This window comes from Plecotus auritus (genome assembly GCF_963455305.1).
Source record: "Plecotus auritus genome assembly, chromosome: 5".
NCBI lineage: Eukaryota > Metazoa > Chordata > Mammalia > Chiroptera > Vespertilionidae > Plecotus > Plecotus auritus.
In genome coordinates this window covers 90,230,198-90,514,048 of record NC_137776.1, presented here as the reverse complement: position 1 = coordinate 90,514,048, position 283,851 = coordinate 90,230,198, and the positions used below count along the sequence as shown (strand labels likewise).

Sequence of the window (283,851 nt, the reverse complement as noted above, 5' to 3'; positions counted from 1 at the left end):
CTCTTTTCCTCTCTTTCTGTAAACTCAATAAAATATTTAAAATGAGGTAATTAGAACAGATGATTCCTGAGATCTCTTTCTGATCTTAATTATAAATGTATTTTTGTTTTTATTCTTTTATTAGTGGCCTGGTGCACAAAATTTGTGCACATTAAAAGGGAATTAATTAGAGGAAATATTTTAATATTGCTATTTGCCCTTTCTCTATAATAAAAGTGTCAGAGATAAAGAAAATTAGTAAAATGTATATGAAAATCTCCCTCCTGTCAGAGTCTGGGATGTGCCGCGGGACCTAGAGTCAAGACCCCACCCACCACCCACATGTGCTTCGAAAATGCAGGAGACCCAGACCCGGCTGGCCCTACCCGCATTGAGTGAGACCAACACCCGGCCGGGCCCACCGCCATCAAACCCCTCCCGGGGGGTGCAGCCTTAGGTCCTCCAGCCCAGCGCCAGGGCAGGGGACACAGTCTCAGGTCCCCCATCAAGCCTGGCCGGGGCAGGGGGTGTGGCCTGAGGTCTCCTGGCCTGGCACCGGGGCGGGGGGGGGGGGGTGCAGCCTGAGGTCCCCCGTCAAACCCCACCAGGTGAGGGGCGCAGTCTGAGATCCCCTGTCAAGTCCCGTGGGGTGGGGGTGTGGCCTGAGGTCCCCCATCAAGCCCCGCTGGGCAGGGGGTGCAGCCTGAGGTCTCCCGGCCCAGCACTGGGGCGGGGGGCATGGCCTGAGGCCCCCATCAAGCCCCACCAGGTGAGGGGCACAGCCTGAGGTCCCTGTCAAGCCCCACAGGGCAAGGGGCATGGCCTGAGGTCCCCTGTCAAGCCCCGAGGGGCAGGGGGTGTGGCCTGAGGTCCCCTGCCCTGGACAGGCGCCATGCAGCCTCAGGTCCCTGCTGTTTGGTCATGATGTTACAGCGTCCTGGCTAATTCACATATTCCTCTGTTATAAAGATAGACTAGAGGCCCGATGCACGAAGATTCATGCAAGAATGAGCCTTCCTTCCCCTGGCTGCCGGCATCGCCTTCGCTCCGGCTGGAGCTGTCTTTCTGCCTTTGCTCCAGCCCAGAGCTGCCTTTCTGCCTTCCCAGCTGCCCAGAGGCCCTGAGCGGCTAGGGTGGTGTGGAATGCCTACGTCGTCGCCATGGCGATGATGCAAGCGTCCTGCCCCCAGCTGCTCGGTTCCTGCGTATGCAAATTAATCCACCATCTTTGTTGGGTTAATTTGCATAATTGCTCCTGATTGGCTGGTGGGTGTCACGAAGGTATGGTCAATTTGCATCTTTCTCTTTTATTAGTGTAGATAATAGCTTCCACCACTAAACTCCCCAAGGACAAAGATCTCCCTCTGGTTCATCCAACATTTAGCAAGTTCCCTGGCACCTGGTTCAAACGTTCAAGAAACATTTGTTAAGTGACTAAGTAAATGAACAGCAAATATGTATCAAACCAAACCTACCTAAACTACCTGGTAACATTTAACAAACAGTGAATATTCTATTGTGCTAAGGATTGGAGATGCTAATTTGCCCTGACTTTTAGAACCTTATATTCTATTAAAGAGATATTTTTAATAATATTGATAGCTAACATTTTAGTCAGTGTTACAAGCATATTACACTGTTAACTAACTTATTGATTCCAACTACACAAGGAAGTAGATACTATGATTATCTCCATTCTGAAGATGTGGAAATTGAGGCTCAGAGAGGTTAATTTGCCCAAGGTCACACATCTAGTACAGGTTGCACTTGTATGTGAACACAGGTAGTCTTTCTCCAGAAATTGTATAATTTTTTGTTTTTATTATTTTTATTTTATTTTTAAATATATATATTTTATTGATTTTTACAGAGATGAAGGGAGAAGGATAGAGAGTTAGAAACACTGATGAGAGAGAAACATTGATCAGCTGCCTCCTGCACACCTCCCACTGGGGATGTGCCCGCAACCAAGGTACATGCCCTTGACCAGAATTGAACCTGGGACCTTTCAGTCTTCAGACTGACACTCTATCCACTGAGCCAAACAGGTCAGGGCTATTTTATTTTACTAATATATATTTTTATTGATTTTAGAGAGAGAGGAAGGGAGAGGGAGAGAGAGAAAAATCAATGTGAGAAATATCAATTAGTTGCCTCCTGCATACCCCCTACTAGGGATCAAGCCTGCAACCAGGGCATGTGCCCTGATCAGGAATCAAACCAACTGGCAACTTTTTTGTGCATGGGATGATGCTCACCCCATGGATCCAACAGGTGAGGGCATGTATTCTTTAAAAATTTTATTTTCAATTACAGTTTACATTTGATATTATTTGTATTAGTTTTAGGTGTACCGCTTAGTGGTTAGACAATCATGTATTTTACATAGTCTTCCCCCCGTTATTTCCCATACCCAACTGAAACTATACATAGTTATTACAATACTAGAGGCCCAGTGCACAAAATTCGTGCATGGGGGGGGGTGTCCCTCAGCCCAGCCTGCACCCTCTCCAATCTGGGACCCCTCGAGGGATGTCCGACTGCCCGCTTAAGCCCGATCCTGTAGGATCGGGCCTAAATGGGCAGTCGGACATCCCTCTCACAATCCAGGACTGCTGGCTCCCAACTGCTCGCCTTCCTGATTGCCCCTAACCGCTTCTGCCTGCCAGCCTGATAACCCCCTAACCACTCCCCTGCCAGCCTGATTGATGCCTAACTGCTCCCCTGCCAGCCTGTTTGCCCCTAACTGCCCTCCCTTGCAGGCCTGGTCACCCCTAACTGCCCTCCCCTGCAAGCCTGGTCACCCCTAACTGCTCTCCCCTGCAGGCCTGGTCACCCCTAACTGCCCTACCCTACAGGCCTGGTCCCCCCCAACAGCTCTCCCCTGCAGGCCTGGGTCCCCCCCAACTGCCCTCCCCTGCAGGCCTGGTCACCCCTAACTGCCCTCCCCTGCAGGCCTGGTCACCCCCCAACTGCTCTCCCCTGCAGGCCTGGGTCCCTCCCAACTGCTTTTCCCTGCAGGTCTGGTCCATCCCAACTGCCTTTCCCTGCAGGCCTGGTCGCCCCCAACTTCCCTCCTCTGCCAGCTTGGTCACCCCTAACTGCCCTCCCCTGCAGGCTTGATTGCCCCCAACTGCCCTCCCTTGCAGGCCTGGTCCCTCCCAACTGCCCTCCCTTGCTGGCCATCTTGTGGTGGCCATCTTCTGTCCACATGGGGGCAGGATCTTTGACCACATAGGGGCAGCCATCTTGTGTGCTGGAGTGATGGTCAATCTGCATATTACTCTTTTATTAGATAGGATAGAGGCCTGGTGCACAGGTGGGGGCCAGCTGGTTTGCCCTGAAGGGTGTCCCAGATCAGGGTGGGGGTTCCCTTGGGGCGTGGGGCGGCCTGGGAGAGGGGCCTGTGGTGGTTTGCAGGCCGGCCACGCCTCCTGGCGACCCAAGCAGAGGCCCTGGTATCTGGGGTTTATTTATCTTCTACAATTGAAACTTTGTAGCCTGGAGCGGAGCCAAGCCTTCTGCTTGCTCTGTGGCGGCAGCCATTTCTTTTGGTATTTATGTATCTTCTGTAATTGAAACTTTGTAGCCTTAAGCAGAGGCCTGGGCTGGCCAGGGTGTGCAGAAAGCTTGGCTTCCTCCATCAGCGGGGGCAACCCTAGCCTCCTGCTCTTTCCAGCTCCATGGCTGCTGCCATTTCTGTTTGGTTTTATTTATCTTCTATCTTTGAAACTTTGTTGCCTTGAGTGGAGGCCTAGGCCAGCAAGGGCAGGCGGAAAGCTTGGCTTCCTCCATTGCCGGGGAAACCCAAGCCTCCCTCCTGCTCTCTGTGGCCGTAGCCATCTAGGTTGGGTTTATTTGCATATTCGCTCCTGATTGGCTGGTGGGCTGGCTGGTGGGCATGGCTTGTGGGTGTAGTGGAGTGATGGTTAATTTGCATATTACTCTTTTATTAGATAGGATTATTGACTATATCTGTATGCTGTGCTCTACATCCCCATGACTATTTTATAGCTACCAATCTGACCCCCAAAGCCCTCCCATCTGGCAACCATCAGTCTGTTCTCCATATCTATGAGTCTGTTTCTGTTTTGTTTGGTCATTTATATTGCTCTTTAATTTCCACATAAGAGTGAAATCATATGATATTTGTCTTTCTCTAACTTATTTCACTTAGCATAATACTTTCCATACTGTCGCAAATGCTAAAATTTCATCATTTTATATGGCTGAGTAGAATTCCATTATATACATTTTTTTTATGGGCACTTGGGTTGTTCCCAGATCTTGGCTATTGTAAATAATGCTTCAGAGACCATAGGGGTACATATATTCTCTCAAATTAGTGTTTCTTTGAATATATAGTACCCAGAAGTAGAATCACTAGGTCAAAAGGCAGTTCCATTTTTAATTCTTTGAGGAACCTCCATATTGTTTTCCACCAATCTGCCATCCCATCAACAGTGCACAAGGGTTTCCTTTTCTTCACATTCTTGCCAACATTTGCTGTTTGTTGATTTATTGATGATAGCCATTCTGATGGGTGTGAGGTGATCTCACTGTGGTTTTAATTTGCATCTCTCTGATTAGTGACGTTGAGCATCTTTTCATATGTCTATTGGCCATCTGTATGCCCTCATTAGAGAACTATCTATTCATGTCCTTTGTCCATTTTTTAATTGAATTGCTTGTTATTTTGGTGTTGACTTTTATGAGGTTTTTTTTTAATCTTCACCCAAAGATATCCTTAGTATGAGAGGCAGAGAGACAGAGAGAGGGGGATGGGTGGAGGAAGAAACATTGATGTCAAAGAAAGATCAATCAGTTACCATCTGTACGCTCCCTGATTAGAGATCAAGCCCAAAATGCAAGTATGTGCCCTGGCTGGGAATTGAATTGGCAACCTTTCTATGCACAGGTCGATACCCAGCCTACTGAGTGACTTGGGCTGAGTGAGTTGTATGAGTTCTTTATAAATTTTGGGTATTAACTCCTTATCAGACAGATGTATCATTGGTACATATGTTCTCCCATTCAATAAATTGTCTTTTCATTTTGTTACTAGAGGCCCGATGCATGAAGATTCGTGCAAGAATGGGCCTTCCTTCCCCTGGCTGCCGGCACTGCCTTTGCTCCGGCCCAGAGCCGTCTTTCCGCCTTCCCACACTGCCCAGAGGCCCGGAGTGGCTGGGGCGGGGCAGAATGCAGGCATCCCGCACCACCCTGCCCCTGGCTGCTCAGCACCTGTGTATGTAAACTAACCCGCCATCTTTGTTGGGTTAATTTGCATACTCACTCCTGATTGGCTGGTGGGCGTCGTGAAGGTACGATCAATTTACATCTTACTCTTTTATTAGTGTAGATGGTTTCCTTTGCAGTGCAAAAACTTTTTAGTTTGATGTAGTTTTATTTGTTTATTTTATCTTTTGTTTCCCTTGCCTTCTGAGAAAATACATCAGAAAAAAAATTACTAACAGAAATGCCTGCCCAAGATTTTACTGCCTATGTTTTCTTCTAGGAGTTTTATGATTTTGAGTCTTACATTTAAGTCTTTAACCCATTTTGGGTTTATTCTTGCATATGGTGTAAGAAGGTGTTCTAGATTAATTTTTTGCATGTATCTGTCCAATTATCCCAACACCTTTTATTGAATAGATTGTCTTTACCCCACTATATATTCTTGCCTCCTTTGTCAAATATTAATTGGCCATAAAGGCAGGGTTTATTTCTGGGCTCTCTCTTCTGTTCCATTGATCTATATGTCAGTATTGTGCTGTTTTGATTACTGTGGAGTGGTAGTACAGTTTGATATCAGGTAGCATGATTCCTCCAACTTTGTTCTCCTTTCTCAAGATTTCTGTGACTATTTGGTGTCTTTTGTGGTTCCATATAAAATTGTGGGTTATTTGTTTTAGTTCTGTGAATTACATCATTGGTATTTTGATAGAATTGTGTTGAACTATATATATTGCTTTGGGTAGTATGAACACTTTAACACTGTTCATGCTTCCATTTATTTGTATCTTTAATTTCTTTCTTCAGTGTCTTATAATATTCTGAGTAGAGATCTTTTACTTCTTTGGTTAAATTTATTCCTACATATTTTTGACACAATTATAAATGGGATTGTTTTCTTAATATCCCTTTCTGGTAGTTCATTATTGGTGTATAAAAATGCTACTAATTTCTGGTTATTTATTTTGTATCCTGCTACTTTACTGAATTCATTGATCAGTTCTAGTAGTTCATTTGTGGAACCTTTAGGGTTTTCTATATACAGTATCATGTCATCTGAAAATAATGACAGTTTTACATCTTTCTTTCCAGTTTGGATGCCTTTTATTTTTTCTTCTTGTCTGATTGCTGTGGCTAGGACTTTCAGTACTATCCTATATAATAAGAGAGGAAGATGCTAATTATCTGTTACACCATGAGGCGTAACAACCGACTGCATAACGACTGGATCACGGATCTGCAGGAGGGTGGGGCAGCAAACTACAAGTGGACAGCAGAGAGCTACAGGAGGGGGCAGGGCAGCAAGCTATGTGGGGAGCGGCGGGTGGAGGGAGATACAGGAGGGTGGGGCAGTGGGCTGAGAGCTACAAGAAGGTGGCAGAGAGCTACTGGTGCACGGATTCGTGTGCAGGGCTACTAGTGTTGAATAAGATTGGTAAAAGCAGACATCCCTGGCTTGTTCCTGATCTTAAGGGAAATGCTTTCAGTTTTCCCCCTTAGAATATGATTATTACCTATGGGTTTGTCATATATGACCTTTATTATGTTGAAGTATGTTCCCTCTATTCCCACTTTGCTGAGAATTTTTATCATAAATGGGTCCTGGTTTTTAATCAAATGCTTTTCTGCATCTATTGGTATGATCATGTGATTTTTTTTTCAAGAGAAACATCAAAAGTGCTTTATTCAAAGTAACATCCATTGCTAGCTACACATTTCCCCCATCTTTCAGGTAATTTGTGGATACCGTCCCAAGAGAACTTTTCTTGTTGTTTTTTTAATATATTTTAATGATTTTTTACAGAGAGGAAGGGAGAGGGATAGGGAGTTAGAAACATCGATGAGAGAGAAACATTGATCAGCTGCCTCCTGCACACCCCCTGCTGGGGATGTGCCCGCAACCAAGGTACATGCCCTTGACTAGAATTGAACCGGGGACCCTTCAGTCTGCAGGCTGACGCTCTATCCACTGAGCCAAACCTGTTAGGGCAGAACTTTTCTTGTTTTGAGGCAAACCATTCAGAGACCCAATTTTTCACTTCTTCGTAGGTTTTGAAGTGCTTTTCAGAAAGTGCGCATGCCATCGATTGGAACAAGTGGTAATCTGCAGGAGCAAGGTCTGGTGAATACGGCGGGTGAGTTAATACTTCTCAGGCAAGATCTTTTAGCGTGTCTTTAACTGGTTTTGAAGTGTGTGATGGTAAGTTATCATGAAGCAAAATTACTTTGCTGTGTCTTCTGGCCCATTCTGGTCATTTTATGATCAAAGCGTGGTTCAAATTGATTATTTGTTATTGGTAGTGATCAGTATTAACAGTTTCACCTGGTTTAAGAAGCTCATAATACACCACACCTTCCTGATCCCACCAAATGCAGAGCATTGTCTTCTTTCCGAAGCAATTTGGCCTCGCAGTCGATGTTGATGGTTGACCTGGATCGATCATGTGATTTTTATACTGCATTATGTTTGTGTGGTGTATCACATTAATTGATTTGTGGATATTGTACCAAACTTGCATCCCAGGAATAAATCCCACTTGATCATGGTATATGATCTTTTTATTGTATTGTTGGATTCGGCTTGCTAACATTGTATTTTTGCATGTATGTTCATCAGAACTATTGGCCTATAATGCTCTTTCTTTATAGTGTCTTCATCTGGTTTTGGAATTAGAAGAATGCTGGCCTCATAAAATGAGCTTGGAAACTTTTCTCCACTTGAATTTTTTGGAATAGTTTAAGATTTTAGGTGTTAGTTCTTTGAATGTTTGGTAAAAGTCACCTGTGAAGTCATCTGGTCCAGGACTTTTGTTTGTTAGAAGCTTTTTTTATTACTGCTTCAATTTCATTAGTTGTAATCAGTCTATTCAGATTTTTTGTTTCTTCTTGATTCAGTTTGTGGAGATTGTATTTTTCTAGAAATTTATTCATTTCTTTAAAATTGTCCAATTTGTGGTCATGTATTTGTTTGTAATATTTTCTTACAGTCCTTCGTATTTCTGGTGTCAGTTGTTACTTCTCCTCTTTCATTTCTGGTTTTATTTATTTGGGTCCTCCTTGTTTCTTGATGAGTCTGGTTAAAGGTTTATCAATTGTACCTTTTCAAAGAACCAGCTCTTGGTTTCATCAATCTTTGTATTTTTTAAGACTCCATTTTGTTTATTTCAGTTCCGATCTTTATTATTGACCCTTCTACTCACTTTTAGGCTTTTTGTTCTTTTTCAAGTCCTTTAGGTGCAAGGTTAGATTGTTGTGGATTTTTTTTTAATGTATTTTATTGATTTTTTACAGAGGAAGGGAGAGGGATAGAGAGTTAGAAACATCGATGAGAGAGAAACATCGATCAGCCTCCTCTTGCACATCCCCTACTGGGGATGCGCCTGCAACCAAGGTACATGCCCCTGACCGGAATCGAACCTGGGACCCTTCAGTCCACAGGCTGACGCTCTATCCACTGAGCCAAACCGGTTTCGGCTGGATTTTTTTTTTAAAGAATTTTCTTGCTTCTTGAGGTGAGCCTGTAATGCTTTGAATTTTCCTCTTCGGACTGCTAGCCTTTGTGTCCCATAGATTTGGGGTTGTTATGTTTTCATTTATATTTGTCTTAAGGTATCTTTTGATTTCTTCTTCAATCTCATTGTTAACTTATTCATTGCTCACCTGGCAACCATCAGTCTGTTCATTGTTTAGCCTCCTTGTGTTTATTTTTCAGTTTATTTTTCTTATAATTGAGTTCTCGTTTCATACCATTGTGGTCGGAGAAAATGCTGTATATGATTTCAATCTTCTTAAATTTATTGAGACTTGTTTTGTGTCCTAATATGTGGTATATTCTAGAAATGGTTCCTTGTGCACTTGAAAATAATGTATATTCTGCTGCTTTGGCATGAAATGCTCTGAAAATATAAATTAAATCCATGTGCTCAAGTGTGTCATTTAAGGCTGCCGTTTCCTTGTTGATTTTCTTTTGGAAGATCTATCCATTGATGTCAATTGGCTGTTAACATCTTCTACTATAATTGTATTACTGTCAAACTCCCCCTTTATGCCCATCAAGATTTTTAAAAATATATTTAGGTGCTCTATGTTGAGTGAATAAATGTTTATAAGGATTATATCCTCTTGTTGGATTGATCCCTTTATCATTATCTCTTATTATAACCTTTGTTTTAAAGTTTATTTTGTCTGATGTAAGTATTGCTATTCCAGCTTTTTAAAAATTACCATTTGCATAAAATATATTTTTCCATCTCTTTACTTTTAACCTGTGTGTGTCTTTCATTCTGAGGTGGGCCTCTTACAGACAGTGTACACTGAGTGGCCAGATTATTATGATCTCTGAACGCATAATAATCTGGCCACTCAGTGCATATATATATATATATATATATATATATATATATATATTAGAGGCCCAGTGCATAAATTCATGCATGGGTGGGGTCCGGCCAGCCTGGCCAGGGGGAGGGGACATGGGCGGATGGCCGGCCTGCCGGCTGGTCGAACTCCTGGTCGAGGGGACAATTTGCATATTAGCCTTTTATTATATAAACTAGAGGCCCGGTGCACGAAATTCGTGCACGGGGGAGGGGGGTGTCCCTCAGCCCAGCCTGCACCCTCTCCAATCTGGGACCCCTCGAGGGATGTCCGACTGCCTGTTTAAGCCCGATCACGGTGGGATCGGGCCTAAACGGGCAGTTGGACATCCCTCTCACAATCCAGGACTGCTGGCTCCCAACTGCTCGCCTGCCTGCCTTCCTGATTGCCCCTAACCGCTTCTGCCTGCCAGCCTGATCACCCCCTAACCACTCCCCTGCCAGCCTGATTGATGCCTAACTGCTCCCCTGCCAGCCTGTTTGCCCCTAACTGCCCTCCCCTGCAGGCCTGGTCCCCCCCAACTGCTCTCCCCTGCAGGCCTGGGTCCCTCCCAACTGCCTTTCCCTGCAGGCCTGGTTGCCCCCAACTTCCCTCCTCTGCCGGCTTGGTCACCCACCCCTAACTGCCCTCCCCTGCAGGCTTGATCGCCCCTAACTGCCCTCCCCTGCAGGCTTGATCACCCCCAACTGCCCTCCCTTGCAGGCCTGGTCCCTCCCAACTGCCCTCCCTTGCTGGCCATCTTGTGGTGGCCATCTTCTGTCCACATGGGGGCAGGATCTTTGACCACATAGGGGCAGCCATCTTGTGTGCTGGAGTGATGGTCAATCTGCATATTACTCTTTTATTAGATAGGATAGAGGCCTGGTGCACAGGTGGGGGCCAGCTGGTTTGCCCTGAAGGGTGTCCCAGATCAGGGTGGGGGTTCCCTTGGGGCGTGGGGCGGCCTGGGAGAGGGGCCTGTGGTGGTTTGCAGGCCGGCCACGCCTCCTGGCGACCCAAGCAGAGGCCCTGGTATCTGGGGTTTATTTATCTTCTACAATTGAAACTTTGTAGCCTGGAGCGGAGCCAAGCCTTCTGCTTGCTCTGTGGTGGCAGCCATTTTTGGGCGGTTTTATGTATCTTCTATAATTGAAACTTTGTAGCCTTAAGTGGAGGCCTGGGCTGGCCAAGGTGTGTGGAAAGCTTGGCTTCCTCCATCGGCGGGGGCAACCCTAGCCTCCTGCTCTTTCCAGCTCCGTGGCTGCTGCCATTTCTGTTTGGATTTATGTATCTTCTATCATTGAAACTTTGTAGCCTTGAGTGGAGGCCTAGGCCGGCAAGGGCAGGCGGAAAGCTTGGCTTCCTCCATTGCCGGGGAAACCCAAGCCTCCCTCCTGCTCTCTGTGGCCGTAGCCATCTTGGTTGGGTTTATTTGCATATTCGCTCCCGATTGGCTGGTGGGCATGGCTTGTGGGTGTAGCAGAGTGATGGTTAATTTGCATATTACTCTTTTATTATATAGGGTATACACTGAGTGGGCAGATTATTATGCGTTCAGAGATCATAATAATCTGGCCACTCAGTGTATATATATGGGTTTTATTTTCTTATCCATTCAGCTATCCTATGCCTTTTGATTGTAGCAGTTAAGCCACCTACCTTTAAAGTGATTACTGATAAGTATTTATTTATTGCCATTTTTCTTCATAACTATGAATCTCTTGTCTTCTTCTTCTTCTTAAAAAAGCCCCTTTAACATTTCATGTATACTGGTTCGGTAGTAATGAACTCCTTTAGCTTTTTCTTGTCTGGGAAGCTCTCAATTTTTCCTTCAATTTTTTTTTATTGTTGACTCTATTACAGAAGTCCCCCATTCTCCCCCTCCCCCACTTTGCCTCACTCCACCCTGCTCCAATCCCCCCGCCCCTGCCCCAGCCTTCAACACTTTATTGTCTGTGTCTATAGTTTATACACGTATGCATATATATTATTTGGTTGATCTCTTCCCATCCTCCCCTCCATCCTCCCTTCTAAGATCTATCAGTCTGCTCCATTTATCCATGCCTCTGGTCCTATTTTGTTTGTCAGTTTATTTTGTTTTTGAGATTCCACATGTAAGTGAGATCATGTGATAGCCTTGTTGGGTAAAGTAATCTTGGTTGTAGGTCCTTGCTTTTCATCCCTTTGAATACTTCAGGCCAATCCCTCTGGCTTGAAATGTTTTTGTTTAGAAATCAGCTGACAGTTGTATGGTAGCTCTCCTGTAGGTAACTGACTGCCTTTCTCTTGCTGCTTTTAAGATTCTCTTTGTCTGTAAAACTTTGGCGTTTTAATTGTGATGTGTCTTGGTGTGGACCTCTTTAGATTCATCTTGTTGTGGCTCCTGGATTTATGTTTTTTTCTTTCACCAGGTTAGGGATGTTTTCAGTCATTATTCCTTCAAATAGGTTCTGAATCCCATGCTCTGTCTCTTCTCCTTCTGGTACCCCTAGTATGAGGATGTTGTTATGTTCTATATTGTCTCAGAGGTTCCTTAAACTATCCTAATTTTTGCTCACTTGTGGCTCAGTGGTTGAGCATTGACCTATGAACCAGAAGTTCTCACTTCAATTCCCAGTCAGGGTACATGCCTGGGCTGTGGGCTCAATCCCCAGTATGGGGATCATACAGGAGGCAGCTGATCAATGATTCTCTCTGATCACTGATGTTTTTATCTCTCTCTCCCTCTCTCTTTCTCTCTGAAATCAATATATATACATATATACACATATACATATACATACACATATACATATACATATACATATACATATGTCCTATAAAATAAAAGCCTAATATGCTAAGTGTCCAGTTGTCTGGTCATCCATTCAACCAATCAAAGTGTAATATGCTAATGATATGCTAAGGCTGCTCGACTGCTCGCTATGATGTACACTGACCACCAGGGGCAGACACTCCGACTAGTAGGTTAGCTTGTTGCTCGGGTCCAGCTGATAGAGACTGAGCAAGATGGGCCGGACAAACCCTGGAGCCCTCCCACGGTCCCTCCCCAGCTGGCCAACCTCGCGTCCCTCCCTGGCCCTGATTGGGCACTGGTGGGTCCTGTGGCCTGGCCTGCGTCATCTCACAATATGGGAACCTTGGGGGATGTTGGAGAGCCAGTTTTGGCCCAATCCCACAGGCCAGGCCGAGGGATCCTACTGGTGCATGAATCCGTGCACCAGGCCTCTAGTATATATATAAAACTATCCTTTTTTTTTTTTCTGCTACCTTTTTTTTCTAAATAGCTGATTTCATCCTCTGCTTCATAGCTGTTGATTCCTTCTGGTGTATTCATTTCTGACTGGTTATTTTTTTATAGCTTCTATGTCCCTTTTTGTGCTTGCTACTTCTTTGTTTATGTTCTCACTGAGTTCATCCTTTCTTCCTTTAAGTTCTTTGAACATCATTATAACCATTGTTTGTTTGTTCTTTTTAAATGTCTTTATTGATTTTAGAGAAGTAGGAAGGGAGAGGGAGATAAACATCAATTGGCTGCCTCCTGCATAACCCCTATTGGGGATCAAGCTTGCAACCTGGGCATGTGCCCTGACTGGAAATCGAACTGTGACCTCCTGGTTCATGGGTCAACCCTAAACCACCGAGTCACACCAGCTGGGCTATAACCATTGTTTTGAATTCTCTATCTGGTAGATTGCTTGCCTCCATTTCATTTAGTTCTTTTCCTCCATTTCATTCATATTCTTTCATTTGGGGTATTATTTCTTTATTTCCCCATTTGGCTGCCTCTCTACTTGTTTCTGTGTATTACGTAGATCCGCTGTGTCTCCCAGTCTTGGTAAGCTGGCTTCATATAGTAAGTGCCTTGTGGAGCTCAGTGTTTCAGTCTCCCTGATCAAAGAAGCTAGGTGCTCCATAACTGCCCTTTATGTGGGCTATGTGAGTCCTCCTGTTGCAGTTGAGTTTTGATTGCTGACCCATCTGTGGGTGGAGTTGACTCTCAGGCTGGTTAATATGAGGATTTGCCCTCACCACAGTGTATGAGCTGCTGTGCAGGGGGCTGACCCAACAAAGCAGAATTAACCACAGCAGGGTCTGGTGTCTGCCAAGATCTCCCTCTGTGTGTGCCGCTTGTGGAGCTAATTGGGTCATGCTCTAATGTGGTGTGAAGCCCACCACTGTGCGTACTGGTTATGGGCCTCTTGGGAGGGACTTGTGCAGATCAATGTCAGGCACTGCCTGTGACTGGCCCTGGGCCACTTGTTTGGAGCTACAAAGCAACCCACAGTTTATGGCTGCCTCTGGGAGGTAGCAAGTTGCATGAAATAGATTCTCAGTGAATCACCAGATAGTGTTGAGTGATGTTCACAAGATTGATATGGATTCAAACTTGGCACCAGTGCTGAGTCTAAGGCCACTTAGCAAAATTTCCAGGGTACATGAAGGCCAACCACCACTGCTAGGTGCACTCAGATTTTTGGGGTGGGATTGGATCTCAGGGGAGTCATCAGGATGTGGCCAACAGAGTTCATTAGGACCAAACAGACCAAGATGTGGCTGTGTGAAGGAGGTGGTCTGCACAGGATAGTGGCACTGGTTGGTGTGCAAGGGATCAATGGCCCCACCCTGGAGCCACACAACTCAGTTTCTCCCTGATTTGGCCAGGACCTCCTTGAGGGCCTTCCAAGAAAGTCTGCACTGCAGGCCTTTTTACCATTTCTGAATCTGTTCCTTGTAAATGATCTTTCTCCTTTGGGTCATATTTACTTGCTTCCTACTACTTATGATAATTTTTGTTTGGAAAATGGGCATGGCTAATTCAATTTTGTTGAAAGATGGTTTTAAGTACATTTTTTTTATCTCTCAGGAAGTTAAGTAACTAGTGAATTAATTTGATCATCTTAAGAGTGGTTTTAAAGATCTTTTAGATGAGGGTAAAATAGCCTTCATTCTATAGTTTCTTTAGTCTTACTTCTAAAGCTTGGCCTTTATTGAATGCTCTGTATTTTCAAAGAGACTTCTGTACTTGCCTAAAAATAACTTGAATTATTCCCATCATTGTGGCCATCTGTGGGGATATTCATGTTAAAACGTGGTAATTGTCTTTCCTCAAATGTATTTTTGACTGGCCTCATGCAATTTCACCATATTCTGTGACTTTCATGTAAATTTCTTGAAATCCCTTTTGAAGTAATTTCCTCCTCTGGGACTTTGCTTTATAGTGTCAAATGGCCCCAACTTCCGAAAGCTCTGATATGTCTCCCCAAGTAGCAAGATTCTTGTCCTTTTTGGGTTCCATATTTCTGTACCAGTTTATAAATTGCTTTCACCTAGAAAAACTTGGCTTATGATAAGGCTCCCCTCATTTATATCTCTCTTTTCAGGATTACAGTCTTTTTCTATTTTGGTCTAATATTGTAAAAGTTGTTTCCTACATTCTGTCAAACTTTCTAGTTATTTACACCAGGAAGATAATTCTGGGCTCTTTTACTCCCACATAGTCAGAAGCAGAAGTCCAAACAATTTTTTTAAAAACTAGATTAAATTACAATAACAAAAAACATTGAATGAGGAATTCACCAAAAAAGAAATTCATGGACAATAAACATGTAAAGGAGAAACCAACATGGCGACATAGGTAAGCACCTAAACTGCTGCCTCGCACAACAATTTCAAAACTACAACTAAAAGACAGAACGGACACCATCCAGAACCACAAGAAAGCTGGCTGAGTGAAAATTCTACAACTAGAAGGAAAGAGAAAGCTCATAGAGAATTGGAGGTACGGCAAAGGGGCTTTGTGCGCACAGAGGGAAGGGCGGCTGAGAGCCTGGCTGACTTTCTCTGGCGGAAGGGGGAAGGAAGCCCCCGACCACACTGAACCCCAGTTCTGACTGCACTGAACCCCAGTCCCAGGCAAAACCCCGTGGACCCAGGCTCATACAGGGGGAGTCTGGACTGTCAGGTAGAGAGAAAGGCACCCGGAGACTCGGAGACCCGGAGGAGACCCGGGGGAGCCCAGGCAGGCAGGGTTCCGGAAGCACGCGCCAGTGTGCACAAAGGCTGCGGAGGTTGCAACAGGCTTTCCCTAGCAGAAGGGAGTCCGAAGCTCCTGACTACACTGAACCCCAATTCTGACTGCACTGAACCCCAGTTCCAGGCGAGCCCCTGGGGACCCGTGCTCTTACGGGGGGGAATCTGGACTCTCGGGCGGAGACTCGGGAGCCGGGGAAGGCAGAGGTCTGCAGGCGCGCACATGCCAGTGCGCACAAAGGCTGCAGAGGTTGCCACAGGCTTTCCCTAGTGGAAGGGAGTCAGAAGCTCCTGACTGCACTGAGCCACAGTTCTGACTGCACTGAACCCCAGTTCCAGGCGGGCCCCTGGGGACCCACACTCTTGTGGGGGGAATCTAGACTCTTGGGCGGAGACTTGGGAGCCGGGGAAGGCAGAGGTCTGCAGGCATGCACGCTCGCAAGGGCAAGGCTGACTGGAAGCCAAGACTGTCTGCTCCGCCCTGAGACTCCACCCCATCCAAGCTGAGCACAGAGGCTATTGCAATTTGGCAAGTCTAATCCTATAAGGCTGTCTCCAACACCGAACTTCTCCCAGCGTAGACACAGCTGATCCTTACAGCCAACTGGCCTGGAGGTCAATTCCTCCCAGTGATACCAATAACAATCAAGACTTAACTACAACAAGGCTGTACACACAGTCCACAAAGGGGTGCACCAAGAGTGTCCACCTCAGGTTAACTGGGGAGGCCGACCCACTGGGCCATATTGGAAACCTAGCACACAAATCTACCCTACCAACTCAGGGAAGCAGTGAAAATGCGGTGTCAAAGAAACAGATCACAAACGAAAGAAATGGAGGAAAACAAACAACTGGATATAGAATTCTAAACCACGGTTATAAGGCTTTTCAAGAATATCCTAGGAAAGGCCAATAAATATAACGAGACCCTCGAAGATATGAAAAAGGACCAACTAGAAATTAAACATACACTGACTGAAATAAAAAATATTATACAGAGACCCAACAACAGACTAGCGGAACACAAGAATCAAGTCAAAGAATTGAAATACAAAGAAGCAAAAAACACTCAACCGGAAAAGCAAAAAGAAAAAAAAATCGAAAAAGTTGAAGTTAGTGTAAGAAGACTCTGGGACAACTTCAAGCGTACCAACATCAGAATTATGGGGGTGCCAGTAGAAGAGAGAGAAAGCAAGATACTGAAAACCTATTGGAAGAAATAATGACCGAAAACTTCCCCCACCTGGTGAAAGAAATAGACTTACAAGTCCAGGAAGCGCACAGAACCCCAAACAAAAGGAATCCAAAGAGGACCACACCAAGACACATCATAATTATAATGCCAAGAGCAAAAGACAAAGAGAGAATATTAAAAGCAGCAGGAGAAAAACAGTTAATTACCTACAAGGGAGCACCCATACGATTGTCAGCTGATTTCTCAACAGAAACTATGCAGGCCAGATGGGAGTGGCAAGAAATTTTCAAAGTGATGAATAGCAAGAACCTACAACCAAGATTACGCTACCCAGCAAAGCTATCATTCAGAATTGAAGGGCAGATAAAGAGCTTCACAGATAAGAAAAAGCTAAAGGAGTTCATCACCACCAAACCAGTATTATATGAAATGCTGAAAGGTATTCTTAAAGAAGAGGAAGAAGAAAAAAGTAAAGATAAAAATTATGAAAAACAAATACATATCTATCAACAAGTGAACCTAAAAATCAAGTGAATTAAAAACCTGAGGAATGGAATAATCTGGTGAATATAAGAGAATCAGGGGCATAGAAAGGGAGTGGACTGATAATTCTCAGGGGGAAAGGGGTATGGGGGGGTTCATGAAGAGACTGGACAAAAATCATACACCCATGGATGAGGACAGTGGGGTGGAGGTAAGGACAGAAGGTGGGTGGGAACCGGGTGGAGGGGAGCTATGGGGGGAAAAAGAAGAAACAATTGTAATAATCTGAATAAAGATTTATTTAAAGTGAAAAAAAAATAAAATCAATAAATAAAAACAATTTTAAAAATAAAAAAAATAAACATGTAAAAAGATAGTCAATCTTGCTAATCATAGTTCATGTATACATCTTATTACATGAGAAAATTTAAGTGATAATATCCAGCAAGGAAGAAGACACACTTACATTATTGATGGAATTGTAAACTGATACATATTTTTGGAAGCCAATTTTACAGTATCGATCATAATATAAATATACCTAATGGCCCCAGAAATTCCATTCCTTGATACTTACTCAATAGAAATGAAAGCATGTTCCCATAAGCAAATTTGTACAGCAATGTTCATAGCATTTTTATTGATAATACCCCCAAAATTGAGAATGCCTCAAAGCCCATCTACCCATTAAAAGGAGACTGGTAAAGAAATTGTTGTATCAATAAGTGGACTACTTACCAATTAAAAGAAACAAGGGCGGCGGAATAGACAGACGTGTTCCGAACTTTGTCCTGGAGCAGAAAGAAAAAACAGCTGGGGGTCGCACGAGGAGTGTTTGTTGCCAAATTAAGGGACAGCTGAACTCCAGAAGAAGGTGGGGGACTGCTAGATGGGGTTCCCCTGACCGGGCAGCCCCCACTGCGCCTGGGTCCCCTCCCGGAGCTACAGGCTTGGACGCGAAGTCTGTGCCATCTTGAACGGGAAAGTGGAGCTTATCGGAAGCCTGAAAATCCACAACCGCGGCACCCACCGAACAGCTGCGAGCCCCAGAACACCACTCCCCAATTGGCGCAAACACGCAGATTCAGAGGAGCTCTACACTCCACCACGGAAAGGTCAGATTTCGCCTGGGATAAGGTGAGGTCTCTGGTCCTGGTGGGAGAGAGGAACGCACATTTTGCGGGAGCTGGAGGACCAGGGAAGTCTGTGCCTAGAAAAATCCGTGGCTGTTGGGGCTGGCGTGATCCGTGGATGTGGAAGGGTGTCCTCAGAGCTGCTAACAGAAGGGATCTCTAAAAAGCAACCCATTTGGATCTGACGTGCAGGGACAGCCTAAGAATTTCAAAGGTGTGCCGGCTGCTTAGACTTGCGCTCAGACCCATTGTTCGCACACTTGGGCTTTTTCCTCTTCAAATCCTTGCTTCTGAATACTAAGCCCAATACATAGGATCACCCAGTTGGGGACACCCTGGGAGACTGCTGGGGAAAGTTGTTTTTCTGGAACCTGGGGATCGGCGCGGGGAGTGACCATCGGAGAGCCAGCTCTGAGGCAGCCCACTCCCACAAACCAGTAGTGTGTGCCACAGGGAAAGAAGGATGTAAATACAGGCTAGAGAGGCCATATATAGACCCGGAAGTCAATCCAGAAACACTGCCACCCAGTGGCTGAATCACAAATTGACTCTTGTGTAATCAAAAATAAAGGAATATGAGAAATTAAGACACACCGCCTGCTTAAAATCAGGACTGGCTTACAAAACTGAAGAGCAGTGGAAAGCAGGGAACTGCAATACTGTCCAGAATGAGAAACAGGCGTGCCAAACAGAATAGAGGAAGTGAATGACCTTCACTACTGCACATTTTGTTTTTATTTTTATTTTTTTATTTTCATTTTTTGCATCTTTTACTCATGAAACTAATTTTTTTTCTTTTTTCCTCACTTGTTTTTACCTTTTTAATTATTACATTTTTATTTTCAATCAGTATTACTACTGCTATTTTATCTTTTTTTTTTAAAGTGTCATTTTATTTTTTCTTCATTTTACTTTGGGATTAGTTTTCTACATTCTATTTTCATCTTTCCTTTAGCATCATTTTACTCTATCTCAACTCTACCTTTATGCCATCACTCTCTTCCTAACCTTTCCCTTTTCGGTGTCCTGTTTATCTTACCCCTTTCCTGCTTTAGATTTTCCCTATTCTTTCTGTTAACCCCCTGTTAAAATTTCACCCTACTTAAATATCTAATCTCCAATCCCCTGCTCCAAGTACATACACCTCTCTCTTCGCTATCTTAACTATCCAAAAAATTGTTTTTCTCTCTGTCCTTTTGTTGTTGTTTGCTTGAATGTTGATTATATAAAATTTTTATGCTTTTTTGTGAGATTGTTTTGCGTATTCTTTTTTTTGTTTGTTTGTTTGTTTGTTTTGTGCTTCTGTTTTCCCTTGCCTCACTTGATATTAGTTGGTGTTGTAGTTTGTATTAATCTCCAGGTACTTGTTGCTGGCATTTGCTGGGATTAATGGTTGTTCTATTGGAGTTTTATCCCCATATACATAGTTTGTTCCCCTTTCTCTCTTAGTCTCTTTCTTGTCTCTCTTACTTTTTTTTTCCTTTTCCCAATTTCATTTTGACACTCCTTTTCTTTTCTTTTTTTTTTCTCTTCTTTCTTTCCTATCCCCTAATTTGCCTTTCTCTGGTGGTCACCTTTATTGGAGGTTATTAATATCGTGAATACATTTCTGTTCAGTGCCTTGTGTGTTGTACCTGGTAGTGCTGTATTTTGTGCCTTTAAATAAATGCATGAGAGAGAGAACTATATAACCAGACATCCAGAGAAGAGAGACCATAGGGAGACAAAGAAACAGACCACATATGAAAGAAAAGCAGGCATCACCAGAAAAAGAAGTAAACGAAATGGAGGCAAGCAACCTTCCAGAGAAAAAATTCAGAGAAATGGTCATAAGGTGGCTGAAAAGAATGAAAGACAAATTTGACAATATGAGCAAGAACCAAGAGGAAATGAAGAAGAATCAAGAAGAAATGAAAAATGACATCGCTGCTGTAAAGAACTCAATAGAAAGCATCAAGAGTAGACTAGAAGGAGAAACCAAGATGGCGGCATACCCCGCACAACAATTTCAAAACTACAACTAAAAGACAGAATGGACCCCATCCAGAACCACAGGAAAGCTGGCTGAGTGGAAATTCTACAACTAGAAGGAAAGAGGAAAGCTCACAGAGAAGGAGCGGCAAAGAGCTGAGGTAGGAGACACGCGTGTGCAGAAAGGAAGGGCGGTAGAGTGCCTGGTTGGCTTTCTCTGCCAGGAGGGGGAAGGAAGCCCCCGACTACACTGAACACCAGTTCCGACTGCACTGAACCTCAGTTCCGGGTGAAACCCTGTGGACCCACGCTCATACAGGGGGAGTTTGTACTGACAGGTAGAGAGAAAGGCACAAGGAGAATCGGAGACTCAGAGACTCAGGGGAGCCGCGGCGGCAGGGGTCTGGAGGCAGGAGTGCACACAAAGACTGACTGCGGAGGTTACCACAGGCTATCCCTAGCAGAAGGGAGTCAGAAGCTCCTGACTGCACTGAACCCCATTTCTGAATGCACTGAACCACAGTTCCAGGCGAGCCCCTGGGGTCCCACGCTCTTATGGGAGAAATCTGGACTGTAAGGCCGAAACTCAGGAACTGCGGAAGGCAGAGGTCTGGAGACTCGCACGCAAGGGCAGGGCTGACAGGAAGCCAAGACTGTCTGCTCTGCCCTGAGACTCCACCCCTTCCATGCTGAGCACAGAGGCTTTTGCAATCTGGCAAGGCTAATCCTATAAAGCTGTCTCCAGCACCGAAAATCTCCCAGTGTAGACACAGCTGATCCTCACAGACAACTGGCCTGCAGGTCCATTCCTCCCAGTGATACCAACAACAATAAAGACTTAACTAAAAGAAGGCTGTACACACAGTCCACAAAGGGGTGCACCAAGAGTGTCCACCTAAGGTTAACTGGAGAGGCCGACCCACTGGGCCATATAGGAAACCTAGCACACAAAGCTACTCTACCAACTCAGGGAAGCAGTGCAAAATGGGGAGATGAAGAAACAGATCACAAACAAAAGAAATGGAGGAAAACAAACAACTGGATATAGAATTCAAAACCACGGTTATAAGACGTTTCAAGAATATCCTAGAAAAGGCCAATAAATATAACGAGTCCCTCGAAGATATGAAAAAGGACCAACTAGAAATTAAACATACACTGACTGAAATAAAAAATATTATACAGAGACCCAACAGCAGACTAGAGGAATGCAAGAATCAAGTCAAAGATTTGAAATACAAAGAAGCAAAAAAAACTCAACCGGAAAAGCAAAAAAAAAAAAAAAAAGAAAAAAGAATCCAAAAAGTTGAAGATAGTGTAAGAAGCCTCTGGGACAACTTCAAGCGTACCAACATCAGAATTATGGGGGTTCCAGTAGAAGAGAGAGAGCAAGATACTGAAAACCTATTGGAAGAAATAATGACCGAAAACTTCCCCCACCTGGTGAAAGAAATAGACTTACAAGTCCAGGAAGCGCACAGAACCCCAAACAAAAGGAATCCAAAGAGGACCACACCAAGACACATCATAATTATAATGCCAAGAGCAAAAGACAAAGAGAGAATATTAAAAGCAGCAAGAGAAAAACAGTTAATTACCTACAAGGGAGCACCCATACGATTGTCAGCTGATTTCTCAACAGAAACTATGCAGGCCAGAAGGGAGTGGCAAGAAATATTCAAAGTGATGAATAGCAAGAACCTACAACCAAGACTACTCTACCCAGCAAAGCTATTATCCAGAATGCAAGGTCAGATAAAGAGCTTCACAGATAAGAAAAAGCTAAAGGAGTTCATCACCACCAAACCAGTATTATATGAAATGCTGAAAGATATTCTTTAAGAAGAGGAAGAAGAAAAAAGTAAAGAGAAAAATTATGAACAACAAATACATATCTATCAACAAGTGAATCTAAAAATGAAGTGAATTAAAAATCTGAGGAACAGAATAAACTGGTGAATATAATAGAATCAGGGGCATAGAAAGGGAGTGGACTGATAATTCTCAGGGGGAAAAAAGTATGGGGGGTGCAGTAAGAGACTGGACAAAAATTGTACACCTATGGATGAGGACAGTGTGGTGGGAGGTAAGGGTAAAGGGTGGGGTGGGAACCGAGTGGAGGGAAGCTATGGGGGGGGGAAGGAGAAACAATTGTAATAATCTGAACAATAAAGATTTATTAAATTAAAAAAAAAAAGAGTAGACTAGAAGAAGCAGAGGACCGCATCAGTAAGCTAGAAGACAAGATGGGAAAAAATAACCAGTAGAGCAGCTTCTAGAAAAAAAAATTTAAAAAGCAGAAGGAGAGCCTCGGGAACTTTGGGACAACATGAAACAAAACAACATCCGCACAATAGGGGTTCCAGAAGGAAAGGAAGCTGAGCAAGGAATAGAAAACCTGTTTGAAGACATAATGACAGAAAACTTCCCTGATATCAGAAGAAAAAACCCACACAAATCCAAGAAGCTCACAGAGTCCCAAGCAAAATGAACCCCAAAAGACCGACGCCAAGGCACATTATAATTAAATGGGCAAACACCAATGACAAAGTAAGAATCTTAAGAACAGCAAGAGAGAGACAGAAAGTTACATACAAAGGAACTCCCATCAGACTAGCAACTGATTTCTCAACAGAAACTCATCAGGCCAGGATTGAATGGAATGAAAAATACAAAGTCATGCAAAGGAAGGGTCTGAATCCAAGAATACTTTACCCAGCAAGGCTATCAATCAAAATTGAAGGTGAAATCAGGAGCTTCACAGACAAAAAAGGACTAAGGGAATTTATTACGACCAAACCAGCAATGCAAGAAATGCTAAAGGGTCTGCTGTAAAAAAAAGAAATAGGAAGCGAATAAGGAACACAGGAGTAAAGAATAAAAATGGCGACAAATAAGTACCTATCAATAATAACTTTAGGAGAAACCAAGATGGCGGCATAGGTAAGCACCTAAACTGCTGCCTCGCACAACAATTTCAAACCTACAACTAAAAGACAGAACGGACACCATCCAGAACCACAGGGAAGCTGGCTGAGTGAAATTTCTACAACTAGAAGGAAAGAGAAAAGCTCACAGAGAATTGGAGGTACGGCAAAGGGTCTTTGTGCGCGCAGAGAGGAAGGGCGGCTGAGAGCCTGGCTGACTTTCTCTGGCGGAAGGGGGAAGGAAGCCCCCGACCGCACTGAACCCCAGTTCTGACTGCACTGACCCCAGTTCCGGGCCAGCCCCAGGGGACCCACGCTCTTACGGGGGGAGTCTGGACTCTCGGACGGAGACTCAGGAGCCGGGGAAGGCTGAGGACTGAAAGCACGCGCGTGCCAGTGCACACAAAGGCTGCAAAGGTTACCACAGGCTTTTCCTAGTGGAAGGGAGTCGGAGGCTCCTGACTGCACTGAGCCCCAGTTCTGACTGCACTGAACCCCGGTTCCAGGCGAGCCCCTGGGGACCCACATGCTTGTGGGGGGAGACTGGACTCTCGGGCAGAGACTTGGGAGCCGGGGAAGGGAGAGATCTGAAGGCGTGCACGTGCGCGCAAGGCCAAGGCTGACGGGAAGCCACGACTGAGACTCCACCACATCCAAGCTGAGCACAGAGGCTATTGCAATTTGGTAAGTCTAATCCTATAAGGCTGTCTCCAACACCGAACTTCTCCCAGCATGACACAGCTGATCCTTACAGCCAACTGGCCTGGAGGTCAATTCTTCCCAGTGATACCAACAACAATAAAGACTTAACTACAACAAGGCTGTACACACAGTCCACAAAGGGGTGCACCAAGAGTGTCCACCTCAGGTTAACTGGGGAGGCAGACCCACTGGGCCATATTGGAAACCTAGCACACAAATCTACCTTACTAACTCAGGGAAGCAGTGAAAATGCGCATCAAAGAATCAGATCACAAACGAAAGAAATGGAGGAAAATAAACAACTGGATATAGAATTCAAAACCACGGTTATAAGGCTTTTCAAGAATATCCTAGAAAAGGCCGATAAATATAACGAGACTCTCAAAGATATGAAAAAGGACCAACTAGAAATTAAACATACACTGACTGAAATAAAAAATATTATACAGAGACCCAAAAACAGACAAGAGGAACACAAAAATCAAGTCAAAGAATTGAAATACAAAGAAGCAAAAAACATGCAACCGGAAAAGCAAAAAGCAAAAAAAAAAAAAAAAAAAAATCCAAAAAGTCGAAGATAGTGTAAGAAGACTCTGGGATAACTTCAAGCATACCAATATCAGAATTATGGGGGTGCCAGAAGAAGAGAGAGAGCAAGATACTGAAAACCTATTGGAAGAAATAATGACCGAAAACTTCCCCCACCTGGTGAAAGAAATAGACTTACAAGTCCAGGAAGCACACAGAACCCCAAACAAAAGGAATCCAAAGAGGACCACACCAAGACACATCATAATTATAATGCCAAGAGCAAAAGACAAAGAGAGAATATTAAAAGCAGCAAGAGAAAAACAGTTAGTTACCTACAAGGGAGCACCCATACGACTGTCGGCTGATTTCTCAACAGAAACTATGCAGGCCAGATGGGAGTGGCAAGAAATTTTCAATGTGATGAATAGCAAGAACCTACAACCAAGATTACTCTACCCAGCAAAGCTATCATTCAGAATTGAAGGGCAGATAAAGAGCTTCACAGATAAGAAAAAGCTAAAGGAGTTCATCACCACCAAACCAGTATTATATGAAATGCTGAAAGGTATTCTTAAAGAAGAGGAAGAAGAAAAAAGTAAAGATAAAAATTATGAACAACAAATACATATCTATCAACAAGTGAACCTAAAAATCAAGTGAATTAAAAACCTGAGGAATAGAATAATCTGGTGTATATAATAGAATCGGGGCATAGAAAGGGAGTGGACTGATAATTCTCAGGGGGAAATGGGTATGGGGGGGTTCATGAAGAGACTGGACAAAAATCATACACCTATGGATGAGGACATTGGGGGGGAGGTAAGGGCAGAAGGTGGGTGGGAACTGGGTGGAGGGGAGCTATGGGGGGAAAAAGGAGAAACGATTGTAATAATTTGAATAAAGATTTATTAAAATTAAAAAATAATAATAATAACTTTAAATGTAAATGGATTAAATGCCCCAATCAAAAGACATAGGGTAACGGATTGGATAAGAAAACAGGACCCATATATCTGCTGTCTACAAGAAACCCACCTCAGAAAAAAAGACGCACACAGACTGAGGATGAAGGGATGTAAAAAGTTTTTTCAGGCGAATGGAAATGAAAAAAAAAAAAGCTGGGGTAGCAATACTTATATCTGACAAATTATATCTCAAAGTGAAGGACATAACAAGAGATAAGGAAGGCCACTTCATAATACTAAAGGGAGCAATCCAACAAGAAGAAATAACTCTGGTAAACATATATGCACCCAATACAGGAGCACCCAAATACATACAAAAACTCCTAGAGGATATCAAGGGAGAGATCGACAGCAATACAATCATAGTAGGAGACTTTAATACCCCACTATCACCATTGGACAAATACTCTAAACAAAAAATCAGCAATGAAACATCAATCCTAAATGACTCTCTAGACCAGATGGAATTAATTGACATAAAAAGCCACAGAATATACATTCTTCTCAAGTGCACATGGGTCTTTTTCAAAGATATACCATATGTTGGGACATAGGCAAAGTCTCTTCAAATTCAAGAAGGTAGAAATCATATCAAGCATCTTCTCAGACCACAGTGGCATAAAACTGGAAATCAACTACAATAAAAACAACCCAAAGAAATCAAACACATGGAGACTAAACAGCATGCTATTAAACCATGACTGGGTTACCAGAGAGATCAAGGAAGAAATAAAAAACATCATGGCAACAAATGACAATGAAAACACAACAATCCAAAAACTATGGGACACAGCGAAAGCAGTCTTGATAGGGAAGTTCATAGCTCTACAAGCCTACTGCAAAAAAACAAGAAACAATGGTAATAAATTACCTAACCCTACAACTCAAAGAGTTAGAAAAAGAGCAACAAGAAAAGCCCAGTGTAAGCAGAAGGAAGGAAATAATGAAGATCAGAGCGGAGATAAATGACATAGAGACCAAAGAAACAATACAAAAGATCAACAAAACCAAGAGCTGGTTCTTTGAAAGGATAAACAAGATTGATGAACCTCTATCCAGGCTCACCAAGAAGCAAAGAGAGAGGACCCAAATAAACAAAATCAGAAATGAAAGAGGTGAAATAACAACAGATCCTGCCGAAATACAAAGGATTGTTAAAAAATACTACGAAAAACTCTATTCCAACAAACTGGACAACCTGGAGGAAATGGACATATTCCTAGAAAAATATAACCTTCCAAAGCTCAATCAGGAAGAATCTAAACAGATCAATATGCCAGTAACTATGGAAGAAATTGAAGCAGTCATCAAAAAGCTTCTGGCAAACAAAAGCCCCGGGGCCAGACGGCTTCACAGGAGAGTTTTACCAAACATTCAAGGAAGAACTAAAACCTATCCTCCTCAGACTATTCCAAAAAATTCAAGAGGAAGGAACACTTCCAAGCTCCTTCTATGAAGCCAGCATCACCCTAATACCAAAACCAGATAAAGACAACACAATGAAGGAGAATTACAGGCCAATATCCCTCATGAACGTAGATGCCAAAATCCTCAACAAAATTCTAGCAAATCAGATCCAGCAGTACATCAGAAAGATCATACACCGTGACCAAGTAGGATTTATCCCAGAAATGCAAGGATGGTACAATATCCGCAAATCAATAAATGTGATACATCACATAAACAAATTGAGAGATAAAAATCACATAGTCATATCAATTGATGCAGAAAAAGCATTTGACAAAATCCAACACCCTTTCTTGATAAAAACTCTCAACAAGGTGGGAATAGAAGGATCATACCTCAACATAATAAAAGCTATATATGATAAACCCACAGCTAACATCATACTCAATGGGCAAAAACTAAAACCATTTCCCCTAAGAACAGGAACAAGACAGGGATGCCCACTCTCACCACTCCTGTTTGACATAGTACTGGAAGTATTAGCCATTGCATTAGACAAGAAGAAGAAATAAAAGGCATCCAAATTGGAAAAGAAGAAGTAAAGCTGTCCTTATTTGCAGATGACATGATATTGTACATAAAAGACCCAAAAGACTCCATCAAAAAACTAACAGACTTAATAAATGAATTTTGCAATGTAGCAGGATACAAAATTAACGCCAAGAAATCTATGGCATTTCTATTGCTTTGGGTAGTATGATTCGTGTTTCTAGTTTCTTAGGATATATTCCTAGGAGTGGGATTACTGGGTCAAATGGGAGTGAACTTACAGAAAGAGATACTAAAAAAGCAATCACATTTACCATCGCACCAAAAAAATTAGGATACTTAGGAATAAACTTAACCAATTAGGTAAAAGACCTATACGCGGAAAACTACAGGACACTGAAAAAAAGAGATAGAGGAAGATGTAAACAGATGGAAGAACATACCATGTTCATGGATTGGCAGAGTCAACATCATTAAAATGTCCATACTACCCAAAGCAATCTATAGATTCAATGCACTCCCCATTAAAATACCAACGGCATATTTCACAGACCTAGAAAGAACTCTCCAAAAATTCATCTGGAATAAAAAAAGACCCCAAATAGCCACAGGAATCCTGAGAAAGAAGAATAAAGTAGGAGGGATCTCAATACCAGATTTCAAGCTGTATTACAAAGCCACTGTCCTCAAAACAGCCTGGTACTGGCACAAGAACAGACATATAGATCAATGGAATAGAATAGAGAATCCAGATATCGACCCAAACCACTATGCACAATTAATATTTGACAAAGGAGGCATGAACATACAATGGAATCCAGACAGTCTCTTCAATAAATTGTGTTGGGAAAATTGGACAGATACATGCCAAAAAATGAAACTAGATCACCAACTTACACCATACACAAAAATAAACTCAAAATGGATCAAGGACTTAAACATAAGACAGGAAAACATAAAAATACTAGAGGAATCCACAGGCAGAGAAATCTCAGACATATGCCAAAAGAACTTTTTCACTGATACTGCCCATAGGGCCATGGAAGCCAAAGAGAAAATAAACAAATGGGACTACATCAAAATAAAAAGCTTTTGCACAGCAAAAGAAACCATCAACAAAACAACAAGAAACCCCACTGTATGCGAGAACATATTTGCAAATGTTATCACTGATAAAGGTTTAATCTCCAACATCTACAGGCAGCTTATACAACTTAATAAAAGGAAGATAAATGATCCAATAAAAAAATGGGCAACGGACCTAAATAGAATCTTTTCGAAAGAAGACAGAAGGAAGGCCAAGAGACACATGAAAACATGCTCAAAGTCACTAATTATCCGAGAGATGCAAATCAAAACAACAATGCGATACCATCTCACACCTGTCAGAATGGCTATCATCAACAAATCAACAAACGACAAGTGTTGGCGAGGATGCGGAGAAAAAGGAAACCTCGTGCACTGCTGGTGGGCATGCAGACTGGTGCAGCCACTGTGGAAAACAGTATGGAGTTTCCTCAAAAAACTGAAAATGGAACTCCCATTTGACCCAGTAATCCCACTCCTAGGAATATATCCTAAGAAACTAGAAGCACGAATCAGAAAGGATATATGCACCCCTATGTTCATAGCAGCACAATTTACAATAGCTAAGATTTGGAAACAGCCTAGATGCTCGTCAGCAGATGACTGGATCAGAAAACTATGGTACATCTACACAATGGAATACTATGCTGCCATAAAAAGAAGGAATTCTTACCATTTGTAGCAACCTGGATGGAATTGGAGAACATTATGCTAAGTGAAATAAGCCAGTCAATGAAAGAAAAATACCACATGATCTCACTCATTTGTGGATAATAAAAAACATTATAAACTGATGAACAAAAAGATAGATACAGAGGCAGTAAAGCATCAAACAGACTGTCAAATTACAGCGGGAAGGTTAGGGAGAGGTGGGGGAAATAAGAGATCAACCGAAGGACTTACATGCATGCATATAAGAGTAACCAACGGATGCAAAACATTGGGGGGTGAGGGCATGTATGGGAGTGGGGTGGGGGGGCAATGGTAAGATATGTACACATATAATACCTTAATAAAAAAATAAAATAAAATAAATAAAAGAAACAAGACACACTGATGAATCTCAGACTTATAACAAGTCTTAATGTGTGTATGCATATGCACACATACATGTATATTCATTTCATTTACACAAAATTCTAGGACAGGCTAATGTAATCTTTGGAACAAGAAATACTGATTGTCTTTGGTAATGTTAAGAATTGTATTGCCGAAACCGGTTTGGCTCAGTGGATAGAGCATCGGCCTGCGGGCTGAAGGGTCCTGGGTTCGATTCCGGTCAAGGGCATGTACCTTGGTTGCGGGCACATCCCCAGTGGGAGGTGTGCAGAAGGCAGCTGATCGATGTTTCTCTCTCATCGATGTTTCTAGCTCTCTATCCCTCTCCCTTCCTCTCTGTAAAATATCAATAAAATATATTTAAAAAAAAAGAATTGTATTGTGTCTACCCCCACAAAAGACATGTTGAAGTCCAAAACCCAGTACCTGAGAATGTGACCTTATTTGGAAATAGGGTTATTGCAGATGTAATCAGTTAAGATGAGGTGATACTGGAGTAGTGTGGGCCCTAATCCAATATGGCTGGTGTTCTTATAGCAGCATGGACATGTAAAGATGCAGAAACACAGGGAATGTCCTGTGAAGATGGGGAATTGGAATGACATTTAAAAGCCAAGGAAGGTATGAGGTTACCAGAAGATAGGAGAGACATATGAATAGATCCTTTCCTAGCACCCTCAGAGAGAGCATGGCTTTGCATACACCTGATATTGGACTGCTGGACTCCATCATTGCAAGACAACAAATTTTTGTTGTTTTAAGCCACCCAGTTTGTGGCACTTTGTTATGGTATCCCTAGGAAACCAATAAAGAAAGGAAAGGTGAGGGTAGAAATGGACTGGGAAGGTGAAAAAGGAAACTTTCTTGGATGATGTTTTTCTATAATAGTTATGCATATAAGCATATAAGAACTTTGAATAATATCTTCCCACCCACCCCCCACCTCTGAGATTCGTCAGTCTGTTCGTCAGGCCTCTGGTTCTGTTATTCATCAGTTTATTTTCTTCATTAGATTTCTTATTTATTTATTTTTTTAGATTCAATTGTTGATATGTATTTATTTCCATTTTATTGTTTCTCCTCCTCCTCCTCCTCCTTCTCCTCCTCCTCCTCCTCCTCCTCCTCCTCCTCCTCCTCCTCCTCCTCCTCCTTCTTCTCCTCCTCCTCCTTCTCCCCCTTTGTCTTCATCTTCTTCCTCTTCTTAAAGAATACCCTTCAACATTTAATGTAATACTGCTTTGGTAGTGATGAACTCCTCTAGCCTTTTCTTGTCTGTGAGGCTCTTTATCTGACTTTCAATTCTAAATGCTAGACTTCTGGGTAGAGTATTCCTGGCTGTAGGTCCTTGCTATTCATCACATTGAATATTTCTTGCCAATCCCTTCTGTCCTGCAAAATTTCTGTTGAGAAATCAGCTCACAGTCGTATGGGTGCTTCCTTGTTGGCAACTAACTGCCTTTCTCTTGCTGCTTTTAAGATTCTCTCTTTGTCTTTAACCTTGGCATTATAATTATGTGTCTTGGTGTTGGCCTCTTTGGGTTTCTCTTGTTTGGGACTCTCTGTGCTTCCTGGACTTGTAAGTCTATTTCTTTCACCAGGTGGGGGAGGTTTCTGTCATTATTTCTTCAAATAGGTTTTCAATATCTTGCTCTCTCTCTTCTCCTTCTGGCACCACCATAATGCAAATGTTGGTAGGCTTAAAGTTGTCCCAGAGGCTTCTTACACTATCTTCATGTTTTTTTATTCTTTCTTCTTTTTGCTCTTCTGATTGGGTGTTTTTTTTTGCTTCCTCATATTCCAAATCATTGATTTGATTCTTGGAATCTTCTATTCTACTGTTGAATCCCTGTAAATTATTCTTTATTTTAGTCAGTATATGCTTAATTTCTGACTGGTCCTTTTTTATGTCTTTGACATTCTCACTAAGATCCTTGAAAGTCTCATTAAGTCCCTTGAAGTTCTCATTGAGTTCCTTGAAGCTCTCATTAAGATCCTTGAGCAACATTATAACCATTGTTTTGAACTCTGTATCCAGTAGTTTGCTTGCGTCTACTTCATTTGGAGAGTTCTTCTGTTCTTTAATTTCTGACATGTTTCTTGGTCCCCGCATTTTGGCAGCTTCCCTGTATTTGTTTCTGTGTATTAGGTAGAGCTGCTATGTCCTCTGGAATTGGTAGAGTGGCCTTGAATAGTAGGTGTCTTGTAGGGCCCAGTGGCTCAGCCTCTCCAGTCACCTGAGCTGGGAATTTTAGATATGCCCCTGTGTGGTCTGTGTGCACAGTCTTGTTATAGTTGAGCCTTGATTGTTGTTGGTGTCACTGGGAGGAGTTGTTGTCCAGGCAATTGGCTGTGAGGACCAGCTGCAACTACAATGTAAGAGTTGCTTTTCAGGAGATACCCCTATGAAGCAGGACTTGCTTCAGTGGGGCCTTGGTGCTGAGTCTACCCTTTGAGTGTGTCACTTGTGGATGTGTAGAGTTGTGATCTGCTATTGTCTGAAGCTGTCCACCAGGTGAACTGGCTCTAGGGCTCCCTGGGAGGTGCAAAGTCAGCCACTGTCTAGGGTCACCCGGCAGGAGCTACAGACCTATATGCAGATGGCCGCTACTTGTATTGGGCTTGGAAGTGCCCAGGTGAGGCCGTTTTGAAGGCAAGCTGGTGGTAGTGCCAAGTCTTGGGCCTCTTGTTAATAGGTATGGGGCACAATGATGCCAGCTGCTGCTTGTTTGAGAGACTTTAGAAAAATCTGAAGACTAAGCCAGGACAGGCCATTCATATGGAAAAGCTGCTGCAAACATCTTTAGTGGGGCTGCAGATTGGATGGGGTGGGGTTTCAGGTTATCACCAGGGTGGAGTGAACAGTGTGAGCCAGACTGATGGAAATTCAGATATGACTGCCAGTCAGCTATGCAATGGAGGAAGTCCTAGCACAGGAACAAGGACCCCTGTGAGCAACCCCATCTGGGAGAAAGCCATCCCCGAGTTACTCTCCCCATGCCAGACAATCCTGTTCCTCCCTGTATTTCTTTGGTTCCCCTGATGCTGCTGCCCAGAGCTGGAGCTCAGAGGACGTGAGACCGTGTAAGTTCATGTGCCAGCCCTTTAAGAGGAACTGCCTGGGTCTCCAGCAGCCCCCATGTCATTCAGCCACAGTCCCCACTGTATTTTAAAGCCTCAAGTTATGGGGACTTTTCTTCCCAGCAGTGGAACCCTGGACTGGGGGTCTGGTATGGGGCTGGGACTCCTTGTTCTTCACAGGAGGCTTCTGCAGTGGAGATATCCCTCCCAATTAAAAAACACCATACCAATGTTAATCTCATCATCAGTCAGAGTGTCTCCAATAAAATCAAACTGAAAAGACTGCAGAGTCTAAGAAAATTTCTGAACAGCTGAGGAATAATCAGTCCCTATGTGGTCTCCACTTTCTATCCTTGGTTATCCCAGTTCTCTCTCTGCAGTGTGTGTCATAGCCACTGGTCATTCTTTTCATTCCACCATTCTGGTTGCTGGGCTTTTATATATAGATAGATTATGGTAGAAACCCACATATCTAATGTGATCAGAAGTAATGGTTGGTTGAATAAAAAAAAACATTTAAACGAGAATTTAGAAAACACATGTATTTTATTTTAGCTAAAGACATATCCTATATCAGTGGTCTGCAAACTCATTAGTCAACAGAGCCAAATATCAACAGTACAACGATTGAAATTTCTTTTGAGAGCCAAATTTTTAAAACTTAAACTTCTTCTAATGCCACTTTCTCAAAATAGACTCACCCAGGCCGTGGTATTTTGTGGAAGAGCCACACTCAAGGGGCCAAAGAGCCGCATGTGGCTCACGAGCTGCAGTTTGCCAACCATGGTCCTGTATAATAAAAGGCTAATATGCAAGTAGACCAAATGGCAGAACGACCAGCCGCTATAATGTGCACTGACCACCAGGGGGCAGACGCTCAACACAGGAGCTGCCCCCTGGTGGTCAGTGTGCCAGAAGCTGGGCTCACAGTTGATGAGCACAGTGCTAAGGATGTCCGACTGGCGGCTTAGGCCTGCTCCCCCCAGGAGTGGGCCTAAGCCGCTAGTCGGACACTCCCCAAGGACTCCTAGACTGCGAGAGGGCACAGGCCAGGCTGAGGGATCCCCCCCCCCCAAGTGCACGAATTTCATGCACCAGGCCTCTAGTAAATGTATATTCACTTGTGACTCTTTTTATGTAAGGTGTGAGCCAATTATAATCCCTTAGTCTTTGTTGTAAAAAACAGACACCAAGTGCATCACCTATTTTTGTCTGTTAGTCTCTCATCTATTCCTTTTTCTTTTATTCTCTCATAATTGTCTTGCCTGTACTATTTTTAATAAAATTTTAAAGAATAAAGTTTTAATGACACAGTTATAAGGCTTTTGCAAACACCCTACCCTCTCTTTTCACACTCACATTTCATTGGCTTATGTAAATCATAGTTAAATATAATAAAGGCAAGCACATTTGCATAAGCAGGTTAGCAAATAAACACATGCTTTTCGTTTTTGTAAGCTTACAACTTAATTGCTGGAACTAGAAGAGCTCCAGCATGACTGAGAGCAGTCCACAGTGGCCAGGGGAGCACACAACAGGAAGACAAGTGTCAGTACTGAGTAGGTTAGTTTGATGGCAGTTAAGAGAGCCTCAGTCATAGATGGCAAGCTAATAGGAACTAGAACAAGTTTTTGCAGATATACCCCAAACTCAGAAGTCATTAAAAAGATTGATACATTTGCTTACAAAAGTATTAAAAATATCATACCACCTGAGCCCTCAAAAAGAATAGTCAAAGATCACACCATAAGAAACAGATTTTGCAACATGACTAATTTCTTTAATTTCCAAAATCTCATAATGAATAAAACATCATACAACTTGATATAAGTGATAGCAATATGAAATTTAGAAATCAAGAAATACAAGGGGTCAGTAACTATAAAAATCTGCTTAATCTTGTAGAAGAAATACATAAAAATAAAATGTTTCATTTATATGGTGAGCAAAAAAATTAAGTATGATAGCAGTTCTAATAAGAATGCGGGGAAACATTCTCATATGCTTTGGTTGGAAGCATAAACTGGTAGACTCTTCTCTGAGAACAATTAGACATTTATTAAAATTTAAAAGTGTAGGTAAGGTATCCTATGACTTAGCAACCCCACTGCTAGAAATGTGCCCTATGCATATACTTGGAGTGATTAATAACAATATTTGTATAAGAATGCTCATTGTAGCATTGCTTATACAGTATAAACTAGAAACAAGCCAGGTGTCCATCAAGAAATTAATTCTATGATGGAGTACAAGGCAGTGATTAAAAATGAGGTAGACCTGAATATGCAGATATGGAAATATTCCCAAGATGACAAAGCAAGCTGCAGAATATATTGTACAACCTCTCTGACATTAACAAAATGTGTACACACAAATGCATGCACATTTTCCCCCATAACAAAATACAAGAAATTTAACAGAGGTTGCCACTGATTTGAGGGGAACTATCCTTAGTTGTGGAGAATGTGGCTTTCAGAACTCCTTTTGGATCTTCCTTATATTGTTTATATTTTTATAATTATAAATGTTTATTTTTGTCTTTTTAATATAATTTTTGATGTAAAAGTATTTAAATATTAATGGTATTTTCTCTAAAAATCATTTTCTTTCAGATGAAAAATGGCACGTATAACTGCACTTGGGGAAGATATGAAACAAGCTGACTCAGGAATAGAAATAAAGTTCCTTTATTTTGATTGACAAGGTCTTACATTAGGAATACCAGAGTAGAGGGGCTGGTGCTAGATCATCAGACATTCTTCTAAATGTCTTCTATTTCCTACACACCCTCTCCCTCCCCCAATCCAGCCACTATGTGAACCAGTAATTCTAGAAATGTAGCACTTAGCATTCTCCTAGTCCCTTCCCATCACCTATTAAATGAACATAACCATTGTCAGAGAAGCCCAACAACAAAAAATTCCCATAAAATAATCTTCAATACTCCTATACTTTAAATTACTAAAGCACATCTTTATTTAGCAATTGAATAATTAAAAGTCACAACTAGAGTTTTTTTCACGTTTGTACCTGGACAACTATTTCTCAATCAAATGAATATGGCCAATAAAATACACGTCATAGCATTTTATATAACGTAAGTCATCTTAGGACTAAAACAGTTTTAATGCATTTTAATCCTGTTTGCTGCTAGTATTCTAGGTACTTTTACATGAATTAACAGTAGGGGTTATAATTCCACTGATATTAAGACAAATAACTACACAGGCCTTTCAAGCATACAGTAAGTTACATGACAAACACAGTGATTTCAAATTACCCAGTGTTGACCAAATTCAAGCTTATACATTAAAAAAACAAACAAACAAACAAAAAAAACACCCTCAGCTTCTTTGCCTCTTAATTAGGGAACAAACCCTATTGATGGAGATATATTTTTGTAAAGTGGGAGAGGAGTTAGTTTAAAAAATTAGGGAGATAATTCCATTTGCTACAAGTTCAGTACAGTGAAATGTGAAATGGCAGCAGAAATGCAAAACTATTTTAATTAGGAAATAAACTAGACTTTTAAGTAAGAGACTTTTTGCCTTTTATATTTACATATAGCACCTGTTACAAGAAAAAAATTCCAAATTAAAACACCCTCTACATAGAATTATAAACATCACCAATGAATATATAGTAAATTATTTGTCATAAGATTAAGCCTACAACTGTAGAAAATAAAGACTAGCTTTTCTTATTTGAAAAGATTACAACATGGATTGTAAGTGCAATGGCATGATTCTGTAGAAACACTGAATTGGGCAGTTTTAATTTCTTAAGCACATATGTTCTAATGATAGAAAAATGAAAACAGCTTAATGTAAACTGTTTTTACTCTCTTAAATCCTGCCCCTGGACAAATATCTGATGTGTCAGGTTTTTGCCCCCTTCAACTTATTTGTGGTGCAGTATTGACTTAACCCCCAAGTACAACACAAACCTAAACAAATGGATTTCCAAGTATTTATGTAATGTACAAAAATGCAAAGCAGAAATGACTGTTATAAACCAAACTTGGCTGAAGCTACGTGAGAACTGTGTCCAGCAACATAATCAACTGGGCAGCCTCTATTGTACTAAATAAATTACAGAAAAGCGGAAAAGCTAAAAATCACATTACCTTTAAATATCAAATGATCAAGAGATCATTAAAAAAAAAAAGAGATCATTGTAAAGCATTTAAACTTGGGTCCAATCCAATGACCTCTACATACTAACCCATTACATTTTTTTCATATTTACAAGACTCCTAGGATATTTTTAAATGTATAAATTAAGTCAGTAGTAAGCATGAAATAAAGTGCTACTATTTGAAATTCAAGGAATCAATTTCAGCATTAAAATCTGGCCTACTCTACAGAATACAAGAAAAAATGAAAAATCTTGCCAACTTACTAAAGATGGGGGCAAGAGAATCCCAAAATTGGGTTGACATTTTCTTGCCCAGAAAGGCAAATAACTGGAACACTCTAATTCAAAGTAAAAACTAAAAGCTTCTTTTAAGTATAAGGTAAAATGGGCTCAACTGTGACTACAGTAGATTTGGGGAAACCACAAATCAGTACCTATTGGGTCAAAGATTGTAAGCAGGGGTGAGCCCCTTTGATGGCTTTATGGTGACAATTTCATTTAGCAATGTGGCATTTTAAAGTTATCACAAATAATACCGCTAAATTTGGAAACTCCCAGGGTTAGGGGCCCTGAGACTAATCTTTCAATAACTGTTAGCAAAAGTTAATGAAGGAAGAGATCATCTCAGTTGCTCAGGGTACTTCACAAAGACTCAACTGTAAAAGGGAAAGTAATGATTTTTTTTTTACAAGTTGGAGGGTGGAAGCAAGGTGTCAAAAGAATCAAGGCCCCACTGAGTCAAGTTTAATAAGTAACAAATAATAAATACTACCTTTTAAAGAAATTGTTGAATAAATCCATCATACCTAAAGATGTTGGCTTAAAACACGGGGGGCGGGGGAGGAAGGAGGGAGGCTTGGTTGTGTTTTGCTCAGTTGACTTAACCCTTAAACATGTAAGACAAGTCAGAGTTGGGCTTATCTGTCTGATACTGAGAATAAAAAGGCAAAATTCTTTGTCAGTGGCCTCTGCACACATTTACCGTGCTGAATCTTAGGCATGGTTTTCTGGCTTCATTAAAGTCACTCTCACAGTGATGTCCTCATTTGTGGCTGCAGTAGTGACCAAGCCTGAGAACTTTCCTTCATGGTCAACAAGTCAGCAGAATGTTTTCCCTCACACAAAATGAAGCTTCCATACTAGAGAAATCTAGACTTCAGTTGTATTACTTTTAAAAACAGTATGCAAACATTTTCTTGAAAGTTCCTATTCTAGAGCTAAAACAAAGCAAAATGAAAAAGAATGTACATTAATTTGAAATATGCCTCAACAATGACTGCTCTTACTTATTTTGTTAATCTTCACCAGAGGGTATTTTCCCATTGATTTTATGGGCGTGTGGAAGAGAGAGGGAAAGACAGAAACATCGACGTGAGAGAAACACATCGATTGGTTGCCTTCTTCTGCAGGAGCCCTTGACCAGGGCCAGGGTTGGGGGAGAAGCCTGCAACCAAGGTATGTGCCCTGGACCGGAATCAAATCCAGGACCCTTTGGTCCTCAGGCCGACGCTCTATCCACTGAGCCAAACTGGTTAGGGCAATGACTGCTCTTCTTTATAATGAAATTACATTTTCTTCTAAAATTGCATTTTCTGTAACGAAGTGGAATACACTCTTCCTTTCCTTGTTAATCCCTCACTGACTTTTTTTTTTAAACCGAAGAGTATCCTTATAATCAAGTCATAATTCTCATAACATTGAAAGATACATTCATTTTCTTTACAGCATGAAAGACAAATATTTTTCCTTTTTAACAACGAAGTAAAAGTTAAGTTTCAATCTTTTGCCCATAGAAAAATATTTTCTGTATCATTTATACCACAATAGGAAAATTTGACAGTATTTAACTAAAACTTCTATGAGCACAACAAGGATTTAAAACGTTTTCATTCCTGTATTTGAAATTTTGTAAGGTTTCAGGAAGTTAAACATTAGGATTTCTTTCTAAAATTGGGGCCTTTAACTTGAACTATTACTAATACCTTTCACTTTGTAAATTAAAAAAGATCAGTTTACTTATTTATGCAATGAACCACGTGTAGTCAGTGTTGATGAATTGCACCCCAGCAGATACTGCCATTTAGCTTGCATTACTAAAATGAAAACAATGAATATTAAACTTTAGAAATCAACAGGAAACTGCCATAGAAAAACATACAAATAAATAGCAGCAAATTTAGATAGGAAACAGAGATAACAATTGGTATTTTCACCAAGATTATGGAAATAAAATGTCTAATTTCTGACTGAAATAGGGCTTGTTTTTGATAACATTGAAAGGCTTATTGTAATTGCTACTAAGAATGAAATCTGTATACAAAAAATTGTGTTGATGATAGTTGTAGACATTGTAAAGAAAGCTGAACCCCCAAAATTCAATTTAGAGATTCATTTCATGGGCTCTTTATAAAATTGCTGAAATTATCTATTAGCAGTTAGCCCTAAAATGTTTTATTATGTAAGTGTGTTTCTACATAACTCAAAGAACTTTACAAAATGGTTGCTTGTGTTGTGATCACACTGAAGCACCAATAAATTTTTGCCAATGGATCAGTAATTCTGATATTTGATTCAGTTAATCCAGTGGGTTTCAATTAACATAGCTATTTTACTTGGAGGAAACAACACAAACACAAAATGCTATAAGAACAGTGGTGGGATAGTTGAAGCAAACGGGAAGTAAGCAATGCTAATAAAGTCACTTGGTGGATGTGACAATTACATAAAAGCAAACTGTGGCATAATTTATCTTGGTCTTGTCATGCTATTAAGAGATGTTTATTCCAACAAATATTCACCATGTATTACTCTAAGGGACTTTAAATGAAAGTTCACCTGAACTACAAAATAATCACAACAAAATAAAAGAGATGTAAACTTATCCCACATTACTGTGGTATAAATAATTTTTATGAATTCAAACCTACTTTGGTAACCTTGCCATCAGAGTATTTTAAACATTCAAAACACAGATTCAATAGAACACTGTTAAAAATTGTTTCCTCTCCCTTCCTGATAAGATTATAAAATAAATAATGCTTTAAAATTCTACTACATGTTCACATTATGCACATTAATTGATTGCAAGTGGACATATATTCTAAATCTTAGTTTTATGTTGTGCTTTTAAATATTAGCCTTCTAATTTGCATCTAGAATGTTTTTGCACCGCACATACAACTTAAATACCTCACAGAAGCTTATGATTTGTCAAGGAAGCATGGCTAGGAAACTGGATCAAGGCCCAATGAGGACCACTTTGAAAAGTCTACTTATTTTCTAAACTAAGTGACATCAGTGAAATCACTGCCTGAATATAATTCTTGCGCTGAAACCCTAAAATTCATGAAAATTTATGATAATCACACACATTGCCTAAAATAACAGAGTGAAATTAAATAAAAATCTTTCAGGTTCCTTTTAGTTCTAATGTTGTACATAGTACTGCCAGTGGAAACAGGAGGCTTTTGCTCAAATACCTGATTAGACCTGATCAAACCTGCCAACAAATTATAAACAACTATACAGTTTAAATGGAGGCCACACAAAGGAAATCAAAATAGATGCTGTTACTCTGCAACTATTTTGAATGAGTGCACTGGTGTAACAAATACTGCCAATTCTTTTTGTGAATGTAAAGTCTATTCCAAAATATTCCTCATCCTGTGTAGTGAGTGCTGACACAAATCAGATGCTCCAACATACATTTGAAATGAACATTGTAAAACCATCATAAATCAGAGAGGAAAGGTTTCACAAACATTTCTTAGCATTTAAAAAAGCCTTGGTTCACCAATAACTATTTCTACTTGAGAGAGTAACAGTCAATGTTGATTGACTGGGGAAGGTGGGGGAAGGGGACAGTAGTTTAGATACAAGAAATCTGGCATTTTTATCACTTGATATTACATGATATGAGTGAAATCTAGACCTACTTGGTGTACCAAAGCTAGGATGATTCTAGAACCCTACATAGATCAATAAACAGGTTAAAAAATTCTTAGGTATAATGGATAAAGTCTTATCTATTGAGTGAACAGGGAAGCATAATTAGCATATTTTAAAATTTAAGACCCCAATAAATGTGCCTTTAAAAAAGAATCTTTTTGTACATAACAATACTGACAGAGAACAACTCCCAGATGAACAATTGATATATGCGGGATTTAAACACTGGCCTTAACTGTTAAAAAGGGCAGCAGTGCTCATTGCCAACAATTGTTTATCTCAGAAGTGTAAACATTAAGCCCTAAAGAACATGCCAACCATGCCACTTATCTGTTTATCTCTATACAACTGCATCTTTTGTTTTTAAATCTGCAGTTGTCATATTCTATCCACACAGAACAGACCAATTTTCTTTTTAATTCATGTGAAAAAACTGCCCAGTTTTTAATTATGTAGACCTGAACATGATTTCACTTCTCAACTGATCATGTCATATAGCAGCCTATATTACATTTATTTGTTGTCAGAGAATGGAATGTTCAAATAAAACTACAATTTATTTACTCTTATACTGTCTTGACTATGAAATTCAGAAATAGATAAGAGAGTTTCTCTTAGACATACTGGTTATGTTTACTATTCTTTTTAGAAAACTTAAAATACTTTAATAATAATTTATTTGGTATCTTGGCTATTAATGATTAGGACTTAACTTCCTAAAATTTATTATTATGGATTTTGACTAACTGAAAGAACATCATTTAGATTATACTGAAGATTTTAAAATGTACATTTCCCTCCTCATACTAAATGGCATCCCAAAATATCCACCATTCAACCCTAAATTTTATCAATATTATTCTGAAATATTCAGACACCAGTAAAAGTCAATTTCAACCATAACCCATATAAAATAATTGTGTAATTATAACACTTCAATAGGTGAGCAAATTTCCACTTATATTAGAACAGGGCAATTTTAAAGTTCTATCTCCCTGTAGACTTAAAAATTAAAATAAAAAAACCTGGAAAGGAAAATATATAAGTCCTTAAAGGGCATCAGATCCTTCATCAGGCAGGACAGCCAACATTCTCCATGAATTAATATGCTTAAAACCTAGTAAGTACATGTAAATTGGAGTAACTTAATGGTATACAAAAATGACCAGAAAAATCCTCATTTCAGTTATTGAGGGATTTCATTTCAGTTACTGAGGGATTATACTTTGAAACAAGTCAAACAATGTTTCTCATTCCTTGTTTGAAGTATCCTAACTAATAGACTAGTGTGAACAAAATGTGATATGAACTGAAATGAATGCTGAAGAGTAATAATTCTGTTAGTAATAGAAATAAGCAACTAACTGGTCTAATGCTAGTATCAATATGTTTAACTTTAATGTGCTATTAGATGCCATTTCTAAAGTGAGGGATAAAACAAATATAAATTTGAAGAATAAAGCATCTTTTAACTTGAGCTGCTAAACTGTAACGCTTGTCTTTCAGGAAAGGAATGTGCAGATTTAAACAATTCCATAGCAGCAGAACGCTCTCAGAAGAACACAAATTACCTTTGCTTCCTGTGACAAAATACAGGGTCTGAGTAAGAAACATAATTTCCTTACCCTTCTTTGACTGCATATCTCTCAATACAAGAAGTTATCTTCAAATGTGAACTGATTAAAAATGCATAAAGATGTAAGTGTACAGTATACACACATACCTTCTAGTGGGTCAAATGAGTGCCTCTTCATTAGACATACAAAGATGTCTCAAGGCACTTACGGGGTTAAGACATAATACATGCATTCCTTTATATCAAGTACATGAAATCACATGATTTGGAATAAGCCAACCTTATGGTAAATATATTACATTATTAAATTCAAGAAAATTTGTAGATTCATATTTATATTTTCTGTAAGATGCTGGTAAATGGACAATGTGCAGCATTTCCTGGGAAAAGCAATTCCACCTTTCTTCTTATGAACAGCAGGTCTCTACAGGGGGAGTGTAGGGAAAGATGTGCTGCATCCATAGGCAGTGTATTGGCTAATATTGAAAATGATATTGCTAAAATTTAAAAAATAAAATCTGGTAATCAAGTAATACAGTAAGTACATGAATCACTGCAAACACCAGAGCTGACTCCTGATGTTTACTTCTTTTTGCTTTCAAAGTACAGGTGTGTAACAGAGATGATGAGAATTCTGAGCCTTGTTTGTGGCAATTCTTCCGGTAGGGGACTGCATGGCACCACTACAAAATTTCATAAGTTACCCTGAACATACTCAGTTATTCACTATTTGTTCGAAACAAAGCATGAAATAGTCTTGAAACACATGAATTATAGGTTTTGAGAGTGACTTTTTTTTAAACATAAAGTGCAACAGTGCTGAAGTTTTCAGTTTTTGTCAGTTCCTCATTTTTGTTTAGATGCCATTTCCTGCAAGCAGTATTATGGCACAGTGAATATAATTGGAAAGCAGTTTTCTAACACATACTCCAGATTTTTTGCTTTCTTATTTATTTGATGATGTTGTTAAGGGTTTAACAAATCCTTCTTCATAAACTTTCAAAATAGCTTCACATACAAATCTGTATTGACTCTGAAAAAGAAAATATGAAAAATAGAATTGATTAGAAAAACTGGAAAATAAAACAAAGAAATGACAAACAAGTCACTTGACTTGCTTATAAAAGAAATACAAAGTAAAACAGCACAGGGATGCCATTCTTCATGAACAGACTAACAAAAAATAACAGTCTGACAACATATTTTGTTGGCAAAACTCCCTCATGCATTGCTAATATTCCTAGCATTGCCACAATCTCTATGGATGGCAATTTGGCAGCATCTAACAAAATTACATTTATCTATTGACCCAGCAATCCTACTCTTAGGAATCTATCAAAGATAAACTAGAAAAAGAAATTGAAAACATGTATTCATAAGTGAGGCTATTATATTATTTATAATAATTAAAAAGTAAAAGCGGCCCTAACTGGTTTGGCTCAGTGAATAGAGCGTCGGCCTGCAGACTGAAAGGTCCCAGGTTCGATTCTGGTCAAGGGCATGTACCTTGGTTGCGGGCGCATCCCCAGTAGGAAGTGTGCAGGAGGCAGCTGATCGATGTTTCTCTCCCATAGATGTTTCTAACTGTCTATCCCTCTCCCTTCCTCTCTGTAAAAAATCAATAAAATATATTTAAAAAGAAAAAAAGTAAAAGTGATCCACTCGCCATCAGGAAGGGGCCTGGTGATTAATCTGTGGCACATCCTCACAGTGGATACAATGTAGCGGGGGAGGAAGAAAATCTAAAGACTACTGTAGAATAATTCCAGGATATGTTAAGTAAAAATAGCAAGGTAGAGAAAGCGGCATACAATATGTTATTTTTATAAAAGAAAGGAGGATATAAAGATCTATCTCAATATATGGGGTGGGGCAAATGTAGGTTTACAGTTGTGAGCACACAAAACACAGAATTTATTCTTGTATTATAAAAGCAAGGGAAGGATACTAGTATATCATTAAAAAATGATTTCCTATAAAAGAAAAAAAATAAGGTTCAGGAGAAGGCTAGAGACTAGACTTCATTGAATACACTTCCTTCTTTTACAGATTTTACTTTGGAACCATATAAATATACCCCATAATTAAACCATTAATTTAAAAAAATCTACAAATTGAAAATAACATGAAACAAATCAATGTGTATATCTAGCTGGTGGCAGAACTAAACAGAAAGGAGCTATATCAAGGGACTTGGTAACAGTAATTTGACTGTATATCTTTTGTAGAATATATCCGAAAAGCAAAAAGAACTGTAGAAAAATTTTAAGTTATTTTCAGTAACCATACTGTCTGTGGTAGTTGTTAGTTTAGTTGTTCTGAGATTGTTCTTGTGTAATCAAATTAAAACATATGGGTATTTGTGATATTCTAAGTCTTTCATTGCTGGTATTGCAGAGAACCAGCATTTTTGTTAAAGAAGAAAGGTGGTAAAGATGTAAGGTAGAAGACATTAAGTAAAAACACTGTGCTCCTGAATTTGTATTGGAAGGACCAGTATTAATTCATAAGTTTGTTTTCCTACTTCTGGCTATTGAAGATTTCTACAGACAAATACCAACACTAACCCCAAAGCAATAGGAAATCTTAGTGCTCACAGGTGCTCCCTAATATAATTTTTCAATAAAAAGAACCAGTACTTTTTGGAGAAATTGCAGACTCTAAGTTTGGGGAAGAAGTGTACAAAGCTGGGGCCTAGATAGGTAGGGTCCCTCCAACTAGCCTGTGGGAATTAGGCTGAAACCAGCTCTCCAACATTCCCCCGGGGTCCCGGATTGTGAGAGGGCGGTTCTCGGGTGACATAGCCTGCAATTGGGGCTTGTGTGGGAGGCAACCAATCAATGTGTCTCTCTCACATTGATGTTTCTCTCTGTTTTTTCCTTCCTTCCTTCCTTCCTTCCTTCCTTCCTTCCTTCCTTCCTTCCTTCCTTCCTTCCTTCCTTCCTTCCTTCCTTCCTTCCTTCCTTCCTTCCTTCCTTCCTTTCTCTCAAAAATCAATGGAAAAATATCCTCGGGTGAGGATTAACAAAAAACTAAAAAACAAAAACAAAAACAAAACTGCTGCAGAATGTCCAATGACAACATAACCAATTACCATGAGCAATGTGGTATGATCACGTGCTAATCACTCGCTGAACATTGTTTACGAGCAGTGACTCTTAGATTTAAATATGTAGACTACAGTTGTAGATATGTAATATTTATGTCAGTGAAATTACTAGTGTTTTTTCCAACATATGATTTATTCACTAAAATTTGTTAAAAGTAACAGTGGGAGAAACCAAGATGGCAGCATAGGTAAACACCTGAAATTGCTGCCTCGCACAACCACTTAAAAACTACAACTAAAAGACAAAACGGACATCATCCAGAACCACAGCAAGGCTGGCTGAGTGGAAATTCTACAATTAGAAGGAAAGAGAAAAGCACACTGAGACTCAGAGGAGGTGTGGGAGTAAAGTGCAGAGGTACAGGGGCATGTGCGTGGAGAGGGCTGGCAACTGAGTACGCAGTTGTCCTTTTCAATTGGGATGGAGACAAAAGCTCCCGACTGCTCTGAACTCCAGTTCCGGGTGAGACTCTGGGGACCCAGACTCATACAGGAGAAACTGGACTATCTGGCATCGGGCAGAACTCGAGGGTGGCTTTCTCTCAGAGGTGCTTGCAGCAATTACCGTGGGACACTGAGACCCGGGCCTCTTAGGGCAGGGCTGAGGATAAGCCATAGCTGTTTGCTCCGCCCTGTTGATTCCCTGAGACCCCGCCCCACCCACGCGGTGTGCAGAGGCCTTTGCATATGAACGACCTGGTCCTTTGCAATATAAAATTACCTAACAAACTGCAGCTGGGTCAGAGAGACCCAGAACATCCAAAAGAAGGCCCAAGGCCCCACAGCAGCTTGCATTGCTTCACAGCTGGGTCTCATCTGGGCACCTCCAAACCCTAAACAAAGAAGAGGAATCTGCAGATCTCTCCATAGCTTCTGCTGGGTGGCCTCAGGCAGAGGCTAAATCAGCACCTCCTTGGAGATCCAAGAACCAGTGTACCCAGTGGTCAGAGTGGGACCATCCAGATTACAACTCCTCAGATCCATAAGGGACACACTCAGTGAGCACCAAAGCCCCACTGAAGCAAGTATTGTCCCATAAGGGTGTCTCCAGCACAGAAGTTCTCCAATCGTAGACACAGCTGATCCTCACAGCCAATTGGCCTGGAGATCAATTCCTCCCAGTGATACCAACAACAATCAAGGCTTAACTACAACAAGACTGTGCACACAGCCCACAAAAGGGTGCACCAAGAGTGTCCACCTCAGGTAACTGGGGAGGCTGAGCCACTGGGCCCTATAGGACACCTAGCACACAAAGCCACTATATCAACACAGGGAAGCAGCCAAAATGCAGAAACAAAGAAACAGGTCACAAATGACAGAAATGGAGGAAAGCAAACTACTGGATGTAGAGTTCAAAACCACGGTTATAAGGTTTTCCAAGAATTTTCTAGAAACCACCGATAAATTTAGTGAGACCCTCGAGGATATGAAAAAGGACCAGCTAGAAATTAAGCATACACTGACTGAAATAAAGAATAATATACAGAGATTCAACAGCAGACTAGAGGATCGCAAGAATCAAGTCAAAGATTTGAAATACGAAGAAGCAAAAAACAACAAACTGAAAAAGCAAAAAGAAAAAAGAATCCAAAAATAGGAAGACAGTGTAAGGAGCCTCTGGGACAACCTCAAACGTACCAACATTCCAATAATGGGGGTGCCAGAAGAAGAGAGAGAGCAAGATATTGAAAACCTATTTGAAGAAATAATGGCAGAAAACTTCCCCCACCTGGTGAAAGAAATAGACTTACAAGTCCAGGAAGCGCACAGAACCCCAAACAAAAGGAATCCAAAGAGGACCACACCAAGACACATCATAATTAAAATGCCAAGAGCAAACGACAAAGAGAGAATCTTAAGAGCAGCAAGAGAAAAACAGTTAGTTACCTACAAGGGAGCACCCATACGATTGTCAGCTGATTTCTCAACAGAAACTTTGCAGGCCAGAAGGGAGTGCCAAGAAATATTCAAAGTGATGAATAGCAAGACCCTACAACCAAGATTACTCTACCCAGCAAAGCTATCATTTAGAATTGAAGGTCAGATAAAGTGCTTCACAGATAAGAAAAAGCTAAAGGAGTTCATCACCACCAAACCAGTATTATATGAAATGCTGAAAGGTATTCTTTAAGAAGAGGAAGAAGAAGAAAAGGGTAAAGTTAAAAATTATGAACAACAAATAACTATCAACAAGTGAATCTAAAAATCAAGTGAATAAAAAATCTGATGAACAGAATAAACTGGTGAATATAATAGAATCAGGGGCATAGAAAGGGAGTGGACTGACAATTCTCGGGGGGAAAGGGGTGTGGGGGGTGCGGGAAGAGACTGGACAAAAATCGCATACCTATGGATGAGGACAGTGGTGGGGGGTAAGGGCAGAGGGTGGGGTGGGAACCAGGTGGAGGGGAGGTATGGGGGGAAAAACGAGGAACAACTGTAATAATCTGAACAATAAAGATTTATTTAAAAAAAAGTAACAGTGAATTACTAACAAAAAAAACTTGTTAATTTAATTATAAGCAAATCTTGGTTAAAAGCATTTTAAAATTAACAGGATGTTAATTTTCACATATGACATATGGACTGGGAATTTTGTCTGTTAAATCCGAGGTCCATTAAATTGATGTCTGCAAATGAGGGTTTATTGTACAGAGAAAACTACCTTGGGACTGCAATCAGCAAAATCCAGACTGTGGGAAACTATGTAGCACAAACCACCCGATCAAATAAATGGTAAGAAACAAGAAAAAAGATGTTTGTGGAAACTATAGATGAAAAGATTTTGGAGATATATAAACTAATCAAAATGTGTGAACCATATCTGGAACCTGATTTTACATACAATGTAAAAACAAAAACAAAACTCATTAAGTATGATATGATCTAGCAATTTGACTTCCATGCATATATGCAAAAAAATTGAAAGCAGGGTCTCTCAAAGAAATATGCATATTCATCTATGTGCATAACAGCATTATTTGCTATCACCAAGAGGTAGAAACAACCCAAATGTCCATTGACAGGAGAGAGGATAATCAAAATGTGGTCTATACACACAATGAAGTATTTTTAGCCTTAAAAGAAAGGAAATTCTGACACATGCTAAAACCCGGATGAACCTCTAAGATATTATGCTAAGTGAAATAAGCCAATTACAAAAAGACAAAACCTATATGATTGTACATATATGAGGTATCTAGAAAGTCAAATTCATAAAAACAGAAAGTAAAATGGTAGTTACCAGGGACTGGGAGGAGAGAGGATGAGTTGTTGTTTAAGGGGTAGAGTTTTAGTTTGCAAGATGAAAAAGTTTTAGAGATTGGCTACATAACAGTGTGAATATATTCAAGGCTACTGAATTGTACACTTAAAAATTGTTAAGAAGCATGTTGTGTACTTTACCACAATTAAAAATAAAAAAATACATTATGTCATTATGTGTGAATATAGATACAAAAACCTCTAGAAAATACTAGCAAATCAAATGAAGCAACATATTAAAAGAATTATATACTATCTTCAAGTAAGATTTATCCCAGAAATGAAAGGTTAGTTTAGTTTAATATCCAAAAATCAATCAATGTAATAGACAGTAATAGAATGAAATACAAAATTCACATGATCATCTCAATAGACCCAGAAAAAGCATTTGATAAAATTGAATACCTTTACATGATGAAACACTAAACAGTCTTGTAACAGAGGAAACTTTGTCAACTTGATAAAGAGCATTTTCGTAAAACCCTTTAAATATTATGCTAATTAAAAGAAGCCAATGACAAAGACCAAACTATATGAATTCATTCATATGAAAGGTCCAGAATAGGTAAACTTATAGAGACAAAGTAGATGAGTGGTTGCCTAGGGCTGGGCCAGGTGAGATTGGGAAGGTATGAAGGAAGATAGGTATAAAGTTTCTTTTTGGGGGTGATGAAACATTCTAAAATCAGATAGTAACGAAGTTGTAAAACTCTGTGATATACTAAAAACAACTGAACTGTAGACTTTAAAAGGGTAAATTTTATGGTATATGAATTACATTTCAATAGTTATTCTAAAATTTAAAAACCATGAACTATATGAGACAACTGAAAGTTTGAATACGGTTATTTGATAATATTAAGGAATTACTTGTTAATTATACTTGGATATGATACTGGTATTGTGATTTTGTTTAGAAGGAAAAATACTCCTTATCTATTTGGGATACACATTAAAATATTTATAGACAAAATTATATGACGTCTAGATTTGCTTCAAATATGGAGAGAGTAGGTGGCAGTATAGATGAAATAATATGGCCAATGTTGCTGGATCTGAGTACTCAACATAGTGTTAATTATATTGTTTACTTGTGTATATTCGAAATTTTTTATAATTTAAAGGTAAAAACAAGGTACTTACTAGGTCACATATGTCAATTCACTGTAGTAAGTTTAATGCTAACATTCCACAATGGCTTACTATAAAAAGTTATCTTAAGATTAACTCTAAAACTCCATGATTCCCCTCTGATCTTGAAACATTATTCAGAATCAGTGTGGAATTTCTATGATTTTTGTTGTTGCAATTTAAGTGCTTATATAAAAGAGAAAGGCATTTTGCCACAGCTGTGTCACAGAGCAGGTCTATCAAGAGTCTCCAGGTCAGGGACACTCTCATTCTTAGCATTCTCCCTGACTAAGTAATACAAGGCAAGTTCCTCTGAGCCTGTCTAAACACTTAAATATTGTCATGCTAGAGTGGTGTTGACAAACATTTTCTGTAAAAGACCAGATAGTAAATATTTTAGGTTTTTCAGAACATATGGTGTCTGTTGTAACTTCTCAACTTTGCTATTATAGTGTGAAAGCAGCCATAAGTAATATATAAACAAATGAGCATGGCTGTATTCCAATAAAACTCTATTTACAAAAACAAGTGGCAGGCCAGACTTGGCTCAGGCAGTATTTGACAAACTCCTGTGTTAGGAGTTATTAGCTCCTGGCAGGATATTAAAAAGCTATGAATATGGTTCAGAATATACACGGATAACAAAAATCATCATGTTGAGAATGCATGAAGTACAGTACTTACAGGTGTCTGGATCATCATGGCTCGTTGATCTCTCATTGTTCTTACAATGTCTAGTGGATAAACTGGTTGATTGCATTCAATGAGACACATGGCTGTTTCCATAGTAATAAGAACCCCAGTTCTTCCAATCCCAGCACTGAAAAAGGCAAATATGGGGCAAGGATACTATTCTGTTAAACTTCTGTGGATTTTGTGCAGAAAATTAAAGTTTCGAATCATAAAACGAACAATTTGATTTAATGTTTAATGTTATGAAAGTAGCAAGCCAACTAGAAATTATTTTGAAAATTGATAAAAATTTCACACAATATAGATTAAAATGGTTTATATCAACACAATCCCCCATTATTAGCTGTAAAAAATACTATTTTAAAAGTTACATTTTAGTTTTTAAAATATGAACAAGATATAAAAGCTTATTGGAGCAACTCCACTTTAAAATGAAAAATAATAGAGGAAGGGATCCAAGATGACAATGGAGTAAGTAGAAGATACACCCAGGACCTAATTGGAAGTAGAACTAAAATACAGAATTATCAACCTGAATAACCAACTGAAGACTAGCTGAATAGAAGGCTTATAACCAAGGATTTACAGAAGAAGCCAATGGAGACTGGTAGGAAGTGCGGAGGTGTGAAAAGGGCTGGCCCCAATCCCACAGGCAGTGGCTGAGGTTCTGGAGGAATATCTCAGCTGCAGGGTGTTTCCCCTGATAAGCATGGGATCTCAAGTCCAACCCTGGCTCCCCAGCCCAAAGCACCACAGCCTGGAAGAGGCGCACATGTAACATCTGGTTGTGAATGGCAGCGAAATTTCTGTTTCCACCAGGGAGAGATGGAGTCCTTGGAGTCCCCTAAAAACTCAGGAGCTGTCTTAAAGGGCCAACACACATAATTTTGTTCATAGCCACTCACCCTAGCACTTGCCACTCACCTAGGGAGGGCAGAAGAGATGAGTCATGTGATGAGAGACTGGGGTTTGTGGCTCTGGGGACAGAGCTGAGGGGACAATTGCCAGGACCCCCTGTGCTAAGTCACTGTACTGCATGCCGACACCATCTTGGGTGGAACATGCCTCTCCATGCTTGGGGAAAGCAATTGCCCCACCCTCTGGTCTTCCTGTTGAACCACCCTATGGAGCGTCTGCCCTGTTAAGGATTCAATCAATGGCTTGGGCAATGAGAGGTCTGGCAGATTCAAGGGATGTCAGTGACTGAGATGTATGACTTAGCGGTGGGGGCCATTCCCTCGTCCCTTTCCTGTGATCCTTACCGGCACCTTCCCCTCACGGTAGATCCTCTAGCCCCACTCTCTAAGCTCCTGGAGGTCCCACCCTCTTGACTCTTGGTGGTTCCACCCTGCTGAGGTCTGGGCAGAATCCAGGACAGTATGAATTGTGTGGCTCTGGGGTAGACTCTAAACCCTCCAACTTCCCCCATACCTTACAGCACCTCCCCATCTCTTGACTCCCAGTGACCCCTTCCTGCTGAGATCAGGCTCTGGCAGAATCTGGGCAGACTGAGTTGCAATGGCTCTAGGACAGAGGAAATTTTTCCCCTCATTATCTCAACTGGTGCACACCTTCCCTTCACACAGCCAAATCTTGGTCTGTTTAGCCTGCTAAACTATGCTGGCCCCATCCTGATGACTGCCCGAGACCCTACCCTACAACCAAGGTATGGGAGTACCCTATGGGTGGCAGCTAGACTTTGTATACCCTGGTACATATGCTGAGTGCCCTCAGGCCCAGCACTGGCACCAAGATTGAACCAGTATAGCCCTGGTCTGTGTAGTTTAGTTGTTTGGAGAGTTGTCCCATGCACCAGAAGGTTGCAGGTTCAATTCCCAGTCTGGGCACATACTAGGTTGTGGGTTCAATCCCCAGTTGGGGCACATAAGGGAGGCAACTGATGTTTCTCTCTCTCTCTCTCCCTCCCTCTTTAAAATAAATAGCCACATGGGACATTGTTTTTGTGTGTTTTTTTAAAGATTGAAGCCCTATAGATCTGGAGAACTCTTCTCACCTGGTGACTGACTTAAAACCTACTGCATGCAACTTGAGTACCTCCCGAAGCTCTTTCAGTGACTGAGCCTAACAGGTAGCCGGCAGGAGGAAGTAGGCAGAGGCAGATCTTAAGGTTCCTAGGGACTTTTGCTGACATACCCCCAGGTCCAGTACAGGTAAAAGTGAGTCTTGGTGCAGAGCTTGATCCTCCAACACACACCTAAGTCCAGAAGAGGCAGCCACAAACTGTGGATCGCTTTGTAGTTCCAAACAGGTTGCCCAGGGCTAGTCATAGGCAGCTTCTGACATTGACCTGCACCAGAGTCCCTCCCAAGAGGCCCCATAACAAGCACACATAGTGGCCAGCTTCAGACAACACCAAAGCAGGATTCAATTAGCTTCATAAGTAGTATATCCAAAGGTAAGTCTTGGCAGGCAGCAAACCCTGCTGAGGTGAATTCTGCTTCATGTGGTCAGCACCTGCACGGCAGCTCATACACTGTGGTTAGGGTTGATCTTCACAGTCAGTCAGCCTGAGGGTTGATCCCACACATGAATGGGCCAATAGCAATCAAGAATCAATTACAATAGGAGGGCTTATCCTGTGATGGTATTGGGTAGGGCCATTCCAAGCGAGGTGAGAGAGCTCACCAAATGTGCTGAGAGGGGCCATAGGCCAGCAAGGAGTACCTTGCTGGGAGGGGGAAAACTAGATCTAATGCCTACATTATTGTATTTCATCAAGTCTAAGATAGCATCAACTGTATAACAAATCCCATTTTCAGAGATGTTAAGCTGTAAAAATGACAAGCTTCTAACTATCAGTGCAATAAAGTATTTTTACTTCTTATGATAAACTTTCTGCCAATCATATTGAAACATACCTTTTGCTTTCTACCTTCAGAGAACAGTTTTGAGTTCTAATTATAGTGAAAGTCACAACTTAAGAACAAAATAAAATACATACTCCCCTTTAAAAATGCCAGCTATTTAAGCATAAAAGACAGAAAACAGAATACCTGCAATGAACAACAACAGGTTCTTCCTTGCCGGCCCTCTTATTTCGTACGTGACAAACAAAATCCAGAAAGTCACTGGAATCATCAGGGACACCATGGTCAGGCCAGGCTGTGTACTGGATCTGAGTGAGTTGACGACTCTCATTTTTCTAAGTGTAAAAGAAAAATTATGCACTTTAATTTAGGAATTAACTTTAAAATATAAATAAATATTCATATCATTTTAATTTTAGAAGAAGAGTAAAAGAAACTACTCCCACTACCTCTCCCCAAAGTGATAAATATGCACAATAAAACCCAAAATTTCAATAAAAAAATACATTTTATAGAAACAGTTGTATCCATTTAAGTATCCATTACTTGGATCATTCCTCTTCTTATAACTCAATTTCTATATTTCTAAAGTATGTTCAAGATGATAAGTAAACATGAAAAGACAAGTTCTAGAAAAACATTTAAAGAAAACTAAAGAACTGTTGGATGAACAAATATGGCAAAATAAAAACATTTTTTTATAAACAAAGTTGAGCTAATCCTAAAAAATAAGTGAAATCATGGAAATCAGGAAAATAAATTTTCAAGAGAAATGTAGATTAAAAACTGAAGATCAAAAAAACACAAAGTCAAATCTCGGCTTAATTCTTTTTGCCCTGAGGAGTTAGTAGAAAAGAGAAAAAGATTTTGGATTTATACATCTTGACTCTGTCTGTTAAGGTATTTAATATTTTAGAACCTCACTTTCTTCAGTTACAAATGAAACAACATTTATACCTCAAAGGGAGAGTCTTATGTTGAAAGGATTCTAGGAGAGAAACTGCAATCTCCCAATCAGCTGTTTGGAATCTTATGCTCAATAATCGATAGTTATAGTCATTCAACAATATGAAATCTGGTTACTGTCATTTACATTAAAGGGCATTTCCAGAAAAGACCATGAAAATAAAAGTTAATTAAGAAAATGACCGATGTGCCCAGCTGGTGTGCCTCAGTAATTGAGTGTCAACCTATGAACCAGGAGGTCACAGTTTGATTACAGTCAGGGCACATGCCCGGGTTGCAGGCTTGATCCCTACTAGGAGGCGTGCAGGAGGCAGCTGATCAATGATTTTCAACACTGATGTTTCTATTTCTCTCTCCCTGTCCCTTCCTGTCTGAAATCAATAAAAATATATTTTAAAAAAAGAAAGGGACTGATAAAAGAATTCCTAATGATATCCCAGTATAATGTAATAACGAATTTTTCAGAATCCTTAACAATATGAAAAGCATCTAATATACACTGACTGGCCAGATTATTATGCGTTCAGAGATCATAATAATCTGGCCACTCAGTGTATATAGATTACTTTTGATTACTATTAAAAAAAAAAAAAAAAAAGAATTTGCCCTGGCCTGTGTTTCTCATTGGTTATAGCGTCAGCCTGTGCACTGAAGGGTCACAGGTTTGATTCCTGGTCAGGGCACATACCTGGATTGCAGGTTTTATCCACAGCACGGGCCAGGGAGAGTGAGGGAGGCAACCAATTGATTTATCTCAAGACACATTGATGTTTTTCTCTCTCTCCCTCCCTGGCTCTCCCCCTTCCACTCTTTCTAAAAGTCAATGGGAAAAACATCCTTGGGTGAGGATTAACAACAACAACAACAACAACAACAACAAAAAAAAACAACAAAAAAAGGGGGGGATTTAATGGTACCAATAACCTATAAGAATGGGTCATGTAAAAATCATATTTTAATTAGTTTTGGGATAGTGTTTGTCTCTATCTCTCCATCCAAGTGTGTATGTGTTTACATGATAGCAAATTTATTTTCTTTTTTTGTTTTTTCCTCCCATAATTTTTTAAAAACATATTTATTGTTCAGATTATTATAGATGTCCCTCTTCTCCCCCCCCCCAATAGCTCCCCTCCAGCCCACCCCAGGCCCTCGCCACCCCACTGTCCGCATCCACAGGTACTGCATACATGCATATAAGATCTTTGTCTAATCTCTTCCCGCATCCTCCCACACCCCCTTCCTCTGAGAATTGTCGGTCTGCTCCATTTTCATGCCTGATTCTATTACATTCACCAGTTTATTCTGTTCATCAGATTTTTTTTTATTCATTTGATTTTTAGATTCACTTGTTGATAGATACGTATTTGTTGTCACTTTGTTGTTCATAATTTTTATCTTTACCTTTTTCTTCCTCTTCTTAAAGAGTACCCTTCAGCCTTTCATAAAATACCTGTTTGGTGGTGATGAACTCCTTTAGCTTTTTCTTGTCTTTATCTGACCTTCAATTCTAAATGATAGCTTTGCTGGGTAGACTAATCTTGGTTGTAGGTTCTTGTTATTCATCACTTTGAATATTTCTTGGCACTCCCTTCTGGCCTGCAAAGTTTCTGTTGAGAAATCAGCTGACAGTCGTATGGGTACTCCCTTGTAGGTAATGAACTGTTTTTCTCTTGCTGCTTTTAAGATTCTCTTTTTGTCTTTTGCCCTTGGCATTTTAATTATGATGTGTCTTGGTGTGGTCCTCTTTGGATTCCTCTTGTTTGGAGTTCTCTGCGCTTTCTGGACTTGTAAGTCTATTTCTTTCACCAGGTCGGGGAAGTTTTCTGCCATTATTTCTTCAAATAGGTTTTCAATATCTTGCTCTCTCTCTTCTTCTGGCACTCCCATCATTTGGATGTTGGTACGCTTGAAGTTGTCCCAGAGGCTCCTTACACTATCTTCATATTTTTGGATTCTTTTTGCTCTTCTGGTTGGGTGTTTTTTGCTTCCTTGTATTTCAAATCATTGATTTGATTCTCGGAATCCTGTAGTCTACTGTTGAATCCCTGTATAATATTCTTTATTTCAGTCAGTGTATGTTTAATTTCTGACTGGTCCTTTTCCATTTTTTTTGGCATTCTCACTAAGGTCCTTGAAGGTCTCACTAAGTTCCTTGGAGGTTTCTAGAAGATTCTTGAGTAACCTGATAACTGTGGTTTTGAACTCTATATCCAGTAGTTTGCTTTCTTCCATTTCTTTCATTTGTGACATGTCTCTTTGTCTCTACATTTTGGCTGCTTCCCTGTGTTTGTTTCTATGTATTGGGTAGTTGCTAAGTCTCCTTGAGTTGATAGAGTAGCCTTGTGTAGTAGGTGTCCTGTAGGGCCCAGTGGCTCAGCCTCCCCAGTTACCTGAGGTGGACACTCTTGGCACACCCCTTTGTGAGTTGTGTGCACAGTCTTGTTGTAGTTGAGCCTTGATTGCTGTTGGTATCACTGGGAGGAATTGACCTCCAGGCCAATTGGCTGTGAGGACCAGCTGTGTCTATAATGGAAGAGCTGCTGTGTAGGAGACACCCTTATGGGGCAGGACTTGCTTCAGTGGGGCTTTGGTGCTCACTGAGTATGCCCCTTTAGTGTGTCACTAATGGATGTGAAGAGTTGTAATCTGGTATGGTCTCGCACTGACCACTGGGTACACTGGCTCTTGGGTCTCCAAGGAGGTGCAAAGTCAGCCACTGTCTGGGGCTGCCCAGCAGGAGCTACAGAGAGATCTGCAGATTCCTCCTCTTTGTATAGGGTTTGGAAGTGCCCAGACGAGGCTCCAGCTGTGAAGCAAGGCAGGCTGGTGCGGCCTTGGGCCTTCTTTTGATAGCTTTGGGGGCTCCCTGACCCAGCAGCAGCTTGTTTGACAGGTTTTAGACTGAGAAAGGACAGGCCATTCATATGCAAAAGTCGCTGAGCACAGCTTGGATGGGGTTGTAAATTGGGTAGGGCGGGGTCTCAGTTAATCTCTAGGGTGGAGCAAACAGCAATGGCTGCCAGTCAGCCCTGCACTGGGGAGGTCCCAGCATAGGAACAATGACCACTGCAAGCACCTCAGTCTGGAAGAAGGCTGCCCCTGCATTCCTGCCCCGATGCCAGACAGTCCAGTTTCTCCCCGTATGTGTCTGGGTCCCCCCAAGTCTCACCCGGCACTGGAGCTCAGAGCAAGCAGGAGCTTGCACTCCCTCCTGATTAAAAAAGCAGCACACTTGGGTGCCAGCACATTCCGTGCCTCCACACCTCTTACCAGTCTCAATGTGCTTTCTTCTTTACCTCTCTAGTTGTAGTACTTCCACTCAGCCAGCTTTTCTGTGGTTCTGGATGACAGTTGCTATGTAATTCTGATGTGGTTGTGGGATACAGCAAGTACAGGTGTTTACCTATGCTGTCATCTTGGTTCTCTCTGCAAATTTATTTTCTTAATTACATTTGGGTCACACTTTAGAAACTAATTTGTGTCTTAGTCTAGTTTTGATGTACTCAGGTTTGTAAAGAAAAGCCACTACAGTATATAAAACTGTTGTGAATAATCTACAGGTGGAGTACAATAAAGAGACTATGCTGAAGATATCAGTGTTAGTCTATGTAACTATTTACAACCTCTCATATCTACTTGAGAAAATGAAGAAATATCTTACTGGCTTGCCTTGTTATGTTAGATTATGAGCTATATAGTATATAATCCTAAACACTAAATTCATTCTGATGGAATCTCTAGCCCATAAGATTTTGGAACCATTCAATTTTTAATTTCTTATAACTTTAGCTTTAATAAATGTCAGATTGCTTTAATGTAAGTCAGCACAACATCTAGCTCCTTCCTTTTTGGTAAGGCTCTACCTGTTGGGCTTCTTTAATCATACTCAGGCAAGTGGAAGGTAATGGAGTACTCATTTCCAAAGGGATAGGCCTGGGTCTTCACAGTTTGTGTTGTTTGCTCTTCTCTAGCAATTGCTTCTTCTCACAGCGCCCTTCAAAACCAAAGGTGGCAGGGGAATATCTAGTTGCAGGCAGTAAAAGTGGGGTACACTGTTTCTAGTAGACTGACAGCAATGCCACTTTCCACAGACATCTTCCAAATGGGTTAAGCCATCATTTATTAATCAGTTTCCATCTCTGGGTTTGGGTTTGGAAGCTAAGGAGAGTGACTCAGTTGGCAAGAAGAAGAAGATCAGAAAGCTATGATGGCCTGGCTGGCGTGGCTCAGTGGTTGAGCATTGACCTATAAACCAGGAGGTCTTGGTTCAATTCCCTGTGAGGCCATATGCCTGAGTTGCAGGCTCGACCCCCAGTGTGGGGCATGCAGGAGGTGGCCAATCAATAATTCTCTCTCATCATTGATGTTTCTCTCTCTCTCTCCCTCCCTCTTTCTCTCCTTCTCCTTTCCTTGTTGAAATCAATAAAAATATATTTAAAAAGGAAGAAAGAAATATATGATCTATCTGCTGTAGGAGGGTCCTGCCTATGATCTTTCCTCTTTAATACTAAGGAGACTGAAATTTCTCTCCTGTAATCTCTTCAAAAAGAGGAATAATTTGATAACTTACAATTAATTGTTCTTTCCATTTCCACAGATGTACTCAAATACTTGATTGATATTATTTGGAGGCAAAAAAAAATCATTATAACCAAAAACATCTAAGATACACTTTTTTTTTTTTAAATATATTTTATTGATTTTTTACAGAGAGGAAGGGAGAGGGATAGAGAGTTAGAAACATCGATGAGAGAGAAACATCGATCAGCTGCCTCCTGCACACCCCCCACTGGGGACGTGCCCGCAACCAAGGTACATGCCCCTGACCGGAATCGAACCTGGGACCCTTCAGTCCGCAAGCTGACGCTCTAGCCACTGAGCCAAACCGGTTTCGGCTAAGGTACACTTTTTATGAGTATGCATAGTTGTTTTTTTAAAATATATTTTTATTGATTTCAGAGAGGAATCTGAAACTAAATATCCTTAGTTTTAAGAGTAATAAGTATTTATTTATTAGATTATTTTCTCACTGACCACTCATATTTAACTATAGAAATTGGAAATTTATTATAGAAAGAAAATACACTTCATGAGATTCCAAAGCATCCCCCAAAATCAAATAGTTCAATAATTAAAAATAGTATTTTTTAGTAACCAGAACTCAGACTGAAAACATTTTCAGCTTTCGAAGTCTTCACCTTGAACATAACAGTTCTAATGAACAGTAGCTATCTTTCTTCCTACCTCTTGGTTAAATAGTGTCATCTTCCTGAAGATATATGCAGTGTTTCCTTCTTCCGAGTGGCAGGTGACTTGGTAGCACCCATAGGATGAACTTCCTGTGGGCTCTGGCCAATACTGGTGGCACTTCACCTAAAATCAATAGATTAAAAAAATATATTAAAAATTATAATATTTTAATATAACTTTCAAATTTACAGAAAAGTTACAAGAAAAACTTAATAAACTCTCATACATGCTTGCACCTAGTTCTGTCAACTATTAACCTTTCTTTGTCATTTTTTTCTCTTCATAATAAGCTGTTTGGATATATTTTGAGACTGCAAATATCCTGTATACAATAAGCTTTCACTCAATGTTTTACCATGTGTGATGAATTCTTGCCTGAATTAATTATTACTACAAGAATGGCAAAATGCTGCACTAATTTTAATCTTTTTGGATTTAAGTTAACAATGAGAAAGAATCTTAAACTATAATGCCAAATGCAATCCATTTATTTTCACAATTAGAATTTAAAAACACACACAGCTTTATTGATAGATAATTCACCCATTTAAACTACACAATTCAGCTTCCAGTCAAGATGGCAGTATAGGTAAATGCTGTGCTCACTTCCTCCCACAACTACATCAAAATTACAACTAAACTACAAAACAACTTTCATTCAGAACTGCCTGAAGCCTAGCTGAACAAAAGTCAAATAGCTAAGGATATACAGACATCATGTCTAGACTGGTAGGAGGGGCAGAGATGCAGAATGGGCTGGTACCACACCCACGTGTAACAGTTAAAAATCAGTAGGGATATTGGGGCTGTGGAGGGACCCCCTGAGGAGCAAGGGGTCCCAGCGCCACACCAAGCTCCTGACCAGTGTTTCAGTACTAGGAAGAGAAGTCCCCTTAACTTTTGCCTGTGAAAACCAGTGGGGATTGTGGTTGAGTAAGACAGAGAGAGGGGCTGTTGGAGTCCCAGGCATTCCTATCTTTTAAAAATTTAAGTTGACTTAATTTTTTCTATCACCAGGCGTTCCTCTTAAAGGGCCCACACAGGGACTTACTTGGACTTATAGAAGCTTGAAAGGCACCAGGGACACACAGGGAAGAACTGAATGGTTCAGTGAAGGCTGGAAGGGCAGCTTTCTCCCAGGTAGAAGTACTGGCAGAGACCCTCATTTCTTTACTGAGCCTTCCCTCCATAGAGCCAGAAGGTGGGTGCCATATCTGAGTCTCCATCAATCTGGCTAACACTGTTGTGACTCTATGAGACAACCCCACCCAACTTGTGGGCCCACCCAATCTCTTTCCAGTGCCTTTTCCATATAAACAATTTTCCCAAAATCTCTCAAACAAGCAGCATCTGGCCTCAGTGTGCCCCGTACCTCTTGCTAAGTGGCACCAGTCCTGGCACTAGAGGCAGCCTGCCTTGGTTAGCAGCCTGGCCTCTCCTGGGCACCTCTAAACTCAGGATAAGTAGTAGCCACCTGCAAATCACTTTGTGCTCAGGTCTGGTGACCCTAGGCAGGGCATAGGCGGCACCTGGTGAATAGCTTCAGAAAACGTCAAAGCACCACCACCCAACCACCTCCACAAGTGACACACTCAAGGGGCGGACCCAGCAGGCATCAGAGCCCTGCTGTAAAGTCCTGCTCTGTGGGGTCTGCCCCTGCACAGCTGATCCTGCAAGGTGGTCATAGTGAGTCCTTGCAGCAAAGTGGTCTGGGCATAAATCCTCCCTTTGAGGTGCCAACAGCAATCAAGGTTCAACTACAACAGGAGGGTGTACTTAGCCCACATGGGGGGGTCGACCTGGAGCAGCTTGGATGATCGGGAAGGCTGTGTCATTGGGGCCTACAAGACACCTATTATATAAGGCCAATCTACCAAGCCTGTGAGACTTAACAGCCCACTTATTACATAGAAACAAACACAGGGAGGCAGCCAAAATGAGGATACAAAGGAATATGTCCCAAATGAAGGAACAGAATAAAACTCCAGAAAGAGAACTAAACAAAATGGAGACAATCTGTTGGAAGTAGAGTTCAAACACTGGCTATAAAGGGGCTTAATGAACTTAGGGGAAGAGTAGATGAACTTAGTCAGAACTTCAATAAATAGATAGGAAATATAAAATGGAGATAAAAAACATGAAAATGGAGACAGAAAACAGAAAAAGCACTAATCAGAAATGAAGAATACAATAAATGAAATAAAGAATACATTACAGGGGGCTCTGGCAGGTAGCTCAGTTGGTTGTCCTGATAGGCCAAGGTTGATCCTGGTCATGGCACATACAAGAATCAACCAATGAATGTATAAATAAGTGGAACAACAAATCAATGTTTCTCTTTCTCTCTCTCTAAAATCAATCAATCAACACAAAATAAAAAGAATACATTACAGGGAACCAACAGCAGAGGATAAGATAAAGCAGAGGATCAAATCAGTGATTTGGCAGATAAGGAAGCAGAAAACACCCAATCAGAACAGAAAGAAAAAAAAAATCCAAAAAATGAGGACAGTATAAGAAGCCTCTGGGACAACTTCAAGTGTACCAACATTGCTTAATTAGACCTGCTTTCTGACTAAAACTTTTACCAGGAGAAGAGAAAGAGCAAGAACTTGAAACCTATTTGAAAAAAATAACAACAGAAAACTACCATAACCCAATGAAGGAAGCAGATATACAAGTCTGGGAAGCCCAGAGAGTTACATACAAGATGAACCCAAAGAGGCCCCCACCAAGACACATCATTAAAATGCCAAAGGTTGCCCTGGCTGCTGTGGCTTGGTTGCTTGGAGTGTAGTCCTATACACCAAGAGTTTGTGGGTTCAATCCCTGGTAGAGGTGTGTGCGGGGATGGGGGGTGGAGGTGGGTAGAGGAGGATGGAGGCAACCAACTGATGTTTCTTTCTCACATTGATGTTTCTTGCTCTCTCTCTCATCAATAAAACAATAACAAAAAAGCCAAAGGTTAAAGACAAAGAGAGATTCTTAAAAGCAGCATGAGGAAAGTAATTAGTTATTTACAAGGGGGTTCCCATAAGACTGTCAGCTGATTTCTTAACAGAAACTTTGCAGACCAGAAGGGATTGACAAGAAATATTCAAACTGATGAAAAGAAGGACCTATAACCAAGATTACAATTGAAGGAGAGATAAAAGAGCTTTCCAGATAAGAAAAAAACTAAAGAAATTCATCACCACCAAACCAGTATTACAAGAAATGTTCAAGGGTCTTCTCTAAAAGAAGGGGAAAAAATAGATAAAAATTATGAATAAAAATAGCAATAAATATCCATCACCAATTACTTTAAATGCAAATGGATTAAATGATTCAAACAAAACACATATGGTGTCTGAATGGATAATAATACAAGACCATTATATTCACTGTCTACAAAAGACTCACTTCAGATCAAAAGACACACACAGACTGAAAATAAAAGGATGGAAAAGGACATTTCATAAAAATGGAAATTAAAAAAAAAAACACTGGGGTAGCAATATATATACTTTTTAAAAAAGATTATAACAAGGGACAGGGAGGGACCCAGCAATTCCACTTCTGGGTATTTATCTGAAGAAACACCACACACAAAATTGAAAAGATATATATGTCCATATATTCACTGAAACATTATTTACAATAGCCAAGATATGGAAGCAACCAAGTTGTTCATCAATAGATGAATGGATCAAGAAGAAGAAATGCATATATATGATGGACTATGATTCAGGCATAAAAAAGAATAAAACTTAGCCACCTGCAACAACATGGATGAACCTAGAGGGTACTGTGCTGAGTGAAATAAATCAGACAGAGAAAGACAAATGACAGAAGATATCACTTATATTGCAGACTCTAAAAACTAAAATAAACAATCAGGACAGAAACAGACTCATAGATTCAGAGAACATTTTGATAGTTGCCAGATGCAAGGGGGTTTGGGGAAATAGGTAAAATAAGTGAAGGGATTAAGAAGTACAAATTGGTAGTTACACAATAGTCATAGGAATGTAAAGTAGAGCATTAGAATACAGTCAATAGTACTGTAATAACTCTGTATGGAGTCAGATGGGTAATAGAATTATTCGGTTGATCACTTCATAAGTTATATAAAATGTCTAATCACTGGTTTGCACACCTGCATTTAATATATTATTGTATACCAATTGTAATTGAAAAAATTTTTTAAAATGTACACAATTCAATTGTTTTTAATATATTCACAGAGCTGTGCAACCATTACCACAATCACTTCATCACTCCCAAAAGAAATCCCATACCCATCAGTAACCACTGTGTATTCATTCCTCTATCCCACTCCTCTTATCCAACTCCAGACTTAGACAAGCACTAATCTACTTTCTGTCCTCTATGGATGTAAAGGTTATAAAAAAGACTAAATCAATGTGAACACTTTGACTATAAGTATATGCAATGTAATTTGAAGACGGTCCAAGCAATGTGTAAGATTCAAGTGTGACTTACTCTGCCACGTTCAACTTGTGTGGTCAACATTACAACCATGGAGGAGCCTTGTTCCCAAGTCATCTGCCAAAAATCTGTACAAGTGTGTGGTAATGGCCCTTGACAAGCAATGTACTGATTTATAATGCTAGAAGAAGGAATTTCCATCTTAAAAGAAAAAGACACGAAAATAAAATTTTTTATATTAATACTTTTTATTATTATCAAGCATATGAATATCATCCACGAAATAATTGAATGCAACTAATCTCAATAAACTGCAAAGTCAGTACAACAAATCTTTAAATAAAAAAAAATTTTTTAATCTTCACCTGAGGACTTAGAGAGAGGAAGGGAGAAAGGGAGGGAAGGAGAGGCAGAGAGAGGGGGGGGGGACAGGTAGAGAAGGAGAGGAGAGAGAGAAAGAGAGAAAGAAAGAGAGAAACATCAATTGGTTGCCTTGCATGCCCTGACCGAAGATGGAACCCAGAACCTGGGTATATGCCTTGACCAGGAATTGAGCCGGCAACCTTTCAGTGCATAGGATGATGCTCAACCAATTGAGCCACTCCAGCTAGGAAGCACAACAAATCTTTATCAACACTTTATTTTACCTGTAGAAGAAATTTCTTGGCAACAGCCAATATATATATATCTTCCAATTAGTAGAAACAGAAATCCAAGTATTTTTTAAAGCTGTTACGGTTTTAAGAGAAGTTTTACAGAGAATCCAGAATTCAGAGGCAGAGACTTGGTCTCTAAACACTTACTGGTAAAATTTGTGAGGAGCAAAAGTTCTGCCATTTTAGTTTAGATTTTATATAATATACTAGAAGTCCAGTGCACGAATTCGTGCACACTGAAATTAATTAGAAGAAATATTTTAATATTGCTATTCGCCCTTTCTCTATAATAGAAGTGTCAACCAAATTCACTATCGACAATGACAGATTGAAACACACGCATGCGATTGGTGCCAGGAATAGCTTCATATATGGAGATAAACTTGCTTAATTAGACCTGCTTTCTGATTTAGCTAAACTTTTTCCAGCCCAGTAAAGCACCCCCAACTTCTCTTTCAGGTAACTGTCAGCAACACAGCAGTAAATATCAACACGAAGCATATTATTATTGTAGATCAAGCAGGCCGAACAAAGGGTGAAATATTTAACTGTAGCAGTGTTTGACTATATTCTGCGCAGTGAGAAAATCTGAAATCACTTTCAAGGTCCACCATTTCTTACTTCTTTTCAGTCGGGTCAAGTGTCTAAGCTTTCTAAATCTCCATTTTCCGGCTAATGAAAATAGGATTCCACCAAGTCTCCTATCTACCTACTTCAGGATTTCTGTGAGGATCAAATGAGATGAGGCACGGGAAAACGCTTCACAGACGTTTGGTTAAAGTGTAAAATGTTTCCACTTGGCTATAAAGCAAGTCATGTTCCTGGGCTGAAGAAACTCTAAGGAGGCTAGTCGCTAGGGAGAGGAAGTCATGCATTGGTACGTGACATCATTACCTGGCGCCCACAGCCACCGTTTTCAGGCTCGGCTGGGCTGTGGGCCGCACTTTGTGCCATGGAATCTTGGCAGCGTTGGCTGCGATTTGGTGGGCTGTAACTCCAGGTTGGTGGCAGGGCCTGTGTCCCACTTGGGGGAAGCTGAGTGTTGCTTTATGGGTGCCAGGTCTGTGGTGCCGTTTCTCTGTAAATGGCCAGTGCATGTCATGGAGCTCCTGTGTTGAGTATCTACCCCCTGATGGTCAGTGAATGTCATAGGACTGGTCAGATGGTCAGACAATTAGCATATTAGCCTTTTATATATATAGATAACATAAAAGGATATTAAAAATATTTTAAATTCATTATTATTTTCAGAAAGAGGTTAAGATCATATTTGGGTAAGATGAATCATCATCCTACTACATTTTGAGATTCAATTTAAAAAAAGAAAAGGTGGCATATGCACATGGCAATTGGAAGAATACCAAAGGTTGAAAAGAGAAATAAATTTCCCTTTCATCCCAGCCTCCAGTTTATGTCCAGGATAGTAATCCTATTCTTTAGTTGCTAATATATCCTTTCAGAGATATTCTACATACAACACACAAATGAACATCAAAATGATTTTTCTTTTATTTTCTGTAAAACATAAGTACATAATGTTGTTCTGCATTTTATTTCTTCTTTTTTTAAATTCTCACCTGAAGATATTTTGTCCATTGATTTTGAGAGAAAGTAAAAGGGAGGGAAGAGGGGGAGAGGGAGGGAAAAAAAGAGGGAGGAAGAGAGAGAGAGAGAGAGAGAGAGAGAGAGAGAGAGAGAGAGAGAGAGAGAAACAATGATGTGAGAGAGATACATCAACTGGTTGCCTCCCAACCAGGGCCAGGGAATCAAACCTAAAACCAAGGTACATGTCCTTGACCGGGAATCAAACCCAAGTCCTTTCGGTCTGAGGGCCAATGCTCTAACCCCTCAGCAAAACTGACCAGGGCCATTTTCTTTTTTTCTACTTTATTTTTGAGATCATGTCAGATTAGTAAATAAAATTTCATTCTTTTTAGTGGCTCTACTGTATAAATATATCATACTTTATTTAACAGACTAGGTGCCTGGTGCACGAATTTGTGCACCAGTGGGGTCCCTCGGCCTGGACTGTGGGATTGGACCAAAACTGGCTTTCTGACATCCTCGGAGGAGTCCCGGATTGTGAGAAGGTACAGGCCAGGTCTACGGACCCCACCGGTGCATGATCGGGGCCGGGAGGGACATGGGAAGTTGGCCAGGTGAGGAAGGTCCATGGGAGGGCTCACGGCATGTCTCACTCACTCCTGACCAGCTGGACTCCAGCAGCAAGCTAACCTACCAATCGGAGCGTCTGCCCCCTGGTGATCAGTATATGTCATAGAGATTGGTCGACTGTCTGCCCCCTGGGGTCAGTGCACAGCATAGTGAGCGGCTGAGCAGCCTTAGTGTATCATTAGCATATTATACTTTGATTGGTTGAATGGACAACCAGACACTTAGCATATTAGGCTTTTATTACATAGGATACTTAAGTTGCTGCTAATCTTTTTGCTACCATAAACAAAACTGCACTGAATACTTTTGCAAACCTAAAATTTTTGTGCACATTAAAAGAAACCTATTTGTGTGGGCAATAGGAAGAAATGACAATGCTGAATCAAAGTACTAGTATACGTGCATTTAGAATTTTGTCAGAGTACCAAATTGCTCTCCAAAAAGGTTGTACCTATTTATAATTTTACCATAATGTATGAGAAATGATTGTATCCTGGTAATGTCCTTAATAATAAAGTGTAACTCTGTCTTTTTCTTTTGGTACACCTGACCTAACCTGGACTCATTTGACAGGAACATCTGAGTTGATCTCATCTAAAACTGTTAATGGAAATATCTATAGTTGGCATGTTGAATATAATATACTCATTACAGCCTGCTAGGGATGTTACCTATATAATATATGATATATGCACTTAATAACCTTAAAAAGTTCAAAATTCTGAAGCATCTTTGATCTCAAATTTTCAGATAAAGGATACAGACTTATATATAGTATTATCAAACTTTCTGACATTTCAGTCTAATAAACAAAAAATAGTAATTCTTTGCAGTTTTTATTTGCATTTTTCTTTTCAAGAAAAGTGTATTATTTATTTAACTGTTAGTATTATTTTTTAAGTGTTATAATGGTATTGTGGTTTTGCTAAAAAAAAAAAAAAATAAAAAAGGTCCCCAGAGATACATACTAAAATAGTTAATCATCACTATTCACAGATTCTGTATTTGCAAGTTTGCCTACTTGCTAAATTTATTTGTAATCCCAAAGTGCTTGCAGCACTTTCATGGTCATTTATAGTCATGTCCAAAGAGGTAAAAAATCTGAGCCACCTAAAGTGTACATTTCCAGCTAATGTTGAGTAAGATGCTGCTGTTCTGCCTTCTTGCTTCTGCTCTCATACTTAAACAACTGCCCTTTTTGCAGTCTATTTAGTGCCACATTTTAAAATTTCTGTGCTTGTTGTTAGCGATTTCACTGTTTAAAACAATCCCCAAGTGCTGAAGTGCTGCCTACTGTTCTAAGTGTAAAGAGGCCATGAAATGCCTTATGGAGAAAATACACATTAAATAAGCTTCCTTCAGGCATGAATTATAGCGCTGTTGGGTGTGAATTCAATGTTAATTAATCAACAATGTGTATTAAATAAGGTATCTTTATACCGAAGCAAGGTTATGTATTGATCAACTGACAAAAATGTTGTAAATAGAGGCTCATGGGACCCTAACCTATATATTTTTCCCTTGCAGCAAGGATTCAGTATTTGCTAATTCAGGGTTAATAAAGACTTTATAGACTATCACAAATAACAAGAATTGATTATATTTACAAAAAGTTATATGTTTGATTTAAATAAATATAGGGGGGTAGTGTTTAAATGGAACAAGATTGGCCATCCTATATAATAAAAGGCTAATATGCAAATCAACCGAACTGTGGAATGACTAGTTGCTATGATGCGCACTGACCACAGGGGGCAGATGCTCAAAGCAGGAGCTGCCCCCTGGTTGTCAGTGTGCTCCCACAGCGGGAGTGCTGCTCAGCCAGAAGCTGGGCTCACGGCTGGTGAGTGCAGCGGCGGTGGCAGGAGCATCTCCTGCCTCCATGGCAATGCTAAGGATGTCTGACTTACAGCTTAGGCCTGCTCCCCGGGCCTAAGCTGGCAGTCAAACATCCCCTGAGGGCTCCCGGACTGCAAGAGGGCGCAGGCTGGGCTCAGGGACCCCTCCCGCCTGAGTGCATGAATTTTGTGCACCAGGCCTCTAGTGTGTTGATAGTTCTCAAAGCTGGATAACAGGTTTATGGTTGCGGGGGGGCTCTTCATACTGTTCTACTTTTGAATAGATTTGAAAATACCCTAAATTTTTTTTTAAAAAAGTCACTGGCAAAGCCTTCCCTATGAACCGTCTTTGCATATCCTTCATTGTTTTCATTGCATTGTATTTTTCTTATTGACTTACAGAGCTCTTTATATATATTGATGAAATAAGCCCTTTATACTACTTAAAAAATTCAGTTTGTCATTTGATTTTCAAAGCATCCCGAAATTAAAATTTATACATTGCCAAACTCATTAATCTTTTTTTTATAGCTTAGACATGTACCTAAGCTTAGAAAAACCTTCTCCTTTCTGAGATTTTAAACAATTCTCACATATTCCTCCAAGTATTTTCTTGTCCATTTCATACATTTATATTTTGATACATCTAAAATGTATGCTGGCCTACAGAGTGTGTAAAGTGTTTATAGATCAATTATATGATGTGTGGATTTGTTCCAAAACAATGTGGATGTGTGGGGGTATGGTGGGGAGATAGGTGAAACAAAGTTGGCCATTAGTTGGTAAGTGTCGAAGCTGAGTCATGTGTATAAATTCGTTCAGTTTACCTTTTCTCTATTTCTGTATGTTTAAAATTTTCTATAATACAAAGTAAAAATAGTAATTCCTTTTAAGCCCCATGGGAGTGGGAGGAGACCTCCTTACCATGGTATATTCCAGACAGACCTAATTCATTCACTAGATCATCAGTTTTACCTTAAATTATTTAAAAAGCTATCTCGACCATAAACAAATTTCTAGTCTTTATTTCAGCCTATTTCTAGACTAGATTATTCCATTCCACTGTTCTATGTATATATTACTACTAGAGGCCTGGTGCACAAAATTGGTGCACAGGGGTGTGTGTCCCTCAGCCCAGCCTGCACCCTCTCCAATTTGGGACATCCCTCTCACAATCCAGGACTGCTGGCTCCCAACTGCTCACCTGCCTGCCTTCCTGATTGCCCCTAACCACTTCTGCCGGCCAGCCTGATCACCCCCTAACCACTCCCATGCCAGAGTGATTGATGCCTAACTGCTCCCCTGCCAGCCTGTTTGCCCCTAACTGCCCACCCCTACAGGTCTGATCCCTCTCAACTGCCCTCACCTGCTGGCCATCTTGTGTCCACATGGGGGCAGCCATCTTTGACCACATGGGGGCAGCCATCTTGTGTGTTGGAGTGATGGTCAATTTGCATATTGCTCTTTTATTAGATGGGATAGAGGCCTGGTGCACGGATGGGGGCCAGCTGGTTTGCCCTGAAGGGTGTCCCAGATCAGGGTGGGGTTCCCTTGGGGTGTGGGGCGGCCTGGGCGAGGGGCCTGTGGTGGTTTGCAGGCCAGCCATGCCCCCCGGCAACCCAAGTGGAGGCCTTGGTATCTGGGATTTATTTATCTTCTATAATTGAAACTTTGTAGTCTTGAGCAGAGCCAAGCCTCCTGCTCGCTCTGTGGCCGCAGCAATTTTTGTTGGGATTTATTTATCTTCTATAATTGAATCTTTGTAGCCTTGAGCGGAGACCAGGGCTGCGGGAAGCTTGGCTTCCTCCATCGCTGGGGAAACCCAAGCCTCCTGCTAGCTCTGCAGCTGCAGCCATCTTGGTTGGGTTAATTTGCATACTCGCTCCTGATTGGCTGGTGGGCGTGGCTTGTAGGTGTAGCAGAGGTGCGGTCAATTTGCATATTACTCTTCTATTAGATAGGATGCCAGTATCAAACTATTTTTTAACATTACTTTTATAATATTTTTCAATATCTGAAAGTTTCAATATTCTCTCAAGGTTAGGCTTTTAATAAAAAGGAATAAATCTCAGTTTATAGTGGCCCTTTTTATACCAATGACATAATAAAAATAAACTTACATTTATATAATTTGCATTGATATAGTCTTCATTACCCTTTAAAATGACCCGTGTAGCATCATCTGAAAAAATTTCAAAAAAAATATTTTAGTAAAGTTATGTTAAAAAGATTAAAGTCTAACATGCAGAAATCATAGATACTTACAAGGCGAAATATCTCTGTATCTATTTTTGGAAATATTCTGAGGTAATTTGGCACAAGACATTGTCATTCCAGGTTTTTTCCGATATAGTTGCTAAAACAAAATAAAACAAAAACATACGAGTTCAGCAAGCCATCAAAAGTTTCACTTTGTTTTTCCGACTTGTTCCTATGCTATGAAACAGGTTTTTTTTTCTTAGAATACCTCATCTACACATTGATGTACCTTAGGCTGATAGGATATTAAACCAGATTTGCAAAGCTAAATTCTGTACAAATTCTGATATGAATAATATATCATATTTTAGAGAATGGCAAAATAAATGAAAACTATTTTTCTTACAGCAAAAAGTACCTGAAGTTTTGAACAGAAAATCTGCAGAAAACATTTAGCTTTTATTTACTTTGTAGATATTTAAAGTATATGAACCCTGAACTTAAAGACGCAAGCAAAACTGACAGACCCTAAATGTTTTTTTTAGTCACAACTGTTTTAGTCAGTTATCTATAACATATACTTCAGAGCAACAAATACTAATGATGGCTAATTACACTAACAAAATTTGAAGTTTAAATATTACAAGGTACAAGTTATTTTCCTTTAACTCAGGATTTTTAAGTCTGCAATTGCCTACCTTCATCTGCCAACTTTCACAAAAACAGTTATTTAATTACAGATTGAGCGTCAGCCTGTGGACTAAAGGGTCCCAGTTTGATTCTGGTCAAGGGCACATGTCCAGGTTGCGGGCTCCATCCCCAGTAGGCAGAGTGCAGGAGGCAGCCAATCAATGATTCTCTCTCATCATTGATGTTTCTCTCTCTCTCTCCCTCTCCCTTCCTCTCTGAAATCAATAAAAAAGAAAAAAAGAAAGAAAGAAATCATACAATATTGCCCTGGCTGGCGTGTCTCAGTTGGTTGGGCATAGTCCTGTGCACTGAAAGGTTGCTGGTTCAATTCCCTGTCAGGACACATGCTCAGGTTGCAGGCTTGATCCATCAGGGATGGATGTTTCTCTCTTCCCTTCCCAATTCTCTCTCTAAAAATCAAAATTAAAAAAATCTTAAAAAAAAAAAAAAAAGAAACCATACAATATTACTTACATCAAATTGTGTCAGGACTGTTCCTGTGATAAGCCCCTCAGCTAGCTGGATCATTGATTCCCGCAGGGAACAGTCATCCTGATGTACGCTATCTAGTGGGGCTTTCTCAGGAATGTACTGGAAGTCTGGCTCAGTTTCTAGCTTTTCTTCCACTACATCGTAGACAGCTAAGACCAAAAAAATAAAATAAAAATTTTAATAAAGATACATGAAAAACTTAATGAATTGGGAAAAGAATTTACCAGATTTATTCTTTATGTGTCAGGAAAAATTATTTATTTATTCATAATTCATCAGATCTGAGTCTGATGTCATGGTGTAGGGACAAACAGTGACTGTGGAGACGAAGAAATTTGCCGCACCTTAGAGGAAAAGAACAGTTCTTGGCTATAATTGCTGAAAATCTCCATAACTTGAAGAGACATTAAGAAAAAGAGGAGCTGCCCTAATTTGTGGGACCTAAGGCAAGAGTACAAATAGAAGCCTATAAACTATATGTCTAGATAGGAATAGTTATAAATGAAACAGAGTTTGAAACAAAACGTGTTTTATCCTCTCCTTGACATATTTACAAAAGAACCTGGGAGTCTGGATTTCAAATGAGAACCTAGGCCAGAATTCATGGCCATGGCAGTGTGAGGAGAGACAGACCCTAGACCCTGACCTGTAGTCCACGCTCTTTCTTTTCTTGCCCTTAGATACATTATTTAACACTAGAGGCCCGGTGCACGAAATTTGTGCATGGGAGGGGTGTGTGTGTGTGTCCCTCAGCGCAGCCTGCACCCTCTCTAATCTGGGACCCCTCGAGGGATGTCCGACTGGCCGTTTAGGCCCGATCCCTCATGGGATCGGGCCTAAACGGCCAGTCAGACATCCCTCTCACAATCCAGGACTACTGGCTCCCAACCACTCGCCTGCCTGCGTGTTTGCCCCTAACCGCTTCTGTCTGCCAGCTTGATCACCCCCTAATCAGTCCCTGCCAGCCTGATCGACGCCTAACTGCTTCCCTGCTGGCCCGATTGCCCCTAACTGCCCTCCCTGGCCGGCCTGGTCACTCCTAACTGCCCTCCCCTGCTGGCCTGGTAACCCCTAACTGCCCTTCCTTGCCAGCCTGGTCACCCCTAATTGCCCTCCCCTGCCGGCTTGGCCGCCCTCAACTGCCCTCCTCTGCAGGCCTGGTTCCCCCCCAACTGCCCTCCCCTGCAGGCCTGGTCTCCCCCCAATTGCCCACCCCTGCTGGCCTGGTCGCCCTCAACTGCCCTCCCCGGCTGGCCTGGTCACCCCTAACTGCCCTCCCCTGCAGGCCTGGTCCCCCAAACTGCCCTCTCCTGCAGACCTGGTTCCCCCCAACTGCCCTCCCCTGCTGGCCTGGATACCCCCAAATGCCGTCCCCTGCAGGCCCGGTTGCCCCCAACTGCCCTCCCCTGCAGGCCTGGTCCCCCAAACTGCCCTCTCCTGCAGACCTGGTCCCCACCCAACTGCCCTCCCCTGCTGGCCTGGTCACCCCCAACTGCCCTCCCCTGCTGGTCTGATCATCCACAACTGGCTCCCCCTGCAGGCCATCTTGTGGTGGCCATCTTGTGTCCACATGGGGGCACCCATCTTTGACCACATGGGGGCGGCCATTTGTGTGTTGGAGTGATGGTCAATTTGCATATTACTCTTTTAGTAGATAGAATGGGAGAATATGAACATCCCAATCCATATGTAAGCTTGTTTATATATCTCTGCAAATTGCTGCATCTTAGTCATGCCTCTAGGGCTACATACATCATGTGAGCCACCTTGGGAGAATGGATTTGGGGAAAACGGGCACACAGACTCAGAACTATTTGGACAGACAATCGAAAGTTGAAAATAGTGGTCTAGGAAGGATGAGGAAGTCACAGGTGATGGCCTGGCAAGTCCCCTTGCTCCTACAAAATCCTGACTTCATGATGGTGGTAGGCAAGGTTGAAGGAGAGACAGAAAACAGCCCTCTAAAGAATGGAGTCAAGGTAGGGGTCCCTTATATCCTTGACTAAGAGTTTTGGTTCCTGCTCAATATGTATGTACTTTTGGGAAGAATAAACTTTGGAAATGAAGAACAAAAAAGCAAAAAGGTATGAATGCATATTGTCTAAGAAGAAATAAGATTCAAAGGGAAAAACTTTTTTTCTGATATTTTTGGCAAACATAATTTTAAATTTTGATTATAGAGTAAGTCTTCACTTAACATTTTGATAGGTTCCTAGAAACTGTAATTTTAACAAAATGACTTATAACAAAACCAATTTTACCATAGGCTAATTGACAAAAACAAGAGTTAAATTCCTATAGCATATTTCTGGTCACAAAAACATCACCAAACTTCTAAATAAAGATTCAAATAGCCCTGGCTGATTTTGCTAATTGGTTAGAGCATCAGCCTGTGGACTGAAGGGTCTCAGGTTCAATTCTGGTCAGGGACACATACCTCGGTTGCAGGCTTGATCCCTGGCCCCCGTTGGGGCATGTGTGGGAGGCAACCAGTCAATGTGTCTCCCTCATATCGATGTTTCTCTCTCTCTGCCTCTCCCCTTTCCTTCCACTCTCTGAAAAAAAAAAAAATCAATGGAAAAACTATCCTCAAGTGAGGATTAACAACAATAAAAAGTTCAAAACCACTTCTAATATTAAATATTGAAATAAATGTGAGCTATTCACAAATTTAATAAAAATTAATAAAAACAGGTAAAATATTTTCCAACCTGCTTATTCCAGTTCAGGATCGCAGGTGGCTAGAACCTCACCTGGCAGCTCAGGGCACCTAGACAGGATGCCCTTCCATCACAGGGCCACTCACACACACATTCATACTTGCTCAGACAAGGACAAGGTAGAAACGTCAGTTCACCTCACATGCATATCTTTGGGATGTGAGAGGAACCCGAGTCAGCAGAGAAAACCCGGGCAGACATGGGGAGAATGTGCAAACATCACACAGTGATCTGGCCAGGAATCTTTTTCTCTCTCTCATCAATGTTACATCAGAATGTTAAATGAAACATTACTCGATGACCTGCTGTTTGTTGTTTTACATAAAAAAGGACAAGGTAGACCCTGAAAGTGAATACAGGTCCTGCCCATATTTTGACAATCCTATTCCTATATAATAAAGAGGTAATATGCAAATTGACCATCACTCCAACACACAAGATGGACGCCCCCATGTGGTCAAAGATGGCCGCCCCCATGTGGAAACAAGATGGCCAACAGGGGAGGGCAGTTAGGGATGACCAGGCCTGCAAGGGAGGGCAGTTGTGGGCGATCAGGCCTGCAGGGGAGGGCAGTTAGGGGTGACCGGGCCAGCAGAGGAGGGCATTTGGAGGGAGGACTAGGCCTGAAGGGGAGAACAGTTGGGTGGGGGGGGGGACCAGGCCTGCAGGGCAGGGCAGTTGGGGGAAGACCCGGCCTGCAGGGGAGGGCAGTTGGGGGGAACCAGGCCTGCAGAGGAGGGCAGTTAGGGGCAATCGGGCCAGCAGGGGAACAGTTAGGCGTTGATCAGGCTGGCAGGGGAGTGGTTAGGGCAGCCTTGGGCAAACTACAGCCTGCGGGCCGGATCCGGCTGTTCTATCCAGTTCTCTTGCTCTCCCCTCCGCTCCTTTACTTTGAATTTATATTAGTTCACACAAACACTCCATCCATGCTTTTGTTCCGGCCCCCTAGCCCAGTTTAAGAACCCATTGTGGCCCTCGAGTCAAAAAGTTTGCCCACCCCTGGGTTAGGGGGTGATCAGGCTGGCTGGCAGAAGCAGTTAGGGGCAATCAGACAGGTGAGCGGCTGGGAGCTAGCTGTCCTGGATTGTAAGAGGGATCTCAGATTGGAGGGTGCAGGCTGAGCTGAGGGACATCCCCCACCACCGTGCACAAATTTTGTGCACCAGGCTTCTAGTAAAATAATAAGAGAAAGACCTTTGTCAAGACCTAGGTGGTTTCCTCTCCTAATTTAAAGTATAAATGAGGTGGATTTGAACTGCAAAAAAGCTAAGACTTTTCCAATATATGGGTCTGTACTAGTCATAAATTTGTGAGCAGAACTGAATGTCTAGGTGTCAAAATGTCCTCAACTATAAAATAGGGATGGCATGTATGTCACTGTATAGCTGTAAAGATTAAATAAAAATATACAAGAGTCCAGGTGCATGGAAAACATTTAAAAACTATTATTATTATTATGTTCTTTAACATGTTATCAAGAGAAAACAAAACCAAATAGAGAGGATGTCATCTTAGTATAAAATTTAAGTTGCTTACTTGACAGAAAGTGCCTAATAATGAATCACCTAAATATCAGATCTAAATAAATGAGTTCCTTGAAAAGTCAAAATAGAATGTTGTGTTGGAGTCCTGCGAATTTTCCTAGAATGCAAATTCTAGATCATGAAAGCAGAAAAACACAAAGTAGAAAAGATGAAATGAAAATGCCTATTTCTATTTGGCCCTAACTGGTTTGGCTTCGTGGATAGAGCGTCGGCCTGCAGACTGAAGGGTCCCAGGTTCAATTCCGGTCAAGGGCATGTACCTTGGTTGCGGGCACATCCCCAGTGGGAGGTGTGTAGGAGGCAACTGATCGATGTTTCTCTCTCATCGATGTTTCTAACTCTCTATCCCTCTCTCTTCCTCTCTGTAAAAAAGCAATAAAATATATTAAAAAAAAAAAAAAAAGAAAAGAAAATGCCTATTTGTACCCAATAGGCAAAATGAGTTTTGTATTTTTTTCTTGCAATTTTTATAGGGTTGGGTGTGGTGTGGGAATAGGTAGAGTTCTAATTACATTTTACTTGAATATATACCATAGGTATATATTCAACAACTGGTAATATAGCATTAACCAATAATTACTCTTATGGCTAAAACTATGATTAATAGTAAACTGTTCAGAACAAAACCAGAAGAGTATGTCTAATGCTGGGATACAGGCATATACGAATTTTTTCCAGAGGAGATTGATACAGTGTGGAGGGAACTTGAAGCAATGCCATATGAACACTCACTGAAGGATCTGGGATTACTGAACTGGAGGAAAGGGGGAGGGTTCCCGGTAAAATCAGCTACTGTCAAAAAAACGGAAGGAAGAGGGATTAAATTTATTCTGCATAACACAAAGTGGTAGAATTAGGAACAACAGGAGTGAAGGAAGTTTGATTTTAGTTCAAATTAATAGTTCAAGCTATCCAAAGGGGGGATGAACTGCTTCATGAGCTACTGAATGCTCCGTACCGGCAGGACATCCTTGAGATCACTACTGAGGAACTCAAGCAGTCAGTAAAGGAGCCAGAGCTTACAGCATTAGGGCTTCTCCAAGCCTGGGACTCTGATTCTGAAATAGCACGTTCGCTGTCCAGAGCAGGAGATGACATGATTAGGCTACTAGGCATTCTCTACTGAAAACACAGACAGGATTAAAAAAAAATGATTTAACTGCAGCTTGTTACAGAGTTTTCTAAAAGTGGAACAGAGTTCAAAATTTACTAATTCATTCAACTATTATTTATTATCTATTACTACTACTAGAGCAAGCAGGGGAAGGAGGCCATTTTAGCTATGGTAGTCAGGAGAGAAGGACTTTCTGAGGATGACATGTGACTTAAAACCTGAAGGAAGTGAGAGTATAAGTCATACAAAATCAGGAAAATCATACAAAATGTAGGCAGAAGGAATAGCAAGAAAGCCAGCATAGAACAGAGTGAGCAAGGCTGAGTGGTAGGCAAGGAGGCCAAGAACTTTCGTTTTACTCCAAGTGTGAATGGAAGCCACTATACTTTGAGCAGGAAACTGACATGACAAGACAGGTTTAGGTTTAAAAGCCTACTCTGGCTGCTATTCTAGTAAGAAACACTAATAATTATGAAAAATATCTAGTGCTACGTAGACTACTTACCATTAGGTCGGACTAGAAGTACGAGTTCCCCAGAATGTCTCTCACAGCTAGCTTTAATAAATAGGACAACCTGGTCATGGGTATGTTCTGCAATGTCCCGACCATTGATCAGTACAACTTGGTCCCCTTCATTCAATCGAGGGACACAGAGGTCAGCCTGCAACATAATGCAAATAAGGTTTCAGATTTGTACATGGCTTTCTAAAAGTAAAGCACAAAAATTTATTTTTACAGACTCTATAGTAGAATTAAAACTACATATAGAAAAACATCTATCCATTCATCTACTCAAAAAACGAAACAGAAATCTAGCTTTCCCATGAAGATACTATACTTCTTTCTTTTTTCATTCAACAACTATTCCCCTGATGCCTTATTACATTCATAGCCATACAGATAAGACTAGTTATCTGGAGATGCCTAGACACAGTCAGGCCTCACTTTGCACTATCCAGATATGTACAAATTTCAGTTACCACAGTTTAGTCAAGTAACACCTATCTCTCAACAACAAGGTGCAAATTTCAGTTTCCACTGTGAATGTATTAATTGTGAATAATTACATAAAATACAATCTTTGCTGCTAGATTGTAGTCCAAAACTCTCTACATAAATAATAGACACATCATGACCAATGCCCAAACACATCACTTCCTTCAATGTCTGCTGGTGATCTGTCGCTGGGCACCTGTTACTCAGTTCCTGCAGAGACAGCAAAGTGTATAATACTAGTACTTGTGCTGCCTCACCTCCCAACAATAAAACCACATAAAAATGGGTAAGAAACAGCTGATGGTGAAAATATACACTGCACCTCTTTAAGACAGTGGTCGCCAACCTTTCGGACCTCACGGACCACCAGTTGACGACCGCTGGTTTAAGAGACTCTAGTATACAGAGAAGGGGATTTAGTGAAGGGGAACTTATCAACATTAATGATGAAAGTGGATATGATAAAAAAGGGTTAAGTTTTTCTTAAGGACATGATGCTGGCATAAAACCTTCTCATTAAAAGAAATCTTGGAGATATTTTACATTAAAAATGCAGAGGACTGCCTGGCTGGTGTGGCTCAGTGGTTGAGTGCTGACCTAGGAACCAAGAGGTCAAAGTTCAATTTCAGGCCAGGGTACATGCCAGGGCTGTGCGCTGGATCCCTAGTGGGGGGCGTGCAGGAGGCAGCCAATCAATGATATTCTCTCATCACTGATGTTTCTATCTCTCTCTCCCTCTCCCTCTCCTTTCCTCTATGAAATCAATAAAAGTTTACTTAAAAAAAAATGCAGAGGACCAAACATTGGAAGTAAATTCAAACTTAGAAAGGATTATGACAATTTGCTAAGACAAGAAAGAATGCTCACTCTGTATTTTAATTTATATAACGAGAAGGGCACAAGCCTGTTCAAACCACTTGTGATAAGTTTTCATGAAGAAATAAAATACTTAAGTTCTCAATGTTTCTAATGTTTAGAATGACAGGACAGTAAATCAGTATTAGTTTAACTTTTTTAAAAAAATAATAAGCACTGGTTTCACAGATTTTATTTATTTATCCTCTTCTAAGGATATGCATTGATTTTAGAGAGGAGGAAGGGAATGGGAGAGGGAGAGAGAGAGAGAGAGAGAGACAGAGAGATATCAATTAGCTGCCTCCCATACGTGCCTCAACTGGGACTGAACCAGCAACCTAGGTATGTGTCCTGACCGGAAATCAAACCTGTAATCTTTTGGTGTATGGGATGATGCCCCAACCAACTGAGCCATCCGGCCAGGGCTAGTTTTACTATTTCTCATTTCCCTAACATTTATAAGGGAAAGTAAGAGACATTTTTTTTTTATTAAATAAACCTTTATTCAGATTATTACAATTATTTCTCCTTTTTCCCCCCATAGCTCCCCTCCAGCCAGTTCCCACCCCACCTTCTGCCCTTACCTCCCCGCCAATGTCCTCATCCATAGGTGTATGATTTTTGTCCAGTCACTTCATGAACCCCCCATACCCCTTTCCCCCTGAGAATTATCAGTCCACTCCCTTTCTATGCCCCTGATTCTATTATATTCACCAGATTATTCTGTTCCTCAGGTTTTTAATTCACTTGATTTTTAGGTTCACTTGTTGAGAGATATGTATTTGTTGTTCATAATTTTTATCTTTACTTTTTTCTTCTTCCTCTTCTTTAAGAATACCTTTCAGCATTTCATATAATACTGGTTTGGTGGTGATGAACTCCTTCAGCTTTTTCTTATCTGTGAAGCTCTTTATCTGCCCTTCAATTCTGAATGATAGCTTTGCTGGGTAGAGTAATCTTGGTTGTAGGTTCTTGCTATTCATCACATTGAAAATTTCTTGCCACTCCCGTCTGGCCTGCATAGTTTCTGTTGAGAAATCAGCTGACAGTCGTATGGGTGCTCCCTTGTAAGTAATTAACTGTTTTTCTCTTGCTGCTTTTAATATTCTCTCTTTGTCTTTTGCTCTTGGCATTTTAATTATGATGTGTCTTGGTGTGGTCCTCTTTGGGTTCCTTTTGTTTGGGGTTCTGTGCGCTTCCTGGACTTGTAAGTCTATTTCTTTCATCAGGTGGGGGAAGTTTTCGGTCATTATTTCTTCAAATAGGTTTTCAGTATCTTGCTCTCTCTCTTCTTCTGGCACCCCCATAATTCTGATGTTGGTACGCTTGAAGTTGTCCCAGAGTCTTCTTACACTAACCTCTACTTTTTTGATTTTTTTTTCTTTTTGCTTTTCCGGTTGAGTGTTTTTTGCTTCTTTGTATTTCAATTCTTTGACTTGATTCTTGTGTTCCTCTAGTCTGTTGTTGGGTCTCTGTATAATATTTTTTATTTGAGTCAGTGTATATTTAATTTCTAGTTGGTCCTTTTTCATATCTTCGAGGGTCTCGTTATATTTATCGGCCTTTCCTAGGATATTCTTAAAAAGCCTTATAACCGTGGTTTTGAATTCTATATCCAGTCGTTTGTTTTCCTCCATTTCTTTCGTTTGTGATCTGATTCTTTGACGCTGCATTTTCACTGCTTCCCTGAGTTGGTAAGGTAGATTTGTGTGCTAGGTTTCCAATATGGCCCAGTGGGTCTGCCTCCCCAGTTCACCTGAGGTGGACACTCTTGGTGCACCCCTTTGTGGACTGTGTGTACAGCCTTGTTGTAATTAAGTCTTGATTGTTGTTGGTATCACTGGGAAGAATTGACCTCCAGGCCAGTTGGCTGTAAGGATCAGCTGTGTCTATGCTGGGAAAAGTTCGGTGCTGGAGACAGCCTTATAGGATTAGACTTGCCAAATTGCAATAGCCTCTGTGCTCAGCTTGGATGGGGTAGAGTCTCAGTCTTGGCTTCCCGTCAACCTTACCCTTGCGCGCACGTGCGCAAATTCAGACCTCCGCCTTCCCCGGCACCTGAGTCTCCGCCCGAGAGTCCAGACTCCCCCCGTAAGAGCGTGGGTCCCCAGGGGCTCGCCCGGAACTGGGGTTCAGTGCAGTCAGAACTGGGGTTCAGTGCGGTCGGGGGCTTCCTTCCCCCTTTCGCCTGAGAAAGTCAGCCAGGCTCTCAGCCACCCTTCCTCTCTGCGCGCACAAATACCCTTTGCCATACCTCCAATTCTCTTTGAGCTTTTCTCTTTCCTTCTAGTTGTAGAATTTTCACTCAGCCAGCTTTCCTGTGGTTTTGGATGGTGTCCGTTCTGTTTTTTAGTTGTAGTTTTGAAATTGTTGTGCGAGGCAGCAGTTTAGGTGCTTACCTATGCCGCCATCTTGGTTTCTCCAGTAAGAGACATTTTAATGAAAAATTTAAAGGTCTTAGAAACAACCATAATTTTCCCCATTAATTATCAAGGTCACTTTACATAGTTTCAGCTTGAATGGTCATTTTTATGGTCCTGTACTACTGTGCAAAGTGATGACTGCCTGTATTTTATTGAGAAAAATAAATAAATAATTCAAATAAAAGAGATAAACAGAAATATGGACAGCACATTTCAGGGACAGCAATAAGAAAGCACAGGAATAAAGTATGAAGGACGATAGGTCAGATACAGAAGTAAATGATGGGGTTGGACCTCACACAAAAAAAGGAACTTCCTGTTGCAAAAGCTTGAAGACTTGAAAACATGACTACTCAAATTCACTATAAACACAAAGTCAATAAAATCCAGCAAGATATATCATTAATGAAAAGAACCATATCCTCTACTGCTTATAAAATGTGTGCTCTGAGACACCCAAAACTCTGAAAATGGAGCAGATAGCTGCTCTGATTATAATAACAAAGAGCTGTGAAGATAAAAATGATATAAGTATACAAATTGTTAAAATCTGGAGAAATCAAATTTAAGGTTATGACCATTCTCTTCAGTTGCTTTTTTTCTCTCCTTCTTGTAGTGAAGCAGATGATAGTCATATACACCTTCTGTGTATTAGTAGTGTGATACTTGTATCAATTTGGTCCAAGTTTTTGTAAATGTCTTCAAGGTACCCAAATAGTGGTGAACTGGAAGATATTAATGGTACTGGGAGAAAAGGGTTATAGCGAAAAAAGTTATACTCTCACCTTACTTTGTGGATAGTATAGTTAATGAAAAGAGGAGGTAGTCTATGTGCTAAGGAGAAGATAGTTATGAATCTCTAACTGTACCTCCATATAGCCACTGATATTCCAAAGGATTGAGGCTAAAAGGGCAGTATTAACCAAAATGCTATATCTAACATGCAGAGATTTTTTTTTTTACCCATTATCATTGAAGAGAAAGAACTCTCTCATGCTTAATCTGCTTTTGTCAGTTATGTTTACAATTTTTTATTTGCATTTCATTCTGATCTGGAAAGTCCAGATGAACTGTATATTAAAATAAATTTTGTTGCAGAAACAGCTATTGGCTCAAAGATGATCACATTGGAACAAAAATTTGACGTTAATTGGGAATTATTTTATCCATTTCAGAAGGAGTACAATTAAAAAAACATGAAAATATTTAAAACTTTCCCCCCCGCCCCAATCACTTAAAATGAGGTTTCCAGGGGGAAGATTGTGATGGTCTCCAAATTAGTAAAATAAAATAAAAATAAACTTCTATTGTTTTAATTTGTACTAAATTCAGCTAATATATATGGAACACAGTTCTATGTGGCAAAAAAGAAAATTTTACCAATAATCTGTATAGCCTAAAAAGAAAATTTAGAGTCACAGAATTCTGTTTGGAAGTGAACCTGTCTATAGAATGTTCCCTGAACATCCTTGACTTAATTAATAACTATCCACATTCACTGCTCAGAAAAAAACAATTATTTCTTTTGTGTCATTCAACTGATTATTACAACTGGCATAATAAAAAGGTTTATTGCATTTTCTAATTATAAAAGCAATGCATGCTCACTGTCATGATCTATTAAAAAAGAAATATAGAAGAAAGTGATTAATACCAGTAATTCCACTACTTGGATGAAACATTGTTAACCTTTTAAGCATGTATCCAGACTTTTTAGTACACATAATTCACATTTTAAAAAACTGGATCAAATATAAACGTAGAATTGTAATACTATTTTTTTGTAATATCTTCCTATGAACATATCTGCATACTAGTATAGAGCTACATCATCCTTTACAATAACTGCAAAGCAACACATAATGTATTTCACCAGCTCTAATGATGTACATTTGATTTGCCCTTGATTTTTGACTGTTATAAACAGTACTACAGTGAACATCCTTGTATATCATTTGTTCCCTAGCGCAACTGTTTCATTAGAGGCCATTCATTGTCAGGTCAAAAGATATATATTTAAGTTGTAATTAAAATTTTTGTTTTTAGCTAAGTTATACATTACATAGTTTAAAAAGTTGACTAGAGCTGAAAGATTAAGACCAGAAACCATTTGTGTTCTTCCCTCCCATTCCCCCCTCTCTAGAGTCACCTTCTTTCAACATCTTAGCTACATCTTTTGTGTTTATCTCAGTAACTCCACATATCTCCCCCATTTTTTCTTTAGTTTTCTATGTTAGACATTATCTATCTTACTACTTGATCAGAATTTAGCAGCCTTTTATCTCTTCATCTGCAGTCTGAAACATATACAGTTATCATTAAATATATACTAAATAAATAATTTTGGACTATTTTTCCCATCTTTGCCCCCATCCTTCATATGCACAGTGGATTCAAGAGTAATTTTATACATTGTATCCCTGTCCTGTCCCCTCTGACCTCAAGATTGGTTTAAAAGAGGACATCTGACTCAAACTGGATCTGATTAGTTTATTTCCCAGAAGCCTGTAATTTTTACAGGCTTAATAGTTTTGGGTTGCTGAGCTGGTAACATGTAAATGTGGAAGTTACTAGTAGTCATATCCTACCATGTGGACTGAGGACAAAATAGCAGTAGCTATACAATTTTAATTTAGCAGAGATTTAGGAGTCGTAATTATATCTGAAGGCAGAGTGTGTCTGGTGGTGGTGATATTACAGGACTTGACCTGAAGCTGTCACTAAATACACTATTTTTATTCAGACTAATATATTTGAAGTGGCTTGAGAGATGTCGCAGATTCAGTGTACAAAATGGTTGGAACTGAGAGAAGAATGGGACATTCACATAAGAAATATAGTAAAAAGTAGAGAGTGACGGATGAGTTCTTTCTGGAGGTGTGACTGTGTTCCTGTGCTTGGTTTTATGAGACACCTATGTAGTAGCTCTATGTCTATTTTTTTTTGTTCTTGATGAAGCAGTAAAAACAATTAACTTAATCTCAATCCTTGAATATGCACCTTTTAATATATGACAAAATGAAACTGCACATAAAACACTTTTGCACCAAACTGAAGTATGATAGAGTCTAAGGAGAAGCTGTAGTTATGTTGACAGGGATATTCTATAAGTAAATGCCCTATTATTTGCAACCAACCAAGTCCTTCAAAATCAAAACCATATATTATGATATCCTTAATTAATCCTGACTCTGATCTTCAAACTAACTTTGAGGTAGCTGCAAAGCACCAAAAAAGACATAACTTACCTCTTTATCTCAAGCTGCTGATTTATATACCTTTCTTAGGGGCAGGGAGATAGTTAAATGATAAAGGGTGCTGACTGAAAAGTCCTTGAAGACCATTTAGGTAAAGTAGGCAACAACATAAATGTAAATCTGAAAGCCATATTTGCTGCATGGAAGAGCAATAAAGATAATGCAGCCATAATTAATTAAGAGTTGTCCTTATGATGAGCATGAAGTTCATGAGTGCTGAACTAAATAATGGAAAACAGAAGAAGTCATCATAATGGGTACCTAAAATATTTTCTCCCTTTCTGTTTAGAATGTTCATAATAAAAAGTTTAAAAATTGTACTTATAAGAAAAAAATAATCACTGGTACTATTTATATTTAAACTAAGTTTTTTTAAACATAAGAAGGCAAGTAGAATATAAATAAACAATTCTAAATGAAAAAACAAGCCAAAAAAAAAAACAACAAATAAAAAATATACCTCCTGTCTACATTTAAAAAAATCTATCTTTTTATTGATTTCAGAAAGGAAGGGAAAGGAAGAGAGATAGAAACATCAATGATAAGAGAAGATCATTGATCGGCTATCTCCTGCACGCCCCCCACTGGGGATCAAGCCTGCAACCAAGCATGTGTCTGACTAGGAATCAAACTGTGACCTCTTGGTTTATAGGTAGACACTCAACCTCTGAGCCACACCAGCTGGGCTCCTGTCTACATTTTGCTGTAAAAGGGGTTATTCTGATAGGATCTATTTACACTTTAGAAGCATTGAAAGTCATACACCAGCTTCTTTGTAAAAACAAGGATTTTAAAAACTCTTATAAACAGGGAATAAGTAAAAACTAACTTTTCAGCAATTTAAGATATCCAACCAACAACAGTAGATACTTGACAAATTAAAAGAATGATTATTTCCTTTTTAACTAATTAAAATAAGTACATATTCTTGAAAACAGGATTTACTTGGGAGATTTAGATAACTCACAGGTGTTCCTGGTGCTACTCGGGACACGATCACAGGCATCTTCTGATCATATCCTCCCTTAAAAACAGAGCAAATCAAATATTAGCAAAATAAACACATCTTAATTTAAAAACTGAGTACAATATAAATTTTAGATTACCTTTACATTGAAACCAAATCTTCCATTTTCATCAGGTTTCATTCTGATTAGAACAAGATTATCATGTGGAATACCACCATTAGGCTAAAAAGACAAATATAAATAACTTGTAATTTTCTTCACTTATAATCTATCCTTTACATACACATGAAGTATGCTTTTTTGTATGTTGACATTATCTATAGTACATAAAGAATCAATATTTAAATTAAAATGTTAACTCAGAAAAGTACATTTTGAATAACAGGTCTTACGGAATGGCATGTTACCCCAACTAGATCTATTTTCTCATGCTTTTGTGCCACCCCATGCTAGACTATATAAGTGCCAAAAGAGACAGGAGCTTTATCAATTATTATTTTTAAATTAATTCTTAGAGAGAGAGGAAGGGGAAGAAAGAAAGAAACATCAATTTGTTTTACCACTTATTTATGCATTTATTGGTTGATTTTGTATGTGTCCTGACTGGGGATTGAACCTGCAACCCTGGTGTATTAGGACGATGCTCTTAACCCACTGAGCTACCTGGCCAGGGCTTATCAATTAATTTTATGAATCGCAGTATCTCTATAACCTGGCTTAAAGCATTGCATGCAGCAAGTGCTCATAGTGTTACATGAATTCATGTTACTCTCTTTACTTTAAAAACCAGCCTTATTGAGATGTAATTCACATACTATTCACTTTACCCAATCAAGGTGCGTAATTCGATAATTTTTACTATAGTCACAGAGTTGTACAAACATCACTACAATTCAATTTTGGAACATTTTCATCACCTCCAAAAGAAATCCTGTATCTATAAGCAGTCATTCTCCAACCCCTCCCCCCATTCCCTAAGTTCTATTCAACTACAAATCTATTTTCTGTCTCTACAGATGTGATTATTCTGGACATTTCACTTATATAAAATTATATAGTACTAGAGGCCCGGTGCATGAAATTTGTGCGGGGGGGGGGGGGGAGGGGAAGGAGAGGGGTGTGTGTCCCTCAGCCCAGCCTTCACCCTCTCCAATCTGGGACATCTCTCTCACAATACAGGACTGCTGGCTCCCAACTGATCACCTGTCTGCCTGCCTGATTGCCCCTAACTGCTTCTGCCTGCCAGCCTGATCACCCCCTAACCACTCCCCTGCCAGCCTGATCGATGCCTAACTGCTCCCCTGCCAGCCCGATTGCCCCTAACTGCCCTCCCCCGCTGGCCTGGTTACCCCTAACTGTCCTCCCCTGCAGGCCTGGTCACCCCCAACTGCCCTCCCCTGCTGGCCTGGTCACCCCTAACTGCCCACCCTTGCCAACCTGGTTGCCCCCAACTGCCCTCCCCTGCAGGCCTGGGTCCCCCCCCCTCAACTGCCCTCCCCTGCTGGCCTGATTGCCCACAACTGCTCTCCCCTGCTGGCCATCTTGTGGTGGCTATCTTTGACCACATGGGGGTGGCCATCTTGTGTGTTGGATATTACCTCTTTATTATATATAGGATATGGTTATTTGTTATTGGCTTCTTTCACTTACCATGTTTTATGCCTGCTCTTTAAGGGTAAATATCTGGCTAATTCTTACTTATTCCTTCAAGACACAGCTCAGAGATGATCACTTCTGGAAGTCTTTCCTTAACCCCACAGCTGCATTAGTTATTTTTATATACTTGTAAATTCTCTATAACCACTTCTAATTATAGAACTTATATTGCCTTCAAATTGTCTTCCTACTTGCTTGCTCTAGATCCCATCTTCTCTTCCATACTCAACAATATTGCTATAGCAATTCTCTACCCTCCTGCCTTATCCATTTCCCTCATCCTCTGGGAAATACTCTTATTTCTCCCATTAAAACAACAACAACAACTCCTCTTCTTCGGATTTCACTTCCCCATTTAGCTACTGCCCTTTCTTTCCTTCCTCTTACTGCTAAACTTTTGTTTTGTTGTTGTTGATTACCTCTCACCCATTCACCCTCCCCCACCTTCTCTCTGAGATTCCGCACTCTTTTCCATGCTTCCATGTCTCTGGGTCCATTCCGTTCATCAGTTTATTTTGTTACTTAGATTCCACATATGAGTGTGATCATGTGATACTTGTCTTTCTCTAAATTTCTTGAAGTAGTGTTTCCATTTGCTGTCCCTTTCACTCCATCCTAGAGTTGAGTTTTCACCCCCAGCATTTCACCAAAACTGTTCCAATTACAGTCACCAGAGGTTTTCACATTGTTCCAGTGTTCAATTCTCAGTCCTCATCTTACTTGACTTACCAGTGGCATTTGACCAAGTTGATTATTCTCTCTGTGACTCTCTTCCCACCAGTCAGTTGACTACCTTTCTATCTGTGTCTCCTCAGTCGCTGTTTTATTTTATTTTTTTAATATCTACCTCCTGTTTATAATTTAGAGGGCCAAAGCTCAATTTCTAGAATCTCTTTTTTAGAAATCTATACACAACACAACTCCTTGGTGATTTCTTCCTAACTCATGGTTTAACATATTATCTATATACCATCAGTTTTCAATGTCACAACTCTAGCTTGAACCTCTCCCCTTCAACTCCAGAATCCCATCTCCAAATGGATTTCTAACAGACATCTCAAATTTAGCATGTCCAAAACTGAGCTCCTGATATTCCACCCATACCTGCTCTACCTGTAGTCTTTCAGATCTTAGTAAATGGAAATTTCACCTTTCTAGTTGTTCAGAGCAAAAACCTTGCTTCTATCCTTTTTTTAAAAAATAAATCTTTATTCAGATTATTACAATTGTTTCTACTTTTTCCCCCCATAGGTCCCCTCCACCTGGTTCCCACCCCACCTTCTGCCCTTACCCCCCTCCCACTGTCCTCATCCATAGGTGTATGATTTTTGTCCAGTCTCTTCATGAACCCCCCATACCCCTTTCCCCCTGAGAATTATCAGTCCACTCCCTTTCTATGCCCCTGATTCTATTATATTCACCAGATTATTCTGTTCCTCAGGTTTTTAATTCACTTGATTTTTAGGTTCACTTGTTGATAGATATGTATTTGTTGTTCATAATATTTATCTTTACTTTTTTCTTCTTCCTCTTCTTTAAGAATACCTTTCAGCATTTCATATAATACTGGTTTGGTGGTGATGAACTCCTTTAGCTTTTTCTTATCTGTGAAGCTCTTTATCTGCCCTCCAATTCTGAATGATAGCTTTGCTGGGTAGAGTAATCTTGGTTGTAGGTTCTTGCTATTCATCACATTGAAAATTTCTTGCCACTCCTGTCTGGCCTGCATAGTTTCTGTTGAGAAATCAGCTGACAGTCGTATGGGTGCTCCCTTGTAGGTAACTAACTGTTTTTCTCTTGCTGCTTTTAATATTCTCTCTTTGTCTTTTGCTCTTGGCATTTTAATTATGATGTGTCTTGGTGTGGTCCTCTTTGGGTTCCTTTTGTTTGGGGTTCTGTGCGCTTCCTGGACTTGTAAGTCTATTTTTTTCACCAGGTGGGGGAAGTTTTCGGTCATTATTTCTTCAAATAGGTTTTCAGTATCTTGCTCTCTCTCTTCTTCTGGCACCCCCATAATTCTGATGTTGGTACGCCTGAAGTTGTCCCAGAGTCTTCTTACACTATCTTCAACTTTTTGGATTTTTTTTTTTCTTTTTGCTTTTTTGGTTGAGTGTTTTTTGCTTCTTTGTATTTCAATTCTTTGACTTGATTCTTGTGTTCCTCTAGTCTGTTTTTGGGTCTCTGTATAATATTTTTTATTTGAGTCAGTGTATGTTTAATTTCTAGTTGGTCCTTTTTCATATCTTCAAGGGTCTCATTATATTTATCGGCCTTTTCTAGGATATTCTTGAAAAGCCTTATAACCGTGGTTTTGAATTCTATATCCAGTCGTTTGTTTTCTTCCATTTCTTTCGTTTGTGATCTGTTTCTTTGACACCGCATTTTCACTGCTTCCCTAAGTTGGTAGGGTAAATTTGTGTGCTAGGTTTCCTATATGGCCCAGTGGGTCGGCCTCCCCAGTTAACCTGAGGTGGACACTCTTGGTGCACCCCTTTGTGGACTGTGTGTACAGCCTTGTTGTAATTAAGTCTTGATTGTTGTTGGTATCACTGGGAGGAATTGACCTCCAGGCCAGTTGGCTGTAAGGATCAGCTGTGTCTATGCTGGGAGAAGTTCGGTGCTGGAGACAGCCTTATAGGTTTCTCCCTTGCTTCTATCCTTGATCTCTCTCTAGTACACCACATCTAATCCATCAGCATATTATGTTAGTTTTACTCTAAAAATATATCCAGAATACAGTCATGTCTTATTCCTTCTATGGCTACCACCCTGGTCCAAACCACCATTGCTTGCTTGAAATACTTCAATATGTTATAACAACTATCTCTACTACCCTGCTTTCAGGCTATTTTTAATAGAACAGCTAGAGTGAAACTGTTAAAACTTAAGTCACATTATGCTACTTCTCTCCTCAGATCTATATGTGCATTTGCTTCCTACCTCACTCAGGGTTTAAAACAAAGTCTTTATTTTATAAGACAAAGCTTTCAAGATCTGACCCTATTTGGAACCATCTCCTCCTCATTTGCTGATTTTGCTCTAGCACACTGACTTCCTTGATGTTCCTTGATTGTATCAGTCATACCCCTACCTTTGTACCTACCATTCCCTCAGCTTATCTACATGGCTTATCACTAAGTTCATTCTTGGCTATATTACCTAAAATTGTAACATTCTTGAAACTTCCTAGGCCTTCTGGCTTTATGTTTCTCCCTAGCATTTATAATATCTAATATGCTATATACTTAAATTATGTGCCTTGTTTACTATTTGTCTCGCCCTTATCCCCAGAATGTAAGTTCCTTGAAGGCAAGGTTTTTGGGGTTTTTTTTTTGTTTTTTTTGTTTTTTCCATAAATTCCTCAAAGCCCACAACAATGCATGGCATACAGCAGGTACTCAATAAAGACATGAATGAGGAGAAACCAAGATGGCGGCATAGGTAAGCACCTAAACTGCTGCCTCGCACAACAATTTCAAAAGTACAACTAAAAGACAGAACAGACACCATCCAGAACCACAGGAAAGCTGGCTGAGTGAAAATTCTACAACTAGAAGGAAAGAGAAAAGCTCACAGAGAATTGGAGGTACGGCAAAGGATCTTTGTGCGCGCAGAGAGGAAGGGCGGCTGAGAGCCTGGCTGACTTTCTCTGGCGGAAGGGGGAAGGAAGCCCCCGACCGCACTGAACCCCAGTTCTGACTGCACTGAACCCCAGTTCCAGGCGAGCCCCTGGGGACCCGCGCTCTTACGGGGGGGATCTGGAATCTCAGGCAGAGACTCGGGAGCCGGGGAAGGCAGAGGTCTGGGGGTGCGCACATGCCAGTGCGCACAAAGGCTGGGGAGGTTGCCACAGGCTTTCCCTAGTGGAAGGGAGTCAGAAGCTCCTGACTGGACTGAGCCCCAGTTCTGACTGTACTGAACCCCAGTTCCAGGCGAGCCCCTGGGGACCCACGCTCTTGTGGGGGGAGTCTGGACTCTCAGGCGGAGACTCGGGAGCCGGGAAAGGCAGAGGTCTGACGGCGCGCGTGTGTGCACAAGGGCAAGGCTGACGGGAAGCCAAGACTGTCTGCTCCGCCCTGAGACTCCACCCCATCCAAGCTGAGCACAGAGGCTATTGCAATTTGGCAAGTCTAATCCTATAAGGCTGTCTCCAGCACCGAACTTCTCCCAGCATAGACACAGCTGATCCTTACAGCCAACTGGCCTGGAGGTCAATTCCTCCCAGTGATACCAACAACAATCAAGACTTAATTACAACAAGGCTGTACACACAGTCCACAAAGGGGTGCACCAAGAGTGTCCACCTCAGGTTAACTGGGGAGGCAGACCCACTGGGCCATATAGGAAACCTAGCACACAAATCTACCCTATCAACTCAGGGAAGCAGTGAAAATGCGGTGTCAAAGAAACAGATCACAAACGAAAGAAATGGAGGAAACAAACGACTGGATATAGAATTCAAAACCACGGTTATAAGGCTTTTCAAGAATATCCTAGAAAAGTCCGATAAATATAACGAGACCCTCGAAGATATGAAAAAGGACCAACTAGAAATTAAATATACACTGACTGAAATAAAAAATATTATACAGAGACCCAACAACAGACTAGAGGAACACAGGAATCAAGTCAAAGCATTGAAATACAAAGAAGCAAAAAACACTCAACCGAAAAAGCAAAAAGAAAAAAAAAAAATCCAAAAAGTTGAAGATAGTGTAAGAAGACTCTGGGACAACTTCAAGCGTACCAACATCAGAATTATGGGGGTGCCAGAAGAAGAGAGAGAGCAAGATACTGAAAACCTATTTGGAGAAATAATGACCGAAAACTTCCCCCACCTGGTGAAAGAAATAGACTTACAAGTCCAGGAAGCGCACAGAACCCCAAACAAAAGGAATCCAAAGAGGACCACACCAAGACACATCATAATTAAAATGCCAAGAGCAAAAGACAAAGAGAGAATATTAAAAGCAGCAAGAGAAAAACAGTTAGTTACCTACAAGGGAGCACCCATACGACTGTCAGCTGATTTCTCAACAGAAACTATGCAGGCCAGACAGGAGTGGCAAGAAATTTTCAATGTGATGAATAGCAAGAACCTACAACCAAGATTACTCTACCCAGCAAAGCTATCATTCAGAATTGGAGGGCAGATAAAGAGCTTCACAGATAAGAAAAAGCTAAAGGAGTTCATCACCACCAAACCAGTATTATATGAAATGTTGAAAGGTATTCTTAAAGAAGAGGAAGAAGAAAAAAGTAAAGAGAAAAATTATGAACAACAAATATATATCTATCAACAAGTGAACCTAAAAATCAAGTGAATTAAAAACCTGAGGAACAGAATAATCTGGTGAATATAATAGAATCAGGGGCATAGAAAGGGAGTGGACTGATAATTCTCAGGGCGAAAGGGGTATGGGGGGGTTCATGAAGAGACTGGACAAAAATCATACACCTATGGATGAGGACAGTGGGGGGGAGGTAAGGGCAGAAGGTGGGATGGGAACCAGGTGGAGGGGAGCTATGGGGGGAAAAAGTAGAAACAATTTTAATAATCTGAATAAAGATTTATTAAAATAAAAAAAATTAATTAATTAATTAAAAAAAAACAATAAAACATCTTACTATTTATAAAAAAAAAAGACATGAATGAAAAATGCAACTACATTGTAGATTATTTAACAGCAGGGACCATGTCTTACTTGTCTCTGTATTCCTACTACCTACCAAAGTACCTTAGCACACAGAAAGATCTCAATAACTATGAACCAATGAATGAATGAATGATACAAAAGAATCACCACAGAGGTAACACTAAAGTTGCCATTTTGGTAAGGATTCTTCTCTTTTTGATGTGTCTATGGTGGATGAACAACAATAAGTGTGGGAGAATAGGGTAAGTGCATCTTGCCTTTCAACTTGACATAACGTGGGAGGGCCATAGGTAGAAAAACGAGAGGGCCACGTGTGCAATGGCTACCAGAAATTTCTGGCAGTGCCAAACTTGCTATGGAACCTCTTCTCCCTGCATCTTATTTTATTTCCTGATGTCCCTACTAAGTTTCCTGAAATATACCCATATTTTGTCTGTCCTTATCCTTCTTCATGAACACTGTGTATCCTTAAAATTTATTGATAATCTCACTTTTGGTTTATTTACATCTATCTAAAAAAGCAATAAAAATTCGTAATTAAGGGGATTTTAACTATTTACCATTTGTTGTGGTAAAAGCATGTTCTCTAAGGCAAAAGTACCAACATAATTCATAAATATAGTCAAAAGGTTGATGAAAATGATAGTCTATGCACTCAATGAATTATAATCAAGTTAATGGTATTTAATGAACTATTAGCATTTGTTCTAGAAATGTGTTTTACAAGACTAAAATCAACATACATTTATTAAGAATTAACGTCCAAAGCAATGAGCATTTTTATAAATGATGATAAAAGGAAATTCCAGTTAGGTTATATCATGTCATAATTTATGAGCAAACATATGATCCTATATAATAAAGAGGTAATATGCAAATTGACCCTCACACCCTCACAAGATGGCTGCCTATGACCAGGCCGGCAGGGGGGTTAGTGAGGGATGACCAAACGACTGAACAGCAGGCTGTGTGGGGTGACCAGGCGGGGGGTGGGGGGGGGTGGCGGGGGCAGTAAGAGGCAACCGGGGCGGCCAGTTAGGGATGATCAGGCCAGCACATAGAGGCAATGAGGGACGATCAGGCTGGCAGCGGGGGGAGGTGGGCAGTTAGGGGCAACCAGGTAGGCTAGGTGAGCAATTAGGAGCCAGTGGTCCAGGATTGTGAGAGCGATGTCCGACTGCCCGCTTAAGGGATTGGGCCTAAACCAGCAGTTGGACATCCCCTGAGGGGTCCTGGAATTGAGAGGGTGCAGGATGGGCTGAGGGGACCTCCCCATCCCATGCACAAATTTTGTGCACCGGGCCTCTAGTGAAAAAGAGAAAATGCTACAAACATGCTACTGTACAAAAATAACTTCATTTATGATTTAAAAATTTCAAAGAAGTAATGAGATTTGAAGCTACTTACAGTAGAATTTTCAGGGGAAGATGGAATATCAAATGCCTCGTTAATATGGTTTTCCAGATCTTGTTGAGAATGTGAATAATAAATTTGGTTCCAGCTGTTTTTCTTCGATTGTTTGGGTGGTAAAGCTGGAGGCTGCCCATCCCCAGGGGTCTCTTGTGATCTAGAAAGGAAAAAGGAAAAGAATGAATATTTTGGAAGTTGCTTCACAGAATTATTATTTTAAAAGCTAGAGTCAAGCAACTCAGATATTTACAATGTCTAGTAAGAGACAAACTTTAAATACCATATTGATTTGCAAATGCCACTGTTTAGTGAAATATTTTTACATTTGAAGTTTAAATAGCACATTTAATTTCCTACTTTATCAAATCCATAATCAATACTACATATAATAAAATCTATGTCAAGGGTATCCCTGTGAGGATATTTATATTAATCTACTATAACAGTGTATATACCTTTCCAAAAACCTTTTTAAAAGTTTTCAGTGCAGTTATACGAATAGCCAGGGAATAAGGCAGGCAAAGAGAAATCAGAACTGAGAGTTGAGCCATTCCATATGTAAAACAACTGGTAGTCTAGAGAAGTTAAATGGCCCAATTTATTTAGAAATAAAACATGATTAATGAAGGTAATGAACTCAATGCTGCAACAAGGATTAGAATCTGATTAAAAATGCTGAGATCACCAAAAAAGACAAAACTAAATGAGACCTTGTTAGAATATATAACTTAAGGGGGAAGATGTAAAAATCCAATTAACATTAGAGAACATAAGCCACAGTCTGTAACAGAAGGTATTGATTAAAAAAAAAAAAAAAAAAGCTAGGTATAATAGGGGAAGTTTCAAGGTAAAAATTGTAGCTTTTGAGAACAGAGAACAGACTGACAGTTGCCAGAGGTGAGAGGGGCTAGGGTACTGGGTGAAAAAGGTGAAGGGAATAAAAAGTACAAATTGGTAGTTGCAAAATAATCAAAGTACAGCATAGGGAATATAGTCAATAATACTGTAGTAACTATATATTGTGCCAGGTGGGTACTGAAAACATTGGGGGAAACACTTTGTAAAATACACTGAATGGCCAGATTATTATGATCTCTGAACACATAATAATCTGGCCACTCAGTGTATATCCTATATAATAAAAGGCTAATATGCAAATTGTCCCCTCGACCAGGAGTTTGACCAGCAGGCAGGCTGGCCGGACCCCACCCATGCACCGGGCCTCTAATACACACACACACACACACGCACACACACACTGAGTGGCTAGATTATTATGCGTTCAGAGATCATTATAATCTGGCCACTCAGTGTATATGATTTGTCTAACTACAATGCTGTATAACTGAAACTAATTCAAATAATATTGATGTGAACTGTAATTGAGTATAAAAAAAAATAAAAGTACAAGCACAGCGTGTTAACATTACTTGTGAATTTCTCACAAAGACCAGAAGGGAGAGCCAGTGGTTCAACCTGTATGCTAGAAGGCATGCATCCAGGAAGCTGAGGAGTTGAGGAGAACAGGCAAGGAGAAAATGGTCCTTGATAAGAGCACTGACCATCTCTGGGCTTATTATTTATCTCTGAGGTGGCAGGAGGTCCTTGGGGGAAAATAAAAGAATTACTGTCCATTGCTTAAGGACAGGTAAGAAGTTAATAGCTGCTGTGATACTCAGGAACATATTTTACTCAGTTTCTGTTTATTTTTGTTGACTAACAACATAGGCCTAAGATACAAGTTATAAGGCCTTGAGGAAGTAGAACTGTATTCGATTACATTGCTGTTCAAAAATCATTCTCCACCCTTCCCATTTGACATTAAGCTTGGCTGTATGACTTGCTCTGGCCAATATAATATGAATAGAAGTGGTATGCTTCTCCTTTTGAAAAGGAGCTTTAAGAAACAGCTCTGGACTCATTATGCTTCTCTTTTTCCTCAGCCATGATCAGCCACATCCCAAACAGGGGCTGGTGTCAGTCTGGGTCCTGGAATAAAAAAGACATGGGTCGAGGCAGTCGATCCATGATGTATATATGGTGTAAGAAAAAAATAATCTGTGTTGCAAGTCACTGTAAGTGGGGTAATTTGCTATAGTATAGCATACTTTAGCTCAAGATAACTAATACACAGATTACTGCCACAGTGGCCCTTAGATACATATGCTCTTCCTTGGTAGAGAAGCTGTGAACTTAGAGGCTTGCTGCTAAATACCTGGTGACTATTAGTAGGGAACTAAAAATCTGATTAGTGCCAAGGAAGTCAGAGGGATTAATAATGTATGGTGTAACTCTATGTCCTCCAGGGAGGGTTCCCTAATGAGAATTATAGTCCTTCTGAAATTGTATAAGCCACTATAAAATATAATAATTAAAAAAGTAGGTAAATAAGAATGCCCACTCAGTCTAACTTTCTACAAAGAAGTCTGCAGAGCATAAAATGCTCTCAATTCTGATAATCCTGTAATACTGCATCAGAGAATATACCTCTCCTTTTTAGCAAAAGCTTCTTAGAAGTCTATCCTGATGGCCAGGGATTCCAGATATCAAACATACTAGTTTTTATTCTATTAGTTTTAACTGTTAAGAAACCATGCCTCTAAGATTCAATACAATCTAATGCTGTGGGTCCAAAAAAATGTTCCCACAGATTAGAATATAGACATGGATGCTGTGCTACAAGGGATTAAGAAAGATGAAGATGGACATCACTTGGCAGAGCCTTACAGATGTGACATTTCTAAAAAGCAGATTGAAAGCCTCCAAGACTTTACAAAAACCTGAAGTCTCTGGATTCCACATATTTCGATCGATAGGTCTCATTCCTTACTTAGGCAAGGTGAAGAGAAATTTTTCCTAATTTTGTATTCAGCTGTCATACTCAGGAAGCATTTAGCTTCAAACTAAAAGTCTATAGGGAAGAGTGTAAGGGCTGAGATCAGACAGGAATGGAGTCAGAGTGACTTTCTTTATTCTTGGTCCACTAATAGGCTAAATATAGTGCCAAAATATGGTACAGGGACAAACTGATGCCCAATCTGTAGTGTAACAGCTCAGTGAGCCAAACCTGGTGGGTCTGGGCATAACAATGGCGATGCTCAGTTATAAGAGAGGGACAGCACTGGCATTATAGGACATTTTGCTAAAACCGTTGAATCTGCATTTCTGAGGTAAGATAAGGCATATATGGCAAAAAAGCTCGAGAAGTGATTTTTATTATGTACTTCTGAATAGAAATCACTGTCCTAGGATAGTGGTCGCAAATTTGCAGATTGTGAAACAATTTTGGCCAACATACATTTGGCCCATCCATTGTTTTTGTAAAATATGAGTTAATTGACATTAAAAATGACATGCAAATATGGATTTCCAGAATGAAAAGTTTGGAAGTTCTGGAAAGAATGGATCTAAATTGCAAGTTGTCAACCACTGGACAAAGCCAAGGGGTAGCTGCTGCCTTTAAATGGGTCATGGGCATTCAAGTCCACATAAATCCCACCCTGTGTTACTTGTCAGACTCCAGTGGGTATTTGAGTCTAACTCTCCTTTAAACATTCCTAGCTACAGGAAGACACCAATAGGAAGAGAACACAAGCATACAGGTTCGGGTTGGCATTTAAGCCAAATTCTAAAGAAAAGGTGAAGAGAATGGAATATAGACAGAGGATCAGCCAAGATGTAACAGAAGAAAGAATATAATTTTGGGTTTCAGAACATGGGCTATCTACCTTCCTTTATGGTTTTGTATAACTTTCTTGTTAAAATAACTTCTAAGAGGATGGTAGACAGGTTCTCGACATGCATGGTTGCTATTAGGGCTAGGATGCTTGGGGAAGCTTCTACAAACTATGTGCTCTCCCAGTAATCCCAGTAACTGCTTTCCCTTTCTACGTTTCCACTTCAATAACCAAACTATCTCTCCACCTACATACCTGTTTACCTACCTACCTATTTACCTACCTACCTAAAATACAGTCTCTAAAAGTAATTAAGGATGCCAGCATAGACTACTGAAATTCATATTTTGGACAAAGGTTATCAATTACATTTTAAAGACATACTCCAAAAGTATTAACTCAATTTATGATAACTTCCTTCTACATATCTACTGTACAGCTGTCATATTACTCACCTAGTTATCTAGAAAGATGACTTTCATAGGTAAACCATGCATTATAAATGTAAATTATATGTTTAAATAATGTCATGAAACAGGCCAGTTCTAAAAAAATATATACCATTTCTAGGCCAAAAGAATCCACACCCCAAAATAAAAAACAAAACAAAACAAAAAAAACAACTGCTAAGTATAACAGAATGAACAGACATCATATACATGGTAAGAACAGCCAAGGAGCATAGCGGAAGATAGCACCATTAGAAATAACAGCCAGCACCCTGAAAGAAGGGACCTATAACTTAACAAGAAGGCCAGCATTCACTATCAGGTGGCTTGGACAGGACTAGGGAAATAGAAACCAAAGAGAAAGGTTGGGATCAGAGTTGTGGCTGGAGTCTTACAAGTAGAGATAATATCATTTGGCTTTAAAGTGAGAGTTGGAAAAGATCTCATAGGAAGAATATAGAAAAAAATGATACCCTAAAGGATACTTATAAAAATAAAAATGAGCAAGATAAACTCTGAAAATTGTGAATTAAAAAAAATGCTAAAGGTTTAACTGTACATACATACCTTTCATAGAAGCATAAAGTTTATTCTAATTTAAGATTAGAAAACAAACAGAAACCACATTCTTGGTAGACACTAATATAAACTTACCAGGAATAACAGCTCCCTTTAAACCAGTGGTTCTCAACCTTCCTAATGCCGCGACCCTTTAATACAGTTCCTCATGTTGTGGTGACCCCCAACCATAAAATTATTTTCGTTGCTACTTCATAACTGTAATTTTGCTACTGTTATGAATTGTAATGTAAATATCTGTGTTTTCCGTTGGTCTTAGGCTCTACAGCAGCAGTTCTCAACCTGTGGGTCGCGACCCACAGGTTGAGAACCGCTAGTAGGGTCGCCTAAGACCATCGGAAAACACAGATATTTACATTACAATTCATAACAGTAGCAAAATTACAGTTATGAAGTAGCAACGAAAATAATTTTATGGTTGGGGGTCACCACAACATGAGGAACTGTATTAAAGGGTCGCGGCATTAGGAAGGTTGAGAACCACTGCTTTAAACTCTTATTTTCTAGGGTACATACCAGGAGCTCATATCCTATTCAACTATAATCACTAGTGTCACCCAGTCTTCACTGGGCCTTTAACCATACATACTTACATTACATAAAATACAGATAAAATTCTGGTTCAAAATTCAGACTTTCTCAACACTGGCTAATTTATAGTGACATTCAGAGTATTTCAAAGTAAACACCATTTCAGACTGATTGCTAATGAGGTCCCAGACCTGATTCAAGGGTTCAACCAAATTGCAAGTCCCTGACCTTAGCTGCCAAATGCAAGTAGTGGAGACTTGCCAGAGATGGAGGGCAGGTGAGTATACTGCAGTGATAGCAGCCTGGGGACCTGCAATTAGTCTTGTCATAAGTACAACATCTAAGATGGTGCATCCTCTGAGTCCCTAGGGCTTGATACTTCCTTCCAACCACATCCTCTTTGGTTCTTTTATTTCCTTGTCCTACAGCAGCCTAGTATTAGCAGGTTTATAGTATACTGCTAGACATAATCAAGATTGGCATGGGAATTGGGCTAAACTGAGTCTGGAGATGAAGTTATCTGTGCTAACAGCTCAGAGAAACAGAGGGAAGGCAAATCTTTGAGGACTTGGAAGAAGAACTGAAGAGGTACAAACAAAGCTGGGGTGACTCATTAGACAAGACTAGAATGGGACAGGCCAGAAAAAAAATGGCACAGGGAAATGGACTTAATACTTGAGGATTATGAAGTCTGCATAGAATTTCTCATGATTAGGGACCTAAGGTCAAAGTTGAGAATTTAGGGGATTCATCATTGTGTTCAATCAGACATCCACACTTCAAACATGTCAACAGATGAATGGTTGACATATACTTAAAGCTACCAGTATAAATCCCCCAAAATATTAACTGAAAAAGTTATAATTATTATTGTTAATATCTACTAAGCGTTTTTTTCCCTCTGCTGAACTATGCATCTCATTAATTGTTTACAGCAATTCTATGAGGTAGTTCTTATCATCCTGTTTTTATAGGTGTAGAGATTGAGGCTTACAGAGATAAAATAATTCCCCTAAGGTCACATAACTAATTATGTGGTAGAACCAAGTTTTAAACCCAGTCTGAATCCAAACCCTGTGCTCTTGTTCTTAAATATTATTTTTTTCAAGTGATTTTTTTTTAGAGAGAGGAAGGTGTGTGTGTGTGTGTGTGTGTGTGTGTGTGTGTGTGTGTGTGTGTGTGTAAAGATAGATTTGTTATTCTACTTATTTATGTATTCCTGATTGATCCATGTATGTGCCCTGACCAGGGATTGAACCCACAACCTTGTTATATTGGGATGACACTCTAACCACCTGAGCTACCTAGCCAGTGCCATAGTGCTTTCAACACTATGTTACAGTTGTACCTCAAAGAAAACAACTGCAAAAAGCAGGAGCAAAGTTGTTTTATTTTATTTTTATTATTTGTTTTTTAAATTACATTTATTAGGATGACATCCTATATAATAAAAGCCTAATATGCTAAGTGTCTGGTTGTCCGTTCAACCAATCAAAGCATAATATGCTAATTTTATGCTAAGGCCGCTCAAACGTTCGCTATGACGTGAATGACCACCAGGAGGCAGACGCTCTAACTGGTAGGTTAGCTTGCTGCTGAGGTCCGACCGATCGGGACTGAGTGAGACGGCTGGACATGCCACGGAGCCCTCCCGCGGTCACTTCCCCGCTGGCCAACCTCCCACGTCCCTCCCCAGCCCCGATTGTGGGGTCCCTTGGCCTGGCCTGTGCCCTCTCGCAATCTGGGCTGAGGGAAACCCCCCCCCCCCGAGTGCATGAATTTGGTGCACTGGGCCTCTAGTTGGTTAATAAGATCCTATAGGTTTTGAGTGACCATTTCTATGATACATGATCTGTATATTACATTGTGTGCCCACCACCTACAGTCAAATTGTTTTCCATCATCATATATTTGGCCCCCTTTTCCTTTTACTACCCAGCTTCGTCTTCCCTCTGGTAACCACCATACTATTGTCTGTGTCTATGAGTTTCAGTTTTATAAGCAAAGTTATTTTAAATCAGGGGTTTCCAAATATTTTGTAGCGTGAACTCTTTTATCCAAACAAAGTGTTTCAAATGAAAAGCCAACTTAAACAACAGACAAAAGCTAAGCAATCCTCTTACTTGACAGTATCTGAGGCCTCAATAGACCTATATTTTATCATTCCATTTTGGTTATAAGTGGTAATATTGTTATATTTAAATTCTAAGACAAACTATTTATATTTAAATGAACGAATTGCAAGATCAGTAGAAACCAGGACCAGCGTCCTTATTTATTTTAATTAATAATATATTTCTAATTCAATGATTTTAATATATTCAAACCCAATAATTTGCCTAAAATAATCCAAAGATGGGGTGGAAACCAGGCTTCAAAACATAACACTGTTCAAAATTTACCCACATAAAAAATTTTGTGGACAAATTACTACCTGTGTTAACTTTTGTATGTTTAGAAAAAAGAAAGGGGAAGATGGGAATCTACAGATGACCCTTAAACAATGTGGGGGGTTGGGCACTGACCCCTGCACAGTGGAAAATCTATGTATAACTTTTGACTTTCCCAAAACTTCAGGTATCCCTTGGTATCCACAGGGGATTGGTTCTAGGACCCTTGCGGATACCAAAATCCATAGATGTTCAATCCCTTATATAAAACTAGAGGTCCGGTGCACGAAATTTGTGCATGGGGGGTAGAGGGGATGGGAGGGTGAGGAGGGTTCCCTCAGCCCAGCCTGCATCCTCTCGTAATCCAGGACATCCCTCTTGCAATCCGGGACCACTGGCTGCTAACCGCTCGCCTGCCTGCCTGCCTAATTGCCCCTAACCCTAACCACTCTGCCTGCCTGCCTCATCACCCCTAACCACTCACCTGTCTGCCTGATTGCCCCTAACCACTCGCCTGCCTGCCTGATTGCCCCAACCCCTCTGCCTGCCTGCCTGATCGCCACTCACCTGCCTGCCTGATTGCCCCTAACCACTCGCCTGCCTGCCTGCCTGATCACCCCTAACCCCTCTGTGTGCCTGCCCCTAACCGCCTCTGCCTCGGTCCCCGTGGCTTTCGTCAGAATGTCATTTGGCTGTCTAGTCTAATTAGCATATTATGCTTTTATTATTATAGATGGTCTAAGGGCAATGTATACAGACAGCCCTTCACATCTGCAGACTTTCCACTGTGGACCGAAAATACTGTTTTCAGTATGGGTCTTACAGATTTAGTGACATTTTCCTAGAGCACCTATAATAACTGCTTTGCTGATCACTCTATCTACTCTTCCATCTTTTCTTTAATCCTGATTACATTCACTATATCTTAGACCCCTTTCTCTTTCTCAACAATTAATGAATCTTCTTACCTATCTATGTATCTTATAAAGTATTTTACTTTTATCCTAATTCTCACACTGTATTTTTACTTGCATATGAACTGCATTATATAAACCAATAAATCCAGATGTTGCATATTAATGAGGGGAAAGCATTTTGTACATTAAACTGACATATAAATACTGGCTTATGAAGCTGAATATGTATATCAGTATATAATATGAAACAAGAATGAATTTTAAACAATGTGTACATTATTTTCACATTATTATTTTCAGTGTGACAGTCATCTTACTTAGTTCTCCTCTGCTACTTAATGTTTCCAAACTGTCTAGTCATCTCATGGGTCCCTTTCTGAAAAATATTTTTAAAAACTCTATCTTTCACTACCTTACTGACTACCATAGTGCTATAGTATCTGCATAAATATTTAAGTGTATGTACTAAAAGTTCAAGAACATACTGAGTCAATGAAATAATGGAGATTTCTTTTTGGTGAGGGGAGTACCAAGAACTCTCAGAGACAAATAAGCACATTTACAAATATATAAAATTTCAAACCATTACAAAAATAAAATCTTGTATCAAATACTCTAATTTCCAAGAATATTTCAAGTGAAACAATTTGGGGTATTATTATTTATAAGAAGGAAATTGAACAGGAAAAGGTCTTACGGTGATGATTCCAGAATGATGCTGTTAGCTTGCGTTGAAGACGGAGATCTGTGATTCACAAATACTTCGCTTGGGGAAATGTGAACCACATGGTCTACCAAATGACCAACTGAAGATGGTCGTAACCGGGGTCCCTCTTGTGTGAATGCAGAATTTCGACTACACAAAGAGGAAGAAAACTGAGTAAAATGTGCTTTAGTTCAATTTTTAAAATGTTATTTATATGATTCCTTCAAAAAGTGGATGTGTGCTTTTAAGACTAACCACATCAACTACTCAGAGTCTCTGACAAAAACAGTGTGACATAAACAGAAAGAACACAGAATAAGAAATCAAAATCTGAGCTATAATCATCTACCACAAGGATTTTACCTATTTAGTCATCTATTATCTCTACCAACCTCAATGTTTTTAGGTTTTAGTTACTACAACTTGGTGTCTTAATCAGCACTCATAAAATAAAGGGATAGAATAAATGATTCAGAAATATCTTCTTGTCTGAATTATTTTTTCATTGTATATTGCATTGTGCGTCCACCACCCACAGTCTAATAATAGTCTTCCATCACCATATACTTGGCTCCCTTTTCCCTTTACTACATTCCCCCCTTCCCTCTGGTAACCACCATACTGTTGTTTGTGTCAATGACTTTCAGTTTTATATCCCACATCTGAATGAAATCATATGGGTCTTAGCTTTCTCTGACTGACTGATTTCACTTAGCATATTCTTTTTGAATTCTTATAAATGTTTTTATTTATGGGACTCTTATTTACTTCCTACGAATAAATAATGAATAACATATTTCTATCCTCATACATGACATAGTCACATGAATTACTGTCACTATTATTAATTATGCTAGTTAACATTTGAGTACTTATTGTGTGCATTTTGTGCTAGGCATTATTCTAAGCATTTTACATACATCACCTCATTTAACTTTCATAACAATACTATAAGACACTATTATTATAAATATAATTTTGTAGATAAAGGAAATGGGAAAAGAGATTAATTAATTTGCTCAAAATTCCAATGTACAGTGACTCTAGGACCCATGCTCTTAACCCCTATACTGCACTGTCTCTTTAAAATTTAGAAAAAAAGCAATCTTTTCAGTTCATACCTAAAATTGTTTCATTAATTAGAGCTACTGCTAATTAATTCAATCATCTAATTTAAATTTCTTGTTCCTGGTCACAAATGGATACATGGCTGGCTGGAAAAGGGCCCAGAAAAAGAAATTTCTGGATATTCTTCTAACAAGTTAATTAGCCTTTGAATACAAACAATCTCTTTTAAAGAAAGATGATTTAGCAACCTGCAATTAGCAAGACAGAAACTTTTTAGTCTATTTTTTCTAGTAGTAAGAAAGACATCTAGGAATTAGGTATCATTCTGTGAACCAAACTTTTGATGTATACTTTACTGGCAATATGGTAGAAGTGTATTCTTTGGCTCACAAACATCTACCTGTGACACAACTTTAATGTAGTGTACACTTATCGGACATTAATGTGTATGAGATACTTTTAAAGAAAGACTTCTTCAAATATTGTATTCCATACCAAAATTCAAGTATTTTGTATATCAACCTATGGGTTAACATTATTAGTATCTTAATTACATACACATATTTCAACAGATTTGTTAGCATTATAAAATGAAGATAACATCTTTGGCTGGTACAAGTTGATGTTATTATTACTATCTATACCAAAGTATACAGCATTTGTGAGAAATCCTAGAGTGTAACTCATAAACAGAAAGTGCTGAATAACACGGCTTCTTAGCATAGCTATGGCCAAGCTTGCAGGAACTGATGTTGGAAATCCCTCTTTCTAGACCATAGAAAATGGCAGAGCAGTGGCTGGGGTAGGAGCTTAAGTAAGAGAATCATAGTCACTTAGAATTTTCAGACAACGTATGCTCCTTCAGAAATTCTATTGGAGATCCACATGGAAAAGGATTATGTCAACAACAACAACCATATTCTCATATTTTAAGTCTAGTAGCAGATTTTGATTTATTGGTTAGGGACCCTTACTTTAAAAGTTGACTGTGTAAGAAAGTGAGCATTCTTGCTGAAGGCTCTACTACCTCATCTGATGGGAGGCTATTATTCCATGCCACTTACACAATGAGCTAGAGGCTCAGAGAAAGACTAAGAGGAAATAATGATCTGCAGTAGCAAAAATCGTATCTAACCAAAGTTTAAATAAGAAATATTTACATATTTTGATCTTCAAGTAATGGACATATAGTCAATAATTTAGAAATGAGAAAAATGAACACCTGATGTGAGTCTGTACTTACTGATTAGGCGTCCCAGGCGGAGATCGTGATGGAAGGCTTTGTGTTTCCAACCTGTCATCAGATACTGAATTTCTGCTTACTACTTCCCAATCCATTAATTTTCGTGCCAAGGGTTTACTTGGGGATCTGCCAAAATAATTTAATAAGTAAAATTTTTTAATTTTATGCACCAAACTATAAACCAAAACTTAGAATTTGTATTAACATATCATATTCTAGATGAGTAAACATAGTTTACTTTTAAGAAATTACTGCAGTCGGAGGCTATTTACCAAATACTTTCCTAAGAAAGTAAATCTGCTTTATATTAAGGAAGAAAAAATAAGCTAGAAAAAGTAGGAGAGAGAATAGGGAAAAGGAGAAAAAGAAAAGAAACAAGAATAAAAATGAGAAAAGGAAAAAGCAAGGGAATAGATGGCTCTCAAAAGTTCTCTCAAATATTATCAAAATTGTAGATAGTGCCTCTTCCTATTCCAGAGTCTCTGAAACCCTTGGATGTATTAAATAATTCCTAACATATTATCTCCTGAATGTCCTTAAATCCAAACCCTGATCCTCTGCCTCAGGGAGGACAGGGCAAAAATGATAGCTATGTATAGTACATTTTATTTGTATTTTTTTCCTTCTAAAATGTAGTAGGCCAGTGGATATTTTTTTCTTTCTTTTTTAAATTATAAAGGCAGTGTTTATTAAAACACATCATTTATTTATTTATTTTATTTATTTATTTACTTACTTACTTACTTACTTATAAATTCTTTATTGTTGAAAGCATTATATATGTCTCCTTCCCCCCCTCACTGACCTCTCCCCACCAGTTTAGAAGGTTAACTATTCTGTCTCATGGTGGGAAATAAAAGAATATGTTTTGTTACCTACTTATATATTGTCAGCTATCAACTTTTCAGAAAAGATACTGATCTTTGCAGAGATTAAACACCCTCAGAATTTTATGTAAGTTAACAACTAAAGTATTTTTTATATGCAAATTCAAATAGTGGCCAAAATTCATGGAAAATATATGACATCTATTTAAATTTTAGTATTTTGAGATGCAGAGCTAATAAGGAGGCTAATATTATGAATTAAACTACTTGTATAAAAACACATAATAAATTATCTTATGAACTGATAGTTTTATATTTGAGTAAGAAAGTCACTGAAAAAAAATAAAGAAATTCACTGAAGAACACAGAGAAAGAATGGACTAAAAAATATGTAACAATAACCAAGAGTACTCAATAAGATTTATGTACAAACCAGGAAGCACATTTGGACTTATATTTACTTTCTTAGTATTCTAATCTCTCCTCTATTTGCCTGTTTATTTTCTACAGTATTTTACTAGTCTTATTCTTTTAAAGTTACTATATTATTTGTCTTGTATTTTAATTCTACCTATTTTAAATCCCAGAAAATATTGGGTTGGCATTCTTTTATATATATATATTTACATATTTCTCCCATTACATTAGTCTTTATTTCCACGTTTCTCTCTTGAATTATTTTCTTTTGTAGAAAATATTTTCTTCTGCAAAAAACAAACAAACAAAAAAAAAGCAAAAAAAAAAAAAAAAAAGCCCAACAACACACAACTACAAAAAACCATGATGGGTGGGGACCCTAAGTCCTAATTTTGGCCTTACAACTAGTATCGACGTTATTAGTACGATGTATAATCTTAAGGTCCTTTACTACCTCCTGAATTTTATAATATACGAGTATCTAAGTTTTCAGTGCAATGTTTTAGTCTATTAATTTTACTAAAGCATGAGTAACTTAAATTACTTATGAATCCAAACCACACAAATGTATCATTTCATGCATTTACAGCTAAAGCCTTTTTAGTTTGGCCTAATGACATCTCCTTAATATAAGAACATTTAACATTTGCTAGGATATGTAAATGTTATCAATTAAAAAAAAAAAGGATGTTGACTCAGATTTCATTTTTTCGTAAGTAAATTTGAAGTTTTTAAAGTATGAACTTTAGCATCTATGGCTCTCTTATGAATGCTAATTCTTAATGTTAAACTATTCTTTCTCATATATTAAACTACTAAATATAAGCTGTAAGAAAATTTACTAACTATAGCTAGGAGATCAACTACTTTCATTTTCTAAGAGACAAAAAGAAGTCATTTGAAAGTGGAAAAAATCCAGTTATACTCACCTAGTATAAAGCGTCAGAACACTTGACTGTTGTTAATAAACTAAACATGGTTGTAAATTGCTTTGCATTTAAAGCTAAATTTCAGGTATTTTATTTTATTAACAGTTTTAACCTCAGAGACCCACCCACTCAGACTTGCTGTCTATGTTTCCTGTTGAGTGTGGAAATTTCAGAGAAAAAAATACCACACTTCATCAGTGTGTTTGCAATGTGGTAAATTTATATTCTGACCATGGCAACTCAATTTTCTGTTGCATGAGAAACATTCTTTTGCTTTCTTCTTAGATATTATATGACAACTAAAAAAGTGTAAAAGCAATTCAAAGAGTTGATATATAAGTAAAACATAGTTAACTTATTGATTATTGCTGAAGAAAAACCAACCTTACATGAAAAGTCTAAGGAGAAATCTGTTCTATTTATATTGCCAACTCTAGAATTCTCTAATACTTTAACAGAATGAGTGAATTTAATAATTGCTAAAACCATTTGAGTATTTTGGTACATGTGCATCAGGTCACCACAACAAGATTCTGATATATTATAAAAACCATCCCAGAAAAGCTTAATCTTTCATTATTAACACATGTCCCAGGTGATGACCTATTACTTCAAAGAGGATTCATATAATTCTGGCATGAGAAGAGGAAATAGGATGGCTATTTGGGGTTTATGGTATTGGAATGGTAGCTTTACTATTCAGTGAATGATGTATATCTGTCTTATAAAATCAGCTATTAAACAATTTCACATTTTAATAATGCACATACAAAATGAAGAACTAAGACTCAGGTGTAACTGCATATTTCTAGGAATCTGATATGATCAATATATTAAAACATTAACACTTATAAAAAAGTTGTTTGCATGTGATATTAACATTAATATATAAATACAACTATGACTTGGTGCTCATATTAGAACATCACACTACAGTAGAACTAGTTATCAAATCGTGTTCAACATTTTTATAAATATCAAGTGAATAAAGTTTAAGTTTCTTGTTAGGAAAATAATGTTAGTGTTTTGTTATGATGCAGTTTTAACAGAAGAGAATCGGAAAAACATTTACTTTGATTTTAACAAGTTTGAAAGGAGTGTTGCAAATAAGTTAAGAGCTAGAACAAATACATTTTTAATTAAAACAACAAAATTGATAGGACGTAAACTCTTTCTCAAGAGCAATTTCAAGGAAAACAATTTCAAATTAACATTTTACTGTGCAGGTCCTTAGTAATGTCTAATGGGAAACAGGGTATCCAGGACTGTAAAAGGGAGGATTCTGAATAATTTCAGTAGCTACATCCACTAAGGTAGGCATCTCTGTGTTCTCACTGTCTTTTTTTCTCCTTTCCAAAATGACCAAATCACTAATACAACACCAATATTTAGTAGAATATTTAATAGAGCAACAGAATATTTTCCTCACAAATCTAAAAATAAGAAATAATATATCAACTTCAAAACTTTTTTGAACAAATGCTGAATTACATCATTCAAAGTGAAGAGTCAACTTATCACAGCAAAATGATATAGCTCTAACTAGCTAAATCCTTCCTATATCAAGGCATTTTCATTGATGGCATTACTGTGGGGAGCATTATTCACAGACCAATCAGGATAGGATGAGGGTAAGCCAGGAAGGAAGAAAACAAGTGCAGTAAATGTTATTGTTCAAACACATATAAATCATGTATTAATTTTATATATATATATAATGTATGTATGTATTTGTTTCCAATATTCTTACACCAAGGAACTTATACTATTATTTTAAATTTATTTTTATAAGCATTCAGGTCATAGTACTGGCAAAGCCTCAGATAGCCTTAGTAATGACTTGGACTCTGGAGGCATGGAAGTCCCAGGGTAAGGGGAAGAATCCTAAAGTTATATCTACAGTTTAGGATAAAAGGATTTAACTATTTAACAATTTACTGACATTATAAATGACTGTAGATTTTTCAACATTAAAAAAATACCCAAGGATTAAAAATGGCAGCAGAGTAAGTAGATGCTACACGGACATGCTCCCAGGAACAAACTGGAATTACAACTGAAATACAGAAAAACTTCCTGAATAATCAACAGAAAACTTGCAGGAGAGAACCCTGACACCTGAGGACTGAAAGTGGAGACTGCATAGAGACTGGTAGGAGGGGTGGAGGAAAAAGGGCTGGCCGGGTGCCCACAGATAGCAAATGAAGGCCCGGAGAGATATCTCAGATGTGGGGGGTTGCCACTGAGAACTCTGGGATCTAATCCCGAAGCGGGGCACCCCAGCAGAGAGCACCAAAACTGAGGAGGGTACCCACATAACATCAGGCTGTGAAAAGCAGCGGGGTGCTGTCTGCCAGAGAGTAACAGCTGAAAACATGGACCATTCGCAAACATAGACCACATGTTAGGATACAAAACAAGTCTCTACAAGTCCAAGAAGACTGAAATCATATCAAGCATCTTTTCAGCTCACAGTGACATAAAATTAGAAATAGACTACAGTAAAACACCCCAAAATATTCAAACACATGGAGGCTAAATAGCATGTTATTAAACAATGAATGGGTTACCAACGAGATCAAGAAAGAAATAAAAACTTCCTTGAAACCAATGAAAATGAACACACAACAACCCCAAATCTCTGGGACACAGCAAAAGCCATCCCGAGAGGAAAGTTCATACATACCACTACAGGCATACCTCAAAAAACAAGAAAAAACAGCAATAAACTATTTAACCCTACAACTTAAAGAACTATAAAGAGAACAACAATAAAAGTCCAGAGTAAGTAGAATGAAGGAAATAATAAAGATTAGAGCAGAAATAAATAACATAGAGACTAAAAAAAAAAATACAAAAAAATCAATGAAACCAAGAGCTGGTGCTTTGAAAGGATAAACAAAGTTGATAAACCATTAGCCAGACTCATCAAGAAACAAAGAGAGAGGACCCAAATAAACAAGATCAGAAACAAAAGTGGAAGAGTAACCACTGACACCACAGAAATACAAAGGATTGTAAGACAATACTATGAACAACTATATGCCAACAAGCTGGTCAATATGGATGAAACAGAAAAATTCTTAGAAAAATACAATCTCCCAAAATTGAATCAGGAAGAATAAAAAAACCTGAATAGGCCAATAACAACAGATAAAATAGAAGCAGTAATAAAAAAACTCCCACCAAAGAAAAGCCCAGGTCCAGACAGCTTCACAGCAGGATTTTATCAAACATTCAAAGAACTAACACCTCTACTCCTCAATCTGTTTCAGAAAATCCAAGAGGAAGGAACACTTCCAAACTCTTTTTATGAGGCCAGCATTATGTTAATTCCAAAACCAGATAAAGACACTACAAAGAAAATTACAGGTTAATATCCCTGATGAACATAGATGCTAAAATCCAACAAAAATTAGCAAATCACATCCAGCAATATAGTAAACAGATCATATACCACATTTATTCCAAGGATGCAAGACTGATACAAAATTTGCAAATTTATAAACATGACACATCACATAAACAAATTGAAAGACAAAAGTCACATGATCATAATGATATATGCAAAAAAAATATTTGACAAAACCCAATACCCATTTTTGTTTTTGTTTTTTTAAATATATTTTTTTATTGATTTTTTACAGAGAGGAATGGAGAGGGATAGAGAGTTAGAAACATCGATGAGAGAGAAACATCGATCAGCTGCCTCCTGAAAACCTCCTACTGGGGATGTGCCTGCAACCAAGGTATATGCCTTTAACCGGAATCGAACCTGGGACCTTTCATTCAGTCCACAGGCCGACGCTCTATCCACTGAACCAAACTGGTTAGGGACCAATACCCATTTTCGATAAAAACTGCCAGCAAAGTGGGAATAGAGGGAGCATATCTCAACATGACAAAAGCCATATATGACAAACATACAGCCAATATCATATTCAATGGGCAAATACTAAAATCATTTCCCCTAAGAACAGGAACAAGACAGTGATGCCCACTCTCACCACTCCTGTTCGACATAGTACTGAAAGTGCTAGCCATAACAATCAGACAAGAAGAAGAAATAAAAGGGATCCAAATTGGAAAAGAAGAAGTAAAACTGTCATTATTTGCAGATGACATGATATTGTACATAGAAAACCCCAAAGACTCCATCAAAAAACTACTAGACTTAATAAATGAATTTGGCATTATAGCAGGATACAAAATTAACACCCAGAAGTCTATGGCTTTGTTATACACCAATAATGAACTCACAGAAAGAGAAACTAAAAAAAAACCCCAATTTATCATTGCAACAAAAAAAATTAAGATAGGAATAAACTTAACTAAGGAAGTAAAAGACCTGTACTCAGAAATATAGGACATTGAAAAAAAGAGATAAAGGAAGACATAAACAAATGGAAGAATATACCGTGTTCATGGATTGATAGAATCAACACAATTAAAATGTACATACTCCCCAAAGAAATCTGTAGAGTCAATGCAATCCCCATTAAAATAACAACACAATATTTCACAGACCTAGAACAAACTCTCCAAAAATTCATATGGAATAAAAAAAGACCCCGAATAGCTGCAGCAATCTTGAGAAAGAAGAACAATGTTGGAGGGATCACAATACCAGATAGCAAGCTATACTACAAAGCCACTGTTGTCAAACTGCCTGGTACTGACATAAGAACAGACATATGACCAATAGCACAGAACAGAGAACCCAAAAATCGACCCAAGCCATTATGCTCAATTAATATTTGCAAGACCATACAATGTAGTCAAGACAGTCGCTTCAATAAATGGTGTTGGGAAAATTGGAAGATACATGCAAAAAAATGAAACTAGACCAGCAACTTACACCATACACAAAAATAAACTCAAAATAGACAGAGGAATTAAATGTAAGACAGGAAACCATAAAAATCTTAGAAGAAACCATAGGCAGCAAAATAGACATTTGTCGTAGCAATATCTTTACTGATACAGCTCCTAGTGCAATGGAAACTAAAGAGAAAATAAACAAATGAGACTACACCAAAATAAAAACCTTCTGCACAGCAAAAGAAACCATCAACAAAACAACAAGGAAGCCTACTGCATGGGAGAACATTTGCCAATGTTATCACAGATAAGGGTTTAATCTTTAAAATTTACAGGGAACTCATACAACTTAACAAAAGGAAGGTACACAATCCAATAAAAAAAAAATGGGCCAAGGACCTAAATAGACACTTTTTGAAAAAAGACCTACAGAAGGCCAACAAACATATGAAAACATGCTCAATGTCACTAATCATCTGAGAGATGCAAATCAAAACAACAATGCAGTACCATCACACACCTGTCAGAACGGCTATCATCAACAATTCAACAAATGACAAGTGCTGGAGAGGATGCAGAGAAAAAGGAACCCTCGTGCATTGCTGGTGGGAATGAAGACTGGTGCAGCCACTGTGGAGAACAGTATGGAGTTTCCTCAAAAAATTAAAAATGGAACTCCCATTTGAATCAGTGATCCCACTTATAGGAATATATCCCAAGAAAACAGAAACACCAATCAGAAAGGATATATGCACCCCTATGTTCATAGCAGCACAATTTACAATAGCTAAGTTTTGGAAACAGCATAAGTGCCCGTCAGCAGATGAGTGGATTAAAAAACTGTGGTACATCTACACAATGGAATAGTATGCTGCTATAAAAAAGAAGGAATTCTTACCATTTGCAATAGCATGGATGGACTTAAGAGAGCATTATGCTAAGTGATATAAGTCAGTCAGAGAAAGATAAATATCACATGATCTCACTTACTTATGGAATATAATGAACAACATAAACTAATGAACAAAATAGAGCCAGAGGAAAAAATATTTTAGAATATAATAAAAGTAATCCTGTTATTTGCAGATTTTTAATAGTTCCTACAACTTTTGTGATATTATACTATGTTAGTATAGTTTTGGTAAAACTATATTTAAAATCTTTTTTTAAAATTTTTATTTCATGTAATATATTTAAAATAACTTTTTCTTGAAATATTAATGCTTATTGCATGTAAAAATAAAATACAAAAAAAAACCCACAAAAAAGAAAAATGCCTATGATATGTTAAATGATAAAAACAAGCAACAAAAAGTATAAAACAGCCTGGCCATGGTTGAACAATGACCTATGGACCAGGAGGTCACTGTTCGATTCCTGGTCAGGCATATGTCCGGGGTTGCGGGCTCGATCCCCAGTGTGGGGCGTGCAGGAGGCAGCTGATCAATGATTCTCTCTCTTCATTGATGTTTCTATCTCTCTTCTCCCTCTCACTTCCTCTCTGAAACCAATAAAAAAAAAAGTACTTAAAAAGTATAAAACAAATTTTAATGCAAATAAAATATACACAGGCATTTTCCCTGTGAGTATATGCATAGCAAAATCTTGACTAGTAAATACCAAAAATTTTAAAGATGATTGTATAAGTGGGGAGGGGTTCACATTTTTTCCTAATACTACTTGGCATTGTTAGTTTTCATATTTGTTTTTTTTTTGTTTATTCATCTAGTTTTCATGTTTTAAAAGTTTTTATTTTTAAAAAGTAAGTTTCTTAGATTTAATAATGGTTAGTTTTTCAAAAATAGTGAACTATCACTTAGTAAGAAAAAACAATAAAGCATTTTCTACTTTTGGAGAGAAGAAAAAAAACTCCTTTTACTTCAGAAACACAAAGCCAGAGTAACTATGGATAAAGACTAAGAGCTAAATTGAAATAAAATTAAAAGCAACATTTGCTAGTTCTCATTTATTAAAATTCTCAGGCCTCTAATGGCAGTAGTCGCCAATTACATGAAATCTTTAATTTAAGTACTTACCCACTCTAAGCCATTTTCACTGAAAACACACTGCTTCATTAAAAAAAAAAAATCTACCATATCCAAATATTTGTATAAGTGGCTGTGGCTATCGCAGTAAATAAAACAGACAAAACTCAAGTCTTCATAGAACTTACATTCTAGTGGGGGAGATAGACAATACACAGGGTCATCTCTCATACTTCTGAGATGGGAAAGGAATCAAGCATTCACCTATGTCACATAGAATAGCAAAAACTGTTCTGTAAAGGTTAAAAGTGTGGGTAAGACCCTAAAATTCCAGGTTAGAATTGTGGCTACATCCCTTACTATCTGTATAACCTCAGCAAAATCATTAAAACTTGCTGTGCAGTTTTCGCCTCTGTAATGGAATTTACTTCGGAGTTATGGGCATTGTGAGTTAATATGAAAATCGCCTGGCACAGGTAAGTACTAAATAAATGTTAGCAATTATTAGATCAACTGATCAACCTCTTTAAACTCACATGTCCAGATAGTTGATTCTATCACAGCAGACTGTGACCTCCCCTACCCCTGATATTTTTATTATGGAACATTTAAAACAAATATAAAGAGAGAATACTTTAATAAATCCTGTGTACTCAGAACCCAGGTGCAACAATTATCATCATGATCAATCTTGTTTCACAGTTACCACTTTAACTCTCATCCCAATTGTTTTGAAGCAAATTGTAGAAAGCATATGATAACTTCTATACTAATAAAAGGGTAATATGCTAATTAGATCGGGTCAACCAGACATCTTCCGGACGTCCAACTTCCTTCCAAACAAAGCCACGGTGGTGGGGGCAGAGGCAGAAGTGATTAGGGTCAATCAGGCTGTCAGGGGAGCAAGCAGTTAGGGGCAATCAGGCCATTTGGGGGAGCAAGCAGTTAGGGGCGAGATCAGGCTGGCAAGGGGGAGCAAGCAGTTAGGGGTGATCAGGCTGGCAGGGGAGGGCAGTTGGGGGCAATCAGGCCGGCAGGGGAGGGCAGTTGGGGGCGATCGGGCTGGCAGGGGAGCAGTTAGGCAGCGATCAGGCCAGAAGGCAGAGGCAGTTAGGGGCAATCAGGCCGGCAGACAGGCAAGTGGTTAGGAGTCAGCAGTCCCAGATTGTGAGAGGGATGTCTGACTGCTGGTACAGGCCCGATCTGGCAGTCGGACATCCCCTGAGGGGTCCCAGATTAGAGAGGGTGCAGGCCGGGCTGACGGACACCCCCCCCCCCCCGTGCACAAATTTCGTGCACCGGGCCTCTAGTCTATGTGTGTGTATGTGTTGTGTGTGTGTATAGGCCTAAGCAACTGTTAAGACAGAACAACTGGAACGACCGGTTGCTATGACGTGCACTGACCACTAGGGGGGCAGACACGCAACACAGGAGCTGCCCCCTGGTGGTCAATGAGTTCCCACAGCGGGAGCACCGCTCAGCCAGAAACAGGACTCACAGCTGGCGAGCGCAGCTATGGGAACTTCTCTCACCTCCGAGGTAGCGCTACCAAGCTGCCACAGCGGTAAGCACAGCAGGGCCAGGATGAGTGGCAGTGGAGATGCGTCTGGCCCCGGTGGGGGCTCCTCCCTGGCCGCCTGCCACTTAGGCACTGCTACACACCTTGGGGGATGTCGGACTGCCAGGTTTCGGCCTGATCATGGCAGGCCAGGCCCAAAGGATTGGGCCGAAACCCGGCAGAATCCTACATTCCACCGAGGGTCCCGGATTGCAAGAGGGCGCAGACCAGGCTGTGACACCCGACCTGTGCATGAATATGTGCACAGGCCTCTAGTTTGTAAATAGTTTATTACTGTACCAGATTTTTAAAAATGCAAGTCCGTTTATATCCCCTTCTATGCTGTTAGTTTCCATTGACTTCCACTTAAAACCCAAAATCCTGCCGGGCCAGCATAGCTCAGTAGTTGACCATAGACCTATGAACCAGGGGCCACGGTTCAATTCCTGAAGGCACATGCCTGGGTTGCAGGCTCTATCCCCAAAGGTAGGAGTGCAGGAGGCAGCCAATCAATGATTCTCTCTCATCATTGATATTTCTCTCTCTCTCTCTCTTTCCATTCCCCTCTGAAATCAATAAAAAATATTTTTAAAAAACCCCCACACCAAAGTCCTTACATTTTCAGCATGGAATCATACAAGTTCTGGTTGCTGCCCACCTCTTAACCATCTCCACTACCACTGCCTTGCTCACTCGGGTCCATTATTGGCCTGCTCTTCCTGCAACATAGGAGGTGCTAGTTTCCATGGCTGTGCACTGGCTCAGTCCTTTACTTACATTAGTTATCTGTGGCACCAATAAAAATTTAAACTCGATGAGAGTAAGATATATTTTGTTACTCACAAAATTTCCAGGGCCTAAATCAATGCTCAGCAAAGTAGGACTTCAAATATTTGCAGCCACAGATTTGGTCACTCTACCACTTCCAGAGCTCTGCCTCTGAATATACATTTTTATTTGATTTTAAATTTTATTTTATTGTTTGAAGTATTACAAATAGCAGTACATATGTCTCCTTTTTTTCCATTGACCTCCCCAGAGGTTCCCCTACAGCCCTGGCACATACCCTCAATTCCCTCCCCGACCCAGTGTCTGGCGTCCATTGGTTATGCTTATATGCATGCATAGAAGTCCTTTGGTTGATCTCTTCCCCAGCCCCCAACTCTCCCCAGCCTTCCCACTGTAGTTTGACAGTCTGTTCAATGCTTATTTACCTCTGTATCAATTTCTGTTCATCAGTTCATAATGTACTTTTTAAAAAATATATATTTTTATTGATTTCAGAGAGGAAAGGAAAGGGAGATAGAAACATCAACGATGAGAGAATCATTGATTGGCTGCCTCCTGCACGTCCCCCACTGGGGATGGAGCCCGCAACCCAGGCATGTGCCCTTGACTGGAATCAAACTGGGGACCCTTTAGTCAACAGGCCAACACTTTATCCACTGAGCCAAACCAGCTAGGGCTATAATGTTCTTTGTAGTCCACAATTGAGTGAGATGATGTGGTATTTTTCTTTCACTGACTGGCTTATTTCACTTGGCATAATGCTCTCCAGTGCCATCCATGTTGTTGCAAATGGTAAGAATTCCTTCTTTTTTATAGCAACATAGTATTCCATTGTGTAGATGTACGACAGTTTTCTAATCCACTCATCTGCTGAAGGGCACTTAGGCTGTTTCCAAATCTTAGCAATTGCAAATTGTGCTGCTATGAACATAGGGGTGCATATATCCTTTCTGTTTGGTGTTTCTGATTTCTTGGGATATATTCCTAGAAGTGGTATACTGGGTCAAATGGCAGATCCATTTTTAACTATTTGAGGAAACTCCACACTGTTTTCCACAGTGGCTGCACCAGTCTGCACCCCCACCAGCAGTGAAGGAGGATTCCTTTTTCTCTGCATCCTCTCTAGCACTTGTCATTTGTTGAATTGTTGATGATAGCCATTCTGACAGGTGTGAGATGGTACCTCGTTGTTTTGATTTGCATCGCTTGATGTGTAGTGACTTTGAGCATGTTTTTATATGTCTCTTGGCTTTCTGTATGTCTGCTTTCAAAAATTGTCATTTTTTGATTGGATTGTTTACCTTCCTTTTGTTAAGTTGTATGAATTCCCTGTAAACTTCAGAGATTAAACCAGCCGTGGGCAAACTACGGCCCGCAGGCCGGATCCGGCTGTTCTATCTGGTTCTCTTGCTCTCCCCTCCGCTCCTTTACTTTGAATTTATATTAGTTCACACAAACACTCCATCCATGCTTTTGTTCCCGCCCTCTGGTCCAGTTTAAGAACCCATTGTGGCTCTCGAGTCAAAAAGTTTGCCCACCCCTGGATTAAACCCTTATCAGAGATAACAATGGCAAATATATTCTCCCATGCAGAGGGCTTTCTTGTTGTTCTATTGGTTTCTTTTGCTGTGCAGAAGCTTTTTATATTGATGTAGTCCCATCTGTTTATTTTCTTGTTAGTTTCCATTGCCCTAGGACAGTGGTCGGCAAACTCATTAGTCAACAGAGCCAAATATCAACAGTACAACGATTGAAATTTCTTTTGAGAGCCAAATTTTTTAAACTTAAACTTCTTCTAACGCCACTTCTTCAAAACAGACTCACCCAGGCCATGGTATTTTGTGGAAGAGCCACACTCAAGGGGCCAAAGAGCCGCATGTGGCTAGCGAGCTGCAGTTTGCCGACCATGGCCCTAGGAGCTGTTTCCATAAATGTCTGCTATTTTCGTGCCTATGACTTTTTCTAAGAATTTCACGGTTTCCCATCTTACTTTTAAGCCCTTTATCCGTTTTGAGTTTACTTTTGTGTATGGTGTAAGTTGGTGGTCTAGTTTCATTTTTTTGTGTGTGTATCTCTCCAATTTTCCCAGCACCATATTTTGAAGACATTGTCTTGATTCCATTGTATGGTCTTGCCTCCGTTCTCAAATATTAATTGAGCATAATAGCTTGGATCGATTTTTGGGTTCTCTGTTCTGTTCCACTGGTCTATATGTCTGTTCCTGTGCCAGTACTAGGCAATTTTGAGAACAGTGGCTTTGTAGTATAGCTGGATATCTGGTATTGTGATCCCTCTAACATTGTTCTTCTTTCTCAAGATTCTTGCAGCTATTCGGGGTATTTTTTTATTCCATATGAATTTCTGGAGTTTGTTCTAGGTCTATGAAGTATGCCATTGGTATTTTGATGGGGATTGCATTGAATTTATAGATTGCCTTGGGTAGTTTGGACATTTTAATGATTTTGATTCTATCATTTCATGAACATGGTATATTCTTCCATTTGTTCATGTCTTCCTCTATCTCTTTATTCAGTGTCTTGAAATTTCTGAGTTTAGGTCCTAATTTATCTCCTGGGATAAATTTACTCCTAGGTATCTTAATTTTTTTTTTTTAAAATATATTTTATTGATATTTCACAGAGAGGAAGGGAGAGGGATAGAGAGTTAGAAACATCGATGAGAGAGAAACATCGATCAGCTGCCTCCTGCACACCTCCCACTGAGGATGTGCCCGCAACCAAGGTACATGCCCTTGACCGGAATCGAACCCGGGACCTTTCAGTCCGCAGGCCGACGCTCTATCCACTGAGCCAAACCGGTTTCGGCTGGTATCTTAATTTTTTTGTTGAAATGGTAAATGGGATTGCTTTCTTTAGTTTCTCTTTCTGTGCGTTCATTATTGGTGTATAGAAATGCCATAGATTTCTTGGCATTCATTTTGTATCCTGCTACATTGCCGAATTCATTTATTAAGTCTAGTAGTTTTTTATGGAGTCTTTGGGGTTTCCTATGTACAATATCATGTCATCTGCAAATAAGGACAGTTTTACTTCTTTAACAATTTGGATCCTTTTATTTCTTCTTCTTGTCTGATTGTTATGGCTAGCACTTTCAGTACTATGTCGAACAGGATTGTTGAGAGTGGGCACCACTGTCTTCTTCCTGTTCTTAGGGGAAATGGTTTTAGCTTTTGCCCATTGATTATGATGTTGACTGTAGGTTTGTCATATATGGCTTTTATTATGTTGAGGTACGGTCCTTCTATTCCCCCTTTGCTGAGAGTTTTTATCAAGAAAGGGTGTTGGATTTTGTCAAATGCTTTTTATGCATCAATGAATATGATTATATGGTTTTTATCTCTCAGTTTATTTATGTGGTACACCATATTTATTGGTTTGCAGATATTATAACATCCTTGCATCCCCGGCATAAGTCCCACTTGGTCATGGTGTATGATCTTTCTAATGTAATGCTGAATTCGATTTGCTAGAATTTTGTTGAGGATTTTGGTGTCTATGTTCATGAGGGATATTGTGTTGTAATTCTCTTTCTCTGTATTGTCTTTATCTGGTTTTGGGATTAGGGTAAGAGCCTAATAGAAAGAGCCTGGAAGTGTTCCTTCCTCTTGAATTTTTTGGAATAGTCTGAGGAAGATAGATTTTATTTCTTCTTTGAATGATTGATAAAATCAAGCTGTGAAGCTGTTTGGTTCAGGGCTTTTGTTTGTTGGAAGTTTTTTGATTACTTACTGCTTCAATTTCCTCCATAGATATCGGCCTATTCAGATTTTCTAATTCCATCTGGTTGTGTTTTGGAAGGTCGTATTTTTCTAGGAATATGTCCATTTCTTCTAGGTTGAACAGTTTGTTGGAATAGAGTTGCTCATAATATTTTTTTATGATTTCTGTGGGGTCTGTTGTTACTTTGCCTCTTTCATTTCTGATTTTGTTTATTTGGGTCATCTCTCTTTGCTTCTTGGTGAGCCTGGCTAGAGGTTCATCAATCTTGTTTATCCTTTCAAAGAGCCAACTCTGGGTTTCAAATATATATATATTTGGTCTCTATGTCATTTATTTCCACTCTGGTCTTTATTATTTCCTTCCTTCTGCTCACTCCGGGATTTTCTTGTTGCTCTCTAATTCTTCAAGTTGCAGAGTTAGATGGTTTACCAGTTTTTCTTGTTTTTTTGAGGTAGGCCTGTAAGGCTATGAAATTCCCTCTCAGGACAGCTTTCACTGTGTCCCAAAAATTTTGGATTGTTGTGTTTTTATTGTCATTTGTTTCCAGAGTGTTTTTTAATTTCTTTTTTGATCTCTTTGGTAACCCACTCATTGTTTAAAAGTATGCTATTCATCCTCCAAGTGTTTGAATTTTTGTGATTGTTTTTATTGTAGTTGATTTGTAATTTTATGCCATTGTGATCTGAGAAGATGCTTGATATGATTTCTATCTTCTTGAATTTGGAGAGACTTTGCCTGTGTCCCAATATGTGGTTTATCTTTGAAAATGTCCCATGTGCACTTGAGAAGAATGTATATTCTGTAGTTTTGGGGTGGAATGTTCTAAAGATGTTAAGTCCATCTGATTTAGTGAGTTGTTTAGGATTGCTGTTTCTTTGCTAATTTTTTGTCTAGAGGATTTATCCAATGATGTTAATGGGGTATTAAAGTCTCCTACTATGATTGTATTGCTGTCAATCTCTCCCCTGATATCTTCCAGAAGTTTATTTTATGTATTTGGGTGCTTCTGCATTGGGTTCATACATGTTTAGCAGAGTTATATCCTCTTGTTGTATCCATCCCTTTAGAATTATGAAGTGGCCTTCCTCGTCTCTTGTATGGTCTTCACTCTGAGGTATATTTTGTCAGATATAAGTATTGCTACCCCGGCTTTTTTTCATTTCCATTTGCCTGATAAATATTCTCCCATCCCTTCACTTTCAGTCTGTGTGAGTCCCTTGTTGTGAGGTGGGTCTCCTGTAGACAGCATATAGATGGGTCATGTTTTCTTATCTATTCAGTCACTTGATGTCTTTTGAATGGAGCATTTAATCCATTTACGTTTAATGTTATTATTGTCAGGTACTTGTTTGTAGGCATTTCTGTACTTTATGCCTGTGTTCCTTCTTCCCTTTCTATTCTTTTTTCAGCAGTTCTTAAATTGCTGGCTTGGTATTGATAAACTCCCTTAGCATTTTTTTCTGTCTGCGAAGCTCCTGATTTCCCCTTCAATTTTTATTGATAAGTCTGCTGGATAGCGTATTATTGGATTCAGTCATTTTCTTTGCATCACTTTGTATACTTCATTCCATTCCCTTCTAGCTTGGTGTGTTTCTGTTGAGAAATCATTTGATAATCTGATGGGGGATCCTTTGTAGGTAACTCTCTGTCTCTGTCTTGCAGCCTTTAAGATTCTTTGTTGTTAACATTTGCCATTGTAATTATGACGTGTCTTGGTGTGGGTCTTTTGGGATTCCCATTTGCTTGGGACTCTCTGTACTTGTGTGACTTTTTTCTTCCCCATATCCGGGAAGTTTTCTGTCATTATTTCTTCAAATAGATTCTCTAATCCTTGCTGCTCTTCTTGTCCTTCTGGCACCCCTATTATATGTATGTTACTTCATTTTGTATTGTCCCAAAGCTGCCTTAGGCTCTCTTCCTGCTTTTTAATTTTTTTTTTCCAGTTGGTGTTCAGATTACGTTTGTTTCTCTATCTTATATTCTAACTCACTAATTTGGTCCTCCACTTCTAGTCTACTGTTGAAACCTTTCATAGCATTTTTGATTGTAGCTATATCACTTTAGATTTCTTTCTGATTTTTGCATAAGTTGCTGATTTTGTCATCCACCCAGTTTATGAACTGTGACCATTATGCTGAATTCTTTTCCTGTCACATTGCATGCATCTGTTTCACTTATTTCCTGCTTTTCTTTCCTCTGGGGATTGTTTTGTTGTCTCCCCATTCTAACTATTACTAGAAGGTCCAAACGCCGAGTTGCGGGGGCCTGAGCCATGTGCAGTGGGAGCATCATGCCACCCGAGTGTCACTGAAGAGCTCCAACACCAAGGCATGTGGCTGTCATGGGTTGGTGGGAGCCACGCACACTGAGAATCAGAGTCACCAGCGCTCAGTGCAGCCTCATGTGCGCAAATTAGGGACCCCACATGTGTCACGCTGATAAAAAAAAGTCCCCGTAGGCATGCGCCAACAATCAGAGTGTCCTAGCACGCACCAGGAATCAGAGACCCATGTGCACGCACTGAGAATCAAGTATTGGAGTCTGTGTCGCTTGGTGTGGTCTTGCGCTGAGAATCAAGGTCCCCATGTGCCCGTGTGCCAAGAATTGGCGTCACAGGAGCCCAGTGTGAGTGCACTGAGAATCAAGGATCGCGTGCACGCACAATGAGAAACAGAGTCCCCATGTGTGTGTGCCGAGAGTCAAGTCACTGGTGCTCATTGCTGTCTCTCGTGTGGAGAATCAGGGTCCCCAGTCTGCTTGGGGGGCCGGGTTGCAGTTGCCCTGTGTCGGGGGGAGGTCCACTCCTGTGCCATGGAAAACAGACTCCTGTGTGCGCGCTGAGTCAAAATCAGGCAGCACAGCCGCCCAGTGCCAGCAGGAGGCCCACTCCTGTGCCACAGGAAACAGTCCCGTGTGTGCACAAGTACAGTGTCAAAGTTAATTCACACAACCACCCTGTGTCGGCCGGAGGCCTGTTCGCACGGAGTGTGTCTGGCAGGTCCTATGCCGCTGCAGCGGGCCAGTCGTTGGGCTCTGTGACACAGAAATCTGTGGCCAGGATGTCTGGAGTCTCGGTGTCCATGGCTCTGCAGTTGTGGTCACAGGTCTTTGTCCTGAGTGGTTGTAAGGTCATGGCTTGCGTCTGAGACCAGATTGGGTGTTGGTGAAGCTAGGATCCAAGTCACAGTCAATCTTGTTCTTCAAGATGGCGTGGTCTCTGCCCATGGTGGCCGCCCCAGCGTGTCCGCGGTGGCAGTGGGATTTTGCAATCCAAGACTGCCCAATCTGGCAGCCCCCTGGAAGACCTGCAGGATCTAACTGGCCCAAGCTCTCTCACACCCCCCCCCCCACACACACACACATCCACACACTCCTCTATTGCTCCCTCACTCTCTCATACATTCCCCCTCCCTGCTTTCTTGATGGTCGCCATCTTTTTTCCAGTGCCTCTGAATATTTAATCATTTATTGCATGATCCTGTTAAAAGCATTGCTCAGGCATATCAGACTAGACCCATGCCAATTTAACACCTTTTTCCATTATAAATTTGTTCTCCCTTCTACATCCCATCTGTTGTATATCATTAAAATCTGACATTCTTTCCAGATACGCCTGTAGCTAACACATCTCTATTCAATTGGTCATTTATTTTTACTATTTCTACTTATAAGATGTTCCCCAAATTTGATCTTCCACTCACTGCCAATATTTTAGTTCAGGCCTTCATTATTTTCATTTGGATTACTGCAATAACCTGGTCACTGGGTACTCAGTCTCTATTTCTAATCCTTTGTCTATCCTTGCTCATAAAACCATTTTTTAAAACATAAATTTAATCACCTCACTTCACTTGTTAAAAGTAAATTGGCTATTACAAGATCATAAAAAAGTGAAAATAATTAAATGACACCAAAATAAAAAGCAACTTATTTCTTAATATGATTAAAAAATATATGGAAATAACTGGATAATAAATGTGATGTTTCTCACAACGTTTTTTTGTGTGTGTTTTTTTTAAATGTAAAACCATTTAATTCTAAATCAAATCACTTTCACAACAGTGAAAATTAGCAACTAGTCAAGGTGTGCCACTGTACATGGTGTCCTTTTCTGTCTGTGGCTGGGACCTGGTCCTGTTCCACAAAGGCAGCAGGAGTAGGAGTAGAGACTAAGAACATAGAAAACACACACAAAAGAAAGGAAAACTGCCTTGGCAGGGGGCAAGGTGGTGAGCCTGCAGAGGGGTGGTGGGAAGGGGGCTCTCTTTCAGGGATGGGCCAGCAGTCGCAAATCGGCTTTCCTGCCCCAGCTCCTGGCAGAGGATGCATGGGGACCTATAAGGTTAAAATTAAAGGATAGGTAGCCAACCTGGCTTTGCTAATTGGTTCCTAGGATACCTTTCTTGGTAGAGCTCATCTTGGCTCACTTCCTTCGATTCCAAGTGATTATAGCTTTTTAAATCCTCACCTGTGGATATGTTTTTATTGATTTTAGAGACAGAGAAAGGGAGAGAGAGGAAGGGAAACATCGATGTTAGAGAGAAACTCGATTTGTTGCCTGTCATACACATGCTGACCAGGGATCGAACTTGCAACCTGGGTATATGCTCTGACTGGGAATCAAACCCAAAACCTTTGGATTTACGGGATGACGCTCCAACCGAGCCACCCAGCCAGGCCTCTCAAAGTGTTTTAAAAAAGGATAATAAACCATTCAATAAAATGTTATATTAATTATATAATACTTGATTCAGCGTAGTCAGAGCTGTAATGCTTGGCACAGGGTTAATTTAGCTCATGCAAAAAATATGAATGAATAAACTGGACAAACTATTTCACTATTCCCTCAATATAATTTGTTGTTTAATTAAATAAAGGGTCAGGTGATAATTTTGTAATCATATTTGAGAAAAGAGTTTTTAGTAATTTTAATATTTCTTAAAAAAAAAAAAAAAAAAGAAGAAGAAGAAGAAGAAGATACTGAAACAGGAGTCTTACCTTGCAAATACCCTGTCCTTATTTGCTTTTTCTTTGCCATACTGAACTGACTGGACTTCAGTTCTCCCGCTGAAATACATAAATACGCACAATAAAATATTGACGAGAATTATAAAATAACACACAACATGATTATATTACAATCTCTTAAGAGACAAGGAATTTCTAGCAGGGAAAAGAAAGTAAAGGATAAGACTGAATGACTGGACTACATTCTAGTTCTAGCTGAATGTATGAAACTTAATTAAGTTCTCCCATTAATCAACAAAAATGTGTTCCACAGACACTTCCTTATTTGGGAGTAAATGTGAAAGAAATAATTTTTCATGAGAGGAATTCCTTCTCTGCTATGCCCTGTAAAAGTACTCCCTCTAGACTGAGATAGGCTGTTGTGTCTCAGCTCATCTAAGCCCTGCCCTTACCCTAGAGGCCTGTGGTTAGGTGGTGTCTCTACTACTACTTAATGAAGGGCTTGAAACATGGACATCTCGAAGAACAGCTCTTTCCTTAGACAAGCTTTTCCTCCTTGTCTACTGGTAATGGTTACAGATATAAAAACTGGTTACATTGTGGTCAACCAAAGAACTTGTATGCATATATGCATAACCCATGGACACAGACAATAGGGTGGTGAAGGTCTGGGGCAGGGGCAGGCTAAGATTGGGGGAGGTGGGGGACCTATGTAATACTTTCAACAATAAAGATTTAAAAAAAAAAAAAAAAAGACTGGTTACAACCTCATATCCTTTCATGTCCAGACACAAAAAATTCCAGATTTTTGTATATAGAAAGGAACTAAGAACAGAAATATGATTAGGAGTTGAACACTATAGAGGATTTATCTTGAAGCTGATTTGTCTAGCAAGTACACTGTTTATGCACAGGAATTGACCCTCCATTGTGATACTCCAATGTCTCCAGACCAAATTTGTTAATAAAAATTTGGTTCTCAGAGAATTTACTTGTCACATAACTGTAAATGTACATAAATGTCTAATATATCAAATATAAACATTTACATATGCAGATATCTAATACATATAAAAGCAGCCAAATGGGTTTACAAAGCTAAGCAAACAATTTTAAGGTCATCTTTCCTGGATGAGTATAGCTAAATGTAAACAGAATGGCATGTCTGTTGAAGCTTTAATGCAAACGTTAGAAATGTTACTATGATTTTTAAATTTAGATAAGTTGAAGTTTAAGAAATTATATTTCCTTTAAGAAAGGATCGAACTTGCAACCTTTAAGAAGAAAATATAATTTCTTAAACTTCAACTTATCTAAATTTAAAGGAGCGGGCCTAAGCCATCAGTCAAACATCCTTAGCACTGCTGTGTTGGCGGGAGAGGCTGCCGCCACCACCGCTGCTCTTGCCAGCCGTGAGCCTGGCTTCTGGCTGAGTGGTGCTCCCCCTGTGAGAGTGCACTGACCACCAGGGAGCCGCTACTGAATTGAGCGTCTGTACCCTGGCGGTCAGGCCACATAGTGACCGGTTGTTCCGCTTTTTGGTCAATTTGCCTTTTATTATATAGGACTAGAGGCCCGGTGCATAAAAATTCATACATTGGAGGGGGGGGGGGTCCCACAGCCCCGGCGGTCAGGGGAAGGTGATGCCCCATCACACCTCTGCTGCTGCCACTGCCGGCAGCGCAAGCCTCGGCCGGCCCTGGTTACCTAACCCTTGGGCAGCCCTGGGCAGCTGGCCAGCTGCAATCCAAGGCTTGCCTGCACCTCGGGCTGGCCCTGGGTGGCTGGGCAGCCGACAACCGAGGCTTGCCTGCTCCTTGGGCATTGGCTGGACAGCTGCCATCCGAGGCTTGTCTGCACCTCGGGCGTTGGCTGGACAGCTGCCATCCGAGGCTTGTCTGCACCTCGGGCCGGCCCTGGGCGGCTGGGGGGCTGAGGGGACTCCAGAGGCAGGCATGCGGGGTGGGCCTGGCCTTGCTGTGCACCTGCTGCCCCAGCATGGCTGAGGAGACTGGGTGCCGCCATCTTGTGGCTGTGGGCACCACCATCTTTGAGGGCGTGACAATTAGCATATTCCCTCTTTATTAGATAGGATACTTAGTGTTCAAGAATTAGTTCTATATTTAAAGGGTTTAATCTTCATTCTTAGTTCTTTGTGCCAGATACTCCTTGATTTGTTTTAATTATTTATTTAATTTTATTGATTTTAGAGAGAGAGGAAAGGAAAGAGGGAGGGAGGAAGAGAAGAAGGGAGGAAGAGAGAAAAACATCCATTTATTGTTCCATTTATTTACGCATTCATTGATTGATTTTAGTATATACCCTGACCGGGGATTGAACCCACAACCTTGGCATATTGGGATAACACTCTAACCAACCTACCCAGGCAGGGCCAGTTCATGAGCTATTTTTTGTTAATCCTCAGCAGAGTATACATTTTTTCCATTGATTTTTTTAGAGAGAATGGAAGGGAGGGATGAGACAGAGAGATAAACATCAATGTAAGAGAGACACATTGATTGGTTGCCTCCTGCATGTGGCACTACCAGGGTGGGGATTGAGGTAAGTGCCCTTGACTGGAAAGTGAACCTGGGAACCTTCAATCCGAGGGCGGACGCTCTATCCACTGAGTCAAACCAGCTAGGGCTCATGAGTTATTTTAATTTACCTCTTGAATAGCTCAATTTTACTATTAAATATTTTGAAAGTATATTTTTATTGATTTCAGAGAGAAAGGGACAGGGAGAGATAGAAACATCAATGATGAGAGAAAATCATTGATTGGTTGCCTCCCGCAAGACCCCTACTAGGGATATAGCCCAAAACTGGGACACTCAATCACTGAGCCATGCCAGTTGGGCACCATTAAACATTTTTTAAAAATGGGTTCAGAAATGTTATATTCTGTGAGGTTTTTTTATTTTTGTTAATGTCTAAATTTCAATGGCAACCTCGCTAAGATATTTTTTTATCATGTTTTCCCCCTTTCAGATATAGTAGACAAGCTATATATATGCCTGAAAAAAAGTTTCTGCATGCCCCCCATTGGGGATCGAGCCTGCAACCTGGACATATGCCCTGACTGGGAATTAAACCTGCGAGCACTTGGTGCATAGGACAATGCTCAACAACTGAGCCATACTAGCCAGGGCTGGATAAAAGCTTTGTCGTTCAATATTTAAAAACTAGAGGCCCGGTGCACGAAATTCGTGAATGGGAGGGGGTGTGTCCCTCAGCCCAGCCTGCACCATCTCCAATCTGGGACATCCCTCTCACAATCCAGGACTGCTGGCTCCCAACTGCTCGCCTGCCTGCCTTCCGATTGCCCCTAACTGCTTCTGCCTGCCAGCCTGATCACCCCCTAACCACTCCCCTGCCAGCCTGATTGATGCCTAACTGCTCCCCTGCCAGCCTGTTTGCCCCTAACTGCCCTCCCCTGCAGGCCTGGTCCCCCCCAACTGCCCTCCCCTGCAGGCCTTGTCACCCCCATCTGCCCTCCCCTGCAGGCCTGGACCCTCCCAACTGCCCTCCCCTGCTGGCCTGATCGCTTACAACTGCCCTCCCCTGCTTGCCTGATCCCTGCCAACTGCCCTCCCCTGCTGGCCATCTTGTGGCGGCCATCTTTGACCACATGGGGGCAGCCATCTTGTGTGTTGGAGTGATGGTCAATTTGCATATTACTCTTTTATTAGATAGGATATTTAATCCAAACTGATAAATCTCTAGCGAGACTATTCAGGAAGAGAAGAAACATATTATCAATATCAAGAATGACAGAAATGACATTCCTACAGATTCTAGAGTTATAAAGATAACAGGGAAATATTATAAATTTTATGTCAAAAAATTCAATAACTTAGATGAAATAGATAAATTTCTTGAAAAACACCTACTAATGCTTGTTCAGGAAGAGAAATCCTGAATTGCTTTATAGCTAATAAAGAATTTTCATGTGTTGTTCAAAAGCTTCCTGTAAATAAAACTTCTGCCCTACATGGATTAATTGGTAAATTCTATCAAACATTTCGAAAGAAAATAATACCATTACCACAGAAAGTCTTCTCAAAAGTTCAAAATGAGGAAATATTAGTACTTCCCAACTTATTTAATTTTTTTCCCCAAATCATTTAATGAGGCCAAAAACCTAACATCAAAACCTGAAAATGACATTATTAGAAAATTACAAAATAATATCCTTCATGAACATGAATGTAAAAATTCTAAATAAAACTTTAGCAAAGTGAATAAAATAAAAAAAAGGGGTAAAAGATGATGACAAAGTAAGGTTTATCACTGGAATGCAGAGAAAGTTTAAGACATGGAAAATCAATGTCACTCATCATATAAAGAAACTTAAAAAAAGGCTTTGCTTCTAAAAGAAAAAAAAATAAAACAAAATGAAAAAGAAAAAAAAACACAACTAAAAACAGAAAATTAAAAAAAGCCTAAGTTGGAGGACTAATACTACTGATTTTAAAACTTATTAAATATAAGACCAAAAACAAGTCTATAAAAATTTGAATTATGGATTTTCAACAAAGGTGTAAAAGCCAAGTCAATGAAAAAACGGACAACCTTTTCAATAAATTGTGCTGGGACAACTGGATGTCCATATGCAGTAACAAAAACAAATAAACCCCTAACAAAATCAATCCATACTTCCCACCATATATAAATATTATTTCAAATGAATCACAGACCTAAATGTTAAGAGCAAAACTACAAAACACATAGAAGAAAACAGGAATGAATCTTAGTGACCTGGAGTTAGGCAAAGATTTCTTAGATATGAAACCAAAAGAAAAACCCATAAAAGAACAAATTGGCAATTTGAACTTCATCAAAATTATGTGTTCTTCAAAAGAAACTAGTAAAATGAAAAGATAACAACGAATGTTGGTGAGAATATACTAAGTGGAAATCTCATACATTGCTGGTGGGTACATACAATGGTACAAACTCCTTTAAAAAAATGATTGGCAGTTTTTGCAAAGTTAAATATTTATCTACCACAGGATCTGGGCATTCCACTCTTAGGTATTTAATCAAGAGAAATTGAAGCAAACATTTCACATGAATGTTCACAGTAGCTTTATAAATAGCCCAAACTTGGAAACAACCCAAATGGGGAAACAAAGCACTTGATATCCATAATCAAGTGAATGGATAAAAAAATTATAGTATATCTATACAATGGAATACTACTCCACAATTAAAAGCAATGAGCCATCAATACATGTAACAACACATACATTTTAAAATATCTATGCTTAGTAAAAGTGGCCAGACTAAAATACAAACATGCAATATACATGCTTAAACTGACATAAAATCTTAGAAAAACAAACCATTTACATATATTTATATATAAAATATATTGTTGGTTTCATGGGTATATAAAAGAGTGGGAGAAAGGAATTATAAGAGGGTTTGGGGAAACATTTTGGGTAGATATGCTTGCTATCGTGAGTGGTGATGGATTAATGGATATGTATCTCCAAATATCAATTTTAAAACTTTAAATATAGTAGCTTACTGTATATCAATTACATCTTAATAAACCTGATTAGAAATGCAAAACCTGCTAATAATAGGCCCATATTTCCCCAAGGGCAGTAATAGGCTGAAGGGCAGGTGTTGCTCTTGTCCCCACCAATATTTTTTTTTTTAAACTAATTTCTTAAGCTTCTTTCTTTAAAAAAAAAAAAAAAAAATCAATATCCATGTAGAAATTTCATTCTGTTTCAGTGATGATTTTTCCCCAAACTGTTCAAACTCTCTTTTGTACCGTGTTTCCCCGAAAATAAAACATCCTTCAAAAATAAGACCTACTTACAGGTTTCCTTCTGAGTGAAATATAAGGCATCCCCCGAAAATAAGGCCCAGGCTCTGTCTCAGAATGAAAATTAATTTACCGTAAACTGGTCGCTAGGGCCGCCCCAACTGGCGTCTAGCAACCAGTGACGTTACGCGGAGTCCTGACGTCACTGTTGTGTGGAGGCGAAGCAGAGGTCGGAGTGAGCGGTGAGCGTGGGGCGGGAGAGAGGAGAAGACTTTCGCAGATGCGTGTAGAAGAACAGGAGGATTAGAGCGGACGGGACGCGGCAAAGGTGGTGAGTGCTGGTCTGTCTCTGGTGACACTACCTGATGCTTGCAGCCGCCTTCATGATGACTGAAGGTTCTCAGTCAGTGGCAGACCCTGCTCCAGCCCAGATCCAGGCCCCAGCAAGCCCAGTGACAGTCCCCAGGCAGGCCCCAGGGGGTAAATGTCTGATAAAGGGGTAGGGAGGATGTCTGGTGAAGGTGTTCAGTGGCACAGGGGTGGGTAGAGGGGGATCACTTAAAATGACACAGGAGGATCAGAGGGGGCAATCAAAATGACACAGGAGGATCAGAGGGGACAATCAAAATGACACAGGAGGATCAGAGGGGGCAATCAAAATGATACAGGAGGATCAAAAGGGGTTACTAAAATGGTAATCCCCCCTCTGATTCTCCTGTGCCATTTTGATTCCCCCCCCTGATCCGCCCTGTGTCATTTTGAGTGATCCCCCTCCCCCCACCTTGATACCCCAATTCCTTTTTTTTTACCCCTAGAAATGAGCGCAAAAAGAAAAAGCTACTCTGTGGAATACAAGAAAGGAATCGTGGAAGACTCTTGGGGCCAAAATCTTACTGCTTTCTGCAAAGAGAAGATGTTGAGTATCCGATTGGTCCGAAAATGGCGAGCAGAGTATGGTAACCTCATTGAACAAGTGGACAAGGGAAATGCTAAAAAGCGCAAGTGTGGATCAGGTCGGCAACCATTATTTTCCGAGCTGGAAGACCTGATCTGTGAATGGGTTGTTGACAGGAGAGCAAAGGCTTTGCTTGTGAATAGAGCTCAGATTCAAGAATTTGCCCTTGCAATGGCACCACAGTTTGACATAGCCCCCGAAGACTTCAAAGTATCACAACACTGGCTGGATAATTTCCTTCAGCAAAGTGAACTGTCTTTAAGAAGATCTACAACATTGTTTAGGTTGGAAGAGACTCAAGTTATTAAGCGAGCACTTGCATTCAAGTCCTTTATTGATGATGCTGACTTCTCTAAATACAATCTTTCCAACATGATTGCTATGGATAAAACTGCAGTGTTTATAGACCAATCATCTCAAACAACAATTGAACAGCGGGGTGCCTCCTTAGCGTACATTCCCTCCACTGCTTACAAAAGTGCACGTGTTTCCTGTATTTTGGCAATTCGTCTGGATGGCACTAAAATCCCACCTTTAATCATTTCTAAGGGCAAGAAGGAAAAGATTGAACGTGTTCTGGGCGTTTTTATTCTTGAAACTGAAAAAGCCTTGGCCACACGAGCAGTTATAAGGAAGTGGGTCGATTTAATGCTGCCACTTGTTATGCGAGGGAGCCAAAGAGGTCTGCTAGTCTGGGATGCAGCCAGCACTCACCACGCTAAAGACATGAAGACATTTCTTCACGAAAGAAAAATAGATCAGATAATGATTCCCGCAGGAATGACGGCCTATCTCCAGACTCTTGATATTGCAATAAACAAGCCATTCAAAGACAATTTGCGCATGGAAATTAATGACTACATTGAAAATAGAATGCAGAGAAATCAGCGTGGAAATTTTGTGAAACCTAAACTGCAAAAAGTTGTGACTTGGGTGAAGAATTCATGGGAGAAAATCACTGACAGTTGCATTGCAAATGCACTGCGAGCAGGCTACCTTGACAAGAAGTACTCATTTAAAGACAGTGCTATTGCTAAACATGAGAGATTTGGTCCACTGATTCTGAAAGAAATGGAGTCACAAGACATTCACCAGGAAATTCAGGAATTGGATTGTTATGATGATGTTCCAGAAGATGATGACATGATTGTCATTGAATAAATGAGTAAATTCTTGATACTGTAGGATTCACAGCTTGTCTGGTTTATATTGACAACTACCGTACTACCGTAACGTATACAGATAATAAATTTCCTTTATTTTCATTTAACAATAAATGTGTACCGTATTCTTCTTCATGGAAAAATAAGACATCCCCTGAAAATAAGACCTAGCGTGTCTTTGGGAGCAAAAATTAATATAAGACACTGTCTTATTTTCAGGGAAACACGGTATTTGTAGTCATCATGATTAGATTTTGTTTGCTGTGGTATAGTTTGGGTAAATTTATTGATTTTTTTCTCATCTGAGACCTGTTTGAATTATAGTGGAAGGCTGTTTACTACAACCTATTCATTTCTTTGCTGCTAAGTAAATGGTGTGTGCATTATTTATATTTATACTAGAGGCCCCATGCACGAAATTCATGCAAGCGTAGGCCTTCCTTCCCCCAGCTGCTGGCACCGGCTTCCCTCTGGTACCCGGGACCCGGGCTTCCCTTGCAGCCCTGGCTTCGTGCAGAAGGCCGTCTGGTCTAATTAGCATTTTATGCTTTTATTATTATGGATTTCAAGGACAGAGGAAGATTAAAGATAAGTATAGTCCTTGTACAATAACTCTGGGGGTTGCTTAATTAGGAATTAAGTTTACTGAGACCATTACGGTTAGTACTGTTCTCTCATTAGAGATTTCTTTTGTCTTTGCTGAGGAATAGTACCAATATATAATGTTTAGTAAAATTTTCCTTGACTTTCACCATTGATCTAACACTCACTCTCTCCATTTACCTTTGAATTTGCAAGTACCACTGCCTTAGTTTTTCCAATATTGCTTTTAGGAAGGTGAGCTAGGAGTTAAACATGACACCAAGCCACTTAAAAATCTGCTGTGCCTGAAAAAATAAAAAGTTTTTATTGATTTTAAAGAGGGAAAAAGAGAGACAAACAATGATCAGTTGCCACCTGCACCGCCTCCTATTGGGCATCGAGCCTGCAACCCGGGCAGGTGCCCTGACCTCTTGGTGCATGGGACGATGTTAAAATTTTCCCCATTCTGTTTGTGTTGCTACTGAATCTTTTGGGGGGAGGGGAAGGCATACATTTTAAATAAAATAACCTGTTAGAGGCCTTATGCTGTTATTTTTTTCTAATTAGCTATCCCCCAAAGATTGTTGCCTTCAGGAAAAAAAATAAAAGCTATCACAAATAAAAAATTCAACAATATTAGGAAAAGGACCTAGGGCTACTTTTCAGTTATTAAATCTGATTTTGTATAACAGCTGTTTTGAACTCTTTACAATAAAGGGTCTGAGAACTCAGACATAAAATAAGCAAAATATTAGTCTACTTATGCAGAAAACAGCTTACAAATACAAGGTGTCTTGGAACAAAGAAGTTTTCTTGCAAATCCTATCTAATAAAAGAGTAATATGCAAATTGATCATCACTCCAACACACAAGATGGCTGCCCCCATGTGGACTAAGATGGCCACCACAAGATGGCCAGGGGAGGGGAGTTGGGAGGGACCAGGCCTGCAAGGGAGGGCAGTTGGGGGCAATCAGGCCAGCAGGGGAGGGCAGTTGGGAGGGACCAGGCCTGCAAGGGAGGGCAGTTGGGGGTGATCAAGTCTGCAGGGGAGGGCAGTTAGGGGTGAGCAGGCCAGCAGAGGAGGGAAGTTGGGGGAGACCGGGCCTGCAGGAAAGGGCAGTTAGGAGGGAACCAGGCCTGCAGGGGAGAGCAGTTGGGGGGGACCAGGCTTGCAGGGGAGGGCAGTTAGGGGTGACCAGCCCTTCAGGGGAGGGCAGTAAGGGGTGACCAGGCCTGCAGGGGAGGGCAGTTAGGGGTGACCAGGCCTGCAGGGAAGGGCAGTTAGGGGCAATCAGGCTGGCAGGGGAGCAGTTAGGCATCAATCAGGCTGGCAGGGGGGTGATCAGGCTGGCAAGCAGAAGTGGTTAGGGGCAATCAGGAAGGCAGGCAAGCAAGCAGTTGGGAGCCAGCAGTCCTGGATTGTGAGAGGGATGTCCGACTGCCTGTTTAGGCCCAATCCTACCGGGATCGGGCCAAAATGGGCAGTCGGACATCCCTCGAGGGGTCCCAGATTGTAGAGGGTTCAGGCTGGGCTGAAGGACACCCCCCCCCCATGCACAAATTTCGTGCACCGGGCCTCTAGTGTTTAATAAAAACACAATAGAAATTATAACAGTTCTAAAATAAAAATAATTAAATATCACTGATTTACTATAGGAACTAATGAAATGAAATAAAGTCAAAGAAACAGGCTTCTCACAAGAACCTACAGAACTTTTTGTTGATATAGTAATGGAGATTTTGATTCAGTAGGCATGTATGAGTAACAACAATTCTGTGGTTCAATAAACTATATCTTTAATTTAAAGGGAGGAAAAATCTAGCAATGCAGCATTAATGCAAAAGCAATACTTACCAGTACCGGAATTTTGAACCTAATGTAAAATAATGTGCAAAAAAATTCTTTTGAGGTGGAAGTGGTCTGTCCAAACGGAAGAATGTGTGATGTTCTACACATGCTTTCCACAAATTTTTGCATGCTCTATAGTTCACCATATTAAATCCCAATAAGGTTTCTCTGGATTCATGCTGTAATAAATAAAAAAAAAGTAGAAAATACCAGGAATATATCAGATCTAATGCTCCATTTACTTTTTATAGGTAAACTAGAAGCCTGGTACAGAAAATTCGTGCACAGGGGGGTGTAGTGGATCCCCTCAGCCCTGCCTGCGCCCTCTACAATCCGGGACCCCTCGAGGGATGTCCAACTGCCGATTTAGGCCCGATTCCTGGGATCAGGCCTAAACAGGCAGTTGGACATCCCCCTCACAATCCTGGACCACTGGCTCCTAATTGCTCACCTGCCTGCCTGCCTGGTCGCCCCTAACTGCCCCCACCCCCGCCGGCCTGATTGCCCCTCACTGCCTCTGTGTGCCAGCCTGATCGCCCCTAACTGCCCACCCCTGCCGGCCTGGTCACCCCTAACTGCCCCCTGCTGCTAGCCAGGTCACCCCCAACTGCCCCCTCCCTGCTGCCCTGGTCACCCCCAACTGCCCCCCTCTGCTGGCCTGGTTGCCCCTAATTGCCCCCCCCGCTAGCCTGATTTCCCCCCCTGCTGGCCTGGTCACCCCTCACAGCCCACCCCGCCAGCCTGGTCACCCCGTGGAGCCTTTTGTTCAGTCGTTTGGTTGTCCCTCACTAACCCCCCTGCCAGCCTGGTCGCCCCACGCAGCCTGCTTGTACAGTTGTTTGGTCATCCCTCACTAACCCCACTGCCGGCCTGGTCGTAGGCAGCCATCTTGTGAGGGTGTGATAGTCAATTTGCATATTACCTCTTTATTATATAGGATATATGCCTTCCCACCAGCAGTGTGGTCCCACATACTCACCACTGATTTATCAGTCTTGTCATTATACTATTCTGGTGGATATAAAGAAGTATCCCATTTTTGTTATCTGTACTTCCCTGATGATTAGTGAGGTTCAACATCTTTTCATGTTACTGGCCATGTGGATATCCTAATTTCTGCTGTGTCTGTTCAATCCACTAATATGTTTTTAGATTAGATTGAATATACAACCCAGGATGCAGTGTGTGTGTGTATTATATACATATTCTGTGATACTTCACTCTCTTAATGATGTCTTTTGATGAATACAGTTATTAATTTTAACATAGTTCAAGTTATTGAATTTTTCTTTTCAGATAGTTTTGCTTCTCTGTCCTGTTAAAGAACTCTTTGCCCATCAAAAGGTTATAAAGATATTTTTTCATAACTAAAATACAGAAAAATGCCCAGATATAAATATTAAATTATTGTTAGAAGATAATATGCTTACAATATCACTTCTAGATGATCAAAGAATTCTTAATTATGCTTAAGGGTTGCTTTGCATGAACTACATAGTGACATATTGTACCACATACCACAAACAATGAAAAATGACAGAAAATGTCTCAGAATATGACTGCAGTAACTGTTCTGTGCTCCCTCTTTTGACACTTAACTTCAAAAAGTCTATATGTGATTCTGACATTCTACCAATTGTATTTGGAATGTAACAAACTTTCCCACACATATTGTAAAGAATAGATATGCTAAATGTGGTATTGAGAAATAAGTAGATTCTATAAAGTTTGGGTATTTAAAAATAAAGCGGTATTTCAGAGAGAAAACATTAACAAGGCACCATTCTGCAGAGTATGCCTGTCTACAGTATTTAATCAATTGTTAGTTGGTTTTTTGTTACTGATATTACCTGAAGCTAATCACATTACTAATGATACATTATCTGAGGCAATGGTTGTAAGAATTAATTGATATGAAAATGATTGGTATATTACCAGGCACACAGTAAATGTTAGATACAATAAGTACTGTTATGATGAGTAATAACAATAGTACTATAATGGGAAGCAAATTAGAAAAGTTGACTTCTTTACTGTCTTCTACCCATATAAGGTAAAATATTTGTTCTCCAGTTACCAGATAAGACATCATATTTTATTCCTCTAAACATTTATTGAAACATGTAAAAAATGTTTGTAAGTAGCATTAATAATAATAGCTACAATCTGGAAATGACAAAACTGCTCACTAACCTAAGAATAAATTACTATTTATGGTATATTCATTCAGTAGATCAGCATACAGCAATGGAGCAAACTACTGCTATGTCCAAAAACATGGATGAACTTCATAATGTTAAGAGAGAAAAAGCAGACAAAAGAACATTCTATAGAATTTCTTTAAAGATCAAAAATAAACAAACTAATACATGGTGATACAAATGAGAGTAATGTTTGCCTTTTGGAAGGGTTAAGGACTGCAAGTGGGCATCACCTCCATTAGCAATAATACCAGTTTCTGGAGTGGTGGTAATGTTCTACATATTAACATTATATATCATATATTTATTAAGCACTATACTTAATATCTGTATATTTTTCTATTTCAATGAAACTCTGTTGAAATAAACTTTATTTTGTGAGCATAAATGATGAATCAAAGTGACTTAGGAGATCACTATCTTCTGATAAAATGCAGCTGATTCAAATACAATTTTAAGATCTTGAATATATTTTACACATATACAACTATCCTAAAACCTGCATTAATTTGTCAAGATTTCTGAGAAATAATATATGTCAAAGAATAAGATTAGTCTAATTTGATAAAATAGAAAAAAACTACAAGATGAAATTCTTTCCAACACTACTTTCCATGATAATGTAATATGTTATATGTAATATATAAAAAGGACACTGCCACAATAAAAAAAGGGAGAAATAAACTATATGTTCATGAACAAGAAATAAAACTAAACACTCAAGTTCCCTAAAATAAAATGAGCTCATATATGAAAGGAACTGCTATAGATTTAGTAGTAAAAAGAAAAAGAACACGTAAAATACTCAGTTACTGCCCTCATGAATGGACCCTGGGGACTAATATTAAACATCATGACTGAGGTCAGTTTTTAAGCTTAAAGGATAGCAGAATGGATAACTAGAACAAATTTAAATCATAACCATAGAAACACTGGGAAAATAATACATGTCATAAAATGTGAATTAAGTCAGGAAGCAGTTATCAATCTATACTAATAAAAGGGTAATATGCTAATTAGACTGGGTCAACCAGCAATCTTCCGGACGTCTAACTTCCTTCTGGACAAAGCCACAATGGCAGGGGCCGAGGCAGAGGCGGTTAGGGGCAATCAGACTGTCAGGGGAGAGCAGTTAGGGGCGATCAGGCCATCAGGGGAGCAAGCAGTTAGGGGTGCGATCAGGCCGGCAGGGGAAGGCAGTTGGGGGCGATCAGAACAGCAGGGGAGGGCAGTTGAGGGCGATCAGGCCAGTAGGGGAGGGCAGTTGGGAGGTTATCAAGCTGGCAGGGGAGGGCAGTTGAGGGCAATCAGGCAGGCAGGCAAGCGGTTAGGAGCCAGCGCTCCTAACCACCTGATCCCTGGGATTGGGCCTAAACTGGCAGTTGGACATCCTCCAAGGGATCCCAGAATGGAGAGGGTGCAGGCCGGACTGAGGGACACCACCCCCGCCCCGAGCACGAATTTCGTGAATCGGGCCTCTAGTAATATTAATAACACTTTCACTAGCACTAAAAGTTGTCATGAATGACCTCTCATTTCTTAAGACTTCATTTATATTGATAATTATTAGACCAATACTCACCAACTCTTTTCTAAGTTGAATAAAAAACTGTTTGCACTTAAATGAAATTTTTACAATCTTCAACCTAGATAAAAAGAAACAGAACTGAATTATTTAAAATACCGATTAAAGACATAAATATTAGCAAATTAAGAAAACAATTATTTTAAAAGATCGATAAAATTCATAAACCTCTAGCCAAACTAGGAAAAAAGAGAATACACAAGTACTAATATCAGAAATGAAAGAGTAGACATTACTATAAATCCCAATGATATTAAAAGCATAATAAAAGAATACTATAAACAAGTCTATACCTACAAATTTGATAATTTCAATGAAATGAACCAATTTTTTGAAAGACACAATCTGCTAAAATTTATATAGGAAGAAATAATTGATCTAAATGGGCCTATACGGTAGTCCCCCTTCATTTGCAGGGCATAAACTTCAATACCCCAGTGAATGCCTGAAAATGCATATAATACTGAACCCTACCTCTGAATGTTTTTCCTCCCTATACATACTTACTTTTTCACCTAAAGGAAGCAATTTATGGCTTCTTTTTGGCATATCCAAGTTGTCAGCATCACTAAGTTTTGCACTTTGGGCCATTGGTAAGTAAAATAAGGGTTACTTGAACATAAGTACTAAGATCTGATAACCGAGAGGGATACTAGGTGACTGATGGGCAGGTATTGAATAATGTGAAAAAAGGATGAGTCACATCCCTGGCTGGATGGAGCTGGACAGTTCAAGATACATTACCCTACTCAGAACAGCATACAATTTAAAATTTAGGAATTGTTTATTTCTGGAATTTTCCATTTAATGTTTGCAGACCATGGATAACTGAAACTGTGAAAAGCAAACTGCAGATAAGAGAAGATTACTGTAGATATTAGATATTGAAGAAATTTTTAAAAAGCCACCAGGCCCACATGTATTCACTAGTGAAGTGTACCAAATATTTAAATATTATACCAATTCTTTACAATCCCTTTCAGAGTATAGAAGCAGAGGGAATACTTCCAAAGTCATTTTATGAGGTCAGAATTATCCTAATACCAAAACTAGACAAAGACCTTATAAGAAAACTACAAAACAGCATCTCTCATAACCATAAATTTAAAAAATCCTAAATAAAATATTATCATATGAAATCTAACAATTACAGATGGAATTTATCCCAGAAATGCAAACCTTTTGAAAATCAATTAATATAAACCAATACTTCAAAAGACTAAAAGAGAAAAAAAATTACACGATCACATCAATACATTCATAATAAGCATCTGACAAAATCCAATGCCTAGTCATGATTAAAAACCCTCAGTAAAGTAGGAATAGAGGTAACCTTTCTCAACTTCATACTTTCTATAAAACCCTTGCAGCTAACATACTTAATGGTGTGAAACTAGTGTTCCATCTAAGATCAGATAAAATGTAGGGATGTCCCCTTTAACCACTCCTCTTCAGTAAGGCAAGAAAAGGAAATGAAAGATACACTGATTGAAAAGGATCACATAAAACTATCTTTGTTCACAGATGACATAATTGTCTATGTAGAACATCCGAAAGAATCAAACAAAAAACCTCCTGGAACTAATAAGTGATGATAGTAAAGTTGCAGGGTACACAGTTAATATACAAAAGTCCATTGCTTTCCTGTACAGCAACAATAACCAAGTGGAATTTGAAATTAAAAACATTAATACCATGTACATTAGCACCCCCCCATGAAATACTTAAGTATAAATCTAAAAAATATGCACTAGGACTATATAAAGAAAATTATAAAACTCTGATGAACAAAAATGACAAAGATATAAATAAATGCAAAGAAATTCCAAGTTCCTGGATAGGTAGAATGAGTATTGTTTGCCAAGATGTCAATTCTGTCCACTTTGATCTATAGACTCAATGCAATCCCAATAAAAATCCCATGAAGTTATTTGTGAATACTGACAAATTGATTCTAAAGTTTATATGGAGAGGCGAAAAATCCAGAATAGCCAACGTGTATTATAGGAAAACAACAAATTTGGAGGAGTGACACTACCTGAGTTAAAAACTTACTATAAAGCTATAGTAATCAAAATAGTATATTATTTGTGAAAGAATAGACAAAACAGATCAATGTTATAGAATAGAGAACTCAGAAACAGACCTCCATAAATAAAGTCAAATGATCTTTGAGAAAGGGCAAAGGGAATACAATGGAGCAAAGACAGTCCCTTCAACAAATGGATCTGGAACAACTGGACATCCACATGCAAAAACAAAATAAATTTAGACAAAGACTTTATACCCTTCACAAAAATTAACTCAAAATGGATCAGAGACCTAGACATAAGATGCAAAATTATAAAACTCTTAGATATAGCAATAGAAAAAAATCTAGATGCTCTTGGGTATAGGGATGCTCTTATAGATATAACACCAAAAACATGATTAATAAAAGAAATAATTGAGAAGCTTGAATTTATTAAAATTAAAAAGTTCTCTGTGAAAGGCAATAAATTAGAAAACAAGCCACAGACTAGGAGAAAATATTTGTAAAAGACACATCTGATAAAGGACTATTATCCAAAATATACAAAAAACTCTTCAAATTTAACAATAAAACAAACAACCCAATAAAAATGAGCCAAAGCCCTTAACAGACATCTCACCAAAGAATATATGTAGTTGGCAAATAAGCACATCATATGTCATCAGGAAAATGCAAATTAAAACAATAAGACGGCACTACACACCTACAGAATGGCCGAAACCCAGAATACTGACAAAATCAAATGATGACGAGGATACGGAGCAAAAGGAACTCTCATTCATTTTGGGGGGAAATGCAAAATGGTATAGCCACTTTGGAAGACTATTTGGCAGTTTCTTACAAAACTAAACTTACTTGTACCATACCATCTAGAAACTGCACTCCTTGGCATTTAACTAAAGCAATGGGAATGCATGTCCACACAAAAATCTGTACATGGATGTTAATAGCAGTTTTATTCTTAACTAGTGGCCCGGTGCACGAAATTTGTGCACAGGAGGGAGGGTGTCCCTCAGCCCGGCCTGCACGCTCTCCAATCTGGGACCCCTCAGGGGAGTCTGACTGCCGGTTTAGGCCGGATCCCTGTGAGATCCACAGGGATCCGGCCTAAACCGGCAGTCGGAGATCCCTCTCGCAATCTGGGACCGCTGGCTCCTAACTGCTCACCTGCCTGACTGCCTGATCGCCCCTAACCACTCTGCATGTTGGCCTGCTCGCCCCCAACTGCCCCCCCCCCCACTGGCCTGCTTGTCCCCAACTGCCCCCCCGCACTGACCTGCTTACCTCCAACTGCCCCCCCTGCCAGCCTGATTGCCCCCAACTGCCCCCCCTGCCAGCTTCCAAATGCCCTTCCTGCCGGCCTATTTGTCTCCATCTGCCCCCCCTGCTGGCATGGTTACCCCCAACTGCCCCCCCCTGCCAGCCTGATAACCCCCAACTACCCCCCTCCCCCTGCCAGCCTGATCTATGTTTAACTTTAAAGAGACTGCCAACCTTTCCCTTTAAAAAAGTTTTTATTGATTTTAGAGAAAGAGGAAGGAGAAGATGTAGACACATCAATGATGAAAGAGAATCATACATTTGATGCTCCCTACTGGGGATCGAGCCAGCAACCTGAGCATGTGCCCTGACTGGGAATCCAACAGTGACCTCCTGGTTCATTGGCTGATGCTCAACCACTGAGCCACACCAGCTGGGCAACACTGTCATCCTTTTTCATTGGAGCTTTTCTAGTGGGTGTACAGTAATACTGCACTATGGTTTTAATTTGCATTTCACTGATGACTGAGCATCTTTTCATGTTGGCCATTTGTATATCTTCTTTGGTGGAATTGTCTATTTAAGTATTTTTCGTATTTTTTAAATTAGTTTGTCTTCTTATTACTGAACTGTAAGTTCTTCACATATTCTTGGTAAATCCTTTATGTTTTTTAAAAATATATGTCTTTTTTAAACAACTGTGTCTTGTCTTTCAATCTTTAGAGTATCTTTTGAAAAGCAAAAGTATTTAATTTTGATGAAGTTCAATTCATTAATTTTTTTTATGGTTTATGTTCTTGTGTCCTAACAGAAATTTATCTTTCTTTTAAAAAACAAAGTTGTAACAATTTTATAAAATAACTGCTGTCAGTTATCATATTACTATTAAGAGTGAATATTATAAAAATAAAAATCACAGATATTGAAAAATCAGGACCAAATATTTTAAGAGCTATAAAGAAAACAAATTAATACAATATAGTTCTTTTGTATTTGTTTCTTCCCCTAAAGAAAATCATTGTGTTTATTTTTTAAAAACCCTAGTTACTTATATGAGATATGATAAATGTGACTGTTAAGATTTTCATGTCATTCCATTAAAGGGAACTGGCAGATGCTACTTTTCCTTTTTCTTCATTCTGGGATATAGAAGTGATGGTGAGTGATTCATCCTAGACAGTGAGGACAAGGATAATATACTAAGGACAGTAGAACACTGAGACAAAAAACAAAAAAAAAAACATGGGTTTTATACCCCATGCAGCCACCATACTTTCTTAGCACCAATTTAAGCCACTGTAATAGTAAGTCTTAGTATGCCTGTGTTCCAAATAATAATCAGTACCTCACTGAATGCATTTAAATGAAATACTTACTGTATTTAAAGCACTGTGCATGGTGCAGGACAGAGTACACATGATGCTAGCTATCATATTACAGTACAAATTTAGAGATTCCCCTAAGAGAAAAATTCACAAAGTAATATTTCCGAGAAGCTAAGCGATTTTTGAAATAAATTAACACAATTATTTTGGTATCTTCTGGTAGATTCCAAGTAAGTAAAATAAATTTGCATGCCAACATTAATATACTTCGTCACTTTCTTTAATATGAATTATTATATTAGTAATATAAAAAAGCAAAAGTATTAATGGAAGTCCTTACCATGGAAAGGTATTCATTCGTACCCTGTTCTTATAAATCAGAATTCCTCCTGACATCACTCCAATCATAATTTCATTGTTACTTTGATCCTTCAAAAAAGAAAATGACAAATCTAAAATACTGGGCTTTATCTGTTAAAAATATTTTTTAAAAACAGGATTAGTTTTCTTTTTTATACAATGAGACATTTTCAAAGGCACCACATCCTATATAATAAAACCCTAATATGCAAATCAACCAAACGGCAGAACGACCGGTCACTATGATGCACACTGACCACCAGGGGGCAGAAGCTCAAAGTAGGAGCTGCCCCCTGGTGGTCACCACTGCACTACCACAGGGGGAGCACCGCTCTGCCAGAAGCCGGGCTCACAGCTGGAGCGCAGCGGCAGTGGCAGGAGCCTCTCCTGCCCCCAAGGCAGTGCTAAGGAGCAGCCAGCCCAGCTTCTGGCTGGAGAGCGCAGTGGTGGAGGCGGGAACCTCTCCTGCCTCCAGCAGTTGGACACCCCCCAGGGTCCCAGATTGCGAGAGGGCGCAGGCTGGGCTGAGGAACCCCCCCACCCCCGAGTGCACAAATGTGCACCAGGCCTCTAGTAATTGCATAGTTACAAATCCATATGGTAATTGTTACCTCATAAAAATAAATGACATATTTCAAATCAAACTTAAATGTTACATTATTAAAAGTCATTATGATCTCAGGACTTCCCATAGTTTATACTTTATTTGGGACAGAAAATTAGAATGATGAGTTAGTATCCATCCTTCCATTCCTAAAATTATTATGTTCCAATCACTGTGCAAATATAATGCTCTGATTGCAAAAAGTGAATAAAAAAATGGAGGACTTCAGAGTTTGGTGAAGGGTAACCTGTAATAAAACAGTATTTTCAATAAAAACTCCTATAATTAGTATAATACAATAAAATACATCATGGAATTTTAGAGTGAGGAACAATTAATTGTTTGAGAGTTTGGAAGTCTCCAAAGAAGAAAATCTGAATTGCGCTTTGAGGATTGAGTAAGAATTTTCATGCTAACTGATCGAACTTGAATAGCTAACCTCCGTTATGAGGAAAATGAATAGAATTAAAATACTGTTTTTCAGATGCTAATCAACCTTGAAATTGTTTTGCTTTTTGACTTGAAACATTCCACAGATAAACTAATATAGTAATAATGCTTTTACCTCCTACTATTGATCTGCTCAAAAAGAATTGCTGAAAATATAAGATTTTATAATTGTCTCCCTAAGAAAACAAAAATATTTAAAATGTAGTTACAATAATTTCTAATTAAATAAAACCTTATTAAATTAACCCATTAGGTAGAATAATACATAACAAGATCAAACACAACAGTGTATGCTAATTTGTCTGGCTGCTCATTTTGTGTACCATTAACCAAAACCACTGTACATTATTATCAGAATCTTAAATCATTTTTTAAAGGACATCAATTAGAAGTCAGGACCAAAATGGCAGACTGAGCCTAATAGATGACAGACTTAATATATGCCCCTATTACTTTTTTAAATCCCCATCTGAAAACATCAGAAAAGCTATATGGAAAGAAAAAGAATCTATAAAACTTGAAAACAATCCGTAACACTTCAAGGTATGTAATCAATGTGCCTGAACTGTAAAGACATAAAAAAGATACAATCAGATTACAGAAAACCACAGCTCAAACTACACACACAAGAGCAAGTTCTATGTAGAGGTGGAAAGAGAAGCAAATTTAAAAGATAAAGGACAGAGATTAAAAATGGTGGCAGAGAAAGTGGATGCTGTAGGGATATGCTCCAAGGAACAAACTGTAATTACAACTAAATTACAGAAAAACTTCCTGTATAATCAATGGAAGACTCGCTGGAGAGAACCCTTATACCTGAGGACCAAAAGGGGAGACTGCATAGAAACTGGTAGGAGTGGCAGAGGGGCGAAAGGGCTGGCCGGGCGCCCACAGACAGCAACTGAGTTCCAGAGAGATATCTCAGCTGTGGGTGTTGCCACTGAGAACTCTAGGGTCTAATACCCGAGCTGGGACCCCAGCAAAGACCACCACAACTGAAAAGGGTAACCACATAATATTTTGCTGTGTAAAGCAGCAGGGTTGTTGTTTGCCAGGGAGAGACAGCTGGAAATTCAGGCACCCTCTTAAAGGGCCAACGGACAAAATTCCCTGTGGAGCCACCCACCTTGTGCTCTTGCAGAGGGAGGGCAGAATGGACTGGAGCTGTGTGAACAGAAGCCAGGATCCGGGGCTCAGGAGTTAGAGCTCAGAAGGAAGAAACCCTGGTTTCCTGTGCTGAGTCATTCCCTTACGCTGCAAGGTCATATTTCTCATGCAGGCATTAGGTATACAGGCAACCTTGCCTGTGGGGGAAGACAGCTGATCCACCCCATTGGAAAACACTTTGCCCCACAGTGCAGAATTGCTGAGGCCCAATTAAGAGACTGAGAATAACAATTAGCCTCCAGGCAGAAGCAACTACCCAACCCTGTTGAAAAAAACTCTTGCCACACCTGTGGATGATTGATTGAGGACAATTTAAGACAGAATCATGTAAGACTGTAAACAGATACAGACCATGGAGGCTTTCAGTCTTTGCCTGATCAGTCAGAAACAGCATTTGACACTGTCCTGCATTAGAGATTGAGAGGCATAGCAGATCTATCTAATACACAGTCACAAACCCAAACAGGAAGCCAAAATGAGGAGAGAAAGAAACAACCCACAAATGAAAGAACTAGAGAATTCTCCAGAAGAAGAGATAAATGAAATGGAGATCAGAAATTTATCAGATAAAGAGTTCAGAGTAAGGATGGTAAAGATGCTCAACAGCATGAGAAAAGATATAGTAACTAAGAAAACAAATAAAGAACGACATAGCACACATAAAGAAGACATTGGAAGGAATAAATAGCAGATTAGGGGAAGTTGAGAATCAAATCAGTGAATTAGAAGATGAGGTTGAAAAATCACTCAATCAGAGAACCAAAAAGAAAAAAAAAATTAAAAAACAGGAGGACAAGTTAAGGGAGCTGTGGGGGACAAGATGAAATGTTAACAATATTCGAATAGCAGGCGTGCCAGAAGAGGCAGAAAGGGAGAAGGGATAGAAAACTTCCCTAACCTGGTAAAGAAAAAGTCCCACAAGTTCAGGAGGCACAGATAACCCCAAGCAAGAAGAACCCAAATAGGCCATGCCCAGACACATCATAATTAAAATGCCAAAAATTAAAGTCAAAGAGAGAATCTTAAAGGCTGCAAGAGAAAAGCAAACTATTACCTACAAAGGAGCTCCCATAAGGCTGACACCTGATTTCTCATCTGAAACTCTACAGGCCAGAAGGGAAGCGCATGAAGTACTCAAGGTAATGGAAAGCAAGAATCTAAAACCAAGATTACTATATCCATCAAGGCTATCATTCAAAATAGACAGCCAAATAAAGAGCATCCTAGACAAAAAAAGGCTAAAGGAATACATCACCACCAAGCCAGCATTACAACAAATGCTAAAAGGAATGCTGTAATAATAAGAAGAAACAGAGAGAGAAACCTAGGCATACAGAATTAAACAGAATTAATTTGGCAATAAGTAAGTACCTATCTACACTAATAAAAGAGTAAGATGCAAATTGATCGTACCTTTGCAACACCCACCAGCCAATCAGGAGTGAGTATGCAAATTAACCCAAAGATGGAGGGTTAATTTGCATATGCAGGTGCTGAGCGGCCGGGGGCAGGGTGGACTGCTTGCGTCGTCCCCATGGCAACAATGCAGGCGTTCCGCACCGCCCCAGCCGCTCTGGGCCTCTGGGGAGCGTGGGAAGGTGGAAAGGCGGCTCTGGGCCGAAGCGAAAAGGTGGCTCTGGCCGGAGCGAAGGCACTGCCAGCAGCCAGGGGAAGGAAGGCCCATTCTTTCACGAATCTTCATGCATTGGGCCTCTAGTCAATAATAACCTTAAATGTAAATGGACTAAATTCTCCAATCAAAAGGCATAGGGTAGCTGAATGGATACAAAAACATGACACAACTATATGCTTTCTACAAGAGACCCACCTCAGAACAAAAGACACACACAAGATGAGAATGAAAGGATGGAAAAATTTTTCCCATGCAAATGGGAAAGAAAAAAAAGCTGGAGTAGCAATACTTATATCTGAAAAATTAGACCTCAAGTGAAGGCCGTAACAAGAGATAAGGAAGGCTACTTCATAATACTAAAGGGAGCAAATCAACAAAAGAATATAACTCTGGTAAACCTATATGTACCCAAATACATTAAAAAAAACACACTTCTGGAAGATATCAACAAAGAGATGGACAGCAATATAATCATAGTAGGGGACTTTAATACCCAACTGACATCACTGGATAAATCTTCTAAACAAAAAATCAGCAAAGAAACAGCAAGCCTAACTGACTCACTAAATCAGATGGACTTAATTGACATCTTCAGAACATTTCACCCCAAAGCTATGAAATATACATTCTTCTCAAGTGTACATGAACATTTTCAAAGATAGACCACATATTAGGGCACAGGCTAAGTCTCTACAAATTCAAAAAGACTGAAATTATAACAAGCATCTTCTCAGATCACAATGGCATAAAATTAGAAATCAACTACAATAAAAACAATTAAAAAGTATCAATCACCTGGAGGGTAAATAGCATGCTATTAAACAATGAATGAGTTACCAAAGAGATCAAAGAAGAAATAAAAAACATTCTGGAAACAAATGATAATGAAAACACAGCAATCCAAAATCTATGGGGACATAATGAAAACAGTATTAAGAGGGAAGTCCATAGCTCTACAGGCTTACCTCAAAAAAAAAAAAAAAACCCCACAGAAAACCTGGTAATAAGGTATCTAACTCTACAACTTGAACAACTAGAAAAACAGCAACAAGAAAAGCCCAGAGTAAGTAGAAGGGAGGAAATAATAAAGATCAGAGCAGAAATAAATGACATAGAGACTCCCCCCCCCCCCAAAAAAAAATCAATAGAACCAAAAGCTGGTTCTTTGAAAGGATAAACAAGATTGATGAACTGTTAGCCAGGCTCACCAAGAAACAAAGAGAGGACCCAAATAAACAAAATCAGAAATATGTGAAGTAACAACTGACCCCATAGAAATACAAAGGCTTGTAAAAAAATACTACGAACAACTCTACTCCAACAAACTGGACAACCTAGATGAAATGGACATGTGCCCAGAAAAATACAATCTTCCAAAACTCAATCAGGAAGAATCAGAAAACCTGAATAGGCCGATAACTACCAATGAAATTGAAGCAGTAATCAAAAAACTTCCAGCAAACAAAAACCCTCGACCAGACAGCTTCACAGCGGGATTTTTACCAAACATTCACAGAAGAACACCAATCCTCCTCACACTATTCAAAAAAATGTGAGAGGAAGGCACACTTTCAAGCTCTTTCTATGAAACCAGCATTACCCTAATCCCAAAACCAGATAAAGTCAGTATAAAGAAAGAGAATTACAGGCCAATATCCCTGATGAACATAGATGCTAAAATCCTCAACTAAATTTTACCAAATCACATCCAGCAATACATTAAAAAGATCATACACCACGACCAAGTGGGATTTTTTCTGGGGATGCAAGGCTGGAACAATATCTGCAAATCAATAAAAGGGATATATCACATAAACAAATTGAAAGACAAAAATCACAGTTGATGCAGAAAAAGCATATGACACAATCCAACACCTTTTTTTTGATAAAAACTCTCAGTAAAGTGGGACTAAAGGGACAATACCTCAACATAATAAAACCTTATATGACAAACCTATAGCCAACAACATACTCAATGGGGAAAAACTAAAACCATTTCCCTTAAGAACAGGAACAAGACAGGGATGCCCACTCTCACCACTCCTGTTTGACATAGTACTGGAAGTGCTAGCCATAGTGATCAACCAAGAAGCAGAAATACTAGTAAAAGGTATCCAAATTGGAAAAGAATAAGTAAAACTGTCATTATTCGCAGATGACATGATATTGTACGTAGAAAACCCTAAAGACTCCATCAAAACATTACTAGATTTAATAAATGAATTGGGCATTGTAGGATACAAATTTAACACCCAAACATCTTTGGCTTTTTTATACACCAATAATAATAAACTAAAAACACAACCCCATTTACCATTGCAACAAAAAAATTAAGATACCTAGGAATGAACTTACCTAAGGAGGTAAAAGACCTGTACTCAGAAAACTCTACAGGATGTTGAAAAAAGAGATGTTAAAAATCTTCTAAAATTTAATAGGCAAGAGCATACAATAGAGTCAAGATAGTATTTTTAGTTTCTTAAGTGGTCCCAGGGCAAGGTGTTTTCCAATTGCGGGGTCAACTGTCTCCCCCTGAGGCAAAGCAAATGTGTGTGGGAAAGATGTCCTCCCCTGTGTGAGTCAATGACTCACCACAGGAAACTGGCAGTGTCTGCCTTCAAGCGCTAACCGCATCTCCAATCCTGGATTCTGCTCAGAGAGCTCCAGCCCACTCTGTCCTTCCTCTGTGGGAGCATAAGGTGGGTGGCTCCACGGGGAATTTTGTGCATTGGCCCTTTAAGAGGGTGCCTGAATTTCCAGCTGTCTCTCCCTGACAGACAGCAACCCTGATGCTTTACACAGCCAGATGTTATGTGGTTACCCTTCTCAGCTGTGGTGCTCTCTGCTGGGGTGCCCACCTTGGGAATTCGATCCCAGAGTTCTCAGTGGCAACCCGCACAGCTGAGATACCTCTCCAGAACTCAGTTGCTCTCTGTGGGCACCCAGCCAGCCCTTTTGCGCTTCCGCCCCTCCTACCAGTCTCTATGTGGTCTCCACTCTTGGTCCTCAGGTATCAGGGTTCTCTCCTACAAGTCTTGCGTTGATTATTCAGGAAGTTTTTCTGTATTTCAGTTGTAATTACAGTTTGTTCCTGGGAGCATGTCCATGCAGCATCCACTTACTTTCCCACCATTTTTAATCTCCTCAAGGGATTATATTTTTAATTTTTTTATTATTCTAACCATTCTCTCATGAAGTGTTCAAATACATGCAGGTTAAAAACAAGGTTGTGAAAGAACCTATAAACTGGTTCTTCTCTTACCTCACAGGGCTGTTTTAAGTATTAAATGAGATTAATAAACATAAAGCCTTAGTAAATGCCAAATAGGTGTTTCCTGTTATTATTATCTGTATCCTGGAGAGCAAAATCTCTCACAGCATTCCTTAAATACTCCCTAATCAATCTCTGGTCCTCACCCTACTTCCCAAACTGCTCTTACAAGGCCACCAAGAGCTTACACATTTCTAACCAGGACTCCTCTAACATAGTTATCACTTGGTTTCAAAGACACACAGTGTCTTTGACAGAAAGGCTTTCTTTCTATATAAAACTAGAGGCACGGTGCATGAAAATTCATGCACTGGAGGGGGGGGGTCCCTCAGCCTGGCTTGCCCCCTCTCACAGTCTGGTAGCCCTCAGGGGCGGGAGGTGATATGGCGATCAAGGAAAGGCGACGCCCCCATCACACCACTGCTGCTGCCACTGCCGGTAGCGCAAGCCTCAGCCGGCCCTGGTTACCTGAGCCTCGGGTGGCCCTGGGCAGCTGGGCAGCTGCCATCTGAGGCTTGCCTGTGCCTCGGGCCGGCCCTTGGTGGCTGGGCAGCAACCATCCAAGGCTTGCCTGCACCTCTGCTGCCCCGGGGGCGCTGAGGGGACTGGGCACCGCCATCTTTGAGGGCGTGACAGTCAATTAGCATATTCCCTCTTTATTAGATAGGATGCTACTTCTTCCTGGTGTTCTTTCCTGGTTCTTCCTCACCTTTCTAACCTCTGAACTGTTAAGTGTTCATCTGCAAGGACCTCTTCCATTCAATATCTACTAGGCATGTTCCTGCAGTGCTCTCATCTCATGACTTTAAATATCCTATATAATAATCCTATATAATAAAGAGGTAATATGGAAATTGACCATCACTCCAACACACAAGATGGCCACCACAAGATGGCCGGCAGGGGAGGGCAGTTGTGGGCGATCAGGCCAGCAGGAGAGGGCAGTTGGGAGGGACCAGGCCTGCAAGGGAGGGCAGTTGGGGGTGATTGGGCCTGCAGGGGAGGACAGTTGGGGGCGATCAGGCCAGCAGAGGAGGGCAGTTGAGGGCGATTAGGCCTGCAGGGGAAGGCAATTCGGGGGGACCAGGCCTGCAGGGGAGGGCACTTAGGGGTGACCAGGCCGGCCAGGGAGGGCAGTTAGGGGCAATCGGGCCGGCAGGGGAGCAGTTAGGCATCGATCAGGCTTGCAGGGGAGTGGTTAGGGGGTGATCAGGTTGGCAAGCAGAAGCAGTTAGGGGCAATCAGGCAGGCGAGCAGTTGGGAGCCAGCAGTCCTGGATTGTGAGAGGGATGTCTCAGATTGGAGAGGGTGCTGGCTGGGCTGAAGGACACCCGTCCCCTCCCCCCATACATGAATTTCATGCAGCGGGCCTCTAGTACTATATAATAAAAGCCCAGTTTCCGAACGGCAAAACGACTAGAATGATAGGTTGATCAGTTGCTATGACGCATACTGACCACCAGGGGGCAGACGCTCAATGCAAGAGCTGCTCCCTGATGGTCAGTGCACTCCCACAGTGGGAGTGCCACTCAGCTGATCGGGATGAGCGGCGCTCCCACAATGGGCCAATCCCCGCTACCATGCCCCCCACCAATGCAAGAGCAGCGGGCCGAGTGGTAAGGAGCCTTCTGCTAAGGAGCAGCGAGCCGAGCAGTAAGGAGTGAGCAGGTGGGCGGTAAAGAGCCAGGGATCCTGGACATCTCCCAAGGGGTCCCGGACTGTGAGAGGGTGCAGGCCAGGCTGAGGGACCCGCCTCAGTGCAAAAATTTCATGCACCAGGTCTCTAGTTACCTATAAGCTGAAATTTCCCAAACATTTATCTCTAGTCCAGACCTCTCCACTGAACTTCAGTTCCATCTGTTGAATTGCCTATCCTCCTTCATTTGGAGTAAAAATCTACTAAAATTTAATATTTCCCAAACTAATTCCTGATTCACCCTCTGAAACTTGCTTTTCTCTCATGTTTCCCAACTTAGTGACGTACTCCATCTCTCTAATTATTCAAGCCAAAAACTTTGGAATCATTCCCAAATCCTTTTTCTCTGACATCTTACAACCAATACACATAAGTAAATGCTGTCACTTCCATATTCAAAATATATACTGAATCTTACTACTTTTCACTACCCAGGAGCTACAACCACCATTATATTTCACGTGGATCCCTGGAACAATCTCCAAGCTGGTCTCTTCCTGGTCTTTTGCTACTGTTACGAATCGTAATGTAAATATCTGTGTTTTCCGATGGTCTTAGGCGACCCTGCTAGCGGTTCACAACCTGTGGGTTGCAACCCACAGGTTGAGAACTGCTGCTGTAGAGCCTAAGACGAACGGAAAACACAGATATTTACATTACGATTCGTAACAGTAGCAAAATTATAGTTATGAAGTAGCAACGAAAATAATTTTATGGTTGGGGGTCACCACAACATGAGGAACTGTATTAAAGGGTTGCGGCATTAGAAAGGCTGAGAACCACTGCTTTAGTCCCTTACAGAATACTCTGAAAACAGCAGTCATTATTGTCTCTTAAAAATGGCTTTGCTTATAATTAAAAACTGATGTCTTTAAAATGTGCTCTAAAGTCCAGGTTTGCCTGACCCCACTGATACTCTCCTAGCTTGCACTGCAGCCATGCTATTCTCTTTGCTGTTCCTTGAAGTACACTATACCATGGCAATTTTCTCTGCTTAGAACATTCTACGCCTAGATATCAGCATGACTCCTCCAGGTCTGTTTATCTACCCAGTTAGGCCTTTCCTATCATGATACCCCAGTTTTTCTTGTTTCGATCCCCTTTCTCGCCTTAATTTGTCTGCACTGCATTTATCACTATGTGATATATTACATATTTACTTAACTGCAAGAAAATCCAATATATAGTAAAATGCACAATTCAGGACTTTATACACATGAACTGACATACATATATATACTTCTCTGTAACCACCACAATAATAATAATAGCCCTCCATAGGTGACTGCTATTCTGGCTTCTATCTGTATAAACAGGTATTTTGCCTGTTACTGAACTTTACTTCCAAGGAACCATACACTATGTACTCTAATTACTCAATTTTTTTTTTAGTCTGTCTTGTCCACCAAAATACAAGCGGCATGAGGGTTGGGTTTTATCTACTTTACTCACTGCTGTTTCTACTATGTCTATAACAGGACTTACAACATAGAAGGTGCTCAATAAATATTCAATGAAAAATCAAAATAGCATCATTAAGCTTTTCTTTCTTGAAACTTTGAAGGGCAAAAGTTATTTTTCAGTAATTATCTTCATCATTATTATAAACTAGAGGCCTGATGCACGAAATTTGTGTAAGAGTAGGCCTTCCTATCCCTGGCTGCCAGCACCAGCTTCCCTCTGGCACCCAGGACCTGGGCTTCCCTCCGGCTGCTGGCAGGCACCCGGGACCTGGGTTTCCCTCGCAGCCCTGGCTTTGTCTGGAAGGTTGTCTAGAAGGACGTCTGGTCTAATTAGCATCATATGCTTTTATTATTATAGATAAGATATTCACAATTAAGCCTAAAACTTGGTTATTTGATTAGAGTTAATTTACTAGTAGAGCATCCTATACCTAACTAAAAACCTAAAGCCAAGCTTTCTTTCATTACACTTCCATTGTATAATTAGAAATCACTTTAAGTAAACAAAGAGTTTACATCCTTACAAAACAGAGTGAATTTGAGGATCCATGGCATAGAGATATTCTAGCTCTGTAATGTTCTTTTATTCTATGCTCAGTCTAATAAATACTGATTAATTTTTGGTATAGTGAGCCCTCACACTATTCATTTAACAAGACATTTAAAATTTTTATTTATTGATTGACAAGAGGCCTGGTGCATGAAATTCGTGCACTCAGGGGTATCCCTCAACCTGGCCTATACCCTCTCACAGTCCGGAACCCCTCGGGGGATGTCCACCTGCCGGCATAGGCCCGCTATCTGGGGAATTGGGCCTAAGCTGGCAGTCAGACATCCCTCTGGCAGCCTGGGAGCCCTCGGAGGATGTCTAACTGACGGCTTAGGCACGCTCCCCATTGGCAGCAGGCCTAAGCCGCAGTCACACATCCTTAGCGCTGCTGAGGAGGCAGGAAAGGCTCCTGCCACCACTGCTGCACTTACAGCCTGTCAGCCCATGTGGCTGAGCGGAGCTCCCTCTGTGGGAGCGCAATGACCACCAGGGGGCAGCTCCTGCATTGAGCGTCTGCCCCCTGGTGGTCAGTGCACGTCATAGCTACACATCATTCCCAGTTGTTCTGCCATTAGGGTCAATTTGCATATTACCCTTTCTTTATATAGGATTTGAGAGAGAGAGAGAAAGAGAGAAAGAGACACAATGATTTGTTGTTCCACTTATTTATGCGTTCATTGGTTCATTCCTGTATATGCCCTGACAGGATCGAACCTGCAACCTTGGCATATGGGGACAACACTCTAACCAACTGATCTACCTAGCCAAGGCCAGCATTTACTCCTGATAGTGCTTTTTCCATTTTAAAAGGTCAGAAATTCTTTACAAAAATTTAAAACACATGTTCTTTGGTATTAATATATTCAAGTTATTTTTTATTTTCAAGATTACTTTGCTACCCATTATATCATCAACCAATCCTAACCACCAACTTAGGGGTAACTAATTATTATTCTTTCTAGATGAGTGTCTGAGAGAAAGCACATAGTGTTGGGTAAAAATAATGATAGTATTTGTACCCATGGTTTATTTAGAAGTATGTTTCTTAATTTCCAAATATTTGGAGAATTAAAAAAAATATCTTAATTGTTGAAAGTATTACAGTGTGTCCTCTTTTGTTTTTCCCCATTGACCCCTTCCCCTCACACCTACCCCTCCCTGACCTTCACTACACTATTGTCTGTGTCCATGGAATATGCATCTATACATATAGGTTCCCAGGTTCATCTCTCCTCCCCCAACCTTCCCACCCCACCTCCCTTCCCTCTGAGATTTGTCAGTCTGCTCCATGCTTCTATGTCTCTGGATCTATTTTGTTCATCAGTTTATTTTGTTCATTAGACTATTTGGAGAATTTTTAAAGTTATCTTTTTGTCATTGTTTTTGGCTTAACTGCATTGTGCTCAGAAATTATATTCTGTGTTTGAAAACAATGCATACTCTGAAGTTGTTGGGGACAGTAATCTACACAGATCAATTAAGTCAACCTTGCTGACTGTATTTTTAAAACCTATATCTTGCTGATTTTCAGAATGTTTTATCAGTGACTGAACAATGAATATTAGAATCCATCACTTTCTTTTGAAATACATTGTTAAGAGAATAAAAGGGCAAACCAAAAGAGAGAAAACATCTGCAAATCATATATCCAACAAAAAACATATATGTAGAATACATAAAGAGCTCTCAAAACACAAAAGCAAGAAAAGAAACAACCAAATTAGACAATGGGCAACACCAGAAGAGACATTTATCACAGAAAGTAGGATGTGCAACATCATTAGTCATCAGGGGAATGCAAAATAGAACCATGATGAGATAAAATACACCTATCATAAAATCTTAAGAAACAAAACAAAACAAGCAGTACCACATGCTAAAAAGGATGTGAAACAACTAGAACCTGCAAATACTGCTGATGGGGATACAAAGTGGTGCAATCATTCTAGAAAACAGATGGGCAATTTCATATAAAGCTAAATATGCATGTACCATATGACCCGGCAATCCCACTCTGTGGTTTTTACCCTACAGAAATAAAGACTTAAATTCCTACAAAAACTTGTAAATAAGTGTTTGCAGTAGGTCTATTAATAATAAAAAAAATATGCTGGAAACAATCCAGATGTCCTTCAGTGGGTGACTGCATAAACAAACCACAGTATATCTAGACAATGGAATAATATTCAACAATAAAAATAATGAACTATTGATACATACAATAACTTATAAAATCTCAAATTCATTACTGAAAGTAAAAGAAGCCAGTCTCAAAAGGTAACATACAGAATTCCATTTACATGACATTTTGAAAAAGACAAAACTAGAGTCTATATATAGACAAAAATAGAGTCTGAAAATAGGTGTAAGTAGAAGGCTGGACTACAAAGGGGCAATGTGAGACTTTTTTTGGGTGATGGAACTATTCTGTATTCTGACTGCAGTAGTAGTTACATGAATCTATACATGTGTTAAAAGTCATACAACTGAACACCCCCCAACCGAGAAAAACCAACTATTTAGAATATGTTTAACAGTAAACCAAAATATCCCCTGCTTCATCTCCTCAAATAATTTTTATTTTCCTTTTTATCCTGAAGTTATCATTCATTCTTTAGTTTTATATCCTCTTCCCTTATTCATTTAATCTTCTAGACATACTAACAGTTTTCATTGTGTGAAATATTTCATGTTCTCCAGTTATTTCAGGTCTTCATTCATGCTGACAGCTCTACAGTGAAAACCACTCTCTTTGCTATTCTTATTCATTCTTCTGGCTTCAGTAAATTATTTCTTCTAAGAAGGATCCCCTACCTCTGTTCCCGGGTTGGATTCAGCCGTGGGCAAACTACGGCCCGCGGGCCGGATCCGGCTGTTCTATCCAGTTCTCCGCTCCTTTACTTTGAATTTATATTAGTTCACACAAACACTCCATCCATGCTTTTGTTCCGGCCCTCTGGTCCAGTTTAAGAACCCATTGTGGCCCTCGAGTCAAAAAGTTTGCCCACCCCTAGATTAGATATTCCTGCCATATGACCCCATAGCATTCTGTACTTTCTCCTTCATGTCCCCACATATTTAACCGTTAATACACGTTCCATTTCTTTCTCCCTTACTATACTGTGAGCTCCATGAGGGCAGGGCTAATTGATGTTTTGTTCACTAAGTAATCCTTAGTGCCAACACTGCAAGGTACATAACAGAGCCACCACAATGAATGCACTAAGACTTACACACTTTTGCTTATGATATTCAATTAAAACTTAAGTATTCTCGCCCTGGCTGGTTTGGCTCAGTGGATAGAGCGTCGGCCTGCAAACTCAAGGGTCCCAGGTTCGATTCCGGTCAAGGGCATGTACTTTGATTGCGGGCACATACCCAGTAGGGAGTGTGCAGGAGGCAGCTGATCGATGTTTCTCTCTCATCAATGTTCCTAACTCTCTATCCCTCTCCCTTCCTCTCCGTAAAAAAAAAAAAAAAAAAAAAAAAAAATTAAAACTTAAGTATTCTATTTATGTATCCTCTCCCCTCTACTTTTTTGTTCCTGATGCTGCAAAATTTTCCTTCATGTTCACTGAACATTTGCACATTTTCTTCTTAAGCTTTCTGTATCCACACACAACAGAAACCTTTCCTGGCTTTTTTTTGTCTGGATAACTCTGTTTAAATTACTTTAATCCAGTACTCCACATTTAAGACTTTCTGAGAGAGAGTTTTACAATCTAATAATTTGAATAACAAAAAATCTTACCTTAAATTAATAAATAACAACATGTTTAATTATGTGTAAAATCCAGCCATGTCGCTATAAAAAGGAAAGTATAAAGCTTTTGCAGAGCAAAAGATATCGCCAACAAAACGAAGAGGCAACCAACCGAATGGGAGATATTTGCAAACCACAGCTCCAACAGGGGGTTAATATACAAAAAGAATTCAACACTAAACAAACAATCCAATTAAAAAATGGGCAGAAGACCTGAACAGACATTTCTCCCAAGACATACAAATGGCCACAGACACATGAAAAGATGCTCAACCTCACTATCTATTAGGGAAATGCAAATCAAAACGACAATGAGATACCACCTCACATCCGTTAGAATGGCTACTGTTAATAAGACAGGCAATAACAAGTGGTGGAAAAGCTGTGGAGAATAAAGAACCCTCATTCACTGCTGGTGGGAATGTAAACTGGTATAGACACTATGGAAAACAGTATGGTGGTTCCTAAAAAAATTAAGAATAGAGTTACCACACCCTGGCTGAGTGGCTCAGTTGGTTGGAGCGTCGTCCTGTACATAGAAAGTTGGTGGGTTCAGTCCCATCAGGGTGCATACAGGAGGCAACCAATCAATGTTTCTCTCTCTCTCTTTCCCTTACCCTTTCTAAAAATCAATAAAAACATATCCTCTGGTAAGAATTAAAAAGAAAAAAAAAAAAGAATAGAGTTAGCATACTGAGCTATTCCTGTTCTGGTTAGCTACCCGAAAAATTTGAAAACATTTATTAGCAAAGATATATATACTTCCTATATTCACTGCAGCATTATTCACGGTGGCCAAGACATGGAAACACCAAAGTGTCCTTCGATAGAGGATTGGATAAAGAAGATGTGGTATATATATACAATGGAATACTGTATTACTCAACTATAGGAAAAAAATTACATACTGCTATTTGCGACAACATGAATGAACCTTGAGAATATTATGCTAAGCGAAATAAGTCAGTTAGAAAAAGCTGAGAACCGCATGATTTCACTCATATGTGGGATATAAAACTGAAACCCATAGATACAGACAACAGTATGGTGGTTGCCAGAGGGAAGAGAATAGGGGTAGTAAAGAGGAAAGGGGCCAAATACATGGGGATAAAAGATGACTTGGCTTTGGGTGTTGGGTACACAATGCAATATACAGATTGTTGTATCATAGAGATGTGCACTTGAAACCTATATAATCTTATTAACCAATGCCACCCCAATAAATTTAACTAAGAAAAAGGAAAAAAGGGTAGTTTAACACTCTTTGTATTTCATTGATAGCAGTCAGAGGTAACAGATAGCAGTCAAAACTATCTTTACAAAACTGATAAGCCCTGTGTGGTTCAGTGGTTTTGGTGTCCTGTGCACCAAGAAGTTGCCGGTTCCATTCCTGGTCAAGGGCACATGCCCGAGTTACGAGTTGCGGGTTGGATCCCCGGTAGGGGGTGTGCAGGAGGTAGCCGATCCATGTTGCATTCTCACACTCATGTTTCTCTCTCTCCCTCCCTCTATCTCTAAAAATCAATAAACTAAAACAAAAAGAGAAAAAATTTATGACTAACATGACTGAATGTAGTGGTCTTTTTATTGTTAACCATAGTTTAGTTCATATATTAAATTTCCACTGGTTTTAAACTTTATTAAAATAAAAAACAAAATTTAGTTGCATAAATACGGACCACTATGTTACATTTTAGAGAATCATGTTCAAAGGTAATAGCCTCCAAATAGGGAGTGAGGGTGCAGGGGCACATTTTAAAGAAAAAAGCTCAAGAGAGAGACTGTGGGAACCACGCCAGAGTCCCCAGACAGCCAAGGCCACTCAAAGTGTGAGAGGCCTTGTTATCAGTATGCCAAGGCCACTCTGAACATGAGAATCCTAATCGAATGCTCAAGGATTAAGCAGGTGCAAGGCCACAGCGATCTCCCAGTACGCTGTGCCCTTCTGTAACCCAAATGATTGAGAGCACTGTTGGCAACTAGCCATCTTTGTCTCTGGAATAATATTCAGGTTACTGACTAGCTAGGCTGCTGGAATGTGAAGAAGTGTGCTGGAGAGATGGAGATGGGAGAGAAGCTCGGAGGTAGTTACTATGTGAGGCTACAGAGTCCAGTGTGATGGGCAGGGAAGACAGGAGAAGCTGCTGAACCAGAGAGGCTAGAGAAGCTGCTGAGGCAGAGCTTAGGTACCACTATGATATGAGGCGGTGAGTCTAGGGGGCAGTGTACAACTGCTCAGATGACTGTGGGTACAGAGACTATTAGAGGTGTGACTTGGGAAAGATATGTATTTACCAGCCCATGTACGGCTGCCTGATTGAGATACTGTTAATGAAGGACTGTCTTATCTCTAATGGCTTATGGCCACTGGCTTCTGCAATAAAGACTCATTCTTATAAGACCTACAACCTTTCATGGCTTCTCTAAGATTTGGTGTCCAAGGAGGTCCAGCCCTAGGCAGAGGTGCTCAGACCCCACAACTGCATCTAGTGAACTGAAGATAAAGGAGGAACTTGGACTAAGTTCCCAACGGTTCGTACAGTGGGCAGGGTTTGAGAAGAACCCTGCCCTGGCGTAGTCGGGAAGAATTTAGAAGAATATATAGACTCAGAGCAACTCAAGAGCACCAGAGCTGAGTAGTGCTCTTGCTGTCTATGACAGAGACCTACACATTTTAAATGGCGTTACACAAACAAATTTCCAAGTCACAAACACTAAGGATGATCAGATATAGTTATGTTAGAAAAGCAAGTCATTCTGTTTTTTAAAAAATATTTTTAAAAATTGATTTCAGGGAGTAATGAGAGGAGAGGGAGGGAGGGAGGGAGGGAGGGAGGGAGAGAGAGAAAAACATCAATGCTGAGAGAGAATCACTGATCAGTTGCCTCTTGTATGCCCCCCAATGGGGGTCAAGCCAGCAACCCAGGCATGTGCCCTGACCAGGAATCGAACTGTAACCTCCTGGTTCATAGGTCAATGCTTAACCACTGAGCCATGCTGGCTGGGCTCATTGTTTTTTTTTCTAAAGGAGAGACTGACATAAGCTTTGTGAAATATAAGACTTAGTGCTCCTCTCAGAACATAATCAGGTGAGGCCCTAAACAATAAAACCATTACATGAAGTAGAACTTCGAGTTCTCAAACCCTCCTTTGTCTGTGTATGTCTGTAAATTAAAATAAATTCAAAATAACTAAGCAAAACTCATCTCCCTTTCAGGCTGCTATTCTTATCAGGCTCAGCAATTTGTCCCAAGAGAATGTAAAACCTATCACCAACATAACCGATGATTACCTATATACTAGTGGCCTGGTGCACAAAATTCGTGCACATTAAAAGGGGATTAATTAGAGGAAATAATTTAATATTGCTATTTGCCCTTTCTCTATAATGGAAGTGTCAGAGATGAAAGAAAATTAGTAAAATATATATGAAAACCTTCCTCCTATCAGAGTCTGGGCCACACCACAGGACCCAGAGTCAAGTCCCCGCCCACCCACATGCACCTCAAAATTGCGTGAGATCCAGACCCGGCCGCCCAACCCCCATTGGGCCAGATCCAGACCCCGCCAGTCCTACCCTTGTCAAGCCCCACCGGGCAGGGGACGTAGCCTCAGGTCCCCTGGCCCAGCACCAGGGCGGGGGGCGTGCCTAGAGGTCCCCCGTCAAGCCCCACCAGGTGTGAGACAAGGCTTGAGATCCCCTGTCAAGCCCCACCAGGCAGGAGGGCGCAGCCTCAGGTCCCCTGACCCGGTGCTGGGGTGGGGGGTGCGGCCTGAGGTCCCCCGGCCTGGTGCCAGTGTGGGGGGCGCGGCCTGAAGTCCCCTGTCAAGCCCCACCTGGTGGGGGGCACTGCCTGAAGTCCCCCGGCCTGGCACTGGGGCGGGGGAGCAGCCTGAGGTCCCCTAGCCCAGCACCAGGACGGGAAGCACAGCTTGAGGTCCCCCATCAAGCCCCACCGGGCAGGGGGCATGGCCTGAGGTCCCCCAGCCTGGCGCCAAGGCGGGAGGCGCGGCCTGAGGTCCCCTGTCAAGCCCTGCCAGGCGGGGGGTGCAGTCTGAGGTCCCCCGGCCTGGCACTGGGGCTGTGGGAGCAGCCTGAGGTCCCCGTCAGCCCCGCCGGGTGGGGGGCATGGCCTGAGGTCCCCCAGCCTGGTGCCAAGATGGGAGGCGTGGCCTGAGGTCCCCTGTCAAGCCATGCCAGACAGGGGGTGCGGCCTGAGGTCCCCCAGTCTGGTGCTGGGGCGGGCGAAAGCAGCCTGAGATCCCCTAGCCCAGCACCAGGACGGGAAGTGCACCTTGAGGTCCCCTGTCAAGCCCTGCCAGATGGGGGGCACAGCCTGAGATCACCTGTCAAGCCCCATGGGGGTGGGGGAGGGCATAGCCTCAGGTCCCTGCTGATTGCTCGTTAAGGCTCCTTATGGGAACTTGGCCTCAGCTGTGGGTGCAGCCATCTTTGTGATGGAGTGATGGTTAATTAGCATATTCCCTCTTTATTAGATAGGATTTCCACTTTTCACTGCTTACAGATAATAGCTGTACTCCAGATACTTCTAAAGAAATATAACCTCTTGATAATATGTGAAGGAATCCAGGTGTACTAAGAATAGTCACTCACAAATATCTTTATGGCAGGAGGATATAATCTTTTGGAAGCAGCCACGTATGACTCAATTAAAAAAAGAGTGCTGTGAAAAAGCTAGTGATCATAATTCAACCTTTTTAAAAAACATTTTTTAATTGATATTTTTTTAGAGCAACAGGGAGAAGGAGAAAGAAACATCCATTGGCTGCCTCCTGCATGCCCCCTACTGGGGATGGAGCCTACAATCCAGGCATGTGCACTGACTGGGAATTGAACTGGCAACCGCTCAACCAACTGAGCAACACCAGCCAGTTAATGAAGGGATTTGGGGGGATGTGGACAGCCAAAATATATTAATATGCTTCATTTGTGCTTTAAAAATAAAAATGTTTAATGTCACTAAATGATCAAAGTACAATAAGTGTGGTGAAAGCATCTTTTATGATAATGCTTATCATGAAAGTTAAGTATATAAAAAACTACTTTTCCTATAACTTAATCTTTATTTTTAAAATAAAAATTCTAAAGGTACTGTCTCCTATGCTCTGCAAAAATTATCATGATTACATAAATCACTTCCTTGAAGAAAAATAACATGAAAAATCTACTTCAACCATTTTCATCAGGTATTGAATCTTAAGTGAGTGTGAAAATACACTTAACGGAAATTTTCAGTGTAACTATACTGGCAGCACTTACTAGTTACTACATTTGTTACCTAATGCTATTAGGGCATTACTATGTTAATAGAGCCTAACTCATCAATATCAAAGTAAGTTTTCTTCACTTACCCTTGCATAGTGGAATTCAACTCCATAGAGTTCTAAGGTACGTGCTGTGTTCAGGTAATTAAATTCTGCTTCTGCAGGAGTTAAGCCTCTGTAAAGACATCATTAGGTTAAAAATTAAATCAATCACAAATATGGCCAAACTGAAAAAGGCATATATTTATCTGGACATATTTCAGCATCCTAATTAAATCTTTTTTTTTTTTTAATATATTTTATTGATTTTTTACAGAGAGGAAGGAAGAAGGATAGATAGTCAGAAACATCGATGAGAGAGAAACATCGATCAGCCGCCTCCTGCACACCTCCTACTGGGGATGTGCCCGCAACCAAGTTACATGCCCTTGACCGGAATCGAACCCGGGACCCTTCAGTCCGCAGGCCGACGCTCTATCCACTGAGCCAAACCGGTTTTGGCCTAATTAAATCTTTTACAAAACACCATGCATGACCACTTCTCTTAGTTATGGTACAGTAACATCTAACTTATCTGGAGGGTACATTTTCAGTAACACAAATTATTATTTTGTACAATATTTTCTTATTTTTGAAAAATATAAGAATTCATTACGTTTTAAAAGTTCACAGCTGCTCCTATGTCTGTTAGAAAATCACTCATTCTCAGACATAACTTAGTGTGTTTGTACACATCTGCATTTAAATCACACAGATTGCTTCTGAAACATGTAGATTCTGAGACAAACTCTGTGCAGTGTTTCTCAGAGAATGGTGCACAGACAGTCATTGATTCATAACAAATATAGAAACTGAGAGAATCAGAGTTTCATATAATTTTGGTGGAGTAATTTCATGTCTGTTGAACCTAACAAAAAAAAAATGGCTTGCAATTTTTTGTCTTTATTTCTCCATTTTACTTCTCTATTAATTCATTTTTATTATATACTAGAGGCCTGATGCACGAAATTCGTGCAAGAGAAGGCCTTCCTCCCCCCTCCCCACCCCGGCTGCCGGCACTGGCTTCCCACTGGTGCCCCGGACCCAGGCTTCCCTCCAGCTGCCAGCAGGCACCCTGAACCTGGGCTTCCCTCGCAGCCCCGGCTTCATCTGGAAGGTCATCTGGAAGGACGTCCAGGCTAATTAGCATATTATGCTTTTATTATTATAGATTTTAGAAGTATTGTTCCATGACAGAGTAGAGAAAAATTGGTCTTTCACAACAGATAGTAAATATCCCATGATTCTTATAAACACAAGTGTTAGAACTATAATTTTAAATGCCTTTAAAAACTGACTTACTTCTATATTATATATACTGTATAACTATAACAACCTTAGTTATCTGTTCTTATCAGACTATAGCAGAGCAAGAGCAGCAAATTACAAAAACAAAGATATAAGCCTCTCATTCGCTATAGATACTAAAAAAGGACCAACAGCCCGTCAATTCATGATCATAAAAATGAAATTCCTCAAAAAAAAGCAGATATATTTCAGATTTCTCTACAATTCAATTAAGCTAAATATTCTATCTTTCCCACCCCATCCCCAGTTAAACTAGATTCTATTTTTTTTCTTTGTTTAAAGAGTTGAAGAATCATTTCTTTAAACCAAACAGAAATATATAATTAATACCTTGTTAAATGTATAATCTTTTTCCTTGCAGAAGAGACTTTTCATTATTGGTAAATTTTTTATAAATTGGGTTTATCTTCAAACCCTTGATTTGGATATGCTCTGTATAGAACTTTCATTATAAATGGCATTTACTTATAGACCAAAATAGTCCCCTTACCACATTAGGCCAGTCTAAAAAATTCTCATTCAGGAGTCTTATTTTAGACTAGAGGCCCGGTGCATGAAAATTCATGCACTGGAGGGGGGTCCCTCAGTCCGGCCTGCCCCCTCTCACAGTCCAGGAGCTCTCAAGGGCGGGAAGTGACCCGGCGATCAGGGCAAGGTGATGCCACCACACCTCTGCTGCTGCCACTGCCGGCAACACAAGCCTCAGCCAGTCCTGGTTACCTGAGCCTCGGGCCGTCCCTGGGCGGCTGGAGGGCTGAGGGACTCCAAAGGCATGCCGCGTGCCTGCCATCCTGGTGGGGCTGAGGGGACTGGGCACCGCCATCTTGTGGCTGAGGGTGCTGCCATCTTTGAGGGTGTGGCAGTCAATTAGCATACTCCCTCCTTATTGGCTGTGGGCGCCCCCATAATTGTGAGGGTGTGATGGTCAATTGGCATATTCCCTTTTTATTAGATAGAATTAGGGTCAGCAAACTTTTACTGGAAAGAGCTAGCTATCAGGCTATATGATCTCTGTTGTAACTACTAAACACTGCTGTTTATGTGAAAGCAACTACAGGCAACAAGAAGATGAATGAGGGAATCTATGTTCCAATATGTGCTCATTTACGGAAACAAATAAGAATTTCTCAAAATGTCATGTGCCACAAAATGTTATTATTTAAAAAAAATTTTCCCAACCATTGAAACCGTGCAAACCATTCTTATCCCATGGGGCATTAAAAATAGGCAGTGGACTACAGTTTGCCAATGTGTATTAGATAAATGGGGCCATTACCAAATAAAAGTTTCTTTAATAGTAAGAGCTAATCCTGGCTGGTGTGACTAAGTTGGTTAGAGCATCATTCTATACCAGCCTTGGGCAAACTACGGCCCGCGGGCCAGATCCGGCTGTTCTATCCGGTTCTCTTGCTCTCCCCTCCGCTCCTTTACTTTTAATTTATATTAGTTCACACAAACACTCCATCCATGCTTTTGTTCCGGCCCTCCAGTCCAGTTTAAGAACCCATTGTGGCTCTCGAGTCAAAAAGTTTGCCCACCCCTGTTCTATACACTGAAAGGTCTTGTACATCATCCCAGTCAGGGCACATACCTAGGTTGTGGGTTTGATCCCCAGTTGGGACATGTATGGAAGGCAACCAATTGACATTCTCTCTCACATCAATGTTTCTCACTCTCTCTGTCTCTCTGTAAAAATCAATTAAATAAAATCCTATATAATAAAAGGGTAATATGCAAATTGACCCTAATGGCTTAACGACCAGAACAACCGCTCGACCAGTAACTATGAGGCGCATTGACCATCTCTCGGCCCCTTTCCTCGGCTGGCAGGCTCCGATCGCCCGATGGTGAAGAGGGAACCGGGGATGGGTGGTAGGGAACACAGGTGGCACCAAGCCGAGGCCCCCACCCCACCAGTCGCCCCACACACAAAGGGCGACCCACGGCGGGGGCGGGGCCACCAAGTGGGCGGGAACAGCTGACCTCTCAGTTCCTCCACCCCCCCCCCCCCCGCTGGAAGGCTCCAAATACCTGATGGTGAACAGGGAACTGGGGGTGGGTGGCGGCAGGGGGCAGGGCCGGCTGCGGGCAGCTGGGAAAGATGGCCCTGATCGCAGGCCATGCCTAGGGACTGTACCCGCGCACAAATTTTGTGTGCCAGGCCTCTAGTAAAAAATAAATATTATTAGTGAGGGTAAAAATAATCCTAATATATAAAAACCCTGGGTCGTAATGACCAGTAACGACCAAGGCTCAACCAACCGGAAGTTAGTCCTGCAGTCAGATTGCTTCCGCTGCAGGCGCAGTGCCTCAGCACTGACTGCTGAGCGGGCTGTGAATCAGGGCCAGAGAGAGACCTAAAGAGAGAAGCAGGGACTGATCCACAGCCTCTGAGGCAGCTTTTGATCAGCACTGCCTCTCTCTTTCTCTCCCAGTTTGGCCAGCAGCCATGCCTCCATTTCTCTCCAGGCCTCCAGCAGGGCTGCTGATCATACCCGCCTTTCTGATCAGGCCCCGTTGATAGGCCCAGAAACACTAATTGGCATAGGAACCGACCAATCAGAACCAAATGTGGGTGCTGTGAAGAACCAATGGCTGCCTAGGAGGCGGAGCTTCTGACGCTGACTGGCAAAGAAACCAACGAATCAGAACCAAATCTGGGTGCTGTTGGGGAGCCTAGGAGGTGGAGCTATTGACGCTGCCTAGGAGGTGGAGCTTTAGACACTGACTGGCATAGAAACTGACCAATCAGAACCAAATTGGCCAGCAGAGGAGGGCAGTTGGGGGTGAGATCAGGCCTGCAGGGTAGGACAGTTGGGGGCAACCAGGCCGGGAGGGGAGGGCAGTTAGGGGTGATCAGGTTGGCAGGCAGAGGCAGTTAGGGGCTATCGGGCAGGCAGGCAGGTGAGCAGTTAGGAGCCAGCAGTCCCAGATTGCGAGAGGGAAGGGGTCCCAATTGGAGAGGGTGCAGGCTGGGCTGAGAGAACCTCCCCCTCCGTGCACAAATTTTGTGCACCAGGCCTCTAGTAATATAATAACAACTAATATTTCTTCAGTGCTTACCAAGTGCTAGGCACTGTCTTGAATACTTTATGTATAAACTTACTTAATCCTTACAATAACTTCAGAGATAGGTAACTTTTATTCCCAATTTACATATAAGGAAACAGAGACATAGAACCATCTGGCCAAGGTTATATGATAGTACGTAACCTTACCAAAATTCCAATCCAGACATTCTGGCTTGAGTTCAGTCTCAGCCAATATGCAACACCACCTTAGCTTCTACATGAGTAATTTGAATGGTATGTTAAAGCAAAACTGATCTCTGACCCAATAAACAAAATTGCCTTCTATTCAAAACAATAGATCTCTTCTTGAAAAATATTATGTAACAGAATATTAGACTCACAAAATATCAAAGTTGAATACTGTTATGAGTGAAAAATTGCTACTATCTTTAAAGGACTATTTTTTTTTTAATTAAGTACTACATAAAGTTCCTTTTCTCCTCTTGGCTTATTATTAGTAAAAAAAAAAAAAAGAGTCCCTTTACACAGCTAAAAACTGAAAGAGAATTGCTAAGTAGACTGTGAACATATGATTAATATTCTAGAATTCCTGGCAACTTTATGTAATAAAAAACTTTATATATATTCTGACAACTTTATATAATAAAAACAACCTTAATATATTTAAATAGAATATAAAACTTTATATAATAAAAAGTTTATAGCCTAGCTGGTGTGGTTAGTGGTTAGTATGAGGCCCTGCACACTGAAGGGTCGCAGGTTCGATTCCTGGTCAAGAGCATGTGCCTGGATTGTGGGTTCTCTCTCCACTCCCTGTCAGGGTACATGCAACCAGTTGATGTGTCTCAAATCAACATATTTTTTCCTATCTCTCCCTCCCTCTCTCCCGCACTCCCTCCCACTCTTTCTGAACAGCACTGGAAAAAATATCGTCAGGTGAGGATAAAAAAAAGTTTATATAATGAAAACTAGCAATTTTATATAATAGCAAATAAATTTCTGTTTACATATACCTTTATAAGTTTTTAAAAATATATATTTTATTGATTTTTTTGCAGAGAGGAAAGGAGAGGGAGAGTTAGAAACATCGATGAAAGAGAAACATCAATCAGCTGCCTCCTGCACACCCCCCTACTGGGGATGTGCCCACAACCAAGGTACATGCCCTTGACCGGAATCGAACCTGGGACCCTTGAGTCCGCAGGCCGACGCCCTATCCACTGAGCCAAACCAGTTAGGGCACCTTTATAGTTCTTAATAAAAATGAAAACAAGTCTCATATGAAATAAGCAATGATTTTTCTTTTAAATAGAACAGCCACATTTCTTTATAACAATTATACTATTTTATATAATAGTAACTGTTCTACATTAAGTAAATATAACAATTAAATTAAAAAATTTTAAAACATTTCTCTAGAAAAGATGTCATTAAGAAATTTACCGCCTTAGCTGATTGCTCAGTGGTTAGAGCACTGTGTCTTGGATTAAATTCCAGTCAAAGCCTTGAACCCTGGCCCGGTCAGGGCTTGTGTGGGATGCAAGCAATCGATGTCTCTCTCTCACATCGATGTTTCTCTCTCTCTGTCTCTTTCTTCCTTCCACTCTTTCTAAAAATATCCTCGGGTGAAGATTAACCCCCCAAAAAAGTTTGCCAAATAAGCAGAAAAGTAAATAAATCCTTACGTATGTTGCTGATGTAATTTTGCAATTTCTTTTTCAAAATCTTGAGGTTGATTAGGAATGAAAGAATAATCTGAGAGGTAGCCTGGCAAGTTTTCTGACTGATTGTAGTCTCCAAGTTCAGCTAATAAATGAAAGAAAAATATTTACTTTAATAAACACATTTTTTAATGCTAATAGCCAAATCAGCAAAGTCATGAATTCCATTATATTTCTGGAAGTAAAATATTTCTACTTCTACTGTTACCATTTAAACAAGTTATAACAATGCATATAACATTCTTCAAGATTTCAAACAACTTCAGAATTTTTTTTCTGGAACTGAAGAAATTGCTAACTAAGTGGATGTTTCATTACATTTCCTTTGCAGTCACTTTCTTCTGTACAGCAACTTATGTCTAAAGAACTTATATATTAATGTACTATCAATATAGACCATCTATACAGTAGGTCCTTAGGTTACATCGGAGATCTGTTCCCACGGCATGATGTAACGTGATTTTTCGCCGTAAGTAAGAACCCACCTACATAAGCACCTACGTCACTCACATGGAGCACATACACAGCAGTAATGAAGTGAAACAGTAAAAATAATTTAAAAGATAACAATTCCTGACCTTTACTTGTGGTAAATAATAAAAAACATAAAGCACATATGTACAACATACGTCGAAATGACGGAACTTTTTTTTTTTTATAATGGGAGATGGTGACGTAACCATGAAACGACATATGTTGAGACCGACGTAACCCGAGGACTGCCTGTATATATAAAATCCCAGCGACCATTACAGTGGAATGACCAGGAATACCAGAACGACCAGTGGCTATGATATGCACTGCGGCAGCCAACCAGCCTGATCTGGGCCAGATCAACCCCAGCACCCCAATCAGGGCGGGGCCAGCCGGCCAAACGTCTTGGCTGGCAGAAATTTGGGGTCTGGGGACCTTGGAGGTGCTCGGTCTCGGGCAGCTGCCCAGGCAAAGTTTTCTTTTGGCGGAAGTGGACCTGGGATCAGGGCACCAGAGTCAGGGATTGGTTGGGGAAGCTTTCCTGGTGGCCACAGAAGTCCCTGCGGGCCACGCACAGCACCCGGGCATCTGGCCCCGGTCTGAGCAGTGGCAGGAATAGGGGCCACGGGGCACAGGTGGCACACAGGAGCCAGGAGGCGTGAGGCCCGACCTGGGCTCTTAACCCGCCTGCTGAGCCCAGCAGCACCAGCAGGTGGGCCATGGTGTTCAGCAAGGTGCTGGGCCACCGACCCGAGGGGAAGCAAGCCAGGAGGGTAAGGCCTTACGCCAGCCACAACCCCAAGCGGTGTGGGTGGGGCCAGAGCTAGAAACCCTGGTGGAGTGGGTGGGGCTGCAGCTCCACGCCTTTTCAGTCTCCGCCTTGGAATTCTGCAGGCAACCAGTGTACTGGCTACCAGCGCGTCAGAGGTCAGCCCTGCTTCAAAAGAGAGGACGTGGTGGAAAGTGGCAAGGCCACAGGAGGGTGGGAAATGTTGTGGCCATCTTTGGGAAACACAGCTGCCACGGTCTTCAGTAACTAAGAACAGGTAATTTTTGGTCTTCGTTCTACAGAAGAGGAAGCTGAGACTCAAAGAAGAGAGTCTTCCGCAACACTTCACCCACTTCTCATACCTGACCCTGTGCAGCATTTGTTGTTGTTGAAAGTAGAGGATCCAAAATGTTTTTAGATCTTTGCTATTTCAGGCAGGAAAGAATTTAGCACAAGGAACTGGTGCTTGGGAAATCATCAGAAAGCTGGAGGAGTGAGTATTGGGCTGGGCTCCCAGGAAAGACGCCCTGCCCAGAGGGAGGAGCTGCCCCCTCAGCCACAACTGAATTCTAGAACACGCTGCGATGCAGCTGTGAACCAGGGATCGGGAAACTGCTGTCCTGGCAAATGCCCCCCAGTTCCTAAAAACAGGTCACTGGGCACTGCCTCTGCCACAACTGCCTGTGCACAGCCTAGATTCCACTGAGAAAACCTCCACATCTCTGCAAACATGATCACCAGCACCAAACAGCCCAAACTGCAGGAAGATGCATCTGCCCCATTTCTGCCTTCAAAATATTGTGCAAGTGCATCCAATCAGCAGAAATGAATTCATATCCAGAAACCTAGCTGCAAAGGAGTTTGGGCAATTTCAAACTTTCATCTAGGAGTGAGATCTTGCCAATGTACCTCATGTGCCTGGTATTGATAAAAATGGGGTCCAGCTGGTGGGGCTCAGTGGTTGAGCATCGATCTATGAACCAGGAAGTCAAGATATGATTCCCACTCAGGTTTCGGACTAGATCCCCAGTAGGGGGCGTGCAGGAGGCAGCTGATCAATGATTCTTATCATTGATGTTTCTATCTCTCTCCCTTCCTCTGAAATCAATAAATATTTTTTTGAAAAATGGGGTCATGCTGTATATATGTGTTATAATGAATTTTTCACTTCATAGATCACTAATGTCTTTCCTGTTAAAACCATACGTATAGAACATTATTTATTTATCATTCATTTTAATTGATCTGAGAGAGAAGAATGGAGAGAGAAACATTGTTTCATTGTTTCCTGCACTCACTGGACTGGGTATTGAATCTGCAACCTGGGCATGTGCCCTGACTGGCAATCGATCCACCACTTTATGGTGTATGAGATGATGCTATGCTGGTACCCAAATTCCAGCCTCCAGAACTGTGAGAAAAATAAATTTCTGTTGTTTAAGCCTCACAAATTTATGATATTTTGTTATGGCTGTCTGAGCTGACTAATTCTATATAATAAAAGCCCAGCGACCGAATGGCAGAACGACCAGAACAATTGTGGCCCCTCACCCAGGCCGGCCCCGCCCCCAATTGGCTCCCATCAGGGCGGGCTGATTGGACCCCACCAGTGCACAAATTCATGCACCGGGCCTCTAGTGTAATTATATGTTATTTGCCTCAAAAGTCACTTTCTTCTGTACAGCAACTTATGTCTAAAGAACTTATACATTAATGTACTATGGGCCTGGCCAGTGTGGCTATGTTAGTTGGAGCTTTGTCCAAAGCACCTAAAGGTCATGGGGTTTGATTCCCAGTATGGGCACATGCCTGGGTTGTGGGTTCCATCCCCAATTGGGGTGTGTATGGGAGGCAACTGATCAATGTATCTCTCTCTCTCCCCCTTCCTCCATCTCGAAAAATCAATAAAAAATAAAAACCTGGGCTGATACTTACACTGAACAGCAAATGAAGCCAAAAGGGCAGCAGTATTATAAGGACAAGGCAATCTAATTAAAAAAACAAAACAGAAAATACATAGCCCAAAGTTAAACACAATGATTTCAAAAGCACTATAATTTATAATATACTAGTCACACTTGAAATTTCCATGTGATTTATATTTTAACTATTAAGTAATGAACTTATTTGATGAAAGGAATTCATATTATATATAACCATTTTTCAATAGATAGTTTGCAAAGATCATGAATTACTTAATATAGAACTAAGAGTATTCTTAAACCTATTACTAAAAATATAGAATAGCCCACCTTCCAGTAAGAATGTCTTGTTTAATTTGCAAAAAATACTGGTACCTTAAAAAAAAAAAAGATCGTTAGCATTTACTGGAATTATAGTATTTAGATATTAAAAACTATATACTTATATTAACAAATAAAAATTTAAGTATTTACTTCTATAATAAACATATTAACACAAGATATTTTAAAAATAAGCTTTCATAAATTCATGAATCCAAGTTTTAAAATTCTTTGATAAATGAAATTTTGTACTACAACGGTCTTGTTTCCACTAGATCAGTTATAAAACTCCTAATGCTTGTTAAGCATTACATGACCTAGGGAGAATATTAGAGAGAAATACTCTAAGGATTGGTGTATGCAGAAAGTATACTGGGAAGCACAGCAGACATAGGAGAGCTGACACAGTAACAATGCACTAGAGACCAGTAGAAGAAAATCATTCTTTCTGCTGAGATGGGAAGCCAACTGCAAGAACAGGCCTGTGTGCTGATTGTCTTATGGCAGCAAGAAGCTACTGACTGCAGAAAGGCACCTTTCCCTCTTCATGAGTTAAGAAAGCTCTCTTTGATTAAAAAACAAAAACAAAAAACCCCACATAAGTTCCTTTACCTACAACTGATCTAATATTAGAATTGCCAAGTACCCAATTTCCTTAAAAAAACAAAAAAAGTATAAGTATCCTATAACAAGAATACTAGGGTTGCTTACAAGATGTCCTGTCCCTGCTAGTGAGTGAAGTCATTCCCTGACAGATGTATCAATGCTTGGGCAAAACCACCTGTGCTGTATAATGTTGGTAGAAGACCAAAATTTGAGGCTGTAAATGTTTAAATAAGAAATTTACAGACTTTTACTTCACCTCACTAAAAAGAGGATACATACTCTAAGAGTTAAAAATCATTAAAAATTTTAGTTGTTTGATTAAAGTCATTAAAGATGACCATTCAAATTACCAAAGAATGTAATTAAGGTTTCACAGAATCAGATATTGACTGTAATTTTTTTTTAAAAAAGAGCTGACACAAATATCTTGGCTTCATATATTAATAAATCCTCTGAGGCTTAATATATAATATTACAAATATTATTGCTTACTCAATCTAAGACAACATATTTCTAACCAGCCAACTTAGTTTCATAATTAAAAGTTAAAGGTCCCTGGTCCTGGCCGGTTGCTCAGAGGTTAGAATGTCAGCCCTGGGTTCAATTCTTGGTCAAGGGCAATACCTCAGTTGCAGGTTCAATCCCCTAACTGGGGAAAGAGCAGGAGGCAACCAATCGATGCTTTCTTCTCTCTCCCTTTTCCCCCTTCCGCTCTTCCCTCCCTTCCACATTCTCTAAAAATTCAATGGGAAACATATCCTCAGATGAGGATAAAAAAAAAAAAGTTAAAGGTTCCTGGTGGAAACAATCTTATAGTTAGGACTGAAAGGTCATGTATATCCTTGACATAATATTCTGAATACTAAACAAATAATACCTATGTGCTTGCTGAATTTTATTTACATACTAATCATTAAAGACTGACAGAATGGAAACCTGAATAAGCTAAATCTAAGCTATAAGTCCTAAAGTAAGCCAGCCTATAATCTTTGGCAAGTTACTTAAAATCTGGCTGGGTCTTGTTTCTCTATTTGTAAAAAGAAAGTAGAATCATAGCCTAGTATATGTATCTCAGGAGCCCTAAACAGAAAATACAAGCCTAATTTTGAAAGACAATCAAGACCTTTAAAATAGATTAATAATGATTGAGGTAAGTATAATTACCTTTACAAGCTGTAAAAATAACGTTAACTTTTCTAATCCAGACAATAATGAATACCATGAATTAAACACTTATCATGCTCTAAAAAGGTATGAAAAGTGATGTCATTTGTATTCTCTTGACTCCTGAGAAAACTCCAATTCTAATGATGCCAGCAATAGTAAATGATGTTTCATTTGGAAGCTCTGTAAGTCCATTCTTTTTTTTACCAATCACCTAAAATGGAATCCCAAGGTAAGGAGGTATAGCTGATTTCCTGTTTTGTGGGGCTTATACTAGTCCTTACAATTAGCAACTGTGGCCAAGGGTGTCTTATTACTAATCCGGACCATCGCATTAAAGCTACCTAAGCAGCAAAGTTTTAAAGGAGTATTTCTTAAACCTGGTGGCATATTTGAGTCACCTGGGAAGCTTGTAATGCTTATGCACAGGTACCATCTGAGACCTATTAAATCAGAGTACCCAGGGGGTGTGGCCAAAGCAAGAGCTACCCTAAGTGATTCTAATTTTGTAATCAGGGTAGAGAGTCATTGATGTACAATGTACACTATGGTAATAAAATAAAAACTAGCCACTTACCCCATTTTACCAAATAGTGCCAGTTATAAATCCATTATAAAGGATTTTTGAAATAATGTATTATTTCTAAGTGAAACAAAGATAATTTTCTAGACTGATGGACTGAGTAAATACTTCCTTGATTACTGTAAAATTTGATTTACTTTCTTCTACTTCAGGAATATGTTTTGACTTAATTATCAGTGAGACACATTTATTCCTTGATTATGTTTTCAACACAAGCTATAAAAAAATCAACACATTAAAATTTTGTTAAGAAAGTCAAAGACAGTTTTTTGAGTAAATTATGAATATAGCTATAATTGATAATATTTTAATTGCTTATGCTAACGAACTCCATAAACATCAAATATATTAGAAATCCAATTTAAACTTATTGATCTTTTAATTAAAAATATTTATTATACATTTAAAAATCTGATTACTAAAACATACAGGATGTTCTGAAAAAATGCATACATACTTTGAATAATTATTAATTTCAATGGGTTAAATCTGAAGAGAAAGTGTGGGAACCCTAATCAGAGTACGCCGGATGATCAAGGCCAATTTGCCATATGCATGTGCAAAGGCAATGACACAGCAGTTTTACTGTACACACTGCACAGGCATACTTTTCTATAACCCAAATACTGATGTCACTATTTGGCAAGAAGCCTCTTTTGTCTGAGTTAGTACAAAGATGTGTTACTGACCAGCCGGTGCGTGGCTGCTTTGTGGGGCTACTTTGAAGAACTGTTTTGTCTGATGGCTCCTTGTTAGCAATGGCTACTTGGGTCTACAATAAAGTCTCTCCTATATGCCTACCATGTGTCTTGTCTTCTCCGTTTAATATCCTGTGTCTGAGGACCTGTACTCCTCGAGAAGGATCAAGGAGGAACTTCCTTCCACAGGAAGAAATATCAATTGAGCTTATCAGCTGTTAAAGTGTGTATACATTATTTGGGGACACCCTGTATTATAGAATACTTTGCTACTTGATTTCAAGTTATATGTGCCAGGAAACAATAAAATGAATTTAAAAATACTTTATAAATTACAATTTTCATTAATTTAGTGTAGCTTCCTTGAAGTTCATCCAAGAACAGGTTTTATTATACTAAAAATCTTGTTATTTTAATTAACAACAACAACAAAACCTAAGGGCAAATAGTATTAAACTAAAGGGTATTCATATAACACAATTTTGCTTTTCAAGAGAAATTAGCTTGGATACTATTAGTTTGAACTACCTAATCCAGAGCATATATTCTTGAGTTGTCCTGTTATAAAAAAGGTAACCCACTGTCCCCACTCCCCCCACAACAAACACACAGAAAAGAACTCTAAAAGATGTGAATCTAACTTTTCTTACTTTATCTACTGAAAACCCTACTTCAGAAACACCTGAGGATTGGCAGGGAAATGTCTTTAATTTATTCTTTTGTTTTTCGATGTCACCTCAGTATTCTAAAGGATAACCAATACTTTTTAACATCTACAGGTAGCTTTAGGTACAGATTTTAAATTTCTAACCTGTCTTTTAGAATAATTGTGAATATAGTCACTGACCTATATTCTTATATCTGAAACTTTTATGGAAGGTATAATATGCTAATATTTATTCTGTCTTATTTTGCTAATGAATTACTAATTATCTTTTAAGCAACACACAAGGTTATCCTTCAGGTTACTTAAAGATTTTTTAAATTGATTTTTTAAAGAGAGAGAGGAAGGGAAAGAAAGAGAAACATCAATGTGAGAGTGGAACATTGATCGGCTGCCTCCTGCACATCCCCTACCAAGGATGGAGTCTGCAACCCAAGCATGTGCATTAACCAGAAATGGAACTGGCGAACTTTCAATGCACAGGACCACGCCTAACTGAGCCACACTGGCCAGGGCTCTTCAAGTTATTTTAATAATGACAGTTACCACACTGTGATTATTCCCCACTATTTATACCTTAAACAGTTACCTAACCTTCATACACTATCAAAATACCCATCTGGGCCAATCTTGTATTTTCAATCTGCAATTGGGAATCAGCTAATATGGAGGTCAACTTGAATTATACGGAGATTTTTACTGAAAAGGTGGTCGATGTGCCTAACCTCCATGTTTTTAAGGTTTAAACATTTTCAGAGAGGGGGAAAAAGCAGGCACAATTCTCAATATATAGCACCACTTAAATTGAAGCAGCATCTGATTACTTCAATTAGTAACAGCAAAGCTACTTAACCAGTTTTCACTGGAAAATCTTAATATTTATGTAGCTCAGGAGGCTGCCTGTGGCTGGATGGTGTGGCCCTGGGGTTCCAATCTCCTAAAGCATTCCCTGTCATCCAGGAAGGAAGTAAACTGTTTTCTTGAAACATCTATTGACCTATTCTGTGTGCTGCTAGTAAACTCAGAATTATGGCATGGCAATCTATTTTTGCCTAATTAATTTCAAAATTTTATAATAGTTTTGAAAATATTTTCAAGAAAAATATGCTCCATAAACTCACCTTGTGTATTCTTCTTGTAACTTGTTGGGGTCACTTACAAAAAATTTGACTCTGAAGTTCAAACTGTAAGGAGATCCTCCTAGAATTAATAAAAGCAGTTCTAATTAATCAGATTATATTAATCCTGCATCTTTATAAAGTACACTTACAAAACATGAAGTAAACATGTATGCTCACTCTTTAGCTGCTTCCTTACTGGTTTGTTTGGATCCAGCCACCTCTGAAAAATAAATAAGATTGATTTCATTTTTCCTTGAAGAATACACTGATTCATGCAAATCGGTTCTATTTAAAGATTAATGCTAAAAACTGAATTTCTGAAAAGGCCTCATAGGGAAAAAGTCATTAATTTACAGATTATCATAGCGTATATAACAAAATTATGCTAGAAAGTACTGAATATATATATATAGGTGGTAGCTTTAAGATTTTTATTTTAATTTTACATCAAATTATACCGTGTGCAATAACCTCTATTCCAAAAGTAAAAATGTTTAATAATCACTGCAACTAATATGAATTCTGTTAATTTAACTGTATTATGTAATAGTCTGGAACATTTAAAAAATTATGAAAAATTTTGTAACTTCTACCCCATTCCTTAAAAAATAAATTACACCTCCCCCACTCCCCCCCCCCCAAAAAAAAAACACACACTAATTTTGAAAAGGATAATGTTTAGTTTTTGGAAGGACTGCTTTTTTGTGTGTGAGAATTTTAAGTAGCCTCAATACTTCTGAATGCCAGTTAAGACCTATTTTAGAAAAACGAACTGACCTCAGAAAATATCTGAACTGCCAACAAGTTTCAATTTAAAAAAATTTAAAAACCCAAAATGAGGTTATAGATGTGGCAGTATTTTCAAAGCAATACACAAATATAAGCTTATGTATCATTATTTATAATCCTTACATCCCATACTTGATTCCATGAAGAGTACTTAAAAAGATTTTAGTAACAATTGGCTGGGAAAATCTGTATCTTTTCTTTCCATTATCCCTAGCACCCAACAGATCAAATCCAGCTGATTCTACCTTTATTGGTTTTTAAAAAATATTTTTTATTGATTTCAGAGAGGAAGGACAGGGATAGAAATATCAATGATGAGAGAGAATCATTGATCAGCTGCCTCCTGCATGCCTCCTAGGGGATTGAGCCCGAAACCCAGACTGGTACTCTGACAGGAAATCGAACCCTGACCTCCTGGTTCATAGATCAACGCTCAACCACTGAGCCATGCTGGGCTGTCTCTACCTTTAAACCATACCTAGAATTTAAGAATTCTTCACCTAGTTTGCCACCATCCTTATTTCTGGTATGGCTCTGGCCACGGCCTCTTAATTACTGTCCCTGTTTCTTTTCTTACCACCCTCATCCTCCATCTAGAAGCCAAAGTAGTCTTTTCAAGCATAATGTCACTCCTTTGCTTAATACTCTTGATCATTTCTCAATGCAAGGTCCAAAGCCCTTAGCACTGTCTCTTTACCTCTTCTACCCCAATTTACTAAGCTCCAGCTATAATGCCTCCTTTCTGCTACTCAAAGATGCCATTCCACGTTTCCTTAATGCACAGAATATCCTTCTCCAGCTTCTCCATTGCTGACTCCTTTCAATACCTGTGTCTCCGCCTAAATGCAACCTCCTCAGAAAGGTCTTCACTGACCACCCTATCAAAAGTATGTCACAAAGCTCCTATTTACTTAGTTATTTTCCAAAAACAGGCAAGGAACATTAAATTCTCTCATTACACTTTAAAAAAAAAAAGTCCTCACCAAGAATACATTTTAACAAATTTTACAGAGAAGAAGGGAGGGAGAGAGAGAGAAACATCAATGTGAGAGAGAAACATTGATCATTTGCCTCCCACATGCACCATGATCAGGGATTGCACACGCAACCTGGGCATTTGCCTGCCACCTTTTGTGCCAACCAAGCCACACTGGCCAGGGCACACATCTATGTATTAATGTACTGATTTTGTTTTTCACATTTTAGAGAAAAAAGTTATAAATTACTTTCATTTTAATACTTGTCTAAAATCAAAATTTGGGATCAATGATTGTATGCAAACCCTTCCTTCCTCATTGCGTTCCCCTCAAAATATTCTATTATCAGATATACAAACACATTTACAGATAGATGTGTTAAGCTGACACAGCTTAGAAGGAGTACAATGATAAGCACCAGAAAACTGAAGAGACCTCATCAATGATGTCACTGAGATAGGACTTAGGATTTTGGCTTAAAACAAGATGGAGCAATGCTATAATGAGCACTATTAGACAGTAAAGATGGTGCTCATAGTAAAAACACACCATTATGTTGAAAGAAAAACGTGGGAAAAAAGATAACATATAAAACTGTTCTACAAATCAATAAGAAAAAAAAACCAACACTAATAAAAAAACAGACAATAGGTAAGAATGGAAAGATTATGGGAAAGGAAATATAAGTGGCTTTTCAGTATATGAAAAGATACTCTATCTTGGTCTAATTAGAGAAATATAATAGTCTACATTAGGTTATCATTTTTCAATAGTAGTACTGGTTTGTTTAATGACAAACCACAATGGCAAGAATGTGAGGAAAACAGCACTCATACATAGCTTCTGAGAATATAAATTATACCACCTCAATGTAGGATAACTTGGCAATATTTATCAAACTGTAAAATGCGTATCACTACAGACCAAGTATTGTTTTTTACAGCCCTTGATATATTTCACACAATATAAAATTCACTATTTTAAAATGTACACTTCAGTGCACTTTAGTATATTATGTTGTACAACCATAAACACTAAATGTCAGAATATTTGCATCATCCCCAAAATAAATCCCATTTCTATTAGCAGTCAGTCCCAATACTGCACTACCAACAGCCTCTAGCAAGTACTAATCTACTTACTGTCTCTATAAATTTGCCTGATTGGGACATTCATATGAATACAATCATACCATAGGTGATCGTTTCTGTCTAGCTTCTTTCACTTTTACAGTAGGCACCCCCCGTAATCCACAGGGGATATGTTCCAAGATCCCATTGGATGCCTGAATCAATAGATAATACTGAGCCTGCTATATGTACTACTAGACACCCGATGCATGAATTTGTGTTAGAGTAGGCCTTCCTTCCCCCAGCTGCCGGCACCGGCTTCTCTCTGGTCACCGGGACCCGGGCTTCCCTCTGGCTGCCGGCAGGCACCTGGGCTTCCCTTGCAGCCCCAGCTTCGTCTGGAAGGTTGTCTGGAAGGACATCTGGTCTAATTAGCATATTATGCTTTTATTATTATAGATGTTCTTTCCTATACATATCCGATATAATAAAACTCTAATATGCATATTGACCGAACAGCGGAACGACCAGTCGCTATGACGTGCACTGACCACCAGGGGGCAGATGCTCAATGCAGGAGCTGCCCCCTGGTGGTCAGTGCACTCCCACAGAGGGAGTGTCGCTCAACCAGAAGCCAGGATCATGGCTGGCAAGAGCAGCAGCAGTACAGGAGTCTCTCCCGCCTCCACGGCAGGTGGACATCGCCCAAGGGGTCCTGGACTGCAAGAGGGCACAGGCCGGGCTGAGGGACCCCCTCAGCCCCAGTGCATGAATTTCATGCACCGGGCCTCTAGTCTATAATAAAGTCTATTTATTTATTTTTGTTAATCCTGACCAAAGGATTTTTTCCCATTGATTTTTAGAGAGACTGAAAGGGAGGGATGGAGGTAGGGGGAGAGAGACATTAATGTGTCAGAGACACATCAATTGGTTGCCTCCCCCATGCAACCCAATCAGGGATGGGGATTGAACCTGCAACCCAGGTACATGCCCTTGACCAGGAATTAAACCTGAGACTCTTTGGTGCATGGCTGACACTATCCAGAGACATGCTGGCCAGGGCAACGATAAAGTTTAATTGATAAATTATGAACAGTAAGAAAGTAATAATAATCCTGTTATATAAAAACCCAGGATCCGTAACATCCATAATGACCAAAGGCTCTACTGGACGCCAGACTGCACACGCAGCATGCCAGGAGGGCTGAACTGCTGACCTCTCAGAGAGAGAGGTAGGGACTTGCAGCGTCAGTGACTTGCGTGAGGCTGCCTCATGGCACCCCACATCCCTCCCTGAACGACCACTACAACCCCCGGGGAGCGGGCCTAAGCTGAAAGTAGAAAATCTTTAGTGCTACCAGAGGCAGGAGAGGCTCCCGCCACTGCTACTGCGCTCACCAGCCGTGAGCCCGGCTTCGGTCAGAGCAAAGCTCCCCCTGTGAGAGCGCACTGACCACCAGGGGGGCAGCTCCTGCGTTGAGCATCTGCCCCCTGATAGCCAGTGCACATCATAATGACTGGTCATTCTGCCATCAAGCTGTAACCAGCTCTCCAACATTCCCCAAGGGGCCCCAGAGTGCAAGAAGGTGCAGGCCAGGCCAAGGGATCTCACCAGTGCATGATCGGGGCTGGGGAGGAATGAGTGAGGTTGGCCAGCTGGGGAGTGACCACAGGAGGTCTCCAGGTCATGTCTGGCCCATCTTGCTCAGTCCAGATTGGCCGGACCCCCAGCAGCAAGCTAACCTACCAGTCGGAGCGTCTGCCCCCTGGTGGTCAGTGCACGTCATAGCGACTGGATGACCAGTCAACTGTCTGACCCCAGGTGGTCAGTGCATGTCACAGTGAGCAGTTGAGCATCCTTAGCATATCATTAGCATTGTACAATTTGATTGGTTGAACGACCCACTGGATGACCGGATACTTAGCTATTAGGCTTTTATTATATAGGATTCCCTATTTTGTACCTTATATCCTAGTGACTGTTTTTATAACTGGTAAATTGCACATCTTAATCTCTTTCCCTTTTGCGCCCATCCCTCAAACCCCCTCCCATCTAGCAACCCCCAAAGTATTCTGTGTACATGAGTGTTTTTGTTATTTCATTTATGTTTTAGATTCCACATATAAATCACATGCCATCTGTTGTTCTCTGTCTGACTCATTTAACTTAGCATAATACCCTCTAAGTGTAACCATGTTGCTGCAGATGGCAAGATTTCATACTTTTATGGCTGAGTAATACTAGTATTCCATTGTATATATGTATAACTTCCTCTTTACCCATTTGTCAATTTATGGACACTTGGGCTGCTTCCACATCATGGCAATAGTAAACAATGCTGTAATGAACATAGGGATACATTATGTCTTTTTGAATTAGCGTGTTGTGTTTCTTTGGATAAATACCCAGAAGTAAAATTCTAGGTCCTCCTTTGTCTCTTATTATAGACTTTGTTTTAAAGGCAATTTTGTCTGATAAAAGTATTGCTACTTTAGCTTTTTAAAATTTCCTAAATATATTTTACTTTCATTCTGTACGGATCTTGTACATAGCATATGTATACGTCTTATTTACTTAGCTATTCAGCTATCCTATTCTTTGAGTGAAGCATTTAATACATTTATATTTAATATAATTACCAACAGGTATGTACTTATTGCCATCTTGTTATTCATACTTTTTATCTTTTTTCCCCTTCTTCTTAAAGAAGTCTCTTTAACATTGGTTTGGTGGTAATGAACTCCTTTGACTTTTTCTTGTCTGAGAAGCTCTATCTGTCCTTCAATTCTAAGTGATAGCCTTCCTTGTTGGTCCTTGCTTTGCATCACTGTGAATATTTCATGCTAATATCCCTTCTAGCCTGAAAAATTTCTGTTGAGGAATCAGCTGACAGTCTTATGGGAGCTCCCTTGTAGGTAACTAGCTGCTTTTCTCTTGCTTTTAAGATGTTCTCTGTCTTCAAACCTTGGCATTTTAATTATGATATGTCTTGGTGTGGGCCTCTTTGGGTTTATCTTATTTGGGACTCTGTGCTTCCTGGGCTCGTATGTCTATTTCTTTCTCCAGGGTAGAGCAGTTTTCCATCATTATTTCTTCAAGCAGGTTTTCAATTCTTTGTTTTCCCTCTTCTCCTCATACCCTTATTATGCAAATGTTGGTATGTTTGATGTTGTGCTAGAGACCCATTAAACTAACCTCATTTTTTTAATTCTTTTTTCTTTTTGCTGTTCTGATTGGGTGTTTTCTGCTTCCTTATCCTTCAAATCTCTGATTTGATCCTCTGCTTCATCTCCTGTTGATTTCCTCTAATGTATTCTTCATTTCTGGCTAGTTCTTTTTTTATGTTTTCTATCTCCATATTTATGTTTCCTATTTCTTTGTTGAAGTTCTGAGTTCACTACTTTTCCCTAAATTTATTGACATCTTCATCCTTGAAAACAGTGTTTTGAATTCTGCATGTGGTAAATTGCTTGTCTCTATTTTTAGTTCTTTTTCTTAAGTTTTGTTCTGTTCTCATACTGGGACATGTTTCTCTCTCTCCTCATTTTGGCTGCCTCCCTATGTTTGTTTCTGTGTATTAGATAGAGCTGCTATATCGCCTGGTCCTGGCAGAGGGGCCTTATGTAGTAGGTGTCCTTTTAGGCCCAGTGGTGTGGTCTCCCTAGTTACCTGAGCTGGATGCTCCAGTGTGTCCCTTGTGTGTGCTTTCCTATTGTAGTTCAGCCTTAATTGCTGTTGGCTTGGCAATGGTAAGGATTGACCCTCAGACTGATTGCTTGTGAGAACTGGACATGACTACAAAGGAGAAGCTGTAGTGCAGGGGCTGAACCCACAGAGGATTTACTTTAGTGGGGCTATTGTATCTGCCAAGTTTTCCCTTTGGGTATCTGATGTGATCTGAAACTCATCACCAAGTGGTTTGGTTCTGGGGCCACTTCGGAAGAGCTCTGGTATAGACCATGTTCAATCACTGCTAGTGTCCTGCACAGAGCCACCTGGTATGAGATACAAAGTGATGTGAAGTTGGTTGCCACTATAATGGGCTTGGAGGTATCTCTGAGAAAGGAGCTTGTATATAAAGTTGGGGAGCCTTGACTTTTGTGTCTGTTGCCCAGAGGACACATCCCTCAGTATTGTGGGTCTAGTGATCAGTTCCTGGTTTAAAAGGAAAGTAGCAAACAAAACAAGTTCTTAAATATCTATCCCACCCTAGGGGTCAGTACAGAGAAAAAAAGACAGGAATACCTGTTTCCTGATTTTCTCCTGAAAGAGATATATTCACAGTCTTTAAAAGCTGCTGTCTAAAAGTCTAGATTCCAATTAGCCTGAATCTAGGCATTAAATGAATGTTTCCCCTTTAGGACAATGGCAGGTCTTAGCATACCTTTAACTTCTGGAAGTAGCCACTAAAAATAGGCTGCTTGAGTAATTACAAAGGTTTGAGAAACAGCCAACCCCTAAAAGAAGGTTGAAAAGATAAGGCTAATTTCCTTCAAAATGGAGAGGTGATTGTTTCATCTAATGCACAGAAACTAACAAAGATAGTCAAGGAAAATGAAGAAATAGAGAAATATGTTTCAAACAAAAGGACAAGAAAATCCTCAGAGAAAGACTTTAATAAGATGGAGATAAGTGATTTACCTAACAGAGAGTTCAAAATAAGTCAGAAAGATGCTCATCGAGATCAGTAAAAGGATGGACATGATGAGAATTAACAAAGAGATAGACAGAAAATATTAAAAAGTACCAAATAAAAGCCACAGAGCTGAAGAACATAATAACTCAAAAATACAATAGATGGGTTCAACAACAGACTAAATGAAGAAGAAAAAAATCAATGAACTTGAAGACAGGACACTAGAATCAGAACAGCAAAATAAAAATTTTTAAAAAGTAGTGAAATAGCTTAAAGGACTTATGGGACAACATCAAGTAGGCCAAAATTCATATCATAGGTCCCAGAAGTAGAAAAAAGAAAGAGAGGAGGAGGAGGAGGAGGAGGAGGAGGAGGAGGAGGAGGAGGAGGAGGAGGAGGAGGAGGAGGAGGAGTCGAAAAAATAATAATAATAATGGCTGAAAACTCCCCTAACCTGTGGAAAGAATTAAGATATCCTGATCCAAGAATCCTAGAGTTCCAACGATGAAGAACCCAAAGAGATCACACTAAGACATGTTATGATTAAACTGTCAAAAGGTAAAAACAAGTGGAGAATCTTTAAGTAACAAGAAAAAAACAATCCTATATAATAGAGAGGAAATATGCTAATTGACCCTCAAGCCGTCAAAAAGATGGTGATGCACAGCCAATCAGGAGGAAATATGCTGATTGACTGCCCCACCCCCAAAGATGTCAGCGCCCACAGCCACAAGATGGCGTTGTCCAGTCCCCTTAGCCCCGCTGGGGCAGCAGGCATGCGGGCAAGGCCGGGTCCACCCCCAGGAGGGGCGGCCACTCCACGCACCTGCCTCCAGAGTCCCCCAGTCCCTTCAGCCCCCCAGCCGCCCAGGGTCGGCCCGAGGTGCAAGCAAGCCTCAGATGTCGGCTGCCTGGCCACCCAGGGCCAGTCTGAGGTGCAGGCAAGCCTCAGATGGCAGCTGCCCAGCCGCCCAGGGCCACTGAGGCTCAGGTAACCAGGGCCGGCCAAGGCTTGCGCTGCTGGCAGTGGCAGCAGCAGAGGTGTGATGGGGCATCGCCTTCCCTTAATCGCCAGGTTGACTCCTGCCTTGAGGGGTCCCGGACTGTGAGAGGGGGCAGGCCGGGCGGGCTGAGGGACCCACCCCCTCTGGTACATGAATTTTCATGCACCAGGCCTCTAGTTGGTTATATAAAAAGGAAACCCCTGAAGCCTATAAGCAAATTTTTCAGTAGAAACTTTACAGGCCAGAAGGGAATTACATGATAAATTAAAAGTGCTGACAGAAAAAAAGTGCCAAGCAAGAATACTTTATCCAGCAGTTGTCCTTCAGATTTGAAGTTAAGAGAGTTTTCCAGAAAAGCAAAAACAAGGAGTTAATCACCATGAGACTGGCCTACAAAAATGTTAAAGAAACTTTAAAAACTGAAACTAAAATTAGTAATAGGAACACATATTAAAGTATAAATCTCAATATATAGTAAAATTCAGAGTAATATAAAGTTGTCAAGGTGGTGGGTTAATCACTTATAACCCTAATAAGGTTAAAATATAAAACTAGTACAATAAATATAACCACAATAATTTGTTACTTGATACACAAGATAAAAGGATGTAAAATGTGACATTAAATACATAAAAGGTGATGAAGTAAAATTGCAGCAGTTTAGGATGTGTTCAAACTTGTTATTATCAACTTAAAAAGACTGCTAAAAACACAAGTTGTTTTATGTAAGCTTCATGGAACCACAAAGCAAAAATCAATAATAGATACACAAAAGACAAAAAGAAAGGAATAGCCGAAACCGGTTTGGCTCAGTGGATAGAGCGTCGGCCTGCGAACTGAAGGGTCCCGGGTTCGATTCCGGTCAAGGGCATGTACCTTGGTTGTGGGCACATCCCCAGTGGGAGGTGTGCAGGAGGTGGCTGATCGATGTTTCTCTCTCATCGATGTTTCTAGCTCTCTATCCCTCTCCCTTCCTCTCTGTAAAATATCAATAAAATATATTAAAAAAAAAAAGAAAAAAGAAAGGAATATAATATACCACTACAAAAATCATCAAACCACAAAGGAAGAAAACAATTAACAAATGGTAATAATTGCATACCTATCAATAACTATTTTAAATGTAAATGGACTAAATTCTCCAATAAAAAAACACAGGGTAGGTGAAAGGAGAAAAAACCAAGACCTATCTATATACTACTAAAAAGAGACTCCCTTCAGATGTAAGGAACACAGAGACTGAAAGTGAAGGAAAAAGATATTCCTTGCAAATGGAAACCAAAAGAAAGCTGGGTAGCTATACTTACATAAAATAAAATAAACCATTAGAAAAAGAGTGTAATAAGAGATGAAGAAAGTCATATAGACCTGGCCAGTGTGGATTGGTTAGTTGGAGTATCGTCTCATACACCAGAAGGTGGTGGGTTCAATTCCCACTAGGGCACATAACCAGGTTTTGGGTTTGATCCCAAGTCAGTGCATATGAGAAGGAGACAATCAGTGTTTCTTTTTCACATTAATGTTTTTCTGTCTCTCTCTCTAATCAATTTTTTAAAAGTCATTATATAATGACGGGAGGCCCATTGCAGCAAGATTCCTGCAATAGGGCTTCCTGTGGCGGTCTGCTTCCCTCCCTTCTCCCCTGCCCTGCCTGCTTCCCTCCCTTCTCCCCCACCCCATCTTCTTCCCTCCCTTCTCCACAGCCCCGCTTGCTTGCTTCTCTGCAACTTTGCTCCCTTCTGCAACGCTTGGCTTCCTTCTTCTACGCTGTCTTCAGTCTTCACTCTGCTCCTGGCTATGCAAATTAGCCGCCATCTTGGTCGGGTTAATTTGCATACTTGCTCCTGATTGGCTGGTGGGCATGGCTTGTGGGTGTAGCAGAGTGGTGGTTAATTTGCATATTACTCTTTTATTAGATAGGATAAAGGCATAAATCCAACAAGAGGATATAAATATGTAAATAATTATGCACCTAAGTAAAACAAATATTAACAGACCTAAGGAAGAAATAGACAGCATTACATAATAGCAGGGGACTGCAATTTTCTACTTTCATAAATGGGTAGACTAACCAGGCAGAAAATCAATAAGTAAATGTTAGCCTAAAACCGTGGTCAACAAACTGCAGCTCGTGAGCCACATGCGGCTCTTTGGCCCCTTGAGTGTGGCTCTTCCACAAAATACCATGGCCTGGGCGAGTCTATTTTGAAGAAGTGGTGTTAGAAGAAGTTTAAGTGTAAAAAATTTGGCTCTCAAAAGAAATTTCAATCGTTGTACTGTTGATATTTGGCTCTGTTGACTAATGAGTTTGCTGACCACTGGCCTAAAACAATAGATATGGAGAAAAGGAAAATCTTGTACACTCTTGGTGGGAATGTAAATTCATGCAGTCACTATAGAAAACAGTACGGAGGTCCCTCAAAAAATTAAAGATAGAATTACCATATGCCTTAGCAATTTCACTTCTGGTATTTATCCAAAGGAAACAAAAACATGAACTTGAAAAGATATATGTGCCACCATGTTTACTGAAGCATTAATTACAATAACCACAATATGTAATCAAACCACGTGTTCATCACTTAAAAGAAAATTTGGTATATATTAAAAATAAAATATTATTCAGCCATAAAAAAGGAAACCTTACTATTTGTAACAACTTGGATAAACCTTAGGGCATTACATTAAGTGAAATACATAAGACATAGAAAGACAAAAAACATATGATCTCATTTACATGTACAATCTGAAAACGAAAAAACAACACAAAAACAAACCAAAATGCTGAACTCATACAGAGAACAGAATGGTCATTGCCAGAAATGGGAAGGTAGGGCATGGGTAAAGGGGTCAAAAGATACAAACTTCCAGTTAAAATAAGTAACTCTGGGGATGTAATATATAGTTTGGGGAATACAGTTAACATTTTATACTAATGATAATTAAAGTATCCTATCTAATAAAGAGGGAATATGCTAATTAACCATCACTCCATCACAAAGATGGCTGCACACACAGCTGAGGCCAAGTTCCCTTAAGGAGCCTTAACAAGCAATCAGCAGGAACCTGAGGCTACACCCTCCCCCGCCCCCGTGGGGCTTGACAGGGGACCTCAAGGTGCGCTTCCCATCCTGGTGCTGGGCTAGCAGACCTCAGGCTGCTCCCCCTGCCCCAGTGCCAGGCCAGGGGACCTCAGGCCGTGCCCCCCACCCAGCGGGGCTTGACAGGGGACCTCAGGCCATGTCCCACACCTGGTGGGGCTTGATGGGGGACCTCAAGGCATGCCCCCCCACCCCGGTCTGGGTTGGAGGCCCTCAGGCCATGCCCCCTGTCCTGGCACCAGGCCAGGGGACCTGAGGATATGTTCCCTACCCGGCGGGGCTTGACAAGGGTGGGACTAGCCAGGTCTGGATCTATCCCAATGAGGGGGGCCGGCCAGGTCTGGGTCTCACGAAATTTTGAGGCACATGTGGGTGGGCGGGGACTTCACTCTGGGTCCCATGGTGTGCCCCAGACTCTGACAGGAAGAAGGTTTTCATATACATTTTACTAATTTTCTTTCATCTCTGACACTTCTATAATAGAGAAAGGGCAAATAGCAATATTAAATTATTTCCTCTAATTAATCCCCTTTTAATGTGCACAAATTTCGTGCACCGGGCCACTAGTTTTATATATGAAAGTTGCTAAGAATAAATCTTAAAAGTTCTCGTCACAAGAAAAAATGTAACTGCATGTGGTGATGAGTGTTAACTAGACTTATTGTGGTAATCATTCCCTGATATATACAAATATCAAATCATTACATTGTACACCTGAAACTAATATGTTATATATCAATTATGTATCAATTTAAAAAATAGCTATTGATTCTTGGCCTTTTAGCTAAGATCAAGTGTAAAAAATAGCTAATAGGAATGGGTATTTCATCATCCACTCTATCAATTCATGAAGAAGTTTCAATTAAGGCATGGAGTTCTACTTATAGTCTTTTCAAAACCAATTGCTCATTCTTTTCCCTTGGTAGAGTCTCTTTTTAATTCTGTAAAACATTTCATGTTTGCAAGTTAATTTTATATCTTCCAAAATGTAGCATTTGAAAAAAAGGTTGTGTGATTGCCTGATTAAACTTGTTACTTGTTGTTAAATGTTTATTGAACACTTACTATGTTCCAAGCATTGTTCTAAGTCCTTTACATGTAAAAATTCACTTCATCTCCACATTAACCTCAAGATTGGAACTGTTATTTCCTTTTTCACAAATTGCTCTCCTATTTCCATAAGTGTAAAATTTGCTAACTGGGGCAAATCTCTTAAATATTGTTGGCTTTCCTCAAATGTTGGTGTCTGTTTGGACTGCTTAATTTTATAGCTGAAACCAGTAGCCCTGCGCACGAATTCGTGCTCCAGTAGCTCGCTGCTGCCCTCCAGTAGCTCTCAGCCCGCTGCCCTGCCCTCGTGTAGCTCCCCCTCCACCCCCCTCCCAACTTGCTGCCCTGCCCCCTCCTGTAGCTGTCTGCCGCCCGCTTGTAGCTCACTGCCCCAACCCTCCTACTGATCCAGTGATCCGGTCGATTGTTACGCTTCACAGCATAACGACCATTTGCATATTACATCTTTATTATATAGGACTCCCTGTAAGCTGCTTTATGGATCCTTTATGTGTCTGTCTCCTTGTGGAGAAAAGACATGATACACAGCCTGATTTCAATAATTGGGAAGGATAAATAATCTGTGCTGACAGCAGGTCATGGTATTTGATCTCTTGGGCAAAGGTGTTTTTCATTTCACTGGGGTGTCTGCAGGAATTAGTTTACCTCTATACTTCAAGTACTCATACTTAATGTTACAATTAGGGGTGAACAGTGCTAATTGCTTAACACATGGCCCATTCAGTTGACCACCTGGCTGCTGCTTCTATGCTCAGTATACCTCCTCTCAAACACCACCCTGTAAATCTCTAGTCTGCCCCACCTCCTCATTGAATTAGGTACACCCCTGGAACCACTCTCCCATTTACTAATTTTGTGATTGCTTCTCAGCAACTTGATTTTTTTAATCTGTAAAACAGGAATGATAATATCCAACTAAGTTTTCAGGATTCAATTTGGTAAAAAAATTAATATTTAAGTACAGTGTTTAATATGTTAGTAATTTGCACTCAGTTTGCCATCTTGCTACAGAAGCATTAACTATCGGCTTTTTAAAATGGGGATGCTTAAATTTTTTTAAAGAACACAAATACACGATTTTAGGATGGTTCTATAAACTTACCTTTGAAGCAATCCATGGAACAATTATAGATATAAAAATAAAAATAAATGAAACAAAAAATTTAGAGTCAGGGAACCAGAGTAGGATAGCTACTTGAAACTGGGTAACATAGTCTTGCCTCTGTTTCCAGATGCAAGGAGGCTGTTACTGCATAGAGCTCATAGAAACTGTATGCTAAAGAAAGACTTTTCAAACTATGTGCATCTTCAGATGTAATGTTAATCTATTGCTAATAGCCTATAGTTAGATCCATTTTTTAAAATTACTTTTCTTTTTATTTATTTTTGTTTAACATTTTATTTATTGATTTTAAAGAGAGAGAGGAAGGGGGAGAGAGAAACACTGACTCACTGTTCCATTTATGTATGCATTCACTGGATACTTTTTGTATGTGCCCTCAACAGGGATCAAACCCCGCAACCCTGGAACATCAGGATGACACTCCAACCAAGTGAGCTACTGGGACATGGCTAGATCCTTTTTTAAAAAAATCTATTCTGCTAATCTATATCTTTTGATTGGGGGATTTAAACCATTTGCCTTTAAAGTAATTACTGATGGGGAAGCACTTACTTGCCATTTTGCTATTGGTTTTCTGTATGTCTTGTAGCTATTTTGTCTCCCTCCTTTCCTCTGTAACTGCCTTCCTTTGAAGCAGTTGACTTTTTGATAATGTTTTGATTCCTTTTTATTTCCTTTTGTGTATATTTTACCTATTTTTTTTCTTTGTGGTTATCATGAAGATTCAATATAACTTCCTAAAATTATTGCAATCTGTATTAAGCTGATACTAACTTAGCATCAATTAAAACTCTACTCCTGTGTGGCTCAGTGGTTGATCATTGGCCTATGAACGTGGAGGTCACACAGTTCAGTTCCTACAGTCAGGGTTGCGGGGTTTGAGCTCTATGCAGTAACAGCCTCCTTGCATCTGGAAACAGAGGCAAGACTATGTTACCCAGTTTCAAGTAGCTATCCTACTCTGGTTCCCTGACTCTAAATTTTTTGTTTCATTTATTTTTATGTTTATATCTATAATTGTTCCATGGATTGCTTCAAAGGTAAGTTTATAGAACCATCCTAAAATCGTGTATTTGTGTTCTTTAAAAATATTTAAGCATCCCCATTTTAAAAAGCCGATAGTTAATGCTTCTGTAGCAAGATGGCAAACTGAGTGCAAATTACTAACATATTAAACACTGTGCTTAAATACTAATTTTTTACCAAACTGAAACCAGGCCCTAAAACTGAAACTAGATCTTAATAGCCTATTTTTCTTCTTCTAGTCTTAAGTATCAAATTCCTTCTGATCACTGCTGGTAATTTTATTACATGGTTACCTCCTCTCCTCAATATGTTCATTTCTAAGCCCTGTACATCTACATCATCATTTCCTGGGAAGCAACATTTTGCAATTGGGAGCATACAGGATTTTGAGTCAGGGAGATGATTTCAAGTCCTTTCTCAGCTATTTAATTATCTGTCATTTAAAAAGTTTGTGAGCCTTAGTTTTCCATCTTTAGAAGAATTTTAGCCCTAACCAGTTTGGCTCAGTGGCTAGAGCGACGACGGCCTGTGGACTGAAGGGTATCCGGTTTGATTCCAGTACATACCTCAGTTGCAGGCTTGATCCCCAGCCCTGGTTGGGTGAGGCACGTGAGGGAGGCAACCATGTTTCTCTCTCTGTGTCTGTCCCTCTCCCTTCCACTCTCTCTCTAAAAAATCAATGGAAAAGTATCCTCAGGTGAGGATTAACAAAAAAACAAACCAAAACAATTTTAATGATATTTTCATACGATTATTGTGATAATTTGGTTTATTAACTAGTCCACAATAGATATTTTATAAAAGTTAGTCTCTTACTCCTTTCTCTTTTTAAGAATGACTTCCAGAACTTTCCCTCAGTCCATTATACATCTTCAAAGTCTTGATATATTTCATATTGACAACCAGAGAGGAGACACTACTTTACAACATTTGTGCTCTAAAGGTTCTTCTTGAACACATTTTGGCATATAAAATCTTTGTTTTCAATTAAAAAATCAGTAAATTATGCCAAAAATAAGTAATATTTAACATTTCATATTTACTTCCTACTAACCATTTATTCAGAGAGCTAAGATCCTGGCTATGGGGATGAGGACCAGGGGGAGGGGGAGGGCAAGGGCGAAGGCAAGGAAGTTATTTATTTTGTCGACAGCCATCCTTCAATATGGCCTTGTAAAACTGATTTCTAAAGCAGTGATTTAGAGAACCATTTTTCAGCTTCCAAGTTTTTTAAAACTACACGTAAAGTTGTCCTTCAAAATAGTCACTCTTTTGTACAAGTCAAAAGGATATCATATTCTTTTGTAAGAGACCTCACTGAATAACAATATACATTTACGGAAGAAACCAAGATGGCGGCATAGGTAAACACCTAAACTGCTGCCTCGCACAACAATTTCAAAACTACAACTAAAAGACAGAACGGACACCATCCAGAACCGCAGGAAAGCTGACTGAGTGAAAATTCTACAACTAGAAGGATAGAGAAAAGCTCACAGAGAATTGGAGGTACGGCAAAGGGTCTTTGTGCGCGCAGAGAGGAAGGGCGGCTGAGAGCCTGGCTGACTTTCTCTGGCGGAAGGGGGAAGGGAGCCCCCGACCGCACAGAACCCCAGTTCTGACTGCACTGAACACCTGTTCCGGGCGAGCCCCTGGGGACCCACGCTCTTGTGGGGGGAGTCTGGACTCTCGGGCGGAGACTCAGGAGCCGGGGAAGGCGGAGGACTGAAAGTCCGCTCACGCCAGTGCGCACAAAGGCTGCGGAGGCTGCCACAGGCTTTCCCTAGCAGAAGTGAGTGAGAGGCTACTGACGGCACTGAACTCCAGTTCTGACTGAAGTGAGCCCCAGTTCTGACTGCAGTGAACCCCAGTTCCAGGTGAGCCCCTGGGGACCCACGCTCTTGTGGGGGGAGTCTGGACTCTTGGGCGGAGAATCGGGAGCCGGGAAAGCAGAGGACTGAAGGCACACACGTGCGCGCAAGGGCAAGGCTGACAGGAAGCCAAGACTGAGACTCCACCCCATCCAAGCTGAGCACAGAGGCTATTGCAATTTGGCAAGCCTAATCCTATAAGGCTGTCTCCAGCACCGGACTTCTCCCAGCATAGACACAGCTGATCTTTACAGCCAACAGGCCTGGAGGTCAATTCTTCCCAGTGATACCAACAACAATAAAGACTTAATTACAACAAGGCTGTACACACAGTCCACAAAGGTGTGCACCAAGAGTGTCCACCTCAGATTAACTGGGGAGGCAGACCCACTGGGCCAAATTGGAAACCTAGCACACAAATCTACCAACTCAGGGAAGCAGTGAAAATGCGGCGTCTAAGAATCAGATCACAAACAAAAGAAATGGAGGAAAACAAACGACTGGATATAGAATTCAAAACCACGGTTATAAGGCTTTTTAAGAATATCCTAGAAAAGGCCGATAAATATAATGAGACCCTCGAAGAGATGAAACAATATACATTTACAAAAAATTCGTAATTTCTGTTATTCAACACATGCTATTTTCTATTTCTATGATGTGATCTTTCCAATACAAAGAATCATGATTGCAATTACTGAGAAATTAATAACAATCTAATAAACAATACTGCCCAAGAACTATAGAGCTGTGACATTTAATCTCTTCCTCATTTGTGAGGGCCTCCATTGAGTCTTCCTACTTGGAAAATTTACACAAACAGCTCACTACAAATGCCACAAAAAACTAATTTCACCTTAATGCAGGCTAATTTACAAGATACATTAATATTTTAAAATATTTTACTTCAATATTTTAATATTAAATTAACATTTTAATCTTGAGGCCAATTTTCTCTTTTTAAGTCAAGAAGCATGAATTAGATTTACTTCTTAGTTGTCTGAGACAAAGAAACTGGCACTATATATATAAAGACTGACTTATAATTTTTAAAAACTTTACAGAAATAACTACAGATTAAGTCATCAAGAAAATGAGGAACAAAGGCAAAGAATTACCTCTGATTATTCAAATTAATATTTTTTGTCTTTCTTGCTTTTGAGTTAAAAATATTTTATTAAATATATTGGGCTGACATTGGTTAATAAAATTATACAGGTTTCAAGTGTACAATTCCGTAATACATCATCTGTATACTGCATTGTGTTGACCAGCCAAAGTCGAGTCTCTTTCTATCACATCACCACAGTAAAACTAAATTTTTTTTAAAACTCACTCAAACAGTGAACATTATAAATCAGAAAAAAACTTATTATGACAGAGAAAAATTAAAATGAGAGACAACAGCTTAAACTTACTGGGTTATCTGTGGAATCATCAGCCAACTGTAAACCAAAATAGTCACGCTCAGTCAAATCAAGATGTTTGAAGACTATATCCAACAGAACTTGTCCTTGATCATGTTTCTAGAAGAAAAATAAAAAGGAAATCAATACTGATAGGCTATATACACTTTCAGATTTTTAACCTGTTGGACTTTTCTCCTCTTGTATTAAATTGGCAGCTGTTCCCATCCAATGACTATTGAGAGTAGAGACTTCACAGGTTACACAGTACTTAAAAAACTGTCTAACTTTAGGCAAATTAATTCAAAGACCATATAATAAATCCTATATAATAAAGAGGTAATATGCAAATTAACCATCAGTCCCACACACAAGATGGCCGCCCCCATGTGGACACAAGATGGCCACCACAAGATGGCTGGCAAGGGAGGGTAGTTGTGGGCAATCATGCCAGCAGGGGAGGGGACCCAGCCTGCAGGGGAGGGCAGTTGGGGGGGGACCAGGCCTGCAGGGGAGGGCAGTTGGGGGCAACCAGGCCTGCAGGGGAGGGCAGTTGTGGGTGATCAGGCCAGTAGGGGAGGGCAGCTGGGGGCGACCAGGAAAGCAGGGGAGAGCAGTTAGTGGCAACCAGGCTGGCAGGGGAGGGCAGTTGGGGGCAACCAGGCCTGCAGGGGAGGGCAGTTAGGGGTGACCAGGCCAGCAGGGGAGGGCAGTTAGGGGCAAACAGGCCGGCAGGGGAGCAGTTAGGCATTGATCAGGGTGGCAGGGGAGTGGTTGGGGGGATCAGGTTGGCAGGCAGAAGCAATTAGGGGCAATCAGGCAGGCAGGCAGGCGAGCAGTTGGAAGCCAGCAGTCCTGGATTATTTAGGCCCACTGGATTGGGCCTAAATGGGCACTCAGACATCCCTCAAGGGGTCCCAGATTGGAGAGGGTGCAGGCTGGGCTGAGGGACATCCCCTCTCCACACACACCACCCCCCCCCCAGTGCATGAATTTAGTGCACCAGGCCTCTAGTATGAAGATATAAGGAAAACCTTTAATTACAAATGCATTCTGCTTTCACGATAGTATGATATTTTTGTAATTTTATATTGTTGCCACATTAGTCATTTGCATTATTGTTTTTTTCATATATTTAAATTAACAGGAAAGTGACATATTTGACTGAATACAATTTAAAATTTGTGTGTCTAAAATAAATAATGCAAGCCTGGCTGGCATGGTTCACGTTTTGATTCCCAGTCAGGTGTATGCCTGGGTTGCGGGCTCAATGTCCAGTGTGGGGCGTGCAGGAGGCAGTCGATCAATGATTCTTTCTCATCACTGATGTTTCTATCTCCTTCTCCCTCTCTCTCTGAAATCAATAAAGATATATTTAAAAAATAAATAAGTAAATAAATAAATATTTGGTTTGTTGAATAAGCAGATGATAAAATGGCCTATAGAATAAATTTTAAAGTTTATATGGTTTTTAGTCTCTTTGTAGGCATTACTGGCCCTTTAGTTTTTCTTACTTTACAAGAAGACCAGTTAGGGAAGGAATCTCTAAAGCACAAGGGATAGTACATCTGCAGAGAATCTAACTTACTGGAAATAGTTTCTCTAAATATACAAAGATTATCTCTAACAAAACCCATTTAGGCTTATCACTAGAGCTTTAAGGAGTAACAACAGACAGGCAAAACTGAGATTCTTACTCTTGCTGGCAGGCCAAATACAAATAATATGAACAACTCTATTCCAACAAACTAAACAACCTAGAGAAAATGGACATATTCCTAAAAAATACGACCTTCCAAAACTCAATCAAGAAGAATCAAAAAATCTCAACAGACCTATAACTAAGGAGGAAATTGAAGCAGTCATCAAAAAACTCCCAGCAAACAAAAGCCTGGGGCCAGATGGCTTCACAGGGGCGTTTTACCAAACCTTCAAAGAAGAACTAAAACTTATCCTTTTCAGACTAGTCCAAAAAATTCAAGAGGAAGGCACACTTCCAAGCTCTTTCTATGAAACCAGCTTTACCCTAATTCCAAAACCAGATAAAGACACTACAGATTTCTGAGTTACAGGCCAATATCCCTGATGAACACAGATGCTAAAATCCTCAACAAAATCCTAGCAAATCGAATCCAGCATTACATTAGAAAGATAATACCATGACCAAGTAGGATTTATTCCAGGTATGCAAGGCTGGTACAATATCCACAAATCAATAAACGTGATACATCACATAAACAAATTGAGACAAAAATTACATAATCATATCAATTGATGCAGACGAGCCATTTGACAAAATCCAACACCCTTTCCTGATAAAAACTCTCAACAAAGTAGGATAGAGGGATCATAACTCAACATAATAAATGTCTTATATGACAAACCTATAGCCAACATCATACTCAATGGGCAAAAACTAAAACCATTTCCCCTAAAAACAGGAACAAGACAGGGATGCCCACTTTCACCACTCCTGTTCAACATAGTACTAGAAGTGCTAGCCATAGTGATCGGACAAGAAGAAGAAATAAAAGGCATCCAAATTGGAAAAGAAGAAGTAAAACTGTCATTATTTGCAGATGACATGATATTATACAAAGAAAACCCTAAAGACTCCATCAAAAAACTAGACTTAATAAATGAGTTTGACAATGTAGCAGGATACAAGATTAACGCCAAGAAATCTATGGCTTTTTATACACCAATAATGAACTCACAGAAAGAGAAACTAAAAAAAAAACAATCCCACTTACCATTGCAACAAAAAAATTAAGAAATCTAGGAATAAATTTAGCCAAGGATGGAAAAAACCTGTACTCAGAAAATTACAGGATGCTGAAAAAAGTGATAGAGGAAGACATAAACAGATGGAAGAATATACCGTGTTCATGGATTGATAGAATCAACACCATTAAAATGTCCATACTGCCCAAAGCAATCTATAGATTCAATGCAATCCCCATTAAAATAGCAACAGCATACTTCAAAGACCTAGGGCAAACTCTCCAAAAATTCATCTGGAATAAAAAAAGACCCCGAATAGCTACAGCAATCTTGAGAAAGAATAAAGTTGGAGGGATCACAATACCAGGTATCAAGCTATACTACAAAACCAGTGTTCTCAAAACTGCCTGGTACTGGCACAAGTACAGACATATACTAGTAGATCAATGGAACAGAACAGAGAACCCAAAAATCGACCCAAGCCATTATGCTCAATTAATATTTGACAAAGGAGGCAAGAGCATACAATGGAGGCAAGACAGTCTCTTCAATAAATGGTGTTGGGAAATTGGACAGATACATGCAAAAAAATGAAACTAGACCACCAACTTACACCATACACAAAAATAAACTCAAAATGGATAAAGGACTTAAACATAAGACGGGAAACTATAAAAATCTTAGAAGCAGCCATGGGCAGCAAAATAGCAGACATTAGTCGTAGCAATATCTTTACTGATATAGCTCCTAGGGCAATGGAAACTAAGGAGAAAATAAACAAATGAGACTTCATCAAAATAAAAAGCTTCTACACAGCAAAAGAAACCATCAACAAAACAACAAGAAAGCCCCACTGCATGTGAGAACATATTTGCCAATGTTATCTCCGATAAGGGTTTAATCTCCAAAATTTATAGGGAACTCATACAACTTAACAAAAGAAAGATAAACAATCTAATCAAAAAAATGGGCAAAGGACCTAAATAGACACTTTTCGAAAGAGGACATACAGAAGGCCAAGAGACATGAAAACATGCTCAAAGTCACTAATCATCTGAGAGATGCAAATCAAAATGACAATGAGGTACCATCTCACACCTGTCAGAATGGCTATCATCAACTAACTACAAGTGCTGGAGAGGATGCAGAGAAAAAGGAACTCTCATGCACTGCTGGTGGGAATGCAGACTGGTGCAGCCACTGTGGAAAACAGTATGGACTTTCCTCAAAAAATTAAAAATGGAACTTCCATCCATTTGACCCAATAATCCCACTTCTAGGAATATAGCCCAAGAAAACAAAAACACCAATCAGAAAGGATATATGCACCCCTATGTTCATAGCAGCACAATTTATAATAGCTAAGATTTGGAAACAGCCCAAGTGCCCATCAGCAGATGAGTGAATTAGAAAACTGTGGTACAGCTACACAATGGAATATTACGCTGCTGAAAAATAAAGAAGGAATTCTTATCATTTGCAACAGGATGGAACTGGAGAACATTATGCTAAGCGAAATAAGCCAGTCAGAGAAAGATAAATATCACATGGTCTCGCTCATTTGTGGAATATAATGAACAACATAAACTGATGAACAAAAATAGAACCAGAGACATAGAAGCATCGAACAGACTGTCCAACCTATGAGGGAAGGAGGGGGTGGGAGGTAAGAGATCAACCAATAGCATATGAGCATAACCAATGGACACAGACTGGGGGGAGGGGCGGGGAGGGCATGTGCTGGGGGGTGAGGGCGGCCGGGGAGAGGTCAATGGGGGAAAAAGGAGACTTATGTAATACTTTCAACAATAAAGAATTAAAAAAAAAATACCAACTGTCCTTTCCAATAATATGGCAGACTACATCATCTAAAAACTCTGCAATAAAATTCTAAGAGATGCTGGATAAAATGTAATAAGCATTCTTTTCATTGCATAAACTGAAAAAGAAATCAGCATGGAGAAAGGAAGAAACAGAAAACTTAAGAACTTGGGTATAAACTGTGCTAGGACTTCCATGGAAAGGCTTGTGCAAGAATAAGCAGTTTAGGTTTATCACACAAGGGTAAGACAGTAAGTAGGGCAAGAGCTCAACCAGGTGAGATACAGAACTAAAACTTTCCATTGAAAACACTGGATCCTGGATAGCAATATTCTTAGTGAAACGTAGACTATGGAGAGTTGGGGGGACCTCCCACTAGCCCAGGATGAGATCAAAGTAGTTTTTTTTGCCTTCACCTGAAATCTGGATAAAAAGAAAAGTCTCCTCTGAAACTCCACAGCCACAAGGGCTGCCCTCCCATGAGTCTAAAGTTTGATTTTATGCTATCTATTGTCTATAGAACCCCAAATGTAAAAAATTATGATTAACAATTAGTCCTGAGTAAAAACGAATTATTTCTCAAGGAAAATATCCTTAACCTAAACTACTGATGATTCCCAGAGCTAACGCTTATCAGAAAACAAGGTCACAATTCAAAATTGTACAACACAAGAAGAATTGAGAGCATAAGTCAGCAGAGCTAAATTACATCCCTTTAGAACTTCAAGTAATAGAACTATAGAGGCCATAAACTTAAATGATGGAAAGTATTAAAAATATAAAATTATTTGCTCTATCAAATAAAAAAATTTATTATAAAGATAAAAATAATTAAGACAGTGTGGATTGGCAAAGATAGACCAAGAGACTATTATAATCGGAGAAAAATCCCAGAAAACAAGCCCACACAAACTTTATTTACAACAAAATAGTACTAAAGAGCAGCGGGGAAAGGAAGGTCTCTTCAATATGATGACAAGGAGCCAACTGGATATCCATATGAAAAGAATAAAACTTAACCAAAATCAGAAGTGCACCAGCCCTGGCCAGTTTGGTTAGAGCATCAGCCCAGGGACTGAAAAATCACAGGTTTGATTCCAGGTCAAAGGCATGTACCTCGGTTGCAGGTTAGAACCCTAGACCTAGTTGGTGCTCTTGCGGGAGGCAACCAGTAGATGTGTCATTCTCACATTTCTCTCTCTCCTCTCCACCTTCTCCCTCCCTTTCTCTTAAAAAAAAATCAAGGGAAACAATATGGAGGGGGAGGGGGACGGGTTAAAAACAAAACAAAACTTCACTATACCCCAAAATTACTAATGGATTAAAAAAATTAACAACACACAAACCTCTGAGAAGACTGAATATGAATATAAAAAAAAAACACAACAAAATAACAATAAAAAATACAAAAGGAACCAGAGCATACAGACCTACAAAAATGAAAGAAAACAGTAAGCAGTTTAAAATCTCACACATCAAAGATACCAGACACAGATATCTTTACCAAATCTGTAAGTTCTAACAACCTACAAAGAACACATAATCTCCAATTTACCTACACTATGCCAAAGATTACAGAGAATGTTACCCACTCTATGATTCTAATTCTGATATATATCCTTGGATAAGGGAAACAGAAGAAAAAAAGACACAAATGGGGCTACATCAAATTAAAACTCTTTTGCACAGCAAAGGAAACCATCAACAAAATGAAAAGACAACCCTGTGAATGGGAGAACATATTCGCCAATGATATATCTGATAAGGGGCTTAATATCCAAAATTTATAAGTAACTTATAAAACTCAACACCAAGAACACAAACAATCCAATTAAAATATAGGCAAATGACTTGAATAGACATTTCTCCAAAGAGTGCATAGAAATCGCCAATAGACATATGAAAAGATGTTCAACATTACTAATCATCAGAGAAATGCAAATTAGAATCACAATGAAATATTATCTCACATCTGTAAGAATGGCTATCATCAATTAATCTGCAAACAACAAGTGTTGGTGAGGATGTGGAGAAAAGAGAACCTTATGTACTGTTGGTGGGAATGCAGATCGGTGCAGCCACTGTGGAAACTAGTTTACTGAAAAAATTAAAAATGAAACTGCCTTATGACGCAGCAATTCCACTTTGGGGAATATATCCAAAGAAGCATGAAACATTAATTTGAATGAATATATGCACCCCTATGTTCAATGCAGTGCTATTTACAATGGTCAAGATCTGGAAGCACCCCAAGTGTGCATTAGTATATGAGTGGATAAAAAAAGCTGAGGTACATTTACACAATGGAATACTACTCGGCCATAAAAAATGAAGGAAATCTTACATTTTGCTACAGCATTGGTGGACCTAGAGAGTATAATGCTAAGTAAAATAAGCCAGTCAGAGACAGATGCGACATGATTTCACTTAGATGTGGAAGTTAATGAACAAAATAAACTAACAAACAAAATAGAAACAGACTCATAGATACAGAAAACACTTCCAACTGTCAGAGAGGAGGGGGTTTGGGGGCTGGGTGAAAAGGTGACAGGATTAAGCAAAAACATAAAACAGACACAGACAACAGTATGGTGACTGCCGGAGGGAAAGGGTGATGGGGGGAGGCAGAAGAGGGTAAAGAGGGAGAAAAATGGTGATGGAAGGAGACTTGACTTTGGGCGGGGGGGGTAGGGGGGGAAATGCACACAATTATACAGATTATGTATTACAGAATTGTTCACTTGAAACCTGCATAGTTTTATTCACCAATGTCACCTCAATAAATTCAATATAAATTTTTTTTAAAAAGAAAACAATCCCATTTACAATTGCATCAAAAAGAATAAAATACCCAGGAATAAATTTAACCAAGAAGGTGGAAGACCTGTACACTGAATGAAAACTCTAAGACGAAATGAAAGAAATAAGGCAACACAAATAAGTAGAAAATTATTCTGTTCTCTTGGGTTGGAAGAATTAATATTGTTAAAATCTCCATACTACACAAAGCAATCTACAAATTCAATGCAACCCCTATCAAAATTCCAATGACACTGTTCACAGAAACAGAACAAACAATCCTAAAATGTCTATGGAATTAAAAAAGACCCTAAATAGCCAAAGCAATCTTGTGGAAGATGAACAAAGCTGGGGGCATCTGCTTGATGATTTCCAACTACATTACAACGCTATAGTAATCAAATCAGTATGGTATTGGCATAAAAACATATAGGTCAATAGAACAGAACAGAGAGCCCAGAAATAAACCCATGTATATATGGTTAATTTACAAAAAAGGAACTATGACTATCCAATTGGAAAAGAACAGTCTCTTCAATAGTGGTCCTTGGAAACTGGACAACCACATGCAAAAGAATAAACCTGGACCACTATCTTACACCGGAAACAAAAAATCATTCAAAATGGATTAAATACATGAATGTAAAACCTGAAGCCATAAAACTCCTAGAATAAAAATGTCAAGCTTCTTGACATTGCTCTTGTTGATAATTTTTTTGGTTTTGACACCAAAAGGAAAGCAATAAAAGCAAAAATAAACAAGTGGGAATTCATCAAACTAAAAAGTTTCTGCACCAAAAAAAACAACCATCAACAAAATAAAATGAGAGATAGTATTTGCAAATCATATCGGATAAAGGGTTAATATCCAAAATATATGAACTCATAAACTCAATAGTAAAAAAACAACAACAAACAATCTGATTTTAATATGGGCAGAAGATCTGAATAGGCATTTTTCCAGAGAAGAAATACAGGTGGTCAATAGGTACATAAAAAGATATTCATCGTCACTAGTCATCAGGGAAATACAAATCAAAACCACTATGAGATATCACCTCACATCTTTTAGAATGGCTGTTATAAAAAAGATAAATAAATATTGGCAAAAATGTGGAGAAAAGGAACATGTGAAATCTTGGTGGGATGTAAATTGTTGTAGCCACTATGGAAAACAGTAAAAGGGTTCCTCAAAAAATTATAAATAGAGCCAGGCTGGCATGGCTCAGTGATTAAGCATCCACTAATGAACTAGGAGGTTCATGGTTAGATTCCGAGTCAGGGCATATGTGCGGGTTATGGACTTGATCCCATGTAGGGCATGCAGGAGGCAGATGATCAGTGATTCTCTCTCATCACTGATGTTTCTGTCTCTATCTCTCTCCTTCTCCCTTCCTCTCTGAAATCAATAAAAATATATTTAAAAAAAAATTATAAAGAGAACTACCATATGATCTAGCAATTCCACTTCTGGATATTTTCCTCAGAAAAACCAACAATAATACTAAAAAGATATATCCATCTCATGTTCATTTCAGCTTCATTTACAAGAACTAAGATATGGAAACGACCTAAGTGTCCACTGACAAATGAATAAATAATCAAGATTACTTATCCACAGTGAAATATTTTTCAGCCATAAAAAAAGAATTAAATCTTGCCACTTTCAATAACATGAATGGTCCTTGAGGGCATTATACTAAGTAAAATACTGTATAATCTCACTTTATGTGGAATCTAAAAACAACAAAGAAAACCCCAGCTCATAAATATAAAGAACAGATTAGTGATTTGGGGGCTAAGGGAGTTGGTGAAACCGTGAAGGTAGTAAAAAAAAAAAAATTCCAGTTATAAAATAAATAAATCATAGGGATGTAATATATAGCATAAGGATTACAGTTAGTAATACTGGATTTCATATTTGACAGTTGCTAAGAGAGTAAATATTAAAAGTTCTCATCACAAAAAAAAATTCTGTATGTATGGTGATGAATGTTAAGTAGATTTATTGTGGTCATCATTTTGCAATACATACTGAATCATTTTGCTATACACCTGAAATGAATATAATGTTTATACCTTAACACAATAAATTTTTGAAGGTATATAGATTAAAAAAAACAAAAACAAGAAAAAAATTTGACATATTTGTCTATGTAGATCCAGAGACATGGAAGCATGCAATAGACTGACAAATGTCTTCTCTGGGAAGGCAAAGAGCTGGCATCTGTGTGTTTACTCCATGTGTTTTCTTCACAAGGTCTCCACAGGATAGCCTCACAGTAGCCAGACTTCTTACATGCAACTGAAAGCTCTCCTAGAGTGAAAGCACCACAAAAAAAACAACAGAAGCTGAATGGTCTTTTCTACATAATCTGACAAGTCCGAATTTCTTCCAATCCTATCTAATAAAAGAGTGATATGCAAATTAACCATCACTCTGCTGCACCCACAAGCCACGCCCACCAGCCAATCAGGAACGAGTATGCAAATTAACCCAACCAAGATGGCTGCAGCACAGAGCGAGCAGGAGGCTTGGGTTTCCCCGGTAATGGAGGAAGCCAAGCTTTTCTCACACCCTGGCAGGCCCAGACCTCCACTCAAGGCTACAAAGTTTCAAAGATAGAAGATAAATAAATCCCAACAAAAATGGCGCCACGGAGCTGGAGAGAGCAGGAGGTTTGGGTTGCCCCCGGCGATGGAGGAAGCCAAGCTCCCGCAGCCCTGGCCTGCCTTTGTCTCCGCTACAAAGTTTCAATTATAGAAGATAAATAAATCCCAACAAAAATGGCTGCAGCCACAAAGCAAGCAGGAGGTTTGCTCCACTCAAAGCTACAAAGTTTCAATTATAGAAGATAAATAAATCCCAGATCCCAGGGCCTCTGCTTAAGTCGCCGGGGAACGTGGCTGGCCTACAAACCACCACAGGCCCCTCGCCCAGGCCACCCCATGCCCCAAGGGAACCCCCACCCTGATCCGGGACACCCTTCAGGGCAAACCAGCTGGCCCCCACCAGTGCACCAGGCCTCTATCCTATCAAATAAAAGAGTAATATGCAGATTGACCATCACTCCAACACACAAGATGGTTGCCCCCATGTGGTCAAAGATGGCTGCCCCCATGTGGACACAAGATGGCCAGCAGGGGAGGGCAGTTGGGAGGGAACAGGCCTGCAAGAGAGGGCAGTTGTGGGCGGTCAGGCCAGCAGTCAAGGGTAATTGGGAGGGACCAGGCTTGCAAGGGAGGGCAGTTGGGGGCGATCAAGCCTGTAGGGGAGGGCAGTTACGGGTGACCAGGCCGGCAGAGGAGGGAAGTTGGGGGCAACCAGGCCTGCATGGAAAGGCAGTTGGTGGGGGGGAACCAGGCCTGCAGGGGAGGGCAGTTAGGGGTGACCAGGCCTGCAGGGGAGGGCAGTTAGGAGCAAACAGGCTGGCAGGGGAGCAGTTAGGCATCAATCAGGCTGGCAGGGGAGTGGTTAGGGGGTGATCAGGTTGGCAGGCAGAAGCGGTCAGGGGCAATCAGAAAGGCAGACAGGCGAGCAGTTGGGAGCCAGCAGTCCTTGATTGTGAGAGGGATGTCCAACTGCCCGTTTAGGATTGGGCCTAAATGAGCAGTCGGACATCCCTCAAGGGGGGTCCCAGATTGGAGAGGGTGCAGGCTGGGCTGAGGGACACCACCCCCCGTGCATGAATTTCATGCACCAGGCTTCTAGTCTATATATATAAAAGCCTAAGTGACCGTCGTAACTGAATGGACGACCGAACAGGCTGTGTGGGGTTAGAGAGGGGTGACCAAATGATTGAGCAGCAGGCTGCGTGGGGCGACCAGGCCGGCAGGGTGGTTAGTGAGGGGTGACCAAACAACTGAGCAGCAGGCTGCGTGGGGCAACCAGCCCGGCAGGAGGGTTAGTGAGGGGCGACCAAACAAACGAACAGCAGGCCTCGTGGGGCAACCAGGCCGACAAGGGAGGAAGTTGGGGGCAAGCAGGCTGGCGGGGGTGGGAGGCTGCAGTTGGGGGCAATCAGGCCAGCAGGTAGAAGCAGTTAGGGGTAATCAGGCCAGCAGGGGGGCAGTTAGGGGCGATCAGGCTGGCATGCAGGTAAGCAGTTAGGAGCCAGCGGTCCAGAATTGTGAGATGGACATCCGACGGTCCAGGATTGTGAAAGGAATGTCCGACTGCTGGTTTAGGCCTGATCCCCAGCATCAGTCCTAAACTAGCAGTCGGATATCCCCTGAGGGGTCCTAGATTGGAGAGGGTGCAGGGTGGGCTGACAGGACCCTCCCCCCCGTGCATGAATTTCATGCACTGGGCCTCTAGTCTGTCTATATATATATATATATATATATATATATATATATATATATAAAAGGCTAATATGCTAAGTGTCCCTCCCACTGTCCGACAGGTGACTATGATGCACAATGACCACCAGGGGGGCAGACGCTCAATGCAGGAGCTTCCGAGCTGCAGTGACTTGGCAATGGCAGTTCTCTGGTGACGCAGCCCGAAACCAGAGGAGGGAGCCTGATTCCTCGCAGGGCCACGCGATTCTACCTTCGGCCATGCGTTACGTTGTTTTGGGGCACTGTCGCCCCGAATTTGGTTTACTGCACACTTGCGTTTGCATTCCACATCCTGTACAACAGCCTGCAGGAGGGACCCTGCTCACTCTGCAGATGGCGAGGAGGGACTGCGGGAGGATGGCTCCAGGGCGTGTCTGGCCTGTCTCGCCCAGTCCTGCCCTGCTGGCCACCTTCTAAGTAATTTCCTTTCAATGTGCACAAATCCGAGCACTGAGTCACTAGTGGATTATGTTGTGCAGTAAGTCACAAAGCCCCACTAAGATTCAAGTGGAGAAAATATAGACTCTCTTGGTGAGAGAAATTTCATAGATTTTTATGTACATGTTTTAAACCACCATAAGTATCTTTGGGATATTTAGTAGACAGAGTTCAAATTGAGGAAAGATATCAGGAACGACAGGGAAATAGACCCCCCAAAATTGGTAATTCCTAAAGGATTACCAATATGTAGGGAATTAAGAAAATCTAGAATGTGACCAGAGATATAAGAGAGCTTTCTTTAAGAGAAAAGAAGGTAAGAATTCTAAAAGTTGCCAGATGTCAAACAAATTGAGCTTGAGAAGTTAACTCAACTAGATGATAATCTTTGAGGAAACAGTTTAAATAAAGAATGAGGGTTGAGGCAAAATTGCTGAACTTGTTTATTTTTCAACCTTTATTTTAAGGTATAATTGACAAATAAAACGATTTAAGGTAAGCAACCTGATGGGGTGCTATACATTGTACAATCATTAGATTGCAGTATTTAGATGCTTGATGACAACGTGGGTAAGGTAGGGCTTGTTATATTTCCTAAAAACAACAACATATAAAATAGAAATGAGATAAACTTAAAAAAATACTTAGTTTTACTGGCAATGCAAATACAAGGATGTAATATCAAATTTCATTACAAACGAAGATCCATTTTTGTTATTCTTGTTAATGACAAAGAATTAGCAATTTACTTTTTAAAATGTTTAAGCAAATTAATGACCTTACAAAACAGAAAGCACCAGATTCAGATGTGGTTCACTGGTGAATTGTACCAAATACTTAAGAAAAAAATCGTAACAATTCTCTACCATATCTTTCAGAGGAAGAAGCAGAGAGAATACTTCTGAAATTATTCTATGATGCCCTAATACTACAACCAACAAAGATTTCATCAGAAACTACAGAACACTCTCTCTCAAGACATAGATGAAAAAATCCTCAACAAAATATTATCAAATGAAATCTTACAATGTGTAAAAAGAATTAAACACCCTGACAAAGTAGATTTAAACCCAGGCACACAAGGCTGGTTCAACATTTTAAAATCCATTAATATAAAATCTATGACATCCAGAGGCTAATAAAGTCACATGATCATATCAATGGATGCAGAAAAGCATTACACAAAATCCAACACCTATTCATGATCAAAACAAAACAACTCTGAAGTGAACTTTCTCAACTTGATAGAGTATGTACCAAAAACCTACAGCTAATTTAATGGTGAGAAACTAGAAGGTTTCCCACCAAGATCAGGAATATGGCAAGGATGTCCACTTTTACCACTCCTAATGTAATAACAAAAGAAAAGGTAATGAAAGATATACAGGTTGAGAAGGAAGATCTAAAACTGTTTTTGTTCACAGATGACATGACTGTCTATAGTGAAAATCCAAAAGAATGGACTCAAAGAGTTCTGGAATTAATAATTATAGCAAGGTTGCAGGACACAAGGTAAATATATAAAAGTCAATTGCTTTTCCATATACCAGTAGCGAACAAATGGAATTAGAAATTAAAAAGAGACTAGCACTTAAATTACTATCCCCCAACCCCCAAAAAAAGTTGGGAACAAATCTAACACAGTATGTACAAGATCCATAAGAAGAACACTAAAAAACTCTGATGAATAAAATTAAAGAAGAACTAAATAAATGGAGAGATATTCCATGTTCATGTGTTCATGGATATAAAGAATCAATACTGTCAAGATGTCAGTTCTGCCCCGGCTGGTTTGGCTCAGTGGATAGTGTCGTCCTGTGGAATGAAGAGTCCCTGTTCGATTCCGGTCAAGGGCACATACCTGGGTTGCAGGCTTGATCCCCAGTAAGGGGTGTGCAGGAGACAGTCAATTAATGATTCTCTCTCATCATTGTTGTTTCTCTCTCTCTCTCTCTCTCTCTCTCTCTCTCTCTCTCTCTCTCTCTCTCTCTCTCTTCCTTTCTGAAATCAACAAAAATCTGTAATAATAAAAGCATAATATGCTAATTAAACCGGACATCCTTCCAGATGTCCTTCTGGATGACCTTCAAGACAAAGCTGCAGCAGTGGGGGCCACCACAGCAGCAGGGGCCGAGCCCCTTGCACGAATTTCGTGCAGTGGGCCTCTAGTATATATTAAAAAAAAAAAAAAAAAGATGTCAGTTCTTCCCAACTTATCTACAGAATGAATGCAATCCCAATTGAATCCACCAAGTATATTTTATAGTATACTAGTAAACTGATTATAAAGTTGATATGAAGAGGCAAAAGACTCAGAATAGCCAATACAATATTAAAGGAGAACAAAGTTGGAGAACTGACACTACTGACCCAACTTCAAGACTATCAAACTACAGTAATCAAACTGTGTGGTACTGGTGCAAGAATACACAAATAGTTAGATGGAACAGAATAGAGCGCCCAGAAATACATCCACATAAATACAGACAACTAATCTTTAACCAAGGAGGAAAGGCAATACAATGGAGCAAAGATAATCTTACTAACAAAGATTATGTCACAACTAGACATCCACATCAAAAAAAAAAAAAAAAGGAATTATACACAGATCTTACAACCTTCAAAAATTAACTCAAAATGGATCAATGCAAAACCATAACATCCCTAGAAGATAACATAGGAGAAAAGTTGAATGACCTTCGGTATAGTGATGCCTTTTTTTTACAGAGAGAATGGGGGAGAGAGAGAGAGAAATATTGATGTGAGAGAGACACATGAACTGGTTGCCTCCCTCACATGCCCTGACCTGGGCTGGGGATCAAGCCTGCAACTGAGGTTTGTGCCCTTGACCGGAAATCAAACCTGCAACCCTTTGGTTTGAGGGCTGACGCTCCAACCACTGAGCAAACCAGCTAGAGCTAGTGATACCTTTTTAAATAAAACACCAAAGACACAATCCATAAAAAGAAATAATTGGAAAGCTAGACCTCATTAATATTAAAAACGTCTGCTCTGCTAAAGATAGTGCAGAGAATGAGAAGACAAGCCAAACAAGGCAGAATAATGCAAAAAGCACTTCTGATAAAGGACTGTTATCCAAAAATATATAAAGATCTCTTCAATCTCAATAATAAGTAAACAAAAAATAGGCCAAAGATCTTAACAGACACCTCACTAAAGAAGATAAGCAGTTGGCAAATAAGCATAGGAAAAGATACTCCACATCATACGCCATCATGAAGATGCAAATTAGATCAATGGAAAAAAAGAAAAAAGAAAAACAATGAGATACCAATACACAACTATAAAATTGCTGGAGAGGCTGTGTAGCAACAAGAATTCTCAATCAATGCTCGTGGGTATGTAAAATAATACAACCACTCTAGAAGACACTTTAGTGGTTTCTTACAAAACTAAATAAACTCTCACCGTAACATCCAGCAATTACACTCCTTAGTATTGACCCAAAGAAATGAAAAATTAACACAAAAACCTGCACACGATGTTTATAACAGCTTTATTCATATAGCCAAAACTTGGAAGCAACAAGATGTCTTCAATTAGGTGAACAGATAAATAAACTGCATGGTACACCCTGAGGATGGACTATAATTATTCAACACTAAAAACAAATGAGATATCCAGCCATGAAAAGACATGGCAGAACCTTATAAGCATGTTACTAAGTGAAAGAAGCCACTTGAAAAGGTGAAATACTGTATAATTTCAAGTATATGACATTCTGGAAAAAGGAAAACTATAGAGACAATTAAAAATATCAGTGATTATAGGGGTTGCGGGAGAATGGATGGAATAAATAGGCAGAACACTGAAGATTTTAAGGTGATGAAATTATTCTGTATGATACTAATGTGGATATATTTCATTTTACATATATCCAAACCCACTGAATGTACAACACCAAGAGTGAACCCTAATGTAAACTATGAACTTTGAATGATTATGATGTGTCAATGTAGGTTCATCATATGTACCCCTCTGGTAGGGAACAGTAACAAAGGGGGAGGGTATAGATGTGTGAGGGCAGGAGTATACAGGAAATCTCTTCCTTCTGATTAATTTTGCTGAACCTAAAAACTGCTCTGAAAAAATAAAGTATTTGTAAAAAATGTTTCAACTTAGTGTAAATGTGATAAGTGAACAACATGTGTTTACCTTTGCTCCTTCCTCAAAAGCTCATTATATTGAGGGGAAAAGAAAACAGGAATTAAAAACATAAAATCTAGCCCAAGCTGGTTTGGCTCAGTGGATAGAGTACTGGCCTGCGCATTGAAGGGTCCTGAGTTCGATTCCAGTCAAGGGCACATGCCCGGTTGCAGGCTTGATCCCCAGTTGGGGTTGTGCAGGAGGCAGCCAATCAATGATTCTCTCTCATCATGGATGTTTCTATCTCTCCCTCTCCCTTCCTCTCTTGGAAATCAATAAAAACATTTAAAACAAACAAACAAAAAACAGGATGGCAATGAGTCTAGTTATACAACAAGTGTATACAGCAACCAGTTCAAACGGAGCATATTAAAAGGTTCTTAGAGCCCTAACAGGTTTGGCTCAGTGGACAGAGCATCAGCCTGCAGACTGAGAGGTCTCAGGTTCGATTCCGGTCAAGGGCATGTACCTTGGTTGCAGGCACATCCCCAGAAGAGGGTGTGCAGGAGGCAGCTGATGGATGGTTCTCTCTCATCGATGTTTCTAACTCTCTATCCCTCTCCCTTCCTCTCTGTGAAAAATCAATAAAATGTATTTTTTTTTAAAAAGTTCTTAGAGAGATCTAAGAAGATGAATTTGATAGAACATCTGATATGAAGAATATATAAAGATCCAGATAACTATTAAAGAGTTTTGGAATAATTAATAATCTATACAGGAAACTAAGCAAAATAGAGAGGGAGAGGCGGGAGAGTAAATGACCAACTGTGAAAACAAAGAAGTTTTGCACAAAAGAAAAATAATAATAATGTGCTATGTGGTTCAGTTGTACATAACATTTACATAGCCATAATAATGTACACTGAATTGTAACATAAGCACATTATATAACTTAACTAGAGGCCTGGTGCACGAAATTCGTGCACGGGGGAGGGGGGGTGTCCCTCAGCCCAGCCTGCACCCTCTCCAATCTGGGACCTCTCGAGGGATGTCCGACTGCCCGTTTAGGCCCGATCCCACCGGGCCTGGATCTCACAATCCAGGACTGCTGGCTCCCAACTGCTCGCCTGCCTGCTTTCCTGATTGCCCCTAACTGCTTCTGCCTGCCAGCCTGATCACCCCCTAACCACTCTTCTGCCAGCCTGATTGATGCCTAACTGCTCCCTGCCAGCCTGATTGCCCCTAACAGCCCTCCCCTGCAGGCCTGGTCACCCCTAACTGCCCTCCCCTGCAGGCCTGGTCCCCCCCCAAACTGCCCTCCCCTGCAGGCCTGGTTCCGCCCCACCAACTGCTCTCCCCTGCAGGCCTGGGTCCCCCCCAAGTGCCCTTCCCTGTAGGCCCGGTTGCCCCCAACTTCCCCCCTCTGTCGGCCTGGTCACCCCTAACTGCCCTCCCATGCAGGCTTGATCGCCCCCAACCGCCCTCCCTTGTAGACCTTGTCCCTCCCAACTGCCCTCCCCTGATGGCCATCTTGTGGCCGCCATCTTGTGTCCACATGGGGGCAGGATCTTTGACCACATAGGGGCAGCCATCTTGTGTGCTGGAGTGGTGGTCAATTTGCATATTACTCTTTTATTAGATAGGATAGAGACCTGTGCACAGGTGGGGGCCAGCTGGTTTGTCCTGAAGGGTGTCCCGGATCAGGGTGGGGGTTCCCTTGGGGCATGGGGTGGCCTGGGCGAGGGGCCTGTGGTGGTTTGCAGGCTGGGATCTGGGATTTATTTATCTTCTATTTTTTTTTTAATATATTTTATTGATATTTTACAGAGAGGAAGGGAGAGGGATAGAGAGCTAGAAACATCGATGAGAGAGAAACATCGATCAGCTGCCTCCTGCACACTTCCCACTGGGGATGTGCCCACACCAAGGTACATGCCCTTGACCGGAATCGAACCCGGGACCCTTCAGTCCGCAGGCTGACGCTCTATCCACTGAGCCAAACCGGTTTCGGCTATTTATCTTCTATAATTGAAACTTTGTAGCCTTGAGCAGAGCCAAGCCTTCCTGCTTGCTCTGTGGCTGCAGCCATTTTTGCTGGGATTTATTTATCTTCTATAGTTGAAACTTTGTAGCCTTAAGTAGAGGCCAAGGCAGGCCAGGGCTGCGGAAGCTTGGCTTCCTCCATCGCCATGGGCAACTCAAGCCTCCTGCTCTCTCCAGCTCCGTGGCTGCTGCCATTTTTGTTGAGATTTATTTATCTTCTATAATTGAAACTTTGTAGCCTTGAGTGGAGGCCCGGGCCTGCCAGGGTGCGCGGAAAGCTTGGCTTCCTCCATTGCCGGAGAAACCCAAGCCTCCTGGTTGCTCCGTGGCTGCAGCCATCTTGGTTGGGTTAATTTACATACTTGCTCCTGATTGGCTGGTGGGCGTGGCTTGTGGGTGTAGCAGCGTGATGGTTAATTTGCATATTGCTCTTTTATTAGATAGGGTTATATTGATAGGATGAGGAGTAAGGGTTAGTGGTTAAAAAATGTATCAAATTCCCATTTTGCAAAACAGGAAGTCAATGGATAATGCTTAAAACTGAAAAATAAATAGTAGCAACACACACATGGTATTTAGATACAGACAGGGAAATACCAAAAGACTACTAAAAAGAATTAAGGTAGTTGTTTCTAGGGAAGTGCTTCAGTAAGGGCAATGGTAGTAGATAGCTGCTATTTTGTAATATACCTGTAACATGGGTAGAACTATCTAATTCTTTAAATTAATACTCATATAATTTGAAAAGACAAAATTAAAAAACTACAGAAAGAAAACTAAGCATATTTTTAAAAAGAGACAATGAAGAATTATAGCAAGAGCAAAATACAATCACAGTATAGTATTTGGTTTAGCAGTGACTTAACTTGCATAGTCATAAAAAGATAAATGACACCAATTAAGTCAGAAACTGCTAATTGCCGACAACATATCCATTTTCTCTCTTTTCTTTAAAATAAAATTCCAGTGCTCTTTGGGGTAGCAAAAAGAATATCTGAAATACCCAGGCTTGCCGGCCAAATGAGGGCATGTAACTAAATTTTGGCCAATAAGATGCAACTAGAAGCTGCAGGGTAGAACTTTTAAAGGCAAAGTCCCTTAAGATTGGGAAAGAAAACTGCCATGTGCCCCTTTTGCTTCTACATCCCTAACCCCATCACCTGCATGAAAACTGACATGATTTTGCTAGGGCTCTAAAAGCTATCTTAGATCATTAAATAATCTTATGTATAGCCATGCTCTCAAGAAAGTGAAGGACAAACAGGAAGCCTGGTTTCCTGATAACTGTGAAGTTGCTATCCCATTCCTGGACTTTCAATCTCTGGAATTCTTTTATATGAGAAAAAAATAAACTTCAGCTCCTTGAAATTACTGTTAAAAGTACTTTCCTTTATTAAAGACAAATGTAATTCTGATATGTAGAAGACAGAAAGATCATTGGAGATAGATAAATTTAACTAAAAATTGTGACAAAAACTTTAGGAGGTGAGGGTGTAAAATGGACTACAGCTATTAAATCCTTATCTTGCAATTCAACTGTCAGTGTGTTGCCATTGAAGTTCAATGTGATTGGACTTGCAGTATTTTCATATCTGCTAACAGATCAAGATGCAAACTTCGTGAGGACCTTGACTGGCAAGACCATCACCCTGGAGGTGGAGTCCAGTGACACCACTGAGAATGTGACGGCCCAGATCCAGGATAAGAAAGGCATCCCTCCTGACCAGCACAGGCTCATCTTTGCAGGCAAGCAGCTAGAAGGTGGCTTCACTCTTTCTGACTAAAACATCCAGAAAGTGTTCACCCTGCACCTGGTCCTCTGTCTGAAGGGTGGCTGTTAATTCTTCTGTTTTGCATTCATAGTGCCCAATGATGGCACTACTCTGCATTCTAGCCATATGCCCCAATTTAAGTTTATAAAATGCCTGCTTCTGTAATAGCTGAGTCTGTTCAAGATGCTAATAAAGTTTTGTTGCATGATAACATAAAAAAACTCCTTACCAACCTAGCTGGTTTGGCTCAGTAGAAAGAACGTTGGCCCGTGGACTGAAGGGTCCCAGGTTTGATTCCAGGCAAGGGCAAGTACCTCGGTTGCAGGCTCGATCCCTGGCCCTGGTCAGGGTACATGCAGAAAGTAACCAATAGATATGTCTCTTATATTGATGTTTCTCTCTGTCTCTCCCCCTCCCTTCCACTCTCTCTAAAAATCAATGGACAAATATCCTCTGGTGAGGATTAACAAAAACAAAACAAACAAAAAAAAACAAAACCTCCTTATCTTGCATAATAGGAAGTCAATAGATAATGTCCAAACAGAAAAATAGATACAAATACTTAGAGGACATCTCCAAATGTATTTGGAAGCTAGTATTAAAAAAAAAGAATGGGAGCATTTCATTAAATTTTCATTATATGCTTTGTCCTGTTATTTTTTTAATTGTTTGTTTATATGTTATTACTTAAAAATTAACAACCAAAATATTAATGAAGAATAATCAGCCACTACAAAAACATAGAAATCATGTATAGTGAAATAAACTTTTCCCAGAGGTTCTGGCCTTTACTCTTGGCTACTGGAAAGTGATTTCTAGGCCCCTGGGATGTCATGCCTGATAGAAGTATCTTTGCCTGTGGTCTTTGGTCACTAGACAATCTAACAATGTGATTTATGATGGGAGCTTTGGGCCACATCATATCAGTTCTAACCTCAGGAGGAATGAGAGTCTAAGGGTATTAGGCCTGATCTCTGGAAGAGGCTAGAGATTATGTCAGTCGTGCAGGGAATATGTGATTGAGTCCCAGTAAAATGTTTGGACACCAAAAGCTTGGGGAGCTTCCCTCATCGGCAATAACTCTGTGCATATTATCACATATGGTGGCCAGGAGGAGGTAATGTCATCCATGATTCCACAGGAAATAGAGAACTAGAAGTTCTCTGTTTAGATTTCTTCTGGACTCTGCCCAAACTGTCTCTTCCCTTGGCTAATTTTAATCGATATGTATCCTCTTTCTGTAATAAACTGTAAACATGAGTATAACAGCTTTCAATGAGTTCTGTGAGTCCTTCTAACAAATTATCAAAACTCAGGGTGGTTTCAGGAACCTCCCAAGCTTACAACTGGTGTCAGAAGTGAAAGCAGTCTGGTGAACACTATGCCATCTAAACTTTACATTTAGGCTAACTCTGGGTAACCAAATAGGAAAGAGAGGAAAAAAGATAAAGAAAAATGGCAAGGCCGAAACCGGTTTGGCTCAGTGGATAGAGCGTCGGCCTGCGGACTGAAGGGTCCCGGGTTCGATTCTGGTCAAGAGCATGTACCTTGGTTGCGGGCACATCCCCGGTAGGGGGTGTGCAGGAGGCAGCTGATTGATGTTTCTCTCTCATCGATGTTTCTAGCTCTCTATCCCTCTCCCTTCCTCTCTGTAAACTATCAATAAAATATATTTAAAAAAAAATAAAAAAAGAAAGAAAAAGAAAAATGGCAAGAAGAGTTGTTATATTTCTAGAGTACCTACTAGAATCCTTATTGGATGATTTATATATATTCATTTAATCCTGATAACCCTAATAAAATAGATACTATTTCTACTTTATATATAAGAAAATTATATCTCAAGGTCAAGTAAGTAGAACAATACCACAGAGCAAGTATTTACTCTTGGTCTGAATACAAATCTATCATTCCAGATTCCAAGAGCCCTGCATTCTCACTTTATTATGCTGCTTCCCTAATATCAAAATGTTTCCCATGTCAATTATTCATAGAATGCTTAGATTCTTAATTTTGACATCTGCCTGCAATAGTCTAATACCTAGAATCCAGGACCAGATATATGTAGTTCTTTATAGAACTAGCACAGTTCCCACCTGAGTTATTCTTAATGAAGGAAAATGAAAAGTCACCTCATAGTAATTCAAAGTTAAGGAATATAAAAACATACATGGTAAATCCAAAGTTGTAATTTAACCTAGTACTAAAATTAAGTACTTATTTAATGTATTAAGTGCCTACCTACTTCCAGATTTCTTTAATGTGGGAAAAATTAAGTAGCTGCAAAAGAAACAGCAAAAACTATAAGCTCTGAAGTTTATTATGAACAGACAAAAGAAAGCTTCAAAAGAAAATACATACAGATTCAGAAAAATGTTTGTCATAACAATATTATTAATCCCTCAAATATCATAGCTGTTGCTTTTCTTTGTGGGAACTAAGTAAACTGTTACACCCTGGCCAGGTAGTTCAGTTGGTTGGAGTGTCATCCCGTACACCAGTTGGTTGTGGTTTCGACCCCTGGTCCGGGCACTCACAGGAGACAACCAATCAAGTTTTCTCTCACATCAATGTTCCTCTCTCTCTCTCAGATCAATAAAAACAAATTTAAAAAAAACACAAAACTCTTACATAATAAAAATTATGTGTAGAATCCAAAACGTGAATGAAAAATAGAGTCATAAAGCCAGATCGTAGGGAAATATTTAAGAAGACATATTACTATATTGAATTCTCAAATAGGAGGAGAAAAGAGTTTCAAATAAAAGATTTTTTTAAAGTGAGTAATTTTTCTTTATAATGCATGTATGTATATATGCAAGTCTCAGGTTGTTTTATTTTAAACTTTTGGAAATATAATTGTTTTCATTCTTATTCTTTAAAAGAATGTTAAATAATAGATAAGGGCAAAGACTCAAATAAGGTTAAGTGGATGATAGCTTTAACACAAAACCAAATTTCTAATATATAGATACTTACCTATCTAATTTGACTTAAAAATAACATTCTAAATAAGCACAAAGATGAGAAGCAATATTTTTCTAGTGTTGTGATTAGCAGAGTCCAACCAGCATCACCAAAATCAGCTTCTGGGCAGAGGGTCCCATTGGGCACCAGTGCTTCCTCTGGTGAATTCTTGGGTCCATGAGAGACTCAGAACTGAGGATTATCCAGGGGAGGGAAACACGCTGTAGGGCATCAGAAAGTGAGTCATGTAACTTACTTATGTGATAAAAACTCTATCTCTTTTTATGGTCACCAACCAATCATTTCAATACATACGAAAGCTTATTTAAAAGTTCTAGCAGGGAACTTTCATGGGTATATGTCATATACCCATTCCCAAAGAACAGGTCACATCTGAGAAGGGCATACTATTCAATATTCAACTTCAGGAGAGACACACACAGAGCAACAGAGTGAAAGTAGGCCCCAAGGTCAACAGAGGTGGGGCACAGACCCTCACCCCCCCAATCTTGCAGGGGCCTGAACCCTCACCCCATCTGAGGGAGGTCTCCTGCCCCCATGGCTGCTTTGCTTCCCACACCCAGCTCAGATCGGGATACAGGTGACAGACAGTGACTTGGCCCAGCTCAAATTGGGACCCAGGTAACAGACAGAGACTTGGCCGACAGCAGCTGCCCTATATCTAAATCCAGCCTAGCACCAGGAATGCTCAGGGCCTACTCAAGAATGCAAATAATCCTTTCTACTAATATTTACAGGGTAAACTAAGATTGTTGGTAGAGTATTAAATTTGACAGTAAAATAATAATCAAGTTTTCAGATTAATTTAAATAGGCTAATTGAAATAAGTGAATATTCAAGAAAATTTAATTGTACTGGACGAAAAGCTGTTCCTAAAGTGGTAACTAAAATTTCTATTGGTAATGCATCTCATGGTAAAATTCCTGAACATGCAATGAACCTAAAGCAGTCATATTTTTGTGCAAAAAATTAAAATTTAAAGTTATCAAGACTGCATTATAAAATTTACAAAAGCCTCCATTAATCAAAAAAAGGGGGGATAGTAGGGTAATAACATGTAAGGAAAAATATCCTATAAGTAAATTACATCTAGAACATTTTTACTTTACAAAATTAGTTTTCATTTGTAATGCTAACAGCAAGACACCCATGAAAAACACACATGATGTCTAAATAAGACAAAGGAAAATCGTTTGGGCAAAAATAAAAAGGATCCCAAATCAATTATATAGAAAAGATTGCTGTATTAACTTTTGGTCGAGAATATGTTTGTATATTTTCAGAAAACAACTCCAAGACCATGTGGATTCCTGCAACAGAGAGGAATTGACAGGTCTGCTCCAACCGCAAAGACAAGAGGAGAAACAGTCCAGAGATGGAAGACGCTGATGACGCCTTGTCACGCTAGCAGTCAGCAGCTGTGTGATGCAGCAAGTTGCCTAGGACCAAACCAGAGAGGGTCGGACCTGCATTGCCACCATGTGCCCACCATCCAGATATCATTGCTGACATGTACACATAAGGAAATGTTTGACATTGAAACGGGGACTCTGAACTGTTGGACATTGAAATTGGGACTCAAACATTTTTTGTTATTATATGTTTATTTCTAGTCTGCAGAGGCAAGATTTTTTAAAGGAAAGAAATGGGGGAAAAAATAGATACAGAGGCAAAGAAGCATTGAACAGACTGTCAAACTACAGCGGGAAGGCAGGGGAGGTTGCGGGGGGGCTGTAAGAGATCAACTGAAGGACTTGTACGCATGCATATAAGCATAACCAATGGATACAAGACACTGGGGGGTGGGGGGCAGGTAAAGGCATGTCCTGGGGGATAGGAGAGGCCGGAGGGGAGGTCAATGGGGAAAAAAAAAAGGAGACATATGTACTATGTACTACTATTTGTAATACTTCAAACAATAAAAAAAATAAAATAAAATAAAATTGGTAAATTAAAGACTCTTTGGGCAACTAAATTTTTGCTTCCTTTCTAATGAAAATCTTTCTTATACAGAAAATGTTACCAGATAGTTATTCTCCAGTTGTTTACACTATATTCATTTATGTCTTGTTGACTAGAAGCCAGACACTTGAAGAGCAGGAATCTTAACGTTTTTGTGTGGGGTTTTTTTTTTTGTATTCCTCAAGGATCTAACTGAGGCATAAGGCAAAGAGTGATAACTGAATAAATATGTGTGAAATTATATAACATAAAAAAAAAAAAAGAAAGAAAGTAGGCCCCAAGAAAACCACCTCATTTCATCAGATTAATCATGGAAACCAATGGCCTAGACCAGGGGTCCTCAAACTTTTTAAACAGGGGGCCAGTTCACTGTCCCTCAGACCGTTGGAGGGCCGGACTATAGTTTAAAAAAAAAAACTGTGAACAAATTCCTATGCGCACTGCGGGCCTGGGACGAGTCGGCTGCTAAGCAGGACAGGCAGCGGCACCCAGCGGGTGGGATAAATGTCCTCGGCGGGCCGCATGTGGCCTGTGGGCCGTAGTTTGAGGACCCCTGGCCTAGACAGACAGCTTTCAGATTCCGTACAAAAAAAGAAAAGAAAAAGAAGGCAGTATGAAGGCAAAAACACTTGAATGATTATTCCCTCAAAGAATATGAAATAAGTCACAAAATAGTGCATTAACAACTCTGTATTCTGTGCCAACTTGTGAATATGGTAATTAAGAAGAAATGGGATGGGCTAAAATACTTATGAATTGTTTTAAGATGCAGGATATATAAACAAATGCAAAATTATTAAATAATTAAGTGTTAAGAATTGATCAGCCAAGGAAAGTTTCTCTGATAAGAGCTGGCCCCAGCTCAACCAGAGTTAAGGTGGCATCTCAAATGTGAGAGATAGCATCTGACTCAAAATCTTCTAAAATAACAAACCCATGGCCCATTTGCTTAGAACCTTATATTTAGAAAGCAAGTGCCATTTTATCCTCCTCACCACATCAATATATTTCAGACTAATCTGATTTTAGAAGAAGCATACATTTATCATTAGTAACTGAGATCTAAGTCCTTCTATTTGGTTCAACTATTTGGCTCAACTGAACAATGGATCAAAGAACACAGCGAGCAGTATGTCAAATGTAGCCAAACAAAATCCACTATTATATAATGAGATACATTCTCACATTTTAAAACAGCCAGGATTTTTGGTTCATGTTATGATGGAGTAGCACGTGTTGAAATACCCTCCTGCTATAAACATATGATGGAGTAGCAGGTGTTGGAATACCCTCCTGCTATAAAAGCTGATCGCAATATACAACAAAGACAACAACAAAACCCACTATTTGCAGGCATTAGACAACAACTAATATAGGGTTATGATCCTTGGTAGAAGAGTACCAGATGAATAAAATCCCACATTCGCACAGGCTTTCTCCTTGAGGGCATTTTACAAATAGAAATGTCTGTAGAGCCCAAGAAGAGAGTAGTAGTCTTGCTAGGATGCGAAAATTAAAACTAATGTTTGGGGCTGCTAAGGTGGCTGGGTTTGGGGGGCAGGCTATTAGAGAGGAACGAGTCTAAAAGAAAAAAACTATAAAGGTTTACATAAAAACCCCCTCTTGTAGTCATCTGCCTCATAGACTATGCATGTAAGGGTCAGACTCCTAGGAAAGAATGGCTATTTGGAGGCTGCTGGCTAAACAAAGATTTCAGAAGTTGCACAGTTCTGAAGAAATGAAATTCAGGATCAGTCAAAAGAGAGAGACCTTGATGAATACCTCCAGTCATTTATTTGAGACCTTGGACAATCCATGCCAAAGAATTTTTTAAAAAGTTTAAATAGACCTCCTTGACAAAGTCCAAAACTAAGCCTCCATAGGATCAAAGTCACCCACTGGCCATTAACTGTCTGCCAGAACAAAATTCAATACTATTCATAGGAAGATAACAATCCAGCACTTCAATAGGGGTCACAAATCTTTCCTGTTAAGGGCCAGAAAGTAAATATTTTTTAGGCTTCGAGGGCCATAAATATTCTATATTGTACATTCTCTTAAACACACACACACACACACACACACACACACACACACACACACAACTTTAAAAATGTAAAAACCATTATTAGCTCATAAGCCACATAATAATAGCCACCAGGCTGAATTTGGACCATGGGCCACAGTTTACTATGTGCTACTCTACATTACATGCACAATATCCATCACACACTGCTAAGTTAGTAGATATGTGAAATTGAAAAAGTGACTGGAATCAAGAGACAAAACATTCAACAAAAAGAGTAATCTACATGTTGGTTTTAGTATATAAAGACTTCAAAATAACTATGATTAAGATATTAAAGACAATAGAAAAATAGAGAAAATGGATTAAAATATGGAATATTTCAAAGGAGTTAGAATCTATAAAAGTGATCATAAAGACATTTCTAGAATTAGAACAAAAATATAATATGGAATGGGTTTAACAGCAGAATAAGAAAAACAGAATTACCTCAAAGACAACATTAATAGCTGTTAAAAACAGAGAGAAATTATAAACAAAAAATAGAACATACATTAGATATGAGGTGCAGTGAAGCAATCTAACATATATGTAATTATAATCCAGAAGTAGAGAAAATGAGTTAAAAGCAATATTTGAATCATTAAAGGATAATAAGCTTTCAAATTTTATAAAATATTAACCAAGAGATTCATGCTCACTGAATATGAAGCATGATGCACGCACACACACACACCGCATTTAAAGTATAGTACAGACATGAGACTAAAAATCAAAGATAAAGAGAAAAATATTAAAAACAGACAAAGGAAGAAAAGACACATCTCTTGTCCTTCAGGAATAGAATAAGAATGAAAGATGACTTCTCAAGAGAAACTATGAAAGTCAATAAAATGGTACCTTTAAACTACTAAAGAAAAACATATCAACATAGGTTCTATACCCAGCAAAAATACCCTCCAAAACATGAAAAGTAACTAAAGACATTTTCAGACAAACAAAAAAAATGAATCTGTTGTTAACATCTTATTTCAAAGAATAATAAAACAATTTCTTAAAGTGAAGGAAAATGATTCTAGATGAAAGCATGGATATATAAGAAATGAATAGCTGCAGAAAGTATAGATATAAAGGTAAATATAATAGACTATTCACTGTTTGAAGCAATAATAATAATGTCTTGTAGGGTTTATAACATATAAGGGGTATGGCAAAAATACGTAAGAATAGCAAAAGAGTAGAACACAAGTAAATGGATTTAAACTGCTTTAAGGCTTTTGCATTGGGGGGGGGGGGTAACATGGTAGAAGTACTAAATAAAGGTAGACATTTGTAAGTCAGGACACATTTTGTCATTTCTAAAGTAATCACTAAAAGTATAATAAAGTATGGAGTTCCTCAAAAAAACTGAAAATGGAACTCCCATTTGACCCAGTGATCCCACTTCCAGGAATATATCCCAAGAAATCAGAAACACCAATCAGAAAGTATATATGCACCCCTATGTTCATAGCAGCACAATTTACCATAGCTAAGATTTGGAAACAGCTTAAGTGCCGTTCAGCATATGAGTGATTAAAAAACTGTGGTACATCTACACAATGGAATACTACACTGCAGTAAAAAAGAAGGAATTCTTACCATTTGCAATAGCATGGATGGAACTGGAGAGCATTATGCTAAGCAAAATAAGCCAGAGAAAGATAAATATCACAAGATCTCACTCATTTGTGGAATATAATGAACAACATAAACTGATGAACAAAAACAGATCCAGAGACAGAGAAGAATCGAACAGAATGGCAAACCTCAGAGGGAAAGTAGGGAAGGGTGGGGGTTAAGGGGAGAGATCAACCAAAGGACTTGTGGTATGCATGCATATAAGCCTAACCAATAGACACAGGCACCAGAGGGGTGAGGGCATGAGTCAGGGGGTTGGGGGCAATTGGGGGATAAAGACACATATATAATACCTTAATAAAGAAAAAAAAAGATTAACTAAGGGGGCTAATAAAGGAGAAAAAATGGAGTAAGAAACAGAGGAACATGAAGAAATATTCTTTGGTGAGTGAAGTATTCAATGCCTTAATATGGTGGTGGTGGTTCCACAGATGTATACATATATAAACATTCACTGAATTATATACTGAAGATTTATGTACACCACCATGTAACATGTATTGTATCTATAATAATAAAAGCATAATATGCTAATTAGACCAGATGACCTTCCAGATGAAGCCTGGTCTGTGAGGGAAGCCTGGGTCCCGGGTGCCAGAGTAAAGTCGGTTCCGGCAGCTGGAACCGATAAAGGAAGGCCTACTCTTGCACGAATTTCATGCATCTGGCCTCTAGTATCCTAATATATAAAAAGCCAAGGGCCGACACAACCAAAATAACCGGACGGACGACCAAATGGCAGGCTGCGTGGGGCGACCAGGCCAGCAGGGGGGTTAGTGAGGGACTACCAAACGACTGAACAGTGGGCTGCGTGGGGTGACCAGGCCGGCAGGGGGGTTAGTGAGGGACGACCAAATGATTGAACAGCAGGCTGTGTGGGGCAACCAGGCCGGCAGGGGGCAGTTGGGGGGTGACCAGGTCAACGGGGGGGGGGGCAGTTAGGGGCAACCAGGCCAGCAGAGGGGTCATTTCGGGGTGACCAGGCTGGCAGGGGGGACAGTTGGGGGCGACCAGGCCGGCGGAGCGGGGAGGCAGTTAGGGGTGATCAGGCCTGCAAGCAGAGGTGGTTAGGGGTGATCAGGCTGGCAGGTGGGGGGGCAGTTAGGGGCGATCACGCAGGCAGACAGGTGAGCAGTTAGGAGCCAGCGATCCCAGATTGTGAGAGAGATGTCCGACCACCGGTTTAGGCCCAATCCTCCTGCAGCTGGATATCCGAGGGGTCCCGGTTTGGAGAAGGTGCAGGCTGGGCTGAGGGGACCCCTGCCCCCCCCCCCCCCGTGTACGAATTTCGTGCACCGGGCTTCTAGTATTATAATAAACAAACAAAAAAAGTCTATATGTACCTTCCAGAGTAGAGAGATTAAGCTACAGAATCTTTCTAAATAGAATCCAATATATTTCTCAAAAATGTAATAATGGCTTACAGCTATTTTCTGAAAAATTTTCCATAATGTATACTAGGCACTCAATACTTATTATTAAACTAGTGACACGGTGCACGAAATTCGTGCACATTAAAAGGGGATTAATTAGAGGAAATAATTTAATATTGCTATTTGCCCTTTCTCTATAATAGAAGTATCAAAGATGAAAGAAAATTAGTAAAATGTATATGAAAACCTTCCTCCTGTCAGAGTCTGGGGCACACCATGGGACCCAGAGTTAAGTCCCCGCTCACCCACATGCACCTCAAAATCGCGTGAGACCCAGACCCGGCCGGCCTCCCCCATTGGGCTAGATCCAGACCCAGCCAGTCCCACCCTTGTCAAGCCCTGCCGGGCAGGGGGCATAGTCTCAGGTCCCCTGGCCTGGCGCCAGGACGGGGGCATGGCCTGAGGTTCCCTAGCCCAGACTGGGGCAGGGGGCGTGGCTTGAGGTCCCCCATCAAGCGGGACATGGCCTGAGGTCCCCCGTCAAGCCCCTCCAGGTGGGGGGGGGGGGGGGGGCGCGGCCTCAGGTCCCCTGGCCCAGCACCGGGAGGGGGCGCAGCCTCAGGTCCCCCGTCAGTTCCCCTGACACAGCACTGGGGGTGCACCTTGAGGTCCCCAAGCTTGGTGCCAGGGTCAGGGGGCGCGGCCTGAAGTCCCCTGTCAAGCCCCCACCTGGTGGGGGGCGCAGCCTGAGGTCCCCGGCCTGGCACTGGGGTGGGGGGATCAGCCTGAGGTCCCCTAGCCCAGCACCAGGACGGGAAGCGCACCTTGAGGTCCCCCGTCAAGCCCCACTGGGTGGGGTCGTGGCCTCAGGTTCCCTGGCCTGGCACTGGGGCGATGGGTGCGGCCTGAGGTCCCCCAGCCTGACGCCAGGGCAGGGGCGTGGCCTGAGGTCCCCTGTCAAGCCCTGCTGGGTGGAGGGCGCGGCCTGAGGTTCCCTGTCAAGCCCCACAGGGGCGGGGGAGGGCGTTGTCTCAGGTCCCTGCTGATTGCTCATTAAGGCTCCTTATGGGAACTTGGCCTCAGCTGTGGGTGCAGCCATCTTTGTGACGGAGTGATGGTCAGTTAGCACATTCCCTCTTTATTAGATAGGAGGGTAAAGTATATAAATAACTATACTCTTATTTAATTTACTGTACTGGCTTTTGAAACAGTACATGAAAATATTATATATACATATAAAACAATTAAAAGATTGCTATTTTGTAGAATTTTAATAATATTCTAAGAAAATATTTCTGGAACTAGAGGATAGATCAATTGGATCACAAGCAATAGAAGAAAGAAGAATCAACCTTTATAAATGCATATGAGTCAGACACAATAAATAGGTACTTCACAAATATTCTTATTTGATTCTAAGCAACCTATGCAAGGCAGGTATTATTATCTCTTAACAAATGAAAAATCTGAAGCACAGAAAGGTACAGTAGCTTGATTAGAATCACAGAACTAGTAAGTCTTCAAACTAAAGACTTAGAAATTCATCACTGGATAATTGTTGAAATCGTTCAAGAGAAGTAAATTTCATTATTAGTAACAGACTTATCTATGACAAGTATGATACAAAACCTAACAGCTATACATGTCTAATGAAAATACAACCAAATAAAATAATAAACCCAGAAATATGGTAATCTTAATTGTACACAACTACAAATCTAATTGATAAAGTGTTTTCTAGTGCTTAATATGATATAGTTTATGAAGAAACACATTTCAAAACAGAGTAAGAAAACCTTTAAAGATCGATCATATACTACAATGTTTGAATTTTCACACACTATGAAAATTGGCAAATTATCATGTCTGTTTGCACTCAAGATGATCAGTTCCATTTTAACATCTGATTTTACTCAAAAAATCTTGGTAAAGATTAAATTCTCCTTCAGGTCAGACACTGAAAATCAATCTAAGAGATGTCAAAGCTAAATCAGGCAGATTGGACAGAGATGTTTGCCTAAGACACTAAAAAAAAACAGTAAAGGCAGTAATCAAAGCTAGTTTGTATAACAGCCCCTTCTCTGACCAAGAGATCCCCCCCTCTCACTTGCCCCTTCCTATTGCCAATCTCTGTAAGAACTAGAGATTTGCTCTCTGAAGAAAATGAGCCAGTAATATTCTGGACTCAGGGACATCAGGTACAGTTGATTACTTTTCATTGTACATGGAAAATCTACAAAGTAAGAAAAGCCTACATATGAAGAGTTGAGACCTTTCAGTTCCCTTTCTCTCATTCAGCTCTACAAACTACAGGCATATAATTGAAGAATTTTTCGCTAGGGGAAAAAATATTGAACTAACAAAATATTACTATAATAACTTCTTTGTTTATTGACAGGATGATAGGAAGTATGTGGAAAGAGAGGTATAAGAGATCTAAATTCTCATCCTCCAAAGTCAATACATAATATGAACAACAACAAAAAGAATAACCAAAGCAGACAAAACCAGAAATAATATAAGCATGCTTCTTAGACTTATGGTAATAAATATTAGAGATAAACTTAATATGTTGAGTATGGTTACTTCTAAGAAGTAACAGGATGAGAGTCTGCTAGTTTTTGTTATAACACTTAACAGAACTATTTGGTTTTTAAAATTGTATACATGAATAAACCAATAAATGTACAAACAAAAACTTCTGAGTGAATCTGACATCCACAAATAATATTTTAAAAGGAATTAACACATCAAATTTAAGTAGGGCTAAAGTACTACTTAATAAATAATCCTTGATAAAATAATCAAGTGTTGAAAATAAGAGGTCCTAACAGACCCTGCAAACACAACACAAACGTACATGGTCCTGGCTCTGCCATTAACTTGGCAAGTAACCTAATGACTCTAAATTTATTTTCTCATATGTGAAATAAAGTCAATGGAACAATAACCAGGAAAAAAATCCCCTCAAATCCTATCTTCCTTTACAAATATGACAGTAGAATGAGTCCAAGTAAATTAAGTTTCATTTAGCCGAATCCATCATCCTTATACTCCTTTGGCTTCCCATCTCAATATGCATCCACCAGGTAACCCCCCTTTTATAATTCTATTTGTACTATTAATTTGGTTAACAAGAACTTCAACAGATGAAAAAAAAGAGAAGATTCAGCCTACTTAATATTCATCAACCCCAAGTTGTTCCACTGTTAATAACTGGAACAGGCTAGTTTCCCCCAGTTCTTCCTTGTCACACAGGCTACTGCTATTATTTTCATAACTAGAGGCCTGGTGCAAAAAATTCGTGCACAGGGTGTGTGGGTGTGTGTGTGTGTGTGTGTGTGTGTGTGTGTGTGTCCCTAAGCCTAGCCTGCACCCTCTCCAATTTGGGACGCCTCGAGGGATGCCCTATCACAATCCAGGACTGATGGCTCCCAACTGTTCGCCTGCCTGCCTGCCTGCCTGCCTGCCTGCCTGCCTGATTTCCCCTAACAGCTTCTGCCTGCCAAGACTGATCACCCCCTAACCACTCTCCTGCCAGCCTAATTGACGCCTAACTGCTCCCCTGACGGCCTGATTGCCCCTAACTGCCCTCCCCTGATGGCCTGGTTGCCTCCAACTGCCCTCCCCTGAAGGCCTGGTCGCCCCTAACTATCCTCCCCTGCTGACCTGGTCGCAGGCCTGGTCATCCCTAACTACTCTCCCCTGCTGGCCTGGTCACCCCCAACTGCCCTCCCCTTCAGGCCTGGTTCCCCACAACTGCCCTCCCCTGCAGGCCTGGTTGCTCCCAACTGCCCTCCCCTGCTGGCCTGGTAGCCCCCAACTGCCCTCCCCTGCAGGACTGGTCCCCCTCCCAATAGCCCTCCCCTACAGGACTGGTCCCCCCCAACTGCCTTACCCTGCAGGCCTGGGTCCCCCCCAACTGCCCTCCCCCGCTGGCCTGATCGCCCACAACTGTCCTCCCCTGCCGGCCATCTTGTGGTGGCCATCTGTGTCCACATGGGGGCAGCCCTCTTTGACCACATGGGGGTGGCCATCTTGTGTGTTGGAGTGATGGTCAATTTGCATAATACTCTTTTATTATGTAGGATAGGTGGGATGTTAAATTTTGGGGTGTGATAATGATACTGTGGTAATTTATGAGGCTCTTAGGATGCTGAAATACTTACAGGCAAAATGAACCACTTTTAGAAAATAATGACAGAAAAAGAAAAGGAAAGTAAATGTACAACAAAATGTTAAGAACAGGTTAATCTAGGTAAAGGGTATATGGGTATTCATTATACTCTTTCATCTTTTCTTTTGGCTTGAAATTTTTTAAACAAAAAGCAGGAATGCACCCTTATATATATATCAAGACATACACAAGAATATTCACCAGCAACATTACTGATAAAAGACCAAAGTGGAAACAATCCAAATAAACACCAATAGTAAATTTGACAAGTAAATGGTAATAAATCAATGGACAAGTAAATTACAGTATATTCATATAAGAACGAGCACTATAATAGAGCAATGAAAATGACCAACTACTGTTAACACACCACATGGGTGAAACTCACAAATAATGTTGAGCAAATTAAACTATACACAAATAAGATGAACAAATTATTTGTTGAATAAATATTCCAGATAAGACTCAGATAATATCAAGGCTATTATTTATCTCTGTTTAGCAAAGGTTTTATTCACAGGCAGTACAAGAAAGATTAAAATGAAAATGTTTAAGTTATTTAGGAGAACAAATTCCTTTCAGGCACATTTATAAAAAATACCCACATACTATTGATCTGCTCCACTAATTAATCATAATGCACTGCTGATTTGTCAACTTTTTTAAAATATATTTTTTTTATTGATTTTTTTACAGAGAGGAAGGGAGAGGGACAGAGAGCCAGAAACATAGATGAGAGAGAAACATCGATCAGTTGCCTCTTGCACACCCCCTACTGGGGATGGGCCCGCAACCAGGGTACATGCCCTTGACCGGAATCGAACCTGGGACCCTTGAGTCCGCAGGCCGACGCTCTATCCACTGAGCCAAACCGGTTAGGGCAAGATTTGTCAACTTTTTTAAAGACCCAGTTTGAATCAGAACTTGTACTTGATAGTTACAAACCTGCACTACAATAACTGTTCTTCACTGAATAAGAGTTTCAACCTCTACTATAATTAACCAATTTTAATTATGACCAGATATTATTTTTAAAAGAGAGCAACATAAAATACTTACACTAACTTTGAAAACTTGTACAGTGTTATCCAGAAGAAGAATGTTGCAATCCACCTCTGTATGCTGTCTGTCTCGGGCCAACTCTGATGCTCGTACATTGTAGGTTCTGCCAGCAGGCAAACGGAAACGTGAGGTCATTACTGTCCACACAAGGTCTAAGTTGGGGGAAAAAAATAATCACTGAATAAAATAGTTCAAGATACAGAGTAGTTTATTTAAAACACAAATTTACTATGCGTTTTTCAATTACCACTTAGGTAAAAAGCAGTTATAAATTTTGAAATAACCAGATAAGAATTTGTAAGTATAAAAGAAGATAGCATACATATAGTTCATTATCTAAACTAAAATTACAACCTACCTAAAAAAAGGTTTATTTTTAACTGTTGCATTGAGAAAAACAGAAAAATTGTTCAGGGAATCATATTCCAATTCAAAACATATAAATTTAGTAGTCAAAAGAAGGAAGGAGAATTTGCTACTTCAGGAAGTTGAACATTACTCATTGATTCAAGCATTAAAAACACTGCAAAGTGGCAACAGGAGGGGAGATTATTTAACTCTGAAGGGCTCCATCCCTTTATTAAGCGTAAGGCTAGGAGGAAACATAGAGTTTTGGTGTTTGTTTGTTTTTAATACAATGCTCTTCATTTTAACTATCCTCAAATTCAAACTAATTCTAATAGGATTACTCTTATTATTCTTAACACAAAAACAAAAACTTAAAGCTACAGATCTTTGGATCTCAACTTGTAACCTAAGAGGGAAAAAGTATATTGCCTACAGAAGAACAGGTATCACACCGATATAAGCAGCATTTCATATTACAGAACAATAAAGATGTAGTTTCAAAGTTTGAAAGAAAATTACAGTAAACCCTCAATTTTATGGACCTTGATTTAACAGACTTTGGATTAAATGGACAAAATTTCCGGTATGTATGTCATATGTGAAAATTAACACCCAATTAATCAAGCTTTGCTTATAAGTAAATTAACATGTTTTCTTGTTATTTTTAACAAATTTTAGCACACAGGCCATATGTTGGAAAAAACACTAGTAATTTCAATGACATAAATAAATATCAGATATCTACAATTATAGCTTACATATTTAAATTAAAGAGTCACCACTGGTAAACAATGTTCGGCGAATGATTACACCACATTTCCCGTGGTAATTCGTTCTGTTGTCCCATGGCATGACTTTCTGCAGCAGTTTTAACGCATGCCAGCAGGCTGATGTTCTCATGTGCTAAGGCCATACCCCAGCCATGTGCCCCAGTCCTGGGCATTTGTTTATTGGTGGTGACTGGTGAATGCACGTATTTACTAGACCTATTCAGTATAAATTTAAAATTACTGTAATACATATAGAAAATGTTTCTATGAAATTAAACTTTTCATACATAATTTTAATTACACAAACATGTCTACATAAGCAAAAACCGGTAAACTAAATATGTCAATTTTTTAACCTACATATTTGGAAAACCTACTTAATTATATAACAGACACCCACTTGCCTGAATTAGTCTATTATATTGAGTCTTTACTGTATTTGAAACACAGACGTATATACCCCCAAAATTAGAAATCGTATTGTGGGCCCTCGGAAAGAAGACATCTACTAAGAAGGGCTCCTGGTGGTTAACTGGGCTCAAACTTAAAAACAACAACAAAGACAAAAACAGAGCCCAGAGCCCAGCAACAATTTCTACACAGGGACGACTCACACAAACGGCAATTCAGGGAGAAGCCTGCACTAAACTCCCTGCCTCTGTACTGAACTGCCTGCCTGCAGTGTGTTTCTGCCATCTAAGCCAACCCTTACAAAGGGGTTCCTGGAATCCTATTTAACCAATAGGGCTGAGCCTTTCCCCATCCAATTAAACCTGCACAGCTCCAACCATCCAGAGTAGCTCTATTCTGACCAATCAGGACAATGTCTTTTGGACCAATCAAACTTTGAAGATTTGGAAACCTGTTGTGAAAGAGGAACATACCAACCAATCGGGGACCAGGTCCATATAAGCCAGCTCTCCTCTGGCTCTGGTAGCACATTTTCCCTTTCCACCAAAGACTGCGGTTCCCCAGCTGAGCTGAAACACTGAAGATGTCTCACCGGAACAGAACAGAGCACACCAATGCAAGCCAAAGCAAACAGGCAGGAAGCAGAGCGGATCAGTGAGGAGCAGAACTGAGCTATCTAGCCAGAGAGAGACCTGGCCCCAAGGATAGCTAGTCCTAGGGCTGCTTCACAGCCATGCTGTATCACAACTGAGCTGTTCCAGTAATGTTGCTGTCATAGTCATGCTGTATAAAAATTGAACTTCTTCAGCACATTCCAAATTGGGGATTCCTTTTGGCATTGAAATGGAGTCAACGACCATTGTTTGACAATGTGAAAGAATAAAGCTAAAGACATTTTCCAACATTCAAGAATTCAAGGTTTAAAATCCATAAGCTGGAGAGACAGGCACATATGAAGAGTCACAACTTACCAGAGTAGAGACACACAAGCAGAAACTGCCATAGGAGCCAATGCATGAGTAGTAGGAAAGCCTGAACTGTAACTGATGAATTGCTGGAGACTCAATGTGGACAATTCTTAAGAGTTGGGCTGGCTGGAGTGGCTCAGTTGATTGAGCATCATCCTGTGTACCGAAAGGTTGCCGGTTAGATTCCCGGTCAGGGCACATACCTAGGTTGTGGGTTTCATCCAATTTGGGAGCATATGAAAGGCAACCCATCAATGTTTCTCCCTCTCCCTTCCTCTCTTTAAAGCATGTCATCGGGTGAGGATTAAAAATAATAATGATAAATAAATAAAAACTCCAGGCGGACCCAGTTATTGGAAGGCTCCCATAATATTGAGATTTACCTCCAGGAACTCAACCAGATTCCCATAGTAAATATTAGAGAGAAACACTCTTGGGCTTCCCACAGGTTGGTGGGATGGGGTGACCCAGTGATCGGCAAACTCATTAGTCAACAAAGCCAAGTATCAACAGTACAATGATTGAAATTTCTTTTGAGAGCCAAATTTTTTAAACTTAAACTTCTTCTAATGCCACTTCTTCAAAATAGACTCACCCAGGCCGTAGTATTTTGTGGAAGAGCCACACTCAAGGGGCCAAAGAGCTGCATGTGGCTCGCGAGCCGCAGTTTGCCGACCACTGGGGCGACCAATATGAAATTACAAATCAGGGCATTCGGTCCTTCTTAACAAGCTCTACACTCAAAAGAAACTAGTTAACCAGAGCCTAAGGGACCTGGGGCAAAGAAAATAACCAACCTCAGCCTACTCTAGCCATGCTAACCCACCTAGGTGGAGAGAAAAAAAATGAAAAACACTTGTGAAGTTCACAGTCGAGAGGCATAAGTTCACTAAAATACTAAGAGCAAATCATAGGACTAAAGCAGGGGTGGGGAACTTTTTTCCAGCCAAGAGCCATTTGGATATTTAAAACATCATTCATGGGCCATACAAAATTATCAACTTAAAAATTAGCCTGCTATATTTGGTCAAACATTTAATTAACTCACCCCTAATGCCTTGGCAGGGCCAGACCAAATGATTTCTCAGGCCCTGCGGGATGGACATTCCCTGCCCTGGTGAAAGAATGTTTCCCCTACCCCAACCTTACTACCACATTACTAAGGCCCTATTAATAGCAGTTCCTTTTAGCAAAATATCATATCTACCTATCAAGAAAAATTTATAAGGCATACCAAAAGGTAAAAGAGACAGTGCAAGCATCAGTACCAGACATGGAAAGTTGGAATTATTAGACATGGAATTTAAAACAACTATAATTAATATGCTAAGGGCTCTAATAGATAAGGTAGACAGCAAGAACAGATGAACATTGTAAGCAGAGATAGAAACCCTAAGAATGAACCAAAAAGAAATGTTAGAGAGAGAAAAAACCCAGATATAAATAATGCCTTTGATAGGCTTATTAGTACACTAGAGGCCCGGTGCACGAAATTCGTGCACGGGGAGGGGGGTGTCCCTCAGCCCAGCCTGCACCCTCTCCAATCTGGGACCCCTCGAGGGATGTCCAACTGCCCGTTTAGGCCCGATCCCACCAGGCCTGGATCTCACAATCCAGGACTGCTGGCTCCCAACTGCTCGCCTGCCTGCCTTCCTGATTGCCCCTAACCGCTTCTGCCTGCCAGCCTAATCACCCCCTAACCACTCCCCTGACAGCCTGATTGATGCCTAACTGCTCCCCTGCCAGCCTGTTTGCCCCTAACTGCCCTCCCCTGCAGGCCTGGTCACCCCTAACTGCCCTCCCCTGCAGGCCTGGTCCCCCCCAACTGCTCTCCCCTGCAGGCCTGGGTCCCTCCCAACTGCCTTTCCCTGCAGGCCTGGTCGCCCCCAACTTCCCTCCTCTGCCAGCTTAGTCACCCCTAACTGCCCTCCCCTACAGGCTTGATCGCCCCCAACTGCCCCCCCTTGCAGGCGTGGTCCCCCCCAACTACCCTCCCCTGTTGGCCTGATTGTCCACAACTGCCCTCCCTTGCAGGCCTGGTTTCTCCCAACTGCCCTCCCTTGCTGGCCATCTTGTGGTGGCCATCTTGTGTCCACATGGGGCAGGATCTTTGACCACATGGGGGCAGCCATCTTGTGTGTTGGAGTGATGGTTAATCTGCATATTACTCTTATTAGATAGGATAGAGGCCTGGTGCACTGGTGGGGGCCAGCTGGTTTGCCCTGAAGGGTGTCCCGGATCGGGGTGGGGGTTCCCTTGGGGCATGAGGCGGCCTGGGTGAGGGGCCTGTGGTGGTCTGCAGGCCGGCCACGCCCCCTGGCGACCCAAGCAGAGGCCCTGGTATCTGGGGTTTATTTGTCTTCTACAATTGAAACTTTGTAGCCTGGAGCGGAGCCAAGCCTTCTGCTTGCTCCATGGCGGCAGCCTTTTTTGGGGGGATTTATGTATCTTCTATAATTGAAACTTTGTAGCCTTAAGTGGAGGCCTGGGCCGGCCAGGGTGTGCAGAAAGCTTGGCTTCCTCCATCGCCAGGGACAACCCTAGCCTCCTGCTCTTTCCAGCTCCGTGGCTGCCGCCATTTCTGTTTGGATTTATGTATCTTCTATCATTGAAACTTTGTAGCCTTGAGTGGAGGCCTAGGCTTGCAAGGGCAGGTGGAAAGCTTGGCTTCCTCCATTGCCTGGGAAACCAAGCCTCCCTCCTGCTCTCTGTGGCTGTAGCCATCTTGGTTGGGTTTATTTGCATATTCGCTCCTGATTGGCTGGTGGGGGTGGCTTTGTGGGCATGGCTTGTGGGTGTAGCAGAGTGATGGTTAATTTGCATATTGCTCTTTTATTATATAGGATGAGACACAGCAAAGTAAAGAATCTCTGAGCCAGACAATATATCAATAGAACCCTTAAAAAATGAAAATCTAAAAAAACAAAGAATGGAAAAAACACACAGAAGAATATCCAAGGACTATGGGACAACTACAAAAGGTATAATATACATGTAATGGGAATATTGGAAGAAGAGAAAAAAGAACAGAAATAAACCAATAATGACTGAGAATTTCTACCTTTTTTTTTTTACAATTTCCCCAAATTAATGCTGGACATCAAACCACAGATCCAGGAATCTCAGAGAATACCAAGAAGGAAAAATACAAAACAAAACAAACAAACCCCCCCCCCCATTTATGCATATAATTTTTAAACTAGAGAAAATCAAAGACTAAAAAAAAAATCCTGAAAGAAGCCAGAGGAAAAGAATCACCTTACCTACAGAAAAAAAGTAATAATATCTAACTTCTTAACCATGCAAGCAAGAAGAGAGTGGATTAAAACATTTAAAATGTTGAGGGGAGGAAAATACCTACCAACCTAGAATTTTTTATCCTGAAAAACTACTTTTCAAAGGAGAAATAAAGATTTTCTCAGACAAAAAGAGAAAGACAATTTGTTTCCAGTCGACTTGCCTTGTAAGGTATTTTTAAAGTTCATTAGAGAGAAGGAAAACAATACAGGTCTAAACTCACATCTACATAAAGAAAGAACACAAAGAAGGAATAAATGAAAATAGAGTTAAAACTTGATGTTTCTATCTCTCCCTCTTCCTCTCCCTTCCTCTCTGAAATCAATAAAAATGTATTTTTTAAAAAGAGAGAGACTACCCTTGGTGGCCCTGACTTAATCAGGTGAAAGCCCTTAAAAAAAGACTGGAACCTTCCTAAAGTGAAGGAAATTCTGGTGCTGGCTTTAAAGACATGATCTACCATGTTGTGAGAGGGCATGGCCTCAGGTCCACTGGCCTGGCGCCAGGGCCTGGGGCACCCCCTGAGGTCCCCCAGCCTGATGCGGGGGGGGGGTGGGGGGGGCGGTGACCTGAGGTCCCCTGTCAAGCCCACAGGGGCGGGGGAGGGCATAGCATCAGGTCCCTGCTGATTGCTCGTTAAGGCTCTTTATGGGAACTTGGCCACAGAGCCATGTGGCAAGGAAATGTAGGAACTAACAGCTGACAGCCAGCAAACACCTGAAGACCTCAGACCCAGTTTATTGTACTTGTCAACAATAACATGTTTTGGAAGAGAACCTCAAGCTCCTGCAGTCCAGTCAACATGTAGTTTGTAACTTTATGAGAACCAAAACAAAGCTGTACCCATACTACTGACCCACAGATACTGGAAGAAAACAAATGTGCTGTTTTATTCTGCTAAATTTGTGGTAATTTATTGCACGAGAGGCCTGGTACATGAATTCCTGCATGGGTGGCATCCCTCAGCCTGGCCGGTGATTAAGGCCAGCCAGCCAGGGTGAGGGACCATGGCAGGCTGGCCAGCCATGGGAGGTTGGCTGTGGGAGCGCACTGATCACCAGGGGGCAACTCCTGCATTGAGCATCTGCCCCCTGGTGGTCAGTGTACGTCATAGCTATCAGCCAGTCATCCGGTTGTCCGGTCGTTAACAGTCACTTAGGCTTTTATATATATATACTAGTGGCCAGTGCATGAAATTCATGCACATTAAAAGGGGATTAATTAGAGGAAATAATTTAATATTGCTATTTGCCCTTTCTCTATAATAGAAGTGTCGGAGATGAAAGAAAATTAGTAAAATGTATACGAAAACCTTCTTCCTGTCAGAGTCTGGGGTGCACCACGGGACCCAGAGTCAAGTCCCCACCCACCCACAGGTGCCTCAAAATCACATGAGACCCAGACCCACCCGCACCCCCCCCTCTCACCCATTGGGCTAGATCCAGACCTGGCCAGTCCCACCCTTGTCAAGCCCTGCCGGGCAGGGGGCGTAGCCTCAGGTCCCCTGGTCCGGTGCCAGGATGGGGGGCGTGGCCTGAGGTCCCCCAGCCGAGACCAGGGAGGGAGGCGTGCCTTGAGAACCCCCGTTAAGCCCCACTGGGTAGGGGGCATGGCTTGAGGTCCACCATCAAGCCCCGCCAGGCGGGGGGGAACAGCTTCAGGTCCCCTGGCCCAGCACCAGGAGGCGGGGCGCAGCCTCATGTCCCCTGTCAAGCGCCACTGGGCGGGCGGCACAGCCTGAGTTCCCCCAACCCAGCACTGGGGGCGCACCTTGAGGTCCCCTGTCAAGCCCCGCTTGGTAGGGGGCACGGCCTGAGGTTCCGTCAAACCCAGCCAGGCAGGGGGGTGCAGCCTCAGGTCCCCTGGCCCGGTGCTGGGGCAGGGGGCATGGCCTGAAGTCCCCCGTCAAGCCCCACCAGGCGGGGGGTGTGGTTTGCCGTCTCCTGGCCTGGTGCCAGGGTGGGGGGGCGCGGCCTGAAGTCCCGTCAAGCCCCACCTGGTGGGGGGCATGGCCTGAGGTCCCCCGGCCTGGCGCTGAGGCAGAGGGAGCAGTCTGAGGTCCCCTAGCCCAGCACCAGGACGGGAAGCGCACCTTGAGGTCCCCCATCAAGCCCCGCTGGGCCGGGGGCATGGCCTGAGGTCCACTGGCCTGGCGCCAGGGCAGGGGGCACGGCCTGAGGTCCCCCAGCCTGATGCCGGGGGGGGGGGGAGGGCGCGCAACCTGAGGTCCCCTGTAAAGCCCACGGGGGCGGGGGGGGGGGCATAGCCTCAGGTCCCTGCTGATTGCTCGTTAAGGTTCTTTATGGGAACTTGGCCTCAGCTGTAGGTGCAGCCATCTTTGTGACGGAGTGATGGTCAATTAGCATGTTCTCTTTATTAGATAGGACTAGAGGCCTGGTGCACGAAATTCATGCATGGGGTGTGTGTCCCTCAGCCCAGCCTGCACCCTCTCCTATCTGGTACCCCTTAAGGGATGTCTGACTGCCCAGTGGGATCGGGCCTAAACGGGCAGTCTGATATCCCTCTCACAATCCAGGACTGCTGGCTCCCAACTGCTCGCCTGCCTGCCTGCCTGCCTGCCTGCCTGCCTGCCTGCCTGATTGCCCCTAACCGCTTCTGCCTGCCAGACTGATCACCCCTACCCACTCCCCTGCCAGCCTGATCGACACCTAACTGCTCCCCTGCTGGCCCAATTGCCCCTAACTGCCCTCCCCTGCTGGCCTGGTCACCCCCTACTGCCCTCCCTACAGGCCTGGTCCCCCCAACTGCCCTCCCCTGCAGGCCTGGTTGCCCCCTACTTCCCTCCCCTACAGGCCTGCCCCCCCCAACTTACCTCCCCTGCAGGGCTGGTCGCCCCCAACTGCCCTCCCCTGCAGGCCAGGTCCCTCTCAACTGCCCTCCCCTGCAGGCCTGGTTCCCCCCAACTGCCCTCCCCTGCTGACCATCTTGTGTCCACATGGGGGTGGCCATCTTTGACCACATGGGGGCGGCCATCTTGTGTGTTGGAGTGATAGTCAACTTGCACATTACCTCTTTATTAGATAGGATATATACAGAATAGATAGAAAACTAGTACATCTTTCACAGTAGTACTACTACACCAAGCATTCATGAGACAGAAAGAAACATACAAAGAATGAAGCAACATATATGATGATCTCTGTGCAAATTCCACTCTTGCTTATGATGGATCTAGACTTCTCCTTTCAACCCTGCCTTTCCTTCACCAGGGGTGAGTGGTCTAGTGAAAGTGACCCAAGACATAAGGAAATACAAAATAACAATAGAATCAACAACTTAGTCTTAACCGTAGGGAAGCTACAAAAAACCGAAAAACATTTTTGGTCAGTGTTACAAAGGTATCCCAATGTTAAAGCAAGGTACAGGAATGACAAGATCAAAAGATATCAGTATATTTGCAAACACTAGTCTTTCCCATTTACCAGCACACTTTTTTTTTTTTTAAATATATGTTTTATTGATTTCAGAGAGGAAGGAAGAGAGAGAGATATATAGAAACATCAATGATGAGAGAGACTCATTGATCAGCTGCCTCATACACACCCCACACTGGGGACTGAGCCCACAACCCAGGCGCTGCCCTGACCAGTAATTGAACTGTGAACCTCCTGGTTCATAGGTCAACACTCAACAACTGAGACACACCAACTGGGCCCCAGCACACTTACTTTTGACATTTGCACTCATATTTAAAAACTTCAAACCTAAATCATAAATGAACTGTCTAACCAGCTCTTGAGATTTGCCCCCAAAACTAACATATTTTTAGTTAGCAAGACACTGAATATATCCACCCTTCTTGCCACATTTACTTTCAATTCATAAAGCAACAATTCTGCTTTATTTCAAGAGAATTTTACTACTTGAAAATTCTAACTTTGTGAAAGAACATACTAAATCTTCATGATGTTTCAGAAAGGGAAAGAAATCAAATAAAATTCTCCATCATCACATTCCTTTTTTCATTTGAAAGGTGTTTCAATAAATATATAAAACTGCTGTCAGTGGAAAAGAACCCATCTCCTTTAAGGAAATAACATGAATTGTGATCTACCAAAATTGTCATTCCTTTAAATACTATATACTTAATGTACTAATAAAGTAGTAAATATTCTAAAAGTTCTAAAATTATAAATCGTGCCGAAACCGGTTTGGCTCAGTGGATAGAGCGTCGGCCTGCGGACTGAAGGGTCCCGGGTTCGAATCCGGTCGGGGGCATGTACCTTGGTTGCGGGCACATCCTCAGTGGGAGGTGTGCAGGAGGCAGCTGATCGATGTTTCTCTCTCATCGATGTTTCTGGCTCTCTATCCCTCTCCCTTCCTCTCTGTGAAATATCAATAAAATATATTTTTTAAAAAAATTATAAATCATTTTGTCTACCGATATTAAAAATTTATACACATTATGTTAAGAAGAGCTAAACATGAATAATATTAAATTATAAAAATTATGGTCGATATAAAGGCAATTCAGTACAGAAAGGATAGTCATTTCAACAGACCATATGCAAAAAAAATAGGAACTTCAATCCACACCTTGCACCATATGCAAAAATTAACTAAAAATGGATCCTAGATTTATGTAGAACCTAAAGCAATAAAATTTCTTAAAGAAAACACAGGAGAAATCCTTGGTGGCCTTGGATTAGGCAAATATTTCTCAGAAACATTGCCATAAGCAGAATCCTTAAAAGTATAAATTGATACGTTAGAATTCATCAAAACAAAACATTTCCTTTTCAAAAGACACTGTTAATATATAACTAGCCAGAGGGTGGGAGCATATATCTGGCAAAGGACTTTTATTCAGAATATATAAAGAACTTCCAAAATTCAGGAATAAGGAAAAAAAACACACAATTAAACCACAAACAAGAGCTTTGAACAGATACTTCACCAAAGATATATGGATGGCAAATATCCACATAGCAAAAAAGCAGCTCAACATTACCAGACAGAAGGTACATGCAAAGTAAAACCATAATATGGTATCACTACATCCCTATCACAAAGGCTAAAATTTTTAAAATAGTGACAATACCAAATGTGGCAAGGACCAGGTAAAAATTGATCTCTCATTCATTGCTGGTGGGAATATAAAATGTTACAACAATGTTGGAAAACAGTTTGGCACTTTCTTACAAATTTGAACTTACTCCAACGTTATGAGCTATCCATTCCATTTCTATATAACAAATGCATATGTCCTCATAAAGACTTGTACATGAATGATCACAGAAATTTTGTTATATTCAAAAACTGAGAACAAAACAAGTGTCTATTAATTGGTAATGGATTTATTCAGATGTGGTACATAAATAGAATGAGTAGTTAATAAAATAAAACTGTTGTTACATGCAACAACATAAATCTCAAAATAACTATGCTGAAAGCTGAATCAAAAAAAGAGAGTACATACTGTATGATTCCATTTATATAAAATTCTAGAAAATACAAACTAAACTTTGGTGGTAAATAGTAGACCAGCAGGATGAGAGTAGGGTGTGGTTATGTGAGAGAAGCAATTACACTGGAACACAAGAAAATTTGGGGGAGTAATGAGTATGTTCATTACACTGACTGTGGTAGTTGTGTAGATGTATAAATATGTCAAAACTTATCAAATACTATAAATATATACAGTTTATTACATACTACTTTACCTCAATAAAGTTGTTAAAAAACATATATGGCCAAAACACTTAAAAGGCAAAATAATTAGAGAATTTTGATGTTCTGGTTCATAATCTGCTGACTATATAACTAGATTCAATTCAACTTAACATAATGAATATTTTGACCATTTTTCTTCATGTTAATACACCTGGTTTCTTATACAGATAGCAGCTAGTTTGAGGTTACACAGGCAAAAGTGATCAAATAGCATGTGAATCCAGATCTGTCTAATCTCAAAGGTAATACATTATTGCCATAACAATATAATGAAATTTCTACTTTCTCATGCTAAAAATATTATTTTGAGTGTTCTTTTCAAAGCCCTAAATTAACTGAAGAAAAACATTAAAAAAGAATCATCACTATTCGTGAGTTTTACAAATCTTTAATCTGATCCTTTGCACTCTCCATTTCATCAATTTCCACCTCAACACTGCCCCCCGAGAATTTGAACAGGAAAAAAAAATCACTATCAGATATAATGAGACATGTTTTATAGTAAGGGCAGAGGAATAACTCATGAATAGGAAAAGAAATATAGGTGGATTGAGAACCAATGAGTAGAGCTTTGTTGTTGTTCTATTTTGTTTTGCATAGCCTATTCTTTTCAACCTCTCCCCCAAGGCTTCTTAAGTCAAGTTCCTAAGTCACTGTCCAAATGATCCTACTGTATAAATGAATGAATGGAAATGACGGCATATGAATGGGCAATGCAGCAAAAATAGGGCACCCATAAAGCCAATTAGTAAGCTCTCAAAATATGAATATTTCTGTTACGGTACTACTCCCATATCTCACATGGAATTTGGTAAGAAAGGTTTTTAGAGCGTAAGACAGATGTCTCATTCTTTTCTATTAATAACTGCTGTTATATTACTAAACTTGATAAGCCACTGATTCACCATAAATGTTAACATTCTAATTTTGTTATTGTCTAGTTCTGACTTACCTTGGGACAGTCACTTCATCTTTCTGAGTCCCAGTTTCTTCATCCATAAAATAAAAATTTGTGACTTATAACCTGCACTGTTCTGTTGGGTAGCCAAGCCACATATGACAATTGAACACTTGAAATGTGACTCATATGATTAACAAGTTGTTTTAATTACATTTACTAGGGTGACACTAGTTAATTACATGATATAGATTTCAAGTGTACAATCCTATCTAATAAAATAATAATATGCAAATTGACTGTCACTCCAACACACAAGATGGCTGCCCACATGTGGACACAAGATGGCTACCACAAGATGGCCAGCAGGGGAGGGCAATTGGGAGGGAACAGGCCTGCAAGGGAGGGCAGTTGTGGGCGACCAGGCCAGCAGGGGAGGGCAGTTGAGAGGGACCAGGCCTGCAAGGGAGGGCAGTTAGGGGCGATCAAGCCTGCAGGGGAGGGCAGTTAGGGGTGACCAGGCCGGCAGAGGAGGGAAGTTGGGACCAACTGGGCTTGCAGGGAAGGGCAGTTGGGGGTGGGGGGGGACCAGGCCTGCAGGGGAGAGCAGATGGGGGGAACCAGGACTGCAGGGGAGGGCAGGTGGGGGGGACCAGGGGTCCCAGATTGGAGACGGTGCAGGCCGGGCTGAGGGACCACCACCCCCCGTGAACGAATTTCATGCACCAAGCCACTAGTATATGAATAAATATATAAATATATTAATGTTGTTGGCAACCAGGGGTCTCAATATAGAAGAAAAGCGATCAGATATTGGCATGGAAAAAACTAACATTAAATTGAAATTAGAGATATTGATATACTAGTAATCTTTTAAAAAATATATTTGCTATCTCTGTCTACTATTAGAACCTAGAAGCAAAAATACTCCAAAACAATGAACAAACCTAATGCCCTTTATATGTTCTACACTAAAAGGAATCAGGACTCCTTTGGAGAAATGACTGATTTCAGATCTGGCGCAAGGAAAAATACAACGTTAGGCTGAATATCTTGTGCCAGTAAATAAAGAAGTCCTCAAAATCTGATGAGAACAAGTCAAAAAACATGAGAAACAGTTTAAAAGGGCTTAAACCAGCCAACCTGCTCGCCCCCAGTTTATGTTTCAAAATAATAGCAGGAATAGAAAATCATATATATATATATATATATATATATATATATACACACACACATATATATATATATATATACACACACACACACATACATACATATACATACATATACATATATATATATATATATATATATATATATATATATATATGCCTAAACAACCAAATGACCAGTCGCTATGATGCGCACTGACCACCAGGGAGCAGACGCTCAATGCAGGAGCTGCCCCCTGGTGGTCAGTGCACTCCCACAGGGGAGCACTGCTCAGCCAGAAGCCACCCTCCCACCCTCACCGCTGGCAAGTGCAGTGACAGTGGCGAGAGCCTCTCCCACCTCCATGGCAGCACTAAGGACCCCTTGGGAGATGTCCACCTGTGGGGAGTGGGCCTAAGCTGTGAGAGGATGCAGGCCGGGCTGAGGGACCACTCCCCCCCATACCCCGTTGCACAAATGTCATGCACTGGGCCTCTAGTACTTAACATAATCAAAATGAATGTCACACTGAGACTATAAAATCTATGTAATATTCCTGCCAAAAATGTCAACCTGAACCTAATTATGAAAAAAATGAAATATATTCTACAAAACAACTGCCTGGTTCCTTCAAAAATGTGAGGAGGATGAGGAAAAAGGGGAAAGAAGGAGATGTAGAAGCTGGGAAAGTGCTGTAGATTAAAGAGACATAACACCAAATGCAATCTGGTCCCTGATCCAACCATGAATTGGGGGGACGGGAGAGGGAGAAGAAGGCATAAAGGACCTGATTGGACAACTGGAGAAATTTGAATATTGACTGAATGTCAGATTAAAAGTATTGTGTCAATGCTAAATTTCCTGAGTGTGATCAAATGGCTATATAGGAGAACATGTTTATTCCTAGAAAACCTACTAAATGCACACTGAAACATTTAGGGATAAAGCTGAAGCATTTAGGGGCAAAGTGTTTGCAAAGTTGAAACAGTACAAAATTTCATTTTATTTTAGATATTCAAACAACTGAACTGATTTTACAGAATATCTACCTATATAAAAAGCCAGCAACCAGAACGCCATAACGACCAGAATGACCAGTTGCTATGACGCCCACTGCGGCCAGCGAACCGGCCCAATGGGAGGGTGGACCGGCCTGTCAACCTCCCCCAGCCCCTCCCCCCAGCCAGCCCCACCCCTGATCAGCTTCTCCCACCCTGATGAAGGGAGGGGCAGCCAGCCAACCACCCATCCCAATAGGGGGCGGGGCCAGCCGGACAACCTTCTGCAGCCCCTCCCCCCACCCTTCCACCCCAATCAGGGGCAGGATCAGCAGGCCAACTGCCTGCGGGCCCTCCCCCCCACCAGCTCTGCCCCTGATCGGCCCCCCACTCTGATCAGGGGAAGGGCCAGCCGGCCAACCATCCATGGCCCCTCCCCCAGGCTGCTGGACCCCGATCAGCCCCCACCACCCCTATCAGCCCACAGCCCCTCCCCACAGCTAGTTCCTCCCCCAATCAGCCCCACACACACACCAATTGGGGGTGGGACTGTCCGGCCAACCTCCCACAGCCCCTCCCCCAGCCAGAGACCCCCAATTGGCCCCCCCACCCCATTTGGAGGCAGGACCCGCCAGCCTATCACCTGCAGCCCCTCTCCACAGCCGGCCGGGCCCTGATCAGACCCCAATTGGGGCGGGCCAGCCGGCCAACCTCCCACCATCTCCTCCTCCTGACGGGCCTGGGCCCAATCCGCCAATTGCGGCTGGGCCACCCAAACCCCACCCGTGCACAAATTCGTGCACTGGGCCTCTAGTTTTAAAATATTTATCATTCTTTAATCCCTTCACCCTTCTTATCCAGCCCACAATCCCTTCCCCTCTGACAGCTGTCAGTCTATTCTCTGTATCCATGAGTCTCTCTCCAGTTGGTTAGTTTATTTTGTTCATTAGATTCTATATATAAGTGAACTCATGTGGCACTTGCCTTTCTCTCACTGGCTTATTTCACTTGGCATAATACTCTCCAGGCCCATCCATGGTGCTACAAAAAAAAAGGTAAGATTTCCTTCTTTTCTACAACTGTGTAGTATTCTATTGTATAAATATACCACAGCTGTTTTATCCACTCATCTACCGATGGACACTTGGGCTGCTTTCAAATGTTGGCTACTGTAAATACTGCTTCAATGAACATAAGAGTGCAAATATTATTTTGAATTAGTGTTTTGAGTTTCTTTGAAAATCTTCCCAGAAGTGGAATTGCTGTGTCGTAAGGCAGACCCTTATGATCCATTTTTAATTTTTGAGGTAACTCCATAATGCTTTCCACAGTGGCTGCACCAATCTGCATTCCTACCAACAGTGCACAAGGGTTCCCTGTTCTCCACATCCTTGCAAACACTTGTTGATTTGTTGATGATAGCTATTCTGATAGGTGTGAGTTGATATCTCATTGTGTTTTAATTTGCGCTTCCGAGGATTAGTGACATTGATCATCTTTTCATATTTCTATTGGCCATCTGTATGTCCTTCTTGGAGAAATATCTTTCAGGTCTTTTGCCCATTTCTTAACTGTTTGGGATTTTTTGGTGTGGAGTTTCACAAGTTCCTCATAAATTCTGGATATTAAGCCCTTATCACATGTATCATTGGCAAATATGTTCTCCCATTCAGTTGTCTGTCCTTTCATATACTTGGTTTCTTTTGCTGTCCAAAAACTTTTTAGTTTAATGTAGTCCCATTTGTTTACTTTTCCTTTTGTTTTCCTTTCTTGAGGAGATATAGTAGAAAAAATATTGCTATGAGAAATGTCTGAGATTTTACTGCCTATGTTTTCTTATATGATTTTTTTGTTTTCCAGTTTATCATTTGTCTTTAATCCATTTTTTGAGTTTATTCTTGTGTATGCTATAAGAAGGTAATCAAGCTTCATTTTATTGCACATAGCTGTCCAATTTTCCCAACACCATTTACTGAAGAGACTCTTTACTCCATTGTATTTTCTTGTCTCCGTCGTCAAATATTAAATGACTAAAGAGGTGTGGATTTCTGGGCTCTGTATTCTGTTCCATTAATCTATTTCTGTTTTTATGCTAATAACATGCTAACTTGATTACGATGGCCTTGTAGTACAGCTTGATATCAGGTAGCATGATTCCTCCAACTTTGTTCTTCTTTCTCAAGACTGCTGTGGCTATCTGGGGTATTTTGTGGTTCCATATAAATTTTTGGAATATTTATTCTAGTTCTGTGAAATACACCATTGCCGTCTTCATAGGAATTGCATTGAAACTATAGATTGCCTTGGGTAGTATGAACATTTTAATGGTGTTAATTCTTCCTACCCATGAACAGAGCCATGTCCACTTATATACTTCCACTTATATGTATCTTCCTCAATTTCTTGCTGCTCTGTCTTATAACGTTCCAAGGACAGGTCTTTTACATGCTTGGTTAAATTTGTTCCTAGGTATTTTATTCTTTTTGAAGCAATTGCAAATGGGATTGTTTTCTTAGTTTCCCTTTCCGATAGTTCATTGGTGTATAGAAATGCAACCAATTTCTAGATATTTGTATCTTGCTACTTTCCTGAATTCATCAATTCTACTAGTAGAATTGGTAGAATACTAGTATTTAGGGTTCTCCATATACAATATCATGTGATCTGCAAACAATGACAGTTTACTTCTCATTGCCAACTTGAATGCTTTTTATTATTTTTAACATATTTTTATGGATTTCAGAGAGGAAGGGGGAAGGAGAGAGACACTCAACTACTGAGCCACACCAGCTGGGCTTAAATGCTTTTTATATCTTCTTCTGGTCCCACTGCTGTGGCTAGGACTTCCAGTACTATCTATAGCTAGAGGCCCGGTGAATGAAAATTCATGCACTGGAGGGGGGGGGGTCCCTCAGCCCGGCCTGCCCCTCTCACAGTCCGGGAGCCCTCAGGGGCGGGAGGCAACCCAGCGATCAGGGGAAGGTGATGCCCCCATCACACCTCTGCTGCTGCCACTGCTGGCAGTGCAAGCCTCGGCCAGCCCTGGTTACCTGAGCCTCGGGTGGCCCTGGGCGGCTGGGCAGCCGCCATCCCAGGCTTGCCTGCGCCTCGGACTGGCCCTGGGCAGCTAGGCAGCCGACATCCGAGACTTACCTGTGCCTTGAGCTGGCCCTGGGTGGCTGTGGAGCTGAGGAACTCCAGAAGTAGGCATGCGGAGCGGCCGGACCCACCTGGGGGCGGGCCCAGCCGTGCTGCACGCCTGCCGCCCTGGTGAAGCTGAGGGGACTGGGCTCTGCTATCTTGTGGCTGTGGGCACTGCCATCTTTGTGAGGGCGTGTCAGTCAATTAGCATATTCCCTCTTTATTATAGGATAATAAAAGGCCAGGTGTCACGACCAGACCGACCAATCGCTATGAGGTGCATTGACCACCTCTCAGTCCCTCCCCCCAGCCTGCAGGCTTCCATCGCTGGATGGCCAGTGGAAAACCACCAGAATCGGGCTGGGTGGCAGCGGAGCGGGACTGGGGACTGGACTCGTGGGACAGCGGCAGCATCACGGAGCATCGCAGGGTGGTGGCAGTGTCACGGAGCATCCGGGGCGGCAGTGAGCAGCGTTACAGAGCATTGCGGGGCAGTGGACACGGCTCTGATCACAGGCTAGGCCTAGGGAACCTACACATGCACCATTTCATGCACACTGAGCCTCTAGCACTATATAATAAAAGCCTGATATGCTAAGTGTCTGACTGTTCGACCAGTCACTATGACGCACACTGACCCCCAAGGGGCAGATGCTCCGACAGGTAGGTTAGCTCACTGCTGGGGTCTGGCTGATCGGAACTGGGTTAGACAGGCCAGACAGGCCCTGGAGCCCTCCCGTAGCCCCTCGCCAGCCCCGATTGTGCACTGGTGGGGTCCCTCGGCCTAGCCTGCGCCCTCTCACAATCCGGGACCCCTCAGGGGATGTTGAAGAGCTGGTTTCAGCCCAATTCCCGCAGGCCAGGCCGAGGGACCTTGTGCACCGGGCCTCTAGTGTGCAATAAGAGTGGTGAGACCAGTCGGTGTGGCTCAGTAGTTAGGTGTCAACCTATGAACCAGGTCACAATTCAATTCCCAGTCAGGGCATATGCTGGGGTTGGAGGCTTGATCCCCAGTAGGGGGACGTGCAGGAGGTAGCCGATCAATGACTCTCATCGCTGAAGTTTCTCTCTCTCCCTCTCCCTTCTTATCTGAAATAAAATACACATTTTTTTTTTTTTAAAAAGAGTGGTGCCGAAACCGGTTTGGCTCAGTGGATAGAGCATCGGCCTGCGGACTGAGGGGTCCCAGGTTCGATTCCGGTCAAGGGCACGTACCTTGGTTGTGGGCACATCCTCAGTGGGGGTGTGCAGGAGGCAGCTGATCGATGTTTCTCTCTCATCGATGTTTCTGGCTCTCTATCCCTCTCTCTTCCTCTCTGTAAAAAATCAATAAAATATATTTTAAAAAAATAAATAAATAAATAAATAAATAAATAAAAGAGTGGTGAAGCAGACATCCCTATCTTGTTCCTGATCTTAAAGGAAATGCTTTTAGTTTTTGCCCATTGAGTATGATGTTGGCTGTGGGTTTGTCATATATGGCCTTTATTACTTTGTGTTATGTATCTTTTGCTGAGAGTTATCATAAAGGGGTACTGGATTTTATCAAATGCTTTTTCTGCACCAGTTGAGACGATCATGTGGTTTTTTGGCTTCATTTGGTTTATGTGGTGTAACATGTTTCTTGATTTGCACATATTGTACCAACTTGCATGGCAGGACTAAATCCCACTTGATCATGATGTATGACCTTTTTAATACATTACTGAATCCAGTTTGCTTATACTTTGTTGAGGATATTAGTATCTATGTTTATCAGGGGTACTGGCCTATAATTTTCTTTCTTTGTAGTGTCTTTATCTAGTTTTGAAATTGGGACAATGCTGGCCTCATGAAATGAGCTTGGGAGTCTTCCCTCTTTAAATTTTTGGAATAGTTTAAGATGAACAAGTGTCAGTTCTCCTTTTAATGTTGGAAAATTTACCTACAAAGCCATCTGGTCCAGGACTTTTGTTTGTTGGGAGTCTTTTGAGTACTGCTTCAATTTCACTAGTTGTAATTTGTCTACTCAGATTCTCTGATTCTTCCTGAATTGGTTTTGGAAGATTGTATGCTTCTAGGAATTTATCCATGTCTTCCTAATTATCCAATTTGTTGGCATATAGTTGTTCCTAATATTTTCTTATAATCCTTTGTATCGCTTTGGACTCAGCTGCTACTAATCCTTTCATTTCTGGTTTTATTTATTTGGGTCTGCTTTTTTTTTTTTTTTCTGGATGAATCTGGTTAAAGGTTTGGCAATCTTGTTTATCTTAAAAACAAACAAAGAAACAACTCTTGGTTTTATTGATCATTTGTATTTTTTTAAGACTATTTGTTTCTGCTGTGAACTTTATTATTTCCTTCCTTCTAGTCACTTTGGGCATTGATTATTGCTCTTATTAAAGTTCCTTAAGTATAACATTAGATTGTTTATGTGACATTTTCTTGTTTCTCGAGGTGGGCCTGTAATGTTATGAATTTCCCTCTCAGGACTGCTTCCTCTGTGTCCCATAGATTTGGGGTTGACGTAGTCTCATTTTCATTTGTTTCAACATACCCTTTGAATTTTTTCCCTTGATCTCATTGTTAAACCATTCATTGTTTTGTAACATGTTATTTACGTCGATGTTTTTGTGTGTTTTTCAGTATCCACAGGGTGGGGGGTAAGAGGGAATCCAGAGAGTGGGGCAATTGCTTTCTCCCAGGCTGATGCCACAGGGATGAGAGTGCTCCACCCAAGAAATATGGCATCTGTGGTACGGAAGAATGACTCAGCACAGGGATCCTGGGGGTTGTCCCTTCAGCTCTCACCCCAAACTCTCCTCAGGTGATCTACAGAGCTCTGCCCTCCCTCTGATGCAGCCAAGGTGAGTGGCTACGAAAGTAATTTTGTGTTTCCAGCAGATTCCATCTGTTCCTGGTGGACAGATGCTATGTGGGCACCTCTTCCTGGCTCTGGTGCTCTGCGCTGTGTAGCCCAGCTTGGGGTTTAGGTCCCACACTTCTCAAGGGGAACCCCACAGCAGAGATATCCCTTTGGAACCTCAGTCACCACCCATGGGAGCAGAGCAAGCCCTTTCTCATCTCAGCCCTTCCTACAAGTCCTGATGTGGCTTTTTCTGTAAATCCATGGATATAAGACTCATCTTCAGTTGGTTACTCAGGATGACTGATCTTTAATTAGTTGTAATTCTAGTTTGGTTCTGGGAGGAGGTGAGTGTAGCTCCCACCTACTCTGCCACCATCTTGAAATCCTAGTTCAGAAATTCAGAAGTATATACACAGAGAGAGATAAAGCAAAGTAGCAAAATGTTAGCAATCAGTCAATCTGTACAAAGAGTACAATTGGTTAATCTATATGAAGGGTACATGGGTATTTAACATATTATTCTTGCTACTTTTACATAGATTTGAATTTTTTCAAAATAAAAAGTGGTGAGTAAAGCATAAGAAAACAACATTCCTTTCAAATTTTGTTTTTACACTTAACAAAAGCAAATACAGTAAAACTTCTGTTAACCAAAATTATTAAGCAATTAACCATTCACAAAAATTTTCTGGATAGTTGACAACCCTTTACACCTATTTTAAATGCAATGTTCTCAAACAAACCATCTTTTAAATTAAAAAAAAAAATTTTATTGAATTTACAGGTAGAGGAAGGGGTAGAGAGAGAAAGAGGGACAGAGAGAGATTGATTTGTTGTTCCACTTATTTATGCATTCACTGGTTGATTCTTGTATGTGCTGTGACCAGGGATTGATCCCAAAACCTTAGCATATCAGCACAATGCTCTAACCCTGTGGTCGGCAAACTGCGGCTCGCAAGCCACATGCGGCTCTTTGGCCCCTTGAGTGTGGCTCTTCCACAAAATACCACGGCCTGGGTGAGTCTATTTTGAAGAAGTGGCATTAGAAGAAGTTTAAGTTTAAAAAATTTGGCTCTCAAAAGAAATTTCAATCACTGTACTGTTGATATTTGGCTCTGTTGACTAATGCGTTTGCCAACCACTGCTCTAACCAACTAAGCTACCAGGCCAGAGCTGTTTTGCCTGCTTCTTAATTTATTATATACATGCTTTGAATGTAACTATAAATAGAAATGCTGAGAGTGTAAGGTACTGGACTGAATAACTTAGCTTTTTGCTATAACACTATACAGTATTCAATTAAGGCTTCCGCAACCATTCTGAACTGAACTTGGCAATATAAAACTGAATGGGTCAGATTCTCTTAGGGCAGGGCTATCAACGGGTCAGATTCTCTTAGGGCAGTGCTATCAATGGGTCAGATTCTCTTAGGGCAGTGCTATCAAAGCTATGAACTATAAAACTAATACCCAGTGGAAGGGAAAAAAATCAAATGTAGCAACAGTTTTGCTCTAAACTTTCTCTCTCTATATTTAATATGCCAAACATTAATTAGTAATTATTATGCAATACCTTATACAAGACATTTCTTATTTTAAAAATGGTAGTGTGAGAGCACACCTTGTTCTCTCCCCCTGAAATTTCAACAAATTAACCAACTATAATTCAACAAAGAAATCACTGCTCAACCCAGATGCATGCCTGAGAGACCTGCGCATTGAAACATCTAAAGGTGGGCAACTGGGAATAAATGGGGAGAAGAGAAGCAAGCACAGACGGCCTGCAGTGCTCGTGCCACTGGGAGAGGGGAGAAAGCAGGCGGTATCAGGCGCTTCCTTTGACTAGGAGGAACAGAGAGCTGCGGGGCGGGAGCAGCCAAGCAGGGCAAGCGGCAAGGGAGCAAACAGTGCCTAAGTCAGCAGAAACCTGACCGAGCACAGGGTTCTGCTGTGCAGCTCTCCACTGCTGGACTGGCAGTGGTGTTTCTCACAAAGAAACAGAACCACAGAGCCCTGCCGCCTCTTGGACTCCCAAAACTCGCCTCCCATTGCCCTTGGAGTTGGGTCCAGGAGCATATAATCTGTAAACCAAGAGCTGTTGCTGTACAGCCGCTATTTCCCTCTCTGACTAATCCCCCAGAGGGGGATTGGAGTGGGATCCCATGGAGGTCAGTGAGGGCAAAACAAACCACACTCCCAAGATGTATGGCTGTACTATCTTACAGAAGCCTTGTAGGAGATCACAGAGGTAAAAAAAAAAAAAAAAAAAATCTTGTAGTTCTGTGCCATCTACTGGAAAACAGTAGAAAGAACTCTCAAGAGAAAGCTACATGCCTTGACAAAGGAGAATAGCAAATACCATGAATAACCATGGTAACAAGGATGATCCTCTGGGGAAAAATGAAATCCCCAGAAAATAAGCTGGAACACATGGAAATATGTGATATAAATGACAGATTTCAAGATTGCAGTTCTGAAAATACTCAATGAGATGTGAAAAAATACAGACAGGCAATTCAGTGCACTCAGGAAACAAATAAATGAACAAAATGAGTACTTTACAAAAAAAAAAAATGAAACTTTAAAAAAGAACCAATCAGAAATCCTGGAAGTGAAGCATGCAATTAAAGAGATTAAGAGTGAACTACTGAGCACAGAAAACAGAGCCAACCAGATGGAGGAAAGAATTAGTGATATCAAAGATAGGAATCTGGAAATGACAGAGAGAGAAGAAGAGAGAGACCTGAGCATAAAGAAAAATGAAAGAGCTCTATGAGAACTATCTGACTCCATCAGAAAAAGCAATATCAGAATTACAGGCCTTGTGGAGGAGGAAGAGAGGGAACATGGAATGGAGAGGCTATTCAAACAAATAGTGATTGAGAACTTCCCAAACCTATGGAAAGAACTAGATCCTCGAATCAAAGAAGCAAACAGAACATTTATTAGTAGTTACCTCGATCCAAAGAGGCCCTCACCAAGGCACTTGGTATTAAAACTGTCAAAAATTGCCCTGACCGGTTTGGCTCAGTGGATAGAGCGTTGGCCTGAGGACTCAAGGGTCCCGGGTTCGATTCCGGTCAAGGGCATGTACCTTGGTTGCGGGCACATCTCCAGTAGGGAGTGTGCAGGAGGCGGCTGATTGATGTTTCTCTCTCATCGATGATTCTAACTCTCTCTCCCTCTCCCTTCCACTCTGTAAAAAATCAATAAAATACTTTTTTTTTTAAACTGTCAAAAATTAATGACAAAAAAAAATTTCTCAAAGCAGCCAGGGAAAAGATGGAAGTGATTTTCAAAGGAAAACCCATCAAAATTTCATCCGATTTCTCAGCAGACACTTTACAAGCCAGAAGAAAGTGGAACTAAATATTCAAAGATCTGAAAGAGAGAAATTAGCAGCCATGAATAATATATACAGAAAATTATCCTTTAAATATGAAGGAGAAATAAAGACATTCCCAGACATACAGAAGCTGAGGGATTTTATTACCAGAAAAGCTCCATTGTAGGAAGTTAGTCTACCAGAAACAACAAATATTAGGTCATAACACTACAAGTAAGAGCACCCAAAAACTTACAGCATGACAGGGATAATCTGTGATAACAAAAACATAAAAGGTCTGAACTGGCAAAGGAGGATAAAGATCAGATGTACTCAAAAGAAAAATACTATGGTATATATGCAACTTCATTTTGTATAAACCTAATGGTATCCACACACAAATATCCTCAAACCAGGACATATAGCTTCAAAAAAGAGGAAACAGAGGGAAAAAAGTATGGAGTACCACCAAAAAAAAAAAAACAAACCAACAAACAGAAACATAAAGGAAAAGAACCAATGGAGGCACAGACCTACCAGAAAACAAAAGATAAAATTGCTACAGAAAATTCTCATACATCAATAATTACCCTAAATGTAGATGGTCTGAATTCACCATTAAAAAGGCACAGATTAGCAGAGTGGATCAAAAAGCAAAGCCCAATCTTATGCTGCCTACAAGAGACACATCTAAACTGCAAAGACAAAGGTAGATTCAGAGTAAAAGGGTGGAAAATGATTCTCCAAGTAAATAACATCCACAGAAAAGGAGGTGTAGCCATACTTCTATCTGACAAAATAGTTTTCAAGAGACAAAGATGGACACTTTATAATGATAAAGGGAACACTACATCAAGAAAACATAACACTTTTTAATATATATGCACCCAACCAGAGAGCGCTGAAATATATAAATATATATATATACTAGAGGCCCGGTGCACGAAATTCATGCACGGGGGGAGGGTGTAACCCTCAGCCCAGCCTGCACCCTCTCCAATCTGGGACCCCTCGAGGGATGTCCAACTGCCCGTTTAGGCCCCATCCCGGCGGGATCGGGCCTAAACGGGCAGTCGGAAATCCCTCTCACAATCCAGGACTGCTGGCTCCCAACTGCTCGCCTGCCTGCCTGATCAGCCCCTAACTGCTTCTGTCTGACAGCCTGATCACCCTCTAACCACTCCCCTGCCAGCCTGATCAATGCCTAACTGCTCCTCTGCTGCCTGATTGCCCCTAACTGCCCTCCCCTGCCAGCCTGGTCACTCCTAACTGCCCTCCCCTGCAGGCCTGGTCACCCCTAACTGCCCTCCCCTGCAGGCCTGGTTGCCCCCAACTGCCCTCCCCTGCTGGCCCGGTCACCCCTAACTTTCCTCCCTTGCCAGCCCGGTTGCCCATAACTGTCCTTTCCTGCCGGCCTGGTTGCCCCCAACTGCCCTCCCCTGCAGGCCTGGTTCCCCCCAACTTCCCTCCCATGTAGGCCTGGTCCCCCCCAACTGTCCTCCCCTGCAGGCCTGGTCATCCCCAACTTCCCTCCTCTGCTGGCCCGGTCCCCCCCAACTGCCCTCCCCTGCAGGCCTGGTTGCCCCCAAATGCCCTCCCCTGCAGGCCTGGTTCCCCCCCCCCAAATGCTCTCCCCTGCAGGGCTGGTCCCCACCAACTGTCCTCCCCTGCAGGCCTGGTCACCCCCAACTGCCCCCCTTTCAGGCCTGGTTCCTCCCAACTGCCCTCCCCTGATGGCCTGATCGCCCACAACTGCCCTCCCCTGCTGGCCATCTTGTGGTGGCCATCTTGTGTCCACATGGGGGCGTCCATCTTTGACCACATGGGGGCGGCCATCTTGTGTGTTGGAGTGATGGCCAATTTGCATATTACTCTTTTATTAGATAGGATACTACTCACAGGACTAAAGGGAGAAACAGATCAAAACACAATCAGAGTTGGGGACCTTAATACTCCACTGACAGCTCTATACAGATCAACCAAACAGAAAATCAATAAAGAAATATCAGCTTTAAATGCAACACTAGAGCAAATGGGCATAATTGAAATTTACAGAACCTTTCATCCTCAAACATCAGATTATACATTCTTCTCTAGTGCACATATAATATACTCAAGGATAGACCATATGTTGGGTCACAAAACTAACATCAACAAATTTAAGACTGAAATTATACCAAGCATATTCTCTGACCACAACGCCTTGAAATTAGAAATCAACTACAAAACGGAAGTAAAAAAACCCACAAATACATCGAGATTAAACAACATACTATTAACGACTGGGTCAAAGAAGAAATAAAAGATGAGATCAAAGGATATATAGAGACAAATGAAAATGACAATACAACATATCAAAACTTCTGGCATAAGTAGATGAGTGGATAGAAAAGCTGTGGTACCTTTACACCATGGAATACCATGCAGCAGTAAAAAAAGAAAGATCTCACCCTTTGAGACAGCAAGGAGGGACCTGGAGAGTATTATGCTAAGCAAAATAAGTCAGTCAGAGAAAGAAAATTATCCCATGATCTCATTCATATATGGAATCTAATGAAAAAAATAAACTGGTGAACAAAATAGATCCAAAGACACAGAAGCATAGAATAGACTGCGGACTCTCAGAGGGAAAGTAGGGGAGGGATGCATGGGTGGGAAGAAATCAATCAAAGAACTTGTATGCATATATGCATAACCCATGGGCACAGACAATAGGATTGTGAAGGCCTGGAGTGGGGCTAGGGGTGGGCTAGAAGGGGTCAATGGGTGAAAAGGGGAGACATAAGTAATACTTTCAACAATAAAGATTTAGTTAAAAAATAAAAGTGATAAGAAATTATTTTAAAATGAAAAAAAAAAAAACTTCTGGGATGCAGCGAAAACAGTAATAAGAGGGAAGTTTGTATCATTACAGGTCTAGCTCAAGAAACAAGAGAAATCCCAAGTAAACAATCTAGCATCAGATCTTAAAGTTATAGAAAAAGAACAAAAACAACCCAAAGTCAGCAGAAGAAAGGAAATAATAAAAATTAGAGAATTAAATAAAATAGAGAAAAAGATTATACAAAAGTTAATAAACAAACAGCTGGTTCTTTGAAAAGATTAATAAAATTGACAAACCCCTGGCTAGATTCACTAAGAAAATAAGGGAAAAGACCCATATAAACAAAATCAGAAATGAGAGAGTAGTCACCACAGACATCATATATACAAAAGATCATACTAGATTACTATGAAAGACTATATGCCACCAAATTCAATAACCTAAAAGAAATGGATAAGTTCCTAGAAATATATAACCGACATAGGAGCCAGAAATACACAATGGAGTGAAGATAGTGTCTTCAATAAATGGTGCTGGGAAAACTGGAAAACCACATGCAAATGAATGAAACTGGATTAGTTTGCCCCCCATGTAGAAAAATTAATTTAAAATGGATCAAAGTCCTAAACGTAAGACCCAAAACAATGTTACATAAAATAAAACACAGGTACCAAACTATGGACCTTGGTCATAGAAAACATTTTATGAACTTGACCCCAAAGGCAAGGGAAGTAAAGGCAAAAATAAATGAATGGGACTATATCAAACCAAAAATCTTCTGCATAGCAAAAGAAACTGACAACAAAACAAAGAAGCAGTCAACCAGATGGGAGATATTTGCAAACAGTAGCTCTGACAAAGGTTTAATTTCCAAAATATATAAAGGACACATAAAACTCAACATCAAACAACCCAATCAAAAAGCGGGCAGAGGACCTGAAAATACACCTCTCCCAAGAAAACATATGAACAGCCAATAGATATATGAAAAGATTTTCAACCTCACTGGCAATTAGGAAATTGCAAATCAAAACTACGAGATACCAGCTTACACCTGTTTGAGTGGCCATTATCAATAAGACAAGCATTAACAAGTGTTGGAGAGTTTATGTGGGAAAGGGGAACCCTCATTCACTGCTGGTGGGAACATAGACTAGTACAATTATGATGGAAAGCAGTCTGGGCATTCCTCAAAAAATTAAGAATAGAGGTACCATGTAACCCAGTAATCCCTCCCTTGGCTATATACCCAAAAATCATGTATTTGCAAAGATATATGCACCCTTATGTTCATTACAGCATTACTCAGGGTCGCCAAGACATGGAAACAACCAAAGTGTCCTGAGATGGAACTGGATAAAGATGTGGTACATATACACAATGGAATACTACTAAGCCATAAATAAGAAAGGATGAAATGGACTCATTTACAACAACACGGATGGACCTTGAGAACATTATGCTAAGTGAAATAAATAAACCAGAAAAAGCTGTAAGAACTATATGATTTCACTCATGTGTGTAAACTCATGAACGCAAACAGCAGTGTGGTGATTGCCAGAGGGAAAGGGGTTGGGGGACAAGAGGGTCCTAATATAAGGTGACAAGAGAATTTTTGACTGTGGGTGGTGGACACCCAGTGCAATATACTGGTCTTGTAACACAGAAACCCACACCTGAAACCTGTATGTTCATGTTGACCAATGTCACCCTAAATAATTCAATAAATAAATATTTTTTAAAAAGAAATGGTATACACTATAGCAAAAATTATATCCTAGATAATCATGTGCAAAACAATTAACTGAGACATGAATGTATACATAACACTGGACCTACACATGTTGATTCACTGATGTACAGGCAGCATTTTCCAGATGTCCTTTATATGTCCTCTATTCAAGTGTTAAGAATACCAAATTTCAATGTCAAAATAAATTTGATTTTCATTGTAAACTATATAGTCCAACACAGGACTCTAATTTGAAATATTTCTCACATCAAATTTATTTAACTTAAGCTTCTCCTTTCTTTACTACTTCATCTCATTATTTCCTATGTATACATTACAGTATTTCAAGTATGGTGCATGTGTGTGCATGCACGTGTGTGTGTGTGTGTGTGTGTGTGTGTGTGTGTGTGTGTGTATGAAAGAGAGACACACCCTAGACCAGCCGTGGGCAAACTACAGCCCGCGGGCCGGATCCGGCCCATTCGGCTGTTCTATCCGGCCCGCTGAGCCGAAAGAGCAGAGGGTTCTCTTGCTCTCCCCTCCGCTCCTTCACCAGCAGCAGTGTTAACATGGCAACGTCGGGAAACACGGCCGCAGCTCCTTCTTCTGAGTGGGCGGATTTATATCCGCCCATTCAGTAGAAGGAACAACCTCTCAATCTTCCAGAGGCTCCTTGTAATGCCCGCAGACGCGTCCCCCGACATCACCCTGGGAATGCGTAGACACGTTATCGTGGTGATGTAGGGAGACACGCCCCTGGAGAGCACAGTATCAGAGCATTAGCTAAAAAGGAGACCAACAACACTGTTCCCACTGAAGTTGATGTTTTAAAGACCAAAAACCTTTCAACCCAGTCTACATTGCAATCTACATCTACGTCCCGGGCATAATTTGGAAGTTGCACTAAAGAAAATGTTTAATTTACTGTTTACACATTTTGTTCTTTTCTATTTGTTTTAGTTTTAAATTATTTTATTATATTTAAGTTTAATTTGAAAGGCTTTTGTACCTTTCCTTAGTTAGGCAATTTTATTTTGCCTTTGCCATCTTCAATATAAGGTATGTTATTGTGCTATGATTCCTCCATTTTTTGAAGTTTCAAATTATAATAATTAGTGTTTACATTCTTCTTGTTAAAATGTTTGGAATAAAACCATTGAAATAAAAAAAAGACCGTACCCTTTTACTTTGAATTTATATTAGTTCACACAAACACTCCATCCATGCTTTTGTTCCGGCCCTCTGGTCCAGTTTAAGAACCCACTGTGGCCCTCGAGTCAAAAAGTTTGCCCACCCCTGCCCTAGACCCAAAACCCACAAAGAGTTCCCTAATTCTGTGCCTTCAATACACCTGTTTATTCATGCAAACGTGTCAAACAGCTTCTCATGGCCAGACAAAGTACTAGGTGCTAGAGATATAAATATGTACACATCTAGCTTGGCCAGCATGGCTCAGTGGCTGAGCAGGAGGTCATAGTTCAATTTCCCGTCAGGGCACATGCCCGGGTGGCAGGCTAGATACCCAGTGCGGGGGCATGCAGGAGGCAGCCAATCATTGATTCTCTCTCATCATTGATGTTTCTCTCCATATCTCTCTCTCTCCATCTCTGAAATCAGTAATTTTTTAAATATGTGCACATCTAGATCTCTGCCCTCAAGGAGGAGCTCACAGTCTAATTGAAAAGCAATATTTTAAATAATTCAGTGAAATAATATACTAAAAAAGATATAAACAAACAGTTTTAGTGAGTCAACTACTGTCTCTCTCCAGTCTGTAGATCATTACCTAACTGCTGCTAGTGCTTTCCCTCAGTCCCTCCCCACTTTCTAAATTTCTGTTAGTTAGTTTCCTCTATATGAGATTCCAATGATAAAGCAGATCTTTCACAAGTACCACCAGCCAATGAAAACATTGTTTTTTTTTCCTTGTCTAAAACAGGCCAACCATATAGCAGTGTATGGGGTGTCATTTAGAAGGCTATGTGCGCCTTTCTTCAGCAAAAATTAATTTCTTATGACTTAGGGGATCAGTGTAGAGAATTTTTTAGATCAAAAATAAAAAGAATGCCCTAACCGGTTTGGCTCAGTGGATAGAGCGTCGGCCTGCGGACTGAAGCGTCCCAGGTTCGATTCCGGTCAAGGACATGTACCTTGGTTGCGGGCACATCCCCAATAGGAGGTGTGCAGGAGGCAGCTGATCGATGTTTCTCTCTCATCAATGTTTCTAACTCTCTATCCCTCTCTCTTCCTCTCTGTAAAAAATCAATAAAATATATTTTTTAAAAAATAAAATAAAATAATAATAATAAAATAAATAAAAAGAATGCTGGCCTCTAGAGTTTTTTATCCTTTCTTTAGAAAGCAACGATCTCATATAAGCAGAGTTTTCTATGTAGCTGAACACAAACAATAAAGTTTATAGCACTTAAATGTTTAATGAAATGTTTCAGACTGCAGGTTGAGACTTATTGACTGACAAATCAACTTAGTGGGTCAAAAACAACATTTTTTAAACAAAATAGAATATGATAAATTAGAATTTATCAAGAACATAATGTAAAAAGTACCTCTTAATATGGGGTAAAGACTGCCACTGACTTTATATCAGTTCTTAATAGTATACAATCCTATTACCTCATATGTTTTCACGAGTCCTTATGTCTGTTGAAAATGACTGCTTATCAGTCTCACAAATAAAGTTAGATTAGAAGAACAGAAAAGGATCTGCAAAGGGGCTAAAAGTATAAAAATGCAAATTATTAGTTTACATGGGAAGTAATACTGTTTAATAGTTAAGACGGTCAGCTCAGAAATCAAACTGTTTTAAGGTTCAAATCCTTACTATCTTTATGACTTTGGATAGTTGTTAAATGTCCCTGTGCCTCAGTTTCCTCATCTATAAAATGAGTTGCTATGAGGACTAAATGAGATTAACACATAAGAACTCCTTACAAGTACCTAGTAAGTATTGGCCATTATTATCATCATCATCATCATGGCTAAACTACCTCTCTAAATATTCAAAACTGACTTCAGGAAAAATTTGGAAATGCATGTTATTTCATTTAAAATATTCCAGTTACACCAGAATTAAAACACGGCATTGATTATCAAAAGCCTCAGAAACCAGAGTGTCCAAGAAACACCAGTAATCCAGTTGGACAAGAGGAAAAATCAACAGGCGAACAGCAATCATTAAAGTTAGAAGGATATTTAGAATTGTATTGTGGAGGAGTTCACACTCATTTGGGCAATAGTGGCATAATCCAGGGGTTAGCAACCTATGGCCCACAGGCCAAATCTGCTCACTGTTTTTGGACCATGAGTTTAGAGCATTATGCTAAGCGAAATAACTCTAGCTGCTGGCACCAAGGACCTGGGCTTCCCCCCAACCACTGGCAGGCACCTGGGACCCGGGCTTCCCTCCCCGGGGCTTCTTCCAGATGGACGTCCGGAAGGACATCCGGTCTAATTAGCATATTATGCTTTTATTATTATAGATACTGGACCACCTTCTTACATCATGTACAAAAATAAACTCAAAATGGATTAAAGACTTAAACGTAAGACTCAAAATCATAAAAATCCTAGAGAGAAAAAAACCAAGGTAATAAAATCTCGGACAAATATGTTAGCAATATTTTTTTTCTGCTATAGCTCTGCAGGCAAGGGAAACAAAAGAAAAAATAAACAAATGGGACTATATCAAACTAAAAAATTTTTCCACAGCAAAGGAAACCATCAACAACAGGAAAATGGAAGAAGATATTTACCAAGGATGCATTCAATAAGGGGTTAATATCTAAAATTTACAAGGAACTTATAAAACTCAACACCAAAAAAGCAATCCAATTAAAAATGGGCGTAGGATTTGAATAGACACGTCTCCAAAGAAGACATACAGATGGCCAAGACATGAAAGGATGCTCAACTTCACTAATCATCAGGGAAATGCAGGTTAAAACCAGAATGAGATATTACCTCACACCTGTCAGAACGGCTATAACCAATAAATCAACAAACAACAAGTGTTGTCAAGGATGTGAAGAAAAGGGAACCCTCATGCACTGTTGGTGGGAATGCAGACTGGTGCAGACACTATGGAAAACAGTATGTAGGTTCCTCAAAAAGTTAAAAATTGAAGTGGCTTATGACCCAGTGATTCCACTTTTGGGTATATATCTGAAGAAACCCAAAACAGTACTTTGAAAAAATTATATGCACCCCTATGTTCATTGCAGTGCTATTTACAATAACAAAGATATGGAAGCAACCTAAGTGCTCATGAACTGATGAGTGGATAGAAGTTATATGTGCCCTAGCTGGTTTGGCTCAGTAGATAGAGCATCGGCCTGCAAACTGAAGGGTCCTGGGTTCAATTCTGGTCAAGGGCACATGCCCGGGTTGTGGGCTCCATCCCCAGTAGGGGGTGTGCAGAAGGCAGCTAATCAATGATTTTCTCTCATCATTAATGTTTCTCTCCCTCTCCCTCTCCTTCTCCCTTCCTCTCTGAAATCAATAAAATAGTGTGTGTGTGTGTGTGTGTGTATATATATATATATATATATATATATGTGTGTGTGTGTGTGTGTGTGTGTGTGTATATATATATATACACACACACACACATATATATGTTATGATACGTATATAAATAATGGAATATTATTTAGCCACAAAAAAAGAATGAAATCTTACCATTTGCAACATTATGCTAAGTGAAATAAGTCAGACAGAGAAAGACCAATGCCATATTATTTCAGTTATACTGGAATCTAAACAACAAAATAAATGAACATAGAAACAGACTCATAGATACGGAGAACAGACTGATGGTTGCCAGAGGGAAAGCGGGGTGAGAGGCTGGGTGAAAAAAAGTAAAGCGATTAAAAACTACAAACTGGCAGTCACAAAATACTAGTAGTCCCAGGTATGTAAAATACAGCATAGGGAATATAGTCAATAATATTATAACTATGTAAGGTGCCAAGTGGGTACTTGAAATATTGGAGGAACCCAAAACAAATACAAAATAATAGCAATGTAAACTGTAACTGAAAAATAAAATTTAAAACTAAGGCGATAAGCAGGGAATGTAGGAGTAAGGATGTAATTTTAAATAAGGTATTCAGGAAAGGTATGACTGAGTAATGCATTTTTGAGCAGACTTGAGAGGAAATGAGGAAATGAGACATGTGGACATTCTGCCTGGAATACTTGGAGAAAGGTGTTCTAGGAAGAGAGAAGAACAAGCACAAAGGCCTAAAGTGGGCATATATCTGGTCTGTTCCTCGAACAGCAAAGAGACCCGTGTGCCCTGAGAAAAGTGAACAAGGAGAGTGGTCAGAGATTAATTCAGAGAGAGAACTGGAGCCACAGATCATGTAGGGCCTTGGCGGCCATGGTAAAAACTACAGCCTTTACTCAAGTGAGACAGGACGCCACTAAAGGACTTGCAGTAGAGGAACGTGGTCATTTTACTTACACTATTAAGTAGATAAATTTTCAACTTGCATCATTATCTTATTGGTGTGCAAGATACAAAAAGTTCAGAATATGTCACAAGCATGCTACTATACTAACAGGAAACCAGTTAATATCTACAGTATTATAAATTGGTTTAAAAAAAATACATTAACACCCTACCAGATAAATGAACAAGAAATCTGAAGAATGTATGCAACAAGAAATGAAATTAGTAAATAAACATGAAAAAATTCAATTATCACAAAAAAGAAATTCAAGGCAAAACAAAGTACCATTTATCACCCATTGCTAGGAAAATTGGTGGTAGTGAAAATCAACAATCATGTCAACAATCCTGTATCTGAAACCTCTGGTTTGAAAACACTTTCAGAAGTGTTGTGGATTTCAGAATATTTGGATTATGGAGATGTGACATGACACAAATCTATAATAATAAAAACATAATATGCTAATTAGACCAGACGACCTGCCAAATGAAGCCGGGGCTGTGAGGGAAGCCCGGGTCCTGAGTGCCTGCTGGTGGCCGGAGGGAAGCCTGGGTCCCAGGTGCCAAAGGGAAACCGGTGCCGGCAGCCAGGGGAAGGAAGGCTTACTCTTGCATGAATTTTGTGCATCAGGCCTCTAGTATCTTATATTTTAACTAGCATTCTTAGTTGGGTCTAGGGTAACCATATTGCTAACTTAAAATTCTTATAGAACTTTAAGTGGAATAAATTAAAAACAAAACAGCCTTCCATCCATTTAGGTCAAGTTTGGCTAGCAAATTAATTATAACAACTTTCGTTTTTCAGGGCTTTGGGGATTTCAGAATTGCATATGAGGAATTGTTAACCTATACGATTCTTTTGTAAACAATTATGCTAACAAAGGTCAAAAGCCATAAAATAGCCAGATGCAAGATGGGTCACAACATCAGAATCACGTGGGTGAACTTCTCCAAATCATAAAACCCTTACTAATGAAGATTCCCCCATATCCCTAGTAGCTTCTGTAGTAAGTCACTGGACCTCATAGCAGTATATATTGGGCTGAAAAAGGCACAATAAATTAGAAATGAAAATAAACCAAGTATAGAGATTTTTGAAATTCCAATGTAAATAAAACAATATGGGAATCCTTGGAGTTTTTAAAAATATTTTACTCCATGAGGTAAGAAATAGCCCAAAAGAAACAGATACAAAGAACATCAACATTACTTTAAAATCTGTTATCTCCCAAATAATTTTAACCTTCTTAGAAAATTCATTTATTTTATTCACTAAAAGTATAGTCAATATTAGCAGATATTATGTGCAAGGCACTGTGTGTACCAGGGAATACCAGGAGTGAGGCCTGGAGAGGTAGATAGGGGCTGAATGTGCGTTTAAATTTTATCTTAACACTAGAGGCCCTGTGCACAAATTCATGTACGGGTGGGGTCCCGCAGCCTGCCGGCAATTGGGGCAGCCAGCCAGGGGGAGGGACCACAGAAAGTTGGCCGGCCCCGGGAGGTTGGCTGTGGGAGCGCACTGACCACCAGGGGGCAGTTCCTGTGTTGAGCATCTACCTCCTGGTGGTCAGTGTGCATCATAGCGACCCGTCGACCAGTTGTTCGGGTGCTTAGGTTTTTATATATATAGATGCAGATGGAGAGGCCAAAAAAAATTCTGAGCAGGAGTGCAATGTGATCAGATGTGCAAGTCAGATCACTCTGGCTACAATGTAAAGGAAGACTAAAAAGGGAAGACCACTAGCAGAATGTACTTTCAGAGACTATTGTAAAAGTCCAGATGAGACATGAAGAGCTTTGTTTAAAATCATCCCCCAAAATTTTGGAAGTTCTGCCTAAGCTTCATATTGCCACACTGAAGCTCAAGTGGTGATAGGGCTACAACAGAGAAAATAAGTGGAGAAAGATAAACTCAATAGTGTTGATGAGAGATAATCTAGACAAACAAGTAGAAAATGGTACCTTCAGCTTACAGTAGCAGACAATAAGCAGTGTTCCAGGCCTTACTGTAGAAGTCAGATAAGCAGGTGGTATCCCAACAATCAGGAAAAACACAAGAGCGGAACATGTTTAATTTTACGGTTCCTGATAACAGAGAGCTCAGCTATCCTGGAGTTCAGGAATTCAAAAATAGGACACAGAAAACAGGACAGCAGCAGAAAAGATACTGATTCTGGACTCAAATTAACTTTTCAAAACCTTAAATCTGCCATTTCTAGCTATAAAAGTCTGGACAACTCAGCATTTTGAGCCTCAATTTCTTCATCTATAAAAAGGGAATAAGACTACCCACTCCACAGGGTTGCTGGAAGAATTAAATGAGGTATCAATACTTTAAAACACCAGTAGAGCCGAAACCAGTTTGGCTCAGTGGATAGAGCGTCAGCCTGCGGACTGAAGGGTCCCAGGTTCGATTCCGGTCAAGGGCATGTACCTTGGTTGCGGGCACATCCCCAGTGGGAGGTGTGCAGGAGGCAGCTGATCGATGTTTCTCTCTCATCGATGTTTCTAGCTCTCTATCCCTCTCTCTTCCTCTCTGTAAAATATCAATAAAGTATATTTAAAAAAAAAACAAAACCACCAGTATAGTTCAACAAATAGCAGTTTCATCCCTTTCTCTTTTCTTCCATTTTTCATTGAAGCTACTGAAATAGGGAAGTATTTTGCTTGACCACGAAGCCTGAAAGGCTTATCGAACTAGGCATTAAAGGAGGTTAGGTGAACAAAGGCAGGTAGGTCATTAATGCAAAATACCTTATGAAAACACTAGTTCATAAAGAAGTCAAAGTAAATGAGTCACACAAGTAAAAGGACCTTAAAAACTGAAGTAGAGTAAAAGTTTAAATCATTAGAATTAGCCTAATGTCACTACATTAAAAATAAAAAAGCAAAAAGTGAGAGCTCTCTGTATATTGAAGTAAAAAAATCTCCAAGGTATATTTTAAATTTAAAAAAAATTATTATATAAAACATTAACATGGTATGCTGCCTTTTACATAAAAGGTAGAGGGGGAAAATAACAATCTATATTTGTATTTTGTTTCTATTTACATAAATACTAGTAAAATATACAAAAAATAAAATTGGTTACCTATAGAGAAGAGAGGGATAGACATAGTAGTACTGAGACTTCTCAATATATACCTTTGTATATTTTTTTGAAATTTGAACCAAGTAACCATATTACCAATTAAAAAAGGAAATAAAATTTAAAATGCTTGAGAAACCTGAGTGTTTTGATAATATGTTCCACTACACTTACTAATTATGTAAGACTTATCTGTACATATTTTAGCAATGTAATAATTTTTAAGTTCCTCCAAAGAAAGAATTATTATCTTGAAGATAAAGATCATGTCCCATTTGTTCTGTAACCTCACTGCCAAGCATGGTGCCTGGCACCTAGCTAGTATTCAAAGAATATATTAAATTGACTCTGGATTGCCTAAAAGCTTTCCAACTGAAGTCACCTCCAATTCTGCATATATTTTTAAGTTGTATTGCTGGTGACTTATATACGTACAAAACCATACTTAAAATTCAAGGAGATTTGACTTGGGGTGATGAACACACAATATAATACACAGATGATGTATTATAGAATTGTACAACAGACACCTATGTAATTTTATTAACCAATGTCATCCCAATAAATTCAATAATAAAGAAAAAATTCAAGTTTTTATAAAAATGAGGAAAGCTCTTCTAATTAACAATTAACAAAAAAGGCAAGATATAAATTTAACTATTAATAAATAAGATTAACAATTACCCCTGGATCACTCCAAAGACTCAATATAAGATGGCAATCATTTGAAATGGATCAGGGAACCAGCCCAGATACTTAGCAAAGTCTGTTCATTTACTTGATAGCATGTATTGCTACCTAGTTTTACTTACCCATCTTTCAAATAACCACTATAGCTGCTTTTTCTTAATTCCAAAAATTTTTTTTTCTTGGTTCTGTTCCCCTATTCTTCATGACCCAAAAGATCTTTCTTCTTCTCTTATGACCAAATTTCTTAAGAGTTTTCTCATCTCTATTCATTGTATGTTTAGTTTCCTCAATTTAGTTTTTTATCACACCCCTCTTATAACTCCTCTAATAAGACAATGAATGTCAAATTTTAGTATACCTAAAACCGTAGCAGCATTTAAGCAGATCTCGTATTCAACTCTTCCTCACTCCTCACCCACCCTTTTAAGAATCTAAAAGGTGTGTGATGAAACCTGGGGAATTGATCATTTTAATCAGTATCTCATTTGATTCTAATACAGGTAGCCTGCCTGAACACACCTGAAACCCAATTAGCTTAGGTCATCAATAACTGTCCAATAGTCACATTCAAAGCACTTTTGTTATCTCTTTCAGCATCTGACACCTTCCTGTGTAACTCCTTCCTTCTACCACCTTCTACCATACAACTAGACTCTTCTCTCTCACTTCCATTCTATCTCCTTTACTGGCTTCTTCACTTCCTGATAACCCATAACCTTTAAATAATAGTGGTAGGGGCTGTCAGTGACTCTTCCTAAATTGACAAACTTCATAAGCAGTAATAGGTGCTTCAGCTACCACCTATATGCCATCCTAAACCCTGCCATTTTGAATTCCAAACTATTTTCAGGTAGTCAGGCTATGCAGTACAGGAGGAAAACAAAACAAAACAAACAACCCAGCAAAGATGCTTCAGCATCATGTATATCTGAATTCAAAATATTTGCTCTACTATTTACATGATAACATGCCCAAAGCCACACATTTTTCTGAACTTCAGCTTTGTTGTCCTTTAAAACTGGAGACAACATGTTTGTAACAAATTTTTGTTTAGATTAAATGAGGGAAATAAAAAGATTAACTGAGAAGTTCCATTCCCTTCCTAGCAGGAACTTGAACGCATCCTTGAGGATCCATGCCATAGGCCTCAGAGGTGGCAGATAAGGGACAACTAGCCTAGGGTTGGGAGATTAGAAAATATACGAGTTTGAGCAAGTAAGTAAATATACTGAGGATAATGGGAGCCAATTATCACTGCTGGAGAAGAGATTTATAAATAAATTTTTAAAAGTCAGTAAGAACTTATGATGACCTTGTTGCAAAATGCCTGGCTTACTACAGGTACTAAATAAAAATTATTTGGCCTTTCCTTCCCAGCCACACGAATAAAAAATCTTAAAATCATCATCAACTCTTTTCCTCTTTCCCCTATATCCAAATGGACTCTGAGTTCTAGAAAAACTACCTAATACGTTTTCAGTTTTTCACATCCAATTTTTATTTCCACATCTCTCCATTTCCAGTTCTTACCGTCTCTCACCTGGACCAGAGCAAGAGCATCCTCACTGGTCTCTCTGCTCCAGTTTTAACCTTATCATTGCACCATCCTTACATCCTTGCATCATTATCTAAAAAAATCGAGTTACTTTTCAAAACTTGCATCTAATTTTATCGTTCTTTTATTTAAATACCTATAATTGCTCACCGATGTAAATGCTGATTTTCTAAGAGGAAAACTAAACGTGTGAAGGCACTAGCAATGCAGAAGCACTAAAAGGATATTTCTCTCTCTCTCTCTCTCTCTCTCTCTCTCTCTCTCACACACACACACACACACACACACACACACACACACCAATGAAGTAGTAATTACTAGGGGGGTGGGGATGGAGGGACTTGACATCTTTTATGCTTGTTTTAGAATTTAGTACTGGTTTTATTTTTTATTACATAGTGGGAATGCCAGGATGAGTAGGTATCATAAACTTTCCAATATGTAGAGCCTCTAAAACAATGCTTTTACCAATCCTTTGCCCAACCTGGCATCAAATAAAAAAAACTTTAGCACACTGGGACAAGCCAAGGAGACGATTCAAGGTCAAAAGAAACCATCCTGGGGGGCTCCAATATGCTCAGTCCCTTAGACTGACAGGCATCTTGCTCTTAGCACTAATGGTAAACCATTCATGGCCTACCAACTAGTTGGAAAGCTCTGTTCTAAAGTTCTTAATCTGATCCCACTCATCACCCAAACAAGGACCCTCACAACCTTTCCTCTCCTACCATAGTTAACACACACATACAGGCACACAGATTCACACACAAAATCAGATACCAATACCCATCCCATAGACAGCTACAGACATGTACAAGACAACTTGCACTTCTCCAAACACACTATGCATCCTTTTATACTTCTAACTTTTTGTACATGCTGTTCTATCCAGATCAATTCCAACTCATCCTCCAAGACACTGCTCAAATGCTACTGCTGCTTCCCCCAGATCTTATTACACTTATCACTCTGAATTGTAATTGTTTGTTGACATGTGTTACCACCCTAGAATTTGAGCTCAAGGGCAAAAATCATGTTTATCACTGATCCCTATAATAGACATTCAAATGTTTAATTAACATCCTATATAATAAAAGCCTAACATGCTAAGTGTCCGGTCGGCCATTCAACCAATCAAAGCATAATATGCTAATGCTATGCTAAGGCTGTTCAACCACTCACTATGACATGCACTGACCACCCAGGGGCAGACACTCCCACTGGTAGGTTAACTTGCTGCTGGGGTCTGGCCCACTGGAACTGAATGAAATGGGCTGGACACGCCCTGGAGCCCTCCAGCGGTCCCTCCCTGGTTGGCCAACCTCCCGCTTCCCTCCGCCAGCCCTGATCATGCACCAGTGGGGGTCCCTTGGCCTGGCCTGCCCCTCTCACAAGCCAGGCTGAGTGCATGAATTTCATGCACCAGGCCTCTAGTCCTATCTAATAAAAGAGTAATATGCAATTGACCAAACCTCCGGTACACCCACAAGCCACACCCACCAGCCAATCAGGAGTGAGTATGCAAATTAACACAACCAAGATGGCTGTGGCCATGGAGAGAGCAGGAGGCTTGGGTTTCCCCGGCAATGGAGGAAGCCAAGCTTTCCGCCTGCCCTTGCCAGCCTAGGCCTCCACTCAAGGCTACAAAGTTTCAATTATAGAAGATAAATAAATCCCAACAAAAATGGTGGCAGCCAGGGAGCTGGAGAGAGCAGGAGGCTTGAGTTGCCCCTGGCGATGGAGGAAGCCAAGCTTCTGCAGCCCTGGCCTGCCTTGGCCTCCGCTCAAGACTACAAAGTTTCAATTATAGAAGATAAATAAATCCCAACAAAAATGGCTGCGGCCACGGAGCGAGCAGGAGGCGTGGCTCCGCTCAAGGCTACAAAGTTTCAATTATAGAAGATAAATAAATCCCAGACACCAGGGCCTCCACTTGGGTCGCCGGGGGGTGTGGCCAGCCTACAAACCACCACAGGCCCCTCACCAAGGCCGCCCCACATCCCAAGGGAACCCCCATCCTGATCCGGGACACCCTTCAGGGCAAACCAGCTGGCCCCCACCTGTGCACCAGGCCTCTATCCTATCTAATAAAAGTATAATATGCAAATTGACCATCACTCCAACACACAATATGGCTGCCCCCAATTGGACACAAGATGGCCACCACAAGATGGCCAGCAGGGGAGGGCAGTTGGGAGGGACCAGGTCTGCAAGGGAGGGCAGTTGGGGGCTATCAGGCCAGCAGGGGAGGGCAGTTGGGGGGGGACCCAGGCCTGCAGGGGAGAGCAGTTGGGGGGAACCAGGCCTGCAGGGGAGGGCAGTTAGGGGTGACCAGGCCTGCAGGGGAGGGCAGTTAGGGGTGACCAGGCCTGCAGGGGAGGGCAGTTAGGGGCAAACAGGCTGGCAGGGGAGTGGTTAGGGGGTAATCAGGCTGGCAGGCATAAGTGGTTAGGGGCAATCAGGAAGGCAGGCAGGCGAGCAGTTGGGAGCCAGCAGTCCTGGATTGTGAGAGGGATGTCCGACTGCCTGTTTAGGCCCGATCCAGGTAGGATCGGGTCCCAGATTGGAGAGGGTGCAGGCTGCGCTGAGGGACACATCCCCCCCCCCCAATCGTGCATGAATTTCGTGCACCAGGCCTCTAGTTATATATAAATGTTCACTACATAATTCACCAATAAGCCAAATATATTTCTTTCTTTTTTTTTTAATCCTCACCCAAGGACATGCTTTTTTATTGATTTTAGAGAGAGAGGAAGGAAAAGGGAGAGAGGAAAAAACATCAATTTGAGAGTGAAACATCCATTGGTTGCCTCTCTCATGCACCTGGACTGGGGAATCAAACCTGGAACTTGGATATGTGCCCTGACCAGAAATCAAACTCGTGACTTTTCTGTGACGGGACGGGACGATGCTCTAACCAACTGAGCCACACAGGCAAGGGCAACCAATTTTTCAAAATACATTAATTAAAACAATGAGGTACAATTTTACAACCAAATTACCATTAGCATTTTTCCAAAGCAAGAACACCCATTGTTTTTTAAAAGAAAAATTTGGCATAGAAATATTCTTACCACTGGACCCCTTTCCCAATCCTAGGGTTTTAGATTGAGGAAACAAACAAGCACAAATATATTCAATGCAGATTATAACATTGGAAGCTTTAGAAATAACCAAAATGTTTAACAAAAGGTAAATGACTAAATCAATCACCTGATCAATAAATCATGTGAAATGTCTAAGCAACTGTTTAAGTTATGACAATGGGAACAGAAAAATGATATCAGCTACCATTTATTGATCATCTCTTTTATTTACAAAATAGTGCCAGATGTTTTATACATAGTACCCTAATCCTCACAATTCAAGGCCAACTATTATCCTAATTTCATAGTTAAGGAAGTCCTGCTCAGAGTTACATAATTTGCCCAAGGTTTTTGAGACCACATTCCAACCCAGATCTATCTAACTCCAAAGTGTGTCAGCTTTTCCTTACATTACATTGCCCCTGCTATACAATATTTACAGTATATTAAACTCAAATTATATCTCTACCACACAACTTTATTTTAAAAAATATGGACAACTGCCTGGAAGGAAACAAAAACGTCTATTAGAGTGGTGATTAAGGATGAATGTTGTTATAGTAATTATCCTTTTTTTAAAATTAGCAACTTTTTAAAGCAGAATTGATAAACAATAGACTAAACTCATGAAGCAATACAAAAGAAACAATCCCCATTTTTAATTTTTTTACATTTTCATTAAAGACAGAGTAGGTAAAATAAAAACTTAAGAAGGATGTACTCAATTGAAATATCTAAATAATCACATATTAACCCCAAGGTGCTTATTACCAGGATTCAAAATCTAGTCTTTATGACTGGATTAAGCAGCATTCTTCCAGGAAAAAAAAAGGTGAATTTTGAGTAATACTTGAAGAGAAGACATATGGATTGGAGATAGGAATGTTTAAACCGAGAAATCAAGGGCAAAGGAAAAAATAAGTTTTCTTTTTAAGCAATAATGATAAACAGGGTGAGAGGAAGTTGGTGGAAAGTCTTCAAGGCCAAGCAGATAAGTTTGGGATTAACTTGATAAGCAACAGAGAACTATATTCTTAAATGGGAAGGTGGCATGCTGAAATATGGTCTTTAAAGATCCAAACTTTGTTCCAAGGTACTGCCTTTGGTTACACAGTGTTTCACCAAACAACTGGAGGTGGAGAGGAATAATCCATTATCTTTTATGTGTGCTTTATACATACTCTGATCAAAAAGAGAAACTGACTAAACAATAAAAACCTATAATAATAAAAGGGTAATTAGACCGGATGTCCTTCTGGCCTACCTTTGGGATGAAGCCAGGGCTGCTGTTCACAGTTTAATCTAGTGAACTGACAAATTTAACAAAATTTAGCTTCGAGGGTCCCAGGTGCCTGCCAGCGGCCAGAAGGAAGCCTAGGTCCGGGGTGCCAGAGGGCAGCTGGTGCCAGTAGTTGGGGGAAGGAAGGCCTACTCTTGCACAAATTTCATGCATCGGGCCTCTAGTCTTCATATAATGGGTGAGTATATTGGGGAGGAAGGCCTTTCAGATATAATGCTTGTGAATATTAAATGCCACTGTACATTTTAATAAGAATCATATAAGTTTAGAGCAAGAAGGATGCTGGAGATAACCTTTTAGTGACCACCTCTTCATTTTCAAAATGAATTAATTTGATGCTCAACAACTAAATAACTTGCCTAATGTCATATACAGCTAGTAGAATATTCAATATTAAAACTCAGATTTTCTAGGCAGTAAGATATAAAGCTGTGCTGTCCAATATTGTAGCTACTAGCAACATCTGGTTATTTAAATTTAAAATGATTAAAATTAAATACAATTTTTTTAAATTTATAACTGATTTTTTAGAGAGAGACTAAGGTTGGGAGAGAGAGAGAGACACTGATTTGTTGTTTCACTTATTTATGCATTCACTGGGTGACTCTTGTATGTGCCCTGATCCGGATCGCAACCTTGGTGTATCAGACATCACTCTAATCAACTGAGCTGCCTTGCCAGGGCCAAAATTAAATTAAATACAATTTTAAATTCAGTTCCTCGGAAATACAATTTTAAATTCAGTTCCTCGGACACGATTGTCACATTTTTGAGCGCTCCATGCTGCACACGGCTACCACATCTGACAGTGCAGGAAAAAGAATAACGTCATTTAGTTTAATGCTGTTTTGTTGATGAGATGCCTTAAGAACTTAACCCTTTTTTCTATCAGTTCGCCTATGGTAAAATTGGTTTCATTATACGTCATTTTCCTTAAAGTCACAGAAGCAATCTATGACTTTAAGTGAGGACTTAGACTTACTGTACACTTCCATTACTGCAGAAAGTTTACCTGGACACCAAGATCTAAAGAATAAGCTTCAGAGTCAGACAGACCTAATTTGAATTCTACTTACTAGCAGTGTGATCCTAGACAAATTAATTTCTCCTTGCCCTCATTTGGGGAGGAGAAGGGAAAAGCGGGAGATTATTAGTACCTCACAAAGTATACTTGAAGATTATGTGGGATAACACGAAAAGCCCCTTTACACTGTCTGGCACATAAAAGACAATAAACACTTCCCTTCTGGGTCCTTTTTTTCCTCTACTCTTCAATATAACCTCCTTGTTAAAAGATACAAACACAATATAACTCACCCAAATTAGTATCTTCCTTCCCCTCAAGATAATCCACAGTACCTAATTTTTTTTCTGTTCCTGCCAATTTCTTCAAATACTGGCACCTCTCTTCCAGTGTTTCTATTTAGGAATAATGAAATGAAGAATGAATGTAGAGGGAAATGCCTCTAATAAAGTGGAAGAGAATGGAATAAATTGCCCCTCTGTTTTTCATCCTATTTTAAATATGACTATACTGACTGATCAAAGTAAAATATATTATACTGTTCATAAATAATGTAATTCTACACCAATAAAATCAATTCCACAACATTTCTACTTCTCACCATCTGTACTAATAACTGGATATTAAATGAAGAAATAACACTTTCCCCCTACAGTACTACTTTCCAGGGGGAAAAAAGGATCTCCAGAATGCTAAACCAGTAGTCAAGGCTTCACAGCTTAATCTAGTGAACTGACAAATTTAACAAAACTAGACTACAGCATATAAAAAACTTCACAACATGCATGTTATTAACCCAGAAAAACAACAAAATTCAACTCAGTTTATAACCAGTGAATTTCTGCCAGTTCTATATTTTATTTAGAATGAACAATTCATATTTAGCTACATAAAGTCACATAACTTGCCGTTTCTAATGAGATTACCAATTTTACATTCCTAATAACAAAGAATTAAAGCACAACTTTTAAACATACGTCTTTAAACTTCCACTAAACAAAATTTCTACATATTTTTTAAAGCTTTCTTGTTACTTAAAACTGACCATATTAACTTTCAGAGGGGAATATAACAAAAGTCCTCTCAACAACAGTCAATAACAGCATCTCCTTGAAATTATCTGGTAGTCTCTTATTTTGCTCCTTAAAGATTACTTAAAAACCACTGATCCCCCTTACAGAATTTAGAATAAGTCATAAATAGGAAGTAGATAACACTGCACATTGTACTGTCCTTTACAACTCAAATTATGTTTAGTAGACAAAACTAAAAGATGTTTAATATACAAATCACAGAGTTTAATAATCCATGGGAGTTCACATGTATTTAAGAAAATTATTTAGGTTTTTATTACTATCCCACATAAAGTATTTTATATATTAAGAAAAAAAAAAAAGGCTTCTATGCCTGAACTTATACAACCTAATTGTGTGAAAGTGTATCGTTTTTTTAAAGTCCTTCAATAATAATGAAGTGTACATTGGTCACAGTAGAATAGTTCAAATGAATTTTCCTGAGGCTGCATTCTGAATACATCTGACCCAGAAAGTATTTTTAGCAAGTGTGTTCAATCAATGCTGGTTTTATGCCTAGCCTAAATTAGAAATTGGGTGTCACAAATTTAAAGTAACAAAGTTACTAGGAACATTTGAAGATATTCAATTAGAACACAAGAAAAAAAAAGTCTGAAACAATTCAATACCCACAAGCTAAGCAGGTTAGAAAATAGGCAATAAAGGCATATCCTCATTCATTACTGCTTTTGAGGAACCTGTGATTTTTCTATCTTAATAAACTTTAAACTGCTCAATTAATACTAAAAACTACAAAATTGTGGCTCCTTGTGTTTCCAAAATCTTTTGCCAAATGTTTAAAATAGATGAGCTAAATAACAAATATTCCCATGTACAAAAAAACCCCACACGTTTCTCTTCTTATAAACCACCAAGATCATATTATGGGACCATGCACGTGTTTCAGTGCAAAAACGGTAACAAAGGTATGTTGCCATTAAAAAAAAAGAAAGAGTTTTTGTGGTAATTGGAGCACGAATTTATTCTGACCAAATATGGTGGGGTCCACAAAATGATTGCACTCTTTTATTATGAGTTAGTAAAGACATCTGTACAAATACACAAACATTTGCTTACAGTCTTTTTTTTAATTTACAGGTTGAATTTATATTCATCAAATTCATATGTAACTAATATACCTATCTCTCTTCCATTAAGCACACTTTGGGCTCTGAATAATCATTTATTTTAAGGTTGTCTCCTCCCCGCTTAAAAAAAAAAAAAGAATTAATTTTTTCTCAGGCTCCTTAAGGATCCAAAATCAGGAATTTTTTTAAAAAGCCAGTCTTCTTTTCTATTTAAATCGTCTTTTACAAGGAGAATACATTGGTTTTCTGCCCGCCCCCCCCCCCCAAACATGTTTTAAACGGTATTGTTTTAACTGGGTCTAAAATCTGGTCACATAAATCTATTAGTGTTCAAATTTCTTGATTCGAAAAGCAGTTGGCATAGTGTATATGTACAGGTTCTCCTAGAAAAAGGAAGGGCTTGAAAATCCTACAGATCGTCCTGGTACAATAGTGATGTCCCTAAATAATGCAATCCCCAAAAGTCTTCCCATTCTAAGTTTCTCAGAAACATGCAAACATAGATCTGTTCAATTGTAAACTGTTCCATTTTAAGGAACCGCTGGGAAATGCATCGGTACGTCTCTTTAGCTATATTTCAACTTTTTTTGCCCCAACTAAAGATTCTTAAATACAAATATATACCGGTAGAATCATGAAACTTAAAAACTTCAACCGTAGGGAGTTCGTCTATGCAGCATGCAAGCAGCGCTCATATGAGCCAATCAAAAAAAAAAAAAAGGAATCCTATCAGCACTGGAAAACTCAAGATTCTAAAACCTTACTTAGGAGTTTAGGTCCCGTGGAACATTCCATCTCCACATCTATCCCGTCCCTTGTTTCGCTCACCTATAACATATTACAACTCTTATCCCCAGGAGCTCCAGAGCAGAGGTCCCGGAAAAAGGGGACAGGGGGGAGCATCCTTTTCTCCCTTCCTTTTAAATCAACCTTGTACCTTGGGATGGCCCTACCTGGCTCGTTTCCCAAGAGCCACACTCGCCCCAGGTAACAGCCTCGCGGAGGACGCGCGGGGCCGAGGCCGGCGGAGACCCGAGAGCTTCTTACCTTCGTGTCTCAGCCGCGTCCTCTCGGCTGGAGAAGAAAAACCTCGCGGCCCGGGCGGCGGGGAGAAGCGCGTCCGCGCGCCGCGCCGGGGTCTCCCTCAGTGCCCCCCCAGCACCCGCCGCCGCAACGGCAGCGCCAGGGCTGGGAGCGGCCAGCACCACCTCATACTGCGGGGCTGCCGTGCGCTGGCTGGCACCGCCGGGAGACCGGAGGGCGCGCTCCCACCTCCCAGCAGGGATGACCTAATCCACACCCCCCAAAAGTGCCTTGGGGGAGGGGAGCCCCGGGAGGGGCCCGGGCCCCAACCTCCGACCCTCGGTCAAAGCCAAGTTTCTCCCCTTCCCGGCTCAGGCTTGAGTTCCACCCTGGGGACCCAGGAGTCCTGGGAGAACAATGGGCGGGGGGGCGTGAGGAGCGGAAAAGCGCGCAGCGCGGCGTGAGCGAGCGGGTACTCTCGGGCTGCGCTGGTGTGTGCGAATGCGAGAGGCGCTCGGTCCCCCGCCTCCTTCGCCTTCTCCCCCTCTTCCTCCTCCTCCTAAGTCTCCTCCTCCTCCCTCAAGCACACTCCGTCTCCCAGGCCACTGCATAGCAACCGAACATGGCGGCTGCGCAGACGCTGCCAGTCAGCGACCCGGAGCAGCGGCGGCAGCGGCACCAGGCGATCTCGCGAGAGGTGAGGCCAAACCCCTTTCCCGCTAGCGCAGGAGGGAGAGGTTGCACCAGCCAGTGCGCCGGAGGACACGCAGGTGCGAAGAAGGCCGGACTGTGAGGTCGGGGAGGGAGATTGGGAGGAGGAGGCGGAGTGCTGTGGCTCCGCCCCTTGGCCCCGCAGCGATTGGTTATTAGGACGTCGACACCCCCCTGCTGTGCCCACTGACCTAGTCTAGGGACCGGACGGAGGGGCTAGAAACGCAAGTTTTAAAGGGGAAAATCAGACCTTTTGGCCCAGGTCCTCCCAACTTAAGTGCTAACAGAGGATATAGGTTTAGGATGCAGTTTAGAATTATTTCCTATCCTAAATATAGTCTCTAAAACAAAGAATAAACGTTCATTTATGAAACATGTTTGGGTGCCTTCTGTGTGCCAGAATCTTGTGCTTTTAAAAAATGAATTAATTAACTCTAATAACACATACGAATTTGGTGTTATCTCTCCAGGGTTTTTCCCAGGTGTATTCGAATATTTTATTGAAAATACAGACATTGGTGATAAGACAGATGCAGATACCTACGGGCTGGGTGATGTCAGCTGAAATGCTGGGAGGAGAGATTTGGGAACCTTCACACTTCCTTTGCCTTCATTTTTTTTTTTGTCAGTGCACTTGTCGGTAGCCTGGCGCCTTTTGCTCTTGCCCTTAGCTTCAGCTCCTCACCAGAGCTAGCCTTCCTACAAGCATTCTTTCAACACGCTCCCTCAAAGCCAACACAATGCGTGTTTACTAATCAGCTGTGGTTTTCACCAGATAAAATCTTGCAAAATGATACAAATCTGTGAAAGACAGCGATTACTATTGACCCTCTTCTCCCTCGCACCTCCCTTCAGTTTTTCCATTTTAAAAAGACAGTTAGTCAGTCCATATTTTTCCTGCTTTATCTCTTCTACTCATTTTCCTTCCCAGAGCTTAGTTCCAGCCTGTGCTCATTCATTCTTTCTTAAATATGCTTTTTCTCGCTCTAGCTCTCCGTTTTCTATACCTTTGTTCATACTATTCCCTCCACTAAAATGCTTTTCACTTCATCTCCACCTATCAACATTAAATCATCAGGTTACATGGGACTTCCAGCAAAAGTAAAAAGTAATTTCTTCCTCCTTTCACATTGATAGTTCTGGGTTTATACCTCCCTTTTTCTTATGGTGCACATATTATTATATGACACTTATCTCTCTGTGAGACATCTCCATTGCTACATACTAGTAGCAAGATACTTGAGGGCAAGGACCTTGTCTAAGTTATCTTTCTAGCCCCTATAATGCCTGATGGCACTGCCAGATGCCAAAAAAATGTTTGTTGAAATAATGAAATGCTTAAATCTCTAATTGGTGGGATTTCAGGAAGGTACCTGGGTCAGATCAAGCTCTTCCTGAGCTTTAATCTGGCCGGTTGCTGTGTCTCTGGGTGATCCTGGCCTGGTCTAGATATGTCCTTGTTGATGCCTTGTAGAGCCTTGTAGCTAGTCCCCCAACTAATCTTCCTATCTCCAGACCTTCCCTCTCCAGCCCATTCCTCCCACCCCCATCCATAAATCACTATGACCTTTTATACAAATGAAAATCTGAGTTGTAATATAAATAGAGCTGTAGTCTCAACAACTTTTGTTTTGGGACACTCCACAGGGTGCACCCTTTGGATAAATAAATGTAATTCTCATATCCATTTCCTATTCTTTAGGAAAACTGTGAAGTCAACTTTTAAAACTTGAGATATAATTCACATATAAAAATTCACCCATTTCAAGTGTACAACTCAATGCTTTATAGTATATTTACAAAGTTGTGCAGCCATCACCTCTATCTATTTCCAGAACATTTTCATCAGGAAAATGAGATCTATACCTATGAACCATCATTCTCCATCCCCACCGCCCCCTATCTCCTGTCAACCACTAATTTACCTTTTGTCTCTATGAACTTGCCTACTCTGGACATTTTATATACTGGTAAATGGAATCATATATATTGCAAATCATCTATGTAAATTTTGCTCTTGTTTTAAATTATAATTTAAAAAATTAATGTATGCCTATTCTGGATCATTTTGATGACCACCTTATAATCAGTCAAATACTGCCACTTGATTTTGTATTTGGCACCAAAAACTATAACTAATTTCCTTGAGCTAATGAGAAAAGAATATTCTTATGGAGATGACAGTGTTCTGGCTAAGTGAAGGTCAAGTGTCCTCATGGCACATTGTACAAAAGTTTCACAGAAATTCAAATAGAGAAGAATATTGGG

At 40.4% G+C, this 283,851-nt stretch overlaps 1 protein-coding gene across 3 annotated transcripts; it reads right to left on the bottom strand.

Annotated features, from left to right (window-relative positions):
- Positions 1-42,911: 42,911 nt before the first annotated feature.
- Positions 42,912-281,652, bottom strand: PTPN4 (protein tyrosine phosphatase non-receptor type 4). 3 transcript variants are annotated; one of them, XM_080669870.1, is made up of 28 exons: positions 280,897-281,537; positions 235,562-235,714; positions 233,059-233,213; positions 197,758-197,865; positions 179,848-179,890; positions 179,671-179,749; positions 174,844-174,888; positions 174,527-174,579; positions 171,313-171,433; positions 165,336-165,423; positions 145,346-145,434; positions 140,386-140,449; positions 136,609-136,781; positions 126,301-126,369; positions 106,237-106,362; positions 103,917-104,075; positions 94,674-94,833; positions 86,092-86,175; positions 85,953-86,009; positions 77,959-78,115; positions 72,058-72,224; positions 70,960-71,050; positions 70,815-70,876; positions 64,080-64,226; positions 59,589-59,717; positions 53,565-53,713; positions 50,542-50,677; positions 42,912-43,383 (listed from the first exon to the last, which is right to left on the bottom strand). In XM_080669870.1, the coding sequence occupies exons 2-28, from the start codon at positions 235,605-235,607 to the stop codon at positions 43,297-43,299; spliced, it is 2,844 nt and encodes a 947-aa protein (XP_080525996.1). In that variant the 5' UTR covers positions 235,608-235,714; positions 280,897-281,537; the 3' UTR covers positions 42,912-43,296. The 3 variants fall into 3 exon arrangements, with proteins under 3 accessions (XP_080525996.1, XP_080525998.1, XP_080525997.1); XM_080669872.1 differs by lacking the exon at positions 235,562-235,714 and having other exon boundaries at positions 280,897-281,652; XM_080669871.1 differs by lacking the exon at positions 235,562-235,714 and having other exon boundaries at positions 179,671-179,770; positions 280,897-281,471.
- Between the last annotated feature and the right edge of the window lie 2,199 nt (positions 281,653-283,851).

Coding starts and splice junctions, on each gene's coding strand:
- PTPN4 (XM_080669870.1), bottom strand. CDS start 235,607: ATGCATTGGCTCCTATGGCAGTTTCTGCTTGTGTGTCTCTACTCTG. Junction 171,434..174,526: donor GGCTTCATTTGCTGTTCAGT/GTAAGTATCAGC, acceptor TTCATTTATTAG/CTGAACTTGGAGACTACAAT. Junction 145,435..165,335: donor TTGAATTCCACTATGCAAGG/GTAAGTGAAGAA, acceptor TCTTTTTTGAAG/GATCAAAGTAACAATGAAAT.